Genomic DNA, 288,358 nt, shown 5'->3' with positions numbered 1-288,358 from the left:
TGGAACCAAAGTCAACTCCCGTTACTGGATTTATGCACAGGTCACTGAAGGCACATAAAAGTTCCATAGAACATACTAAAATACACAATAACCTGAGATTATTTCAGATTCAAGGAAAGCTATTGATATGATGGGAGAATATTGTTTGTGTCATAGGAAATATAAACAGTAGCTTCACTAATTGTTGATTTTGCCTCGTGCAAGAAATTATAGCCATTATAAGCTAGCATGGTGGAGGTGGAATGCTCTCTGTCTACATAAATCATAATACAAATTTGATGTTAGTATAATGTGCTGCCTTTGTTCAGATAAAATATTTAGAAAAAACCATGAAATTTTGAATGAATGGGACTGCTGTTTGGCTATTACCTTATGAACCTCATTTGCAGGTAATTCAAAAGATTGGCTGGAACAAGTAGTCACAGCAGGGTTGCTATTAAATTGATCAGTACAGTCATATTCATATCAGATTCCATGTTGCAGGAGCATTTAGGGATTACTCTCAATCTCTGATCACAGAACAGGTTCACAATCTGAGGGTGGAGATGTTCACCTACTCCCCATGAGCTGCATTTTCTCACGAGCAATTACTTATTGCTCGCTCACGTGCAGTTTGTATCCTTTTCTGCAAAATAAATAAATAAGTTTTTTAAATTTATTTTTTGCACATCTACAGTGCTGGCTAGCAACAGGTTTCTTACACTTGGAGGGGAAAGTAAAATGATGGTGGGCCAATTCCTCATCCCCTGAAACAGCCCATCAGCAAATTCTGTGGGAAGAAACCACAACACAGTGGTAGAACATATATTTTACAGCTAAAAGTCCCCCCCTTTACTCCCCATAATCTCCAGTTAAAAAGATTAGGTCACTAGTGATGGGACAAATGTCTGTCAAAGACAGTCTAGCTGGTCTAGACCAGTGTTGTTCAACCCTGGATCCCTAGATGTTCTTGGACTGCAAGTCCCTTCATCTCCAGCCAGCTTAGCTAATGGTCAGGGACAATGGGAATTGTAGTGTACCAACATCTGGGCACCCAAGGCTGAAGAACACTGAGACAAGTAGTCTGATCTGGTATAATGCTTCCCGTATTGTGTTGTTGCAGATTTTTCACCTCTAGATAGGCAACTGGGGAAGGGGTGGGAGAAAGTTCCTTTTTGGTGTCAGGATCTGGCCCAGGGGAAAATCCGTTCCTGACCTTTAGTCTTTAACCATCACCCAGCCTGTCCCTCAAAGCTGCTCTCCAACCCACTGGACAAAGCATTACCACTGGAGAAAGAAGAGGAGTGTGGGGGGGAGTGCACCGTCCCCGGCAGCAAAATCCCGATGGGGTGCCATCGTGGCTGCCCCCCCCCATGCTGGGTGCCACGTCCCCAGGAAGCGCACCAGCCCCACCCCCGCTTGCTCTCCGCCCCCCGGTGCCAGAGCATGAAGCTCCACCACTGGGCATTACCTGCCTAAGAGGTCATTAAAACACCACTTAAAGCAGAATTCAAGAATGATCTAACCTAATTATAAAGCGACTGGAGCTGTAGCGGCCGAAGGGGCCGTTCCATGGGAGTAAGCCCTACTGAACACGGTGGAACTTTCTTCCCAGGAAGCATGCATAAGATTGTGTGTCCCAACAGAGTGAACAAGTCCAATTGCTTTCAGTCACAACTAACTTCAGCTGAATCGGAAGAAATGTATTGCAAATCAGTGTACCCACTTGCCTGGGATTAAACTCTATTGAACTCAATGAGATGTACTTCTCCTGAATAGCATGCATATAATCTCACTGTCACTGTTAGATATAATGAATGAACGAAAGAATATCAAATCCCAGGTTGCTGGGAAGACACATATCTCTTACATGGCTCATCCCCTCTACCCAGATGTAGGGAGCCTTAATGTGGTTAGGAAAGAAAGAAAGAAAGAAAGAAAGAAAGAAAGAAAGAAAGAAAGAAAGAAAGAAAGAAAGATCAGATGCTTAGAAGCACATTTCCCCAGGCTACTTGCAGAAAGATCTTTATTTGGAATAGCAGCCACCAAGCTGCAACTGGGAAGCTTATAAGTGTGACATGATGGAGATAAACTCTTACCCCGATAGTTTCGGACCAGGCTGTGTGGATGACCACCTGCCTCATCTTCTGGATGCCACACATTCTGAGGTCAAGTGGGTGGTGACAAGAGGCAGGATTTCTTACTGGTGGTGTCCTCATTATAGACTTCTCCCCCAGAACACGCCTGCCTGGTGCTGACCTTATTAAGTGCAAGGTGCAGTATGAGAGTGGTGTGGCAAAATAACAAAACAGCTTTCTGTTTCTGTTATGAGTATGTGCACGCCTAGGACCAATGAACCAAAGCACTCAGGGTTAGCGGAAATAGCATCAGACTTTTTTCCATAGGCAATACTGTCCTCTGCTGGCTTTGATATGCTTTAGCACTCAAAGAATTACAAAGACTTTTGCTTAGTTACGGAAGTGCTTGCAAGTGATACTGCCTTCCACACATTTCTTTATGTATAGTTTTCCAGTCTCTTTACGTCAGGAATATTTAAAATGTATTGCTATGCTTATTTATTTGTTGACATATTTATATAGAGAATTCTCAGACTGCGCTCCTGAAATGCCTTAAACTGGGCCCAATTCAGCCAAACTTTACACTTGGATATCAGTGATTTCCTTATTGTGAGGAATGGATGAAGGCAATGGGATTTTTGTATTTTTTTACAGCAGGAATTTGGAACAAATAACTATTCTAAATTGTGTGAAACTGTGATTGGCCATGAGACTTTGGGTTAGAACAATCCTATTCACATCTACTCAGAAGTAAGTACCATTGAGTTCAAAGGTCAGGAAAGATCACCTGACCTTTCTGTAGATGCTCTCTCCAGCATCCAGGTTGAAGCAAGGAAATCTGCGTGTGAATGTGTGCTAAGTGATTTAGATTATGTGAATAGAGCTGCCACCGGCTGCCGCAATGTGGATGTGCAACATTGCACACACATGCCTGCATGTAGTGCATGTGACAACACACACACTATGTGCAGGCGTGTGCATGGGACGTCACATGCCCATGTTGTGGCGGTGGCAGTTGCGGAGGAACCCTCTCTGGCACCCGGGGCAGGATGCCAAGGGGCACGGAGAACCGCCCGGTGGCGCACACTCAACATCCATACGGAGTGTGCATGTGTGGCAGCCCACGCACTCCGTACGGGATGCCGCTCGCGTAGTGTCCATATGGGCTGCTGCGCGTGCATGCCGCTCATATGGGCACCTGGGGCAGGACGCCAAGGGGTGGGGCGAACCGCCTGGTGGCGCACATGTGACGTCCATATGGACTGCGCATGTGCGGCATCCCACACAGAGTGTGCATTTGCAGCATCCCATACGGAGTGTGCATGGACGGCAGTCCGTACGGACACCCATATGGACGGCGCACGAGAGCAGCAGCCCTTACGGACTGCACATGTGTGCCATCCCGTACAGAGTGTGCACGTGTGGCAGTCCGTACGGACACCCATATGGACGGCCCGTGAGAGCAGCAGCCCGTACTGAGTGCACATGTGCGGCATCCCATACAGAGTGCGCACACGCAGCAGCCCTTACGGACGCCTGTATGGATGGTGTATGAGAGCGGCAGCCCGTATGGACACTGTGCGAATGGCGCCCATACTGACTGCGCGTGCCCTCGGCTGCTCTACAGCTGGGGGGAGGCAGGGGCCATCTTGTCACCTCCCCAAGAGTGGCACCTGGGGCAGACCGCCCCCTCCACCCCCACTTCGTATGCCCCTGGGCGGTGGGCACCCACAATCCTGAGGGACTGTGATCATCTGCAAGGGATTCCCGTGCAGTGGGTTTAATGTTGCCAGTCTTTATATCGCATTTGCAGACATCTTTGTAATGCAGAGTTGGTCCGCCTGAAGCCAGCTTCCCATCCCTGGGGATTCTGCCATCTTCCATTCTGTGTATATGACCAAGCCAGCATAAATGTCACTGAGACAGAAGTGTGAACATGCTGGAAATGTGGACTTGGGATGAGACTCTGTCAGCAATGGCAACCACACACTTGAGGTGGTAGACAATTTTGTCAGCCTGGACTCCACCATAACCAGCAACCTCTCTGTCGATGCTGAGCTGGACAAGCATTTTGGCAAGGCAGCTAAGGCAATGGCTTGCCTCTCCAAAAGGGTATGGGAGACTGTGATGCTAACTTCCAAAACCAACAGGCTTGCATGCTGAGTGTACTACTTTATGGAAGTGGCGGGATTTCCTTTCCCAAAAGAACATACCCCAATTACCTTGCTTCTTCTATTTATTTTGTTCATACATAGATGTAAGGAAGGCATATATGGTATCTAACATTTTATCTCCCTTAGCTGCATGGGATAAATCATGTGCAATCAGAAAAAGAAATACCAAGGTGCATCTGTGAAGCCTTTCAGGTTGCACTAGAGAAATAACAACTGTGGCCAGAAGAGGGCTACAGAACACAGTGGAATGGCAAAGGGAACACAAATAAAGTACAGTGGTACCTCGGGTTAAGAACTTAATTTGTTCCGGAGGTCCGCTCTTAACCTGAAACTGTACTTAACCTGAACCACTTTAGCTAATGGGGCCTCCCGCTTACCACCACACCACCGCCGCACGATTTCTGTTCTCATCCTGAAGCAAAGTTCTTAACCCAAGGTACTATTTATGAGTTAGAGGAGTCTGTAACCTGAAGCGTCTGTAACCTGAAGCATCTGTAACCCGAGGTACCACTGTAGACTGTTCCCACACACCTCCTCCTGTTCCATTAAAAGCATCCAGGATTCAACATTACTGTATTCACAAAGTGCCCCAGTATGGACCAAACCTAACTACCGTAATCCACAGACTTAGACAGGCTGCTCTTCTTTATTTCTTTATTTTGAACAAAAATATAAATTGCTTCCATTTAAGAATCTCTACAAGAATAATATATAATAATTATCATGGATTAAGTCAGTTAAAATATAAAAGTAAAAATACATAACTAACCTATGAATAGGCTTACTAGAAAGAAGAAGAAGAAGAAGAAGAAGAAGAAGAAGAAGAAGAAGAAGAAGAAGAAGAAGAAGAAGAAGAAGAAGAAAAAGAAGAAGAAGAAGAAGAAGAAGTTACACCCCTATACCTCGCCCATCTGGCTGGGTTTTCCCAGCCACTCTGGGCAGCTCCCAACAGAATATTAAAAACACGATAAAACATCAAACATTAAAAACTTCCCTAAACAGGGCTGCCTTCAGATACCTTCTAAATGTCAGCTAGTTGCTTATTTTCTTGACATCTGATGGGAAGGTGTTCCACAGGGTGGATGCCACTACCGAGAAGGCCCTCTGCCTGGTTCCTTGTAACTTGGCTTCTCGCAGTGAGGGAACCACCAGAAGGCCTTCAGCGCTAGACTTCAGTGTCCGGACTGAACAATGGGGACGGAGATGCTCCTTCAGGTATACAGGACTGAGGCCGTTTAGGGCTTTAAAGTAAGGTTACCAGATTTTTTTTCAATGAATCCAGCTTCAATGGATTTTGTCAGGGGACTGATCTGTAAATCCGGGGACTGTCCCTGGGAAATGGGGACGCCTGGTAACCTTACTTTAAAAGTCAGCACCAACACTTTGAATTTCAGTGGACATCTAAAACAATATATTGGGGGCACCTGCCTAAAATATCCAGAATAATATTTTTTAAACAGCTTTTTGGTTGTTTCAATGGTTTGTCCACCTTCTCCTCCATGCACTGCATTGCTCCATCAGACAAAAACAGTATTTATATCGTTCCATTTTTCCCTCTCCCAGGGCATGCTATTCCAACACACATTCATACTTGTGCAAGAGAGAATGAATGACACCGACTCCTGGGGAACTTTGGTGCTGAGCAGGAGATTTGAACCTGGGTTTCCCCAGTCTGGGACGCGGGTGGCGCTGTGGGTTAAACCACAGAGCCTAGGATTTGCTGATCGGAAGGTCGGCAGTTTGAATCCCTACAACAGGGTGAGCTCCTGTTGTTCGGTCCCTGCTCCTGCCCACCTAGCAGTTCGAAAGCACAAAGTGCAAGTAGATAAATAGGTACCGCTCCAGCAGGAAGGTAAACGGTGTTTCCGTGTGCTGCTCTGGTTTGCCAGAAGCGGCTTAGTCATGCTGGCCACAGGACCCGGAAACTGTCTGCGGACAAACGCCAGCTCCCTCGGCCAATAAAGCGAGATGAGTGCCGCAACCCCAGAGTCAGTCACGACTGGACCTAATGGTCCCTTTACCTTTACCTTTCCCCAGTCTAGATCAAGTAGCATGATCTAGCACCACAGCATCACAGTGGTATAAGTCCACACCCACACCATACATTGATACCACATTAAAGGTTGCTTGTAGGAAAATCATGGGAACTGTCATTTCTTATGGATGCTGGGAATTGTAGCTCTGTGAGGTCAATACCCTATACCTGATTACCTGAGAGTGAGCCCTATTGAACCCAGTAGGGCTTACTTCTGAGTTGGCATAAAGAGGTTTGTGCTGTGAAGATCCCTCCGGATGAGAGCCAGAAATCCCAGTTGGGACAGCCAGGTGAATGAGTGCCTGAATCTCTGTGGAGAAGAGGATATTTCTGTAGCTTTTCACGTGTGGCAGATAATGTATGTACTTTCATGTTTTGTGGTGTTTAATGTGCCTGTTTTGGTTTTAAAATACTCCATGAGACTAGTTGCTTTGGGGAAAACAGGAGTTAAGTGAAAATGTAACTACTTGGGAGTGAGACAGTTCTGGACAGTCTTGGCAAGCGTTGCCAGGGGAGTCAGAAGTTTGGGTTGTGGGGGAGAGAAAATGGAAAACTAACACAAAAGCCTCAAGGCCAGGTGCAGGAGAAATGATAGTCTTGCAATGGTATTATGTGCTGGGGAAAAGTCATTTCCCCCCTCATGTATAGTAAAAGCTACTTTAACAAAGGTCTTTGTGTAGGCTTTGAAATACTCTTTCTAGAGTGCAAATGTGGAGTGTGTCTCCTCTATCTTTCCCACATCATTTGGCATCATGCACCACATATGCAATCTGCACCAGCTGACATGCCCACTTTCTATACAACTGTTAAGAGGTGCAGGGGCCCTGTCCTTTTTCACCTTGGCCTCCTTCCTCAGGGAAACTGCACACTCATGCAGAGCTGTATGGCGCTCAGGTAAACACAGTTTAGTGTTGACTTTGGTTAAAAATAATTTGGGATGACATTTAAGCAAATGTGCAAGTGACCTTTGTAGACACAATGGCTTCACGCAGCTACCCACCTCCGGAAAGCATGCTGAGTGATAACATAATTAACTGTTGACAGTGTTGCCTTGCAACATGAAATCAAGTGCAGCAACTGAAGCTTCAAAGTGATAGACTGGTTTGGCATCTCCCTTTGGAAGTACAACATCGGTGGAACAAGATGTTTTCAAATCACAGTGCCTGGCTCTTTGTCGTTCTCTGTATCTGTAGTTCTGCATCTCTTCCAGCTGTTTTTCACAGGAAATCTCCTAGAACCTACCATAACCAGTTGGCAGTCTCATTCTGAATGTTGTCCCTGAGATGAGAACAAACCACACATGACATTAAATGTGCTCCCCAGCACTTTCCCTACATTTGGGGAACTCAGATGAATTTTGTGTCTCAGTTTTAACGACAGATTCTAACCCAATGATCACAGGGACTAAATCCAAGTTCCACAGTGCAGCCATCAGAAATTGACCATAAATATTAAAGAGAAGATAAGCTGTCAGTTAAAATTGTCTGTAACTTTAACTATTTTTTATTTTTTTATAGATTTTGTACTACTCTCATTTATTCTCACGTGTGCATGTATGTACATCATGTTTTTTTTTTCTTGTTTGATATGGTTGTCTTGTTAACCCTACACTGTTTTTGGTGTTCATGGCCTGAAAACCAAAGAAACCAAACTTGAATTAAACATAAGGGACCCCTGACCATTAGGTCCAATCGTGACCGACTCTGGGGTTGTGGCGCTCATCTCGCTTTACTGGCCGAGGGAGCCGGCATACAGCTTCCGGGTCATGTGGCAAGCATGACTAAGCTGCTTCTGGCTAACCAGAGCAGCGCACAGAAACACCGTTTACCTTCCTGCTGGAGCGGTACCTATTTATCTACTTGCACTTTTATGTGCTTTCGAACTGCTAGGTGGGCAGGAGCAGGGACCGAGCAACAGGAGCTCACTCCGTCCTGGGGGTTCGAACCACCGACGTTCTGATCGGCAAGCCCTAGGCTCTGTGGTTTAACCCACAGCGCCACCCGCATCCCATTGAATTAAACATCGTGCCACTCAAACATTTGATTTTCCTCTCTGCCTCCAAAACATATAGGCAGTGGTATAGGAAGAGAGGCGAGGGGCAGTCTGCCCCGGGTGCCATCTCTAGGGGGGTGCCAACCCCGGGAGTGGCGGCACGAGCCACCGCCATTGCACCACCACAGCCATGTGTGGAGGATCCCTCCACAGTCCATACTTTACCTCCTGAGATAGAGCAGCCAATGGTGCTCTCCCCGGCCTGGCCCAATCAAGGTGCATAGTAGTTCATGGCTAGCCAAGTTATTTTTGCTCCTGAGACAGAAAATTCCATCAGGGTCTCCATGGGAGTTAAAATGCAACAATGTTAAATTCATTCTCCTGCCCTTTTATGAGACTCAAAATCAGCTGCTTGAGGTGGCTACCTCATTCTGCCTAATGGTAGGACCAGCCCTGTGTGGTGGGAGAGAGGGGTTACTGAACACATGCTGGTTTGGGTGGCAACCACACACCTAATGTAACACCATTTTGAGATGATTTAGGCTCTCCATCCCGGTTTCGTGCACATGAAGTTATTGCCTAATCTAAGGAGATCCAAGGGGTTGCATCACAAAGCTGAGCTAGCTTCTGTTCTTTCTTTCTTTTTTAAAAAAACACAGCTCAGATGTATGGAGAAAGATGCCATTGCAGCCGTACAAATGGTGGCAGTGCCTATACCTTTGTGCAGCCCAGCTCATGCTGATACTTCTTTATGTGCTGCTGTACCCAAGAGAAAATAAATGCTCAGCTTGCCTATGTGAACCAACCTAGCTGGACAGGAGGCACAATAGCTGGCCCATATAAGAGGAAGGAAAGTTTCTGCTGTGAGAAGAAAATAGGAAACATCAAGAGTTATGGGACTGGGCAATGCAGGCAGGAGAAAACGCCCAGAATGGATTGACAGCTTTTGCCTGCACCTGTCTCTGGAAGTGGCAGGGGGATGATTGGCAGGACTGGTGCTTCCAGAGACAGGTGCAGACAGAAGCTCCATCCTTTTTCTTCTGCTTGCATCTCTTTCTTCAGTTTCTCTCTGTAGCGATCACACAGGGTCCCCGGACGTTTCACCGTCTATTGATCCCTGTGCCACCACTTGATTTCTCACTGCCACCACCCAGGCCCTACCTGGTACAATACTGAGTCCAGTCAGGTTTAAATTGGAACATAAACTTCTGTTTATTTATTGCAGTTTAACAAGCATGTGGTTTCATAAACGGTATCGGTCAATTACAATCATAGGGTGTCTATCCAGACCTATAACTTCCGCTACCTGCTCTCACTCACTAAACCACCTCTCAGATATTTACTTGTCTTCCTAGCTCCTAACTGTTCCTGACTCAGCTTATTTTGCTACACTAACTCAACCTACCCACAGACTCTATCCCAATTCACTCCCACTCCAACCAACCACCCAACTCCCAACGAACTCCCCTTTCGCCCCTCCCAGAGCTGGTTTTATAGTCCCCCTGACTCCACCCCCCCGGGTTCTGATTGGGTAACTTGTTTAACTATTTCACCTCCAATACTCTCCTATGTTAACGTCACACTCTCCTCTTGCCTTTCGCCTTTGTCTCTTCCCCATTGCTGATTCCCTGGGGTCATGGCAGCTGAGAAAGTCAGGTACTCTGTACTCTGTACTCTTTCCGTTTTTGATTTTTAAACATTAGGCTGTGCCTTGACACACACCAAATACCCTGTGTACACTCCCATAATGATAAAGAAGATAGCATGATAGTATTAAAACATTGTGACGCTATAGATGGTTTGGTTCTCATGAAAGCATTTTATTTTTTTTACTTGCAACAATGGTTGATTTGGCCTCGGGGGGTTAAAATATTAAGTGCTGTGAGTTTACATAATGTTCACTCATAAGCAGATTTATTGAAAACATGGTAGATTTGCGGATTGCCTCCCAAACCTTTGGATTGCAGTTCATAAATGGTAATATAGTACCAGTTTGTTACTTTGCATTCAGCTTTAAAAATAAATAAATCAGCAATTGCTGAAAAGGTAAAAATGAATCTGATGTGACCAAACAAAGGAAGGGGTAGTGGTTGGGGATTATTCATTCACAGAACAGAGTATATGATTATTTTAAGTAAGAAGAGTGTGGTACTTTGTGGTAGAGTCCTACAATATTACAGAAATATTTATTACACAGTTTCTGTAGGGATGGCAGATCATAATCAGCCAGTGTTGCAGCCCATCATAGGCTGTGCCTTGCTGTAACGGCTGACTAGCCTTCTTTTGTTCCGTTCTCAGTTCTGTCACAAACAAGACAGTTATTGTATAATGTGTGATGCATCTATGTAAACAGGGTAAGCGAGAGGCCTCTAGTGAGAAGCAATGTTGTCTCTGGAAAGGCTCTATTCACTTAGGTAAAGAGCAGAGATACATAACTATTGCTAGTGATAAACAGAATTAAAGGAGAAACAGCCAGAAAAGGATGTAAATAATGTTCATAACAGAGCCAGAATGAATTGTGTGTTGACATTTGGAATTAAAATGCTGGCAGGAACTTAACTAAATACTGAATCCCTGCTGGAGGAGCACAATTTACCCTGGATATAGTCACACCAAGACTCTGGTGCGTGCTTTGGGAAAATAAGAAAGCCACATTTATTGTAGGAAATACATGCTTGATAGGAAAGACCCATCTAACTAAGGTGGAAATGCAATGAGCCATGCTTACTCAGCAGGAAAGACAGAAGGAAGATGTCTCCTCTCCCAATATGAGGATGAAGATGTAGGAAGTGAGATCAGTAACCCTAAGGATATAAGGTGGAATCTACACACTTAAAAAAAACTCTGTGAAAATGCTTTTTTTTTATTAAAAAAAATACATTGAATTTGGCATAGCTCACCGTCTCCATCTAGTGTCACATTTGTATATAGAACTTTACAACACATTTAAACCGTTTTATTTGCAGCTGTATAGCTGAGTCTAGCATCTGATAGGAGGCCAGCACTGGTTAGCTCAGAAATGACAGTCTAGATAAATTGGATGTTCCTTATCTACTTTCCCCCATGCAGACACATCAGCCTTCTGTGCAAGCTGAGTTGCATCTTAACCCTTCCAGTATTAAGGATATATTGTTCTGCAGTTGAAATACAGGTACATAGTGACTGGGTATATTTACTTCCCTTGAAGGGCTCCTCCACACTTGTTCCATTTCTTTCACCCAAGAAAACTCTTGGTTTAGTGCTGAATCAGAACAAACAGGCTTTCCCATGCATTGCTATTTGCTCTGATTTAGCTCCAGTGTTGTTGTTTTTTTTGGGGGGGGGGAGAAAGGCAAAATCCCTTAAAAACCTTGTGTTTGAACCCCTGATCTATAATAAGAATCATCACTTAACAGACATACCTGAAAATCATTTTCATGTTAATTACTTGCCACAGTTATGCCATGGTGGCTGAGCTAATATGAAGATACTTATTCAAGAAACTAATCAAGATTTCAGAGATCCCAGATCAGAGGCAAGGTAAAATAAGACCCAAAGAGCCCTTTTAGGAGTGCCAAGGCTTATACACCTTGAGACATGTTACGTTTCCCTGCCCCACAAAACAATTCCTTATATTTTGGGTAAAGATGTTTCAAGCTACTCCAAGTTAATTTGGGGAGGAGGGTTTGGCTGGTCAAATGGCATAAGAGAAGCTCATGGAAGGAAGACTCAAAAGCACCATCTTGTTGGACTGAAGCCAAATACTGCATTCCTCACCTGCTTGTTGGACTGAAGCCAAATACTGCATTCCTTTTCTCAGTCTTATACATTCAATTAGAGCATTCACAGGGTTGGAGCTGAAGTGTTTATTTCCAAAACAGAGATGTATACCAGTGTCCAATTATAACACCTTTCTGAAGCAGGCCTGTAATGAATAGGAATGAGGTACTCACATTTTGAGGTGGTAATTGTCGCTGTAACCACTTGCTTTTCAGTGTTTAGTTAGTCAAAACAAAACCTTCCCAGAAGAAATCCGAAAGAAATGTTTAGCATAAGTATCACCAGTCACTTTGTTTCCCACATACATGCTTTACTTATAGGTAAAGGGACCCCTGACCATTAGGTCCAGTCGTGACTGACTCTGGGGTTGTGGCGCTCATCTCGCTTTATTGGTACAGCTTCCAGGTCATGTGGCCAGCATGACTAAGCCGCTTCTGGCGAACCAGAGCAGCGCACGGAAACGCCGTTTACCTTCCCGCTGGAGGTTTACCTATTTATCTACTTGCACTTTGACGTGCTTTCAAACTGCTAGGTTGGCAGGCTTTACTTATAGGAGAGTCTTAAAAAGTGATGCCTGCAATCTTAAATGGCCCATCCCATTTAATCTCCTCAAATCTTGCCAGCCTCATCCTGCTACATTTGTAGACCCAGCACAAACTTCACAGAACTAGGTAGAACCTATCATGGGATATCTGGGGATAGTTGCTGGAGAAACTTCCCACTCTTTGTCATAAGATTCACCAAGTGTTAAACACAAAAGTGAGGAAATAATGTGCTGTCTTCAGCTCTGCAGTCCCCCTGGGCAACACATCTATGGAAATCTAGGGAGTGAAAAGCATCTGGGGGGAGTCATTTGGACTGTAGAAGTGGCTGGGAGGGGAAAAGATTCCCCCTCTGCTTCTGAGCTCCAAATTGTTCCTTCTGATGCATCTCTGTCTGTCTGTCTGTCTAACTTAGTTGGTCTTTAAGGTGCTACTGGAAGGAATTTTTTTATTTTGTCTGTCTGTCTGTCTGTCTGTCTGTCTGTCTGTCTGTCTCTGTCGGGCTTCAGATAACATAAGAAAATGAGCAGCACTCCCCCAGTTGTGTTTCCCAGCAACTGGCATTCAGAGGCATAATGGACACCCTCACTTAAGTAGGGTGCTGGGTAACATGGTTGCCATAGGAACCATCTCCTAGGGGCCATGGGGACTTTGGCTCCCACAATAAACTATTTTAGGGGGCCAGGCCCCCACAAAGTTGATAGGCATTTCCATTCAAATAGTGTGTGTGCACTGCATCATGTGATCGATCATGTGGGGCAGGGCTCACCTGGGCGCCCACAATATTTTATTCAAGTGGGCAGCCCTGATAATTGCTTTTTTAGGTGTATTATTAGATAAATCTCACCCTCCATTCCCACAGCAGAGGTTCCCAATTAACTCTTTGCAGTAGCCTTTATGTTTATCCAGCAGCAAAGTATTAGTTAGGTGGAGGGGAACCTGTGACTGCTTAATCGTCACCCAGAGTAAGGATGAGACGCTTTTAGAACAAAACAAGAATTTTGTTTATGCTCAAAGAGATTATCGTTTAGTGAAAGTTTTTTAACTTTGTTTATTTTTTTTTAAAAAAACTCTCTTTACAGAGATATTTAGGATATTCCTTAACTTCATGCTTTAAAAGATTATTTCTAGGATGACTACTGCCTTGCACTACCTGTAAAACATTCCCAGTACCTTCTAGAGCCCTAAACTTCCCCAGGTAGTTAGAACTTTGCCCACAGACAATCCCTATCTTTAACAGAGAGCCAATTTGCTGTCCCCACTGAGAAATAATTCTTATTTGAGTCTGCTCAGATAGCAATGCAAGCCTTCTGTCCACCCAGACAGAATGTTCCTATCTCTAATCCCAGATCCCTGTCTAACTCACAGACAATCTCTGGCTGTGCTCTCTCAGGTAGCCCCTATCTGAGGAAACTTAAATTCTGTTTCCTGATTGCCCAATGGACTGGCCAGCTCCCACTGGTTGCTGGGTCACCAGGAAGCAGTCAGGTCCTCTCCATCCACAAATGCCTCTGACATTGAGGTGGAACACAGGTATCAGTATCCTTGCTAATAGCCATTGATAGCCTTATCCTCCATAAATTTGTCTAACCCTCTTTGAAAACCACTCAATTTAGTGCCCATTACTGCATCTGGTGAGAGTGAATTCACACAGCCCACCATTAAATGAAGCAAAAGAACCCTCTGATCCTATCCACTGACCACATATGCCACCAACGGCTGTTATTAGCAGGGGATGATCAGGTGGGCCTGAACTGGGTATAAATAACCAACACTTCTTTTTGCTTAGATCTGGCCTTCAACTGCTCTCCTTCTTTTGCCTTTCCCCTTCCTTTCTGTGTCTTTGTAAGCCTGGTGACAGTGCTTTGTCTCTCTCTCTCCCTGTTAATCTTGGGATATGATAATAGTCTGAAAAGTGGGGTTCAGAATAAATAGCTGCAAAAACACAGTTGGAACCCGGCAGGAAGAGGCAGCTTAGAGGTCAATTTGGAGTGAAGTGTTAGGCGAGGATTGGAATGAATTTAATACCCCAGCTGATTCTCCATTCCTGAAGCGGTAAGGAAAAGAAAATACATTTGGGTTTGTTACACATATTGGCAGATACTGTTTAGGCCATAAATTGACCCAAGAGACAGAGTACCGGCTCAGAAACCCTAATTTTAACTGATGGAATAAAGAAAGCAGTGTTCTTTCTTCATCTCTTGTGTTGACTTGCACTGTAGAAGAACAATGGAGCAATTCAGTATTCCAGCAACATTTTGTATCCCTAGATGACCTTAAAGCTTGGCATAGTACAATGGGACCCTATTCTCTCCCTTCCCTTTTGACCTGCTTGCTACTGGGCTGAGGACAACAATAAAGTCTCCCAGAAGGAGAAAAACTTCTAATTCTTTGGCATATTTATTGGGGCTATTGGGTTTCTTTCTCTTTTCTTGACTCAGGGAATTTCAACATCAGATTTATTATTAGAGCTGATAATAAAGAATAAATAAATAAAAATTATATACCACTTATTGTACTAAAACCTCCAAGCAAAAAATTCCAAACACACCACACATTAAATATATCAGTAATAGACAGTTAAAACAGATACTTAAAACATTCAAAAACAATTAAACTCAACCATAAGCAAAATAATAACTTATATAAAATATTTGTATACTGCTATATCATAAAAATATATCTAAGCTGTTTACAGCAGTAAAAACATAAAATCAATAGTCTGCAAACACCCAGTGTTCTTTAATGTTCCTGCAAATGGCAAATGAACTAGGATGAAAACTGATTTGCATACACAAATTTTCAGGAAGATTAAACACATTAGTTCCTTACTGAGCTTTCTGATTTGCCACATAATTATATGACATTGCATCAAGCAAATTTGTACCCCACACTCCCCAGTCCATTTTCTCATCACTTTCATTATTGCAAAAAAGGTCCGATTTTTGCGTGTGGTGAGGGAAGCACGTTTTCACACAATGATAAATCAACTTTTAATAGCACAACCTGAGTTTATATACACACAAACACATATAATTTTTATTATTTGTTTTTTTTTAAAGGTTATACAAGATTCTGCAAAATGTTATGAAACAGGATCTGGTGACAATATATGTAGTTTGTATACAAATACTGACAGAAAGGGAAGCTAAATGAACCATAGGTATGTGAATGCATGGAAGGTAGCGACTAGAACTGCATTTTGATGGCAGAAAGTGGATCTGTTGCACAGGAGTGCCAAGCCTCATGGAGCCTCGATGCTGTGGGATATCCAGCCTATAATGATGGTGATGATGCTGATAATGGTAAGAGCTGTTTTGACAGTGGAACGGACTCCATCGGAAAGTGGTGGACTCTCCATCCTTGGAGGTTTTTAAGCAGAGGTTGGATGGCCACCTGTCATAATGCTTCAGTTGAGATGCCTATATTGCAGGGGTTGGACTAGATGACCCTCGGAGGTCCCTTCCAAATTCTTTGATTCTAAGGGCAACGGGGCCCAGTTTAAACTTACGAGCGCTCTTACTTTTTGCCGTGAAGCTACAAAGCCCCACTGGACGAAGCGGGAGGCGGTCAACCAAACCCCAACAGCCCGCCCCCCGTGCCGTTTCCCCTCCAACAGAGCACGGGCGGCCAGCACCTGGCGCTGAAGGAAAGGCCTCCCTCCGCCCCTCCCTCCCCGGTTTCGTTTTTCCCGCCGGCCTGTCACCATGGCAACAAGCCCAAACGAGGCCTGGCCTGGCGGGCCGCGCAGGCGCACCCGCGGCGCTTTTTTTGTTCGGAGGCCGCTCCTCTTGGCTTCGCCTCGCCTTTTCAAGAAGCCGCCGCCTGGAAGGCGGGACGGGCCCTCCCATCCCTCGGGCCTTCCCCAATGCCGGCCGGGCCCGGCGCGGAGAGGAGGTCCGGGAGCGCCGGATGGGGGGTTTCTCCGCCCCGCCGCCGCCGCCTCAGAAGCCGACCGTGACGAGGTGGGTTCGCTTCCGCCGCTTCGCAGGATATGCTCCCGCGGCGTCTGCCCTTCCCCCCCCACCGGAGGGGGGCGGCTCCCCGAGGGCTACGAGGCGAGGCTCTCCCTAGCCAGCCTCGCAGCTCCCCCGGTGCTGCTTCCTCGGTTTTCGGAGTCCTGAGTTGCACCCCCCCCCCACACACCTATAAGCTTTTCTCCCACCCCACAGACGGCTTCCTCCGCTGCCCCTATGCGCTTCTCAGGTGACCGTCAGGGATGCTGCTCTGTGGGTCACTCACACGCTGGCTGGCCACCTGCCATGGATGCTCGGGTTGAGATTCCTGCATTGCAGGGGGTTGGACTAGATGACCCTGGGGGTTCCCTTTCAAACTCTACGATGCTTATGATTCCATGACCCATCCACTCATCTTCCAGGCTGCTTCCCCACATAGGTAGGGTTTACTTTTAGTTCCTAGGCTGCGTCTCACTCCAAACAGGGGAGCCCTCGCCCCTTCAGTGATATGGTCAAAAAAGCTTGGGGTGGGGGTGGGGGGAACAAACCCGAACTAAATCGGGAAATCTGGAGACAAGAGGATGAGGGTTCCTCTCCTCTCCTTCTGAAGAGGCACGTGGCTGCTTGGACTCCTGCACTTTGGCAATCGGGTGCTTCAGACTTTTTGTGTTGTTTCAGAGAATTGGCCACCAGATGACAGTGGAAAGATAGAAGCTGTGGAAAGTAAAAACCTTTTCAGACAACTTAGCACTACTAAAATACTGTCTTCTGTCTGATCTGAAGGTACTTTGTCACCTGCCTTTGTCAAGATGCAAGGGATGTAACTTACATTAAATCCATCTAGTGTGGATAATTAGGGGATGTTTTCTACAGACAAATAAAAATGCTGTGATGAAATGATAGGAGGGGGTACCTTTTTGTATTACTTGCAAAAATATCCAAGCACTGAATATGCAGTGCACTCTAAGGCAGGGGTGGGAACCTTTTTGAGCATAAGGGTTCCCTACCCTCATGGGTGAGGCTCTTGTGCTGGTAATGGGCAGAGTAACAAATATAAATTTACTTTTCTGCAGTAGACTAGTTTATTCACATAAAAACATGCAGTTCTAAGAATTTTGTTGGAGTAGAAAACCTATAACTGCCTTGAAAAAAATAACTGATAATTACTGTTTCTTTAAACTTTTAACACCTATGCATTTCTAGAGAATCCAAGATAATTGTTATGGGTGATATTCAACTAAGTCATACTCAAAATAGACCTATTGAAATTAATGGACTTGATTAATTTCAGTCTACTCGGAGGCCATGTACAATGTAGCCTTTGCGAATCACAGGGCTCATTTTCTCACAGTGTTCCTTTATACATAGTGGTTTGCAATTGTACACACCTTCCTGCGATAGTGTCATCTAAAATGACAGCTCCTATCTGTGTTGTCTGTACATGTTTTCAAACTAGTGTGCAAACTATTCCCTTTCCCTCATTTGGTATTTCCACAGACTTTAGAAAGAGAGGGTCTGGAAACTGGTATATTGATGTACAGATGATATATATTGGTACTATACAGAGGTGGCTAATAGTGGCCACTAATGAAAAACAATGGGTTGGATTCAATGAAGTAGCCCTGCTCAGAGTAGCCCTAATGAAATTAATCGACCTAACTTAGTCAATATTCATTAATTTCAGTGGTTCTCATCTGCACTTAAGTAATTTGTCAGCAGGACAGAGAGAATGACCTCTCTAGAAGATCTCAGTGCCTAGACAGGCTTGCAAGGAACAAGATGGTCCTCCAGGTGGCTGTTGAGAAGCCCTTGGTCATACTTGGGAGTTATTTCTTACATGCTAGCAATTGAAAGTCATCTAAAAGCTATAGACAACTCTTTGTGTTTGTGGTTTTTCATCAGCTCTGATAATTTAACTATTTTTTTCCAGTTTATGAAGGAAATGGGCTTAGGTAAGGGAATTGATTCAAACAAGATCAGTTTTTACTTTTGCGTATTTGACAGCTCACAGCTTTACTGGCAGTGTCAAAAGCCTGATTTTATTTGTATCTCACTAATGGCTATGGGAAGTGTGTTCTGCTTAAGTTAAAGCTTTTCCTTTACATGTTCACTGATTATACTTGTGCTTTTAAAAACAACTTGCATCTGCCCAATTCTGCCAGTAATTTTTCCTGTAGTCTAGCAGAAGCTTTTTAACTTCAGAACCAATCACACTAACATTAGACATGTTAAAAGTCCCATGATTTCAGTGGGAGATAAGCACACATTTTGTTCTCATGTTGAGATAAATTAGATTTAGAAATGCTTAATCTGGTTAGAATTGTACCACTGTTTGACAATTTTAACGATGAGTTACCATGGCCTCCCAATTGGGTTTAGTGACTGCACTGGTGGGATTTAGCAGCACTGAAATATTGTGCTTACTCAAATAGTAGCTATGACCTAAGACACAGGGAGTACACATCTTGGGTAAGCATATGCGGTGTTATTACATAATAACTTTTCTTCTTGAATCCTTTGCTCTGGAAAAAAACATGTTTTTCATTCGTTGATATTTGTGTTTGTGCTTGTGGTATTAGAGCTCTTGAGGCTAAATGTTGTGCTTACTTAACCTAGTTTTGTTTGACAGAGCTATTAGAAAATAAATAAAAAGTGAGTGTTTTCACATATACATTGTTTTTACTAATTAATAACAAAAATTAGTTATCTGGTTTTGGTTTCTGCCTTGATTTTTTTTTACTGTTATTCACATAATAACAGCAATAAAACTGATTAGCTTCCTAGCTGATTATGTGGAGCTAATTATTTTTTTCTTCTGCACTGTTCCCTTGACTCTTGGTGCTTAGAAAGAACTTATTGTTTCTAGCAAGCTTTCATCCTAGTTAGTAAAAATTGGGCCCCAGGCCTGTGGGATAATTAATCCCAGGGTGATATATACAAGCAATATATATAAGGTGATACATACAATTGCTTTTGAAGCAATTTTCTTTCCCTTCTTTCTCTTATCAACAGTTTCTGTAAAGTCCTTTATGGTAGCAAGGGAATATATAAACAAGTGACGCAATGCTTCAAATTTCAGAATTGGCTGGATGCAGCCAAAGTTCTGAAGTGCATTGTTAGCTCTTTCTTTTTAATCCATTATTTAAAAAGTTGCAAAATACAGAACTGAAGAATAAAAGAAAAAAATGAAAGAAAAAGAAAGAAAAAAAGAGAGAATGATATTTGATCACTATCCTGTTTAGGTATAAGTGTAACATATGCAATGACCCAATAATTTCAGTTGTTTATAATCCCAGTGTCTTTGCTGGCCGGTCAAATATAAGCATTTAGCTGACACACTATTTTCCAGGCTTATTTGCTGTTCAGGCTTAGGTCTTGGGCAGGAGTTTTCTTGCTTGCATAAAACGAATAGATACCTCCTCCTAAAGTTCTGTGAATATACGTTACTGTATTCCAAAGAGAGTAGGCTAGGGTGAATACAGTGGCAACTATGTGCTGTATCAGCTGTAGAAAAGGAGCAGCCGGAAGGTCAAATAAAACAGTGCAGTAAAGTTCACTTCTGTAGTGTGTAGAAGAGTCACAATTTCAGCCAGTGTGTTGTAGGAGTTCAAACTAGGACTGGGGAGGCGCAAGTTAAGATCCCCACTGTGCCATTAAGCTCTTTCTGAGTTGCTTTGAGCCAACCACTAGCTTATTTTACTGCCTAGTGCAGCAGACACTAATAAAAAGACAATTAACAACAAAATAAAAACATATTTAAAACATGCATCGTCTTGGACCATCTTGGTCTAAACCTTGGACCATCTTGGCTGTGAGTCCGGGAAAACCCGCTCCATGCCTTGCAGGCCCCTTTTCACCTGGCCTGGGAGAGCAGGGCCCTGACTGATTCCAGCTACAAAACCTGAGGCTATTGGGCTGGGGGGGTTAGGGAGTTTTGTTGGTTTTTTCAGCTATTGCTGTTAATTATTTGTATCTTTATTTTAGATCTTATGATTTGTGTGGAAATTGTTTGATTTTGTTGTGTATTTTTATATTTAGTGTTTATGACTACTTTATTATGTTGTAATTATTTATTTTTTCCACTTTGTAAGCCGTCTTGAGCATGGGTTGAACTATGGAAAGACGGCATGCAAATAAAATTATGTATGTATGTGTGCAGACATTTCTGTTTTCTGAGGCTAATTTGGCTAATACCTGCTCTGTGTTTTATCTGCTGCCTTATATTACTGGTGACGTTTTGGTTTTATTGTATATTTTACTGCTTTATTTCTTATACCACCCAGGAATGTATTGAATAAAGGGCGGTATACAAATGTTTTTAAAATGGAAGAGAATGAATGAATGAATTTACCAAAGGGATGCCTTACAAACTTGCCTTATCAGATGCTGGCAGCTGCAGTTTTTAAAAACAAAACAAAACAAAATACCAGCCTGTTATTTAAGCAGCTGCCTAGTAGCCATGAGGTGAGTGAGTGGGTTAGTGGAAAAGGAAGGACCCTTTTTTATGCCCAACAGACTGCTAGAAGAGGGTCTGAGCTCTCCATCGCTCCTGTGCCAGCCCCCAACAGGCAAGTAACATTTATAGGGATATATACAAGGTTGCTTTTACCATGCTCAGCCCAGTTAACTTAGCTTTATCTTCCAAATTCTGTGTTTAAAAGTCACAGGAAGAAGCAAAACAGTCTAGAGAGGTAGTACGAAAACATAATCTGTTTTAACATAAATATTATATTGTCAATATTAGAGTGTGAAACTATAATCACTGTTCCAAAGTGGTAAACTTCATTTACCTCTTAAGAATAAAGGGGTGCTTTCTAGATAAGAAAGGCATTCTTATTTCAAAATGGTTAACTTCATTTTCCTTTTCATTATTAACTTTTAATATAAGTGTTCATCAAGAAATGCTTGTTGGATACCTAAAATTACTGAATTAAGGTGTGTATCTTAACTGGCAGTTTTGAATTAATTAACTTCAAAAATAACAAGGAAGAATACTGCATTGCAATGGCTTTGTAATATAGGCCAGGCCCAAGAAAGCAGTATTTGGGATAATTATCTACATAGCACATTTAGTGTTCCGCATGTAGGTTGAAGAGAAAGTAGGCTGCTACTGGCTCCTCCCAGATTACCATTTACAAATCCAATTAACAACAGCAGAAACTGCAGCACCCAGCAGAACCCTTCTGTATTTCTACACTGTGCTGTTCTTGTGATTGGTCAAAACTGGTAGTAATGAAAGGATCAACTATTACCAATTCTTTTTACTGGGTTACAGGTAAGGCTACCAAGCTGCAATTACGGTGAATGATCTGCTTGTAAAATAGGAGGTTAACATTAATTCTGGGCATTTGACATGTTCAGATACAAGAGAACTGTAAGCATAGAGGACAGTTCTAAAACAAGTTTTATGACAAAGCTATTTAATACATTTAATCATAGAACATAATGATTCTAATTCCCATGTAAAACTGGAAAAGGTGGGAAATGTCAGCTTTTTTTGTTTGTTTTTGAAGCAGTTAATGTATTCAGTTTTCCACACTCTTTTGTTACAGTTTTCTGTGTTAATTACTGGCTGGAAGCCTGTTCAAGATACTGTAAAATATTTGAAAATTGTTACGTTGCGTCCTACCATAATGATACTGACAGTGGATTACTTACTGCTAATTAATTTCTGTCATTTAGCATTCAAGTTCTTGCCGTTAATACATGGCAGTTTGAAACACTGAACTATCATAGAACACCACGTATCACCAATTAAATTGCATGTCTTTATTCCTTTTGTCTGCATTTGGTGCATATAAGCAGCCCTGGCTCTACCTAAACATGGTGCTTACTGATTAAGTGAAAATCAGTTGTGACTAAAACAGATGGTGAATGGTTTTTCAGCAAATCAAAGACAATTTTCAACTTTTCTTCTGGTCCTTGTCTTACACTTAGTGATTATTTTTCTGCCACCATCTCACATGATTAACCTAGATATTTAGTCTTGTACCTTGTCTTTCATCTTAGGACAGGGATTGTACTGTGGCTGGAATGTTCCTTTTTTAAAAAAAGTTGGGTACATAAGCTTCAAGAATTGTAGTTTATGTACTTCCAGTTTTGTAATTGTGAGACTGAGGGGCTATAGCTGTGTATATAGAGCTTGAGCACAATGGTTCTTTTGCTGACCCTCACCTCAATACACCAATATTTCTGCTCTAGAAATGGATTTCTCTGACAGATGTGGCACAACAACTATTAGCAAGCCAAGAAAAGGACTCAGGAAGTTCACGTTCCATTTACGTGTGTCCTAGTGACCTTTTGGCCAGTATTGAGCCAGCTATGATTCTTAAGCTCACTTTAACAGCTGGCAGGCAGCGTTGCAAGCGTGCACCTTTGGCACTTGCCTTATTTAAACTGCTGTTGCTATAGATGTATCACCATCTGTTCTTTCCATCAGTTGCAGCTGTATTAGCTAATATCTTTTCAGCGAATCTCTCTGGCAGCAGAGTACTGTGTCCCCCTAAAACTCTTTCCTTTGGAAGGCCCTCCAGAGCAACTTGAGAGACTTCTGCTAGAAGGAAAAAAATAAGTTGCTGGGGTGAGAAAAGGCACCCATGGACTCTGGCACTGGCTTCCCATTGCCTGCAGCAGTGGTTTGAGGCAGCCCTGGTGAGATGCCTTATGGTGACTTCCGCCTTCTGCTGCCATGGCTTTGCTTCTCCCCATTTGCCATTGTTTCAGTGTAACTGCCCTTTCCTGCTCTGCTTGTCTACCCAACTGCTTGCTTGGTGAATGGAGCAGCTGACCACACTTTTCTCTAGGAAAGTGGTAGTAGCCGTCTGGGTGCTCTGCTACCTAATGGAAAATGGCGCTGGCAGGAAGTCAGAAAACAACTCTTTTATGTGATCACATAATGCATAAGTTCCTTTCCCACTTCCTGTCAGTACCATTTGCGAAACAGATGACAAGTAGTCAGTTGCTCAGGCTGCAATATCAGTAAAACCACTATCTGAAGCTGTGCAGCTGGATTTTAAATTGCATTCCTTGGAACTTCATCTCTTCCAAGCAGTGGTTCTCCTGAGATATTTAACAAAAGCATAGCAAGACCAAAGGTCCATCTGGTCTAGCATCCTGTTGCTACAGTGATGGACCAGATGCCTATGGAAACCTGCAGGCAGGTTAAGAGCCCCATAGCACTCTTCCCATTTGTGTCTTCCTTTATTTTACTCAATACAGTATGCACACAAACAAAATAAACAAATATCGCATTATTCTCTGAACTGTCCTGAGACCTCCGGGTATAGGGAGGTATATAAATTCAATAAATAATAAATAACATCATTTTACATAACCTTAGAGCATTAATGGTCAGTATAGGCTCTCTACAGACATGTTTGTGAAATTAGTGGGAGAGATTTGCTATCAACTTCCCTTACGTAAGAAAAGAAGGGGGACCAGGTTTCATCATTATAACACCTTTTGCTACCCTTCTAAGCCCAGTTAATCGCTCTGAAATAGCCACATTCCAGATATTTTTGAATCCAACTTCAAGGGGTAGCTCAGCCTGGAATTTCCAAAAATACGCTATCACCAAATGTGCAGCCGTCAGGAAAAAGAAAATTAGATCTTTATGTTGAATAGTGAGATCAGAATCTAGATTTAATGAGAGCAGAGCTAAAGCTAGATTTGGTGAGAGAGGTGTAGCAATTTTAGAAATGATACCGAAGACCTTTGTCCAAAATGTGTGGACAAATTTACATTCCCACCAAGCATGAAAATATGTTCTCCTATTCCCACATCCCCTCCCACAAAGAGGGGATAAGGATTTGTTGATTTTTGCTACGCGAACCAGAGTCCATTGCCACCTGAGGACGACCTTCAAAGAAGCTTCTTGAAGGTGAGATGAAATGGTTCTTAAAGGTGGGGTCCTCCATATGCCTTCCGACTCATTATCATTGATTTCTTTGCCTATTTCAGTCTCTCATACTACGTGCAAACCTTTTTCATTCCCAATGTAATATTCCATGAGCACACCATAAATCAATGAAACCACACCTTTCATATCACAGTGGGATTCAATGCACCTTGTTTCAAATGTCATAAGAGAGCAAACAACTGCAAATGAACAATATCGGAGAATCTGGAGCCAGTTGGGGTGCAGATCATTTAGATTTTCCTTTAACCTTTCTTTACCTATTGCTTTGCCTTTATAGAGTGAGTATAAGCCTCTGTTTTTCCATTCTTTGTGTGCCAATATTTATCTTATTGATAAATGGCAGATAAATTTATCTGCCTTGATAAAAGGCAGGATGGTCTAGAAAGGGAGTTACCGTAATGGCGACGTTCCAGAGGCCAACATTTTCCTTTGATTTTTCCATGTCAAGATTGTAGTTTTTTAAAAGGGATTCAACTCCCTTTATCACCGATTCTAAAAATTTAAAGAAGGGAAGTGCTCAGAATGCTGGCATGGCTGGGGCAAGTTCAATATGGACCCAGGGATCTTCTGTTTGGTCCCAATCTGTTGGATTAATGATTTCATTTGAAATGCCACTTTATCTACAACATGCTGTTACATGTGTAGAGTTTGTTCTTCACACACGGCCCTAAAACATGCTTTGAGAGATGGGGACTTTTATAATAATTTAAGAATAATTTATTATTTATACTCTGCCAATCTGGCTGAGTTTCCCCAGCCACTCTGGGCGGCTCCCAATCGAGTGTTAAAAACAACACAGCATTAAATATTAAAAACTTCCCTAAACAGGGTTGCCTTCAGATACCTTTTAAAAATAGGATAGCTGCTTATTTCCTTGACATCTGATGGGAGGGCATTCCACAGGGCGGGCACGACTACCGAGAAGGCCCTCTGTCTGGTTCTCTGTAACCTTTTGCAGGAGTCACAACTGAGTGCCGTTCAAAAGATCTGTTTGAACAGTTCATTCATACCACACCAAAGGTTTCTTTGGATGCTAAAGAGAAGCATCCATTTATTATATAAAAAAACAAAGAAATGACAGTGCAGCATAAATATAAAATCACAGGTGTTTTTGAACCAGTGTCTTAACACATCCATACTCTAAAGAAATAAGCAGCCCTAATCTACAATAGAAATAAAGCAGTGGACCAATTGCCCGGCTCAGTAAATAGCAGCTCCCTGTGTTACTTGTTCTTCTATATGCTTGGGTTATTATCTGTTTGATAATGCTTTCTGCTATTTTACCAGGAACAGCCTGTCATATCTTGGATCTTCCCTGGATCCCTTTTTTAAAAAATGGTTCTATATTGGCCACTTTCCAATCCCCAGGTATGGAAACTGATCTTAGGGACGTGTTACTTTAAGAACTCTGAGGATTTGTTCATTTTTAATTTATTGGTAAGGTGAGAACTGCTTACCACTGTTTGCTTCAGTTCAGGCACAAGAATCTGGCCTACGTTTTCTGCAGTGAAAACAGATGCAAAGAATTCAACCAGTTTCTGATTTTAGAAGTCTGGAACTGAAAGTGAAAATAAATAGCTGTGACTATGGACTGGCCAGTACAGTTAAGCACACTTTAAGCCCATTGAAATCAGTCAGCGTAAACAGGCTTAACTGTGTGCTGGACTGTAGCCGGTGAGACTTGCACCCCATGATATGACTTGTATGATAAGGCTGCACAGTTTCGTTGCCTAGCTATATTAACAGCAAGGATACTCCTGCTTAGTGCTAACAAATAAAATGTATAAAATAGATATTTGGAGAGTTAACTAAATTACATGGGTATTAATGGTAAGACAACAAAAATGGATTTTGTGAGTTCTTTAAGTAATAAAGGAGAGCCTTGGAGGGTAAATACCCACCATTTATTATGCAGTGGTGGGAAGACCTTCGTACCCTTGCCACCTATTTGGATGGCTTATATTGAGCTATATGTGTAAACTAAGATGGGTGTATTGAAAGTTATTGTATTGTTTTCCTTTTATTTCCTTTTAATAATTTTTCAATAAAAAAGCAAAAGAAATTACTTTATTGTGTTTTAAATAGTATCCCATGTGACCTATTTTGATTTCTAAGATTGCGTGTAAGCATTTTTTTATACTGTCTATATGAATCACTGAGAGTAAGAGGAGGTGTGTAGACTTGACCCAACCATGGATGAGTAAAAAAAGAAAGAGGTAATGTGATTTATTTATTGTTTTATTTTCTTACATTTATTTCCGACCTTCCTTCCATCATACAACCCAAAATAAAGTGTGTGTGGTTTTGAGGTAGTCTCCCAACCAGGCACTGCCTAAACTCAGTCCTGTGTGGCTTCAGCAAGGTGCCATACCATACCCTGAGAACATCATGATTCTTGTCTGTTATATAACATCTCTATTATCATTACCCAAAATGTTAGATAGATGGATACGGATTGATACATTGTGGATTTATAATTTGTTGAGATAATCAGTAGGTAACTGAAAATAAATTCAGTAATTTTTCACCAGTTCCATTTTTGGAGGGTAAATTCTGACTCAGATGCCTTTTGCCTGCTAACTAGCACTCTCCTTGTGCGCCAATCCAGCCAGGTGTTCCATGCTTGTGGAAGCAGACTTCTGTGTTGTGCATCCCTTGTAAGATAGAGTTGTCAGCAGCTGGACTGAGGAGGAATGGTGGGGATCGCCCCCTCCCCGAACCTTCCCAAGAACAGGAGGACAGTATAGATTTATAACAGTGTTTTGCAGAAGGTCATAGTTCAGAGACTGCAGAGGGGAGAAGCTGGGAAATAATGGGAGAGGAACAGCAGGAAGAGACAGACTCAGTGTCTTTAGAAATATTCCTGCCCCCCTCCCCCAGGACCAGGCAGGCATTGAGAGTAGTAGAACAGAAAGCTCAGAGGCAGAAAACTCAGATCAGCTGACGCAGGGATGACGCAGAATAGAAGAGATTGAGGGGGTGTGACTTTACTTGGAGTAACGCCATTATCTAAGAGAAACTACTTTTCTTCGTCTCTCTGTGAATATTGAATAAAATATTTGATAAGAACTCTTCTTGTTTATCTGCTTCTTGGCTGCCACCGTGGGAGGGATTTGATTTCCTGAAGCCTGATAAGAATTGTGCTTGTGGCAGAGGAATTCAAACCCCAGCCAGGCAGGGGTGGGAGATGATGCAGTGGCATAACCACCACAGCATCCACAGCTGCACTGCTCATGTTGACCCAGGTGGAAGGCAGGGTAGGCAAAAGCCTGCTCTGGACAGCACCAATCTGGAGTTGGCATAGTCACTGGGCCTGGTGCTGTTGGGTGAGGGCAGTGGGGCTGGTTGGGGATCCAGGAAAGCCCATACCAGTTCATCCCCATCCCTGGAACTTTCCATGGGCTACTGCCAGTGGGAAGCCTGCCAGACATCAGAGCAGCGGCTGGAATGTGGAGCAGGGAGCAGTGCAGTAATCCTGGGCTAGGTGGAGGGAGACCTCCACTCCATCCGCATGCATTCTAACCCAGCAGATCATGGTTTTGGATTGCATTTGCAGCCTGCCCGGTCTAACAGCAGAGCAATGTATGTAGCCCTTTCAAATAACCACAATTCTACTGATCAGGTCAATGGGTTGTTGAAAGTTCCCTCTTTCCGTGCTTAGCAGCAGATCAGTGGAACTTCGTCTATAAAGGCACAATTCGGCTGCTCCTTGCAGATTCTGTTGGATCAGAGAACTGGGACACATGTGGACCTGCTTTGATTGAAATAAATAGAGCAAGGTTACAGCCTTGGTAAAATACGGTAATCTCTCAATTTATAAAGACTGAAGCGGAGTTTCCATTAAGCAATTGAGTCTTGAATTTTGATTTCTGACTCTTTGCTCTTTCAAAAAATACTCTCAAAATTGTTCATTAAATGGATGAGGGATAAAGAAGGAAGTGCTATCAGTAAAGAAGTAGGATTAGAACAGTTGGCCACTTGTGCCCCTGCTCAGAGACTCTTGCCTTAATATATAGGAACCTCTCAGCATCATTTGCCACAGAAGCAGGGGTAATCTAGGATTTAACATATAACCTCTTTAATTATAGGAGTGAATCATTAGTTTAGCCCAGCAGCCTATGCAAACCCAGGAAATTATCTGGCTAGGCATTAAAGTTTAAGACCAATTGTTAAAAACAAAACAAGGAGTAGTGAGTTCATTATGTTGTGATGAAGTAATAAGAGCAATACCAGTGCTGTAATCTTTATCTTGATTGGATAACTTCAAGAATGATGAAAATAATCTGAAGACTGTAGATTGTCCAAGAGGGAGAACAGCCACCCGATACAAATTCTGTCCATTAATATGTCCCATTAATTAGTTCCAAGGAAGAGAGCAGCATGTTAGTGAAATGTTTGCTGAATGGTAGCTAGACACAAGCAGTGGAATAATGTTCTATTACAAACCATTTGATAGTATGCTGTTTCTTAAGAATAGCACAATAGGTGCCCTGACCATAAGAGATGTGTTTGTTCATGAGGTAAATAGGTAATGCATATATGTATTTGTATGCTTTATTTCCATTACATGTGTTAAATCAACAATGTGGGGAGGGTGTGGTTCAAAGTGAGGTGACACGTTTCTATTTAACCATGCTCCCAAGATTAATGTTTCTTAACTGTCATGGCAATGGAGGTGCATGTTGCATGGATAAATGTAGTTGATCTGATTAGTCCAATAACCTGACTATCTAGAGCCATGTGGCTTTATTAGCTCTGCAGGAGAATTAGGAACATGGCCTGAAATAACATGGAACATTGTTGTCTAATTATTCAATACCTTCCAAAATTATTTACATAAATACGTAATGAAACATTTGTTGATGCAAGCCTTTCGTTGGTAAATATAAATAATAGCTGTTTATACACTTTCTGTTCAATAAAAAAAGACTTTTTGTAACATAAAAATATATATATACTTCATTTTATAATAATAAATAAATGCAACTTTCATTGATACCTTCCTGGCCGCCCCAAGAAAACCATCACTCCTCCATTTCTGAGATTGGGCTGGCACAGTCCATTTTCCAGCCACTGTATGACGTTCATAGAATTGTAGTGTTGGAAGACACCCCAAGGGCCACCTAGTCCAACCCCATGTAATTCCCAAATCTCAACTAAAGCATCTATGACAGATGGCCATCCACCCTCTTCTTAAAAACCTCCACTGAAGGAGAGTCCACCACCTCTTGTGGGAATCTGTTCAACTGTCAAACAGCTCTTACTGTCAGAAAGTTCTTCCCAATGTTTAGTCAGAATCTACTTTCTTGTAACTTAAATCCATTTGTTCAGGTGGGAGAAATCAAGCCTGCTCCATCTTCCATGTGGCAGCCCCTTACATATCTCCTCTCACTCTCCTCTTTTCCAGACTAAATATACACAGCTCCTTCAATAAGTTTCAGTTTACGTTGTCTTATGCAGAGTCAGACTATTGGTTTTTCTAGCTGTATTCTGACTAGCAGTGGCTTCCCAGGGTCTCCTGCACAAGCCTTTCCCATCATCGTGTACCTGGCCATTTAGGTATTCAAAACAAGAGCTACCTGGACACTAAGCTGTATGTCCCCCACTTCAAGTCTTCCCTTGTCTTGCCCTGTAGTAGAGGCTGTTAAGTTAGTGTTATTGTGTTAGCCCAGGATATTTTGCTGCATGAAGCCGAGTCCAAATGGTGCCTCTCCTATTAGGGCTAACACTTTGCAAAGTCTTGCTGCACCATTCAGGCACTGGTTCCTGCCTGGATCTTTGACTTGCCACAGTGCTGTCTGAGATAGGTTACTTCACCTTTCTGCATAACGCGGCCTGCCCCTGAGCCTTCATGTTCTCCATCTAAATGAATAAAAAATACCCCTCTCAGACTTTACTACCCATCAGGGTTTTTTGATAACACATGTATTATATTTCAGCTGTGCGTGTTTGAAGAAATGTAGCATCTTTGACAACTGTTAGTGAGGATGAAACACCTTTATATATAGATAATAACTGAGCAATGCTACAAGAGGGGGGAATTGTGTTTCCTGACAATTTTTGATGTGGATATGCAAGTGAAGTTCTAAAGAGCTCTTGTTTTCCGTTGTGATTAGTCATCGCACTTTCCTTTCTCATATAAATGCAGAGGTTGAGCATTACTCATAGTACAGAAATTGGAACTGGCTTGACAGTAAATTCACCGCGAGCTCTCTTTCTCTCTATATATATTTTAACCAAAACTTTGTAGGTTTCTGGAAGCCGTTAAATAGCATTGTCGGTATAAAAGAAAATGCATATTTAGGAGTGAGAGTAGAACAAAATAAATCCAAATTTCTGTAAATCTTATTTATTTATCCCCTGCATTTCCAAAGTGGCAAACTATACATAGGCCTAGTTTGCACGATCCAGTATGTCTCCTTTTACATAATGGGGCCACACAGATGTGCAGGCTCCTGGAAGGGAGCTCATAGAAACTTTGCTCTCCCCCCATCCTTTTTCTTTTTCTTTTTTCTTTTTTATAATTTTTTATTATTTCGCACACAAAAATGAAATATAGAAATAAACTAATATCCATTACCTAGCAACTAAAAAAGAAAGGAAAAACAACAACACATTAAATAGTGCTTACAATATGTTTAACATAAAAGTGACTTTTTTCTATATAACTGACTTCCCTTCTACTCCTTGCTTCTATTTCTCATCAATTATTCACTGCCATATTATAACATGTTTTGGTTTTGATATTATTTATTCTATCCTCGGTTTTCCATCGAACTTAAAACTCCTGCTAAAGTTATTCAAATGCTGCTACAGACTTCAAACTGCCGTTACTATTTTTCAGAGAAATTTTAAAAACTTCCCATTTTGAGATAAATACTTCCTTTGATTTATTTTTTATTCTTTCTGATAAGTTATCTAATTCTGCATATTCAATCATTTTTTGAGTCCACTCTGATCTAGAAGGGACTTCTTCGCTTTTCCAATTTGTCGCAATGAGTATTCTTGCTGCAACGGTAGCATAAGGAAAATGTTCCTTTGCTTTTTTTAGGGATATCCGAATCTGTGATTCCCAGTAGGTAAGCCTCTGGTTTTTTGCTGAAAGATATTTTAAACATTTTTTCCAATCCTTTTTCCACCTAGCCAGGGATTTGGTTAATCTCTCTCCTAACCATGAGCTGCCATCTAGAAGAAACCATAGTTTGGCTTAATGTGTTATGCAAATCAGGCCAATGTAAAATGCGTAATTATCATTCCAACCCATTAAAGAACAAACATACTAAAACTCTTTAATCATATGTGTATTTTTTTCATGGAACTAGTTGTCAGCGCTGAGAAATGCACATTAAATACTATTCTGGGTACTTCTACTGATTTTATGCTTTTTTGATCACATGCTCATCCTTCCTTTCCTCCAGAGGAGCTTTCAAGTGCCTCTTGTTTGTTCTCACATGTATGTAAACGTGACAGAGCAGCTCTTAAAGAGAGCCTGCAAACTTGTGGCAATATAATGTGACTCTTTCAGTAGAGAGCAATTGACTGTGTTCTCTGCTGTGGGAAAAGCTTCCGTGTGCAAGTCCTCTGGGGATATGTTTCAGGTGACAGGACCTTTTTTAGATGCATCTAGATCAGATCTAAAATTGGCATAAAATTTGCTTCTTAAGAGACTTTATTGTGCCTTACCATATTTAATTTGGAATCACAGCTCAGACCTCACACTTTCTGAACTAGCACAGAAGTGCTTCTTAAGAGTTTAAGAAGGGACAGAGTGGTCATCTACTGCATTAAATTCATTGGCAGTAGATTCAGGACTGAGAAAGTACTTCTTCCCTTAACGCAATTCATTTACGTGGTTTCACACAGCAGTTTCTACACATTGCACCATCTTCTGCTTATAGTATTGATATGAGTTTGTAGGTGCCATACACCCATAATCATGTTGTTGTTTAGTCGTTTAGTTGTGTCCGACTCTTTGTGACCCCATGGACCAGAGCACGCCAGGCACTCCTGTCTTCCACTGCCTCCCACAGTTTGGTCAAACTCATGCTGGTAGCTTCGAGAACACTGTCCAACCATCTCATCCTCTGCCGTCCCCTTCTCCTTGTGCCCTCCATCAGGGTCTTTTCCAGGGAGTCTTCTCTTCTCATGAGGTTGCCAAAGTATTGGAGCCTCAGCTTCAGGATCTGTCCTTCCAGTGAGCACTCAGGGCTGGTTTCCTTAAGAATGGATAGGTCTGATCTTCTTGCAGTCCATGGGACTCTCAAGAGTCTCCTCCAGCACCATAATTCAAAAGCATCAATTCTTCGGCGATGAGCCTTCTTTATGGTCCAGCTCTCACTTCCATACATCACTACTGGACCATAATCATAGCAAGTGTTAAAAGCTAATCAAGCCAGGCTAGCTTCCTGACGAGGTAACCACCTGGGTGATAGGTCATTAAGAGAACAAAGAAAAGAGTCCTCTGTGCCAGATGTCAAATGGGTGGGGCCCCTCATCCAGTGCTTAGACAGTTGGAAGGACAAAGCCTGAGCCTTTGAAGGGAGAGTTGGCTGGGATGTGACCTAGAGGAAAAAGAAGCAGGCTGGAAAATCAAAAGAGAAAGTCATGGCTGATTTCTGCTGGCATCCAAGGCTGTGGGACCAAGAGCCTTTTGGGGTGTTGATGCTGCGAACCCCTCCTTCGTAGGTTCAGGTTATGTATGTGTGTTTAAATAAACCTTGTGTCATAAAGCCACCAGTCTCTGCTGTGCCTCATTCCAAAGGAAACACTGGTCCTGGGTAAGCGCCTGGTCCCCCTGGAATCTTGCACTGCTCAGAGATTGGGGTGGTGTGCAACAGTACGTTCTGCCTTGGCTTTCCTCCTCTGGCTATTTTTGAAGACATGCAACAAACCACAACTAAGGCTACTGTGGCAAATGTTTCAACAGGTACTGCGATGGCTGCAGGAGTCCTGTTGGAAAATGAATTACCCTACTGTTCTCTGGTATCAAGTAGTGCATATCTTGCAACCATGAGTTCAGGTAAGTGGGCTTTTTGGGGGGGGGAGCTATTTGTAGTAAATTAAAATGTGGCATAAAACAATGAAAAAACTCCAGGCTATTCTTGCAAATTGTGATGTTGAAAACCAGATATCGCCCAGCCCTAGTCTCACACCCACACATAATTTGGATTTGTATATAAGGAGCAACATTGGTCTTTCCCATAGATGTTCCTGTTTGTGTTTTCCCTGCTTTTAAATTTGTTGATTCTAATCTGTTGAACCTGTTAAAAAAAAAAAACCCTGCCCAAGAATTGTGTAAAAGTATACAGTCAAGCAATTGTAAATTTCCTTCTGCAGTTTTCTGGTTTGGTGCAAGTTTAGAGATATAGATATTACCCAGTGGAAGAGGTTCCCCCTGTTTCTCCTCCAATACACTTCAGAGGAGGGACTAGGGTGGAAAATCAGCAGCTGCCCCAGAAGCAGTGCTGGAATAATAGCAGAATGTAACAGAGGGATGATATTGACAAGGCAGGATAACAAATGACTATTGTCATGACTTGTAATTCTGATTCATCATTTTGGCAGAGTGCTTTTAAGGTCAGTAAATTAAGAAAACCAAAGTTGCAGAATGTGATTAGGTCTTTTTCCTCATGTCCGAATCTCATGTTCCTAATTGTCCAAAAAAATAATAATGATCGGAGACCTGGGATGAGAACTCTCTCCACCTTGCAACTACAGGGAGCTACTTTGGATAGCACTGTGCTCACTATTTGCTGTTGATTCAGCAATATCATGCCAGGTTCTGGGCACCACTAAATCTTACAATTAAATGTTTTACTTTTTTTTTTAACAAGAGAGAGGTTGTTTTGATTGTGTGGAGAAGTCTGTACCTTTTGGGTTTCTTCATTTATTGTTTCACCTGATTTCTGTTCCTTCAAAAAGGATGGGCAGGGGGAGAAATGACATAAGTACGAGCTCCTGAGGATTGGGCACCAGTATGACTGCTCCAGGTTATGCATGACTTCCGACACATGGCTGTGCTGAGAGGGCCATTTGGGTTGGGAAATGTATAAACTGGGGTGTAGACAAAAAGGAAGTTGAAAGCTATGTAAACCAGTTGGCACAGCTACAAGATTTCCAGTAACTCCATTTGTGAAGCAGTCCAACACCTTTTAAAGTGAATTAAAAGACTTGTCCTGTTTTGCCATTAAATTATAGTTAAGACCCTTAGTTGGACTGAAAGAATATGAGTGACTTCTAGCGGTTTCTGGTGGAAATTTAGGGTATATTCACAGAAATTCTCTGGTGGTGCAATGTGCTGTGACAGGCATGTACTTAAGAGTGCAATTTGTTGTGTATCTGCTTATGCATTGGGAATTCGCGGTGTAGAAATTCCTGCTGGAGACTAAGCAAATGAATAAATCCATTTTTGGATTGCTGACATATTCTTTGATAAGTGCTCCCAGGACCGCTTTGGATTGCTTTGTTGTTGTTCATACTATGAGGAATTATTTTATCCCTCATCTGTTTCCTTCACCCTTCAAGTAGTATCTATACATTCTTTTACAGATCTCATAAAATAGCAAGATAACTTTTTTTTAAAAGAGTAGTGTGGCTTTTTATTCCTGCTGATAAAATACTTTACAGATCTTAGTGTTTCTTTAGGAAGCTTTATTTCTACACTAGCATTAAAATTAAAAGGCATGATAATTATTTTGCTGGGGAAATGAGTGTGTTATATAATTTCTCTCCAAGAAAAGGTTAATTCCCCTTTTCATTCTTTTACATAAGGCTCTCCACGCACTTCTGATTTTCATCTTCCAATCCGGCATGGGATGTTCGTTGACACCTTAGTCACGATTTCTTGAATTGTATTAATTTCTGAGGGTTTTTTTTTTTAATAAAAAGATGAAGCAGCCTCTTCTTGTCCAGGCTGTCGAGGTCTGTACTTCCAATTCCAGAAGCCTTTCCTGTTCATAGTAAACTATTTGGGAGTCCTGCTGCAGTTTGGAATGATCTGCTTCAAGTGATTCTAATCCTCATCGGCAGTGGAACAGTTTGTCCCACACAGAATCAATGTATATAGAATTCAGCTGCCAAAAGGGTAGCTGCCACTAGTGAGTTCATTGTTGGTTTCTATGGAGACAGAGCAGCCTATCCTGAACAGCTATTAGATCATACAGAAAGATGCATGTCTCTGTGCAAGTTCAGTACTGAGCAAGTCAGACTTCTCATTCAGTTTGACTTCCTACAGCATTTCTAAACTGCTCCAAGTAGTGGGTGACCATGCAAGGCTCACCCAGAAGACGCTTGACAGTGAATATTTTTAGCAACTTTTTTCAGGGCCGGAGACATTCCTCCTCTGATCCTCTTCTCCGCATACTCCAAAGGCGACGGAGCTCTGTTGTAGAGGTCCTCTCGACTTCTACGCATAGAGTTATGGTGGCCATTTCCTCTGTAAGCCCCGAGGAGCTAAGTGCTGCTTTCCATGAGAAAAAAAGTAAAGTATTGGCAATTTCCTTTATATAAACTGGACTTGGGTTTTATGGCAATGTGTCTAATCTTGTTCTCATAACTAATCATAGATGAAGTTCTTGACTCTTTACTTATCAGTTTATACCATCATAAAAGCTTAATGTTATTTTTCAGGCAATTTAGTTGAGAAAAAAGCATATGCTGCTTCTAGATAATGACTGACAATTACTTTATTCAGGTGCTGCTACATACAAAGACCCTTGAGAGGGAAACGTTAAGACAGAAACCAGTTTTCAGTAAATGTTTTAATGATCCTGATTGCTTTGCCTGCTTTGAAATATATACTGCATACATTCGTTTTTATATGATTCACAAAAGTTGTATGATGAAAGATTTTACTTGGTCTTGCCTTTTGTGTTGCAGGAAGGTCTAGGCGTCCGACTGCAAAATACACAAAAGTTGGAGAACGCCTTCGCCATGTCATTCCTGGTCATATGCAGTGTTCTATGGCATGCGGTGGTCGTGCTTGCAAATATGAAAATCCAACTCGGTGGAGTGACCAAGAACAGGCTGTGAAAGGGCTTTACTCTTCCTGGTAATGTGAAGCAATTAGCTTCTACTAGAGTTCTGAAAATGTTGCTTTTAAATGCCAAAGGTTAACCCAGAGTTACTTGTGAGCAAGTCCCATTGAATTCCATTGAACTTCTGAGTAAACAAGTTTAGAATCAGGCTCCACAGTCAGCGAAAGAGAACTAGTTTTATATAGATTTAGATACTTTATGTTTTAGATGTGCAGACCAGCTTAAATACAGTGCTAGTAATCATATTTTACATGCACTACATATGTGGAACAGGTAAGGTTCCTTTTGAATTCTGTGTCTTTGACTTATGCTCAAAATATGTATGTTAAAATTCTATTGTTAGCATTGGCTTTTGCTTTTTGAAGCATGGTTTTAATTTGAGAAATTTTTTTACCACAAACCATATCTTACTTTAATTGAAATTTTAGTATTGAATAGTAAGATTTAGATGTAATGATAGCATTCCCAAGCACTAGAGTGCTATTTTATAAAGCTGTTAAAAGAACATTTTAAAGAAATGTATAGTTATTTTGTGCATGGATATAGAAATAGAAATCTGAATATTCTGTGCTACCTTCTTATTACAGTATCTTGCACCATAATGTAATTTTGTTACGTAACGTTTTTCAGCTAGAGATAATAGACATTAAATGGTTTAAAAGCACATAGTTATCTAAGGTGGCATGGTTTGTTATTATAAAATTACAGCTGAATACCAGCTAGGAAGTATTTTAACCCATAACTGCTCACTTCTTCTCTTCCTGCTCCTTTCCAGGATAACAGATAACATTTTAGCCATGTCTCGACCATCAACAGAACTTATTGAAAAATATAATATTATCGAGCAGTTTCAAAGGTAAAAGAAACAGACTGGTAATGAATTATTGCAGTTCTTACAGCTGTAAAGCTGAACTATTATTTCTTTTCTGCGTTGGTTTGAAACTGCTCATAACAATTCTGAAGTAAGAAGGAACGTTGGTGGGGATATTGATTGTGGAAAAGCATGCACAGCTCAATAATGTGCCTTCTTTTTCTTTGCCTAAGATGTGGCATAAAAACAGTAATTAACCTTCAGCGTCCTGGAGAACACGCTAGCTGCGGGAATCCACTGGAACAAGAGAGTGGTTTCACCTACCTTCCTGAAGCTTTCATGGAGGCGGGAAGTAAGTTTGCTCCTGCTGTTGTTCCTTGTTAATTATAAAGTGTGGTGCTTACAGGCTGTTTCTGCCACCTACTTCTTGGTGGCAGCTAGCTGAGAAATGTTTGCCAAAGAAAATAACTTGCACCTAATGAGAAAGTTGAAGAAATACACAGCTCCACTATGGAGCATTATAGATACGAAATCTCATAAGCAGCCATAAAATAAGCAGCTGAGAATGGATAGCTGTGTTTAGTATCTGCAGCTGTGCATTTTGCACATTGGCAAAGCAATAGATTTGCATGTGGATTTTATTGCCTCCGCTGCAATCGAAAGACTTTCCCTTCCAACGAAAAGACACTGTTGCTCATTTCGGTAAGATTGACAGCTGCTAAGAAAGTGGGGATTCTGTTACTTCCCAAAACATTATGTTATGTTACTCACACACACACACACACAGCAAAATCCTTACTTGTTACAGGTTTGATATGCCATGTTTTGTGTGAAATGCCTTGACCAATTTGCAATGTGGCATTTGCAGTTCTCATAAGACGACATACTAAAATGGAGGAAGACAAATACAGGCTAAAAATTCTGAAAAGCTTTCTTAAAACAGATCCTAATATTTTTGTTGCAATATAAATACAATGAGCTGTGTATGGTCTTTTGATAATAATGATGTTCTAAACTGTTTTTTCTAGTTTATTTTTATAACTTTGGATGGAAGGATTATGGTGTGGCTTCTCTCACTACTATCCTCGATATGGTAAAAGTGATGACTTTTGCCTTACAGGAAGGGAGAGTAGCTATTCATTGTCATGCAGGACTTGGCAGAACAGGTAAAAATGCTCAACTATAAATTCACTGAGTATGTATTGTTATAAAATGCAAAATAATGATAATTTAGATTCCTTGATTCCTTTGTAGATTCCTTGATACATTCATATAATGAAGTCTGTTCTGATAGAAATGCTAGCACAACGCCCTCATTGTTTCAAAGGCTGCATGCATGCATTTTCCACAATTTTCTTCTCAGATGTGCCACACAACTCCCAAACTGGTCTTTGTGTTCAAAGCATTTGGCATGAGAGCTTTTGTAAAGGGGAAATCGGAGGTGGGGATAGCATTTCTAGAGGCACTTGCTATTTAAGAAGCTTTTGTGCCATATCCATGAAGTGCCTTTTCAACACCATCCCACTTTCCATGCTCATACTTAAAAAACCCTACTTAATTCTTTTCCAAAGTATCCCTCAGGCATAAGTGTACTCATCTAGCCCTTTTTGTAAAAAACCCAAAATGTGGTAACAGGAACAAGGCCACTCCTTCCTTCCCTTTATAGGCACCAATGCCTTGCAATTTTTGCAGATATTTTGCTTTATTATTGTTAAGAACTGTTTTCTCATTCCTCTAAATCAGGGGAAGCACTGCTAGAAAAGCTCAGTATGTGCCTTCCCTGACCTCCATTCATCCGCTAATAGAGACCTATTGGTTTCCAAAACAATTTCCCAATTTTTTCATCTCCCGTTTTGGGTGATGATGTAATCCTTAAGTCAATTTGTTGCCGCCTACTCAGTGTAGATGTTTCAAGGTTGTTGGTTTCTAATAATTTTTTGTTCTGGAAGCTGTTCTATGTTTCTATAGCAAGTAAATGTGCAATTCTTTATATAAATAAACAAGTATGGTGCAGTGGGGGGGGAAATAATCTGGAGGAGCTCCTACAAGGCAGAATTGATTTTCATAACTGGCAGCAGCTTCAGCTAGCCTGCTCTATTGGAAGGAACATGAACCTGCATCCGTACGCTCCGTGCTATTTTTATAATTACATTTTTGTTTTCACCTAACAAATTTAACATTTCCTCCTTCTTTTTTGTCCTTTACTTACCTTCCAGGTGTTTTAATAGCTTGTTACTTGGTTTTTGCCACACGAATGACAGCAGACCAAGCAATCCTTTTTGTCAGGGCGAAAAGGCCTAACTCTATCCAAACCAGAGGACAGCTGTTGTGTGTACGGGAGTTTTCCCAGTTCTTGATTCCTCTCAGGAATGTTTTTGCATCCTGTGAACCCAAAGCACACGCCGTCACTCTTTCTCAGTACCTGATCCGGCAGCGGCATTTGCTCCACGGTTATGAGAGCAGGAACCTCAAGTATGTGCCAAAGCTTATTCATCTGGTTTGCAAATTGCTCTTGGACTTGGCTGAAAACCGGCATGTGATAGAGGAACTTGTGGACCTTCCAGACCTGTCCGCTGAGATTGAAGAGACTGTTTCTCAGCTAGCTTCCACGCAGCTTGATAAAGAGCTGACAAGGCAAGACAGTAGTGCTTCAGAGCCGTTTTCTCTCTCGGGAGCCAATCCTCTTCATCCCAATGAACATGAATGTGATCCTCTTTGGAAGAGGAGGAACGTTGATTGCCTTCAGCCTCTGGCTCGTGCAAAAAGGCGCCTGAGCTACAGTGACTCAGATTTGAGAAGAGCGGTGTTTGTCTGTGAGCAAGGAGAGACCCCCTGGTCGGTGCCTGTGCAAGTGCCACTCTGCAGCAAAACAAACCCGCCGAACAATTGCCAGACTCTCAAGGTTGATTTAACCCAAGAACTCTTAATCCGTAGTACATTTACTTTCTCGTGTCAGGACAGGACGCCTTTAGATGGAAAAGAAGCTAATTCTCCATTTTTCCATAAAAGCAGGTATCCCGGAGAAGTGCAGCGTAGCCAAACCTTTTCTTCGGGCCTTTCGAGTGATCGGAAGGAAGAGGAGGCGGAGGAAGACGAAGAAGAGCTAAAAGCACTAAACTATAATTGTGGCAGAAAAGCTAATAGCTATGGCAAAAAAATGTGGTCCTCTGAGGACTCGGACGCTTCGAAAGCAGAGCATGAGATCCGCAATATTCGGGATCTCTGTGAATCAATCCCCCATATCGTTGTGCAGTCAGAACTAACTCTGGAGGCACGAAGAACGTTGGCAGCCAAGGCCCTGGCAGATGTGAATGAGTTTATGGGATCAGAAGAAAAAGAGAAAAAAGTGGAGATGTGGCAGGTATTTTCATTTTGTAAATGTTGCACATGTGTCTAGTTCAGGAGAGCACCTCCGGGAAGTGGGGTGGGGTGGGGGTGGGAATCCTATAACATCTTTGCTTTCAGAGAGCATAAAGTCATACCAGTAAAGGCCATTCTTCCTACTGAAGCTTATGCTATCAAAAATATAAAGCTATATATAGAGAGCCAGTGTGGTGTAGTGGTTAAGAGCGGTAGACTCGTAATCTGGGGGACTGGGTTCGTGTCCCCGCTCTTCCGCATGCAGCTGCTGGGTGACCTTGGGATAGTCACACTTCTTTGAAGTCTCTCAGCCCCACTCACCTCACAGAGTGTTTGTTGTGGGGGAGGAAGGGAAAGGAGAATGTTAGCCGCTTTGAGACTCCTTCGGGTAGTGATAAAGCAGGGTTTCAAATCCAAACTCTTCTTCTATAAAGAGAACATACTCAGGGGTGCTTACTATGCCCTACTTCATGCCCTTCAACGATAAGACGCTGTAGCCACTATCTTTGTTGTATTTGCTTAATCTAGGGACAATCAGGTGTTCTTGTTGTACACATGCAATTAACGTGCAAAGCTGGGCTCTAGAACCAGGCTTATGGCATCTGTAAAAAGACTACTGCTCCTCTTTCAGTTGCGGCAAAGTGAGTACTTCATCAAACTGGTGCACACTCCCCTTCAGTGCTCCTTCATAATACTTGAGCACATATTTTGAGGAACATGGGAGTCAGCTCTTTACCAAAACACAGCCTGAAACCAAAATGGGCATGCAAGTGCAAAAGGTTTTAAGCAGTGACAAACCCTTCAATTTTTGTATGAATGTAATGCAGTCTAAGGGCAAACCTCCTGCTTATGAGTCAACACAGGGTCCTAAACTCTCTGCTTACATTAAATCCTAAAACAAGAGGAAGGCATTTGTAAGAAAGACTCCGTTTGAAGCAGCAGGTGCTTTAACACATACCTCCCGGCCATTCCCTGCTTGCAGTTGTCCTGGGCAGTGAGGTAGGGACTTGAAGGCCAGTCGTGGGCCTGTTGCCCACCAGCACAACCACTTTGCATGGGGTACCCAAGATGGTAGGGACGTGGGTGGCGCTGTGGTCTAAACCAGTGTTTCCCAACCTTTTTTGGGCAAAGGCACACTTGTTTCATGAAAAAAATCTCGAGGCACACCACCATTACAGCCCCGTGACGTCAGCGCGCAGCGTCACGCTGGGAGGGACATGAATTGCTAGCAAATTACATAATCACCTCCTTGAGGGCTGGCTCATCTTCTCCGAAGGCAGAACCCCATTAATTAACAGCACAGACTCACACCATAGCCAAGACGAGGGAGGAAAACCTCAGTCATGCACAGTCATGTACATGTGGGGGCTAAATGAGGACGAAGACCGGGCAGAGAGCAGGGTTCAAATCACCCCACCTGGCCAGGACAATCCCTGGGTGCTCCCTTGGGCCACTCGCCTGACCCACCTCGCAGGGCTGTTGTTGCGAGGATAACACGGGGAGAACCACGCGCGCCCCCAGGAGCTCCTTGGAGGAGAAAGTGGGCGATGAATGCAATGCACGAAATATATGAGAGGCGACCAGGTTTTGCAGGTGAGGGGCCCCTGCCAGCCTCCGCTTCCAACACCCGGCGCAACGACGCCGAAGTTTCCCCCCGGGCTCAGCTCGGGGAGCAGCGCTGCTCTCCCCCGGCTCCCCTTCGCCCTCCCGGCTCTCTCTGCCGCCCACTGGGGACCCTCCTCACCTGCCAAGTCCGGAGCGCCGGTGGAAGTTGCATGCATGCATGCAGGGCGCCGCATTGCCATTGCATTGCACTGCACTCCATGCATTGCCTGCACGCATGCATTGCCTTGCACGCCCGCCAAGGGGTCTCCCCGCGGTCCGATGCGTCCCCTCCGGCGCGGATGCAGCATTGCAAAAATAAAAAACCCCCGACGCAGCCCTACCTGGGGGGCAGCCTCCGCCTCTGCCGCTCCGCCTCCGCGGGGATCCCCGGGCTCCATCCTGCCGCCCGATCTCCGCGGGGGCGCAGGCAGGCTACGCGGGGTCTGTGCGGAAGAGCCCCTGCCCGCCCGGCCGCCGCCGCTGCGCTCATTCCATGGCCGGGAGAAGAGCGCTTCAAACAAAACGCCCGGCCCGCCAGGCCACGCTGGGAAACGTAGTTTGCGCACCCCGCGCGGGCGCGGAGCCCAAGGGCGAGGGGACTACGGATCCCGGCAGCCCCCGCGCCGGGGACGGAGGGGGAGAGGCCGGGTGCAGGGATGGAGGGACGGGTGGGCGAGCGAGTGAGTGAGTGGCAGCCGCCAAGCCTTGGCCGAGAGCCAGGAAGGGCCTCCCCGGAGGAGGAGGAGGAGGAGGGAGGCGCAGAGCGGGAGGGAGGGAGGGAACCCCAGGGGTCATCTAGTGACGGCGCCCCAATCGAAAATTTGACTTAAAATATATATATATTTCGAATTTTTTAATTTTTCCCGCGGCACACCAGGCAACATCTCGCGGCACACTAGTGTGCCACGGAACAGTGGTTGGGAAACACTGGTCTAAACCACTGAGCCTAGGGCTTGCCGATTGGAAGGTCGGCGGTTCGATTCCCCGCGACAGGGTGAGCTCCCGTTGCTCGGTCCCAGCTCCTGCCAACCTAGCAGTTCAAAAGCACATCAAAGTGCAAGTAGATAAATAGGTACCGCTCTGGCGGGAAGGTAAACGGCATTTCTGTGCACTGCTCCGATTTCGCTAGAAGCGGCTTAGTCATGCTGGCCACATGACCCGGAAAAACTGTCTGCAGACAAACGTCGGCTCCCTCGGCCAGTAAAGCAAGATGAGAGCCGCAACCCCAGAGTCGTTTGCAACTGGACTTTAACTGTCAAGGGTCCTTTACCTTTTACCCAAGAAGGTCAAGGGCACTGTGCCCTGGTCTTACATGACTTGTCTCATCCAGGTCAAGGAAGCCTACTAAGAATGCACTGGCTGAAGGGGGCCCAGATCCTGCAACTGGCACCACAAATGCATCAGGCGTGTTGAATCTGTTTGCTTCTAAACTGGACTCAAAAAGTGGAAGGCTTTGGGGAAAGTAGTTTGATGGTCCCCAACAAATGCTCTCTGCCCCATATCCCCATTATCTTCTCTCTCTCTCTCTCTCTCTCTCTCTCTCTCTCTCTCTCACACACACACACACACACACACACACACACACACAAAGAGAGTGTGTACATAAGCTGCCTGAAGGCATTATTTTCCATAAAATTGTAAAAGCGTGGAGAAAGAGAGCAGGTCTGCCTCTGCTGCTCCTGTCCCATTCCCAACAACCCCCCTCCCTGAAGACCACGGTCACATAGAGTGCTAAATCACAAATGGAACAAATGCTCTTCAGACATTTCATCCCCCGTGCATGTATGGCAGGCAGGGATTTGGGAATGGGACAAAATTGGGGGGTGGCACAACCTTGCTTCCTTCCTCTGTGTGATTATACCAAAAGGGGTCTGTGTTTATAGAATTCTACCCTAACGTAACTAAAGCAAAGACAATTTATAGAAAGTTGACAAGGATTTCTTTCTTTTTTATCTTTAGAAAGAACTGAATTCTCAGAATGGAGCCTGGGATAGGATATGCGGAGAGGCAGATCCTTTTATCCTCAGTAGTTTGATGTGGTCCTGGATAGAGCAACTTAAAGAACCTCTTCTAACCAAAAATGATGTAGATGTGTTAGCAAAAAACAACGTAGACCCTCAAGAAGCACTTAAATTATTAGACAAGGTAAGCATTTAATGTATTAAGGCAATTATATACCACTTTTCAGAAAGACCTCACAAAGCATTTTGCATAAGATGACACAAATGCGGCATACACATCTCCTTGCCTTTGGTTGCTTCCAGACGTCATGATTTATTTGCACATAGTTTGAAGGGAGTTTGTGATGTCAGCTATTTATTGAGCATTCATTCTAATTTGTTTGTTCAGAGGTTATACAATGTTGCATAAATAGTTACCCTATACTTCCCAGTGCATTTTCCTGTCACTTTCCTTATCACAAAAAGTACAGCTTAACAAATGTACATTCACTAAGGCCTCTTCCTTCATGGTACTTGTATCTGTCCCTACGTTTCTGCATACCCTTTTTCATATTATCCCAATGTGGGTTCCTTGGTTATTTATCTTTTGCATGACCCTTAAGAGTAATGTTTGCATTCCCCCCCCCCTCCTGTGTATGTCTATACTACTATGAAAATATGTCCACCCTTCATTTTGCCTCCTATAGCATGTCACTCTCTGCCTTTAAACATGTTCATGTTCCCCTTTTACTAATAGCTTTTACTTTCTTTTCTTGGTAACTTATAATGGCTAGGTGGGAGAGCCCTATAAGTGCATGCTGTATTTCATATCACTTACCTTTTTTTTTGCTACCGATCTAGAGGTCTTATAAGAACTATTTTTTGTCCAGTCTACTGGGTGGCAAATGTTAGTGGGGCAGTATTTAAGAGAAATGTTCTTTTCCATGTATGCTAGTCACCTGTGCTCAGAATTTGTAAATTTTTGATGGGAAACCTTTTTGTTTGTTGCATTTGAATACATAATTCAAGTGGACATAATTTACCGAGTAGCCTAAATTCAGGGCTTGATTAAGATCCTTAGTGGCCCTAAGCACTTAAGAGAGTTTGGTGCCCCCATATATATCAAATTCAAAATATAAACCGCAGTAAACCATAAAATAAAATTTTATTTTTCAAAATGAAATGGAACTTACATTAGGATGGAAAATAATGTTTAGTTTTCTATATTTGTATAAATCATGTTTATTTTTGTTCAGGTGGTAAATCTGGCAATGGGAATTTTCTGTGGTGCCCCCCTTCCCTTGGTGCCCTAAGCATATGCTTATTTTGCTTTATGGTTAATCCAGCCCTGCCTACATTTCCTATGAGTGAATACTGCTGATAAATGCCACCGACTTTAACAGGCTTAAAGGGGAGGAGCACCTGCGGCTCTGCAGATGTTCCTGGACTACAGTTTCCATCATCTCTGATCATTGGCCATGCTGGTTAGGGCTGATAGGAACTGGAATCCAGTATCCTCCAAAGGGCCACAGATTCTCCACCCTTTTATAGAGGACATTTTGTGCTTATGCAGAAGAGGGCATTTCAGCAGGTGTGGTTTGCTCTTTCACTAGTGGAAATCACAAAGGTGATTGTGAAGGAAAGAGTTCACGCTCTCTTTATAGAATCGTATAGCTTCAAGCATGCCAAATGCTGTTGGATTGTGGTCGGTATCTCCTCCATGTTGGTGTCTTTAAAATATTTCCTACCTAACAATGTCTTTCCGCTCCCCATCAGGGAAAATATCACACTATACTGTGCATTTTAAACTGCGTGGTGCAATTGCAGACCATACCAATGTACGTGGAGGACCTTCTCCTTGATCGTGCCATTAAAGCATTTACAAAGGCAAGTGGAATGTGAAATTGTGATCTTTTGTAACTCACAGACTAGCCTAGAACGCTGACCATAATTAACCTGATGGTAAACTATTTCAAACATTGCATTTCATGGAAAGAATCTGAACCAAATGTACTGTACGCTGGAGCCAATTAATGTGTGGGTGCACACCTACGGAGGGCTATAGAATTCTGGTGTCAATCAGTGTCCACACGGAGCTTGCTTGCTTGCTAGGGGTGGGCACTACAAAACAAGATTTGTTTTGGACCTTGATCTGGCGATTTGGAAAGTAAACTGATTCAGCTCTGACTGCTTCAGAAGCCACCGACTTGGCCTCTGCTCCCAATTACAACCTTGCTTGGGGGGGGGGTGAAGCTCTGTGTCTCCCTATGCTTTGAGAGATTGGTTCTTCAACACCTTAGGACATGTTTTCCACCGGATTTTGATGAACACCAGTTCGCTTATAGGAGAAATAGGTCAACAGATGATGCCATAGCCACAGCTTTTCACCTTGCAGCGAGTCATCTGGAGAGACCAGGGAATTATGTCAGAATGCTGTTTACAGTGGTACCTCGGGTTACATACGCTTCAGGTTACATACACTTCAGGTTACAGACTCCGCTAACCCAGAAATAGTGCTTCAGGTTAAGAACTTTGCTTCAGGATGAGAACAGAAATCGTGCTCCGGCGGCACAGCAGCAGCAGGAGGCCCCATTAGCTAAAGTGGTGCTTCAGGTTAAGAACAGTTTCAGGTTAAGTACGGATCTCCAGAACTAATTAAGTACTTAACCTGAGGTACCACTGTACTGATTATAGCTCGGCTTTTAATACCATCCTTCCAGACATTCTTATTAAAAAGCTGATGGACCTGGACCTTTCCCCTACCATCTGTGATTGGATTAAATACTTTCTGAGGGATCACACACAAATAGTGAGGATTGGACCTGTTACATCTACCTCTCTGAAGCTCAGCACTGGCACCCCACAGGGATGTGTGCTGAGTCCCTACCTGTACTCGTTGTATACATATGACTGTATTTCATCTGATCCATCCACTGCAATTATTAAGTTTGCAGATGATACCACCATAATGGGTCTAATTACAGGTGGAGATGAATTAGCGTATAGGGAGGAGGTTCAGAAAGTCTCCACATGGTGCCTAAAGAACACCTTGCACCTAATTTTTAATCTTTGTTGGAAGCCGCCCAGAGTGGCTGGGGAAACACAGCCAGATAGGTGGGGTACAAATAATAAATTATTATTATTATTATTATTATTATTATTATTATTATTATTATTATTAAATATCAGCAAGACAAAGGAGATGGTGTTGGACTTTCGGAGGAAGAGAGGGGAACTAGCCCCGTTGTATATCGGGGGGCGGGGCTGTGTGGAGAGAGTCTCTTCCTTTAAATTCCTGGGAGTTTACCTTGAAGACCTCACTTGGAAAATCAATACAACCCAGGTGGTTAGGAAGGCCCAACAGAGACTCCATTTCCTCAGGGTCTTGCGAAAGAACAATGTCAAACAAAAATTGATGATCTCCTTTTATCAGGCCACAGTAGAAAGTGTCCTTTCATACTGTATTACAGTGTGGTATGCTGGTTTGACAGCCACAGTCCCTACAGAGGGTGGTAAACACAGCACATGATATCATGGGCTGTCCCCGGAGTTCGCTAAATGACATCGCGGGAGACCGCTGCCTCAGGAGAGTGAGGAAAATTCTTAGGGACGACTCACACCCTGGCCAGCACCACTTTAATCTCCTACCTTCGGGCAGGAGATACAGAAGTACAGTCAGCCACACCAACAGGTTAAACAACAGGTTTTATCTGTGGGCTGTTGGGCTGCTGAATGGAAAAAAATAGGGGTGCGATTGACTTCCGACAAGCACACAGAGCGCGGACAAGACTGAGTGTATGGGGGGGGGCTCGTTTAATTTCACTGCACACAGGTGGTATAGTGAAAATAAAGGTTATTTATTTATTTATTTATTTATTCCCTCACTCACTATTATGGGAGCAGTCGGGGGGGGGGGACAACCGCAGATGTAATAATTTACTTTTTGACAAAACTGCATCCATAGCAGTTCACAATAGATTTGAACAGCTAATTTTGCAAGCACTGTTCTCTATTTAGCTCCTGCTACTCCATTTTATAAACTACATCTAATAGCCATTGTAGTTCAAGTGGTAAACTTCAGATACTATTCTAGTACTAGGTAAAATGAGACACTCTGAATTTCTATATGCAGGATTCCATATGTAGGATTTATATTTCATTTTCTGTAGACACTATTGTGTTTTGAATTAGACAGTACTGTATTTTGATAAAGCCTGATATGTATGTGTTATAATTTTATTAACTTTAAGTTTGCTTCCGGCAGGTGAGTTCTGATTCGGAAGGTGGCTTGGACATTTACAGCATTCTGAAGAATATTTTTAAACAGATATTGGAACACCAAAGACAATACTCCAGAGACCAAACAGAAACCCTCTTTTGATGTTTACATGCTAAGCTAGTTTTCTGCAGCTTTCCAAGACTATCTTTCCTTTACCATCCATTGTTATATTTGTATTCCTTGGTTCATGTTAACTAATAATGTTGGTTATTAAATAACCACAACTAATTCTATCTGGCTGTGTACATAAGTTAATATTTAATGAGTTGCCATTTTGTGTCTGTACTGTGGCATTTTGTATTTAATTTATTGATTTTAGAAAGTTTATCATTAATAAGCTATTTTTTTCACACTGAGCTATTGCCATAATTTCAGTGCCATGATACGCAATGGTTTATTCCGTTAAATGTTTGCATATTAACACTAAGTATACAAGATGAAGTTTACGACAATGGTATTACATTTTATTTTGTGGTGAGTAAACATTGGCTTCTATTAATGACTGTTGTACAAATGTACAGCTTTTCCTCTGTAATGCCAAAACAAACATGTAGGGGGAAATAGAAACGTGATGTGCAGCACCAAGATAGGCAATCAATTGCTCATAGATCCTTTTTAGAAAATTGAGAATTTTGACTTTATAACACCATATAAATTTATAATTCTCACATTTGTCGGGAAAACTGAAATGTGAGACCTGTATTATAGTGTCATGGAGATGAATAAAAAAGAAAGTTATTGTTTTAAAGTCTCTTCATTTCCTACATAGATTATTGACTGGGGAGGTGGTGAGTGTTGCTGGTGACTCTTAAGAAAAAAATTGTATGTTGTGAACATACAAATCAAATCAATCAATCAATCAATCAATCAATCCAGAGCCTTAAACCTGGATTATTCCAAAACATCTCATTCAGACCTTGCTGAGGCAGAATAAGATATGGACAGTTTTAGTTGTCTTCCTAGGGTTAGATTGCTGCTTGAGATTTTGAGAAGTTCTGACACCTTTACTTAAAAGAAATATTGTTTAACAGAAGATGGATATTAACATGGACTAAAAGTTTTAAATACCATATTGTTCGCTCTATAACACGCACCCAACCATAACACGCACATAGTTTTTAGAGGAGGAAAATCCGTAGGCATGCCACCCGTAGGCATTCCCTCCATAACACGCATAGACATTTCCCCTTACTTTTTAGGAGGAAAAAAGTGAGTGTTATGGTGCAAAAAATACGGTAATTTTTTTTTTTAATGAAACCAGCAGATGGAAAATCAGAATTTTTCTTTTTGCATCTTTTTCTAATGCTTCTCTCTTTCTCTCTCTCCCTCTCCTTTTTATTGTCCCTTTCCGTTTTCTGTTTCCCGTCTTCGTTTCTCTTCTTTTTCTTTCTTTGGAGTCCACTGTTTGGGGGTGGTAGACAGTTGATGGAGGACCATGGGGAAGAGACAGGAAAACGTTGGTCTCCCAGTATGAGAAGCTGGGATGAGAAAGGAAAGATCCCAGGTGAGAGCTGGGAGGAGCTACTGTCCTCTGAGGGTAGTAAGGACTAAGAATTACTTTTAAGAGAAGACTCTATTCTACTTATTCAATCCCCCTCCGGTTTTTTTGTAGTTGTAATTTGACTATATTGTGGGGAGAAATGAATAGAATTTTTTTTAGATCATTTTGAGACGCTTTTAAAACTGCCTCTTGTGTTTCCATGCTATTTTACTTGGCGATGGGGGTGGGGGTGTTGCTGCTGCAGTGGAATTTGCTTACCATGAAAAATCATGTGGGAAGGGTCAGCAGGCAGAGATTAAAATGGAGAGAATATTATCAGGCCTGGTGTGTTCTTATGTATCTAAATTTACCAATCAGGGACTCAAGAGCTCAAGCACAACTGTCCTATCTGGCTGATGAAATAGCAAACAGACCCTATGGCTATGATATCCATCCAGAGCAATCACTAGTGGTGAGGTGGGATTCAGTCGTCTCTGCTTGCTGTGGGTCTAAATAAGTCAATTAACTGAAGCAGTCAATTACCTCATAAGCAAATTGTATTTTTTCAACTCTTGGCTACGGTGTGTGATTCTATGCCTTGCTAGATGGGGGGGGGGGCGGGGGGGGGGCAGGAGACAGATTGAGTTATATCTTCCCCTGGCTGGGAGGAAATGCAGATCTTCAGTTCACCACCACCACCATTATTATGATCATCATCAGGACTTCAAAGCAAACATCAATTGTAAGTTTCTCTGCTGGAAATAAATCTAGTGACAAAAACAAGCCCCTGTGTTGCAATACAGAATAATCTTGTAATGGCTAATGAATATAGTAAATGTGTTATTATTAGTAGTAATAATGTTATCCACTATTGCTCCAGTATGGGAATGAGGACAATTTGAACCAATATCTGAAATATTGAAACATTAGCCAGACATCTGCAAAAAGCTAGGAAACTTAAAATCCGAGCTTGAGTTGGCAAATCTCCTTATTAAAGAAATATATTTGGTACTATCTGCGAATGAGCTCGCAAAACACGAACCTCCATTTCTGGGACTTGGTCTTTTGGTCAAGACTGTGTCGGCACTTTCAGACAATAGTGCAACAGCCAGCTGCTTTTCAAAGTCAGTTTCAGGCCCACAGGAATGGTCATCGCCACATGATGAATATAAGCCAATCTTGTTCTTTTAAGTTAATAAATTTGAAAACTAAGGGTTATAGTCAGTGAAGTCCTACTCCAAGTAGACCCATTGGAACAAATGAACCTAAGTCCTGTCCATTAATTTCAATAGCTTTACTTTGAGTGGGAACAGCATTGGATGCGACCATAAATACTGAGAATTTTGTGTTTCCATGGTTTGGCAATGACAGACCACAATTCTCAAGGGTCTTCTGCAAAAGTGTGAAACCGTTGAGTTTATGTTGCTATGGAGCTGCTGTGACATGCCTCTGGAAAGGCCTTCAGTGCCATTCTAGAACTTAAATGAGAATGCTGCTGGAAGAGAAGGCAAGTTGAGCCTCCGTTCTCTTGAGTGCAGCCATGTCATGGAGGCATTAGCACAGGTGCTTTCATGTTCGGTGTGCTTAGAGTTGTTCACTCCCCCCGTGCTGGTCCTATCCTGCGCCCACAATTTCTGCAAGAAGTGCCTGGAGAAGATCCTCATCAGCCAGAACTGTAGCCATGTCAATGGACAGTTCTCCTGCCCAATGTGCAGAAAAGTAAGTTAGAGAGAGCTTTGTTTTGCCCTCTGAAATCTGCTTACAGATTGCCCTCTCCGGTAGTACGAGTGGGTTTCCGACTGCCCATATTCACGCTACAAGATGAACGGCGAAATATTAAAGCAGAAGCCGGCAGTTAGAGGTATAGAAAGTGGGCAGACGTATAGAGCAATAGCACTATCGCAAGAAACATACTGCCTCTGCAGATAGCGACATTCCTCATGTAGCAGTTCTAGAGCTGCAGTGTAAACTTTGTGCAAGCTCACAGGGATCTGTATGACTTTTTCATTCCTAATGGGTTGTGTCCCCTGCAGTGCTCAGGCAAGGGGGATTCCATGCGCCTCTCCACCTCACTTCGGCCCCCTGCATGCCTTGTGGGAGCAGGAATCAGAGAAGCTTTTTGTGGTAACAGCAAGAGCCACAGCAGGGGACAGGGGACCCCCCTTGGGCATATGCTGCAGTGGATACATCCCAATATATACAGATTGCATGTACAAAATATATAACCACAGGCAAAAAAGGACCAGAAAATTGGAATCACATTTATCTCCCCACTTTGCATGCCCAACAAGCTTAACTAGTGGTACCTCTAGTTAAGAACTTAAATTGTTCCGGAGGTCCGTTCTTAACCTGAAACCTTTCTTAACCTGAGGTACCCCTTTAGCTAATGGGGCCTCCCGCTGCCGCTGCGCCGCTGGTGCGCGATTTCTGTTCTCATTCTGAGGTAAAGTTCTTAACCCAAGGTACTACTTCTGGGTTAGCGGAGTCTGTAACCCATACTGTTTGTAACCCGAGGTGTTTGTAACCCGAGGTACCACTGTAATACATACACCAATGGCTACATTTTAACATTACATTATAAAAATCTATAGTTCAAATAGTCTATTTGAAAAAGACCACATTTCATGACAAACTGGAATTGCTTTTCATTGGCCCAGTTGAGAGTGTGTCATTATTCCCCACCTTGTTCCCGATCAAACCATAAAATATTTTGTGTAGCCGCTCCTGTAAAGATGGAACTTCACTTGGTTTTCCTGTGTTTTGCAATTTCTATTATTGCTCCCGCTATCTTGTAGATCAGGAGTTTATCTCTATTACCTTTAAATTGGCCTCTCCAATCATTTATAAGGAACATTTTAGCTCACAAGAATTGGGAACCCAGAAGGATACACATACAGTGGTACTAAAAAGAAACTGATGTGCATATCGCATAGTTGCAGCATTTAATTTACTTTCACATTATGCCAATCGATAGAAAATCCGGGTACAGAACAATTATGTCATTTCCCCACATTAAACCTTCAAAGCAAAATATTACAGGATGTATTTGTATGATTTCATCTCACTTTCAGATCATACCCTTGAGAGGGAGAGGAATCATTGGCTTACCAAGAAATATTCTGGTGGAGAGTATTTTGGAAAAATATAAGTATGAGCTTGAAAATGTGCATGCCAAAGAACAAGACCAATTGTCCCAAATATGTGAAGAACACGGAGAGCGTATGAATTTGGTATAATTCCACCACTCTTCCCCCCCCCCCACTCCTTCATGAAACTAACTTAACTGCAGTGCTTTACTTTATTTTCAGTTGTTAATTTGTAATATGTATTAACTGCTAAACATTGCAAAATACCACACCAGTGTATAACAATAACAACACAGCAGATAAAAAGAGAAAAGCAATTCTCTAAAGAGAAATCTGATGCTGGCTGATTAAAAGGCACATTTACTTCAGGGCAAACTCAGGACATTCTGCTGTTCAAACATGGAAGGTCATTTGTGCTTTAAAAATAATAATAAGCATCTTCCTGCAGCAAGATTAGAGGGTATAATTCAGTGAGTACTAGACTGGTGCAAGAGTAAATGAAAATATGAGTCTTTTTAATTTTAACAACAGAAACAGAAGAAAGCTCCATTAAGTTCAGTAGGACTTATTCCCAGGTTAGTATGTAAGGATTGCAGCCTAAGATACAGTTAGCTGACAGCTCTGAGGCATTGTCTTATTTAGAAGCTTAAAAAGTGGTGCAAATTTTTTGCTGTGCTGGACAATGACATGACATATGTTGCCCATTCTCATCTAGGTATGCCTGACTGATGATAAGCCGATATGCGCCATCTGCAAACTCTTTGGAGAGCATGAGTCCCACAATGTAGCAAAACTATCTGAAGTTTACTCAGAGAGGAAAATGAGATTGATCAAAGATTTAGATTGGGTAAACCAACAATCTGAACATGCTGAACAAGCTAAGAAGGTGCAGTAAAAGAAGCTTGATATTTTTTTAAAAAAAAAATCTCCCCTGCATTAACAAGAACAATTTTTAATTTTCATGCTGAGTGATTTTTTTCCCCTTTTACATTTCCAACAAGGCAATAATAATTTGATAGTCTTTCTGGTTTGGCCCTGACTTATAGGACTTTCAGTGTTAGCTATAGCTAGTATGCTATTTGTTCTTTTCCAAATGGTCACACTTTTAACGCCTCTGAATGGATACTCGTCACAGATACCAGGTTAACAAGTTAATTTTAGTGTGCTGGGTAAAATTGTCCTGACTATTTATAAGAACAGATTTTAATGTGTCCATAAGAGAGAAGTTGCCTTCAAAGACATCACATGTAGTAGTCTACCCAGAGTATAGGTAAATGTGGCCAAGATTTCTCTAAGGCCAGAAGTAGGTTATTGGCCTAAGTTGATGGAAAGCTATGGCTACCACCTGGCCATTTAGAGCAATGACCAGAACTAACACCCCCCCTGTGAATTTGATCCTAATTGGGGTTGGGTGTGTTGTCATATTCACATAGTGCTCCTTTTGTGTCTGGACTGAGATTCACTTGTAGCCCTCACCCAGTCCAGTGCTGACCTATTTTTGGAACTCCCAGTGCCTCATCCATGTCCACTGAATACTGGCCATTGAAAGATCTTGGCAACACCATTTAGTGCCCGAGCTTGCTAGTTTTTTGTCTCCCCTCTCCAACCTCTCTGTGTCATGTCTTTTTAGTCTGTAGGCCTGGGGGCAGAGACTGTGCTATTCTGTTTTTCAAAATTGATTTGCAATCTGCTCTGGAAACTTTTCCAGCTGAAGAGTGAGGGAAACATCTTTTGAATGAAAGAATGAATGAAATTGACTACAACTCTTCAGATTAGTTAGGAGAGGAGGAACTGGTGAAACTGGATCTGGAAGAAACTGGGTGTTTGTTTGTGAAACTACGAACAATTTGATTACATGACCATATTGTTCTAGTACTAGGGGCAGTGTACATTACCACATTTGTGGTTTACTTTGGGCCAGAAAAGTGATGTTTCCCCCCTTTTCAGATACAGTGTCATAGCGCCTTCATTAAAAGCCATTTATTTGGAGTTTTGTTATGGCAAAATATCAACCCATGAGAAAGGTAATTGATTTGCTGCTGCCCCCTTACCTCAGACCACCCCATGTGAGAGAAGCAAAACAGCAGTATCTGCAAAGGTAGGAGGCGGCTCGAAGCAAAAACCAAACCAAACTGGCAAGGCAGCAATGTCACTGCCAGGCAACACCTTGGGGACATAGAAGTCAACTCATTGAGTGTTACAGGGGAAGGGGATAAATAAAAGCTCTTGGACACTTGAACAGCTGTCAGGAAGCACAACCCAAGTCCCTTTCTGGATTTTCTTGGGACTGGATATGAATAGGGATTGGTGGGTGAGGCATACCCGTCTGCATCCATCTCACTGGCCCAGCCCTGCGAGTCCAGGGATTCTTCCTGTTGTTGTTGTTGTTTAGTCGTTTAGTCGTGTCCGACTCTTTGTGACCCCATGGACCAGAGCATGCCAGGCACTCCTGTCTTCCACTGCCTCCCGCAGTTTGGTCAAACTCATGCTGGTAGCTTCGAGAACACTGTCCAACCATCTCGTCCTCTGTCGTCCCCTTCTCCTTGTGCCCTCAATCTTTCCCAACATCAGGGTCTTTTCCAGGGAGTCTTCTCTTCTCATGAGGTGGCCAAAGTATTGGAGCCTCAGCTTCATGATCTGTCCTTCCAGTGAGCACTCAGGGCTGATTTCCTTCAGAATGGATTTGATCTTCTTGCAGTCCATGGGACTCTCAAGAGTCTCCTCCAACACCAGGATTCTTCCTAGAAGGCAGCAAAACACACTTCTTCTCTTCATCTTCTCTGACTATTCTGGTCTTTGAGTTAGAGGACAATAACAGCGGCATAAAGTTAAGATTTCTCAAATATTGGCAACTTTTCCTTCTCCTTTTGTGAAGATGTTATACATTTTCTGTCACCATATGCCATTCCCATATATGGGCAACCACATAGGCAGACTACACGAAGTCACAGTTGACTGTAGGTGGCTAGAGAGTACAACTTCTAAGCTAACTTGTGATTGTTTTGTTAAAGAACAGCATGCTGCCTTTTCAATAGCAGAATTTGAGTGCACAGTCTTTTAGAGACTCATAGATGCCTCTAGAAAAGATTATGCTATTATATCCTCTATATAAGCCAAAGGGCTTTCTTTGCAATGTATCTGGGGATTACCATTTACCAATAATTGCTTTGAATAATGAAGCTGAAGTAGTTTTAAAAATGTTTAAATTGTACTTTCTGGGCATTACTAAGAAATTCTATATCATACTTCAACAGGAAATTGAAATGCTGATCAATGAACTTACGGATACTGCTGCTGAAGTCAAGGTTGTTATCGATGCCACTGGAGCAGGCTTACTGAAAGGGATCCGACGGAGAATGACTGAACTCAAAGCAATATTAGGCAAAGAGTATTCTATGAAAGTAGAAAATCTTCAGCAGCTGGCAAATGAGCTTGAAGTCCCAAGAAACCTTTATCAAGAAATGAAAACTCTCTTGGAACAGCATTCAAATTCAGTGCATTTTCTCCAAGAGGATAAAATACTCAGAAGCAAGATAGAGAAACTTGCAAAAGGAAATTCCTTATACCCAAACAAAAAAGATTATCATATTTCCGTTGGGCAATATTTTAAAGATTTGATCAAAGCCACCCATATCAACAACTATGTCTCCTCTAATTCTGATGAAACACCTACAAGGTCAGATGAGCTCCCTGATGTGTTCAGACCAGAATGTCCCACATTTTCTTTTTCTGATGAAATGTCTAATGAGTCCTTCTATGAAAAATTAATGGATTTTTTCCAAAAAGCAAACGAAACAAAGCAAGATCTTAATCAAAATGTCTCCCATAGGGATAACAATAGTACACCAAATAGGAATGACATCTAATTGGAAACAGAATCAATATCAAGGCAAGCCATGGAATAGGTAAAGCTTTAGAAACAAGACCTCCAAGAGCAAAATAATTTATTAAAAAAAGAAACAGAAACAAATGTTCTTCTAATCGATTTTCACTACTCATTAGCAAATAAAATATTTATAGATGCAACCGCATGGCATAGCATTTGACACATATTGTGTTGGGCCCTGCTAATTAATCATCATCACCCTTACATAATTATTAGAAAGTTTGGAAAAAAAGGTCACTGGTAAAATTCAAGAGGAGGATACCACAATGCTTAAATTATGGCTACAGGATTGTACTTTTAATATTGCTGTCATCTGGCCTCACTAGTTAACTTATAGACTAATTTTTAGAAACCCAAACTCTCTACAACTCCAGTTTACTTTGCTTAGAAGAACCTTCCATAGCCAGGACTATGACCTTAAAGCTTCTAGAAAACTGATTTTGACAGATAAATTTGAGTAAAGAGAATTCATTTCACATATGCTTTAGGACATTTCCACACAAGACCCAGTGTGATCTTAACATGGAATGCAAAGTGGAAGAGATGTTCAAAATTAAAATATACGTTTGGGTCAGGATAGACTTTTTATTCTCACCACAAAGTGATTAAATACTTATCATTAGCAGCAACTGTAGAATGCCAGATAAAAATCAACTCCAAAAGAAATAGACAAGTCAGTCATATGCTGCAACATCATAGCCACACGACATTTTCAGCATTTCAACATTTGCTGCCAATCTCCATTTGGGTGATCTGAGGCAACAAAATGGTTTTCTGTTAGTCAGTTTAGGTCTTCAGTGAGACAGACGTAGTGATTTACTGGTGAAGGTGTTAAGTTGTGGGTTGACATAGCAGACGACACAGTGATTTCTCCAAAGCAGCTCTTTATTTTGTAAGCTGGAACAGAACTAAGCTGAGGAGCTCAGTCAGCCTGCTTATATAGAGCTCCAGAACAATGTAACTGTTGCCATTTTCTAAAACTATCCAATCACTGAACGTCACTTTTCGATCCTTCATTTGCATAACTATCTACAGTATCCCCCTGCTGGCTCAGGGTGAGAACTTCAGTACATTAACACCCCTTCCCACCGAGATAAGGCGTTAGTTACAATCGTAATGGTTTCCTTATATACAGCACTACACGTAATGGTTCAATTAGGCACAAAAGCATATCGGTTACATTTCCCCATACTTAGACCAACAGTGATACATGTCCAACAACATAGTCCTTTAAATAAGTTGGGTGCTTGGAAACTCTGCCAGACCGCCGGGGACTGGTAGCCAAGTCCGGGGGGCCACGCAATTCTTGCTGAGCCTGTGGTGCGACCCTAGGTGGCGTTGAAACCAAATCCCCTGGATCCGCTGCTGTGGGTGGAGCCTCCGCAAGTGGAGTGGTCTGAGCCTGTGGTAAGTCTGGCAGACGCTCTGAAGCGGCTTGGTTCGGCTCCACACCGGCAGTTTGCGAGGGAGGCATAGGTGGAGCCTCGCCATCTGTAAGTGTCTGTTCTGGAGCCACGAGCGCAGTTGGGGGCACCACGGTAGTGCCCAAGTCCCCAACCCTGCGCCTAAGCTGGTCTATGTGCCGGCGCCACAAGCGTCCGTTTTCGAGTGCCACCTGGTACAAGTGAGGTCCAGTGACTCCCACTACTGTGGCTGGCACCCAAGGAATGTCCCCCACATAGTTCCGGGCAAAGACCTGGTTTCCTGGAACAAATGACTGTGGCGCATTGGCACAGCCTGGGGGTTCGGCCACGGCAAAGTCCGGGTGCAGCCGGTCGAGCGGTGACCTGAGGCGGTGGCCCATAAGCAGTTCAGCAGGACTCTGCCCTGTGGCCGCATGAGGGGTGATGTGTTGCACGAACAAGTATTCAGCGACCCGCTTGTGCCAGTCTCCCCGGTCCAGGCGCGCCAGTGCCTCTTTTGCCGAGCGCACCATTCTCTCCGCTTGCCCGTTGCTGGATGGATGAAATGGTGCTGTTAGGGCATGGCGGATGCCTAGTCCCAAAAGATACCGCTCAAAAGTGCCTGACGTGAACTGTGGTCCGTTGTCGGAGACAAGGACATCAGGACACCCATGCGTCGCAAACAGGCCTCGCAGCACCCGGATGACGGCCTCGGTAGTGGGGGAGGGCATCAGGGCCACCGCCAGCCATTTGGAATAGGCGTCCACCACTACCATAAAGGTCCGGCCGTGAAAGGGGCCGGCCAGATCGATGTGCACCCTCGACCAGGGTGTCTTTGGCGTCTCCCAGGTGTGTCCCTTAGCTGCTGGTGGTGCAGGCCTCGATTCTTGGCATGCTTGACAGGCGGACACCCAGGCAGTGATGGCATTGTCCATGTTAGGCCACCGGACGTAACACCGAGCCAACGCCTTCATTTTGACAATTCCCGGGTGGCCAACGTGCAGAGCCTCCAGGACGCGTTGACAGAGTCTTTGGGGAATCACGACGCGGTCTCCAAACAGCAGACAGCCGCGATGAGCTGAGAGTTCATGTTGTCTGGTTGCGAAGGGCTGGAACTCCGATGCAAAAGGCCCTTGTGGCCACCCCCTCCACACCCAGTTGAGCACACGGCTGATGGTGTGATCCTGGGCAGATGCGGAGGCCACAGTGGCAGCCGATACCGGCGCTGCCGGAAGATCCTCAATCAGGAGGAGCGATGAAGCTGGAGCCGGGTCTTCCACAAACGCTGGAAGAGGGCAACGGCTGAGGGCGTCGGCATGGCCCATTGATTTCCCCAGGTGAGGGACGAGCCGGTAGTGGTAGGCAGCCAGGAAAACAGTCCATCGCAGCATGCGCGGCGAGAGGACCGGTGGAGTTGGACAATCACCGGCGAGGAGGCCCAGGAGCGGCTTGTGGTCAGTGATGAGGTCAAAAGTCCTGCCATAGAGGTATTCATGGAACCTCTTCACTCCAGCCACAAGTGCCAGTGCCTCCTTGTCGAGCTGGCTGTAATTCCGTTCCGTCGGAGATAGCGTCCTGGAAAAGTAGGCGAGCGGTGCTTCTCTTCCGTCTGGAAAACGGTGACTAAGGACAGCGCCGATGCCAAAAGGTGAGGTGTTGGAGGCAAGGACCAGCAGCCTGGATTCACTGTACTGTACCAGCACACTGTCCGATGAAAGGAGAGCCTTGACCACGTTGAAGGCCGCCGTCTCCCGATGACCCCAGGACCAAGGCGTCTTTGTGCTGAGGAGTCGGTGAAGAGGCTCAGCCACTGTGGCTTTGTGGGGCAGGAACATGTTATAAAAGTTCATCAGCCCCAGGAATGTCTGCAACTCCGTCTTGTTCTTTGGGATGGGGGCCTGCTGGATAGCGCGGATCTTGGATGTGCTTGGGTAAAGGCCAGAGGCGTTGATAAGATAGCCCAGGAACTCTACCTGTGGAACAGCGATCTGGCACTTCTCCCTCTTTACCTTGAGCTCGGCCTCTTGGAATCTGGTCAGCACGGCACAGTGGTGCTCGAACAGCTGCTGGTGTGAGTCTGCGGACACCAAGATGTCATCAAAATATGGTACCATGCCCGGAAGCCCTTGCAGGAGACGCTCCATAAGGCTTTGGAAGATGCCAGGAGCCACACTCACCCCGAACTGCAACTGGCGGCAACGGAATGCCCCTCGGTGGGTGACGATCGTCTGGGATTCATCAGTGGCATCATCGACGGGCAGTTGTTGATAGGCTTGGGCAAGGTCCAGCTTAGCGAAGACCTTACCCTCACCCAGGGAATGCAGCAGGTGTTGGACAACAGGAACCGGATAAGCGTGCTGCTGAAGTGCCTTGTTGATCGTGCACTTGTAGTCAGCACAGATTCTCACCGACCCGTCCGGTTTGACAGGCGTGACGATGGGGGTTTCCCACTTGGCGTGGTCAACCGGCTCCAAAACTCCTTGGGCGATCAGCTTGTCCAGTTGTTCGTCCACCTTAGCCTTGAGAGCAAAGGGAACCCGGCGTGGCTTTAGCTTGATGGGGGCGACTAGTGGATCAAGGCTAAAGGAGATGGGCGTACCTGTATATTGCTCCAAAGTGCCGTCAAAAACCTCGGCAAAGTCTTTGACCAGACCATCAGTCTCTGCGTTAGAGATGCAGTTGATGCCGGTGACTTCCAGGCCGAGGGCATCAAACCAGTCTAGCCCTAGGAGGCTTGGCCGCTGACCTTCGACCACCACCAGCCGGAGCAGGCCCAAAAAATCCTTGAAGGCGATCCGGAACCGGCCAACGCCTACCACGGGAATGTCGTTTCCCTGGTAGTCTCTCAGGTGTACGCGGTGAGAGTCGAGTTGCCTTTTGGACACTCTGGGTACCAGTCTTTTGATGGTGCTCCAAGACACAATGGACAGGGCAGACCCGGTGTCGATCTCCATGTCACATGGAGCTCCTTCAATGAGCACCGTGACGTTCAGCTTGCGTCGTGTAGGCGAGTCGGTTTGGCCAATCGTGGTTCCAGACGGGCAGCGGCAGTTGGTGAGAGCGAAACAGCTTTCCTTGGCAGACTGGAGTGAAGACTTGGACTTGCAAGTCGGTGAAGGGGGGGTGTCAGACAGAGCTGAACGGCAGACCTTAGCGATGTGGCCCCTTCTGGAACACTTCCGACAGATGGCTCTCTGAATCAACACTTGGCACGGGAATGGTTGCCTCCGCAGCTGGCACATTCCGGTTGGCCCTTGGACTTCTGTTGGAACTTCCTGTGCTCCCGCTTTGTCTGGTGCACGTCATCGTCTTCACTGGAGGATGCCTCATCACTGCTGGCCTCTTCGTGATGCACTGGAACTGGCTTCCTAGCAAGACGCGGGCTGCTGGACTTGCGGATCTCCTGGGCGGAGCGTTCAGCAGCTTCTGAGGCCACAGCCTCCTCAATGGCTTTCTGTAGCGTGAGGTCTGGCTTGGCGAGGAGACGCTGTTGCAGATGGATGTCCCAGACCCCGCAGACAATTCGATCCATCAGGGCATCATCTAAGTCTCGGAACTCGCAGTGCATTGCAGCCTGTCTGAGGGCAGTTGTGTAGTTGTTGATTGACTCCCCCTCTGCCTGGTTCCGGTGGTAAAACGCATGGCGGGCAGCAATATTGGACAGCTTTGGCGTGTAGTGGTTGCGGAGCTTCTCTTGGATTGTGTCCCATGGTGTTGCCTGGACTGCTTCAGGCGCAACCAACGCTCGGGCCGTCTCAAACACCTCAGGCCCACAGAGGCTGAGGAATAGGCCCCGCTTCCGTTCCTTTGATACTGCTGTCAGCTCGTTGGCTTGGAGGTAGCAGTTGAACCGAGCGAGGTAGGAGTCCCATGATTCAGAGGCTGGCGCAAACGGTGGTAGAGGCACAAGTGAAGCCATGATTCCGATGCCGGCGTGAAGGGTGATGGATGGAACACAGTGCTCTAGCCAGAACAGTCAACTCTGAATTGGTTCTGTCCAGTGATTTCACTCAGTGATTTCGCTCTGTGATTCAGCTCAGTTCAGAGGATGGCCGCATCTGGCTGTGCTCTGATGTCCATTGATCCCACCTTCGTCGCCAGTGTTAAGTTGTGGGTTGACATAGCAGACAACACAGCGATTTCTCCAAAGCAGCTCTTTATTTTGTAAGCTGGAACAGAACTAAGCTGAGGAGCTCAGTCAGCCTGCTTATATAGAGCTCCAGAAAAATGTAACTGTTGCCATTTTCTAAAACTATCCAATCACTGAATGTCACTTTTCGATCCTTCATTTGCATACAAAACTATCCAATCACTGAACGTCACTTTTCTATCCTTCATTTGCATAACTATCTACAGTATCCCCCTGCTGGCCCAGGGTGAGAACTTCAGTACATAACAGAAGGGAACATTGAAATTGTAGTGAGCCAACTCATTATTGTCTCAAACATATGGCGCCAAGGTTTTCAGGTGCAAATGACACATTTTGAGGCATAGCTGCAGTCTAAAAATGTCACTGATGGTTATTCTTACAGATGTCCTGTATTTCACAAAATGAAACCACAATTTGAAAAACTGAAGTATTTCTGAGTATTGTATGAAAAACACTTGGTCTTAGTTCTTTCTTAACCGCAGCGTAATAATTTTCGGGGAGGAGAGGGGACTGTTTTTGTGTGTGCACATCAGATATAGCGTATATATTTCGTAAATCAAGCTTTGTTTTATTTGTGCCTTCCAGACCTGGGTCTCCTTTTCAAATACATGAATGCTGCAGACATCCATAAATTAATTTTCCATTTAAAATGCAATTTATATTTTCTAGATTACTACTTGCATGCATCTCAAAACTAGAAGTTATGGTTTATATGCAAGTGTGTTATTCATGAAAAATATGCTGGTCATGATAAGACACAACTCTTATTTCCAAAGTGTGGCAGACTGAATGGAAGTTACTGTTGACAGTAAACCTGATCTTTTAGCTAGCATTTTATACTTAAAGCTGAAAAGCCTAGTTATAGAGACTTCCAGGTTGGCGCCTCTGGCAATGGTGGATTTCCTCCGATCGGGAGGAACCCGCTCCGTGGAAAACAGGGTCTGAACCGCCACGGCGAGGTGGAGACCCATCAAAAACCACAGGCGGGAGAAGCCTGTGGACGTGGGATTCGGCTGGCACCTTTGGGCCCCCTCCACTCGCGGGGAAACCCTGTTTTGGGGATCCGGAGCGACGTGGGTGAGTGGCGCGGTGCTTTGAATCGACTGCTTCTTTCACGGAGTGAAGCCGCATTGCTGTTGCCGGAGAGTGCTGACTTTTTCCTGTGGACAATTGGATTTCAAACAACTGCCCGTGAGTAGAACGGAAAATTGGACTGTGGAAATTTTTTAATTAGGCACTGAAAGCGGGAAGGTCTAAACAGGAAGTCCACTTCCACTTTTTGTAGATAGATTGAAGCAAAGACACGGCAAGCTAGAGTTCAGAAAGTCGTTTGTAAAGGACTAAATTTTCATCATTTAAAATTACTGAACCCCCCTTGGAAGCAGGAGAAGAGGGGGGAACCTTTTTAGACTGTTTAAACCTGCAGGAGAGAGAGTAAAGAAAGGTAATTTTCCACCGTCTTGAACCTGGGAGCGGGGTGTCAAGACAGACGTTTTGGAGAAGTTCATTGACTATGGACAAACGTTTTTGACAGATAGTTAAAAGAATAGAAACATATTGATTCCATTGTTCCCTTTCGCTTTTAAAAGGAACAAAATATTGACAAAATATCTGAAAAAGGAAAACTTTGTTGCTAAATCTGCCTTTTTAAAAATAAAAAGAGGAGAAAAAAAGACGGATACAAATAGAAATTGCTTCTCCTAGAGGGAGCTTGTGAAACTGTTTTTAAAGTCGAACTGGGGAGTTTTGCAGCTGTAAAAGATTAAAGATCGTGGGACCAGGCTTCGACCTTGAACAAGAATGTGCTCAGAGGCTTTGGTGCTTGCCTTTTGCAAGACAAGTGCTTTATTGGAACAGTTACATGAGAAAATGGATTTGATGACAGCTGCAATAGGAAATTTTGGACAGGCAGTGGGTACCTATATAGAACCCACTCAGGAATTAATCCAGGAATGAGCTTTGACAGATGAGATGAGGGAGGGAGCTGTTGCTGGACCTCGGGTGGCAGAGATGGAGGGAGTTGTGGCCCAGCAGGAACATGAGCAGGACTTGATGAATGAACCTGGAAAGAGTCAGACTTGGAGAGATGGAGTTCTGCTTGGCTTGGAGATGGGAGGCTGGATGGACCCCCCTATGAGGAGATGTTTTGACTTTTCAAGTCTGGCTTTAGGCTGGGGGGAGCTCGGAGCTGTGGGGGGCCCTAATTTTGGAGGGGCCTTGAAACATGCCTTTAAATATCACATGGATTTCAGTGTTGACTATGGAAAGGGGGCTGACTTGTCGAGAAGGGACAAAAATATTGTCAAGTTGGAGTCTCCCAGAGTGAAAGGAGCAGAAGACAAAGTAAAGTACAGGTATAAACATGAAGAAGACCTGCGGAAGAGACATGGAAAAGACCTAAGCGCCTCGGATATAAGGTCACCAGGTTGATGGACTAGATGGATGGGACAGAAAGGACTGACAAAACCCGAGACCAGGAGAAGAGACGATGGATGAAGATTGGAAGAAAGTTTTAAAAATTTATTTAGAAAAGTATCGTAAAATTAATGAGTATTAGAAAAACGTTGGAATGAAATTATGTGGCTTTAGCAGAAATGTTAAAAAGAATTATGTAAGAATGTGTTATGGTTAAAAGAATTCGGTATAAGTAAGATTTAAGTTTAAAGTTTTAGGGTTTTTTATGGTAAGATAAGGTTAAAATAGATTAAGGTAATTTAATGACAGAATATTGCGAAAGATGGAAAGGATTTGCTGAGATAATTAACAACTAGAATACAAAAAAGGGAGGTGTGAGGAGGTCGATGAAATAAGTTAATGAAAGTTAAGGATTTGGGAATATTGGATTTGTTTTTAAATTTGTTGTATATTTTTGTTTTTTGATTGTGTTGTATTGTGTGTTTTGTTTTTCCTTTTTGATTTTGGTTTCTATTGATTTGTATTGTTTAATTGTTACTTTTATCTACTGTTGTCTTTCTTTTTCTCAATGGACACATCATTGGCTTGGTTCCTAATATACCTTCTATGAATGTAACACAGTTCATGTTCACAGAACAGGACTTTCCCCTTCTGCCCCTTACTGTCGCAGCCCCCTGCAGCGCCCTGCCCCAATTCCTCCCCAACCAGATCCTGGGGATCCAAGCCATTCTTCCACTTCCATTCTCCGCCCTCTACAACAGAGTATTGATCTACTTCACTAGACTGCTGTAAGGCTGAAAGATCTATGGATTGCAAGAAGAGCAATGGAAAAATATCAAAATTACAGAGATGTTTAGGTAGCAGTAGTGTGGCCTGGGGCATGAAAATACTGGATTGAGAGGATAAAAATGATATAGGGTTTCTTCCTTTTTGAAAAAGAATCCTTGGTCCTCTATGTGTAAAGTGATCACATGAGAGATTATTACAAACATTGCTGCAACCGCTGCAAAACAACTGTAAAGTGCTTGTTAAGCAATTAGTCATAACAGTGGCAAGTATCCATATTGAGAGAGAGAGAGAGAGAGAGAGAGAGAGAGAGAGAGAGAGAGAGTAGCCTAGGTTTTGGACAATCCACTCTGCCAGAACAGCAGATTCCATGTCTTAATCTGTGTTCTGGTGTTAGTACAGTATTTAGTCTGCTGTTTGATAAAAACGAACCAAGCAGTTTTAAAAACAACTTATTTCAAATATTTATTTTTAAATTACTGACAGTTTAGTAAAACTCCTTAAATTATATGAGCAACTATATTTTAGAACGAAAGCATTACTACTGCAGATTATGACTGGGCAAGGTACAGAACAATGGTGTATATACAACAGAAATAGAGGTTCTATTAATTCAACAGTGACTAATTGTCACTCCTTGTTGAGTCAGCTTCCATTCATCTATTGATAGGTTCAAACTAATATATTCAGTGAACAAAAATATTCCACTTCAAAAATATACTGTTACCTGTTACTCTACTAATAATTTTTTTTCTCTAGTTCAGCATGTGATATGGCAACAGGAAACCATTTTCCTATTGTACCAATTTTTCACCAATGCTGTAATTTCATAGCCAAAAGATAATTTGGCTTATACTATCAGCAAAATTTACTAACGTGAAGTAAAATGATATTGCTTAGTATATAAAGCATTATCTCTTCTCATTCTGGCAATTGAGTTTACAGGGGCATTTATTTCATCTTAAATATAGATCTCCAAAATTAGGTGCAAATGAGAATATTTCTGCTTGTAGGTGTTCATAGTTCTTATTAGGGTAATGTTCAAGTTTCAAGTCTGAATCAGAATCATTCAGCTAAAATGACCAGAACATAGCTGTCCCTTTTCTTGCGAGGAATCCTATTCGGAATAAGGGAATTTCCCTTTAAAAAAGGGAAACATTGACAGCTATGGACCAGCAGCTCATTACATCTAACCCAATTGATCCAAGGCATGATCCTTAATGAACAAGCTCTTCTCTACATGCATGCATAATACATGCAGCTACACACCTCTTCAGCAATGGGACTCATGCTCCCTCTTGTGATAGAAAACAGAACTGAAGTTGCACTACCTTGCTTTCCAACAATTCAGAGTACTGTAGTTTGACCCACTCCTGCACTGACACTGCAGTTCATATAATGAAATGGTCCCAGCAGGGACACAAGTGTGGCTTACGCATTTGAACCAGTCCAGAGTCTCACCCAAGGCACAAGAATGAAGGTAACAATTTGTATTAAATTATCTCAGGAGCGGGTATGGTTAGGTAGCCATACTCCTTGCTCTTTGGTTAACTGATTTAGATGATTGCCCAACTACTTGATCTGAGGAGGCAGACCTCACACCTACTGTGGATCACAGAGCCCTCATACTAGTTTTGTTCTCTCTTGCCTTGTATGCTACCCCTGGGAGCTATTTCAGAGAAGTTCGTTTTGCCTACTGATTCTTGCATCTATCCTCAAGGGTTGAGGCTATTAAGTATAGATTAAAAGATGCTGAGAATAGTAAATCATCCTGAAGTTCTCAGTGTTTACATAAGTGGCCTTTTTAATGTCTTTTTCTTGTCTGGTCCATGTCTTGGCCTGAGCTCAAATCCAGTCCTAGTCCTAAACTAAATCCTGCTGTCAATCCAATGTTTTCTGTTCCCGATTCTATATTCTTGTTTTCTGCAATTGTCAGCAACTCTGTTCTCTCAGCAATTCTACAGTAGTGAGCCAACACCTTATAATCAATAACTGAAAATGCCACAGAACTGCTGGCAAGATTGATGGGGCACATTGAGCTTCACATAGAAATGACAGGTGCAGTTCAGCTCTCCATAACCAGATAAAAAAGCCAGGCCACAAGGTTTCACTTTAACGACAGTAACTTCAAGTAAAGCAGAGGGAAAACGGAATTTAATATATGGGGTGGAGGAGTGCACTTTACAGAAAAAGGGGAAGGAAGTAAATCAAGGAAGCCCAACCACAATAGTTTGCGTTCCCTCATGTGAACTTCTGCTTCCTTGCCCACAACATGTGCTAAAGCAATCTTGGTATTTCATGAGGTTGCAGTCAAAATCCCATATTCTGAGAAGTGAGCTTGGAACTAAGAAATAATGTTGGTTTATTTTGCCCTTAACCGTTGCATGAAGTAGAGCACTGGCAGATAGCATGAAATATAAAGCACAAAAGTCATGCGGTTCGAGGATGGGAAGAGCACCAACTTTTAGACTAACCGTGAGAATTGAGCCCATAAATATGGTACACCCTGCATATGCAGAGTGTCTTTACAGTCTCCGAATTTGCCATGTATTAGGTAAGCTGTAGGTGGTGCTGTATATCTTTTAAATACCAGGTGCAAAGAATGGACACAACAGAAATCTTCCTCAAAATGTATCACGTACGAAAGTGCAAAGTATTCTCTGCTGATTCTTCTCCTGCAATACACTGGCAGGGCTGGCACCCTCCCCACCCCTTGCCATTGCCTTACAGATTAGGCAAGTGGGAGAGAGTTTATCCTTAGGCAAGTTGCAACAGAAGAGATGGGAAAACCAGACGCTGTTGGCCTGCAACCCTCATCACCTCTGACCATTTAGATTTCTCACTGACGGCAGCCTAAGCATCTTGCACTACCGGAAAGGCTAACAAATTTAAAGCGGCATCTCTTCACGGCACTTCTGAGGAAACATGCACAGGGTCGTGTCTATTAACGATGCCCTGCTCAAGGCTCCACGAGACTCCTCGGCTGCTTCGAACTCCTCCTCAGCACAGCCGGCTGCCAGCAGCCTTTGTCAGTGAGACCAAAGCCGCGGCAGCTATCAATTCTGGCGCCTGCAGACTTGAGAGGAAGGTGGGCGGGTTTTAGCAGAGGACGCAGAGAGGACGGCGAGGAGGCAGTACGTGACTCCCCGGCCAGTCCTCGTTCCCTCCGAGTGGGCAAAGCCGAGGGCGCTCTCCCATTAGGAGAGGGCGGAGCAGGGGCCAAGGAATTTGAGCACCAACCAGGTAGGGTAGGCTGACACAGAAGCCCGCACTCCTCCAATCAGAAGACACGATCTTGCACTAGGGCGGGGACACGGGCTGCGTGCTCCAATGACAGCGAGAAAGCGTGGGTGACGGACTGGTCACGCTCCTTCCCTTAATTCGGCACACGCCGCGGGGGCGGAGTTTTTCTATTCTTCCGAGGTGGGGGGGGCGGCGTCATCAGTCTTTTTTCCCGTGATCCACTGCGGGGAAAGGCGGTAGCGCTGCTGCAGGAGCAGCACCATCGACGGCGGTTCTTCCATCCGGGTCTTGGGTGGCGCTGGGTCATCCTTCTGCAGGTACCGGTGTGTGTGTGTGTGAGAGAGAGATGGGGGAATAAGGGAGGGAGCGCTGAGGGAAGAAGCAGCAGCGGTCCTTCCACTGAGGGAGCCGGCGCTGTTCCCTTGCGCGCGGGAGAGGGAAGAGCCCCTCAGGTTACCCCCGAGTTCCCGGCTATGGAGGAGCGGGGCAGAACCTCCGCTTTCCCTCTTCGCGTTCCAGTCACAGATCCTCTCCGCCTCCTCCTTCCCCGTCAGCTTCTCTAGCCCGCTTCCCCGCTCTCTTCCATTCTCTCTCCCCCTCCGCCCCTCCCATTGCCGCCGCGCCTTCCCTGACAAACGTGAGGCTCCGGGAAACCCCGCCCACTAAGCGACCGCCGATTGGCTGCTCGGCGGTCACCCTCCGTTGCTGTTGGCCGAGGGCGCTTGGCTTGTACGTGTCGCGTCACTTCCCGTAGCAAGTTCGCGGTGGGCAAGAGAGAGAGAGAGACCTTGGCTTGTGTGAGGGCGGGATGGAAGGGAAGAGAGAAAGTGGGTGGGGCGCGAGGTGATGCTGCGGCGGGGACTCCCGAGTAAGATGGGGGAAAGCCCCGCCCCGTCTCTCTCCCTCTCGGCACCCCTTTTTCCCGCCTACTGCCGGCCGAAAACCGTCGCTGCTTCCTTCTCGCGCTCATCCTCCTGCGCACCCCCCCTCGCTGCTTCAACGTTCCCTCCCTCCCTCCCATTGGCTGGAACGTTGGGCCCCGAGAGCCCCTGGGCGAAGAAAGGCCTGCGAGGCGGGCGCCCTCCCCCCCCCGGGCATTCTACGGTGGACGGGAGGGAGGGAGGGAGGCAGGGGAGGAGGAGCAGGAGGTGGGCTGTTTCTTGGCAAGCGGCTCCCTTACCACGAGGCGCGCCGCCTCTCCTTCCCGCGCGTTCTCCTCCCTCCCTTGTGCCTGGCATCGCAGGCTAAGGGCAAGGATCGTGCGCCCGCCGGCCTAGGGCCTCAGTAGGTCTTCCCTCGGCATCAAATGCCCCTTCTGAGACTGGCAGCAGGGCGGGACTGCGGGGTGGTCTCCTGCATGTCCTTGGGGGCTGGAAGGCTGCATTAACTTTGTATGCGTATGTATGTATGTTAACTTTGGAAATCGGGGAAGGTGAGTGGCTTTCCCATGCTGTGACCACTGACTTTTTGTTTTACCACCGAGTTGCTGGTGGTTAGGAGGGAGAAAGGGTAGGACGGTTTTGGAAGGTGGCACCTCTGGCACAGCTTAATCCTCAAATTCCCAATTTTAGATGGTGGCTTATGGCAGTTTTTAGAGCTACATGTTCCAAAGCTTCAGACCTCTTTACAATATGGGGCGGATGTGTTTTGTCCCTTGCAATTCTGCTTCTGGGCTGCGTTCCTTGTTATATCCCGTTTGTGGGTAGAAAGGTTGCAAAGCGACTCATTTGCTTTCTCTGGCAAAACATCAATTGCATTGGTAGGAAAATATGGCCATATAGATTGACAATCTGTAATAATATCTGCTTCTTTACAGTTGAGGAAGGACAAACATTAGCCTCAGATGTGGTGGCTGGACTTGGCATTGAAGATGATAAAGGAAAGTACTTGGAAACAGTTTTATGGGGTTTGTAAATCCTTGGGGGTAGTTGGCTTGTTAAGCAGTTTGCTGAACTTCTCCAGCTGTCTGGTGTGTGGGAAAGTGGGAAGACAGAAAGCACAGAGTTTCAGAAGAAGGGAAGGAAGCTCAGTGATGATAGACTTCAGGAAAGAACTGCCTTCTGGGATACTTGAATAAACATACTGTAGATTGTTAGAAGCAATTTATTTCTTTAGAATTTGATATATATTTAGTTGATAAAATTGTTATTACCAAATTACATTTCATTGATGGACATTAATCAGTTGAAACTGTAATCTGTGCTTAACGTTAGGTCAGATAAAATTGAGTTTATGAATGGCATTGATAAACAGTATAGAGGAGCTAGTGATATATCTTTTATATACTTGATGCATTTTGTAGTACAGTCCTCCACCAACCTGATGTTCTCCATGTGTTCCAACTGTAACAGCTATAACTCATTGTCGCTGACTAATGATTGTGCTGTTTGGGGGCAATGTGCATTGAGAGTCCAAAAAATCTTGAAGGACACTGGGCTGGGGAAGGCTGCTGTAGTGCTACACTGCAGTAAAATTTGGATTTTGCTAAGATGCAAGTGCTGATCTATGTAAACATAATAAAATTGGCTTTGATGCTGGAGACGTTCATTCAGTTTTAGAACTTGCAAAACTAAATATAGGGTGCTTGAGACAATTCCATCTCTGACTAAGCAGGGTTGGAACTGACAAGAAGCTAAACAGAAGACTGGAGAATAAAGTTAGTATAGCAGCTTTCACAGTAGTGGTTGGATCATTAAATTATGTGTGTTTCAAGAAATAATAAACTAGTGCAAAGCAGGGTAAAACTTTGCAAGGCAAACTAGGGCCAAATGGTTACTTTTCATTTTAACGTGAATTAATTAATGTGAGTTGGGTTTGGTCCAGACTTTGGGCATCTGCCTGAGAACTCGTAGATTATGACACCAGTGCTGCATCCACTGTTTCTCCCAGCCTGGTTCTTACTGCTGTTGGAGAAACACATTAGGGTAATGTGGGAAATCTAAATGGTGAGTGTTTCACAGCCACTTTAGATTATTCCACTGCTTCTGCCAGTAAACCTGTTTTGGGTGTGTTTCCATTGGTATACTTCCCCCATCATCTTCCCAGGGCATGTGGGGGTGGCAGGAGGCTTTTTTAGGTCTTAGCAGATCAGTGCCTCTTCTCATCTGCCACGTGAACACTCCCTCATTTTCCTTTCTGCCTTTAGAGTACTGACAGTGGAGGCCTAATACTGATAGTCCTCTCCATAACAGCTAGGATGGGACTTTTATTCTGGGAATGGGCCTCCCTCTCCACCTGCAGAGGGAGACCTGAAAATTTTTATTGCTATCCACACAAAAATACAGAATTGCTTTAAAATATTTTAGGTACTATTATTTGAGTCATCATCAAGGCCCAGTGCTTTGGTTTCTGTGCATGTCTAATGAGAACAATTTAAGAAAATGCACAAGAAATTGTAGATGTTTTAATTAAAAGCAGTTGTTCAGTAAGGAGATGTGACTGAATCATACTGTAAAATAATCATTTTAAAAGTCAATTTAACTGCATATTATAAAAGATTCCAATTATTTTTGTTCTGAGTACTACTTATATGGAGTATGCTTTTAGAGATTTAAATATTGCTGTGATATAATGCTCCAGAAATTTTGAAATTTTATTTTAAAATGTATGTTATATTTCCTTGCTTTGAGGGTAGTGGGTTGCCTCTGTTTCTTCTGTGAATAGGAGAACTCCTTACATTAATGCAAGGGATTAATATCCAGAGAAGGCTCCCAAAGAAGAAAGAGGAGGTAATTTTTGTTGAGTCTTTGTAACCTCGCACCACCTCTTCTGCTGTTCCAGAAGCTCTCTGAAAACCAGAATTTCGGAGAGGAGAAGGAATAGTAAAAAATCATCTTACCCCTCATCTTCCAGTGAGTGTATCTTGTGGATAGAGTTCCACTAATGGGAACTCTGGATTCAAGCCATTATAACTAATAACCCCCCCCCCCACACACAAATAAGATAGCGACATCATTCTATTCTCAGCAGTAAAGAGAAATTAAACCAAATTATACCTTCTTTTTGTGCTGGTATGATTCAGCCATTAGAAAAATGTGGGATGATATTTCCTAATAGCTTATCCCTGACTACATTGAACAGAAAGTTTCCTCTGAAGTCCTCCTTGGTATGTCATGAAGAGCTTCATATAGCAATCAGATTTTTTTTTTAATATTCAAAAGCTGACTACATTATAGAGATTTTTAGCTTCTTCCAGTAAAGGAGTAAGAATGTTCTTGAGTTCCAAAAATAGGAAACTAAAAAACAAAACAAAAAACACAACTTGTTGCATTTAATTACATTCCAAAATTCACTTGTCAAATTCTTTTGAGTATAGGCAGTATTGATTTCTGAACTGCATCTTCCTTTAGAATAAGCTGGAGGATTGATTTCCTGCACTACTTGTGTAATATTATGACACCATATAGTTGAAGTTTATATTTTTGGGAGGGTTTTTCATTAACCTTTCTTCCTCCTTTCAGGTTTGAGTGGGGAACAGGAAGAAGAATATTGTATTGTAGTTCCTTTGCTTGAACATTTACAGTCTACTGAATGTTGCTATCCAGAGAAGTGTCTACGGTTTAACCATTCTTTTATCCATCAGCTATTTGTTGTGTGTGTGTTAAAAAGTATTGAAATGACTTGGCCTATTATAAGCATTCAGGTAAACTTGTTCTTTTTAAGAACATAATCAACATACCTTAAGTGAAGATACCTGCGCTGTGGGATGAGGTAGTAGGTTGTATAGTTTTTAGGGTCATACCCACCACTGGGAGATAACTATACAGTCTACTGTCTTTCCTAAAGAGGCAGACAATCATCAGTGATATCTGTATGGCTTCGTTACTGGCTATATGATTACAACTGGGAGGCTGTAATGATGGCTCACCAGACACATTTGTCAAGGAAATGTGGACTCAAAGAGTTGGATCCTGAGGAACATGAGTGGAAAGAAGCTTGTGGAAAGGGACTTCTATCATCTCCTCACCATCTGTTCCTTCTTAGAGTCAGGGGGCCTCCTGAAAGGTGTGAACTATGTGGGGAGCAGACCTGAATTGGCCAGAGGTACCTTGTGCAAAGTGTGCCTTTATCCAGTGATGATGTTTTCCCTTCTCTGAGCCAGGGCCAATAGGCAAAGTTGAGGCATCCTCCTCAGGAGGCAGCCCCCACCTCATTCTCCCAAGCTAGTCTGCTGCCCTGGGCAAAATAGAGGAAACGGTTCTGAAGTAAGATGTGCCTGCCTGTCCAGCTGGATCTTTATATGAAATGGAACCCTATCATCATTTGTTTAGGGCAGCAAATTGTATTGGGCTGGCCCACTGGTGCCCTATTCCGCACTGTTTAGGATATCCTTCCAGAGAGGCTTTTTGTGAAGCGCAGGTGAGAGGAGATGGAGATGTCCCCATCTGCAAGTAAGTCTCAGGATCCAGTCCATGGGCAGGTAGACTCAGAACAAAGTAACTGGAAATAGAACCCTTCTAAATATATTTCTCTTATCAGGTTGAGGTAGTAGATTGTATAGTTGTAGGGCAGTTATTTTGCCCTCTTCAGGAGATAACTATACAATCTATTGCCTTCCTTGAGGAGTAAAAATTCTGCAGTGTTTTTGCTGAGTTTACCAGCAACCTTGGTGGGACCTCTCTTAATGTAAAATAAATGCAATGATTTGCACAGAAGATCTGTAACTAAATGCAACTCTATTTTTCAGCATTAATTTGATCATTTCAGGTATCTGCATCTTGAAAATATGTGCCACTTGGTTTGATCTGAGTTGGATTAAAAAAACAAGTGTTTTGTTTAAGTTTAATTGGGAGGATATTAAGTATGTATACTATTAATGATATAACAAAGGACTAACAGTGAATGGCTTTGTACTTACGTAGCAAGTGGTTCACCTATAGTAATTGAACACATACAATTGTGATATAGCATCTTGCCTTATGTTGTATAAAGTTTGTCTTTCACTACAGCTAATCTTTTTCTTTTCTTTTTTGAAGGATTGCTGAAGAAGTGGTGGGTTCCTAGGAAGAGGTAGTAGGTTGCATAGTTTTAGGGCAGTGGTTTTGCCCGCAAGGAGTTAACTATACAACCTGCTGCCTTTCTTAGGGCTTTAATATTACAACAGGATGATATTGGCTCAGTTTTAAATCTTCCTTCACTAAGTTGTGGTTTAAGGTTTGGAATACTTGCTAGAAAAGTTTTGTTCACTGAGCAAGCCAAAAAATATGGGGAAACCTTGAGCTACCTTTTAGCCTACAGAATGTATCTTTGGCTTCTTGCTAAGAGAATTCTATGGTACACAGTATTCTATCCAAACTGAGTAGAAAAGAAAATGGTGTAATGGTTTAAACTCTCAAGGCTCCAAAGTGTCATATGTTTAAGAAGTACTTAAGAAAGTAAACTAGACTGCTCAATAAACGGCTTTGTGGTGGTACATTCTGTTTCCTGTTTTATGTTGCCTTTCTCCAACACCCCAGTAGATAAAACTGGAAAATGAGATTTTAATGAACAGTGTTGATTATCTAACTGTAGTGTTCACACGTGTCCAATTTTTCAGCATGGCATTTTGGTAAGAGTCTGCAATTCTCCTTGAAGCAGCTGCTCCATAGAAGCTGTGCTGCTCTTGCTAGGGCCTTAAATTGGTTGCGTGGTCCTACCCCCACATTTAGGAGTTCTCACATGTCTGCATTGTTTAGCTGTGAAACCAACTTTGAATGAGGGTTTTGTCCAATGCTGCACCTATGGAGTTTTGCTCAGGCAACTGGAGTTCCCTTGCTCTCCTGCTGCACTCTCACAATCTCATCTGGAGCAGATTGAGAGTGTACAAGCACTTTGGTATTTCAAATTTTAGCAGTGCCCTGTGCTAGGCCAAAATTTGGGGCCCCACCTCTAGCCTTCTGTTCTGCTCAATTCACTACTTCATAGTTGCGGTGCCCCTCTAGGCGCCCTTAATCTGCCTCTGATTCAAGGGGGCTGGAGGGAAACGTTCAGTTTTGCAGAGCAGCAGTGTTGGATATGATCTTGAGTGCTTTATCTTAGAAACTGAACTGAGGTGTACACTATGGTAGATTGGACCCATGTTACTTCCCCCCGCAAAAAAGCTTCAGAAAATATTTGCTAAGCTGGTCCATTGTACACTCACATTATATCTTGCCATTTAATAAAATTACTGCCTTTTTCCAGACAGATGGAATTTCATGAAAGTCGTGTATTTTTAAAGAGCAAGGAAAAAGATAACTGACAACCACTTCAATAGTTTATTGTTGATCTAAAAACATCAAAGCTTGGATTTCACTGCATGCTTTTGTTTTCAAGTGGCATGAAATGTTATAAATCATACTGACATTTTGTCTCTAGATTACACATGGGCTGCATCATGTGATGATGAATTCACTTTAGAGTTAATTGACAGGCAAACAAAACTAACACGACTGTAAAATGAGAGAAACATTAAGTCTTACAAGTTAAAGGAGTATGCTCTTAAGATGTCTCCATTTCCAGCCACCACACCAACAATGCTCACATCATCACAAGCCACACTTCTAAAGCCACTAGAAGAGGAAAAAAATATATAGCTCACAGTACTTGGCACAATCTAGTACTTACATTTAACTACTTTGACATATTGAAACAAACTCGTTCTGTTTTAGTACGAGAAGTTAAACTGCAGGTTTTTGAGATTTTGCAGTGGGTTTTTTATGTTGCCCTGCTAAGCATAGCCCCAGTTTTGCCCTGTTTCAAAGCTGAGTTACTACAATATTTTTGAACCTGAGTAGTAGGTCAGTTCTGTGTTCATTACAACAGAGTTGGTTTATCCCTTGGCTGTAAGCTTCACTGCTTGCAAAGATTAATTTGGGGGATGAGGAAAGCCATGGATGACACAGGCAAAAAACAGTGTACATAGCTTTATCTACCCCTCATGGTCCTAAATGGGGGAAAGGGGATGTTGAATGGGACTTCGTGTCAAGGGGTCCAGTCATAAGGGAAAGCAAAGCAATCCCCAGAGCCTTTGTATAATTCACATATCACTGTCTTTAAACCCTGGCCCATAGCTCCTGTGATCTAGTATCACTATACTTTAGACTGATTTTCAGAAAACAGTTGAACTGAAGTCTTCCATATAAATACAGTTCAAACTAGCATTTGGGGTCACAGATGTGCTTTTATTCTCAAATCTGCCTTTAATATAGATGTATTTAGTAAGAAAGTGATAGGTGCTCTGATCTTGCTGCAATTTGCAAAATGTTTCAAACTTACTTTGACCATCTGTGGGATCCTCCTAGTAAGTGGTAGCGACCGTTCAGCAAAGATGATTTGTTGTCATTTTTCCAGGAGTACACACGAAGTGAGAGGTCCAGGGATGATGTGACAACATGAAAAGGATCCTGGTGCGGGCGGATAGATGCAAATTAAAGCCTTTTAGTTAAAGAATATTTAGTGTACAGAACAGAAATAAATAAATAGTAGTAGCAGTAAGTAATAGTAACTGTATATACCACCCAGATTGATGTAATAGAATTGTGGTGATCTTTGAAAGCCATTAATTCAGTTCCTGACAGAGTGTATAGTTTCAGCTCTGGTCCAGTTGCTAAAAGAATAGTTTGTTTGCCAAATCCTTTCATAATCGTCTCTCCAATCCGTAGTTGTGCTGCTAATGTGAAGTCTGCAACCTGTCGAGCTTTTGCATAAAAACAATTTTAGCATTCAAATGTCTGCTCTGTTTACTGTGAAGAGTACTGCAACAGTGCTCACCAATATATTAGTCAGGTCACGATTCTCTGAATTTTGAGCTACATATTGTGTATCGAGAACATTGTGCTGATTCAGACCCAAGCTAGCAGTTCTGTCTATTGTCCTGCTAGGGACAGGAATGAAAACAGATAGCGAACACTGATTAAGAAAACAAGTTGCATAAAGAAATAAATTTGTCAATTGGGTATTATCTGCTGAGCTTGATAAAACACCACTACAGTGGTGCCTCGCAAGACGAAAAGAATTCGTTCCGCGAGTCTTTTCGTCTTGCGAAGCATGGTCCGTCGCAACTGCGCCTCTTCAAGCGGGTTTTAAAAAAAAGCGCAAGACGTTTTCGTCTTGCGAAGCAAGCCCATAGGGAAATTCGTCTAGCGAAGCAACGCAAAACCGAAAAACCCTTTCGTCTAGCGAGTTTTTCGTCTTGCGAGGCATTCGTCTTGCGGGGCACCACTGTATATAAAATTAGGGACATAGGAAGGCCATTGGTCTGTGTAGTTCAGTGTCGTCAATACTGGCTGGCAGCATTTCTCCAGATTTTCAGGCAGTTGTCTCTGCCAAACCTATGTGGAGAAGTTAGAGACTGAACCTGGACCTTCTACTTCCTACCACAGCACATGCTCTAGTCCTGAACTGTCCTTTCCCATGCATTTTGTTATTCAGCTCTGACACAGTGCAGCCAAGTCCCTGCTTTTATGGCTTACCATGCACAGAAAGACAAAGGCTGAAATCCCTTCCATGTCTATTCAGAAATAAGCCCCATTGAATTTAGTGAGCTTATTTGCACGTAAGTGGGTTGGAATTGCAAGCAACATTTCAAAACAAATATTCTGTTCCTCTTCACCTATACAAGAAAGGTCCACCTGACAATTCATTTCCTTTTCAATAGCAATTCAGTTCAGGGTGTTTTCTGGATTGCTGCTGAATAAAAGGATAAATTACCTTCTGCTAGACAACAGTTTGAAGAAACTTACCTGTAATACTCATTTTATATTTAGACTTCTTCTCAATGTGTATATCTAAGCTCACAATGTGAAAATTCATCTCTTCATTATGCAGCACAGCTACTCTTGCGGGTTCTGCTGGTAACCAGCAGGTGTCAAGGCACTGACCTCTGATCGGAAGAGGACTAGATAACAGTTCATCATCTACAGAATTAGTTGCAGAATGTGTATAAACCACCTGTTACATATACAAAAACAAGCATTAACACACAATAGCTGGGATCCAAAGAGCTGCTTATGGTATACTTGGATAGCCCAAGTGAGGATTTTCACTTTGAATTTTATGCAAAAAAATATTTTGAACTTTGAATTACAGAGCTTCATGGCACATCACAAATGGTGTTTGATACTTCCTTCAGGGTTGTATCCCTACATGCCCTCCAAGTGTCTTGCCACAGGGTTGTGAGGGGGAATGACTTAGCCATTGTGGAACAAGTCATGCAAGGTTCAGCCTCTCCCACTCCCCATCTCTGGAGAGGCAGGAAGGGGAAGCTCTGTGAATGAGATATTTTTCTTTTGTCCAAGTAAAGATTGCTCATTATGTGGCATGGAGATTTGAGTGGAATTTCGTTGACATTAATTGCAAGTTTATGAGAAAAAAAGAAGCCACAAAATAGTGGTAACTTTGCTAGGACCAACTAAATGCCACAACACAGTGAGCACGTTTTCAAGCTCTCCAGAACTCTTTAGGCTAGATGGGAAGCCTAAAGGTGTAACCTCATGGAGAGGGGGAGGGAAGGACACAAATACTAGGCAAAGTGTTGACACACCAAAGTAGTTTACAGTTTGTAACAGTCTTAAGTCTAAAGATGATGGGTTAAATCCAAAATTGCATTCAGCGTTACAGGTTGTTTCCGTTTGAAATAGCCATGTGGAATGGGAGGAAATCAAGACTGCAGCATGCAGGGAAGGAGGAATTTAACCCTTTCTCCTGCACCACAATCCCAACTGAATCCCCACCACAACCCTGAAGTTGACGTTAGTCTCAACAAATGTTCAAATGCTGCAGCATAACAGTACCTTTGGTGGTAAAGCATTATCTGTAGGGCGAGCAACTATCCATAGACCATCGGGTGAACAAAGCAATGAATCTATGTCACAGTTTTGGAACAGTTGTGTGGATGAAATTTGGCTTAAATCGGCAGCTGCTAACGTATAGAGTTTACCTCCTCCGGTGCCTACCTAAACCAAGGAAGGAAGCACAGAAAATATAGTTAATGATTCCTTCGCAGCGACATGCAAAAAATTCAACTGTGGATTACCAATTTCTGTTGAGTCACCGATTGCTGGATTTCTTGCAAAAACAAAGGAATAGCTCTGATCCAGCCCTGAGTTGCAACAACTTTAAAAATTACTATTCCATATTTTTAAGCAGGCTTTCGGCAAGCTAACAGGAAGTTTGTTTCAAACTGTCAGCCATGCTGCACTTACCGTTAAGAATGGCTTTCTGTTTATTGTATAGGCAACCACAGAGCATGATGAGGATGATACTGAAAACATTGCAAGCTCTTCCCCTGTCTCTCCATGCCAGAGTTTGATTATCCCATGACAGTCTATTGTAGTCACCAATTTATCTGAAGGAAACGTGGCAATGTTTTGCAGTCCATTTTCCTGCTGGGGACTTGACCAAATCTGTGTACCCTGTTTAAAAAACACAAAATGGTGCCATTCGTGCCTCACTTATTTCCAATTCTCTATTATCTTCAGACCATTTCATTTAACACATCTGTGTTATGCATGGCATGCAGTCCTAACCCCATTCACCCAAGACCAAGGCTAGATATGCTTCAAACCTTTAAAGCACACACCCCCACCTGAGAATTCTGGGAATTGTAGTTTACTTCTACAGACCCATACTTCCAAGCACCCTTAAACTCAACTCTCAGGATCCTGTGTGTGTGGAGCAGGGGGTACTTTAATAGTCTGGTGTGTATGTTGCCTAAGACCCAACTATACAGATTTCTCTGATGGTGTATTTTCAAGTATGTTCTATACGCCAACTTTTTTCGGTGTGGAGTCGGTAAGAAAAAAAGGAAACGAACACATGCTATAGAAAAGTTTGCGTATTTGTTGCTTTCTTTCATCTTTACCTTGTTGAAACATGTTCACTTGATTTATTTGCACATCAGAACATAATGACTCAGTCTCCTTCATTGTATTTCAAAGTCCTGATCTGCAGCCAAAAATATTCTAACAGAATTCATTTCAAATAAATGGATGCTTCCTTTGTATCAGACTTTTGTCCTCCATATTGCCATCAGCGTCATGCCAACAGCCTTTAAAAAATGTGCCATGTCAGTTTCTGGAATTTTAGTTTTCTTCCTTTCTACTTTCATTGGGCTGCACCCAGCTTTGTCCTCCTGTGAACAGAAAGGATTCTTCCAGGAAAGGGGCTGAGATTCAGCAGAGGCTCCCACTGGAGGACAGGAAGTTGCCATTTTCAACCATACTCCTCCCGCCTCCTGGACTCCTAGAAGTCATGGGCATAGCCAGGGGGTACAGGTAATCAAGGAAATAAATAGAAATATTTAACTAAATGACCAATTGTGTCGCAGAAGACTCGATTCTGCCCCCTTAAAATAAATCCTCGCTACGTCCATGCTAGAAATGCTTTTCCTGACTGCAGGATCCCTTTAAGCCCTTTCTCCAGGAGGATAATCCCTTTTCCACCCATCTCTTTTTAAATATCTCAAAGCCACTACTTTAAAACAGCAAAGTACTTTAAAACAGCCTTGAAAGATGGCAGATAAATGTCTACCTAAACAAACCAACAAAAACAAACAATTTGAGTTGTCTGGGCTTTCCTTCCTTTTCCTCTTTGAAGTAATTCTGAATATAAGTGTGATCACCCCTTGACACCAATCAGAAATATTTTCCTTTCTTTTTAAAATCCACCATTCATCTTTCACACATTCTTTTCTCCTACCTCTTGGACGTTCCATGCCCTGACTGTGCCATCAGAAGAAGTGGTACACACAACAGACTTGACATTTCCTGTTGCAAATGTGTGCTCGTTCTCTGATAGGTAGGCCATATCAGTTATCGTTCCTATAACAACATGAACAGATTTTTTTAAAAAAATTAGCATAGTTTCATTATGAAAACAACCATCAATCTGGTGGGTTTTCTGATACTGCAGACACGTGGCATATTATAAATCTGCAATAAACACTCAACATAATTTTATTTGTTTAAAATATTATAAACACACACATACATGCATGTATATCTCTATACCACTTTGTATTTTTTTAAGAAAAAACCCTCAAAGCATGCATTAAATATATACTCCAAAACTGTAAAAAAAACCCACAACAATGCAGTATATAATAAAAGCAACATAAAACAAGATCATTAAAATTCAGTATAGTTTCCACAATTTACAGCAAACGGTATCAATTGACAAATATCAGAATCTAGAAATGACTGGATGAACAAAAAGGACTTCAGTATATGCCAAAAATGTCAACAACGTTGCCTAATCTTCAATTACAAAAGTGTTCAGGCACATGCAATATACAAAACAGAAACATCAGTCTATCACATAACTCTAAAATAGCACCCTGAGAATAAAATGTACTATTCAAATGCACTATTCAATTTATTTCTCCCCAAATAAAAATGAAAGACAAGCTGCATATAATAATTATTTTAGTAAACCATCATTCCATCCAGTCATATATTTTCATTACTCTGCTTCATTAAACTCAAGTATTTCCGATTTCAGCAGTGAAAAGGGATTTATTTTAAATACTTGCTCCATATGCACATCACAAAGAGGGACCATGTTTTTCGTCCAAATCTTCCCCTCACCCATTTCACCACCTCTGTCAAATTGGTAAGTTTAGGCATCATTACTGCATATCAAACCTTTTTTACCCACTCCATTATGGTAGTTATTTTCAATGAATATAAAAATAAGTAGAGAGGGAGTGATATGTAGTTCCTGTTCCAGGAAATTATGAGTTTTATACCACACTTAGCCTACCTGTATGTCCTCTCATCGCTTTACATGTGTAGTCAACTGAAGGCCGTCCAGATATCTTTTTATGCTCAAGATTAGAGCGGTGGAGATAGTACTTTTTCCATGTCTGCATTCCTGGGATCACCGAGATATTGCAGAAGGCCCATCGTCTTAGACACATATTTCTATAAATTTAAAGAGTGGCAGATTTATCTTGAAATTTTAAAATCCTTCCTCCAGAGCAGTTTCAATGAATGAGGCAGAAATGATTGACAACCATCATCTGCTGTCATTAGATAAAAAGCAATTGGCTACAAAGTCTTCAGCTGGATTTCATTCATTTACATATTTTTACAATGTACAGCATAGTAAAAATCTGCTCCTTCCTCCCCATCGCCTCTCATCTAAAATTCTGATTCCAGCCTTCCTCATTTTGAGCTTTCCTACATCCTCTTTCTCCTCAATACAGAATTCTGCTACCAAATAATTTAACCCTTTCATATCTAGCACAAACTTGTCTGCAAGTTTAATGCAGTGGCAGAGAACCTCAGGTGGGGGGGGGGGGGTAAAATGCAGCCCTCCAAGCCTCCCCAGACCCACCCACCCCTCTCCCCAAGCCCAAGCCCTCACTGACCCTTCTATGTATCTTGTCCTTCCTCCTCCCAACCCATGTTTTCTGTAGCTATGTACACACTATACATTTAAAGCACATTTTAAGCATATCCCCATCCCAAGAATCATGGCTGTAGCTTTGGGAGGGGCAAGCTAGAGTTTCCAAGATTGAGGAGTGTGTGTGTGTGTGTGTGTATGTGTGCTTTGAATGTGCATTAAATGCATGGTGTGTATTAATCATCATTCTCAGCTGTAACGAAGTTCCTCACATCCACTGCTTGCCACCCTTGTTTTGACTTTCCTCCAGACCTCTTTCTGTATTCTAGCCATGTTCGTTGGTTCACCAGAGGGGACTTGGCTATGTTGTCCTTATCGAACTCTGCTGAGTTCCATGTTCACGAATGGTGCTGTGTTCTCAGTAATAAGTAAACTGAATGCACCAAACCCAAATATTAAAATAGATAAGAAGTGTACTAACCTCCAAAGAGAAGAGGTCTCTGCAGCTTCATTCCATGTCTAAAACGGGAAAGCAGGACAGCTTTTAGAGGCAGTTCTTCAAGATTCAGGGGACTGAGTCACATAGTGGAGTCACTTCAGCACAGTGCTTGCAGTTCATTCATTCATTCAGCCAGTCTGTTATTTGTCTTACCTCAAAGTCCCAGGCTGACTTACAATAAAAGTAATAAAATACCCAACACACCACAGTAACAAGCAATAAATATAAAACAGAGCAATGAGGCTTACTGGGCATCACATTGCAGCCTTAGGCACGTCTTACTTCCAAGTACTAAGTTGGACATTTAAGCGTTTCTAACCCCCCCCCCCAAAAAAAAGTTCTGCTTTAAGCAATCATAAAAGTGATATTCATTCAGCAGGTGAAGTTTTTCCTGTCATGCAAATACAATGATGGGGGAAACTTTTGTCAGCTGAACGTCTGCTTGTCACACAGGTGGCAAGAGGCTTGGGAAGGTTGCAATCCTAGAAGCTTCCCATTAACATCTGCAGAAACAGAAGCGCCAGAAGGACCATCGCTTGGATCAGCGGCTTTCGCTCTTACTGGCTGCATTGCCAGCACTGCAGAAACATCGAGGGTGGGGCCGGCTTGAAAACAGAAAGCAAAGAGTTTCCAGGAAGTGCGCAGGCGCACGCGCCTGTCTTGTTCGGGGGATTTCCACACTGGCCGGGGATACTGTTGCGCGCTTTGCGGAATCCAGTGTGTTGCTGCAGGATCTTCTCCCCCCTTTTAATGACTACTGTGTCACGACGCTGGACGGGGACGCGCTGTCAGAATGGGACGTCCGGAATCCGGATCTCGCCCTCTTAAGTTCGCTCGTTAATAAAAGCAAAGGGGAGGGGGCGGGCAAAATTGTACAAGGGGAAGAAGAAGAGGAGGAAGTTGGGGAGAGAAGGGTTGCAGTGATTTGGGACGTCATACATCAATTAAAACAGGAAGATCGCGCTCCAAGTATTTGAAGAGGTCGAGAGAAACCTGGAGCAAGCGCGCCTGCTACTGGCGCATTTGGCTTGGAGAGGTCGTTATGGGGAGCTCGCTTCCCCACTTCCCGTGATCGAAGTGGAGAAAGATGTTCTCTCCACCCGTGGCACACGGGCGAATTTGGGGGCACTTGCAACCGGCGCTGCAACGCACCTTATTCACTTGGGCTGCTCTGAGTAGATCCGGTGGCTCCAGGTATGAGAACAGGTGGATGATGCAGTCCAGGGTCAGCGTCTCAGCGCTCATCTTCCCTCCGAGATCCCCCGCCACGCACAAGCGGAGTCCGGACGCTCCTCTTCCCACCCCGCCCCTGTCCGGTCAGCCTGGTAGCGAAGGCGGGGCGAGGGCGTCACGTTCCGTCGCTGCTGGCCTGGCGGCTGCTTGTCACTACTTAAAAGCAAGCAGGTCTCAAACGCTGCTCCGCTGTTTTTGTCCCTGATCAAGAGGCATTTGTTGATTCTGGGCAATAGAACCCCTGGCATCCGCGCCCACGTCAAGGAAGCAAGCATCAGTTTCTTTAAAATCCTTGGAATTTATTGTATAGTGAACGTGCAATGTTAATACTCGAGGAGCTTTATCTCCTATATATACACGAGGCCAGCAAGCCCAACGGGCAGGGATAATGGGAATTGTAGCCCAACATTATCTCAGGGTCCCTATGTCTGCTCTACACACTTCTCTGGGAATAAAGCCAATTTTTAAAAAGTGGGACTGTACATCTCATAGAACTCAGAAGCTCCCAGTCTTTTCTAGATCGCGTTGGATCAACTTCCTATGAATGGTTAATTGGAAGAAAGTCTCACTCTGCAGGGGAGAGGCTATACAATTCACTGTAACTGCCTCGCACAATAATAAAAAAGCTTGAACTTACGTTGGTAATTTAAACCAATCAGAGACAAATATGTTGATGTGTTCGTTCAGAGGGTTTTACATCCGTAGACATTCTCTGTTCCAGGTATCTTCAACCTTTTCAGACCTAGGTACTATTTTTAACCCAAACATGCATTTGGGGACTTTATTTCTTAATCTTTTACCACGTGTTTGCTCTTGCGGCGATCCACCGTGGATCAGGCCGCAGCCCACTAGTGGGCCCCGCCCCAGCAGCTGAAGACGATCGCTCTACACACTATGGAGAACATCATTGTTTGAGACTCTGTCCTGCTACCTGATGCCCCCAAATCTGCCTGATGCAGCACACATTACGTTCTTCTATAAAGCTACTACGGCGGTAAACAAAAGGCATGAGATACAATTAATGATGGCCAAAATACCGCACTGCAGGGGTTGGATCAGATGAGCTCTTTGGGACCGTTTCCAACTCTACGATTCTAATACAACAAAGCACCACCATAAGGGACCAAGAAGCAGCTTAGAACCAGCACGGGAGATTTAGCGATCATCTGAACTCTGGGCAATGTCCCGAGTAAGCAAGCGGGATCACCCCGCTTCCCCTGCGCTCTTTCGCCCCGCGCGCAAAGAAGCTTGCGAACTGCACCCGGGAACCGGAAGCACCGCAACACAAGCATTGAGGCGGCGCCTCTGCATTTGCGCCTCTCCCAGGCAAACAAGTGATTAGCGTCTCTTTCGACTTCTCGAGTCACCGAGGCCCGACGAGCATTCGCCGTTGTTCGCAGAGCACCATGGGAAGTGTAGTTCACCGAGATGTTGGGATCCTACATATGGAATTAAACATTTAGCTCTCGGGGAGCCTTGAGTGTTTGCTTGGGTGCTTCGACGACCTGATCCCCTTTCTCGGTAGCTTTCAGAGCTAGGTGCCAGTAAGCTATTTTAATATAAGGCATCCCTGGCAATGGAGTTACACATGGAACAATTTTGCATCCCCACCTAGTGCTGTATTTCCACTTACAACTGACACGTGCCAGTGATTTTTTTCTACGGCTCTATATTTAATTACAGGAAAGAGCCATTGTCTTTTTCCTGAATGGCACGCAATCTGCTAACTTTGGCTACAAATTGACGAGAAAAGTAATATTTTAAAGATTCCCCCCCCCCCCGTCCAGTTTGGCCCCGGAGGTGGGACACCACACGTGTGTGTAAATTGGGTTGATTCAGAGTCACAGATGCTGGACCTTGTCCTTTTTGTCAAACTCCACATTGGAGAACAATTTAATATTATCAAAGTTATAATTAACTATCGATTTATTTATTTTTTAGGTTGCAATATAACCCCGCTCACTAGGGAATAAATTTGACTGAACTTAGTGAGAATTACTTCTGAGTAAACACATATATGATTGCCCTGTAAAGTATGCAACCCTATTCACTGTATTAAAGGCTATAACATTAAAACCTGTGTTATTTTTTCCCTTTCTGTAGTGATATGTGATGGAAACAGGAACAGAATCAAGGTCTTTTATTGCACTTAGTCATCCTCTTTGTCAGTGTAAGTTTTATTTGAGCTATATTTTTTCAAAGTCTTGAAGGTGTGTCTCAGTCTGAATGTTTTGGGGGGCGGGAATCTGAAAGTTCTTGGCATCCCAGCATAAAGTTTCCTTAAATAACTGCAACTCTCTGGAAGTACCTTAGTGCTTATTGTGCATTTCTAAGCCAGTGCTAGACAATAATAAATGAGGCAAATTACATGCCAGGATGTGTTAGTGATAACTGTTTTCCACTAGAGACAGAAACAGTGAAATTTTCCAGCACAACAGCAGTACTATTTTCCCTTCTCCTCCCTCAGTGAGACAACAGTAAACTCTGCCTGGCACAGACAATCAGCTGCGCCCCTGAGAATATTCACTGAATCTGATAACATCCTATTAGTAGCACTTGCAATGTCCTAGCAGCTGAAGTGGGGGAGGTTCACCTAGGGAGGTCTAAGCATTTCACTTAATCTTTTCTTGTCTCTGTGTCCAAAAGGAAATCACATGTGTGGCATGAGCCTGACCCAGAAATTATTGCTGGGTGTAGGATATTTTGTGCAAATAAGGAAGGGCAGGGTCTGTAAGATGAATCACCAAAACAGCCATTATCCTGAGGAAAAACCTTTTGTGGGTGGATTTACGGTGATAAGTGCCCTTACAAGGTAACATTGTGATCTGTCAACTCCCTTGAACTGCTGGAAAGCCAAAATTCATGTGCTACTGTAGATATTAATGGGAGGGTATTTAAAAGTAGAGCAGTTCTCTGGAAACCCTCATAATTCATATAAAGTTAAGAAGTGATTGCTGCTTGGAATTGTGTACAGAAAGCTAAAAGAGTATTTTTAGGACCTTGCACAGAGCAAAAATAAATAAGAGAGGCACTTGCTATAATGGCAGGAAATAAGCTATTACCACTATTTAACTTTTGGCAAAGCAAAGCTGTTGAGAATTCCTGAATGTGCATGATGGTCTTAGATAAGGTCGAATCTCAAGGATGATTTCTCTTCCACCTGCCCCCGCTGAAAGCATGCGTAGGGGAGTCTTAGGAGTGAAGTAACTTAACAACCAAACACTTGCATTTCAAGTTCTTTAAGGCCAAGTCAGGATTTCAGAGCTGAGGCATGCAATAACTGGGAGAAAGGCTGGCAGCATTTTGTTGTTGCTTCCCCCCTTTCTACTGTATTAGATAAAATAACAAATATTGCAATTTATGTGTATCCCCAACAGCATTACAATAATAATGTAAGAACCAGTTGTGAATATAACAAATACAAAGTAAAAGTCCAACAGAATTAGTCAACTGTAGCTACCATTAATGCAATGATTAATATGAGTAAGATAAGGTAAGACAGGAGGATATATCAGGGTTCTCATAATTTTCATTAAAAATACTGTGTCGAGTCTTGAAAATTAAATTTCATCCACAAGAATGTAATTTAATTTATCTTGCACTATGTTATTCCATGAGACGTCATTTTTCTTTCCAGTGCAGTTATTGTCCTGTTGTCTGCCTTCTCCCAGCTTTGTCAGAAAAGGAACAACAGAAATAAGAGGCTAAGCATCTCCAAATTTTTGTATGCTTAAATGCTGATCCTGCTAGGGTTTAGGTCAGCATTTAGGCATACCAAAATTTGAAACTCTGTACTGCTTGTTTCTGGTCTTGTCCTAGGCATAGATGTCAAAATGGGCTATCCTAGCCAGTCACCTGCTTTGGCTTTCATGATGAAGTCAGATGAACAGCTATTACAGTGATACCTCGGGTTAAGTACTTGATTGGTTCCAGAGGTCCGTTCTTAACCTGAAACTGTTCTTAACCTGAAGCACCACTTTAGCTAATGGGGCCTTCTGCTGCTGCTGCACCGCCGGAACACGATTTCTGTTCTCATCCTGAAGCAAAGTCCTTAACCCAAGGTACTATTTCTGTTTTAGCGGAGTCTGTAACCTGAAGCGTATGTAACCTGAAGCGTATGTAACCTGAAGCGTATGTAACCCAAGGTACCACTGTATATCAGTGCAAATGCTTGCGTCTTAAAATCCTTCTATTATCTCCCTTTAAATGCAGAGCATTGTCAGGAGGTAGGTGCATTTTTTGCCACAATGAAGTGCCTTGAAAAATCAAATCAATAAAGGCCTCCAGAAGCCCTTGTCGGAGGCTGTCCTCTTTAGATTCTTTCCTGGTTTCCTTCCAATCAGCTTCCCCTGGATGAGTCATTTTGTTGTGTCCATTGTGATGTGTCTGGATCATTCAGTGACTTGTGCAGATTGTGGCAGAATTACCTGCCCTTAGCGGGGTTGCACCCATAAATGATTCATGCAGGAGCACTGTGAGTAGATTCCTCAGGCATGAGGTAGAAAAGCTTTATTTATTATGAGTTCAGAGAAAACTGCCTCTGTGAGAGACAGTGTGAGGTAGGGGTTAGGCACAGAAAGATCCAGGTTCATATCCCTATTCAGCTATACTGACTGTCACCAGACTGACTTCCTTCCTCCTGGTTTACCTCATGGGATTGTTCAGATTCTAAGAGGGGTGGAAGAAACATATGGGCCACCTTAAACTTCTTGGTAGAAGGGCAGGATATATAAATTGGTTAAGCAGCCGAAAGCTGAGGGCAGGAATACATGGACAGTTTTCTGAATGGAAGGTTGTAGAATGTGGAGTCCTCCCTGGCCCCAGAATCAGTATTGGGACCTGTTCATAAATGATCTAGAGTTAGGGGTGAGTAGTAAAGTGGTTAAGTTTGTACTATGGTATCTTTTGCTATTTATTTTTAGAGTCACTTTAACAGGTTGGTTATTCGAGGCATCCGGCACATCATAAATACACACACTCCAAATTTCAGATTATCAACATGGTAAAACTCAGGCCAGTTAAAACAGCTATTATACTATCAATCTCAGTAGAAATAAAAAAGTTACCCATTATAAAAATGGTGTTCTAAAAACAATACTAGTAATAGTAATAGTTTCCAGAGGATAGCTATGCTTACAGAATGTCTTAGAAGGTTGAAATGTTCTCCCAACTTGCTTTTGAACATTACTGTTTCTGATGCCAGAATTGTACATCCATTTTATTCTTTTAGGTAAGGACTGACCTGCTTCTCCTATGCAGAATGCAGGAAGGGAATGCTGGCAGATGATTGCATGAACGGCATTGGAAGGTGATCAGGTGAATAAAAGCCTGATGTTGCCCAAAGCACTTAATATACGTAAGAACATAAGAAGAGTCTGCAGATTCAGACATATTCCACCCTGCCCCTGCCCCTCTGCCACATGACCCTGCAGGAAAGCGAGTAGCCAAATGTGTAGATCCGGCCCTGATGTTGTCTAGCCTGTTTGCAAACAAATCAGAGCGAGCGCTCATGAAATAGCCGTAATCTAGCTTCCCTGAAAACAAATCAGGACTAATGCTCAGTAAACATGCTGTTGAGAAGTGCCTTAAGTATCCCCTCCTCAGTGAGAGATGGATTCCAGAGCAAACACTATAGTTTGGTTTGGGCAGGTGTGGTAATGTAAACCTGAAATCTTTGCAAGCAAAAGCCCAGATTGTTCTTGAGATGTATGGGAAAAAGCAACATTACAGTATTTAAAGTGATCAGAGGAGGAATAAATAAATTGAAACACTAGCCCCCAAGTCTCCTCATTCATCCCATTCCCATTCCCCTTTGTTCCTTTCATTTCCTTTCTCTAAATATTCCAATTTCTTCAGACTTTTGGTGTCTTCCCAGGATATGTCTTTGCTGTAAAGAAGTATTGCATAGGCTTCATGAGAAGCTTTTCCTGTGTAATATGTTTCACAGGCATAGTTTCACTGACATGAAGGAAAGCTCTCCAATGTTGAAGTTAGAGGCTGTCCGCCAGTATTTTGCTGTTTGACAGTCTTGACACGAGACATCAAAATGTGACACCTTTGTATCCTGATAACTGGTTAACCTTCCTTGCTTTCTCTGAACTTAAAATGTTCTCTGAACCACAAAGGGGACATGCCAGTACTTGGTCTATTTTCTAAATATGGCATTAAACTTGACAGCGTTCACAATGATAGGTGTGATGCCTTTCCTTTCATTTACTCCTAAATTATAGTTTGGAAATATGCCTTTTGCAAACAGATGCAAACTAAGTGTCTACACAAGTCACACTTGGCATAAACAAAAATTAGCTTCATAGCTTCGTCCAGAATTTCCAAGACACACATACTTCGATGACTCAGCAAGACTTGCTTCCATTAAAGCAAGATGCTCATTTACTTTACATCATGGCATAAGCGTTCAATTATACAAAAATACAGAGTGCTCCTTTTATACCAGACATACGGATAAAAACTTATTTTGATTGTCTCTAGTGGCTGGTAGAGCTAGATCACTTAGAACTCAACTGCATGTGCATCTTTGTACCATATGTCCAAATATTTGGAAGAAAGAATTATATGGGAGCTGGATCATTGGCCCGGGCCAACAATTTTTCATGGATGAACATCAGCTTATTGGGTGATATCCAAAGATGTCTGCCTACTTGCACAACATGATTTCTGGTTTCACTTCTCCTCTCTCCAATCTCCCATGCACCCTCTCCAAAATCAGTGCCAAAGTGTTGTGGGACCTTCCGGAGCGGATTTTTTTTTGGGGGGGGAGGAGGGTGAAGAGGAAGCAGAAGCCTTGTTATGCCAGCAAACACCAACTCATGTTATATTAGATCTCCCATTTTTATTTGCTACACTTATGCCCACTTTTCCTTTTTTAAAAAATGTCCAAAGCAGCTAGCAACAATAACACAAATTTAATGCGACAATATCTCTAAGGATTAAATTGTAGTAAGTATGAACATGTGTGAAGACTTTTGGAATATTTTTTTCTGCAAAAAATATTTACCGTACATATACTGCACTATTTGGAATAAGTTTTACAAAACGCTCCCCTTTCTTCTATGGTCTTGTGGCAATTTACTTTCTATATCAGGGCTGGGATCCTAGCAGTCAGCTCATCTCATTCCCCCTGGCCCATGTTTCGCAGGTGGGTGTGGCCACCCACCTGTCAGTCACCTGACATCACAATAACATCAGATGACCAGTTTTTGCCTGGGTAGACTGAACTCAAAGCAGTGCAGGTTAAAGCACAGCAATCTGCAAGCCCCAGCAATCAGCTGATCACCGGACCCTGCAAGACACCATGCACCCAACGCCATAAGACCCAACACCAGGTGTTGGGCAGGTGGCTGTGGCACGACCAGATTGGCCTCATGCACTGATTAGACCCACAGGCCAGTTTTCCCATCGCTGGTTTACAGTTAGGCCTTTCAAGATACATTTCTGATCATCTTCCCTCCTGTCACACTCTGGATTACTGACCTTTCCCACTTTTCTCTTCCTTCTATCCTGCAATGAGGAAAGTTTGGCTTGACCTAGTCTCTTCAGAGCTATGTTACAGAGACATTAACAGACCTGTAAGATTTTTTTTAAATAAAAGAATGATTTTTAATTTCAAGTAACAAAACATATCCATACAAGGAAGAGACCCATCAGATTTGTTCTTCTCATTTGCATTTTAAAAAATCTCAAAAGTGGACTGGCGTTCTTCGGGAAGCACACACGCACTTATGCAGATCACGATGCAGCTTCCCTGAGTTTTGGTTCTTGCATTTTGCTGGTATAGAATCAAATATGGAATTGAATCTCTGTTTGAAAGTATGTAATTTGGGTTTAGATAGGTGTTAGTGGCGAAATGGTTCAAACACTGATCTCTTCTCAAATCCTGCCATTGAAAAGACTTCCAAGGGTGGCTGTTAAGGAGGTGTTTTGACAACAAAACAGAGCAGCTATGATTAGCTTGATAAAAGGGAGGGCTATTGATGGCACGTATGTCTAGGATCTAGTTACAAAATGGGCTTTTAACATTTGAATTCAAATTGCAAGAGGCTAGCGTTCCTGAAGCCTTGTTTTGGGACGGGGGGGGGGGGGTTTGGTGTTGTTGCTACTGCTTGAGTAACCCTTTATACATATGAAAAATGAGACATTAATAACCCTGACCAGAGCCAACCATTGTGTGTGGAGGCATTGTGTAAGTTTCCTTGCTTCGTGCTACCAGTGGATTTGAATCTTGACACGGAAAGCAAAACTGACTCTCAGTGAAAGTGGAGCGGCAGACCGTCTCTTGCAGGCTAGTTTTCCGGTTCTGAAGTGGACTTTGCGGAGACCTCTTTTGTATCTTCCAATATATAACTCATAATTAAACCGCATCATTCGATGGTGACCTAACCGGGCACTAAACTGTTGCCCAGCCTTGCTGCAAAGACAACCCTGATAGACAATTAACAATAGGAATACAAATGTGGAAACAAATGACAAATGGCTTTTTGGGTGTAGCTTCAGCCTGCTATCTTTGTTCAGGAGAAGATTGCTGCTGCTAAATAAAGAGATGGAAAGGCAGCCTTCTCCGGTTAGCATCTGGTGAGAATGAATATCTCACATTGGGAAGAAACTGTTGCTCTCCTTTGCAGCCCATCTGCTTTTTAAGACGAATAAACATATGGGAGGGCAAAACAAATGAATTGCCCTGGTGTTCTACATTGCTGACTCCACACACCACTTCTTTCAGTGGTCTTGAGCAAAATTTCCTAACAACCTGATCTTCAAAATTTTCTCTCAGCAAATGCCCCCCCCCACGCCATAAATAGGTACAAGACCACCACCAGTCAGGGATGGGGAGCATATGGTCATTTGGAGGCTGCTGGGCTCCAACTCCCATCAGCCCCAGTCAGCGGGGCTCCCAGGATAATGGGAGTTGTAGTCTGGCAGCATCTTAAGGGCCACAGGTTCCCCAGCTGAGTTTTAAGTCCTTGTGATTTCCATGGGTTAAATAGGTGTTCAAATTTACCTCACTGATATATGTTTAACTTTGAACGGGATCAGATACAGTGAGATTTGCACCACTGTAAGAACATGAAGCCTCTGACAGTATGACGGAGTGGCCACCAAGACTATATAGCACCAGTCCCGAAAGACCTACATTGGCTCCCAGTACATTTCCGAGCACAATTCAAAATGTTGGTGCTGACCTTTAATGCCCTAAATGGCCTCGGCCCAGTACACCTGAAGGAGCGTTTCCACCCCCATCATTCAGCCTGGACACTGAGGTCCAGCTCTGAGGGCCTTCTGGCGGTTCCCTCGCTGCGAGAAGCGAGGTTACAGGGAACCAGGCAGAGGGCTTTCTCGGTAGTGGCGCCCACCCTGTGGAACACCTTCCCATCAGATATCGAGGAAATAAATAAATCTGACTTTTAGAAGACATCTGAAGGCAGCCCTGTTTAGGGAAGTTTTTAGTGTTTTTAGTCCTCTGTTGGGAGCTGCCCAGAGTGGTTGGGGAAACCCAGCCAGATGGGCGGGGTATAGATAATAAATGATGATGTGTGGTGTAGGGGTTAAGAGTGGTAGACTCGTAATCTGGTGAACTGGGTTCATGTCTCTGCTCCTCCACATGCAGCTGTTGGTGACCTTGGGCCAGCCACACTTCTCTGAAGTCTCTCAGCTCCATTTACCTCACAGAGTGTTTGTTGTGGGGGAGGAAGGGAAAGGAGAATGTCAGCCTCTTTGAGACTCCTGCGGGTAGTGATAAAGCGGGATATCAAATCCAAACTCCTCTTCTTCTGATGATGGTGATGATGACTCCATCCTCTTCCACTGTTATATGTTCCGGATTATGATTCTAAGTCCTTATTAGATTTCCAGATATTGGGGCCTTGGGCAATACTGACCAGGAAGTTCTCTGGTGCAAGTGCCCTTGAAATGAACACATGCTTCTGGAAGGCCGTAGCTCAGCGGCAAAGCTTTGTGCTCAAGTCCAGCTTGCAGGCTTCCCATCAGCACCTGGGCGGCGGCTGTGTGAACTAGAGGGGCCAGTGGCATGAATTTACAGGCCTTGTCTTAGGTTTGTATGCATGTTTAATTCAGGTAGGGCTGAAAAAGAAGACTCTTGTCTGGAACCTTGGAAAAACCCTAGTGGTTACGAGAACATTGAGCTAGAAGATGGGCCAATGATTCTACTCAGTACAGTGGTGCCCCGCAAGACGAATGCCTCGCAAGACGAAAAACTCGCTAGACGAAAGGGTTTTCCATTTTTGCGTTGCTTCGCTAGACGAATTTCCCTATGGGCTTGCTTCGCAAGACGAAAACGTCTTGCGCTTTTTTAAAAAAGCCGCTTGAAGAGGCGCAGTTGCAACGGACCGTGCTTCGCAAGATGAAAAACATCGCAAGACGAAAAGACTCGCGGAACGAATTCTTTTCGTCTTGCGAGACACCACTGTATAAAGCAGTTTCCTTTGAGGGTGCCATTTGAATTCCAAAACGCTTTGTGTCCTCCTAATTCTCTCTTGAATCCTTTCCAACAAGGCAACATCCTTTTTGGACTATGATGCCCAGAGATGAACACATAACTCAAAGCGGGATTCCCACCCCCCTTCTCCACGGTGCTACAACCTCCCAAGAGCGGAGTCGTCAGGGCAAGACTCTGGGGCAGGCGCACAGAGCCCCATTCACAGACTGAGCAGGAAGGCCCCGAAATGCAGCAGGCCTGCCTTACTGCATCTGGAACTAAGTGGCGTAATACTACCACCTAAAGAGCCCCCTCCAAAGACCATTAAGTCCAGAGTCTAAAATTACCTTATTGCATCGCTGCTTCGCAGGCTGTGGAAACAACCCTTCCATTGATGCAACCTAAAATGGTGGCTCCATTAGCTTTTTTGGACCGCAAGATCACGTTTTACTTCATTATCCAGCCGGACCTCCCCCTCCCAGCACTGCTATCTAGCCTAGTATTTCCCATCTTATATTTAAGCATTTTCTGCCCTTGTCTTAAGCAGACTATCTTCCCTCAGGTTACTTTTCTGCTGCCTTCTGTGTAAACTACAGCTTTTAAAAATCCACTTCAAGTGAGCTTTTAACTGGGGGTGGGAAGAGGGAGAGGAAAGACAACAGCCAGATGGACGGAGTATAATTAATAAATTATTATTATTACTACTACTGCTATCTAGTTTACCTTTCTATTAACCATGGCTCGAAACAGACAATTAAATGTTTCCCAAAACAGGCACAAAACCCCCCAAACCTAGTCAGAGTTCTACGTGCTAAGGGTTTATAATTCGAGGCATGAGCTCATCCAACCAACCAATCCACCCTCTTTTCTATGATGACGGCGTTCACCCAAAGGTCAATTCGACCATTATTAGTTCATACCCCGTTTACTGCCGTGGATCTCGCCTACCACTAGATGGCGCATTGACAAAGAAAACAGAGCAAACTTTCGGGCGCCTGATCTGTCCCTTTCTGGACTACCTGGCCAGTTTTTGTTTTGTTTTAATCCCACGTGGGATTTCTATTCGGTGGCGGAAGCCGTGATCGCCCCACACCTCACACTCTCCGGCAAAATTTGGGGTTTTGATTGTCGCCTGAAATAAATTTGTATTGGGAGAGGGGGAGGGGGTAGAATAAATTTATACCCTCCCGCGCGCATAAGATATATAAATATATATTGGAGAGCGTTTAATGCACGTGGGACGAGCGGGTCGTGGTCGCCCCCTGTCCCCCTCCGAAGGAGGTGGCTCCTTTCCGAGGAGACGGGAGCGCGGGGCGGGGCGGGCGGGGGACCGACCTGCCGTTTCATAAGCCTCCTGTTTTGGAATGTGGATTTCTACTGTAGTAAACAGCTCGTATTGCCCTCGAGGGATACAGCACCGCGCTCGGGCGTTTTGTCAGATCAGTGGAATTAAAAGTATTTGCAAATTGCTTTTCTACTCATAACTCTGTCAAATGTGCTAAGTGATATTTCGGATCACCTGTTTGTGCAGGGCACATGAGACAACAGCAGCATCGCTCTTTTTTTCATGCCTTTTACGTTTATTATGATTGTTCTAGTATCACCGGCACCATCACGATGATGATTATTATTGAAACCCAAAGCTGCGGCTGCTGCGCCGTTTCCAGCACCGCCACCACACCCCTGCTGTTATCATTGGACGAGTCCTCCCTTGTGCGAGTGTGATAAGGGGATCATAATAAACCCGTCAACCCACCCGCGGCCCCCCAGCAGTGTCAAGTCCCGCTGTTAGGATCACACAAAAGCCCTCTGCAACAAAGCTGGCGTGTGTGTAAGGGGGGAATCCCACGGGGCAGGTGCTCAAGGCACCAACTTGGCGAAGGCTGCCAGGCCATGGGTGGGGGGCAAGGCAGAGGGGCAAGATCCAGGTTGGAGGAGGAGGAGAGATCCCGCAGCACACGGAATCCACCAGAGGAGAATGTGCCCTCGCTCGGAATCGTCTCTCCCTCCAGACCTTCGCTCGGCACTTTCTCCCGACTGGGAAGGGGAGAGGTGGAGGATGAAACAACCAAGCAACTTAAAAGCACTCAGCAACAATCCCCCCCTTGCCTCCCCCGGGCCTTGCCACACACAACGCCCCCCCCCCTCCTTGAAGCTGCAGGGCACCTGCCTGAGCGCGGGGTGAGCAGCTCGGCCTCCCCCGCCCCTCTTTCGTCCCGGAATAAATCGATCCAAAAGAAGTGGCGGCGCGAGCGGGGAGGGGCGCGGGGTGGAAGGCAAGCCAAGCATATAGGCAAAAGTGGCGAGGCAACAATGGTCTTTTTCTTTCGGGGGCTGCTGTCTGAGAGTCTAGCCTCGCCGTCAATAGCGGCCGATAGGATCTAAATTGTCCTGGGCTCGAGGCTTTCGCTACTGGTGCTGAACAAAACAGAGATCTATTTCCTCGGCAGCCTCTTGCTGCCCCTGCCGCCGATGGAGCGTCCCCTCCCTCCTCGGTATCCCGTTTAGCTGGGAGATGTTCCTCCTGCTGGGGCGGAGAGGCGAGGGTGGTGGCTTCTGCGTCTGGGGCAGTCGGCTCATCCCGAGGCAGACACAAAACAAACACGCGGGGGGGGGGGGCTGGATGGAAGGAAAGGAAGTTGGGTAGGCACCTCAGAAAACCCCTCTGGAGAATAAGAGGGGAATCAGCTGAATAGCTCAGTTGGCTAGAGCGTGGCACTGATAACACTGGGGCTGCAGGTTCGATCCCCGCAAGGGACAGTTGCATATTCCTGCGTTGCAGAGGGTTGGACTAGATGATCCTCAGGGTCCCTTCCAACTCGGTGATTCTGTGAGTCTTATTTAGGGATCGGTATGTCAAGCACCCTGTCAGACCCAAGGGGAACGTAGGCTCCGACCCTGCCCCCTCCGTCCCCCTTGACCTGGGAACCAGCCCCACGGAACTGCGCGGGACCTGCTTTGGGCTAGACAGGTGTGGGGCGCCGAGGTGTGTGCTGCGGGCCAAGCGCGCTCCTGCGCGCACGACCCCTCCCCACGCGCGCCAGCAGGAAAGTTCCGCTCCGCTCCCTCCCTGACAGCGCGCGAAATCATCGATCAGGTTTGGGGACGGGGGAGGAGGAAAAAAAACACACCACGCCAACCTGAACGGGCAGAGAGGAAAAACAGGAGCAACGAGGGAAGCGGAGCGTCAGAACAGGGAGGCGAGGGAACCGAGCCTCTCCGTCAAGGCGAGCCTCTCCGTCAAGGGAGCCTTCCCAATCGGACCAAGTGGGAATTGATCAGGAATTGATCCTGCGCTCCGGACTGCCATTCAAATCGCGGGAGGTTTGCCTGCTGTAAACCCTCCTTCTTTCAGCGGGGTGGGGGAGAAGCCAGCCAGCTCCTGGAGGGATTTCTTCTTCTCTCTTTTGGCAAACAGGTGATCTCTTTCTGCGTGCGATTCTTTATTCCCACCCCCTCCTCCCGCCGTCCCGTTTCGCCCCCATTCCAAACCGTACACTTCTTTCCCTTCCCACCCCCCACCCCGGCTGGACTACTCCCTCCTTTGGAGAACACGCCCAAGTAGGCTGAAGAAGAGAGAGAGAGAGAGAGAGAGAGAGAGATACACAGAGAGAGAGAGAGATAGTAACATTGAACCTGAGGGGAAATCCTCCAGAGCTGCTGCGCGCTGAGAGAGGGAGAGAGATTATTGGAGCCTATACATGTGGTGTGGGGTGTTCTCTCCCCCCACCTCTCCCCTTCTTCTCTCCCCCCAGCGCGCTCTAAAGTGTTACGTGTGACAGGCATACAAATCCGGGATAGAGAAGGAGTGAAGGGAGAGAGAGAGAGAGACCCAGCGGAGAGGGCGATGGTGATTGTCTCTTGGGATTTACAAACACCCACCGCTCGCTCCGGGTGGCTCCGATCTCAGGAGGGCTGGACTGTTTTGTCTGCACTACTTTGACCTGGCGTTGCACTGTCTGAGGCACCGAGAAGTTAACCAGCGCGCAAAGAGTGTGAGGGAGGAATTACTACTACTACTATTACTACTGCTGCTGCTGCTGCTTTTATTATTATTATTATAAGAAGAAAAAAAAAGACATAATTTCGCATGTTGATCTGAAACCCAACAACCAACGAGGAATATGAACAGGAAAACCAGGCGCTGGATATTCCACATCTTTCTGAGCCTTGGAATTGTCTATATCAAAATTGGGTAAGTCGCCGCCCCCCGTCTCCCCCCCCCCCTTAAACGCAAACACATCGTGCCAAACCTGCCCGGACCTGTTAGCATTCAACTGGCGGGGGGGGGGGAGGTTGAGTCTGCAAGCGGTTCTTCCCTTTTATTTAAAGCCAGAGTAAGAATACAGTGTATGATTTCTGCTGCTGTTGTTCCCACATTATATTCTAAGTGTGTGGCTCGCGGGGGGGGGGCGTGTTGGGGAGAGAGAAAACACTTGCTGTGGATGTGCGAGAGGCATGACCAGAATGGCAAGAGGCGGCGGGGAGATCTCCGCTGCTGCCGAGGGCTGGATCTCCGCTGCCCGCTGAAATCCATCCAGGCTTTGCTTTCTAATGCGCGGCGAGGAGCGCTTGAATGAGCTCAGGCGAGACAGGCAGAGAGAGCGCGCGCTACCTGCTTCAGCCTCCCTCTTTTCTTGGGCAGACCCAGCCTTTCTCAGAGCAAATTTATTTAAAGTGTTTATATTTGGGGTGGGGGCTAGGGTGAGTTGGCTGGGTTCAAAACCTCCGCCTGATCCCGGATCGATGCGTTACGTGGGGAAAGGAAGCAAACGCGCTCTGCACATGCTCGGCAGCACGCTATCTTCCAGGGCTGGAAGACAAGTTCCGGAGCTAAGTTTGTGAACTTCGTCCGCGTTTTGGGATTCCCTTGAGCTCCTAAATCCCTCCGGCCCAGGACAAACTCCGGTCGCGCAAACTCTTTGTTCAGCCCTTTCTCGGGACCACTGGCCTGTGGGATCGCAGACACCCCAACTCCTCCGTCAACACCACCGTCAGCGCAAAAAGTCGGCGCTGCTGCAGCCCGCCGCTTGGTACCGCGCAGAAAGTGATGCCTAGGAGGACGCGCGATCCTAAGCAGACGGACCTGCAGACGGGTCTCATTCATTACATCGGAACTTGCTTCCGAACGATGAGGGCTCTTAGCGCGCAGGTTGACGCAGGGCAGTCGCGTTCCCCCAATCCGGACAGCGCGCCTGAGATATGGTATTTGTATTCAAAGAACCACGGAAATGACGTACAGTTCAGATCTGGCTTATGAGCTGGTGAGAGTTAGCCCATTACTGGATTCTCAGGTAGGTTTGGCCCTACTTGGAAACTAGTAGGTGCTTTATACCCGTGAGTGTCTAACTGCACGTGAGTGCGCGCGCGCCAAGCTACACACGACCAGGCTCCCCAACGCAGCGCTCACGGGCACTTTGCGAGATGCTGTTGGAAGGCGTGTGCGAGCAAGGCCGCTCGGGTGGGGAGCTTAGTTTCTAGACAGAAACGCACCGTTTCAAACGGTGAAAGCTTCTTGATCCCGAGTCTGTGCGCTTTAATTTATATATCAGGAAGTTGGATTGCGCTCTGGGAAAAGCCCACGTGCTCCTCCTTATCCCTGTTTAACACTCTTATCTCCCGAGATCTCGATCTAATTATTGACCCAAATCGCTCCTTTGACTCTTTTCACCCGCAGGCTCCCCGGGGGACTGCTGGGGCGGGCAAGGCAAGCCGAGCCGCGTCGGGCTTGTCTTGGCCACGGGCTGGTTGAGCAAAATGATGTTTTCGGTTCTGCTCGAGTATGTGCCGCAACCTGCCAGTTGACATTAGCAAACAGCACCCGGAAGGGTTGGAGCGAAAATGCTACGTGAAAATGCCTGGGAGAGAGAAAAGGGAGACGGGCACGTTCGCTCTGGTTCAACGCCCCTTACTTAACCCGTGTGTGTATGTGTTGGTTTTGGGGGGCTGGAGGCGGAAGGAGAGGGAATCGTACTAACCAAACTGCTGAGCGTTTAGCTTGGTGAAAAGTTAACAGTGTGTAGCATCAGCTGCTGCCACGTTTTGAAGGGCAGATCAGGGGCTGAAGAGGGCTTTAAAGGCATCCACGTAGTACTTAGAAGCTGGAAAGACCTGCCACATCTAGCTTCTCCAGAAGGCGTGTTTAAACGATCGACTGTGACACAGACCTGGTGCTGCTGCCGAGCTCCTTCCAGCCTCCACCTTCTCTCTCTTCTTTTCTCGTCCTAGGGGCTTCTCCTCCGTCGTGGCTCTGGGGGCCAGCATCATCTGCAACAAGATCCCGGGCCTAGCTCCTCGACAGAGGGCGATCTGTCAGAGCAGGCCCGATGCCATCATAGTGATCGGAGAAGGCTCCCAAATGGGCATCAACGAGTGCCAGTTTCAGTTTCGCAATGGACGGTGGAATTGCTCTGCCCTGGGCGAGAGGACGGTCTTTGGAAAAGAGCTGAAAGTGGGTATGTTACCGCTTTACTATAAAAGCTGTGGCAAGGTGGAGCCTCGAGTCCACCGAAGAGTTACCAAAAGAAGTGTGTGTGTGTGTGTGATAGGCAGAGAGACAGAGAGATAGGCAAAGGGTGTGATGGCATCTGCAGGAGGCTGCTTAGGAGAACTGTGATATGCAAAGCCCTGATGTATACTCATCCTCACTAGGTATACAGCCGTTACTCCACTCATAGGCCTACTCCCCTGTGGGAGGCAGGATGCCTCTGCCTACCAGTTGCTGGGAATCACAAGTGGGGAGAGAGAGTGCTGTTGCACTCAGGTCCTGCTTGCAGAGGTGGATTTAGGGGAACGCGGCCGGTTCGCTTGCACTGGGTGTGGAGCTTCTGGGGCGCCCCAGGGGATGCCACAACTATGATTTAGAATGGAGCATGAGAGGCGGGGAGGGGCACTGAATTTGGGTGCCGCTGAAATCTTGAGACGCCAAGGTCCACCACTGCTGCTTGAAGGCTTCTCATACGCCTTTGGTTGGCCACAATGAGAACAGGATGTCAGACAGCAGTGGATTGTATGGTGGGGCAATGCCAAATACTTGACCTCTAGTCAGCTGCATCAGTGCTGTTTACTGGGTGGCAGAGGGCAAGGCAGTGGTGAGGTCAGCAGGGTGCAAATGGAACAGCAGAGCCAATCCAGCCCTCCTATTGGTGCATTTGCACTGCACCAAACTCCCTGCCGCTTCGCCCCTCCCACTCTAACTCCCAGTAAGCAGCAGCAAGTGACCTACTGGAGGTCAGGTGAGTAATAGCACCTTACCCCACTGTCTATCTGTGGTTGTTGGATTATAGAAAACTCTGGCCTGATCCAGTGGGGCTTTCGTTATGTTTTTATGTTATCCATGCCCCCCCCAACCCCCACACATACCGCAACTGTTTCTACTGTGAGGCTGCAACCCTCAATATACTTCCTAAGAAATGTCTAATTGAAATCCAGATTTGTTTAGGATTGGGTTTCAAGCCTAAACCCAGTTACTAGGGAATAGGTTTCCCTGGACTCAGTGGGGCTTACTTCTGAGTTAAGATGCCCAACAGCATACTATTTAGGCCTTTCAACCCATAGCACAAGAATATGCTCTTAAGTCTGTTTCACTGTTTATTGTGCAATGTGCAAATATGGTGCATGTGGGGTGGAAAGCCATTTTTAAAAGCCGATGTGGTTTCCAGTGTGTGTCTAGGTTTTACAATCATGTTTCAGAACAGTTTAAGGTGCTGGTAGGAAAGGTGTAAGCTCTGGATGTGAAAACGCAATAAAACACTTTTGCACATGACCTGTCAGAGAGCCTCCCATGCACTATTGTGTATGGGAAAATGTTGATGAAATGTGGGGGATAACTCTTTTAAAATCAAGCGTTCATTCTAGCTAATACAGCTTTTACATTTGCATTACCAAAACTGGTTTCAGACTGAGGTGTGGAAATGCTCTAAACCCCATGATCATGTAAAGTGGATTAACTGCTTTTTGTAGTAGATAGGTAGCCGTGTTGGTCTGCCATAGTCAAAATAAAAAAATTCCTTCCAGTAGCACCTTAAAGACCAACTAAGTTAGTTCTTGGTATGAGCTTTCGTGTGCATGCACACTTCTTCAGATACACATAACTGCTTTTTGACACTCTTTAAATCAGGAGGCAAGGTGGTTAAAGGGTGACAAAAGTGTGGATTGTCTTGGTAGAACTGATTTTGGTCTAATTAGCACATTGTACAGTAGTGTGGTCTAAGACAGGTCCTACACATCTGAGAAGCTCACTTAGCTTCTTAACTATTCTACTTTTCTGGGTTTACAAAGACATCTGTTCCTATTCTTTCAACTCAGAATAAAAAAATTCCTTCTAGTAGCACCTCAACTCAGAAGTCTTTGAGTTTAGCATTTGATGGTGACTAGGAATGGTGTCTGTGGCAGTGATTCCTGAACCATGGTTCAGCAGTCTGGACCCACCAATGAGCTGTGGAAACCATAGCTGTCAACGTTTCCCTTTTTAAAAGAGAAATTCCCTTGTTCCGAATAGGATTCCTCGCAAGAAAAGAGAAAATTTGACAGCTATGGTGGAAACATGATATGTGGGCTCACTGTATCTGGAAGGGGTTATGTTTCCAGGGTGTCAAAACTAGGTTCAGGTCAGATTATGAGAGCTTCACTGTTATATTTAGGCTTGGAATAAAGAGGAAGAGCCTAGATAATCACAATTTGGGAGCCATAGTGTGTGGCTTAAAAAACACAGAGCCACTGTCATTGTTTTTAATCAATGAACGGCAATAATAATATCGTCATTGATGATTGATTACATCAGTTTCCCTGCAGTTATGGTTTTCTTCTTACTGATTTTTACATATTGAATCATAGAATTGTCGAGTTGGAAGGGACCATGAGGGTCATCTAGTCCAGCCCCCTGCAATGCAGGGAACTTTGTTCCCAATGTGGGGCTTGAACCCACAACCCTGAGCTTAAGAGTCTCATGCTCTACTGACTGAGCTATCCAGAAATGTGAACTAGATCAGAATGATATACACATTCCATGCTGAGCTCTCAGATGTGGGGTATCTGTGTTTTATTGTTTGATTATTGCGCCACGGATAATAGCAGTTTGTTTTGGACTGTGGTCAATCACTTTTGCGTTGCATTTGAAATTCAGCTGTTTTATTCATTGTTAGTTTATTTACTCAAAAAAGTCCTAGCAATTCACTTACCAAATGCACACATATGGTATATAAGGATGTGCCTTGGTGGCTATTGTGTTTGGATAAATGAGTAATCAAAATCGGAGAAATAAATAATACAAACTGAATGTCTTCCACAACAATTAACAATAAAAACAAAAACAAATTAACATTATTAATGTGTTATCTTATTTTTGTGCTTGTATAACAAAGCTCCCTTGGGGGTGCATCTGAGGTAAGGAGTTATTTGTCAGAAGTTGTGTTGCTTTCTCTCCAAATGTGCCATGTAATAACTATCTTGCTATCCATGATTTTCATCCACTTTTCTCTCACGTAAGTGTAGTAGACAGCAAGCCCAACGATATTGACTAGGAGCCCCTATAAGCACATGGTTAAATATTGACTTTGCTTTTATAGTGATTTTATAGCCACCACCCACACAGTTTAGTCTTGTGAAAAATGTGATTTCATGATGGCTTCGCTCAGGATGAAACTTTTAGCGTTCAGTCACTGCACCAAGCCATTTCTGAATACAGTGAGACACATTAAGGGCAGAGTTCCAGGCCTGTGATTGTAAGGTACTTTTAATCCGCCATCAAAACTGTAGCACATAATGACACAACTTCCGCTTTCAGAGGCGGCATGCGGGCACCTATGACCCCAGACCTGTGGATTGTTGGAATGGAGCCAGTCAAAGTTCAAAGATTCTTGAGGAGAAAGAGCATTGACAGAGTCCTGTGGCAGCCTAAGGGGCTTGGGAATGAGGAGGCTGGTATGCTCAAGGGACATCTGGACTCCTTATTTGTCAGTAGTGGTTATCCAACCCCATTGAATCTTAATCCACCAGTGTTTAGCTGTGAATCAAAACCAATGCAGTTGAGAGAGCAACCTTGAACATGTATAGTCTACCTTTTCCTCCAAGGACCTCAGCGGGGTACGCATGGTCCTCCCCGCTCCCCATTTCCCCCAACCCTGTGAGATAAGTTAGGCTGAGAGGCAGTGACTGGCATAAAGGTCACCCAGTGAGATTCATGGCTGAGTGGGCATTTGAACCCAGGTATCCCTGGCCCTTCTCCAACACTTAAATCCAGGCATAGGTAAACTCAGCCCTCCAGTTGTTTTGGGACTACAATTCCCATCATCCCTGACCACTGCTCCTGTTACCTAGGTATCATGGGAGTTGTAGTCCCAAAACATCTGGAGGGCTGAGGTTGAGGAAGCCTGCTTTAATCACTACATTGGCTGATGTCCTGATGCTTTCCCTCTCCAAGTTCAGTTTAGCCAGATAGCAAGATATTTCTTAAAATGCTCCAAATGTCAATGGAATGGTGGGATCTCTCTGCAACTCAGGCCCTGCCTTTCAAGCTGTTCATTCAATAGCAGATACGCAGAATATGAGGAGGGAGAATATTGGGAAAGGGAGGGAGAATATTGTCACCACAGCTTCAGTGGTGTTGGTCTAACTTTACTGTCATATTTTAAGGACAATTATCTTCAGAATAATAGTAATAAGTGGGTTAGTCATGCTGGCCACATGACCCAGAAAGCTGTCTGCAGACAAACACTGGCTCCCTCGGCCTGAACGCAGAGATGAACGCCATACCCTATAGTCTAATTTGGCTGGCCCTAACCGTCCAGGGATCCTTTTCCATTTTTTTTAGCAACAACAAATTATTTGTATGCTGCCCACCTGACTGGGTCACCCCAGCCACACTGGATGGCTTCCAGTAAATCAAAACACAGGGGCAATGGGCAGAGGATTATTGTCCCTTGTACTTCAGACCACGTGTACTTACTCATATGTCTGTGGTTAGCTCACTGGTTCTAAACAGAGAGTGACATTTATTTCATAAAATTTAGACACCGCTTGTTTGTAAAACAAACAAACAAACAAAAAGAAACAAACCTTGATGATAATACAGTAAAATGAAGGAAAAAACAACCATACTTTAAAATATGGAGGACTTTAGACGCTAAAAACAGATTATATAAACAATTGAATGGATCTCTGTTTTAAGGAAGCCTTGGCAGGGACCTTAAAGGTAATCTGGAGTAGGCCCTTACATTCTTCTTCTTCTTCTTCTTCTTCTTCTTCTTCTTCTTCTTCTTCTTCTTCTCCTCCTCCTCCTCCTCCTCCTCCTTCTCCTCCTCCTCCTCCTCCTCCTCCTCCTCCTCCTCCACCACCACCTTGCAAACCTGAGCCTCTTCAAGAGCTAGTCTGGTTGTCTGCCATCCCCAAGATCTGTCCTCACACCCGCTGGCAAGATGACCTGTTGGAACTAGGAGTGTGCTGTGCTATGAGTTTGCCTGGGACACACAAGCACAGGTGCACACAAGTGTGTGCAGAAAGTTATACATACAAATAGCATTTGTACCTGCTGGCCCTTAAAATTTCCCCTTGCTTTCATTCATTCTGCCATTCTTATCTGTTCCCAGTTTATCCTCTCAGCAGTTTCACAGATGTGCTTTTAGAAGAGGCATATATACTCAGTAAGCTTTCATATTTCTTTAAGAATGGCACCTAATGTACAACATGCCACTGCCCACCTCAGTTGCTGTTGGTCCCACCCAATGGTTCAGCAGGGCTCATTCTCATAGGATTTCTGCTTTGCACACATCCAAAATACACCACTTGCAGATAGGACTTTCCAGTGGTTTTCTGTGCTGAGCTACAAAAGCCACTTCTGCCTCAGGGGAGTTTTGAAACGAAACACACTGGGAGTTCAGAGAATGCTGCTGCTGAAGAGGCAGAGGCTGGGGAAGCCCAGGTCCACAGATTGGTCTGTCAGGCTCACGCTTGCTTGGAAGTCCACCTAAATTGGATAGGAATCCTGTGACTTGACTCGAGTTGAATCTGGGCCAAGCGAAAGCAAATGCACTGGGCAGCCCTTCTGACTTACTATTGTTTATTCAATTTATATCCCACCCTTCCTCTTGAAGGAGGCCAGGGCAGCGTGGAAGGAAGTAGCTTCGTTGAGGTTGGAGATGGAAATGGGAATAGTTTTAAAGAGATTTGGAAGTAGTTTGAGAAAGGCTTCACTTCCCATGGTACACACACACACAAACACTTTTTGTCGTAATGTCGCTTCTGGTCAAACAGGGTTGGCTAGTGTTTGAAACAACATAAAAATGTTGCAAAACCTGTTTGCAAGTGGGGAAAGTGCAGGGCATCCCAGGCATGCAGGCGCCTATGGGCAGACCACCCTTATGCATGCAGACCATGAGCAGGGGGTCCTCTTTTTGAATTACCTTAAACTCTTCTACAGCATGCCACCTTCCAAACCTATTGCATCTATCTCCAGCTTAGTTGCTGAACGGGATCTTCTGGCACACTCAAGCTCAAAATCCCGGGCTGTTCTTGGGCATCGAAGCCATGCAGATGCCAGGATCACAATTCATTAACTCCCTCCGAGTTCACAACACTTAGCAGCACTTTCTCAGATTCAAACCTGGCAACTGTCCTCGTTCGTGCCTTACCCTGACGCTGAAGAGTTGGATGGCTGCCCTTGAAGGCTTGTTTGAAAGTTGAGTCATTGCTTACAGAGGCCCTCCAGGCAGGCACGCTTGGAGCGACAATGCAGCAGGCAGACTAGGTAGCTGGCGAGGGTGTCAAAATTAAAGGGATCTCTTCCTCAATGGCATCAGTGGGCAAGCCGGATCCCTTATGCAACCTCAAACATGGATGGCTTTCAGGAGAAACGGAGAGTGTTCTCCAAAACTCACTGAAGATTATAAAGGGATCTGAGGTGCTCATCAGTTTGTTCTTGTTCTGTCATATCTGAAATGGCAAAAAGCATTGAGCTTGCTCTACTGATTGACGGCGGAGTATGAAGCATATTATACCAGTGTTGTGGTGCCTGCATTAGCCTACTGGGCATAATTCAATGCGCTTCCTTGATTATAATCAAGAGAATCCTAAGTGGCTTGATGGCTACAGCAGTGTTTCAAGGCTACATTCTTATGTCCCATTGTAGGTTGCAGTATAATTTTGTTTGATCCCCTTTTTAAAGTGAACTGACTTCATTTGTACCTCTCAGGCACAGTTAATGCAATTATCCTTTGGAGTTCACAGTTTTTTGAATTTACTGAACCAGGTTGGAGGGACCTGTGCCCCTCACGATGTTGCTAGACTCCATCATCCCTGCCAACAAGCCAGGTTTTCAGAGGCTGGTGGGAAATGGAGCTCAGCAACATCTGGAGAGCTGCAGGTATCTGACTCCTGTATGATACCAAAATGCTTTTAAAAATAGTACTTTAGATGAAAAAACATTTAGAAATGAGATAAAATACACATTTTAAATATGCACCTTTAAATACAAATGGCCATATGGATTCAGACTTTGTTTTGGCAGATTGATATAAACATGGGAAGGAAGGGTGCATGAACACATGTGAAACTGATATATTTATTTATTAATTGAATTTGTATCCTTCCCTTCTCCCAAAGGAGCCCACATCAAAAAGTTAAAACAGTATGATTTAAAATAAAAACATTGGGGAAAAAATCTAAAACATTTAGGTAAAGGTAAAAGACCCCCGGATGGTTAAGTCCATGGGGTGTGGTGCTCATCTCGCTTTCAGGCTGAGGGAGCCGATGTTTGTCCACAGATAGCTTTCCGGGTCCTGTGGTCAGCATGACTAAACCGCTTCTGGTGCAACGAAATACCGCGACATAAGCCAGAGCACATGGAAATGCCATTTACCTTTCAACCACAGTGGTACCTATTTATTTGCTTGCACTGGTGTGCTTTCGAACTGCTAGGTTGGCAGAAGCTGGGACAAAGCAATGGGAGCTCACCCTGTCGCAGGGATTCAAACCGCCAACCTTCTGACCGGCAAGTCCAAGAGGCTCAGTGGTTTAGACCACAGCACCACCCGCATCAAAAACATTTACAAAGATTTAGAATACCTAAAAACATTTAACACATTTACTTGGCCTGCCAAGGGTTCAGATTTGACCCACAAAGTAATTTATCCCAAACCACACCCCCGTGCCCCACACCTGATGCCACATGTGATGTCAGGTGTGAGGCAGGTAGAGATGCAATTGCCAATGCACATCTGGGAGTCTTAAAGTGCAGTCCCAATTCTGCACTGGCAAGGGAAAGTAAACTTTGGTTCAAGGGCCCATGAGGAGGATTTCCCCCCACAAAGTGTGTGTGTGTTGCACTTGGGAAAGGAAGGATTCAATTTATCTGCAATTTTTCTTGCAGATGTTCCATTGAAATGCATGGGAGTTTCACATGAGCATGGTGTCTTTTGCAGCTTCCATTCATTGCTGTCAGACTTGCAGATAACCTCCCAGTACAGAAGTGGCCCCAATGCCTCTAATATGCTCAACTGTGGACTAGTTTGAATACATTAGGGATGGACAAATCTGTCAATTTCAGGTCACCAAGTTTCTCATTTTTCCAATCTTAAATTCACATTTCCATCCCAATTTGTTATAAAAATATATCCTCATAAAAATGTATCCGCACATTAGTGCAAGGTGCTCCTACAAACATATTTTTATATGCAGTTTCGCTTAACACAAACATTTTCCAAGCAATTTCTCCTAATATAATGCACGTTTGCATGCTATTTTTTTACCGAAGTATGCATTTTGATGCACATTTTACCCCAGGGTATGCATTTTTGTACACATTACTTGGCTGGTGAATTGCATTGCAAAATTCAGAGATGGGCAAATTTCAAAGGATGACTGTGTTTTGGTCCCCATATTGTTTGTGATTAGTTATGTTCATCCTTAAATGCAAACTGAATCAAATTTTCCCCATCCCTAAATTAAAGTCAAAGGGTTTTTTTTTATTTAAAAAGTGTGCTTGTGTCAGTTTCAGCATTTGCTGTATCGCTTTAGTTCCTACAGTTTTGACCTTATCAGTGCCACTTAACTATGATTAAAAAAAGAACTATGAACATTACCTAATGTGTGTAGATTGATTGTTTTTCTTAGTCTAGCTGTTTCAGGAGGCTACAGGAAACCAGCGGTCTACCACTCCAATTTTCAATAAAGCCATTAGGCCACAAATCAGAGAAGCACAAACGTTCAGTGATTTCACTGAGACTCTAAAGTAACCCAAGATGAAATCAGACAAACGACAATGAAAAGATTTTACTGCATTGTATCGCTGTAATACCATTATTCTGTTCTATTACTGCAACAAATGTATAGGTATCCTATTCATATTGAATAATATTTTGCTCTTGAGTTTGTGAAGATGCACCAACATAACCTGTATGCTAATAGAAGCTGTGTATATATATATCGTCGAAGGCAGGTCACCTTGAATACAAATGGTACATATTTCCTAAGCATCTTTCCTTGAAAGTAAGCTCTACTGGCTTCATTGCAATCTATTTTATAATATGAGCAGATTTGAGAGAGGAAAGAGAGAGAGATGTTCCTCATTTCTTGTTGCTGGAACAATTCTGATACTCCCAATGGAAGTTGTAAGTTTCAGTAGTGTAGGTAAAAAGAAAACACACATAATTAAATTAAAGGATTCACTAGAAATGGTAAACTCTAGAAGCTTAAAGTGTTTTAAAAGGGGAAGGGGGAAGGATTGGATAAATTAAGGGAGAATAGCCCTGTTAACAGTTGCTAGTCATGATACTTAAATGGAACGCCCTTTTTCTGAACTCATGTACTAGGGGGAAGCAGTTGCTGGCAACATAGAAGGTGGAAAGAGCATCACTTTTATGGTCTCCCTTGCTTATGAACATCCAGAAATATCAGGTCAGCTCCTTCTGGAAACGCTGGAGTAAGACTGCAAGGAAGCAACCTTTGTTGAACTCAATAGGGCTTAGTTCCAATTATTATATATCTATAGGAGTGCACTGTAAATGGGGCTTCAGTACCAGCCCTGTTGCACAAAAGGGCAAAGTGATCTACTTTGGATACTGAAACACTGATGATTTAGCTATGATCATAGCAAAATGTGTATTGCATATGAATGGGTGGGTCAGTTTATTTCTCACCAGTGTCCATTTCACATGTATTCAGTCATAAATCCATTTCCCATGAATCTATGAAAATTACATTTTTTAAACCAATTCAGTTCAAACAAACCAAATGAGCATAACTGATAAGATACATCAGTTTGATTCCTTTTAACATAGCCTTCCAGATAAGTCCATCCCTAGATCTAAGTATGGATTACAAGAGACACACATTTTTAAAATCAGGCTAAGCAAAGCAGATCCTAAAATCTTACCTGCATCTGAAAGGTTAGCATCAGGGCAAAGGAAATGCTCTACCCAGGAAAGGTAGAGAATATGCTTTGCATGCATACGGTCCCACATTTAATCCCTGGCATCAACTTCAGTTTTAAAAAGGATCAGGAAGCAGATGGTGAGCAGAATCTGAGATTCTGAAGAACAGCTACCATTCAGAGTAGATTCATATAAAATTGTAGAGTTGGAAGGGACTAGATGAGCAAATGGTATAAATGGACAAATGCTACCACCTAGAATAAGGTAGCTTCCTATGTTATACAGAATAATTCAGAAGCTGTTCTCGAGGAAATCAGCATGGGACTTAGAAGAGGATCTTTGATGTATGCTGGCCCCAGTACATTCAAGAATGAATGTAATCATGCTTTAGTCTTCTGGCGTGGTTCTCTTTGGGACCCAACCCTATAATTTGGTTTCAGTGAAGGATGCTCAAGATCTAAGCAAGAATATCATTGATTGTAAAGTAATGCTCCTATAATGCATAATGTCCTTGAACTCCAAAGAGATTTTTAGACTGAGCCCAAATCCAGTTTAGCTGATGCACTGTGGCTATAGATGGCTTTGAATTCAAGTATTGAAGAATGTGGATAGCTAAAACTGAAATCTGTGTGTCCATGCAACATCCTGGATCACAGCCTATCATCATCTGGTGAAATGTAATGTAATGATCTTCACTCTTTCAATTTGCTCTTTTGGAAAAAGTGTTTATCAAAATATATGAGAAGACCAGTACACATTCGTTGAACTAACAATGGATTAGATGTACTCCTGTTGTAAAGGACTCTGTGGGTTTTAAAGAAGCCGTACCAACTTGGTACAGGCAAGGATCTGGCCCAATTCATTAAAAGTCAATTTTAATGATATTATATCTTGAAATTTATACACTGAAATCCTTTCAGCGGAATACTAGATGATAATCCCATTACAATTTGAATGGACATGGACAACTAATTTTATTAGCATGCCTGACTGATGATGTGATCAAATGACTCATTTATTAAGAAAATCATAATTGTGCTTGTCACTCAGCATGGCAGAATTGCATGCCACTTTGGATGACTCACAAAATTGGCTTACCCACCAAAAGCTGATTGACTGGTATGAGAAACACTATTCCATATCTAAGGACGCCTGCATAAAAGGAATTGTTGTCTCATTGACCCAAATACATGTTCCAGGGACATGTCAGGGGAGGCCATGGATCCACACCCCAAACAGGCCCTCCAAGTAGCCCTGCTGCTGATATGGTTAATTCCCTCCCATTGCAGTCAATAGGATGAGCAGAGATGGTTGGGGGGGGGATAGGAAAAGGCAGATGTGTCCCACTTTATACCTGCCCCTTAGCTAGTCATCAGAGCTTAGGATGTGGCAGTAGTTCTGAAAGGATTTTCCCCTGCCCAACACCCACATACCCACAATAGGATTTATAGGTGCTGGGTTCTGCCCAACTTTGGGGCCCACTGCCATGGCTGTGGGGAGGCCCACTGGGCCCCTCATAGTGAGGCCTGACGGGGTCTGGCCCCTCAAAATTGGGGGGTGCTTGGCTCCATCCCAATATATTTTGGGAGTTGGTGCCTATGATAGTATTGCTTTTCCCACCTCCTTTCAGCCTGTTACTACTGTTTTAGTTAATAATAATAATAATAATAATAATAATAATAATAATAATACTATATTATTTATACCCCGCCCACCTGCTGGGTTTCCCCATCCACTCTGGGCAGCTCCCAACAGAATTAAAAACACGATAAAACATCAAACATTAAAAACTTCCCTAGGCAGGGCTGCCTTTAGATGTCTTCTAAAAGTAAGATAGTTGTTTATTTCCTTGACATCTGTTGGGAAGGCGTTCCCCAGGGCGGCGCCACCACCGAGAAGGCCCTCTGTCTGGTTCCCTTAGTATCCCCCAGTTTACAAGTTTTCTGCTGCATTGTATTCTATTGTCATAGTTATCAAATTTTAACTTTGTTTTCTTTTATGTTTTAAGGCATAACACTGCCTTATGCATACCATGAATAAAATAGTATATTATTAGAAACCTCCACTGGGCCAATAGCCCTGGCATTGCCAAAGTCTAAGGTGGCTGCATGACCACTTCAGTGAACATAATTTCAGAGACCAGATGCTGAGCTAGAAAGAGCTAGAATGCCACTTGCTCCATACAGCACTTTCAGTTTTAATTGGGGCTGTAGAATTTCCGCCTATGTTGAGGTGTACTCAGGAAAGCACCTGATCGTTAAGGTATGATGCTGCGTTGTGACATGCTTTACTTTGACATGGGGTTTAAATGAGCAGAAGTGTAAAATGAGCCTTAGGCCAATACTGAAAGAATCTCAGTCAGAGATGCTCAGTGATTCAGTGAGTTGGGTTAGGATGTTAATGTCTCTGTGCTCATGCCACATTCTTTTCCAGTAGCCAACAACATCATAACCTGTTCATTAGTGAAAACAATATCTTCTGAGTCTAAAATTCTTTGCAAAAATGAAGCTATTTGTAAAACCCAAAGTAAACTGAATTAGAGCAGGTCTACAAGATGGTCATTCCTTCTTCATGGGAAACCCTGAAAATTGTAATTAAGAGTTTCTAATAATCACCTCAACAAACTACAATTCCCATGATTCTTTGGGAATAAAAATAGTCTATGCTTGTACTTTGGATATGCCTCTAACATCCCCATTTACATCAGGGCAATATAACATTCATCTGATATTGTCTGTAAAGCAATATTTGGTCCTGGATTACTGTAAAGGAACTTTCAAAGATATGAAGGGAAATATTCCTAATGACTACTTTTGATATTTATTTTAGATGGGCTTGAAACTGCCTTCCCTTCCTTTCAATATGTTTCCTATCCTTATTTGGAACATAGTTTTTAAAAAAGAAGTAGAATTTTAACAGAGTCCCTCCCCCCGCCTGCCAACCAAGGCCCCTATCTTTTGTGACCGTCTCCTTAGCTACCGTTTTCAGAGGACTATGAGTGGTGCATGATTTGGCTAAATTTGATATGAGATTCAAGGCAAGGCATATAGGTTTTATTAAGGAACCCCATACTTTACCTCCATAATTTGTGCATTGTAATACGGGCAAGGACAAACAGATTAGGGACCAAATATGTCTTGTATCCATCACAGAACTGAGACCCAGTTGGCACTCCATCGAATGAGACTGCAGAAATTTGCCGCAGGATGGCAAAACTGTCTCCTATATAGCGTGTCCTCCCTAAAAGAGGGCACATGTTGCGGTGAGACCTGGAGACTGACCTCTTGGTTGTGGGTGGGTCTATTGGACAGCCACAACAACTGATTGTTAGGTCCCTCGTTGCTGGGTTTTATCTGGCCAATGGGGAGCTGTCTAGACGGGCCGAGGGACCTATATAAACCATGCACGTGTCCCAGAGCTTCCTCTTTCGGCTTGTGCATCGGAACACCCGCCCACCTCTTCCTATATTTAGGGCATTTTGCGACTGACCTTGCTATGCCCGTTGTGTGTCGTCTGTCATTGGGACAGGGGCACGGCAGGAATTTTCCCCTCTTGGCTGTTTGGCTGTTGCCATTTGGGTTTCGCCTGCTGCGTTGCAAATCGTCACAACTTGTAAGGTTGCGGATAGGCACTGGTTCAGGTGATAGGGATGGAAGAATGGTCTCGCCATCCCTATGTGAAGGGTATTCTGTTAAAGGAATCCAGGGACTCAACTTGTTTCAGTCAACCCCCAAGAGGGGGTTGTGCCCGTTCCTGAGTCCAGGGGAGCATCTGGGGAGTGAACAGAGTCTGTTCCCAGACTTTTCACCTGCCTCAGGTCTTCACCCTTGGCTGACTATGATAGAGCTCTGGGTCAGCGCTACCTGCAAGGGTGTAGGGAGCTAGTTGAACCAGAGCCTATGCAACCACTCACTTTTCTGTGATCAATAAAGTTGTGGCCTAAATTCTGCCAGAAACCGAAACTAAAATTTGAGTCAAATGTGTGTTTATTTAGGGGGGAGGTCTCTGGGTCTGAACACGCAAATAACATGCATATTTTCCACACAGTGTCAATGAATCTTCAACACGATGGTCAAACAATTGAGAGCCAATGCAGATGCTACTGGAGCTGTAGTACCCTTTCTCTTAAAATACCTGTTCATAAAAGTGATCTACTCTCATGGTGTGAGAGCATTAGTGTGTGAGACTACTGGTCCTCTTCTGTGAACAGGAAAAGCCACAAGTTGCCATTTTCCTGTTCATGACAGGGAAAGGAAAATATTGTGTGAATTTGCTCTTCCCAAGTAAGGCTCCTCACTTAGATGGAACATGTGTGTGATCAGTTTTTTTACAGGGATTAGGAACATCTGTACTGGGTTAATGAACTACTGCCTCTTCAGGAAATGAGTGATAATTTTGTTTTGATTTCACTGGGATCAATATATGTATGTAAATAATTTGTGTACATGACATTTTATAACTGTAAAGACACAGAGACAGAGTTATTGGGAGTCACCCCCCCTTTGGAGGCAGCTAGAAAAGTATTCTTGCAAAAACAGAAGCCAGGTTGGAAATCTGGCACTGAGTATTTAAAAACCAGCACGATGCTTTATGCCAGAGAGTCAATCTTTCTAGGCAGTGACTGTCATAGTAAGATAAAAAACATTGCCCCAAGGTCACTTTTGCAGGAATTCTCATTTCATACCTGCCTTCAAATGTATCTTGTGAGTACATGTTTGGGAGAAGAAACAAAAAGATTACATTACAGTATGTTAGAGGGGTAGGATATCTTAACGTTTACTAAAGTTCTGCTTATAACTTTCTCTAAAAGAGAACAAAAAAAATATTATGTCATATAAAAGTTTAGTACACAAGAAAAAAAGCAACCCCTCTGCATTGAAAAATGATGTTTACGTGCAGTGAAATAATGATTTTGTGATTATACATGTTTGGGGAATGTAGAGTGCATCCTTTTTTAAAACAAAACAAAACACACCACTAAAGTATTTGGGCTGAAATCCAGCACAAAATTAGGTGCATTTACAGCATAATCCTAAACCTATTTACTCAGAAGTTAGTCTCACTGTGTTGAATGGAACTTTTTCCCTAATAAGTGCTTTTAGGAGTGCACATTAAAATGAATGGCAGGGGTGTCAACTTGAATAAAATATTGTTGGGCCCAGGTAAGGCCTGCCCCACACAATCTATCACATGATGCAGTGCACTCACACCATGAACTATGTGGGTGCCCTCAAATATTTTATTGTGGAGGCAGAAGCCCCCACAGCCCCTAAGCGTTGGCTCCCATGATGAATGGACTAAAGTATGTGTAAACCTGTGTTCAGTTACTTAGTTGTTTTTTTACCTCCCTTCACCAAACATGTTCACAGGCCAATTTACAAAAAAATGTGGTAATAGAAAACACAATAAACTAAAAATAAAATGCCTTCCATAGTTCTAGTTACAGGTAGGTAGCTGTGTTGGTCTGCTGTAGTTGAAACAAAATAAAAAAATTCCTTCCAGGAGTGCCTTAGAGACCTTCTTCAGATCTGAAGAAGTGTGCATGCACACAAAAGCTCATACCAATAACAAACTTAGTTGGTCTCTAAGGTGCTACTGTTGTCTTTGTCCATGGGGTTTTCTTGGCAGGGATATTGGAGTGGCTTGGCGGTTCCTGCTCCAGGACAGTGTTATCGAAGCTACTAACATGAGTTTGACCAAACTGCGGGAGGCAGTGGAAGACAGAAGTGCCTGGCATGCTCTGGTCCATGGGGTCACGAAGAGTCGGACACGACTAAATGACTAAACAACAAGGTGCTACTGGAAGGAATTTTTTTGTTTTGTTAAAAATGAAATGTGATTCTCATAAATTACGTTAATAACATAGCATCATCATTAAAATGACTTAACCCACCAACCTCTAAAAGCCTGACAAAAAGCGAGTTGTCATCTGACATTTAAAAGAATGTAAACTTGAGTCATGGTGACCTTCAGTGGGGAGATCATGCCATGGACTCTGAGCCACTACCAAAAAGGCCCTTTCACAAGCTCCTGCCAGGAAGTCTCAGGAGTGCCTCTTAATAATCTTAATATGTGGACAAATTGATATGAGACAAGGCTCCTTCTGCACTCCTTCCAACTCTACCATTTTATGCTTCTATGATGTTTTAGCTTTCTAAGTTGGGTAGAAAGTTCAGTACTAAACACAACTTTCAGCTGGGCATGTTAGTTATGGAGGTTTTCTGTTTTTCCTTGCATTTCCTCTCTCACTTGCTTTGCTCCTCTTTCCGAAACATAACAAAACAGGCAAAAAATTCATTCATGCATTCCGATCCATGAAGTTGGCAACTGTTTCATAGCTAACACGTTTCAAAGGCAGTATGCTTTGGGCGGCATTTTTCTACTTGATTCCACAAGCTGAAGAATAGACTCCCCCCCCCCCCCAGGCCCAATCGAATAACACCAGTGAAATGTGGTGGGTGTTCTGCATCTTGCAGGATCTAGCTATTTATCAGAGCAATGGGTATCTTATATAACTTTCAAGGCCACCATTTTTCATTGCAAGGGTTTTGTTTAATGGTCATGTCTGTAGTGAATGATGGACTAGAAGGAGGCAGATCCAGCTAATCGGGGGAAAGATGGGTCCTCGTCTCCAATTTGCTGCCTATGAATTATGACTTCTATAGAGATGTGAAATAATGCAGCTTATGGCACATAATTGGCAAGCTCTGCTGTATTTTCCATCTTTATATTTTCACAATCAACATATAATTCAACACATGTCTCTTCAGATAACTCCCTCACTGACCTCTTGGCTTTAAATAGCAGAAAATGCAACGTATGTTTTCCAGGGAGATTAATACAAATTTGTCTTTTTTTATTTCCTAGAATACCTAATTTATGGCACAGCTGGTTTGGTGGTTCTAAACATTTTCGGAGCCCAATGTCCACTACGATAGAGGAAACTCCCTCCTTTCTCTTTACTTCCTTGAGACTACTGAGTGCAGGGCTGAAGTGAGGATTTTTAACAGTCAAACCTATGTATATTTACCTCATAGAATTGTATAATTGGAAGGGGCCATCATGGCCAACCCTCTGCAGTACAGGTATCCTTCACCCAAACTCATGAACCTGGGATTAAGAGTCTCATGCTCTACAGACTGAACTATCATAAGTAACTCTCAGAATTCAATGTGATTTATCCCCTAAGTCTCACTGATGTCCATGGGGTGTATTTGAAAGCAAATATGAATACTGTTCATATGCATGCACATGAAAGCTCATACCAAGAACTAACTTAGTTGGTCTTTAAGGTGCTACTGGAAGGAATTTCTTTATTTTGACTATGGCAGACCAACACGGCTACCTATCTGTAACATGAATACTGTTTGTAAATCTCTTGTCCAAAGTAACAATGAGTTTTATTAGGGCATAGGAACTTTCTATAAATAGTTTAACCTACATTTATGAAAAATATAAAACTCTTTGAAAGAAAGCTGCTCCTTATTCCATCCATCCCCATATATTTATCATATTCCCTCCCCCCGCCCCCACTGATAAAATATTGCAAGCTTTTTCAAGAGAGGGTGTGTACCACTGCTCTTACACAGTGTTAGAAACATCACATGCATGGCACCCAGTATGAATGACTGATGTCATTTATTTTCACCCACTCACATCAGCACTGCTACTCCAGTTGTCTTTGTACAGATGAAGAACATGAATCAATAACAAGCAATTGGCCACAAAGCAGGCTTTTCTTATCTATGGATTGAATGTGCTATGGACTGCTCTCATATTCTCATATTGATTTTAGTAACCATCAAAACCAGCCAAATCTTAACCAGCCAAAATTAATAGTTCCATGATTGAATTAATAGAAATTGACTCTTGTGAATGCAGCATAAGATACCTTGATTTGTGCTTTCTGGTAGGACTTCACATTTCCAACTAATCCTGTAAACACAATGACTGAAAGCAGTTTTTAACCAATCTTCAACCCCTGTTCAGGCAGGCGCAACAATCCCCTCTTTAAGTATCACCATTTACTATTCATTATTCTAACTTAGCTTTCTGGGCTCTATTCTTCAAGGATTCTTTTTTCTTTTGCATTGTACAGATTCACATGAAAATGGAAGGGGAAGGGAAGCTGCTCATGGAGCCGCCTTGAGCATTCAGATAAAGTGGGATAAAAAACTTTTAAGAACAGGGCAACAACAGTTACGGTGAAACTGATCATCTGTCTTAAGGAAAAGCAGACAACCGGATAGCAAGTTCTTAGGGGAAAATGATGTTTGGCATGTAATAGACTGAAAAATAGTTTCTATCCAAGAGCTGTGGCCTTGCTGAATGCTGTAACTCGATAGTGAGACCTGGGAGTTTGATGGGTGTGGGTGTGGGTGTGGTTGGAAGGTGGTTTGTTTGGTTGTTGCTGTTGTTTTGCTTTTGTTGTTTTTAAGGGATGGCATCCAATTTCGTTGCACTGGTGCAATGTTGCACTAGTGTAATGACAATAAAGAATCTATCTATCTATCTATCTATCTATCTATCTAATAATGCAGCATTTTTGAATAATATTAGCTCATGCATTAATTCACTTTGTTAGCAATACAAAAGGTGGTAGCCAACTTAATTATTGTGCATCTGGAACAACTTCCCTTTGCATCCCTGCATTGCCGCCACATTTGCTCTGGAGGGTTGGGGGGAAACCCAGAACGGTTTTGGGGGAGCACACAGGAGAGGAGAAGTTTTCTTGTGCTCACAGAAATTGTTCTGTGCACACAATGATTTAGTTTGCTTCCGCCCATACACACAAATAAACAAGGTTGAATGAATATATAGACATAAAAATGTAGACAAGTTCAAGTTATTGAGACTTCAATCCTATGCACACTTACTTGGAACCAAGGCCCATGGAATACAGTGGAGCCTGCAAGTTCACTCTGTACCTATTTTTATAAATAAAATGTATTGCATGGATTCTAAAATCTTCGTTGCTGTAACTTTGGGTGGTGCTTAATTCTCCCCGGTCAACCATGAAATTCACCAGATGACTTTGGTCAGTCACTATTTCTCAGTGTAACTTTAGCTGTGTTATACCCCCACATGTCAGTTGACAAATCTGGTAAGAAATGATCAGTTGCTGCCCAGAGCAGCCATGGGAGAACTAGAGAGGGGGAAAGAGTTATACCCGCATGACCGGCTGACACCACTGTTGGCCTTGGCCAGTCATTAGGGCTGCTGGGACATGCCTGCGACTTTCTGAATTCTGTGGGCCAATCAGGGCTCTTGCTCTGGCAGCAGACCTGTCAGAGCCAGATTTCTGTTGGGTCCACTTCCAGAGCATAAACACCAGCCACTCTGCGAATAGGGAGCGTGGTCGAAAATCAGACATCCGACCCATCCTGTATATGCTGGCTCTGCCCGGAGGTAAGTAGGCTATACAGATGTATAGCCTTACTGCTATACAGATGTATAGCCTTACTGTGGAATTAATTGGTCACCGTATTCAGAGCCAGGGAGGAATTTGCCTGCAGATGAATTGGGCCTGTCTGGGGTTTTTGCCTTCCTCATAGGAACTGCCACAACTTTGGTGGAAAGGTGGCATTGGGTTGGATCCTTAGTCTAAGCAGGGTGTGTGTATGTCTCACCCCTCAGTCCAGGATCAAATGCAGGGTGTGCTGGTAAAGGGGTCCAGGGTTTGGGTTCTGTCCTAAAGCCCAGATAGGGGCTAATAGGCCATAGAAGTGGCAGCTGGGCAGGTTTATCCCATTGATTTGCATCATGGGCGGTCTTTAACCCCAGGATTGACTCTGATGGAGTATCAGCCAGCAACCAAGTTGGCTGATTCAGGATATACCCAATGCCTATGCAAAAGCCCACTGACATGTGTAATCAATAGAAAAGTTGTGGCCACTTCAATCCCAAGATGGTGTCTTGTCTTTCTTTGCTGCTCCTGCTCCACCTACCCCCTCCCTGGTAGCCTCTGGCCTGCTGCATAAGGGCAAAGAAAACATAAGGAAATTAGATCAAAGACCTATATAGTTCAGCATTATGCTGTCCTCAAGTTGCCAACCTGATGCTCCCTGGGGAGACTACAAGCAGGGCCCAAGGGCAATGGTTTTCTCTCAATATTGCCCTCTAACAGTGGGCATGTGGCACATGCTGTCTCTGGAATTGGAGATTCAATTTAGCTGTCATGACTAATAGCTAGTGATAGACCTAATCCTCATGAATTTGTTTAATTCCTCTTTAAAGCTGTCCATGGCAGTGACTCACTTCTTAAGGAGCGAATTCCATATGTTAATTATTTGAAATATGAAAAGTGCTCAATTGTCTGTTCTGAATGTACTACTAACTTATAGTCCTAGTTTTCATTTCTTCCAGAGTTGTTTCTTTTAACATGACTTGTATTGATAATGGATGTACTTGATCATATTTTGGGATGGCCATATCTCATAGACAATCTTCTTTCTTATGTTCAATTGTGGTTTAACACTGTCTTTTGGGTATTGGGCCTAAGCAGCGATGTGTCTTCTTGGTGGCAGGTGGAAGCAGCAATGTATAAGTAACAGAGTACCTTCTTGGTGACATTTTATCACACTGGGATTCCTTTCCTCATGATGGTCCACCAAAATATGAGTCTGAGCATTTTTAGGGCATATCTGGTGGCCACAGATTAAACAAGGATTGTTTTAGCAGTATTTAAAATATGATATAGTATGAAGAATGTTAACAAAGATTCATGAAATAGTAAGTTGGTGATCCCTTGCGGTTTTTCTTAAGATTCTTTCACCTAATTGTATCCAATGGCTGGCGTTGGAACTTATGCACAAAATGTGCTCTGGATCAGAACTGTTATTTCAGGGCAAAACAAATTTTCAAGGGTAAAATGAATCTCTCAGATACAACAGAGCCTTAAAATAACCCAATAAGAAAAGGGAATTACAAGCACTGATGCCAGACTATTTTCTACTTCATTTACATTCTAAAGAACAAATACTATCATGCTCAGGATCATGAGTCATCAGTGAAAACCACAGTGTTTTTAAATTTAATGAGGCAAGAGGATGATGTTTCATCAATATGGCATCAAGCTTTTTATAACTCTGGGGTGGTAAATTGCTTTGGATTTTTGTCTGTTTTCTGCCCTTCCCTCTGTCCTTCAACACGGGAGAAGATTCACTAGCAGTTTTCAGCAAAGAAGAAGAAAAAAGGCTTATGGTTTGATTAGTGCCATTTAGTACCATTTAACACAATCTGAGTCAATTCTAATCTCAGGATGTTGCTTTTATGTCACACAGGAATCCCTAGATTTCTTAGCATTTTTCATGTTTATGGGGTTTACAAATAAAAGTAAAATAAAGTAGTATTCCTTTGTTCGTCCTCTGCAGCAAGAACAACAGGGTCGTTCTGCAGCTCCTGAAAGACAAAATAAACTAAGTGGCTAGTGGCTGATCACAAAGACATCTAAGGTTGCCATCCGAACCATGTCTATGCAGAAGTAAGTCCCACTGAATTCAGAGGGCCTTACTCCCAAGTAAACAGAATTAGGTTTGTAGCCTTTCTCGTGAAGCTGATTTCACTGTTTAGGATAAACTTGTAATTCTATATAGCTTCCCTTACTCAGACATCAGGGAGGGCAAGTTTAACACCTATCTGATATTTTGCTCTTCGTGTGCTGGATAGTTGAAATTACTTCTGCCACTTAACCACATACGAGTCCTTTTTAAAACTGCAGCATTAGCCTTTTCTTATGAAAAGAAAAAGGAGCAGCGCATTCAACTGGTTTTTAAAATTCATTGTAAGAAGAGGATTAAGGCTAACCTCACTTACCTGAATTCAGGATTCAGATAGGTAGCCCCATTGGTCTGACGTAGTCGAAATAAATTAAAAAATCAAAAAATTGTCCAGTAGCACCTTAGAGACCAACTAAGTTTGTTCTGGGTATAAGGTTTCGTGTGGTATCTGAAGAAGTGTGCATGCACACAAAAGCTTATACCCAGAATAAACTTAGTTGATCTCTAAGGTGCTACTGGACAATTTTTTAATTTACCTGAATTCAGTGGGACTTACTTCTAGTTAGGACTGCAGCCCTCATGCAAATATAGTCTAGCACAGAGGTGCCAGCTTATGCCAAAGATGGAGGAACCTTGATGTTACAGGTGTGTGATGTCACATGTGTGTGCAACGCACACATGCAATGTCACGTACATGACGTCATGTGGTTGGGAGGAGGAGAGCACAGAGCTGAGCACAGCCTGGCCTCAACGGCTGACAGCTCCTCTCTCAAGCTTGGCCTCTGTGATGAATGATTCACTTTGAAAAGTGTAGTCAAAATGGGAAGGTTTAGAAACTCAAGCAAGACCAATTTCCATAAAAACATACAAGAAACTTTATTAGAACAAAACTCTGTAAAAAGGAAAAGCTTCAAATGATTACACAGATTAAGACTGCTCAGATGCTTAAAAAAATAACAAAACTATCTTATCCTAGCTAGCTAACTGAAACACTTACGCAAAATACCTTCTAATATCCGAACAGGCACCGACTGTCCATGCTGAGAGCTCCTTATGCTCGCCCCAACCCAAGTTTTAAGGAAACTCTGACTATGGACGTTCACCCCTTTTGCCCAACAATATTGGCACCTGCTCCCATTACATGTCTTTGATTACCGTTCAACACTGGCCTTGAGGCCTTAATGAGAGGCTCAGTATTCCAGGAATTCTAACAAAGTCCCACACAACCTGCAAGCTAATCTTAAAGGGACTATATCACCACAGCCTCCTCTGCTCCCTCAACATTGGCCCCTGATCTAGCTAATAAAAGACAACAAACAACACTTCAGAAAAAAGGAAAAGCCACGAGGCACCTACTGGATTTGTATCTATTTACATATTGCAATATAGGATGCGGGTGGCACTGTGGGTTAAACCACAGAGCCTAGGATTTGCCGATCAGAAGGTCGGTGGTTCGAATCCCCACGACAGGGCGAGCTCCCGTTGCTCGGTCCCTGCTCCTGCCCACCTAGCAGTTCGAAAGCACGTCAAAGTGCAAGTAGATAAATAGGTACTGCTCCGGCAGGAAGGTAAACGGCGTTTCCGTGCGCTGCTCTGGTTCGCCAGAAGCGGCTTAATCATGCTGGCCACATGACCCGGAAGCTGTACGCCAGCTCCCTCGGCCAATAAAGCGAGATGAGCGCCGCAATCCCAGAGTTGGCCACGACTCGACCTAATGGTCAGGGGTCCCTTTACCTTTACCTTTTACATATTGTAATGTATGCACTTTCACTTAAGCAGCTGGCACGTGGCCCATTTAAGAGGAACAGCTATGACCCAGGAGGCCAGTTCCTGGAGAGCTGACTCAGAGGTGTGGCCTCGCTGAAGAAATTAGTTACTACTCTGTGCAAATTTGATTTACCATTAACTCAGCTTGTAGAGAGTTCATATATAATGTGTGCATGTTAAAAAAAAGAAAAACTTTTGTTGCAGAGAAATCATGGATAGTGAGAATTTATGCCAAGATGGGGGCTGACCATCAAGGTCCCTCCTGCTCTCTCTTCTTACGATTCTTATCTTTAAGGCAGATTTGGACCAGAGAGCCCTTTAAATAGAGGACTGTCCTCTGACAACACTTTAAATAGAGGACTGCTATCTCTAACAGGGATGCGGGTGGCGCTGTGGGTTAAACCACAGAGCCTAGGACTTGCCGATCAGAAGGTTGGCGGTTCAAATCCCCACGACGGGATGAGCTCCCGTTGGTCGGTCCCTGCTCCTGCCAACCTAGCAGTCCGATAGCACGTCAAAGTGCAAGTAGATAAATAGGTACTGCTCCGGCAGGAAGGTAAACGGCATTTCCGTGCGCTGCTCTGGTTTGCCAGAAGCGGCTTAGTCCTGCTGGCCACATGACCCAGAAGCTGTACGCCAGCTCCCTCGGCCAATAAAGCGAGATGAGCGCCGCAACCCCAGAGTCGGTCACGACTGGACCTAATGGTCAGGGGTCCCTTTACCTTTACCTTTTTATCTCTAACACAGGGGTCAGCAAACTTTTTCAGCAGGGGGCCGGTCAACTGTCCCTCAGATCTTGTGGGGGGCCAGACTATATTTTGAAAAAAAATAATGAACGAATTCCTGTGTCCCACAAATTACCCAGAGATGCATTTTAAATAAAAGCACACATTCTACTCATGTAAAAACACACTGATACCCGGACCGTCCGCGGGCCGGATTTAGAAGGTGATTGGGCAGGATCCGGCCCCCGGGCCTTAGTTTGCCTACCCATGCTCTAACATAAGACACAGAGCTGTTCTGAGCTCTGGAAGATGAGGGCATGTTGATCTTCTCACAAAATCGTGACATGTGAAATTGACAGTTCAGAAGTGAACACACACACACACTCACACACACAGTCTTGCAGGCTAAATCCACTTCAACATTCAAAGGCTAGATTTATAACATAGAAAGGGTTTGGTAAAACCCTCTAGTTTCATACTCCAGGACACATTTCTCTAACTGACATGAGGCAGCCATAAATATTCAGACACAAAGGTAGGCAGCTTTCCCTTTTCATGCTCATGTCAGCTGAACTGCAGGTATAAAAACAAGGCTGTTTTGCAAGAATCCCAGGTAACAAAAGTTGAAGGGCTTAAATTTGGTACAAAGAATTAATTTAATAGAAACCTGTACAATGCAAAGTTATATTTCAGGGCCTGTAGTGTTTCATTAGAAATAAATATGCAGATACCCTCTGTACCTTCTCTGCAATGGTAGCTGTATTTGTTTATTTTGCTGCAGCAGACACATAATGGTTTAGTAGCACCTTGAAGACTCTCTTATTTTGTTATGGTATAAGCTTTTTTTTTTTTGTAGACTCAAAAGAATGCATTTGTGGCACAAGACCCTTTGTCACTTTCATCTGTATCACTTGTAGCACATGCATTCTGGAAGGTTCCAATGACACTGAGGGATACAGGTCAAAGGGAACTGAATGGGATAGAAAAACTGAAGACTATAGCCCAGGTGGCACAACTTGGCAACTAATTATATGTGAGGAACAAATGAGATAAAATAATAATAGATCAAGCCATGGCTGTGTGGTTGATTTAACCAGGTGAATGGTGAACTTTATTGAATGTATGGAGAGTGAACAAGGAGGAGAAGTCTTGGTAGAAAAGATGAACAGTTTGGTCTTGGACATATTGAGATGTCCATGAAACACTCAAGTGACTATTTCAGGCAGACTGGAAGGGGAAATGGGACTCACCAGCATACATACAGGGGTATTGAAAGCTGTTCTAATTTCATGAAACCCAAGGAGAGAGGGGGAGAAGCACACAGCCCATAATACCAGGTGATCCCAACAGAGACAGGAGAGCTTTCCCCCAATAGAAAAGTTGAATAAACAGTCAGACAGGTAGGAGGAAAAGGAGTTAAGAATGAAGTCTTGAAAAATTAAGGCACAGAGGCAAGCAGGAGAGTTTGGTCAACTGAGTCTGGGTAACTGGGCAATTGCCTGCTTTGGATGGGGCCATTCTCCCCCTGAAGGAGCATATTGGTAGTCTGGGCATGCTCCCAGGTCTGTCACTGGAGGCTCAGGAGACCTCAGTGTCTAGGAGTGCTTTTTACTTGCTTTGGTTGGCAAGACAGCTATGGGCATTTCTGAACTGCGGTAGCCTAACAATTGTCATCCATGTACTGGTAACCTCCAGATTGGATTACTGCAATGTTCTGTATGTGGGGCTGTCTTTGAGCTGATCTGGAAGCTGCAAAAATGTTGCAGCTTGATTGCTCACTGCTCACTTGACTTAGGCCACTGCTGATGGAACTGCACTGGCTGCCAATTAGCGGCTGGGTTCTGTTCAAGGTGCTGGTACTGGAGTATAAAACCCAATCAGCTTGGTACCAGGATGCATAAAATATAGTCTAGCCCTATGCATACCCAGCTGATCACTGCCTTCTGCAGGAAAGGGCATCTTGCAGATACAGTGGTACCTCAGGTTACAGACGCTTCAGGTTACAGACTCCACTAACCCAGAAATATTACCTCGGGTTAAGAACTTTGCTTCAGGATGAGAACAGAAGTCGTGCGGTGGTGCAGCAGCAGCGGGAGGCCCCATTAGCTAAAGTGGTGCTTCAGGTTAAGAACAGTTTCAGGTCAAGAACGGACCTCCAGAACAAATTAAGTTCTTAACCCGAAGTACCACTGTACTATCATAAAAGGTCTGTTTCACATAATGTCCGGATCAAGCCTCCCTCCAATTGCACATCAGCCTCTTCTATTGCCTTTCGGCACCTGCTAAAAATGTTAGTAGTAGTTGTTGTTGTTGTTGTTGTTATTGAATTTATATACCACCCTATACCGGAGGTCTCAGGGCAGTTCACAGAAAAGATCAACATAAAAACCACAATATATATAATCAAAATAAAAACAACAACGAAGCCTTCTAAAGTCTTTATCCCAACTGGTATTTGTTTTGGATCTGTGTTGATTTTAAGTACGTGTTATTTTAAATGAATTTTAATGTATAATTGTTTGTTTTTATTGGTTCTGTATGCAATTGTTTTGATATATGGAAATGTTTCTTTTTTTTTTTAATTTTTAAAAAACCTTTATTATATCACATCAATTAAAAAACATAAATACATCTTCCATAAAAACAAGCACAAAAACAAAAAAAAATGTACCAAAAAAATTTGAAATACAAAAACCAATTTTAAGTTTCTTACTACTTAAGTACACATATCTTATATAAATCAGATTCATTATCAGACTTCCCACCACCACGTCGAGAGCCATAACTCAACAGTATATTCAGCAGTGTCTTCATCTAGTCGTAGTTCGTACCTCGCGGTTTTTATATCGTACCAACTGTAATTTTTACATTTCCCAAAGTCAACTCCATGTATGAGAGAAATTTATTCCAGTCGTTAATAAATTTGTTATTTCTCTGTTGCCTGATCTTTTGAGTCATTATTGCTGTATCCATGTATTCAATTAATTTATTCTGCCAATCACTGATCGTAGGGATATGCGATGTTTTCCAACTCTGCGCTAACAGTATCCTTGCGGATACTGTCGCATACTGGAAAAAGATTTGGTCGTCTTTATTGATTTCTTCTCCTATCATTCCTAGGAGGAATGCCTCGGGCTTTTTTGGGAATGTATACTTTAGGATCTTTTTTAGCTCATCATATACCAACCCCCAAAACTTTTTTATTTCTTCGCAGGACCACCACATATGGAAGAAATCTCCCTCTTTCTTCCTACACTTCCAGCACGCCTTGTCCCCAGTTCTATACATTTTAACTAATTTTACTGGTGTGATGTACCACCTGTACATCATTTTTTCCATATTTTCTCGGAATCTGACGCAAGCTGAGAATTTCATGTCTTTAGTCCATAATTTTGTCCATCTTTCATATTCAATGGGGTGTCCTAGGTCTATAGCCCACTTAATCATAACATCTTTAATTTCCTCATCCATTGTATCCCAGTCTAGTAACTGGTTGTACATTTTAGTTAGGAGTTTAGATTTCCCCTCTATTATTTCTAGTTGGAATTTGGATTTGTTCTTACTCATTCCCGTTTTTTTATGTTCCCTCCAAATAGCATTAATTTGGTGATATTGGAGCCATCCCGATAGTTTATCTTTTAATTCTTCGTAGGCTTTAATTTCCCATCCTTTATCTGATCTTCTTAGGAGGTCGGCATATGTCCATCTTTTACCTTCCATGTTTAGTTTCTTAGTTATTAGGATGTCAACGGGTGACAGCCACCAAGGGATATCTTTTTCTACTAACCTTTTGCATCTGTTCCACACCTCCAACAACGCGCCTCTTATAATATGGTTGGAGAATCCTTTGTGTAATCTCCCCCTGTCCTGCCACAGGTACACATGCCACCCATGTCTAATATTAAAACCCTCCAAATCCAGTAGGTCCGTGTTGTCCAAAGCTATCCATTCCTTAGTCCAGCAGAGGCATGACGCCTCATAGTATAATTGCAGGTTTGGCACTGCAAACCCTCCTCTATCCCTTCTGTCAGTGAGCAGCTTATATTTGATTCTGGCCCTTTTACCCTGCCAGATGAATCTGGAAAGGGTCCTCTGCCAATCTTTAAACAAAGTTGTGCCCCTGACTACTGGGATGTTTTGGAATAGGAATATCATCCTTGGGAGGATGCTCATTTTGATGGCTGCCATTCTTCCCTCCCAAGAGAGTTGTAATCTATTCCAGCTATCTAGGTCTCTTTTGCACTCTTTCCAAGTTCTTTTGTAATTATCTTCCACCAGATTTATATTTTTTGGTGTAATCCAGATACCCAGATATTTAACCTTTTTCGATACCGTTAACCCGGATTCCAACTCGATTTTGTTTTTTAGTTGTTCATCTACATTTTTTATCAGCATCTTCGTTTTGCTTTTATTCAATTTAAAGCCGGATAGTCTACCAAACGTTTCCATTAATTCAATCATTGTGTTAATTCCTTTTGCGGGGTCTTCTATTGAAACTACTAGGTCATCAGCGTAGGCCTTAACTTTGTACTCTTTTGTACCTATTCTGATCCCTCTTACTTCAGATGTTTCTCTTATCTTGTTTAAAAGAGTTTCCAGAACCAAGATAAACAACAGGGGCGACAAAGGGCACCCCTGTCTTGTACCTTTGGTAATCTTAAGTGGGTTAGTCAAGTTACTATTGATAATTACTTTCGCTCTTTGCTCTGAATAAATCGACTTTATAGCTTCTAGAAATGGCCCTCTTATTCCAACCTTTTCCATACACTTTATGAGGAAGTGCCAGGATACATTATCAAAAGCCTTCTCAGCGTCTATGAAGACTAAGGCAGCGGGGATGTCGATTCTAAGATCCAAATATTCAATTATATTAATTATATGTCTTACATTATCCTTAATCTGCCTGCCGGGCAGAAATCCGGCCTGGTCTTTATGGATCGCTCTATTCAGATATTTCTTTAATCTGCTAGCCATTATTCCTGCAAAGATCTTATAATCATCATTAAGCAGTGATATTGGTCTGTAATTCTTTATATCGAGCGTATCCGAGTCTACTTTCGGAATTACCGTTATGTATGCCTCTCTCCATGAGTCAGGTGTTTTTCCCCCTTGAAAGATATTGTTAATTACATTACATAAAACCGGGGCCAGATATTCCTCTAAAGTTTTATAGTATTTTTGAGACAGGCCATCCGGGCCTGGGGCTTTCCCCGGTTTCATTTTCTTAATAATGTTCCTGACCTCTTCCACCGTTATTGGGTCATTTAAGAGTGCTTTTTCTTCTTCTAGTAGTTGTTCCCCTCCACTGTTTTCCAAATACCTGTTTATCTCATTTATATCCTCATCTTCCTTCTTTTTATACAGAGCTTCATAGTATTGCTGGAACTTTTCCTTTATCTCATTAGGATCTTCTATTATTTGGGCTTCATGTTTAATTTTATTGATTACTCTCTGTTTTTTCCTTTTCCTCAATTGCCACGCTAATAATTTACCTGTTTTATTTGCCGACTCGAAATATTTCTGTTTCATCAGTTTTATTCCCCACTCTATTTCTTGGTTTATCAATGTTGAATATTGGGTTTGTAATAATTTGCTGAGTTGTTTGTTCTTTTCATCTTCGGGATTTTTTATTAAATTTCTCTCTGTTTCTTTTAATTGTTTAATTATTTCAGCCTTTTTTACCTCTCTCAAATTCTTTTTATATTTATTCTGTTGGATCAAGAAACCCCTAAGTACTGCTTTACTTGCATCCCAGACCACATCGATTTTTGTTCCTTTATTCAGGTTTTGATCAAAATATTCTTTCAAAATGTTCTTTGCCTTACCGATTGTATCATCCTGTTCCAATAAGTAATCGTTCATTCTCCATCTATAAGGGCCTGCTAGCTTACACTTTAGTTCCAAAAATATAAGATTGTGGTCCGAGAGTGTTCTGGGATCTATTTCACATTTCACCGATCTTGTCGAGAGCTCTCTGGAAACCCAGATCTGGTCAATTCTACCCCAGCTTTGATGGACTCCCGAAAAATGTGTAAACTGCTTTTCTGTAGGGTTTTTGAACCTCCAGATGTCAATTAAATCTAGATTTTCTTGGAGGTCATCAAAAGTTTTGGGGAGTTTCCCCTGGTTCCTTTTCCTCTTTTTTTCACTTCTATCTATCTCAGGTTCCGGGACTCCATTCATGTCACCAAGTACAATTAAATTATGGTTTTCCAAATCCAACAGTATTTGTTCCAATTTTCTATAGAATTCAGTTTGGTTTGTGTTGGGGGCATAGATCGATACTACATTAATTCTTTCCCCTTGGTGGGTAATTTGAACTCCGAGGATCCTCCCTTCTTCGTCTTTGTAAATCAGTTTGGGTTCCAATTTCTCTTTCACATAGATTACCAAACCTTTCTTTTTATTCACTTCTGAGTTTATGAATTCCACTCCTAATTTTTTGTTAACCAGTATATGTTTATGTTTTTTAGCTACATGGGTCTCCTGGCAGCAAATCACATCGCATTTTTTATTTCTCAGGACTTTCTCTATTTTATTTCTTTTTGATTTTTCATTTAAACCGTTAACATTCCATGTTAGAAAAGTTAAAGACATTGCTAAAATTATATATCGGGTTTATTCAAAACTTTCAATTCCTGACTTCTTCCTCCTCTTCCGTATTCCCCTCTTCCACCTCACCTTCCTCTTCCTCCCCCCCCAGCTCCCCCAGCCCCCCTCCCTCCCCCCTCGCAGCCCCGCCCCCCCTCCTCCTCAGTTCTTCCGTTTCCTGCGACCTGTCTATCTATTGCTCTATCTTCCTTTTTGCCCAACTCCCTTTCGTATCTTCTCAAAAACTTTTCTATCTCTAATGGATTGGTCAGTTTGAATCTTTTATCCTTAAAGAAAAAAGCGATTCTTTCGGGGAATTCCCATCTAAATTGGATATTATTCCTTCTGAGAACACCTGTTATATGTCTATATCCCTCCCTTTTGCGTAGCAGCCTAACTGGGATCTCTTTGAGTACGATTATTGGTCTTCCGCCTATTATTAATTTTTTATGATAACTCGTTTTAAGAACCAAATTCCTCATTCCTATTGAATTAAACACTACTAAGCAATCCCCAAGGGGTTTCTTAGTCCTATTCTGGTATGTTCTTATTTTAATTCTAAAGGCGTTATCTATCGTGAATGCGACCTCCTCCTCCTTCACCTCTAGCCACTTTGCTAGTTCCTTGGTTATTTTTTCTCTAACATTCTCGTTCATCTCTTCTTCTATACCTCTAAATTTTAGGTGCATTTGCCTTTGCCGCATTTCTGTCATTGCAATACTGTCCCATATCTGTTCTTGTGTTTTGTTCAGCTCACGCATCTCCTCCTTCACCTTTTCTGTCTCCCTTTTCTGTTCTCTCATATCTTTTTGAATTTTTTTGTTGGTTTCCTCGAATGTCTTAGTTTTGGTCGTTAATTCTTGAACTTTATTTGAGAGCTCCCCTATTGCTCCCTCTATTCTCCTATCTATCCTTTCCTGTAATTCCTCTAGTTTATTTTCTATATGGTTTTCGTTCTGTTTAAGTTCCTCCTTAATTTTTAACCACAGAAAGTCTAAGTCTTTAATTTCTTCTTGTCTAGATACTTTTCTTTCACCTGGGGTTCCCCCTCCCCTTTTCCCATTCTTCCCCTGCATCTTATTTTTAATTAACCGCTTCAATCTTTTAAGGCTGATTCTCACCCCTTAGGGGCTCACAATCTACTTACTCCCACTCTGTGAGACCGTTCAGTCTTTCTAGGCAGTCCCACTGGCTGCACTAAATACGTAATCTTGAGATGCCACTCTCCCACAGTCCACTCTCACACGGTCCTCTTCTCGTTCTTGCCTATCCGAGATGTCCTATATATACAATTAGACCACACGTGCTCTTAATTAGGATGATCTTAGGAGGAGGTAGTGGTGATTGTGCTGTTCCAAAGTCTTATCTGAATAGGGGAAGCGATTCAGGTCCACAATTTGAAGTGATTGTCCTGATTAATAACTCGCACTACACCAAAAAAACTCTCTGCAACAGCGTTAAAGTTTCCAATCTTTCCAATCTATCTCAATCCAGCAGAGAAGTCTCTATCTTGAGTTCACAGTCTTATCCTTTTCTCTCTCCTCAACTGGAGACTTAGTAGAGTGTCCAATAGCAAATTACAAAGTACAAGAATCTCATGTAATTATCAGGCCACTTATTATACTATTCAGGCAGTCAATGAGATCTTTTTGTTAATGAGAGAGGGGGTGGAGGGGCGGGGGTGGGGAGGGTGGAGAGGCAGGGAGAGCAATATAGAAGTTTAACAAATTAGGTATGGGCGGTGGGTATGGGAGGTATGGGATGTGGGGCAGAGGGAATAAACTATCTTGAAAGCAAAAACTATAAAGAAGGGAAGATACAGAGGTTAGGTGAGGAAGGTGGAAAGAGAAGAGGTATTCGGAACAAAGTATAATATTACACAGTTCTCTGTATAAAGCCGCCTAGTCCATGCAGAAAAGTAAAGTTTCACCGCGTAGGGAGAAATGGGCCTTAATATATCTATTTTCGGGAGTAGATATCAGCGGAGGTAGTCATACTAGTTTATTGTCTATGCCTCCTCTGTATTCTCTTTTTCCCTTATTTCCCCGAGATGTTTCTTCAGCGGCGTTTGTTGCTGCTTATATTTAATAAGATATTGCTGGGAGTCCACACGTAATAAGTGATTGTCTCAAATAAAAGGCCAAACTAAGCGGCCAAACTTGTCTCCTCCCCGAGGACCAGACAGGTAAGTAACCAACTCAGGCAATTCAAACAAGCAATTCAAACAAGCAGTTCTAAACCGTTCTGCTTGTAATAGTATAGTCCAAAGCAAATATGAACGTTCGCTTTGTTCACTTCGTTCGTCCAAAACTATCTCTCTTTGTTTTGTGCGCATACAGCTCGGCTATTATAAGTTACCTTCCTTTCTGACTGCCGACGATTTCAAAGTCTGCGTCATTTTCGCCCTCCTTCGGGTGGAGACGGTATAAAAAAAGAAACCTGTAGCAACCCGGGTTCACCCATCTTCTTGTCTTTTTAGCGTTGTTTTAAGACCTCAACGATGGGGATTCCGTTTTAAGTTTGTAGAGGTTCGTCGCTTTCCTCGGTGGGAGCTGGGGGCATCATAACTCGGAGACGGCGTTCTCCCTGGTTGCGCACGCGGCCCCTCCCTGTGCTTCCTCGCTGCGTAGAAAGCCACTGGGGTTGAGCGCCGCTTCCGCGCTGCCGGGAAACCTTCCCCCAGGGGTAACCCCCCTGGGCTTCCGCTTTTCTGGGGGGCGCAGTGCCCTTGCGGCACCCCCGAATCCCCGGGTTATTCGAAGAGCCCTTTCGCGTAGCTCTCCGCGCTCCCTCTCCGTCCGCGACCGGTACCGGAAGTCCCAATCCAAAGCAAATATTAAAACACTTCCGATATATGGAACTGTTTCATAGGTGCCATTACATTGCAAATTTCTTCAAGGTGCCTCATTCATTAATGGATTCATTAATAATAATAGTAATAGTAACTATAACTACCATAGGTGCCAGTTCCTGGGGGCCGAGGCTCTTTGGGTCCCCTCCATTTATTTTGAGCGTGCTGCCCTCCCCATTGTTGAGACCGAACGCAGCGTTGGGACCAGAGCGATGTCATGTCAGGCCCCCTCAATGTTCTTCTGAAGATGGCACCCCTGGAAGAGACCTTTAAGTATTGCAATAAGTAGATAATCTGAGATCTTAACAAGGGCAATGTTGATGGCAAGAAGATGGCAGAAAAGAAGAGTGGAGTTGGAATCATGAGTTGGGAGGGAGCACAGTCGAGAGGGCATGTGGAAGGGCTAGATGAGGATAGCAGGAGAGTCATCTCACCAAGAGATACTGGGCAGAAGAAGGAAAGGCGTGACCATTCAAACCTATGCATGTGTACTTGGAAGCAAGTCCCAGCCTCCACTGTTAATGAAGCTACCTACAAGAGTAGATGCTTCAGAGGATAATATCCATGCTGTTGAAACTATAGAGAGGAATTAAATGAACATGATTGGCTTCTAGTACTGCCATTTGTGCTTACATTGAATACTTAGTGCAGTCAAATGCCACACCTTCCAAAATTAAAAATAAAACCCTATGTTGCCTCATGTGATTCCAAAACGACAGTTTTTAATATTTGTTGTTGTTATTTGTTTCTGATTGTTTTTACTGTGTGATTTGATAGGTGGCATGTATATAGGGTTGCATCCTATGAACTCATAATCAGACTGGTGTAAGTTCACTGATTTCAATAGATCTACTCTGTGTATGACATGGTAGGATTCCAACCCTTAGTGTGTAGGATTCTACCATCCTTTTCAAAGGACAGAATCTATCTGTCCCTAATCGGAGTCAAGCATACATTCTACTTTGTCAGTTTGCTCTGAAGGTATCAGCTGATGCTTCTAATGGAGCTTCCATCATTTAATTTTCATCTGATTATTTTCATCTAAGAGTTTACATGCATTAAGGACATTCTTCTATAGTTAGATAACAAATCTTGTAGATATACATACAGAATAAATGCTGCTATACTTTTGCTATAGTATACTTTTGCTTCAGAAATAAAGTCATGTCATGATTGCAGGAAGCCACAATTACGCATATGCTACTATTGCTTGTGCTGTTTTCAGCTGCGATTCAGAAGTCAAATGATTCTTGCATTAGTCTTCAGTTTCATCCCCTCAATAGTGCTTCATGATCACAAGCATTAGAACTGGCTTATCCCAATTTTGCTAGAGAGCTTAAGATGTTTGGCCTACTTATCTCTGAAGTACTATTACTTCCACTTCAATGTTTTCTAATGATGTCGGAGAGTCAAATAGGAGTACAATATTCCGCTGGGTGGGACATAATTAGCTGAGAAGCTGTGTCTTGCCAAATGCAAGGTGGTTCTTTGGTTTGGAATTCAGAAGTAATATAAAACATAACTGAGTGAGAAGAAGATTTTATTCCTAAACAGCAAGGAATATATACATACGGGACATGCACTTCTATCTGCCACTTGGAAGCCCTTAAAGAAGTGATGAAGTGACTCTCCCAGGTAGCTTTAGATTGCACGGCTCTGGTATGTATATATTGTTTGCTGTTTAGGAATAAAATCATCTTCTCACTCACTTGTGTTTTACAGTGGTACTTCGAGTTACAAACGCCTCAGGTTACAAACGCTTCAGGTTACAAACTCCGCTAACCTGGAAGAGTTACCTCGAGTTGAGAAATTTGCCCCAGGATGAGAATGGAAATCATGTGCCGGAGGCGCAGAGGCAGCAAGAGGCCCCATTAGTGAAAGCATGCCTCTAGTTAAGAACAGTTCCAGGTTAAGAACGGACCTCCAGAACGAATTAAATTCGTAACTAGAGATACCACTGTATATTGCTTCTGAATTCCAAACAAAAGAACCACCTTGCATTTGGCAAGACAAGCAGCTCGCATCTTTTGTGGTGGGATGTGGAAAGGACGGGATATAATAAACAGGATTTACCATCAAACACATTTTAATGTTTGTCCAATGCTACGAATAAGTTAAGGTCACAGCCCATGTAAGTGGTAAAACCTTGAGCTTCTAAATTGTAATCTGCAAAGTCTGCAATACATCCTGCTAAAATGAAATATGCTGGTACAAATTCATACATTCGGAGCTGTTTAAATTATAAATTATTCTCATGACAAAGGAGCCCCTTGGAAAGTTTACTGTTACTAAAGTACTATAGAACTCTTATGTTTACATGCAGTTATATAAATGATAAAAAACTACAACTAAACATTAAAAAATGATAGTATACAATTCTATTAATACATATCCTGCAGCTAAGTGGCCGTGATGGTACCTATTAACTGAATTTGTTGATGTCATCCTTGAATCCATTATGCTGCTAGCTATTTGTGGCATATGATAAGGAAGTAGATGTTTTCAGTAGAAGAACCGCTAATAGACAAGCATTAATATATAGATCACTTGTGGTGAGTGATTCTGCTGAGAATAAAGTGCCTGAGTCTTTCTTTTTGGTTTGGTGCTTCTTTTAAACAGAAACATCAGAAATATGCTTGTTCTACAAATCACAATGTAGAAGTACCAGAGATTTGGGATTGTATCTTCAAGTAGCTATGAAGATTTACTTATCTAAGGTCAGAGTTTGAAAAGAATTTCAAGTACCAACCATAGCACATTTGTGCCAAAACATTTTAGGTCCTGAAAGTTTGCAATAACTTAGAATGGGGAAGATCGCTTGCTCAGCCAGAAAGGCCATGCATCAGAAATGGCAAGAGAGCTGGACTTAGGGCTGCCATACGTCTGGATTTTCCTGGACATTACTGGGATTTCAAAGGTGGATTTGATGCCTGGGGGGAATTTTTGAAATGTGGAGCTTTGTCCTGGATCTTAGGCAAGTCAATTGAAAATTTGTGGGGGTTTTTTTTGGCATTTTGGGAGGTTTTCTAAAAAAAAAAAGACTCAACAGTTTTGGGGCCTTCCTATAAAAAGCTCAACAACTTCTGGGGTGTCCTGGTTTTAACTTTTTGAAATATGGCAACCCTGGCTGGACTAAACTGTATATCTTGGCTGCATGTAAATATCCAATGTTAGTCATATTCAGAGGAGAGCCACTGAAATCAAATGGCTTAACTATTGCTTTCATTGGAGCTACTCTGAGAATGTCTTAGTTGGATATCAATCCACAATTTGAATCCATTTTGTGTATTAGCCAGGTTTCATGTTAATACTGATAAACATCTCACCAGAATATTCTTATTCAGAAGTTACTGTCTTAGAAGTTGAAAAAAAGTTATTTATCTAGTGACATCAAATCTGCATCACCTTACAGCGTGCATCACCCTGACATGAGAGGCTTCAAAGCTAGCACAGAACTCCCTGGGGCTGACGGGAGCTGTGGTCTAAAACAGCTGGAAGGCACTATTATGGTGGGGGCCAGACATAGTTCTAAATGGAAATTGAGAGCACTATATTTTAGAAGCATCCTCTTCCATTTAAAACATCAAAGTGCCCCATAATCTTAGCAAGGTCCTTGAGGGAGATGAGTTGGAAGCCATGATCCAAACTGTGAAACGTTAGTCAGTATCTTATAGTACCTGAAGCAGGAATTCAGAGACATTTGATTTACTCCAGTGCATGTTTATGTATCACACAATTTGGTGGAATCCCTGCCTTTGACTAACAAGGACTATTTAGGATGATTTCTTATCAGATTTTGTCCGAATATAGAACTCATACTTTCACTAAATTCACAATACATACTTTCACTAAAATTCACAATTGTTTTGACTGCGTGTGCATGCTTGAACTGGGTAACTCACACACATGGGCTGTGAGTGCCAGGCTAAGTCCAGCCTAGCCAGTGCTCCATTTCATATGCTTCTACCACTGCTTCTCTGTAAGGTGGGATGGGTGATGGGAGAGCAATATGGCAACTGGGCTATGGCTGCTGTGGTATTACACACTCAGATCCCTGTGCAGCTCCTTCACACTCAGGGCTGTGTTACCCATAGGTGCTAGGGGTGCGTCAGGGGTGCCAGTCTAGGGCCGAGATTTGGAGTCCAGGGATTGGGAAGAGCCGAAAACTGCTGCCAAGCGGAGCAGAGCGCGTCAGAATATAATAATAATAATAATAATAATAATAATAATAATAATAATTTATTTATACCCCGCTCATCTGGCTGAGTTTCCCCAGCCACTCTGGGCGGCTCCCAATCAAGTATTAAAAACAGAACAGCATTAAATATTAAAAACTTCCCTGAGCAGGGCTGCCTTCAGATGTCTTTTAAAGATAGGATAGCTGCTTATTTCCTTCACATCTGAAGGGAGGGTGTTCCACAGGGTGGGCACCACTACCGTGAAGGCCCTCTGCCTGGTTCCCTGTAACCTCACTTCTTGCAGTGAGGGAACTGCCAGAAGGCCCTCGGAGCTGGACCTCAGTGTCCAGGCTGAACAATGGGGGTGGAGACACTCCTTCAGGTATACAGGACAGAGGCTGTTTAGGGCTTTAAAGGTCAGCACCAACACTTTGAATTGTGCTCGGAAACGTACTGGGAGCCAATGCAGATCTCTCAGGACCGGTGTTATGTGGTCCCGGCGGCCGCAGCTCTTCTGCGGGCGAGTGAGGTGTTGAGGCAGCCAGCCGGCTATGCCCTCCTGCGTGCCTGGGATTGGTGGGCCTTCGAGAGGCCCGCCCAGCGCACGCTGCTCACACAAGGCACCCGGCTGTGATCAGTCGCCGCTGCCTTGGGCTCAACTGCTGTTGCGCTGGGCTCTGCTTGCCTGCCCCCCCGTCCCCCGGCCCCGGCCTTGCTCTTCTGCCGCCTCGGCCTCCTCTCTTGTTGTTGAGGCGGCCAGCCAGGCCAGCTCTGCCATGCTTGCCTCACCAGCCCGCCCTAAAAAAAGCTCTGGGCAACCTGGGGGGGGGGGGGGAGAGGTGCGCCAGGTGGATCTTTGCACCCCGGCACCACATATGCTTAAGACAGCCCTGTTCACACTAACTGGCTCAGGCCACTATACTTGCATAGCACAAGCTACAGGAGCAAAAAGAAAGCTTATGCTGTTGGTCCTGCTCCAGCCGCAGTTTACCAAGTTATAGCCGCTGACCTATCCTGGATACTGACCAGATACTAGCATTTTTGAAACCAAAAGTTGGCTGTCCTTAACTTTTCACCCAAAATGACTTCAGGGACCCTTGGCTGAAGAATATACTGTATTTTTCGCCCTATAGGACGCATTTTTCCCCCTCCAAAAATGAAGGGGAAATGTGTGTGCGTCCTATGGGGCGAATGCAGGCTTTCGCTGAAGCCTGGAGAGCCCCACCGCCAGCCCCACAAGCTCGGGGGACAGCGGGGAGGCGCAGCACGCCTTTCCCGCTGTCCCCCGACTTGGTTGGAAGGCTGGCGGGGGGAAGAAGCCTGCTCCTCCCCGTCGCCAGCCCCGCAAACTCGGGGGACAGCGGGAGGCACAGCGCGCCTTTCCCGCTGTCCCCCGATTTGGTTAGAAGGCTGGCGGAGGGCTTTCCCCTCCTCCAGCCCCGCAAGCTCCCAGAGCCATGCCAAAGCTGCACGCAGCTTCGGCATCGCTCTGGGTCCTGTTCTGGGGGCTGGGGGAGGGGGAAGCTCGGGCTTCCCCCGCCCCAGCCCCATGCCTGGGGGAAATTTTTCCCCCCTTTATTTCCCCCCCCCCCAAATCTAGGTGCGTCCTATGGGCCGGTGCGTCCTATAGGGTGAAAAATACGGTACTCTCCTAGTCTATATTTTGGTATAGCAGCCCATGGCTCCAATCTGGTCCTAGAACATCTCCAAGGTTAAAACAAAGAAAATAATAGCACCCACAACCCCAAATATACTGTACACCAAACTTTACTGTTGTGAACTCACTCAAGAAATCTTTGGGACTGGTAGTTTTGTGAGATCCCCAAGTTCAAACAAATACAATTCCCAGACTAGTTTGGCTGTGAAAACTAGATTTTCGTTTTTGTGTGCAAACACACCTTTTTAACTTAACACACTTCTGTGATGTTAGTGATCGCTGCCAAAGCCTTCGTAATCACTATGACAGGATGAAGCACAGAACAGAGGCCATTTAATAACTCCGCTTCATTATTTAAAATTCAGCTTGGATTATTTTCACGGAAAGTTTGTCCTAGACCTGCCTAGTTCACACCTGTGTGGCGGAGAAGTCTGCGCCCTTCACAACTAGCACTTGGCAAATAGCATGCAAGTGGTGATCCACACTGTGGATTTCTGTGGGATGAACTTCATCACCATGACCAATGTTAAGTCAACACCACCAAGGTTTCCTGAATACACATAGCACAGCACTTGCGTTGGCCATGTGTTGGCCTGATCCGAAGCTGTGTGCTTGGGTTTTTGAAAGCCATGGTGAAATCAAGGTTGCACTCTGATACAGCAGTCTTACCTGCATCATTAAGCACTGATTGATTCGCTTTGGGTTTGGTAACTTTACCTTTATGGACATGGAAAAATGCACTGCCTTCACTACAGCATGTGTATTGATTCTGTTGGGAGTGCCTGAACATCAACAAAAGACCAGGACTTTGAAATGTCAAGAAATGCTTATGCCTTGCATATTTATAGCATGTCTAATAATAACCTTGAAGCATTTCCACTGCATGGACTTGCACAGTTTCTTCCACCCCCACCCCACCCCCTACCCTGTTCTTCCAAATGTTCTATCCTTTACTGAGAAATGTCTCCTAATTTCAGGTAGTAGAGAAGCAGCATTCACCTACGCCATCATTGCTGCTGGGGTAGCGCATGCAATCACTGCTGCCTGCACCCAGGGGAACCTGAGTGACTGCGGCTGCGACAAGGAAAAACAGGGACAGTACCACAAAGACGAAGGATGGAAATGGGGAGGCTGCTCTGCAGACATCCGATACGGAATAGGATTCGCCAAAGTGTTTGTGGACGCAAGGGAGATTAAGCAGAATGCAAGGACGCTCATGAATTTGCACAACAACGAGGCGGGGCGAAAGGTAGGCACCTTTGCTCACCTCTGAATATGGCCACCTCAGGTCTACAGCAACATTTGTGTGCATATGCTTTGAAGCCAGTGTCACTTGCTGGTCCACAAGGTATGCAAACTTGCACTTCACAAGACCAGCAGCCAGTCAAAGGTTTTCTGCATCTCGATCCTTTACAGTCATAAAATAGGAAGAAAGAACAAAATGGATCAAACTGTGTTTTAGCATTTAAAAGTTTCTAGACTGCATATGGCCACCTCATTATTTATTTGAGGGATTTGGGGTATACTAAGGTCCACCCTTGCTTTTTATAGAAAGCAAGTAGATATACAAATAAACAGAGGGAAATGATGAACGCTGTAATCTAGATTGCCTGGCAAATCCCACCATGTGGCAGCTTCTTTGGCTAGCCTTTACAGTACAGGTGTGGTAAGAACTCAATTCTTACTCTGCTTTGTTAACATTTGAATCTAGCAGATCACATCGAACCAATTAATTGCATGCTTACTTCCTGTCCTAATACTGCTTTCTTTCCTGGGGGTGAGTGAGAGGCAAATCTGTTGCAGGAATCCTTCTTGGTTTACCTTTCTAGAAGGAGTGAGTCCCATATTTTTGTAATGCTATTTGCTTGCAGAAATATCTACCTCTGCGTCATTAGAAAAAAGACAGGCAACTTTGGTATGATGGGACTGAAAGGGGTTTCCTTTTTGCAGAAGTGCAGTAATCCAGGATGCCTCTCCTGAATGACCATGTAGTCAAGATGGCATACCCTCCAACATATCTCCAATGAAAATAGGGATGTCCTATTCCACAATAATAACATTATTTTTTTTTATATCCCACCCATCTGATGGGGTTGCCCTGGCCACTCTGGGTGGCTTCCCACATATATATACACATGATAAAACATTAAACATTAAAAAACTTCCATATAAAGGACTACATTCAGATGTCTTCTAAAGGTTGTATAGTTATTTATCTCCTTGGTTTGGGGGCTGCATAACTCCATACCTCTGACATGTCTCTGATGAAATTAGGGATGTCCTAAGGAAAACTGGGACATTCCAGGATCAAATCAGAAACCAGGGTGGCTTCTGTAAATTCAGGACTGTCCCTGGAAAATAGGGACACTTGGAGGATCTGACATGGTGCTCTTCATATGCTGTTGGACAATGTCTATCATCTCCCATGCTGGCTGGGACTGATGGGAATTGGAGTCCAACAACACCGGAGGGCACCAAATTAGTTATCCCTTTAAAAAAAACCCCACCACAGTCAGCGTATTTTGCGTGAGCTATATTACAGCTAACAAGGAGTTGGATTTGCTGTTTACAAAATGTTTGATTTCAGAATTTATTTATTTTTTACTAATGATGGATATTGCTGCTTAACCAATTCTGTGCATAATAGCTCTGATAAATTTCAGAGAGCTAAAATACTATTCAGGAAAGCCTTACCCTCATTTGACTCTTTTGTCACTGACAGTATTTACTTTGTGCTTTTTTTCCTGGCCTCATCTGGAAGGGATTCAAAACTGAATGGATGAGGCTGCAGTGCAAATAGATTTCAATCACTAATGCTGCTAATGTGTTAAAATAAAGGGTTGGGACCCTCAGTTTGCAATTCTGCAGCTACGTAGTTCAGCTACTCCTGAGTAGGCATGTATAGCATTCAACTCCCAACAGCAAAATGTGGAACGGAAGCACATGGGAAAGCTCATGAATCAAGAAGTGCTAAGATGTTTGTTTTATCAATTGCTGCTGTTGTAAATGGTCACTGCGTTTATTTTGCACACATTTCAGTTTTAATGTCTTTGCTACAGGAATCCCCCCCCCCATTTCATTTCATTTCTGTCTCTCTACACCCATGTGTATGTTAGAGATGCTGTGAGTGGAGTGGTTAATGTGCATAACAACTGGTCATTGTGCACATACACCACATCTCATGGATCACGTACACGTAACACACACATTTCCTGCTCAATATAACTGCTTAGTCTACAATAGGCCTTGAGTAATGTGCATATGTCAACAGGTTTTTGTACACTCTCCAGGCAAGATCCATCATCAGCAACAGGCCTTAGGGTATGTGCATCTGTTAACTGCATTTTACAGATTCACTGGGAAACATGCACATTCTCAGGTTAGTATATGTACTTGCCCAGAAACCTCTTGTTTGTTTCTGTCTCTAGTTCAGAAGTGGGCAACCCATTGCTCCCAGGGCAAAGTCCAATCTTATGTAAATTGTGATGTCCCTCTGGCAAGTCAGTTGAGTGGCAGGAAAAAGAGGATGTGGCTGCAGCTTCCATTCTTCCAGTCCCGCCTCACTCTTGCAGCACCCTGTTTTGGGTTTTTCTGCAGGCTATCACAGGGATCCCACCAGTGGTACTTCCACCCAGCTACATGTTCAGCTGGTGGAACAGGGTCTGTGCTAGCAGAGCAACACTAGTGTCCCTTTGCCCACCTTCATCCAATCCACACACAGAGATACACCCAGCACAAAGGGGCCTTGAATTATAGACTTATTTTTGTGGCCCAAACACCTTGGTCTGACCTTTGTATTCAGAGCTGATATCTCTGAAAGCTGGTTCCAAAGGCAAAATATGAATGCACTTTAAGCGTTTTCATTTACCATATTTGTGGTTCTCCTGGTTTAAAGTAGTTTTAATAACTGCTCCTGAACATTGGAACAGGAACCTGGTTTTGAACTCTTTGAAGTGTGAAGATTCATCATAGCCTGTCTGTGTTGTTTGTTAATCTGAAGGTTTGTTGCATCAATTAAACATAATTAAATCTAGCAATTAAACCATACTACTATATGGCACCTGGGTAATTCCCCCTGCCACCCCAATTGGCAAGAAAACGCCTTAAAAATAGCGTGCAGATTTCCTTGTGTGGTTGGCACAAATTACTTAATAAAGTAAACACTGGGGATGAAGGAGATATGCATGGTATTTCAAGCTTTGTACATTAATGATTGTGTTCCACCTGGTTTCTGAAATATGGAAGCAAAAATATCACAGTACTCAGAATAACTTTGAATGTGATGCTGCTGGCAGTGACAGGAAGTGTTTTTCCCATCTCTGTTTCATCTGAACTATCATCTTCTTCTTTGGTGATCACTCGTAGACAAGTAAGATTGTCTTCCATGAACACAGTTTTAACAGTGAGTCCGTAAGTGACTGTGGAGGCCAATTCTAGATCCATACATCCTTCTGAACTATAGTTTTAGCATCTTCCACATACTCTCACCCAATGGCTGTCCCTGCATGTATGTCTCAGGGTAGGATCATGCAACAATTATGTTTTGGGTGACAGGACGATGCATTTCCAGGTACTTGAGTTCTTCAGTATCCTACTTCCACAAATGATGTCATATTCAAATCTGCAAATGCAGCTAAAATATAGTTGCAAATTGAATTTAAAAGGCCTTATATATGGTGCATACTTCAATTTCTCTGTGAGAATGTTGATGTGCCTCCTTTGTGCTCTAGGTTTTATTCTGTGATTCGTGGAGTTTAACATATGTTTGCTGAAGAATATTTATGTAGACAAGTAGAATTTCATTTCCCAGAAATGAATGAGAAGGCTCCACATGCACTCGACCTTGGCGCTACCCAGGGCATTCAGAGTCAGAGATAAGTGGAACAAGTGATTCTTTATAAACATGTGTGTGCAAAGTAACATGGTGTCCTCTTCCCCTAATCTTGCACACCAGAGTTGATCATAAAGACTGCACACATAATCCTCACTCACAGATTCAGTGAACATGTGACGAGGGAGCAGTTACTGTATCAGCTGGCTGTGCTCCATATGCTTTTGTACCAACTGATCACATGTCCCAGTGCACACATTTGCTAATAGGGTCAAAAAAAGTCACAGGCATACAGCATATATAGGGGAACTTTTCATTCTATTGATAAATGTGCAGTCACTAGTGGACATAGTTAACAAGTGCATTGGCAATGCACCAGTGAAGACAATTTCACTTCCTGTCATGCATTTGCTAATCTATTGTGGTAGTGGCAGTGGAGTTGTGTAAACAGACCTATTGTTGTTTCTGTTAGCTAGTGCAAGTTTTAGTGTAGCATTGTGAATCTGCAGATTAGCTGATGGGACTATTCATATAGATTCCAATTCTGTTTTGGAAATGGGTCATTTCAGAGATCCTTCAATGAACTAGCTCTTCAAACAAGAAATGGGGGTGGGGGTGGGGAGCTTCAGCTCAGGGTGTCACGTTTGAATATGATGTATGCCCAACCCATTCGGATGGAAAAGTGTTCAAATCACAGAATCCATTCCAAAGGCATCCTGGAGATGTGAAACATCACGGCAGAACTGGCTCTTAGGTACTCCGTATGCACCCAACAATCTGATCACGAAAGCTTTCATTTTATTGAGGGTATTATCTGAAGGGATAGGGTGTGTGGTGACTTTGGACACCTGCCATTTCCCCAGAAGGCAAAGAAACTGTTTTGATGTGGAGATATTCTCCTGCATGCCTTGGGTAGAACTGCTGAACTGTTTGGAGTTGTTGGCAATCTATTGGCATTGTAGTCCAACACTGGACCGGATGGTATTACTGAAGGTCTACAGAGAAGTGGAGAAACTGATAGAAGTGTTGAATGATGCTATTTCATGTGGTATAAATATATCCTCACATAATTTAAGCGTTTGCTAGAGGACACCTAATACATGCAGTTGACCTCATATTTGCAAATATAATAAAAATACTCAGTATAACCTTTATTATAACCCACCAAAAGACCAGAATCCTAGAACATCTACCAAATTCTTGATTATTAGACAAAACAATCTTAAGTAGGCTGACAGGATAAAGTCCACAGCAGAGGACTGGACTTTCACAGACTACAGCAGATGGTGAGGGGGACGCTTTTGTTTTTATTATTATTTCCCTCTTTTCCCTTGCTGGTTCTGAAGATGTAGGGAGCTTTGGAATCAGTGGAACTCCAAGGCTGGATCAGTAAATGTGGGACTTTCTGGCTCCACACTGGGCAGACCTTCATCCTTGGACCTTTCCATCCAACTGTGGGCCTCCATTTCTGGCCATGGAAATGGAGATCTGCAGTATCCAACATTGTCCTAGCTGCCCTTCCCAAAAGCTTAGGATTGCTCCCTTACAACATAAAAAAAAATTCCTTCCAGTAGCACCTTAAAGACCAACTAAGTTAGTTCTTGGTATGAGCTTTCGTGTGCATGCACACTTCTTCAGATACACTGAAACAGAAGTTGCCAGATCCTTCTATATAGTGAGAAGGTGGGGAGGGGTGTTACTCAGAAGGGTGGTGGGAATGGGAGATAGGCAGATAGCTGAGAGAGCCTGTTGACGACTCTTAACGACTGTAATAGGTCTTACAGGAAAAGGCAAGGGGTGAGAAGGTGAGAAATGGTATAGTCATGTATAGTGAGATAAGAATCCAATGTCTTTGTTCAGCCCAGGTCTCTCCATGGTTTTAAGTTTGGTAATGAGTTGTAATTCAGCAGCTTCTCTTTCCAGTCTATTTCTATCCCTTACAACATATTTGACTTAGGACACATATGGAATTGTGTTCTACATCAACACTGATATTTGGGAGTACTTCATTAGAGTGACTCTAATATCATAAGATGCCTTTAATGCACTTTTAATATAATTTCATAGATGCTGAGGAATGATTAGCACGCTTTAGCACAAAGCCTCATTGGAATGTAATGGGAAGCTAGGATTTACATTAAAGAGAAAGTAGCTAGTTAATTGAGTGAGGGCAGGTGGAGCATGTGAACACAAAGCTCATCATTACCATAACATCAAAACGTTATTATAATCAAACTCCAAGATAGCAGAATGACCATGGACTATATCCAGCATCCATACTTGGAGCAGACAAACTGAAATCAATAGACTTAAGTCATGTATGTCTGTTGATTTCAGTGGATCTTCTCTGAGAAAGTTGGAGATCACCTCATTATTCTCTGCTGCTCTTTGCTACACTTTGTATTTTTAAAAATGTAATCATGTTTTTAATTAGTTGCCATTTTTCTGATTTTTTAAAAATCTCTTTTATAATTTTATATAGTTTTATTATTATTTTTTGCTGATGTTGTAACATGAATTCATTATTTTCTGTATTTTTTTTTAAAAAAATTGTCAGCCTCCTTGGGTTGGGGTTTTTTATGGGAACATTTAAATGGCAGCGGAGTAGAATGATGATGCAGAGGTGATGAAGAGGTTCTCTGCCACAAGGTGCTTGTTTGAAAGTCATGCCGTGGTTGAGAAATGTTCATGCATTAGCTTTAGCAAATTCAACTTCCTTTTTACTGAGGCCAAGTGAGTGTAGCGGGGAAAGCCTATCATTTATTAGAGAAAAACAGAAATGCATTTTCAGACGGTGTTACAGTAGAATGAGATAGGGTGTAAGAAAGAGCCAATACCTTTCAAGGAACAACATTTTGGTTCTGAGTGGAAAGCAAATTATTGAATTGTGCTCCCGCTCTCTCTTTCGTGACATTGAAATTCACTGAATGGCATTTTGCATCAGCATTACATCATATTAAATATAACACTGTGTTATGAGTCATTGTTATAAATCATGACACAGGCTGCATTAGAAGGCTCCTGCAACCAAGGGCACATCAAGGTGGCTTTTTATTTGATGTGTCTCTTCAACAGAGGGACATAGGTGTGCTGACTTAGTAATCCTATCATGTCCTGCACAGGGAGCACTTTGCTTTTCCTTCAGCACTCCAGTAGAAATTTGTGGTATAAAAGAGTTCGGAGCAAATACAACAAAGAATGAAGTCTTACATAGCTGTTCGGGATGAGATCATAAGTTACAAAATGAGCGCGCCGAAATAGGAACTGATTTGAAAGGAGATGAAAAAGGCAAGGTCAATGGAAGAATCTTGATTCCTAAACAGTTGTGTGAGAGTGGCTGAACATGGAAGCAGCCTCATAGTGTATTAGACCATCGATCCACAAAGCTCCTTATTACCTGTTCAACTGACAGAAATGCTCACCAGGGTTTCAAATAGAGGTCTTTCCCAGCCATCCCTAGAGATGCCATAAATTGAACCTAGGACCTTTTGCATGCAAGGCATGAACCCTGCCACTGAGCTACAGGCCTTCCTCTATTCTCTTTGGATATTTTTGCTCGTGAAAATTTGAATTTCGGTATATCACTCCCAGACTCCTCCTCCTTCTCTTCCATTTCTTTTTCCAATTTATATTCCACCCTTCTTTTCACTAGGTCCATGCTAAATAATATCTGCCCATTGCCTCCACCCTTGAGTTAGAACTTGAACATGTTTTGTCATGGATTTATTGAAGGGGCCATGAGGGTCAGCAATTCCAACCCTCTGCAATGCAGGAATCTTTTGCCCAACGTTGGGCTCAAGCCCATGATCCTGAGATTAAGAGTCTCATGCTCCACTGACCGAGTCATGTTACATTTCTCTGCTCTATAAACCTGTGGGTCAAGATGAGGACTCCTGTGCAATTCAGCTTCACAAGTCTTAGTAGTAGTAGTAGTAGTAGTAGTAGTAGTAGTAGTAGTAGCAGCAGCAGCAGCAGAATAAATCAAGATAAAAAGGACAAGGTAAACCTCATGCTTTTTTCTGGTGGTACTCAAGGATATGTAAGTACTGGCAACCTTTTTTCTAGAAGAAAAGCACAGGTTAAAAGTGTGGCACTTACTGTAACAACTTCATGGTGAGTACCAGCACTGATTTTATAGGGGGAAAAGCACTAGGTAAACCTAAAGTTCAAATAATTGGACTGACTTTCAAAGAATTTCAGAATGACTCTACAGGTAGAGCAATGGCTGCCCCTGCATTTTCAAGTTCCACTCCTAGAACTCGAAATACCTGTACTGGTTTTGCAAGTGGATGTAATGCACCCATTATTTTGTCCTTCTAGGAATACTGGTCATTCTTTATTTGCTAGTCATTGCAAGTTACCTCCATCAACACTGGTATTTTTGTCCTCCATCTTTCCTCATTAGAATTGTGCTTCTAATTTCCATGGCAAACTGCTAGGGTGTTTGTGTATACCGCTTTAACAATGGGGAAAGTGAACGAGAGACAGCGTGTGGTCTCTTTGCTGATGTGTTGTGTATTTGTGGAGATGGCACCTCAAGGAGAAAGATTTTTCTTCTTCTACATGTGCCATTCTTAGTTTGGCCTTGAAGTCAAGAAGCTTTGTATAGAAAAAAAATCTGATGTACAACCATGGTAACCAAAAATATGTGCTATAGCACTCAGCTATCTCAAGTCATGCCAGCAAAAAAAGAAAAAGAAGCTTTCAATGCCCTCACGTGTCTGGAACTTTTGAAAATTACCATAGACTCCAGGAAGTCTAGAAGAACATCCTACTGTTGAATAATTAAAAACTGACTGAGGCTGCTCTGATACCTCTGGAATCAAGTGATATTATGGTATCAGCAGCAAAGCCACCTAGGCCTTGAAGCTCAGGTGTTAATCTCGCCATTTAAAATTGTTTTTCTCCCCTTCACTTTGCTGTTGTTTGATTAGCATTGCTGATCTTTGCTTTCAAACCTTTTGAGTTTTATGGCTAGATTCCAAAGGAGCTGTAGGCATGTGTATGTTGGAGAACTGCTTGCATAGCCAGAGGTTTATTTGAAGTTTCCCATCTAGCCACGTATATTGCTGAGGAGAAAAACCAAATGTCAAAGAAGCTGATGGCTATGTTATCCCCTAGACATGTAGATCCACGACCTTTGTCTTTTTAAGGACTCTCCATAAAAAATGGAATTAGGATGCTATTTCAATTTTGCAGTTGCAGATGGAATTTTCTCAGAAGAATCACAGCAATTATAGTCTCCTCAACATTTAAGTCTTAAAACATACACTTTCCCCCAATTATATTTATTCAGAAGTTAGTCCCATTGATTTCTTTGAGGTTCATTTCCAAGGAAGCAGCTCATGATTCAGCCTTGGGAAGACATCCTTATAATGGTGTGTTTGTCCAACATAAAATATATCCAATGAAAAGGATTTACAACTACTTCAGTAATTTATTCTCATAGGCTTTCTATTTTGATTGGTCAGAAAATTGCTCTTGATAAGCCTGTTGGCTTTTACTTTAGCCTTGGTGGGTATGTAATAGCAGACAACTCTTCACTTTTTTTCTAGAAGTTGTTTACATAGCTGAAAACTGTCAGCATCGCCCTAGAGCCAGTGCACCAACTGGACTCTTGCACCTCAACCCCGACTGGGCTGGGCGAGCTGGGTAGCACCGCCAGAGACCTCCTTCCCGCAGGAAACGGTCACAGTGCTGTGGACTCACAGCTTAGAGCTGAGAGCACCGGATTCACTGTCTCAATACTTCAGTCGTTGCGCAGCAGAGTTTTGCAGAGTCTTGCAGAGTATAAACCACTCGGAGAGCAGCTCTGTAAAATATCTTCCGTTTATTCTATAACTACAACTATGGTACAAAACTATATACAGAGCTGTATATTCTGAGCATAAAGCAATGCTACACTGAGAGTCTGCAGCTGCTCTTAGCAGCAATCTAATCTCTAGGATCTCTAACACTCTCACTCTCTCCGATACACTGACTGACTGACTCTCTCTCTCACACACACAGATATGTTGCTGGGCAGAATAAGTAAATAGGCAGGACACGCCTCCTCTTCTCTGTGGAGTCAGCAGAGATCATCAGGAGATGGTCAGGAGATTCTTGGGTATGGGAGGGGTGAAATCTCCTCATCCTCCCCCATTTCATCCGACCATTTCAAGAATCTTTAACATAACTGCAATTTACACATACATTCCAAAAGTTGTTCTCTGCTTACAACCTTGGTTAACATATTTGCAGGTATCTTTCTTCCCAGCATATAACACACTTTTACAATACCATTGAATAAGCAGCTTCTACAAAAATCTTCATACACATTTCTTCCTCTCAAATACAAATTGACATCTCTAATTAGGCAGATTTGAACAAACCATTTTTCAGAACTCAAATACACGCTTTCCTTCAAATATCAGGTAAGGAAATAAATAAAGCGTTTTGTGCTACTACTCTCAGCACACTTCATGCTAGGTTTGAAAACTCCACCAGAGTTGCTCGTGACCGCAGTCTTTGCAAACTCTTCAGAAAACCTTTTCGGTGGTACACCCTTGGTTGTTCTCTCAGATCTGCGCAAAACTCTCTGATTCTCTTGTTCTGGTGCTTCCTCCTCTTTGGGAGAATGGGGAGCTAAAGTATATGAAGCTGCTAAGTCTGAGTCAGCGTCAGACTCACCTGAGGCTTTTGGACTCTGATAATCTGTGCCATCATCTGGAACTACATTGGCATCAGAATTATCACCACCAACAACACTTGCCTCTCTCTTAACTTTCTTTGCCCCTTTTGCACCATCATCACAAATGGGATGATACTGAAAAACGCCAACTCTGTCCCATTGTGGATTGTCATCAATACTCCTGGTCAGCCTTATGGTTTTCGTGTCTGTGATCAGAACACGATAAGACCCTTTCTCATAACCTAGGAAAATGCCATGTTCTCCACGCTTGCTCAGTTTGTCACCTTGCGAGGTGTGCACCCAAACCTGCGAACCAAAAATTTTAAAATGCTTTACACATGGCTTTCTTCCGTGAAGCATCTCATATGGGGTGCAATTTATACTAGACTGGTAACTCCTGTTATACACGTGACAGAAAAATGAAAGAGCTTCAGCCCAAAAAGGATTGGGTAGCCCCGAATCATGTAACAGCGTTCTGATTCCTTGCTGCAGGGTTTGGTTCACTCTCTCACATAAACCATTCTGCCAGGGTGACCTGGGCGTGGCGGTCCTATGCTCAATGCCCTGTTCAGAAAGAAAACTCTCAAACTCTTCTGAACAAAACTCTCCACCCCTGTCTGTGAAAAGAAAACGTACATTTCTGAGCCATTTACAAAACTGGCGAAACTTGGTAAAGGCTTCAGACTTTTTCTGCAGCACATAGACCCAAACATATTTTGAATAGGAGTCAATCAGAACCATGAAAAACCTTGAATTGCCTCTAGAGAGCGCTAGAGGCCCCACTAAGTCTGCATGAATGACTTCATATGGTTTCTTGGCCTCTCTCCCAGACTCTGTACCTTTGGGAGCTTGCCTTGCCTTATTCTCTGCACAAGAAACACATTTCATGTGGTAGGGACATTCTTTCAACCTCATACCCTGAACCATATCAGGCATTTTTGCCACAGCCTGGAAATTCAGATGAGCATAAATACGGTGATAATAATGAATACATTGGTCATGCAACTTCTCATTCTTATCTACAGACAAATTGCAACACTCTTTCTCAGTTGCTTCTGCAGTGCCTGTACCTGAAACAAAAGTCAATTGGTACAATCCATTTACACATTTTGCATACAGAATGAGCTTGCCATCTCTAAGAATTTCACAGCGAGATTTAGCAAACACCACCTTAAACCCTTGACGATCAAGCTGGGAAACACTCAACAAATTGTCCTGAACATCAGGTGCATACAGGACATTCTTAATAGTTGCATTCAGGCTCTTTAAGAACACAGTTCCCTGAGCCACACTTGTGAGAACTGTCCCATCTGCTTGATGAATTGCTTTCTCTTGCTTCTCAAGCTGAACAAAGAGATTCTTATCTTTGGCCACGTGGTTTGAACAGCCAGAGTCGACCACGAAGAAACTCCGCCCACGTTGACTGGAACAGCGAGAGATCAAGGCCTTTGAAGTAGCAGGTGCTTGGGGATTTCTTCCTCCTCCCCCTCTGCCTCTGAAGTTTCCCTTCTTCTTTGAAGACTTCTTGCACTGGAAACTCAAATGGCCTTGTGCTCCACACGAAAAGCACCGCTTCAATTTCAAAGCTTTAACAGCAGCAGTTTCACTTTCACTTTCCCCTGCTGAAGACTCAGGCACATTTTCAAGCACATTTTTAACAGCACCATTGTCCCGGCTTTCTTTAACAGCCTGTCTGCGATCCCACTCATTCAGAAGCACACTAGACACATAATCTTCTGTTAGCCGGTCAGAAGGCATCGTGGAAATCTGGGCAGCCACTCCATCATAAGACTCATCTAGGCTATTGATCATAAGCATTGCAAACACAGCCTCTGAAATAGCCAGGTCTCGCTGAACAAGGTCCTGTCTGAGACGCTTTAATTGAGATAGATGGTTAGGCAAATCACCACCTTTCTCCAACTGCAGCCTGCACAGCTTCTTAAAGAAAATCACACTGGAACCAGCATTCTGTCTCAGATGCATATCTCTCAACTTATGCCAAACAGCTTGTGCAGTCTCTTGACCCTCTAGGTTCACCAGCAAGTGGTCTGAAACACTCAAAATAATTGTCCCTCGGGCTTTCATATCTGCAGCATGCCACTCAGCCCAATCATCATCATCCTTATCTGGAGGGTCATCTTCTATCGTGTGAAATAGCTTTTCCCTCTGTAAAAGCGCTTTCATCTTTACTTGCCAAACTCCATAGTTTTCAGGCTTAAGGAGGGGAAAGGACAGAGCCATCTGGCCAGAATGTGCACAGGCCATGTCTGCTATTACTTAGAGCAAGACACTTCCCTCGTGCAACACAGATAAAGCCTTGACTCCTTCAGCCACTCTCTCTCCCACTCAGAGCGCAATTAACAGGCAAACAGGGATGCTATCTTCTTCCTTTGGCAGTCAGCAACATACCTCCATAAATCAAGCAGCAGCAACAGCAACAGCGGCAGCTTGAACACTCTGCTCCAAACAGCTCTGCTTCTGGGCACCGCAAATCAGTCCAGCATGCAGCATCCGTTCCACCGTCCGGCAATCAGCAACAGAAACCTCTGGCGACTGGGACGACTGGGACGCCTTGGATGACTGGGACAACGCCAGGTCAGACGACTGGAACAACGACTGGGCCCATAACCGATGTCAGCATCGCCCTAGAGCCAGTGCACCAACTGGACTCTTGCACCTCAACCCCGACTGGGCTGGGCGAGCTGGGTAGCACCGCCAGAGACCTCCTTCCCGCAGGAAACGGTCACAGTGCTGTGGACTCACAGCTTAGAGCTGAGAGCACCGGATTCACTGTCTCAATACTTCAGTCGTTGCGCAGCAGAGTTTTGCAGAGTCTTGCAGAGTATAAACCACTCGGAGAGCAGCTCTGTAAAATATCTTCCGTTTATTCTATAACTACAACTATGGTACAAAACTATATACAGAGCTGTATATTCTGAGCATAAAGCAATGCTACACTGAGAGTCTGCAGCTGCTCTTAGCAGCAATCTAATCTCTAGGATCTCTAACACTCTCACTCTCTCCGATACACTGACTGACTGACTCTCTCTCACACACACACAGATATGTTGCTGGGCAGAATAAGTAAATAGGCAGGACACGCCTCCTCTTCTCTGTGGAGTCAGCAGAGATCATCAGGAGATGGTCAGGAGATTCTTGGGTATGGGAGGGGTGAAATGTGATATGTGATGATTTATCTATGATAGATGTATATTGGTGTCGGTGGAAGAAGATGACTTAAATACAAACTATCAAAGTAGTAGCTTTTAACTACAGAAAGCAGCTTAAAGATAAATCAAGCTTAAGTAACAAACAGTAGCAATAATATATTAAAAACTTGAAAGCTGATTTTGGAAAATGAAGGAACGAATCTATTCCTTTTAAAAGTTAAATGCTAAACTTCAATTTCTAATTTATGCTGTATCCATAAATGTAATGGGTTGGATCCAGACTTGCTCCTTCGATTAACAGAGGAAACTGGGAACCAGCAGAGGTTCCTCACAGAAAGGGAGTGGTTTTGATAGTTCCAGCCCACAGCATCACTTTCCATGTTGTCCCAGGCTCTAAGAACCCTCAACTCTTGAGAAGTTTTGCAGGATACACAGAGGGCTGTAGGGGGTGGAGGAATTGGCAAAAATCACCTCCTCACCCTTCCCCAAGTGTAAGCAGAACAGTACTGAGTGCATTTCTTGATTCAAACCTACTAAAGACGTACATCTTTGTCCTGGTCGTTGACACCTGATATTGACATCTATCTATATCCCTCAATATTATTCTGATTGTAAATGGTTTCAACTGATTTCAATCATGCATGTTTATATTGTTGAAACCTACACTGGGACCTTATGGTGAAGGGTAGGTAAGAAATCCAGTTAACAACAACTACAAAAAACACATTAAAATATCCCTTTACTTGTTTTCTCTTGTCAAATGACACAGGCAAATAGCAAAGGGGGGGGGGGGACTCGTAGGCTTTTTATAACAAATTATTGCAAATCCCTAATGCCCCTGACCGTAGTCATGGGCAATGGCAACTTTTAGAAAACGTCTGAAAGCAGCGCTGTTCAGGGAAGCTTTTAATGTCTAACATTTTATTATTATTTTGCTGGAAGCCACCCAGAGTGACTGGGCAAACCCAGCCAGATGGGTGGGGTATAAACAATAAAATTATTATTATTATTATTATTATTATTATTATTATTATTATTAGGAGTACAACTAATTCTCTGTGAATTGGTTTTAATGGCTTTATTATGTATTATGTTTTGTTGCATTTTATTTTCCATGTGATGGTTGTGGTGAAATACAGAATAAAAACACCTTCAAAAATCAATCAAGTAGGATGAAGTCCAGTTGAAAACCATAGGCCATTAGTCATACCTAAATTTAGGAGGACAGGGATAATGTGTCAAAGGTGTCCTGAAATCCTGGATGGCCAGTTTCAACAACATATTTGATGGTTCTTTCCTCTTTGGGGAAAGTGGTAATGTTAGCCAAGTGTGTCACCATCACCACTTTTTAGGGAATTTTTTATTCTGATGTGTAGCTTTGCCCTTTCAGCTTCAAACACCCCTAAATTGCACAGATAAGGCAAAATATGGCTGCATGGCTTCTTCGCTGTTGAGCAGGCTGGGATTTCTTCATTAGTTAAGCCACAACGTGTTCATTTGCACCACTTCCATTTTGGCCGAAGTGGCTCTTACCTGTCAACAAAACCTGATGTTAACAGACAGGCCCTAAAGTACATGGATTTGCTTTCAATTGAGGGGAATTTGCATGTACAGTATAATCGTATCTTGCATGCAATTAATTTGCCCCATTTCAACCTTATGTGGTTGAAAGCTGGCTGGTTGAACTCCCACAAATCAATTGCACGCAAAGTGGAGATCTTGAAAGCTCCTATTCTCTGGGTGTGGAAAACACTTTTAAAGTCTCTGACTTGCTTACTGGGCTTGGGGAGGTTGCTGAGAAATCTTGTGGAAGCTCAGATGGCCCTGCGAGATCTTGCGAGAGCCTCCCAAAACCTAAAAGCTCTCTGGCTTGTTTGGAAGGTAAGGGGCAGCTCCAAGGGGTTGGTTTGGGTGTACACATTTTTGCATGTATGCGCCATCCCCAGAATGTATTTTTCCTTAGTGGAAGTGTAGTACAGTAGAGAATGAAACAGAAGAAAAGAAATCAAGGGTTTAAACTCTTGATTGTATGTTCTCAATGGTGATTAGAAATAGAGTGGAATTGCTATGCATTAAGTATAGAATACCATAGTTCAATTTTGATTACTTATAGATAATACACAGTGCACACACCTAAATTTTTGATGCTAATTAGTTGAGGGGGGAGAAGAGACAGATGGATAGATTAACAAGTGCCATCAATTCATCCCAGAGGCTTAGAGAAAATGTGGGCAAGGTTTAAAGGACTGCTTATATCAGCATTTAGAATAGCCTAAACCTTTTGCTTTCAAACCACAGGTTTGCTGCTGGAACTGTGTGTGTGTGTGTGTGTGTGTGTGTGTGTGTGTGTGTAAGCAAGCTTGCAATTTGAAGACTGCACATCTTGCTGTGTTTATTATTATATGCTGGTATAATTTGAACTATTACCTGTGGCAAACTAGTCAAGCCTTTCAGGCTCTGCTGGGACCAGGAAGATCGCAATAATAGGGTGTGGGGTTTGGATTTGGGTCAAAATGCAGCTTAACATTCCTGTTCAGTCATGAAGGTCACTTGGTAACCTTAAGCAAGTCAGTGTCTCTCAGACTAGCCTGTGTCAAAGGGTGGCAGGAAGGCACTTTGTTCACTGAAAGATACAATAGAAAAGCATAACAATAACGAGCCTTGAAGCATTTTAAAGACCAACACATTTATTATGGGCCAAGCGTTCGTGGACTCTGGATGACAAACATTTATGCCATATTAAATGTGTTAAGTCTTTAGGGTGCCACAATACTCTGTTGCTTTTGCTGCAACAGACTAACACAGCTAACCCAGTGGTGGTGATGGTTACAAAAACAACAGAAATAGTGTAAATTGTATTACAGAAGTCTTCGAGTATATTTTGGCTATTGCTAACTGGGACTGGGACCTGCCTGGAAACCAGTAATCTATGTTAGTTCTTTGCTCTTGTCATATTGCCAAGACTTTGAAAAAAGGGGACAGGCACCTGAGAGGAACTTGTGGAATGTGACAAGAATACTAATATGCCAAAGTTTATTAAAGTTGTTGTATTGTTTGTCAGACAAAATTAACAATGAAGTGGTTGGAGGGGTGTGTGCAAAGAGGAGAGGAATGTTTTCACCGAAGACATCAGGACTTCAAAACTGGAGGGGTAAATGAAAAGGGGAACTAGTGCTAGACCAGGAAGCATGTGTTTTTGAAACAATTGCAGTGAGCTTTGAGAACACACAGAAGTTAGATGTGAGCAGTTGCCATCTACAAAGGAACTAACTACACTTGCCTGCTGGCAGATCTCCAGGGTGCCAGGCAATAATCTCTCCCACTCCTAGTTACTTAGTTGAGCTCCTCTAACTGGATATCCCTAGATGCGAAACTCATAACCTGTCCCTAAAAAAAGATAGTCTGACTCGCACTTTGATATGAATGAAAACTTGGGCATGGCAACATGTGCCCAGCCCCGCTTTTAGACGAGAAAGGTCTCAAAGCTGGTTCCAGCTGGCATCAAGATACATCACAGAGAACAGCAAGCTCAACACATGTCACAAGTCCTTTCAGCTGTTGATCCATTGCAGCAGCTTACTCAGCTCTTTCCAATGGAGCTGTTTATTCCCTCTGTGGTCACTGTCTGTTCATGGGCTGAATTGGAACTTGGGCGCTGTAAAAGTGTAGACTGCTCTGAACAAAGCCACACGGCTAGCTAGAATTCAAAACAACAGCATTTAAATTTCAGGGTAAGTTATACCACCTGAAACAGAGAGATTTAATTTTCAGAGGATGTAGCTATGTTGGACTATTGTAGTAAAAACAAAAGGGAGTCTTATAGCACCTTGAAGACATATTATGTAAGGCATCATGGAGTAGATGCAGAAAGTGCTATCCTCAGATGGCAGGTTTATTTAAGCACAAACATGTGAAAAGAAAAAATGTAGGCCATGAAATGCAAAAAGTACAGTCTGTGCCAATTGTAAAATAGATGTACAGTCATACCTCGGGTTACAGATGCTTCAGGTTGCGCATTTTCGGGTTACGGACACTCCAAAACCCAGAAGTACCAGAATGGGTTACTTCCAGGTTTTGGTGCTCGCGCATGCTCAGAGGCACTAAATCGTGCTTTGAGCATGCGCAGATGCGCCGAATCGCAACCCACACATGTGCAGATGCGGCGCTGCGGGTTGCAGACACTGTGGGGTGCAAACGTGCCTCCCGCACGGATCATGTTCGCAACCCGAGCGTACACTGCATGTTAGATTGCTCCTGTCTCCCATTTCTTTTTGCTGAGCCTTTGAAGCATATTGCAATGCTTGACCGAGCCAGAAACCCAGCCAGATGGGTGGGGTATAAATTTATTTATTTGTTTGTTTGTTTATTTATTTATTTAAAAGCTGCTTGAAGGTGTGATGAGGGTCTTTGTTGTTTCTGTAGGCATCCCTGTCCCTACAAGGGGTCTCTAGATTAGGGCAACACATTCTAAACATTGGTCAAGACACCAGTTGGTAGACTTTGTAGCACAACTACATAAGGTGTAAAGCTAGAAAAATAAGGGCAAATAAACTTGTACAGAATTATCCTCAACACCATCTACAAAAAATGGATGTTATCCATCTCTGGGATTCCTGTAATGCTCTAGTTACACTGGCCCACTATATTGCAAGTGGTTTTAAAGACTTAACCAATGTTTCCTTTATCAACAAAAGCTGTGTTTGCTGCATTTTTAGATTAAATGGCTCCATAAGCATCATTGTGTGTTTTAAGCCTGGCCTGGTTTTTACCATTTGTTCTTCATTGTAATTATGAAGATAAAGAACTTTTGAAATTAGAGCTTAGTATTGCATATTCAACCTAGCAGTTCGAAAGCACGCCAGTGCTGGCGGGAAGGTAAACTGTTTCCGTGCGCTGCTCTGGTTTGCCAGAAGCGTCTTAGTCATGCTGGCCACATGACCCGGAAGCTGTACGCCGGCTCCCTCGGCCAATAAAGCGAGATGAGCGCCGCAACCTCAGAGTCGGCCACGACTGGACCTAATGGTCAGGGGTCCTTATTGCATATTCTGAAACAGATTTAAGTGCACCACCCTTCTTCTCCATTCTCTCTTGTGGTTTTAAATATAACACCCTCTCCTCCTTTTACTCTAGATCCTTGAAGAGAACATGAAGTTGGAATGCAAGTGCCACGGGGTGTCGGGATCATGTACTACTAAGACATGCTGGACAACTCTTCCTAAATTCAGGGAGCTGGGCTACATCCTTAAGGACAAATACAACGAAGCCGTTCAGGTTGAACCAGTGAGGGCAAGTCGTAATAAACGCCCAACTTTTCTTAAGATAAAGAAACCACTCTCCTACCGCAAACCCATGGATACAGATTTAGTGTACATAGAGAAATCGCCTAACTACTGTGAAGAGGACCCTGTCACTGGAAGTGTGGGAACACAGGGCAGAATGTGCAACAAAACAGCCCAGCAGACCAATGGCTGTGACCTGATGTGTTGCGGTCGAGGTTATAATACTCATCAGTATTCAAGAGTGTGGCAGTGCAACTGTAAATTTCATTGGTGCTGTTATGTTAAATGTAATACGTGCAGTGAAAGAACAGAAGTGTACACCTGTAAATGAAAGTGTGGCTTGGGAGGGGGAACCTACAGCCTTGGAATAAACACATTTTTTTTTGCACATAAGCTCAGTGCACCTACACACGACTGTAGCAAAGACCCACACTGTTTCCAAAAGGAAAACCAGCAAATGGATCCCATCTTCCCCTCTTAATATATCAGCGCTTAAGTGGAGACCCATCAAAGACTTAGAGAAATAGTCCAAAAACAACACCAGACTTTTTTAAAAAAAGGAAACAGAAACAAACAAGTCACCTAATACAAAAAAAAAAAGTGGGGGGAAATGCTCTCAGATAGTCTGCGCCTTCAGAACATAATTTATTGACTGCCTTAAGGGAAAAAGCCCATGTCCAGACCAAGGCAAGGGGCTCTTTGGGACTGGATGAGTGAGAGATTGAAAGGCACCACGCATAAAGAGAGGGCTGGGGGAAGAAACAATTCTTAAACATGGTCTTTGCACAGGATGGGGTGACAATGCGCCAGTGTGAATTTCAACTTAAAGAGAGTGGATTAAGCAGATTTAGGGATTTCTACACTTGTGAAAAGCTTCTGCTGGTCCTTCTGTCTTTCCGTTTTTTTCAGACAATGTGCTACTGCAAGTAGGATTGTTGATGTTTTCCATATAAACACTGGTTTATCTGCCTTTTTGTCGTGCTGCAGATATTTTAGCACAGGGATTTGGGACATCTGGGCATAATAATAATAGCAATATTTAACAATTTATCCAGATAAAGCTAATATTAATTTATTTAATTAAAAAGAACTCTACCGACATTTTTGAAAACCATTCTGCATTTAGATAGCCTGCTTTTTTTGTGGAATAATTTTGTAGATATGGAAAGGAGGGGACACCCTTGAGCTGTATATATTATTGTTTACTCAGATATTTCTACTAGTTGGAATTGCAGGATGTTTTTTCCTGCAATAATAGATGTTAAGTACAAAAGCAGGCATCTTTTATAATTTGTTTGGCTGTTTGCTGCTAGTTGTCTGGAATCTCAAACCGATATTCATCTTCACCTAGATACCAGTGCATAACCTGTCCAGTTTTTTTATTTTATTTTAAGGAGCATTACATAAATCCAGTTGGAAATAATGCATCACACATAAATGCAAAACTCCAGACAAGTTTCCATCTTTGGAAAATGAACCATAGGATAAAAGAGTATATTTTGTAAGAGACTATTTTTATATGAATATTTTATTTATACTATGTCTGCTTGTATAATTCTATAACCTGTACTTTTTCTCAAAACAGGCACACAATTTGTAATTGTTAGGCTATTTAACAGATAAAGGCTGATTACTTTGTTGACCTGAAAGTAGCAAGCTGGATGCATTCAGTTGTTACTGGTGGATGTACAAAATACAGAATGAATTTTCTCTCCGGATGTATGTACAACGTGGCTCTTTTCCTGCAGTTCAATTTGCAGAATATGCAGAACAAGAACAGGGTATGTAGCATCAGTTTTGTCACATGGTTTGAATTCATGGTTGGTATTAACTGGATGCTCCTTTATCCCATTCAGAAAAAAATCTGAATTAGCTTCCCAGATGCATCAGTCATTAAACTGTGGCGTTATGACTAGCAAATGTGCTGTGTGTGCTGTCAGTTAAACCTCTATATTGTGCTACTGTCAAATTTGATTTTATCAGTGCAAGACTGTAGACTATGACTGTAAAAACTAGCATGACACGCATAGACTGATTCTCATAGATAAGACACAAAGCTTACGGGTTTTGTCCAACTAGTTTTTGGCATTTGCCCTACTCTTTCCCTCTCGGAAGGTTCTTAGTGAAAAAGATCAAGTCACATTTTAGACAAACTTTCAATCAGGCCCCCATTACTTTTTGTGTGTGTTCAGTTCCTGCACTGTGGCATTTCCTTTCTTATCCCTAAGATTTTCTTCTGCAATTATGTTCAATTAAATTGTTTTGCTTTGGGGGAATTGTTGTGATCATTCCACCAGGATCACGGAAAATTCGTTCCCCCGAGTATGTAATTGACTTTTGCTATTTCACATCCTGATTCCAAGATGAAACTAATGGGACCCCTTTCCACATTATATCCAGAGAAACTTTCATGGAAGAAACTCATACAAGGAAATGTAAAAAATTGTACATGAAAATCTGTTGCATGATGTAAGCCAGGACTGTCCAACTCCCAAGAGACTGTGATCTACTCCCACTATAAAACCCCCGGCAGTGATCTACCCATTGGATTGACCAGAGTTGTTCAGCTCTTTTTCTTTTTTCTTTTGGAAAAGCTTAATCAAAGTTGTTGAGCCTTTTTGGGGGGGTGGCATCAGGGTCCCGCGATCAACCAGGATCAACCAGGGACATCCCTGCTGTAAGCTATTTCACATAGGTATACGAAGGTTGCTTATGTGAAGTCTTGGACATCCACAATTTTTTGTCTTGTGCATGCAACCCTCTGGGGCCCCATGCCTAAGGAACTTGTGTGCATGCATGGAGGGGCTGCTTATTTCTCTTCAAGGCTGCAGCCCCCTCAAGCCACATCAAATGTGCTCTGATGTGCGCCCTATCTTTCGAGATGTGATGGAAAAGGCTGCCATTTAAATCCTGGGCAGTGTATTTCAGACTGATGTATTGGAAATACAGGACCTAGTTGTTAGAGACATAAACATGACTGTATTGTGCCCCACCTAAGGCTTTAGGAAGGGGTAGAACATAAAACAATTTTTAAATCAATTGCATCAAATTTGACAACTCCTTAAAGCTGCTATTCCAATCACTATTCCAACCTTTCATTTAAAACCAATGAGATTTACTTCTAAATGAAGCTGTGTGTCCTGCGTCTAGTATGTCCCCCACTGCTGGTTTGGGAACCAGTGTACATATAACGTTAGCCACAACCCATATCTATCCCGTGTCTGCCCTGCTGTTTCTCATGAAATATTGTGCTTTGATCTGTGGAGTGGGTGGCGCTGTGGTCTAAACCACTGAGCCTCTTGGGCTTGCTGATCGTAAGGTTGGCGGTTCAAATCTGTATGATGGCCTCCTGTTGCTCTGTCCCAGCTCCTGCCAACCTAGCAGTTCGAAAGCACACCAGTGCAAGTAGATAAATAGGTACCGCTGTGGCAGGAAGGTAAACAGCGTTTCTGTGTGCTCTGGTTTCTGTCACAGTGTCCTGTTGTGCCAGAAGTGCTTTAGTCATGCTTGCCACATGACCCAGAAAGCTGTCTGTGGACAAATGCCGACTCTCTTGGCCTGCAGCGAGATGAGCGTCGCATCCCCATAGTCGCCTTTGACTGGACTTAACCATTCAGGGGTCCTTTACCTTTACCTTACTGTGCTTTGATGCATCTTTCCCCAAAACAGCTTTGATCGAGAGAAGGAACAACCTTGCTGCATTTTAAGTTGGTAAAGTATGCACACTAGGACTTTAGTGACAGTGGTCAATTTGTGAGGTCTTCCTGTCTCATTAAAAACTATCACAAGAATGCATACATGCCCAGTAGTTTACCTTCTTTAGGAACTATTAGCACTCTAAATTAGTCTTAAGGGCTACATTTGAGAGATCAGAAATGAATGTGAGGAAACACAGCTTTATTATGAGTCATGATTTAAATCACATGAACCACACGGGGGTCACTTCATAAAAAAATGGTGCCATGTAGATCAGAGCAGGACTTAATTTCTTGGTAGCAGACACACCATCGAAGTAATGTTTGAATTGTTCCTTGGCACAACCACTTGGGTTGAAAGAGCAGAAGAGTGCACTGGAAGCAAGCCTCCTCCCTGCAACTTCCTCCAACAACAGAGTGGGTAAGTGTAAAAGGAATTAGGGCTAATGCTCACCAATATCCTCAATGGGATAGAGAGTTTCACCATTTAATAACCTAGAAGAAGACAGAAGTTCCTAATGTGCAGCATCTCTTGTTACAGGGTTGCAATGAGAGCGGTATCTGCTGAATTGTGCAGTGGTGTTTAAGCAGAGGCCATTTTAGGCTAGCATGAGTAGTGCAATCGCACTGGGTGCCGCGCTGCAGGGGAGCCACAACAATGCTGTAGAATCATAGAGTTGGAAGGGACCAGAATGGAATGAGAGTAGTGGAGGGGGTGGTTTAGCTTCATCAAATTTGAGAGCCCAAAGAAATTTGAGAACCAATGAATTATGGAACTAAAAGCCTGGAATATACTCATCTACATCATTAAGATGAGTTAGAACAGTTGATCATAAATTCAACAAGTGCAACTTTCCTGAAATGAAGCTGCAAGCTGGGTTGGCTCAATAGTGTCACACTTTATATACACCCATTTATTACATTCTCTACAGTTTTCAAGCTACAATCTACAAAGCACTGAGGAGGAACACTGGATGAACCATGTCTTTAGATGGCACCTTATGGGTTAGGAAATGTTCAATGAATTGACAGTAAGTAGATTTTCAACTTATGGCTCATCCACAAAATATGATTTGAGAAAAATCTAACTCTATCACTGCATTAATAAGAACCGATTCTCAAAGTTTTATGTAGTCCACTAATTACTATTAGCTAAATGTCTGTGAAGTGGACATGTGATTTAATAATGTAGACATTGTTTGTGAATTACAGAAAGCGCCAACCGTTACATTTGCAGTATGTTTTTACTCTACGAAAGCATTACGTAGAATTTATCTCTTTCTGTATATCTTTACATTAATGATGCACAGTGTATAACTATCTCAATGACTCCTAAAGATCTGGTTTCTTTAAATAGATTTACTTGCAACAATAAGAAGCGGGTGTGTACAAAGAAAATTCATTTTTAGAAAATTCATAATGAACTAGGGAGAAAGTACATGAATATTTCACTAATTTAGGTTTAGAAATCATCTTTAACTTGAACAGAACCTTTTAAAAGTTTGGACTATCTCTCTTGCTTAGAAGTATTTCAAGTCAATAAAACTTTTATAACTAGCAGTCCTTTTAAATTGTGCAGTGAGGAATTAATTGGGAATTAATTGTTAAATAAATAAATTATTTGGAATGACCAACATTGCTTAATATTTGAAAATCTCTAAGCAATATAAAAAAATAGAACACAATAAAAATAAAAGTCTAAATGCAGATTTAGCATAAAAAATATTATAGCAAACAGATTAAAAACAGACATACAGTGATAACAGGGTCCAATCTTACAAGTCAGGGGAAACCAGGGCATCTGAAGCAACAGATGGATGATGCCTCAATGGCATGAAAAATAAACATGAAGAAGAGATACCTCTGTATTTTTTTATCTCTCTCCCCAACCTATTATTCACCATCTCTTGGGGTTTTCTTTATTAAAGATTGGCACAATAGCAATTTATGATAGGATTCCCCTCAAAAAGGCTTTTGCCAGATGAACAAAGTGTTCAGTGAATGTCCCTGTAGGAACCCTGGGGATATTTGAAAGCAAATATTTCATTTCATTTATAATTTGTGTACCACCCTTCTACTGTATCGAAGGCTGAAGAAATGACCAAAAGTACAACAAAAATATCACTGCCATTCGATAGCAAGTATAACAAATAACCAGCAATGAAAAGAAAAACCCATTCACCTATAGTATTATGAGATGATATGTCGTAATAATAAATAAAAACAAAGGGAAAAGACTATGGAAACAAACTGGAAGACCCAGTCCTAAAGATGCATGTAGCTGCAAAGGCACATGGTGTGGCTTGTATCAGCATAGCTATAGTTGCATTTCCAATGAAGTGAATTTGCCTTGTTGTTATGATACTTTGCCAGTTACATTCACATTCAGATTATTACTATACATCCAGATTCATGATCCTGAATGCCATGGATGCTCCAATGAAGGTATGAACCTCAGTCCTGGAATTCACAAGCAGAACACAAGGCTGCTCACCTGCTGAGGTGCTTGTGGGCCCTGCTCCCACCTCAAGTGCCATTCACTGGAAATGCTGGTCAGGTGACACGCAGGAAGCTGAGTCATGCCCACACCCAGTTCTTAAGTGGGCAAACACTGGGGGAGACCGTGCATGAACCAAATCAATGCTTTGCTTCTCTCTTGTTCTCCCTCTTCCTACTGGTGCTTGATGTTATGTGGAGCTGACAGTGCTGATCAGGCGATAAATGTATGGAACATAAGGACTCTGTGGAGAAACTTTGCTGCTGGATGAATACTGGGGGCAGGGGCTTTCCTTTGATCTTACACCTATGTGGAATGCTATAGATATATATGGGTTTCTCAGGACCAGACCAGTGGAGTTTTCATGCGAATAGGCTCAGATGATTCCACAGAAAACCTCAAGCATTCGCTCAGCCAGTCCTATTATCAGGTATACCAATGAAGCAGTGTGAATCCTAAGAGCCGCTTCCAGATATCTTTTGTGAGTTGACAGAAGATGTTGGGACTCAGATTGATCTTACTTGCACATAATCTGAGTGTTGTTCCTAATGTTTACTTCAACATTGCAAAGATGTGGGAGTGCATCTCTTGGATCACATAAACCAGCTGCTTGGTGTGGAAGAATGTCTTTTCAAGACATGTGTGTGAGCAAGTTTCCTATCCTCTTCCCTGTTGGTGGGACTCGGTGGGTGAAAGAGGAATGCATACAGAGGGTTGCACAACACCAAGGTGACTGAAGATCTTTGTGCATCTGCAGACAACCCATGTTTGCTTAAGTGAACACATTTACTCAAAACCACAGCGCAGTTGGGTTAATATGTAGGTGTGGAGACTTGCACTAATGTGTAGGTCTTCGTGGTGGTTGAAATGCATGTAGGTCCTACCACACTGCATCGTATATAGTGATTAATGATGGAAGAGTTCATATTGTAGACCTTTGCCTATGTTTTGAGATGCCTTATATGAGGAGAGCTTTTTGATCCCAACATGTTAAAGAACATCTGGATTCTGCAAATGAAAGGCATCAAACCCTCTTTCAATTCCAGTTCCCTCCTGCCATAAAGGAGAATTCACATACCAATCCATAACAGATCATTTCAGACATTCCAGACAGCCACAAGTAGAGAACAAGTTCATTAAGGTATGATCAAGATGTTTCTGAGCTTTGTAATTCCTTGGCTCAGAATATGACATTGGGTGACTCATGCTGTTCACCTTGAAAATAAAGTTAACATTAAAACTTCTGAGTTTGCCTCTGGCTTGGATTAAATCAAAGGTGGAAAATAATTGATCCTGCCCTTCTACGATTCAACCACTTTGAATCTAACAGAGACAACTGTGGCTGCTGCTATGCTACTGATTGCAGGGGCAGGGAGGTCAGGATATCTCCTTTCATTCCCTTGCTCCATCCCCCTCCTTCCTCCACTCACCTCTCCTCCCTGCTGCCTACTCATGCTGGCTATATACTCCCTCCAGAATCAGCACCATGCCACTGAATATTAGTCTCTGGGGAACGACAGCGTGAAAGGGCTGTTGCTCTTATGCCTTGTGGACTTCCCATAGGCATTGGTTGGTCCTTTTGAGATGCTGGACTGGTGGCATGAGCCAGGGATAAGATTCAGGGGAAGAGACCGAGGATACAGGGGACATCTTGTACCAGGAGGAGGATTTGTACTCAGAATGACTCCTTGACATCCCTGCCAGCACTTTTCCATCCTGAAGAGAGTGTGCCATCTTCCTCAGACTCTGAAGGCTCCAGCTGAGGACCATAGTAGAATCTCAGCTTCCCCCGTGCTGACTGGTTCTGAGAATAGCCTGAGTCCCTTTAAGAGTAGAGGCTCCACTCATCTGGATGAGCAAGCGGTTGAGAGAGAGCTGCAGTCTGGATTGGCTGCTTGTTGGAACAACATTCAAACCTGCCCAGTTGATGCCTATAGTCCACTTGGAGCTGTCCAAGGTGCTACGTGCCTCATTTTGGACCTTGACCTTTGCTTTGCCTGACTTTGCTTATCCGGATCTATACTATGCTTTGGTTGACTGACCTCAATGGAACCAGACCTCTACTTCAGCTGATCCTGTTCATGGGAATTTGACCTCACTTTGACTTTGACCTGCTGGACCTGGCATTGCTTACTAGAGTCTGAGCTGAGACTAGTGGTTTGTGGTTGGAATCTCTCCCTCCATTGCCTGGGACAGAACAATTGGCTAGGCCTTTGACATGACCAAGCAGAGCTCTTCCTATGATCTGAATTGGGTTGATGTGATGGTTTTCCCATGCTGCTGCCATAACACTTTGCACCAATAACTACGCTGTTCTTTCAGCTGGAGTGGCACGTTCCCACAACAGTGCTGTCTATTTCTGATGATGGCTGTCATGGATCTTTCCAGGCCAGGTGGGAGAATAATGCGATGAATCACTTTGTCCACATGATAATGACAACAAGACTAATCCGCTATGGGTGCAGGATGAATGTGCTTTTGAACACCAGAGAGCTTGCAGAAGATTTCACCATTCCAGGACAATTCGGACCCTGCCCAATGATGTACTACCTCCTTGAAGACACACTTTTATTTATTTATGTATATATTTTACCCCACTGCTTACAGCATTAGAACTTGCTTGCACATTAAGAGAATTCAAAACAATAATAAGAAATGAGGGAGGAGCAAAGGCAAGCAAGCCAACACAATGGAACGTCTACCCAACACGACAGATGAAAACCTCTAAAAACAACCCAAGAATGCTGAAGCTATGCCGTTACAGAACATGTCTACTTTGAAGTAAGCTCTGTTGAGCTTAATGTGACTTTTTCCCATATAAGGGGGCAACTGAAACCCAGGATCTGCCAGGTTGAGCAAGTTTGGATCTCGAGGACCTCCAGCTCAGCCGGCCAATTCCTGATGCAGCCAGGCAGTGCCTTTGTAACTCCCCCATCCTGTCTCAGCTGGAGGCATGCTGGCATAACTCCCTCATCCCAAGACCTGTGGCTCTTATGCTGGCATAAGCCCTGAAAAATAAGTGTTCCAGGAGAAGGAGGAACTGAGTGCGGGAGACTGGAACTTTTGCTGGATCCTAAATCTGCACAGCTCTGTCACCTGACCTGCCAACCCAGTGGACTTATGCCACAAAAAGGTGGTGTAAGTCAAACTCAGTTTTAAAGGTTTGTTTTCTCTCTGCCAGGCTTAGATCAGCAGTAGCCCCACTCCTGAACAGAGTTTCCATCTGGTATACTTTATGCCAGAAGTGCCTGGCGTGCTCTGGTCCATGGGGTCATGAAGAGTCGGACACGACTAAACGACTAAACAACAATACTTTCTGCTAGCTTACTGTAAACCAGTGTAAATTACACTGGCCTCCCATACTTAGGACCGCTCCCTGGGTGTGTATGGGATTGCAGCCCAAGGCTATTGATTTTGAATTGTTTAATAAGCAGTATTCAATCAGCAAGTAAACTTGCCTGTAAAATCATAGGCTTACATATGATCTGAAATGGATCTCCTGATCTAAAACAAACAGTTTAGCACCTTGAATTTGAATAGCCATTTACTTGAGGGAATGTGGCACTCTCATTTTGCAATTTGTGAACTTTAAAAAAATGCACCAGCTCTCAGACTCAGCTTTGAATATTCATCTATCAGTATTCAAAAATGATTGCTCTTAGGAGCAGAGCTAATCTGAAAAATGTATGCATGAGAGTAGGAGAAAGGAAGCCAGATTTTACCCTGCACTCCTACTAGCAATGGGTTTGCTTTCAGGCATTTATATGCAGCACATGCCGACATGTCGCTCACAGTATTTAACTCAATACTTGGGTTTTATCAAACATTATGGTCCTATTGGCATTGGGTTAGCGTGAAGGATTCTCGCTCTCTCTTCAAAACACTGGGACCCCTAATTGGCTATTAAGGACTGTTTCCCCCTTAAATGCATATAATATCAAAGCAGGGAAGAAGCAGAACATTCTAGAAGCAAAGATTAGTGTTTTGCAGCAAATTACCCTCAGTGTAACCAAGGTATTCATTTTTGCTTGCTACAAAGCGGGGGGGGGGGGGGGATGTTGTGTTTTCTAGAAAAGTTGCCAAAGGCACACAGCCTGCCAATCCTCTCACCCTTATCATTCCAGAGACAATTCTTTTATACCACAAAGTTTATACCTAGCGATGAAACTTGCAGCTTTGTGAAAACAGGAATTTCTGTACACTGTGTACTCCTGGAAGTGGCCCAAGGTGAAAGGTTGTGAGGGAAAAGCTAATCACTATACCGTACTTTCACAAAACTCTTCAGTGCTATCTTACTAAAGAGCCCGTGCCATTGTTAACTGCAGCAATCATGGCTGACTGTGTATTACTTTTTTCCTCAAGGGTGGCTGATGTGTCACTCTCCCCTTCATAGCTCTAGAATCGAATCCACTTGGGAAGAAGTGTAGCCAGGGATGAATTAAGATAATGTGGGGTGGTGTTGCTAAACAGAAGAGCAACAGAGAGGAGGGGAACAAAAGCCTTACACTCCAAAACACCCAAATTGCCCGTGTGAGCTTCTTACTTCATATGAAAACTAGATCTGTCTGCCAAAGAAATCTGAGCAGATTAACCAACCAAACTTGCACAAATTTGCATAGAGTAAAACCATTGTTCTGAAGCAATATTTTTATTTGCTTTTAGAGAACGTATGTGTGTGTTGTAGCATCATCTGAGAAGACAAAGACCCTCTTCAGAAAGGGTGAGAGAGAAAGTAATATTTATTTATATCCCAGTCTTCGTCAGTTGAATTCAGAGTACTTCTGAGAGTAGTAAGAATGCCTCTTTCATAATGGTGCAGCCTGATAAATTGAACTACCTTTTTAGTTGATCAAAAGTTGTGGGTTTTTCTTTAAAGAGATTATCATTACCAATTAATCACTTTAATGTTGCAGGCCCACTGTTCCACACAACTACTCTATACAGAACCATATATTTTTATTCCACTCTGCATGTAGTGAATGTGGTTGCCTGAAGCACTCATCATGAGTACAAAGCATTATTTCCATATCATTTCTCATCCCTGCAACAGGGATATTTGCAATAACATACAAACTTACAGTTTGAGACTCCCAGAAAGTTAGGATTAGGACCAGTAGCCACTTTCATGCAAAGTTTCACCTTGTGGCAGAAACCAAAATGCAAAATATAATACACGAAAAAGCCACAGAATTCAATAATCATGCATCTATTGCTAAGTCAACTCTTAAATATAGAAATCAATGTAATAATTTTAAAATGTTGAGTAATGCTTAATGTGCAGTTCTTCCTCCTGAGGTACACAGCAGCAGCCTGTGATGATTTTGCTCCTGGATGTTTAGTGGCATTTAAATAATATGGAAAATGCTAACAGAGTGCAGAAGATCTAATGTCTGCAGGTCTAATGTAAAGAAGACCTTACAGTCTATAAAACTGACAGACAGCCATGGCTTCATTCTGTTTAAATCATTGGGACTTAAGTACTTTACTGGGCACCTCAAGCTCATCGATTGCAGTGCGATTCCTGCACTTTGCTTTTTCTGAATTATGCCCAGATTTCAAATTCACCATCCAGAGAGTGTTCTGTGCAATCATCAAATATTGTTTGGTGTTTTGTTACTGCAAAAGGAAAATGACAAGGTGGAGGGAGGGTAATCAGCTACGCCGACTCTAAGCAAAAGTGGTGAGAATCTCAGAGTAAGAGAATGCCCAAACAGATTAAGCCTTTTAAAAAACAAGAAGTTAGAAAGGCAATTTATCCTCTCTCACTGCCTTTGTACAAAGTATGGGTACCAGTCAGATTATTTCAATGCTTGCCCATGTCCAATTGCATGTTTAATGAACTGAATTCAGATTTAACCCTGGAGAGGAAAACTTCTGAGAATATACATTGTGTTTATTTAGGCCAGACCCATTTGGATGAAAGTGCGGAATCAATCAAAGCCTAAGGGCAGCTGGCAACGTCTTGCCTCCTTCATGGGAAAGCCACTGCCAGTGAGCTGGCACATTCTTAACATTAGTCGCATAACACCAATTTATTTCATAACGAGAAGAGTAAAGGTGATGCAGAGCCCCTAATTGATGGCTGTGGCACCAACGTTGTCATTTTGATGACTTGTTTGGGCAGGAGGAGTGGCAGTATCTGGGTGATAGATTGTTCTCTCTTTATCCTGCCACAATGACATCTGCTTTATTCACAGATCAGCCACCAGTTGCTACAACAACGCCAGTGTGCTTTAGAAAATGTTGTTGAGCTGCTGAGAGAATCTTGGCTTCCCATTAGCAAAATGTTAACTATGCATAACCAAAGAGCGTTTGGTTTTGTTGTCAAAAAGGAGTCAATGCTGGGCAATAAGTAAGAATGTCAAAAAAGAATTTACATTCAAAAAGTAAAAGCGAGGGGGGTGAACCCATGATATCACCATGATTCAAAAATACCCCCCTAGAATTCATTAGGAAGGTCAGAAGAGAAGAGAAGAGAAAAGATAGGAGATTAAAACAGAAAGAACAAATAAACCGTCCAGTGAGCAAGTTTGTTGCCTGAAGCATGAGGCCATGGACACTGCCCTCCATGTTCACTGAGAGCTTGTTTTCTCTCTCCCCCCAGTCCTTTGCTAATAAGTCTTTTTTGTTCCCCAACAATTAACAATTTTCGGATTTGTAACTTGACAAAGGTCATGTGGCCAACATTAGCTGGTTGCCATAGAACAACTCCTGCCTTTTGCTAATATGAAGGACAGACAATGTCTACAGAACCCGCTTCCTTCCAAACATTGTTGAACTACAGTGCTGTAGCAAGCCTGGAAGCATTGCTATGATATACTCAGGGCTGAGGCATATTCTTCTTTTTTGAGGGGTGGTGTGAAGGAATGTCAGGATGTGAACTGACTAAGTCTGTAGCATTTTGTGTCCTGGTGAAGAATTGTTCGGTTCCTTACTTGATGCAACCAGTTTCTACTGCTTTTTATGTTATTGTTTTTTTTAAATGGTTTTATATTGCTGCACACTGCCCTGGAATTTTATGAGAGGGTAGTAAATAAATACTTCAATAGATATGAACAAATATTCCTGAAAACTAGAAGTGATCTCAAGCCAGGTGTGCTGCCTAAGAAGCCATTTTAAAACCCTAATTATGCATTAGCCCCATCCCTGAACTTATTTGGAACCAAATCTGGGGTGGGGGTGTCCCCCAGGTGTACCAAAGGCACGGCATCTTGATGCCCCTCTGGATTGGAATCACATATGAGGGGATGCAATGCTTAGCCCACTGAATTTGTTACAGCTACTACAGTGTTAGCCTTAGTAGCTCACAATATGACTGTCAGCTTATACACCAGACAGGAGAATACAAAAGGGCAGGTTTTGATAAGCCAGTTAATGCACATTCTCATAAATACAGCAAAATAGGCTGGTAGATTTAGAGGTGGTCAAATATTGTTTAGGGAAGCCTATCCAGACAAGTAGAAGTTACATGTGCCTTATTTCTTTTTAGTTGCTGTTGGTTTTAATAATTTTCTGATTTTTTTTTTTTTAAATAATTGCTTTCAACTGGCATTTTATAAAGAACTTTAATGTTTTATTTTATATTTTTTGTGAACCACTGGGAGGTTTTCTTACAATCAAGCTACATATAAATTTTGTTCAATTAATTCCATAAACAAACACTATTGAGATCCAGCGCCGAGGGCCTTCTGGCAGTTCCCCCAATGCATGAACTGAGGTTACAGGGAACCAGGCAGAGGGCCTTCTTGGTAGTGGCACCCGCCCTGTGGAACACCCTCCCTTCAGATGTGATGGAAATATGCAGCTATCCTATCTTTAAAAGACATCTGAAGGCAGCCCTGTTTAGGGAAGTTTTTAATATTTAATGCTGTATTGTTTTTAACACTTGATTGGGAGACGCCCAGAGTGGCTGGGGAAACACAGCCAGATGGGCGGGGTAGAAATAAATTATTATTATTATTATTATTATTATTATTATTATTATTATTACTACTACTACTACTCACATGTGTAATTATGATCCTTGAGTAATCTAGGTCTTATAAGCTGGAGTTTTTATGTAGCAGCAGTGGCGGAGCTTCATGCTCCAGCACTGGGGGGGGGCGTGGGGGTATGGCGCACCGCCCGTAGGGGTGTGGCATGTGTCCATGGGGGGTGGCACACCGCCTGTGGGGGCGTGGCGCCCCACATGGGGGGGGCAGCCGCGATGGCATCCCACCAGGATTGTGCTGCCGGGGGCGGTATGCTTCCCCCGCACTCCTCTTCCTCTGCTAGTTGTAGCATGCATTGAACAATGAACAAGGATGGAGGATTGAGTGAAAGTTAAGATATCAAAGGTAAGTTTGAATGCAGATGCTCATATATGTTCTACTTGAAATATTGTTTTGTTAGATGGTGGTGTTTTTCTTAATTTATTAGGCCACAATCCAATGCACAGCTATGTATCCAAGGAAATACTTTGCCTTTTTGGTCTGCTGGCCATGTATCTTAAGCCAAGATTTTCTGAAGGCAATATTTATTATCCTTGCCAGAAGATAATGAACACAGAGAAAGTGAATCCAGCCAAAAAGCAGCTAACAAGTAGTCGATGAAGCATGGCTAGCTTTTGTGATCTTGCCAAGCAACTGAAAAAAGGAAAAGAGTCAATCTCAATAAAACATGGGTAATAGGGAAATAACAAAAAAATTAAAAAGTATTTTTAAATTCATGTTTAATAGTTTAGTAATGACAAGGTGTGCTTACCAGGAAACCCCCTCAATTTTAATAAGCTATAATGAATGTGAGGGGAGGGGGCAGAAAATACAATTTTGGGTTTTCGGGGCAGGGATAGAGAAACTCTGTGTGGTTGTCAGAGCTTCCAGTGAAAAGCAATAATTTGAATTAAATTTGTGTGTAAGCATATGATTTATGCTTGCAGCAGTTCTCCATTATCCCTGTGAATGAGAGGCCACTCACTAGACTTGGGAAGTCTCCAGAAGTGTATACAATGTGCTGGGTGTGTATGTGTTCGACCCTGGTGGTATATTTGGTGGATATTTGTGACCCCATGCACTCGTGCGTGCATACTGCACCTTAAAACTAAGCCAGTGTCAATACCTAACAACCAGTGAAATACAAATATCTCCTCTGATTATGACTCAACGTCATAAAAGCATTCTAATTTCCCAAAATCATATTCTGTTCGATTAACCATTATGCAAGCACAGAATTTCTGTTTATCTTATACTATTGGAGCTAACCCGAGTTAGGTCTTCTAGGCAGAAGCAAATGGTATTTGTTGCTCACTCATTTGAGCAAATAACACTATACTTTTCGAAGCACACCCTGAAAGTCAAAGTTCCTTTGCAAATTGCAGTTGAAGCAAGCAGAGGAGACTGGCATTTGCCATTTACTCTCATGTGTTGCAATTATGACAAATCTAAATCTCTTATGTAAACGCAGAGTAGGCTATAGGACAATAATTTCACTTAGCATCTTAAAAGGCCATTTGCTATTAATACATTTAATACTTATGAAGGGTGCCTTGGTCGAATCTCTTGATGTCATTGTAGGAATGGGATCCTACCAATGGATATTGGTTTTCATTATCTGCCTATAGACTTCTGCTATTTGTATGTGGGAAGATGTCAAATACAATGAATAGAGCATTGTGCGGCTTTGCCATTTTAAACTAATTACACACTTGGCGCATGATTTCCTGAAAATATTGTATTCCCTTACTAACAACCCATGGATAACATCTTAATCTGCCAGTAACAGGATTAGCTTTGACAGCTATATTTACAAACATAAATTTTATCACCTATTCCCCCCCCCACCGTACCTGTGTACACCTGGAATGAGACAGTAGTTAATGATTTATCATGAACATAGATGATGGCTGCTTTTGTTTGGGGCTAAGCCATAGGTTAGCATCTGCTACGATGCCCTGCTGGGTCAAGGCAGCAAGTATCTTCACCACTTAAGTATATTACTTAGCACTTAAACTAACTTTTCTGCATAATATGCAATTACTTCCTTGAGACAACATTCCATTGCATCACCAGTTGTGAAGTTGCTTGAAGTTGTGATGTTGCTTGAAGAATTAATACCGACTGGGTTCAAATAGCAGCTGTAACATAATATCAATCTTAAATGCTAGTACAGAGGATGTGCCAGTATTATTATGTTTTGCTTACAATGTATTTCTTTCTCATGCCCTTCTCCCAGTGACTTGCAATATTTAAAATTACAGCTTCATAAAAACAAGATAAAGCAACTAAATAGGAAGAGGGGGAAAGTGAGTAAAATGCAGCAAAGTAGGGGGGTAAACTTTGAGGCAAGGAGTTTCATAGCTTAGGTGCAGCCACTGAGAAGGCCCTGCCTTTTATGCTACTCATATAAACTTCAGCTTTAGGTGGACACAGAAGAGACCCTCTCCTGATCCATTCCAGGCAGGATAAAATGGAAGGAACTGGTCATGTATCCTGGACCTTAAAAGGTAATCACCAACACTTTGAATCGTGCCCAGAAGCAGATTGGCAACCAGTGCAGCTGTTGCAGGATTGGTGCAACATGGACATGCACCCACCCATTTCCTTCCAGCTGCAATCTAGACCCCTGGAAACTCCCAGAGACTTTTCAAAGGTAGTCCTATGTACAGCTGCAGTAATCCAGCCTGGATGGAACTAATGGATTTGTTCCTGTGCCCAATTTGCTTCCAAATTGATAGGGACTCAACAAATTGAGTTCACTACTGAAGAGTGCTTTGGAAAAACCAGGTAGAGGGTGTCAAAAGAAACCCTCCTTTTGGTCAGTTATCCGAAAAGGGCTTGGAAGGAGGAAAAAAGGTGCGCCCATAATGTAGGGGGCAGGTATAAGAGACAGAAAGTGGGGACATTATCTACCTCCTCAGCAATGGAGTATTTTCTCTCATCCTGCCTCCTCCATTCTTCTCTAGAGTTATGAGAAGTCTTTGCTCTCGGCAAGTAATGCTGCCCTGTAACCAAGTCTGATTGGCTTCTTGATGTTGTGATATCATTACGTTTGCAATATGACTGGAATAGTGTCCAGATAAAATCTAGATGGGGGAGTAGCAGAGTGGGAACTCAGCGACAGCTGCAAACAAACACAAAAATGTACATTTGGAAGGTTTTAGGTTTTTTTTTGTTTTCTTTAATTCCCTGAGTCTCCTTTTTTTTTCATGGAGAAAATGTGTTGTAGTCTTACTCACCAGGAAGCCCCACTGAATACACATTTCTCTGGCAACACTGTGCCCTGACTGTTAAAAACAATAATAATCAGACAAACCTCATGCTATTTATTGTTCCAAAATGAGACAACCGTGTCACAGAAACCCTCACGATGCAGACTATCACGTCTTAAAGATTTAATTACTAAACAGGAAGTGGTCTTTATTGTCGTCTTTGTTGGCAGGGATAAACGTTGTAGTCTGAATCATCGCTACCTGTGACGTGGCAGCTGATGGCCATCAGTGGGAAGATCCACAAATTTACCAACAAAATAAAAATGAGGTCAGGTTTTGGGTTTTTTTAAAAGAAAAAAGGTTGCTTGGCAAAGTAATGGATGTGAATGTTAAACGCCTACCCGGGTGATCTGAACGGGAAGATAAATTCATAGCAATTAGATGAGCTGTTCTTAGCCCTTTAGGGCCATGCTGTGATGCCTTTTTAAAGCCAAGGAGGCAACAAGACCTCATCATTCTTTCCCAATTGCTTTCAGACATGGGTTGCATGGGGTTCCAACCCCTAATGAGACACCCTATCCTTTCTGGATCTCTCTTCCTTCTATTGGATAAAGAACTCAGCCCAATCGAAACATAAAATATTGTTGATTTCCCATAACCTGGAAGCATGCTTCTGCTGAAGGTTGAAGAAATGGAAACTGTAAAGACATTTAGAGGCTTTGAAAAGTGAAGAAGCAACCAGCTGCTCAGAAAAACATCCACATAAGTAGCGTTACCTAATTTGGGCAGCTCCTTGCACTTTTAATTTGTTCACACTAGATAATACAAACCCTCTCCAGGTTTGCCTCTCCAGGAAGTTGATATTCCCCCATCTGTCTTCTCTCCAAATAAAATTTTAAATTTGCCCTGCGCACACACACAAACACACACACACACACACACACCTCTGTAACTATTTGTCTGGATTTTTTTCTGGTGAGACTTGATCTGGTAGTAGCAGTCCTCACCTGCAGGGATAGGGGACCAATTGCTATGGTTTGTTCCTGAAGATTTGCGGAATCTCAAGGCCTCTGCCCTTGCTTGCTTTGGAATGGTGAGTTGGAAAGGGCCATGTTTGTATTCAGTTTGTAATAACTGGATTTTTGAATGAAGGCATGAACTACTATGACTAAAGTTCTCATAACACATTTTCAAGAGCTACACCTCCATGTGCATTAGAAAGAAAACTAGGTCCTTGCAGAGGCCTGGGAAGTGCTGGCGTTTTTCTGACAGCACATTCTAATAAAAGGCAAACAACTTTGGTGGGAAAACTGGCAGTGTCTGCTTCCGTCTGCACTTCCTTAAGACCACTTAAAAGGCCTCACAGAAAGTAAATCTGTTGTGTGCATTTTCTAAATGTCCTTTCAATATCAGCTCTATGGTTGGGAAATTCTCTTTTTATATGCTGCCCTTAGTGTGTGAAACATCATTTGTAAGAATGCACTCCATTTAACAGCCTCTCTCTCTCTCTCTCTCTCTCTCTCTCTCTCTCTCTCTCTCACACACACACACACACACACACGGGGGGGGGGGGACTTGAATGCATCCAGATTTAATTTGTTTCCCTTTCTCAGTGAGTTGCTGCTTGACAACTTTTGGGAATTAAAGGAGAGGCAGGGAGAGAAATGTGCTGGGTTACACTGGCAGAAAGCCTTGGGTCTCCACACTTCCAGAAGATGCATAATGAATGAAATGTTTTCGAAGAAGGGAGGATGTAGGGGTGGCAGCGACATATATTAGTTAGAGGAATTTTCAAGGCTTCTGTCCACCAGCTTTAGCCAATGCTCCTTGAACCTTTTTTTGTTTGAGGTCAGGGGGAATAGAGGCTCTAATCTTCAAGGTCTTTCCATCCTTTGGAAAAGATCAGCCTAAAAGCATTATAATACTGGGGGAAGCAACTTCTTTGTGGATGAACTCCCTGCAGCCCCAACAACTTGAATGCTAACTTGGGAACCGTCAGTGTCAACTTCTCTCTTTCCATGTTTATCGGTTAACAAATTATATTTAAAAATGCATAAGTTTCAAAGATAAAGAAAACGAGAAGCCAGAGCAGTTAGATCTGTTGAGCAATTGTTCTTTGGTATCGTTAGCTGGACTTTTTTATGTACTTCAACTGCCTGCTAAATGATTAAAACAGCACATATGCCAGGGTCCCCAATCTTTTGGATTGCTGGGGCACATTTGGAAATCTAAGAAACTGATGTGGGTACCATATATCACAGAAGAAAAACTGGTGAGGCTCAGACTCCCCCCCCCCACTAAAAATGCATGTAACCCTTCCCAAACAAACAAAACACAGGCTAAAAAGCAGTCAACACAATTCGAAGAAGCAGACCATCCCAAACCAAACAGCCCTCCCACAAGCTAACCTCCTTAACTGTTTTCATTGGAAGAGATAGGGGACCTCAGCACCACATTGAGGACCCAGAGACATCCCCTGTGGAGGAATGCCAAGATTTGCAGAAGTGAAAAAAAGAAAAGAAAACCATACTAGGAGGAGGATGCCCCCTAAACAATCCAGTGATGTGCATGGTCAGTACGCATGAAATGCTGACTGTTGTCAGGGGAGGGGGAACTGAAGAGAGACTATTATTATTATTATTATTATTATTATTATGCCCTTCAACAAAAGAGCTCAGGGCAGTTCACAAGAGAAAAATATATATGAAAAAAGCACAAATAAATATTCAAAACAGAAGCGACAAAACACCTCCCACATTTAACACATTTAAAAGGCTGTAGAAGGCCTGGTTGAAGATGAGCATTTTTGTCTTGCGCCTAAAGATAAATAATGAAGGCCTCAGGCAAACCTCCCTGAGGGGAACATTCCACAAACAGGGAGCCACTGCAGAAAAGACCTGTTTTTGTGTTGCCACCCTCCAAATCTCACATGGAGGAGGCCCATGAAGAAGAACTTCAGATGATGAATGCAGAGTCTGGGACAGTTTATGGTATATGGGGAGAGGTGGTCCTTGAGGTATTGCAGTCCTGAGCCATTTATTTATTAGACTTGTCGCTTTTTACACAAAGGTCTCCAAGGAATTTTAAAATGTAAGTGTAAGTAATTGAAAACACATTATAATATTGACACAATCACATTAAAACACAGTAATTCATAAAGGGTGTTCTTAACAAATTTTAAAAGTCCTTGTGAAACATTGGGGGAAATGGAGTACTTTTGGGATAAAGGAAAATTAGTGTTGAAATGTTTTTATTGAATGAATTATGGATAGTTGAACGAAACAGCAAATCAACTAACTGATCAGCCCTTCAAAATAGGACTTTGCTAGAAATTTACAAAATCAATTTCTAAAAAAAAAAAATTGAGGAAGATTATCAGTTACCTGAGTAAAGCACTCAGAAAGGAACCTTTGGATTTAAGCTGGGGAAAAATGTTATTGGCTGATAAATATTCACCACACTTTAACTCCCTGCCTTCAAAACATTGTGAAGCAACAGCAGTATTGAATGAAAGTTGCTATTGCAATCATTTATTGCCAGATGTGGAAAAGAGGATGTGTTAATGTATGCAAGAAGATTTCAAGGAAAATAAAATGGGGAAAGAAAATCACCCAGACAAATATCTTGAGTGCATCCTGTCCTAGTGTCTCATTGCACCTGGCAAATCTGCAAACTAAAGCAAACAAATGTGGGATCTAAGTTCATATTTCTAGAGCAAAGAAAATAAGGCAATTTCCCTCACCTCCCATTCTAAGATTGCATTATTCCACTTTCCCAGGGATATTCCATTTTAGCTGTTACTGTCCCTCACAGCCATTGTTTAGACAGCTTGCAGAGCAATGCTATTTTTGCATTCAAAATGTGGCATAAAAATGCATCTTGTGCCTGTTGTTCTAGTATACAAGATTGGATAAAATGAGATGCATTCCACAGAAATAACATTCAGTTCTACATGTTCCCCAAAGCTTCTGTGTCACTAAAAGCATTTTAGCAATAGGCTTGCTTTAATATTTGCTAAAAATGTAAATATTTTAAAGCGCCAGTCTTGCCATACTGTTGTTGCAAAGTCATGTACGTAATAGATTCTCAACTATACTTGACTGAAAATAATCTCCCTGGTGAAATAAGAGGTCCTTTTTTATAAGTCCGGGGTCCCCACAGTGCCTTCAGACAGCTTCTTCAGCACCTGCCAAGAACCCCTGCCCCTCCCAATTTTTACTTTTTTCCTTTGCTTTTTTGTTACTCGTTTAGGGAGTCCTGCCTGTTTTTTGGCAGGTGGTCAGACCTGCTTTTTCTGTGTTGCATTTGTCTTGGGATGTGTGTATGTGTTATGCCTCTTTTGGCTATTGGGGGCATTCTGAGTATCAGCATTTTTCTTCTTCTGTGATATAGGCAATTTGTCTTGATAATAACTTGGATTTCCAAATGGGCGCCATTGCCTTAAAAAGTTGGAGGCCCCTTTTCCAAGCAGCTATGTTTAGAAGATGGAGATGTAAACATTTATTTTATTTTAATTTAATTTATTATACTTCTATACCACCCTTCATCATAAGATCGCAGGGTGATTCACAGGATAAAAATACAAGGTAAAAGCAGAAATAAATAGTTAAAACCAAACCATAGTTTTGTTTTCTAATGACGTACTCTAATGTTACAAGCTAGCACAGTTTTTTTTTATTTCTTACATATTATAAATATATCACAATGAGCTAAATATATCTAATTCAACAGAAGGCGTATGACTGCAGAATGTTCTAGAACCTAAACAAGTGTTTAAGGTCAAACATTTCATTCACTAGAACTATAAGGTTTTTCTTACCAAATAAAATAACTGAATATTAGAGTTGCTGCATTGCTGCATTGCCATAGCAGCCAAAAAGAGTACTTTCTCAGAAGTAAGAAAAAACAAAACAAAACAAAAAAACAACCACCACCTGGAACCTGATCTTTGTCTCCTGAGAATCCAATGCTAAAACTGCCAATGGAGCGAGATGCAGGCCAAACACATCTCCCATTTCCTTTCTGGCCATTTAAGAGGTGCACCACAGGGCTGTGCGTGGAGCAGGGAAGGAACAGACTAACTGAACAGATTGTTGTACAGAAAGTTTTGATCATAATCTGAGCTAAAGAAACAATACTGAAAAGGAAAACCTTTTTTCATTTACGGGTGAGGTGTGTGTGTGTTTCTCTTTATCCATTTCTGCTGAGCCTTTGAAGGACATTATTATCATTTTTAGTTTATGTTTATAAATACAGTGGTGCCCCGCAAGACGAATGCCTCGCAAGACAAAAAACTCGCTAGACGAAAGGTTTTTCCGTTCGCGATTTGCCTCGCAAGACGAATTTCCCCTATGGGCTTGCTTCGCAAGACGAAAACGTCTCGCGACTTTTTTTCTTTGACTAAAAACAAAGACATGTTTTGTTTATAAAGTTAATTTATTTTCCCTTAAATTTTTGAACTGCTCTTTACAGTATGTGTGACTTTAAAGAGCAGTTAATAAACTGTTGTTGTACCAAATTTGGCTTTGTTTGGACTTTTTTTGACCATAGGAACGCATTAATTGATTTTCAATGCATTCCTATGGGATTTCGTGCTTCGCAAGACGAAAAATTCGCTAGACAACAAAAATTGCGGAACGAATTAATTTCGTCTTGCGGGGCACCACTGTAACCTGGAGACGCATGTGAAAGGCGATTCATAAATTAATAAAGTAAAATCAATAACTCTGCAAGTCTTGTTTGGCTAAATGATTAAGATCTTCTAGATTTGGTCTGATGATATTCTTACTTTCTTTTTTCTTTTCTAATAAATTTTAGGGGGAACCATACTGGCTCAAGAACAGCGGTAATCAATTTAAGGCCAGTATCCCATTTTGGAGTAGATACTGGAGTAAATGATATAACAGCCCAACATTATGGATTCTTGCCATCATATGGAAATGTACAACAAGTGGGCATGGGTATATCTACCTGTCATTATTTGTACAATGCTGCGTTTTGCTCTCTCCAGCCCTACATGCATGTACAGACCACACTACAGACCCTGAAGGGGAAGGGGACTTATAGGTTTAATGCACACTTCTCCCACACAGCTTTCCCTCTCTTTGCAGCACAAGTCCCTAATCCTCTGATCCAGTATACACAGCAACCGGCTGAAATTTACTGTTAGATTATAAGGGTAACAACAACAACAATTTATTACTTATACCCCACCCATCTGGCTGGGCCTCCCCAGCCACTCTAGGTGGTTTCCAATATTAAAAACACAATAAAACACTAAACATTAAAAACTTCCATAAACATTAGGGTAGGCAAGTGCTCAGGATCCCACTCAGCAGGACTGGCTTACGTCATTTTGATGTACAGTGGTAACTCGGGTTACGTACGCTTCAGGTTACAGACTCCGCTAACCCAGAAATAGTACCTCGGGTTAAGAACTTTGCTTCAGGATGAGAACAGAAATCGTGCTCCGGAGGTGCAGCAGCAGCAGGAGGCCCCATTTGCTAAAGTGGTGCTTCAAGTTAAGAACAGTTTCAGGTTAAGAACGGACCTCCGGAACGAATTAAGTACTTAACCCGAGGTAGCACTGTAATACTAATGATTATCTTCAGAGGAAGGGGACCCCATAGTAAGACCATTAAGTCCAGGATCTACAATTACCCAATTGCACCATGGATACAGGCCAGTTGTTTTTTTTAATTGTTAATCTGACATGACCCACCAACATGACTTTGATTTAGAAATAATAATAATAATAATAATAATAATAATAATAATAATAATAATAATAATAATAATAATATACATCCTGCCTTTTGCCCAGTCCAGGGATATATATTGCTTTTAGTCTCTGCCCTGTGCTTGGTCCTTCCACTCCCCCTGATGTTACATGGCGATAATCCCAGAAAATGGATAAGAAAGGACAGGGATTCTTACTCCTCCTGTTTCCCAGCAGTAGAGGGAAAATCTAAATGATTTCTCCTAGTCTTAAAAGACTTAAAGTCATAGATGCACGAGCACAGCTTATAACTGAGTCTGTAACACATCCCGGTGGTAGATTCTGAAATGTGCATATAAGTAAATTCCTCTGTAGAGGACAACCACAACCATTTCATACGTAGTTTAAAGTCCTTTGCACGCTGATAACTGGATGTAGACTGACTGGATATGCATGTATCCAATATGTTGGTATGTACATAAAGGCTTTCTGTGAAATAATTACCTTTCGGCTTTGTTAACATTGATGCATCTTGTATCTGATCTAACATGGAAAGTGTGACCTATGAAGTAGTATAACTAATAGACAATAGCAGAAAGGCAAAACCTACACATCTATATGTGACCGTACTGAAACTGGAAAGAGATGTGCAGCCAATGTGAAATGCCCATCATTTTATCCACCAAAGGGATGATAAGCACAGGCTTAAACTTGAATGGCCCCATTGTTTAAAAGCAATTGAAATGATAAGATTTGAAATCCTTGCAGAGATGTGTGGCCAGGCTACATTACGTGCTGGACACAGCTAAAAATGGACAAAAATGGCAAATTACTTACTTGGCAAATACAGAAACATAACCCAAGCCTCTGCCAGCTCCCAGTCCCATTTTTACTGAGGCAGGCGAACAAAGGCCTTTCATAGGCAGTGTAATTTAGGCTACCTGAGTTAGCAAGAATGGTCAGGTGTATAAAGAGGCCTCATGGAACACTAAACAGAGAGAAATTCACATGGAGTAAGTGAAGCACTTTGCTGGCATGTGGACATCGGTTCCAGGGGCTATTCCCAATACAGAAGACAATCACTGGCAGGTAATAAAGGAGGCATTTATGTGATATGTCAGCGGTTAGTGCAAAGCTTAAAAGAAATGAGATCATGTGGCAAGATAGCATTCTCTGCCTATCCCTGAGGGGAAGGAGCATTACTGTTATTACTATAAGCCATTGTTAATGCTACTTCTTTGAAATAAAATGTGACGCAGTATTGTCAGCTGATACTTGTGCGATCCTAGCTATCATAAATTGTGGTTTTCCAGAATATTAATCTCTGGTTACACTATGCAGCTACCATACAGATACTGTGTTGCCGACGTCAAAGTAGCTTTTCTGGAAAGGGAAAATTAGTGCCTTTTCATTTGATTTTTCAGAACTGAAAGGCTATGTGAACCAGAGATCTGCCTGACTACTATTGCCTGCATTTCTTTTTGTTCTTGTAGATAATGGCTTAAGCGACTGGATAATCCATATCTCACTAAATTCCTCTTATGCACGAAATTCATACTAGAGAGCCAAAGTGGCTGGTTAAACTAAGACCATTAAAAAAAAAAATTGCTTCCACAAGTTGTGTTTAGACACCTCTCTCTAAATTTAAGTAGCATTAAAAGTACATTTGGAAGTTCTTGTAAGTCTATCTTTTGAAATACTCTTGGCTGTTCACAATGGTAGCAAAAGTTTCTACTCTTTAAACTGCCCCCCCCAAATGCATGGGTTTTTGTACATAGCAATGTGCACACATGTAAAACAACGTGGTGTTACTGTTAGATAGTGACGTGGGTGTGCACAAAATCACATGAGACTCATATAATGTTCTTTTAAGAATGTTTTTTAATATTTTGAATTAGGTATGCTTTTATGATTGTAAGTAATTTCAAGATATTTTTATGGTAACAGGCAAAAAATGTTAATATAACAACAACAACCATAATAATAACAAGAAGAAGAATAAAACATTGCAGAACAAATAAGAGCACCAGCCATGGAAACAATGTGAATGCTGTAAGTTTTGACTCTCACACTTTGGCAGACAGTACAGTTCTACCATAGGAGAATTGTAAACTTGCCCCATTTCTCTTTTAAGTGGAATTTTGAGCAGCAACCCTAATTAAAATGGTGTAAACGAGGGCTACATCAAAAAATGATAAAAGGTTAGTCAAAAACACAGTAGCACTAAAGGATCAAGCAGTCCTCCCTAGTGCTTGTACAGTTCAGTAAATACTGGCATAGCCCTGCATACCTCGGGTCCAAATACAGCTTGGCTGACAGCCGCACAACAAACTCCAGGGCTGCTTGTGACAAGCTGAAACCACTGTGTCAGTTCCCAGCCAGAAACAGGGCATCACAGGCTTCTGGTTTCTGGCTAGGGCAGGCACCTTTGCTATCGTCACAGGAGAAGCAGAGGTGGTTGTATGGGACGAGGGGACAGTTCTCTAGGGCTGTCATTTTCCAAAAGGTGGTGCTTTGGCAACAACTTTTTGGGTGTCCTTTACTCATTGAAATATGGGTACCCTAGGTTAGTACCAAATTGAAGGTTTGTGCAGCATGTCTCAAGGCAGGGCCAGCGTCAGCACCAGGTATCCTTGTACAGCTGCCAGGACCCCAGCATCCAGTCAGGGTCCACCAGCAATGCCTGCTGCGGCTCTGACTCACTGATGTTCTATGTATCACCAAGCAGCTGAGTTTAGCTGCCATTTAAATTTCTCACAGTGCCAAGGCAGAGTCATTTTGGGAAATTAAGATGGATGTCATCAGTCACCAAATGCTGCTCAGAATGTTGCCACCTGCAGTTAGGCTCCAACACTGTCAGGTAAGCCCTCCAGGGCCCAACAACAAAGGAGGGGACCCATGAGATGAGATGTTACCCAGGGTCCTCTTAAACCTCGAGGCAGCTCTCCTGTCTCAAACCTATGTCGCAGCAGAGCTGGGGAAAGTCATGCACTGCCCTTGTGAGTTTCCCACAGAAATAAGGAACCTAGAAATAAGAACCTCATGAAAACCCATGTGTAGGAGATATGAATTATAATAATCCAAAAATGCAATGCATATTTCCTCCGTAAGCTCCTAGCAACTCCTCCCCCCAAAGTTGGGGGTTTCTATGATTAATAGGTCAGGATCATTTATCTATTTACTCATACCCCTCTTTTCCTATTGAGTTCAAAGTAGCTTCAAATAAAAATACAGCAAAATGCAGTATAGTGAAATACAAAAAATATAATTAAAAACAACAACACCACAATAACTAAAGAAAACAGCAGAACTAGATATAAAAAAGTTAAAACAGGAGTAAAAAAGTACCAGGTAGTAAGAGGCAGGCCTTTAAAGGCCAAAGACCTTTCTAAACTGAAGAATTTGAACACTAATGCGAAAGTCCAAGGAAGAGAAGCCAAAGCAGATCTCTCTGAGGAGTTAGTTTTAAGGTCTGAAAACAACAACTGTATTTCATATGAGGTATCAAATGTTGATAACTGAACCAGAATGAAGAACAGCATAGATTTATTTCAGAGGAAAGATAGAATATTAACTGACAAACTTCGAACTGCGAGTTACAATCAATAGGTGGATCAGTGCTTGCCAAATTGGTCACTTATACATCACCTAAAAGTGCATGACCAAAAAGAGGATATGCAGGTATGTCACCTTCGTATATGTTAGTTTATGTGTGTGATGCAAACTCAGAAATAATCACTAAAACATAAATGGAAAAACAGTGTATGTCAACCTAATGGAGAAGACTCTGAATGGCAGGTGATTTGTGTGCTACTCTGTTCGCTGCCCAGGTGCGTTAGGCCTTGCTCTTCCTTGCTTTGGTTCTTTATCTTTAAATCGATTATGTTTTAAACAAAGACAGAATTCATCTGGTAGATCCTACAATGAAGTGTCTGGAAAGCTGTACTCCAAATCTAACCCACCCCAGCCAAATCTACCGTACCCTTCCCAGAGCCTGTGGTCTAAGATATCTGGCAATTTACAACTGCCAAATATAAATATGTCAGATGTCGCTGATAAGGAAGTACTGCTCTCTAGTGAGGTATATTAATCAGCAATCATATTAACCATAAAGCATTTTAACATTCATTGCACATGTGTTAAAATCCCTAAACACGGGTGTTGAATGATATACTGTACTCAGTGTCAGGGAAAGAAAGCCAAAGATCATCTGCATGAGTACACTAATCTCATGCTTATCTCTTGACATGCAACCTTATATAATAAAAAGGGATAACATTTCTAGGGGGATCTGTTTGTTTCCAGTTTCTCATATATACTACCAGGAAAGAAAAACTACATCTGTCATGAAATGACTGCAGCACTATAGTTACAATCAGTCTGAAACAGACAGCAATGATACATATTAAATACCAAGTAACATTCTGCCCCATATGCATTTTTTATATTACTAGGATTTAGAATACTGATAATTTCCCTATTATTAAATAAATATGTTTGGCACCTTACACAGCCTCAAGGCAAGTTGCATAAATAAAGTCATTAAAAAAAATCAACAACATAACCTTAAACAGCGAATTAAAACACAATAAAAATCCCTGCAGAATATCACCAGCATAAAACCAATCAACAATTTTCAGCGGAGGTTGGAAGGCCATCTGTCATGGATGCTTTAGCTGAGATTCCTTCATTGTAGGGGGTTGGACTAGGGGTCCCTTCCAACTCTAGAATGCAAAGATTCAGCTGAAAAATTATGATTTTCAGACCATCAAATATCATCAAATGCTGGGAAATAGAGGTGGAAACAAAAATATAGTAATGTCAGTGCCAGGTGGGCCTTTTTTTGGGGGAAAGCATCCCATAGGTGAGAGACCCCAACTGAAAAGGGGTCCACCTTCCAAACCTTTATGGAGGGGGTACCTTGTTATTGTAAGTAGTACTATCAGTGTGCCTGGGTCTTCACAAAGTACTAGAGAACAGGTGCCTGTTGCTACCTGAAGAAAGGTGAGCATGGAGGGAAGACTGAACAGGGAAAGGCTATTGAGTTTAAGTTCAGTTCCAGTGAATTGCAGTAAGGGCATGGAAGCTAGAGGCATGTTACTGCACAAGTGGAACAACACCTGCTTGTGCAATGAAAGATCTCTTCCATCTCCTGCACCTGTGCGCCCCCACTTCCTCCCAAATCTGTACTGGAGCTTCACTCAGCCCTTCAGAGCAAATTTGGGGGCAGCGCCATGGGTGTGCCATGGGAGGAGAGCGAGGGGAGACTTTGCTGCATGAGTGAAAGTTGCTTCACTCAGACAATGAGATGTTAGAAAATGCTAAAGATAATTATTCTAATAAACTATTACAGAAACACATTCTTCCCTATGTTTATAAAGTTAGTTTATGTTTCAATGGACTATAAAAGGGTTTCACTTCAATTCTGTCAAGGCCACAAGTCTAAGTTCATTTCAAGAGTGAATCTTACCTATAAGCCTGTCCATTTCAGCACTTTTACTTTTCACAACCACTGCAGGAAAACAGCTGATTTTCAGTTCTTGGCACAGACAATCATAGCACCTTAAAGAGGATTTTGACTGAGTAATTTGGTGGAAAGCAGATGATGGTCCTCAGTATGATTTAATAAGCCATGGACATCTTTACCAGTGTTTCAACTCACCATCTTGGCACTAAATGGTTTTTTCACATGATGACACTGAATATAGTATCTCATTAAAAATGAATACGTAAATGACATATTGTTAAGTGAACTGCTAAATTTAGGTAGTTAGCAACAGTTGTCTGGATCCAGACCACCTTTTGTGGCTGGAGAGGCTCCCTCTGTCCACAGAAGGCTTTTGATCCCCCCCCCCAGCAGAGGAGGTAACTTTGGCAGATCCCATTTCCCATACAGCTACATCTCCTGTATTTTTCCAGAAGGCCTTCCAACTCTCCAGAACAGCATGGAAGGTGGCACTTGGCAAAGGTTGCCTCCCTCCTCTCTGCTAGTGAGACTGGACTAGATTCAGCTCAATGTATTTTAGTAGAATCATAGAGTTGGAAGGGACCTTGAGGTTCAGGTAAGCCCAGTATACCAGAAGGAGCATCTCCACCCCCATTGTTCAGCCCGGACGCTGAGGTCCAGCTCTGAGGGCCTTCTGGCGGTTCTAACTGCGAGAAGCAAAGTTACAGGGAACCAGGCAGAGGGCCTTCTTGGTAGTGGTGCCCGCCCTGTGGAATGCCCTCCCATCAGATGTCAAGGAAATAAACAACTATCTGACTTTTAGAAGACATCTGAAGGCAGCCCTGTTTAGGGAAGTTTTTAATGTCTGATGTTTTATTGTGTTTTTAATACAGTGGAACCTCGTGTTACGTACTACCCCCCTTGCGAACGTTGTGGGTTACGAGCTCCATTAACCCAGAAGTAGATGTGCCCGGTTGCAACCTTTGCCCCAGGATGTGAGCAGAAGTTGCGCGCCAGCAGTGGGAGACGCCATTAGCAAAAACGCACCTCATGTTACAAGTGGTTTTGGGTTGAGAACGGACCTCCGGAATGGATTAAGTTCATAACCGGAGGTACCACTGTATTCTGTTGGGAGCTGCCCAGAGTGGCTGGGGAGGCCTGGCCAGATGGGCGGGGTATACGGAATAAATTATCACCATCATCATCTTCATTATCATCATCTTGCCCAACTCCCTGCAGGAATATGCAGCTGCCCCATGCAGGGATCAAACCTGAACCTTTGGTGTTATCAGCACTACGCTCTAACCAACTGAGCTATCCACTCAGATGTATTTGTTGTACGCTTTTTACCCCACAGAACAACAGAATGTGAGGGACAATATTCATTCTGACACTCCCATTGTTTAAATTTGTTCATTTTGAGGTAGAAATTATCTCCCTCTTTCCATAAGAGTGAATGAAGACCCAAAACATACCGAGTTCATTCGTCTTATAAAAAACAGAGGTGGACTGAAGACATTGAATGCCCAAGGCAGTTTTTGACACAAAAACACATTTAAGCAAAACAATAAAAAACACAGTAAAATCAGTACAACTTTAAAAAATGAATTCATTAGCATAAAATGCACACAAGCCAAAAAGAATCGGCAGCACAGTTAAAAAATAAATATATCAATAGGACCAACCTCATTGTTCTCCAGAGGCCAATACAAATAAATATTACTGCCTGCTTGTGCACAGCATGGAGGACAACCAGATCTATACTGGGATGAAGTTCCATAATCCTATGCAAATCAATTTAAAATTATACTTGACTGAGCTCAGTGGAACGTCCTCCCAGGTGAGTGTAAAATTGCAACCGAGCTTTATATTCAAGTTTGACTGACATTTGTGGAGTGTTGCTATGCCTGGCTCTCTTTGGTTTGTGGTCCTTGAATCCATTTTATGACATATGGGTGCTATGGGTCCAACTAAGAGGAGACCCACGGGAATCAATAGACTTAAGCTGATTAATTCCAATGAGTCTACTCTGAGAATGACTAACATTGGATATCACCCTATCTGTGCAGGATGCATCTATTTTCTGAAGGGTATCTGTGTTACTATTTTGCAGAAAAACTATCCATAAATAAATCTTGTCAGTCTCTACATTTGAGTCTCAATAGATTTAGTGATTTCTTGACCCGCTACAGGTATTAACACTTCCTTTTAGCAATGCCAGCAAAATTACTATCAACCTACTGCTCTAATTGGTTGCTGTAGCAATATAGTATACATTTCAGATCTGATGGAATTACTACTGATTGTATTTCCTGTGTCTTGTTGCCGTTCAACTCCACCTTATATTTTTCTCCTTTACACCCCTGTATATTAATTCTACCTGTCAAATAAGATTTTACTTCATGTGCTTTGGTCCAGAAAGGCGTGCCATATAAGTGAATTTATAAGTCTTCAAGGTGATACAGGATTCTTTGTCATTTCTTTTTCTTTTCTTTTTCTTTTGCTGCTGTTTGCTAGGAGCTCCTCCGCACACACCACTGAAATAAAGGTGGCACAACAACATTCCTTCGCAGACCATTCCCTCAAACAGAGAGGGAATGCCAGAGACTTGCAGACGGATGGAATTAAAATTCAGATTAACAAAAGAAAGAAACCCCACTGAATAATGATGAGTTCAATCTAGCTAATCTGAAGTTTGCTGTTAATGAAACATTCCATCTTTTTAAAATGTGAAAAATGGCAAGTTTTAAAGAAGATTACAGTCAGAATGCAGTCCTGTTAGCAAGAGACTCATTGTCTCCTTCTGCATAATAAGTACTTTCAGTTTGGGATATATAACTCATTTTGTGGTCAATTACCGGTATCTTTCTCTGGGGTCCACAGCAGTGGTTTATGTACAGAAACCTTGTGGATTTATTAAGGTTACACAGTACAGAGCGTGTAGTACTCAAGCCTGTGCAGAGGCAGTTAATAGTCCACCCAACATAATTACTGAGAAAGCTATGTGGGCAAAACACCCCCACCATCCCCACTGGAAATTGACTAAATTTAAGTGGATGCTTCTAAGATTAGAATAACTCCAAAGCTGCCTGCACATCAAGGATACATTTCTGCAATCTGGACAACGTTGTGTGTGGGTTTTTCTATTACACCTTTTCCCTTTTATTGATTTCTCCTTCTGCTGGCCTGTTTGCCAAAGCGAATTGCAATTTTTGTTTTCAGCAGATGACAATTTCTAAGGAAGTGAGAAACAAACAGTTCAATCCTTTGAAAAGTTCTCCGCACAAAATATGTTCTGTGCCGCATACGGTCTTTGTGCGTGGTGCAAAGATCCAGCTTGCAACTGCCTCTAGCTGCAAACCTTTGCACTGGATATGATGTTTCAAATTCAATCTAACAGCAGCAGCACAACCCAGTGATATTTGACAGCTGATTGGTGCCTGTCATATCCTATTTTGAGTATTTATTTGCTAGCACAGGTCTTAACACTGTGTGGTTAGGCTTGTTACAAGCACCTGCAAAGATATCTGCTCCTGATCCTGTTATACCTGCAGTGTACTCAGTCAAATGCTACATTAATCAATTCGGAGGCAATATTATTACTGCATGTGCTTAGTAGTAAATAGTGGAGCTTTTGTTGGAGGACCGTTGTTAGAAAGAAGGGACAAAAAGATGAACGCTCTGCTATAGGCATAAAGCCAATTGATGCAAAACTTAAAATTCAAATATCACATTTCATTATATGGATTTGGACAGGTTTGAAAAGCTGTTGCTTGCTTTTTTTATTAAATAATTTTTATTAATTTTCAGTTACAGAACTCCAATGTAAGCCTTGCTATATCAATTCCAAATTGCAGTTTCAAATACAAATACAAATCAGTCACATGAAAAGTTGTTGCTTTCTTAAGTCTCCAGTGACAAATTTGGTAGTAGTGATGGATGAATTCTCAAACTGGAGGGGATTCCCCTCCCCCAATGTGGTATGTTTAATGATTTTTATAACTCATTTTTAGCATATATTTTATAGTTTCCCCTGAGGTTGTTTATTAGGAACTTGATAATCAGACTTTGATCTAGAAATGGAAAGAACACTGGCCTCTTGCATAATTCTAAGGATACTATCAAATTCTCAATAAAGGGAAACCATGTGACTACCTGAGCTGCCAGAAAATCAGGAAAGCTATTACCTGTTTTTATGAAGCCTGTCCAGCACATCAACTTTAACAGGGGAGAAACAGTCCTGTATTGTAGCATTAGCCTATCAGAGGCATACATTGGTTCTGAGCATGCTCAGAGCTGTTTCCCTGAAGACCAAAGAAGCAGCAGCGGGTATTTCCTATGAGCATTTTTGAAAATATAATTTTGTGTTTGCTTTGTGACTATTATTTCCCACAATAGTTTCTCGGGTTTCCAATTGTGACCATGGATCCCAAAAAAGTTGATGGCCCCTCACCATATCGCTAAAGAAATAGACATTATACATAGCACCAGATAGGTGCTTCCCTTTGCAAACATTGAAGTAGTGACAGAAATCTTGTTTCAAAATCTAACTCCACCCCATATTATTTTAGCAATAGTTGTTGTCATAGACTTTAAGGGGCCAGGAAAACCTGAATTGCTTTCGAACTGCTGCTCAGAACCCCATGAAACCAATGAAAATGTGCCTTTCTCAAAAAGTCTGAATAAAATACACTAGCTGTTTTCACCACAATTTAAAAGAAATATATGATAGGCTTGTATAAAGAAATTGAACGAAAATGAGTAAATAAATGTGTCCATTCTGAGCACATTTTAATGTGCCATGCCGGTTGCAATTTGTACAGGGTTGGTTTGAAATTTGGCATATTTGTAGATCTCAACAGGCAGATCAAGTGCCACGATTCAAGTTCTTTTTCCATATTTATAAACAATAGAAATTTGAAGCTTATGACAGCAGAACTTTCTTTTCTTTTGTTTTCTTGCTGTTTGCCTAAACTACAGGGGCACTCTTGCCTCGTCAATCAATTCAAAATTAACCTTGTGTTATGCTTTCAGGACATATAATAACTGACACAGAGAAGCACAAACAATTTTGCTCATGCAATGGGGCCTTTGTGACCTCTCCTTCCTCACTCTGTGTCCCACCAAGTCACCCCTGAGGATTGAGGGGCGTGCCAGAATAGGATTGAGGATTGAGGGGCGTGCCAGTATAGTGCATAGGGGCCTGCAGTGGGCCAAAATAAATAACTAAATTGGGAGAATTCAGCAGCTGTCTTTCACAAGCAGAAGTGCCTTTCCTCCAGTACAAGACATCCCTGGAACTAAACAATTAAAGATACACATTGTCTTCACCAAATGACAAAGATTATTGGCACAGTCATCAATACCAATATGGGTTTTCAAATAACAGTTGAATAGCAGATTTACAGCTTTGTACAAACCAATCATTTACACAACAGTTTTGATAAAACCCAGCAACGACTTCACATTTTAAATATGGCATTGGTTAGCTGCCATCACTGATTCCTTAGATCATGACTTCGTTCATAATATCATATCTGTTGCCTACATGTACATACAAGTGCGATCTGTGTATTTTATGCTATCATGACATTTATCTAATACTTCGTTTACTACAGTAAAGATTATGCCTCGCTATCTTCTTTCAGCATCTAAAACACTGTCTTCTCTTACTGCTCATTTTATATTTCAGATAGTTCCTACTTTTTTTCAAAGAGAGCATGAAGGAAAATGCACTTTGGCGTTTGAATTTTAAAGCACATATCGTGGACCTTAGCAAAGTCCTGTGCTGGCTGCCTTGTTCTGTCTTTGAATCCTCTTAGGAAAGTCAGGGATACCCACAAACAATAGAATTAAAAAATCTGTCTTTGGGACTGGCAAACCATTCAGAGTTCTGTCTAGCTGCTTAGCATAGACTATGCTAGGCCTCAATAAAAGAATAGCCTCCCAAAGAAGCAATAATTTTCAGATTGTTGTGTACAATGCGGTGATAAAGCTCCCTGTCACATTTTTCTTCCCAGTTACTGAAGTTCCCATTCAGATGAATTGTCACAGCTTCTTCAATCCAAACAAGTACCCTTCCGGCCTTGTTTGCATTAAAATGTGATAAAACTAAAGGTGACTTTACCACAGCTGTGCAGAAAACTGGATTAGGTCAAAGTGACAGAGTTTGTTAGGGCTTGCCACAAAGGTGGTTCAAGATTTGTCTAGAGTGCTAATGTGGGAGAAGCAGAGGTTTCTTAAACCCAGACATTTGTAATAAGGCTACCCCCCCCAAAAAAAGTTTTTTCTTTCAACCAAGCAGAGTAGCCATTGGCAGTCAGCCTGTTGACCTGTTGTCACACAAAAATTTGGAATGGCAGAGCCATAACAAAGTACTTCGTAGTTTTTTTTGCCCCCACTTTCTTTTTTGTTCCTTTTTTTGGAGTACCACTATCAATAAGCAAAACTACACACACATCCCCTCCCCCACGCTCCGAAAAGGCCGAGGTCCAGGCAACCTCAAAGCATGCTTCCTTTTAGAGCTTGCAAAGATAAATACTGGCTTCAGGTTACTCTGATGAGTTTTAAAAATGTGAAATGTTATGTAAAACTTTGTTGGATGGAGAAGTAAGCAAATAGCATTTTGTATGCTCATGATGAATTATTGATAGTCGGCCTTTCAGCAAGATGGCATTTGCACCTAAGAATCTTTTGATCTCGGATTTCTGCAGTCTCAGGAGAAAGGAAGATTTCCCCCGCCTAAAGATAATAGCATCTTTTGAATGCCATCTGCTGGCACTTGGTAGAGGGCAGTTGCAATTATCTCCTTTCCACTGATGAAACAAAGTTTTACTTGGAAAAGATGGAGCCAGGTGTCATGATGCTTTCAATTGCTAAGCAAGGTGACACCTCATTGAGGATGCTACTATAAGGCACTGGCTGTCAGCAGTTCTCTTAAGATCTTTGCCATCAGACTTGGACACCTGTTACCTCTGATCTTAGCACCAAGCACCACAGTACTAAGACTAGAGATGAAGCTTATCTCCAGCCTTAGTGCTGTGGTGCTTAATGCTAAGACTGGAGAGAAGACTCTGCCTGCTCTTTAACAGCAAACTCTCAAATGCCACCAATCCTGTAGGTCATGTGGGTCACTGGTGCCAGATTGTCTTAGTTCAGGAATTGAGCACTCGTTGCCATTGAGAACAGCTGAGAATTGAGAAATATTCCCAAGCTACACATCCCCTACTACTCTGAGGTGGAGATAACAGGCCATCTCACAAATTCTTGAATCTGGAAGCTATCCACATCACCTACGTTGTATTAGGATTTGGTTTAAGGCTTTTTGTCCTTCATCCATCGCAGCACAGATCCAATACTTGCATAGCCTCTCCTGATTGATTTGGAATAAAGAGATAGAGTTGAGTGGCATCTGCATGGATGATACAGTGGTACCTTGGTTGTCAAATGTAATCCGTTCTGGAAGACTGTTCAACTTCCAAAACGTTCGACAACCAAGGTGCAATGGGCGATTGGCAAATTCCACTGAGAAAATGGAGAAATGTGCCTCAGACTTCTGAGGTACGTTAAAAAATGGAAGCATTCACTTCTGGGTTTTTGGTGTTCAAAAACTGAAACGTTCGGCTTCCAAAAACCGAGGTTCCACTGTATCTCTGTTTCATTATTAAATAGCATGGGGAAAAGATAGATCTTGTGAGACCCCACAGCATAAATGCCATAAGGCTGATCAGAAGTCATTCAACATTACCGTCTAGTAGTGGTCCTGTAGGTGGGAATGGAACCAGAATAGGCTCAATCTCCCCGCAAAGCTTTTCCAGGAGGATACCATGGTCAGCTGTATCAAGTGCTGCCAAGCACCAGCAGAATCAACAGGTTAGCCCAACCCCATCTCTTTCCCCCCAAAGGTAAGCAACCATGGTGACCAAGGTTGTGTTGGTACCATACCCAGGTTTGAAGTCAGACTGAAATGTAGATGATCCTCTTCATCCTGCCACTGGCTAGCCACCACATACTGGACTTCTTCTTTTGCTTTAAAATTGTGACTATTATTAATCTGGAATTCAAGTCAATATATATTTACTTGCAAGTAGGTCTCAGCATATTCAGTTGGGCTTACTTCTGCATATGACTCAGTTTCTATACTGCAAAAGGAGCCTTACCAGGCAAAAGGCTCAATATCAGAGAGATTTACCCATCAGTGATATCTGAAATATGTTCTGTTCCTCTAATTCTGTTTACATATACACCTCTAAATCAGAGATGTTTTACTTTTTCTGAGCACATATGCTAGGGGAAAAAAAGAAAACAAATGTATCATCTTTGCTGACTCTTGCCTGTTAATGCATGCCCTTAGGTCAGTAATATACATGAGCTCCAGTCACGCTGAGATGACTCAAATTCTAGTTTTCCAACCCTAAGGCAAAGAATTGTGTTATTTCAGTGTGATCAAGGCTAAATAATACATACTTGAGAGGTATCTCAGTATAGAAGTTAGGGTGTAAACGCCGAGTGGTTTCAGACATTATAAAATGCACTGACAAGCCCATGCATGCATCAAAGCTAGTGTCCAAAGGGGAACTAATGCAGAGAGGGTGCAAAGGCATCAAATACAGCCTTTGCCTCTCCCCATGTCAGATACTACACTGTCTGCATAAATGTGAAAGGTGAGGCTCCAGTACAGCTGTTGGTCATTAACTACCACGCGGCACTGGCAGGCCCATCACATGGTGGACCAATGCTGCTCTTCTTTCACTTACAACAGTAGCAGGTACAGCACAGGATGGTCTCCACTGTGTCTTGTTACAGTTCCCAGGATTCTTTGTGGCTTTGCTCCTGTTTTCCAGTATGAGTTTCCCCCTTTATTATAGCCAGACTTCTTGAAGATTCTTCAAGGGGAAATGCCTCTCAGAGAGACTGACAAGGTCTCACTAGGGCGGCCCAACAGATTGCAAGGCCATACAGATTGAGCTGGAGCCTCTATAACAGAAAATGCCAACAGTAAAAATTCAACATGGTTGACAGAGACAATAACCATTTTGTCACACTCACAAAGGGCAAATCTTGGGTTCCAATGGATTATGAAGGCAGACAACATCCTCCTATTGGCAGAGTTCCTCACATTTTCTCCATTTTTTTCTGTTTTTCTCATTTTCCCTTCCTTCCTTCCTTCCTTCTATTCATAATAATTTCTCCTTCCACTTTTCCTGTTACTGAAAAGTTTGCCCAGGAGAAGATGATAGCACATACATTTTAGGCCTTTACAAAACCGACCTGGATGCTTCTTGAGTGAGTACAGAGTCATTGAAATAGGCTGTTTGATATCACAAAGGAAGGAAAAATTTAAATGTTCAGCTCTTCAGGATGTGGCTGATTTTCTGAGTAGGAAACAAGGAAAACACCTGCATTAGCTACCACCAAAATTGTACACCCTATATACACCAGGGAGATTATTCCCATGCCTTTGTATAATAGAGGCTTGTCTATAGTCAAGCATTGGGCAAGTCAAGCTCAATCACATTGCTCTTAGGAGGATCTTAATGTTATGGCTAATGAGTTCATCCAAGGAGAACCATTTAGAAGAAATACACTGGGAGTGAAATAATTCTACCAATGTGTGCCAGTGCACATAGAACTGCAGACTTAATGTTAGAGCTTTACAGCGGTCTATTTCCTTCTCATCCTATTTGAATATGGCTCTGCTCCTTTACCTTTATGAGAAAAAGTGTGGCGAAAACTTATACATTGCTTAAAACATTCTAGCCCAGCTGAGGGTCAGATAAACATTGCTTTGGAAGGCAAGTTTGTGTCAGTTTGGAAGCAAGTCCCACTATATTCAACTGGTTCACTTCCAGTTTAGGATGCATAAGATTTCAGGTGTTGCATCCTGCTGAAAGAAAGCTTTAAACGTTTAAAAAAGCCTGCACCCACCTTCCCCCAGATTTGGCCCAGCCCCTCTCCTGGGAAACTGAAGACATCTACACCCTTGTCTTTTATAACGCCTTAAGGTGTTCAACTTGCAATCAAGATTTTCATCCCCACCCCCACCCCCGTTCCTGCTCCTATTTTCAGCTCACGAGTCACATATTCTTTAATGATGCTTGTATGCTGGAAAGTTGTTTTTTTTAAAAAAGTTGTATTTTCTCTGCCTGAGAAACCCAAAAACATCTGTATCATGAGTGGCTTTGGATATCTGGTATAGCCCATGGGGTGGCGGCAGGAAGGAGGACCGGAGGAAGGAGAGAGTTTCAGCTTGAGATCTGGATTGGAACTTGCCCAGCCTTCTGAGGACCACATTTCAATGATGAATGGGACAAGATAAATTTTTAAAAAATCCTTTCCTCCATTGCTACAAACGCATATGCACACAGCACTCGCTGTTTCAAACACACATACATGCAATAACACACATACACTTTTACACACCAGATATGCAGGGAGCCACACATACACACAGTGATTTAGACAGATTTCCAAAGACATGTTAAAGTTTTATTTTCTTTAAGAACAGCACATCGGGTGATGGGAGAGAGACTTTGAGCTGGCCACCAGGCAATGGCTTTCCCCACCTACCTTGCCCCACCCTCCAGCCCTAGGAGCCTTCAGAAGGAGCTGCTGCCATGGGCATGATGTGTAGGTGTCTTTTAGTGAACTGAAAAGAGTGGAAGATTATGAGTCACAGGGGTGGGGAAAGTGTATGCATTAATTCAACAGCGCTTAGTTTATGTTTTGGTTGCTATTTTGTTAATGTTGCTAATATTGTTTTATAGATTATGAACGCTGTAGTACTTTGTGACTCCTGTAATAGTGCATGACTCTTGTTGTAATTGTGCTGTTTAGCTTTGTTAATAGTGTTTTGTAGATTGTAATTGTTTTAATGAAGATCTGTTAATTATTCTATATGATTTATGTCGTGTGTGTGATGTCCTCTTATGTCATTGCCATTTATGGTTTGTAAACTGCTCTGTGATTCATGTGAATGAAAAGCAGCATGGAAATATAATAGATCAATATCAATCATTCAAAAATAGTCCTTTTGAGAAATTAATCAGGGGGTGCCATTAAGCAGCATGGTGTATTCCATTGGTCATTGTCAATGCATAAAAGAGGGGAGGGATTTGGAAATTATCCCTAGGTTGTTTCAGTAACTTCTGAGTAGAAGGAAGTACATTGCAAAGACATATGGCCATTCTTAACAGATGGGGTTACAGTGGTGCCTCACAAGACGAAATTAATTCGTTCCGCGAGTTTTTTCGTCTAGCAAATTTTTCTTTTTCTTTTTTTAAATAATATTTATTAAAGTTTCACAAAAAATTGCAATAATAAAAAAGAAAAGAAAAGAAAAAAAGAGAAAAATACAAAATACAGAAAAATACAAAAATTAAAAACAAATCAATCTTTCCATATCTTGTCTTTCATTTACTTATTTCCCTGACCTCCTCACACCTCCCTTTTTTGCATTCCAGTTCAATTAATTAATTCAGCAAATCCTTTCCCTCTTTGTTTTTATCTTAATCCCTTGTCTTAATATATTATAACTTTAAATTCTCCCCTGTTAACAATCCATTTTTACATACACCTTTATAACATTGCTGCTAAAACCACTTAACTTCATTCCGACATCATTTTAACATTCATTAATTTTACAATATTTCTGTAAATAATCTTTAAATTTCTTCCAATCTTCTTCCACCGACTCTTCTCCCTGGTCTCGGATTCTGCCAGTCATTTCCACCAGTTCCATATAGTCCATCACCTTCATCTGCCATTCTTCCAGGGTGGGTAGATCTTGTGTCTTCCAGTACTTTGCAATAAGTATTCTTGTTGCTGTTGTAGCATACATAAAGAAAGTTCTATCCTTCTTTGACACCAATTGGCCAACCATGCCCAGGAGAAAGGCCTCTGGTTTCTTCAAAAATGTATATTTAAATACCTTTTTCATTTCATTATAGATCATCTCCCAGAAAGCCTTAATCCTTGGGCACATCCACCAAAGGTGAAAGAATTTTTCGTCTTGCGAAGCACGGTGTCGGAAAAGTTTTGGAAAAGCTTCAAAAATCACCAAAAACCTCAAAAAAGGCTACCACACCGCGTTCTATGAGTTGCTCCTCGAAGTCAAGTCGCAACTGTATTAACGGTGTTAAGAAAAAGGAAAAAAACTTGCAAGACATTTTCATCTTGCGAAGCAAGCCCATAGGGAAATTCGTCTTGCGAAGCAGCTCAAAAACCGCAAAACCCTTTCGTCTAGCGAGTTTTTCGTCTTGCGAGGCATTCGTCTTGCGGGGCACCACTGTACATAGAATTGGCTCCACTCTGTGATTCTTCCTTCTCCAAATTATACCATTCTGGATTCATTGAGGGGTAAAATCTCCTTGGATCCCCATCTGCATATGTGTAATGCTATTGGTGACCTCTGGGTGGCTGTGCAACACTGGCGCAGGGTGAATCCCTGTCATACACCCACATTGCAGCCTACTGAAAATCAGGCTACTCATCAAGCATTTGTTAATTATCTCTAGTCTGCTCTAAAGGACTTATCAATTATATTTATTTTATAGCTTATTCTAGTGTCTGACATTACATCCTATTAAAAGTTAGCACGGCTTCTTCATAAATAATGGAAAAAAGATTGAATGAGCCAAGTGAACAGCTCACAAAGTCATTTTTTTAAGAAACAGTTTAAAACAGGTTGATCATGTTCATTAATTTCAACAAGTATATTTTGACCAAACGCAGTCCATCATATACAAAGGTATTCAGCCTTGAAAACATAAAGGTAAACTTTCAAAGCAATATATGGCAGATTTAGCCACACAACTCCTATTAACATCAATGACTCACTCAGCTAAATCACTGTGCCTTGCTTTGAAAATTTACCTTAAGGGGTTATTCTCTTCTTGATACATGGGGGATTTATAAGTCTTGCTCCTATTAATGTTAATGGAAGTTGAGGTAGTCTCTCTTCTGTTCACTGATCAGAGAATAGGGTTGTTGTTTTTTCTGGTGATTTTTGACTGGTAATTTTTTAAGTCTTGAAATGAAATGGCTGTTTGGCTTTAGGGAAGGGAGGATCAACAGTCTCAGAATATGTTTGTCTTGAAATGCTCCCTCCCCTTTAATGCAAGACTATCCAGCATAAGTACTTGGAATAAGGCTGCATTTTGGATTAAGAAGTCCAAGAGACACACATAAAAAGAAATTCCAATTCACATTTGTTAACCAAAATTTCGAAATCAATTTAAATTGAAGATAAATAATAAATTGCTTGCTTTTAAATTATGTTCCTACAGTTCATTGCTTAATCTGGAGTAAGGCATCTTGAGCATTTCTCTGGCATAGCATTTAGAGTTAAATATTTAAAAAAGAAGATAAAAATAGTCCCAAGAGAGAGAATATCTTTGGATTTATGTAATATCTTTGTATTGCAGTTATATCTGAATTCTTGTCCATTACAACCCTTTCTGAAGTGTAGCAGAAGAAGGCCAATGACACCTGATAACTCTCAAAATACCCAGGATCTGAATCATTCAGGTGTCGTTAGCATTTGAATAAATTATATCGCCAGCCATTTAGCTGATTGTTCAGTAGAAGTACAACTCTCTTTTACATTCCATTGCATTCACCTTTTATTCTGTTTGACTTGGCACGCACAGTCAAGTTAAACTTGCTGTGACCCATCAGCTTTTCATATCTTACGTTCACCCAGGAATAACAGGTAGAAGCAATTGTTGATTTAGCCATTAGGTAAAATCGGGCTGGATAACGTGTATGTTCCAGAGGCTGCCCAAAGGGAAGGACACTGCAAAGCAATACACACATCTGGACCACAAAATATAGCCATACTTTGCAGTTGCACTGGAAAGCCGCTCATAATGTCTGACCACTTCTTAAAACCACGGACAAACGTTAGGCATATCGGCATTGTCATGCTGGAGCAAACCAGGTATTAATTTCTGCCTTATGCCTGCTATAGCTGCCCAGCAGATACCTCAAAGTTCACAATCAGGGCAAGATGAGGCTGGCCACTCTCCTTAGCTCGTACCTAGCACCTGGTGGTCAGAGAATTATGGTAAAGAAGCATGGCAGCTGCCTTTCCAGACCACTTAACTGATAGGGACTTCAAACTGTTTCAGATCCCTAAACATTTAACTGCCCCTTTCTGTACCTTCCCTGGGCAATTTTCTGCAGTAACTGTCGGAACGAGGCAACCAAAACAGGACACAACATTCCGCACCAAATGTTTATGCAATGATATCAGAGCGCTTTATGCCTCTTCTGTCCTTTTTCCTGTATTATAACACAGTGACTCATTATACCTGGGTGGGGAACCTTTTTCAGCCCAAGGGAAAACCTTCTTAGGAAACCTTCCAGGGGGTGCGAATGTCGGTGGCGGGTGAATCAATGGATTTCACTCTTACCATTGTACCTTAGGTTACATTCCAGCCATACAAGAGCCAGAGGTTTTTACAGCTCCTGCCCAATTCTCCATCCAAGCATGAAAGAAGCATGATCACAGTTCAAGGAAACATTCTAGCTGGGCAAAAGTACCTGAGGAAGGTATGGAGTGGTGTGGCCTGGGGAGACAGGGTGTAGCTTGGGGAGGGGGTGTACTGCAGGGAGAGTCCTGAAGGCTAATCTGGTGGGCTACAGTTGACCACCCCCTAAGTTCCCTCTTCATGAATAAGTACAATCACTTTGTAACCAATCTATTTGAACATTAGGTGAGAATTACAATCCCATCCCCCCAAATAACCATACCTCTTTATTGTTTCACATTCTGTTACCCAGTAATCAAATTCAGAAATAACTTTCTGGAGCTGTCTCCTAGATTTTTATATGCAAAATGGTAGATCAGACCAGATGCTCATTTCTACATTATGCCCTTTAAAGGCTGCCCTTGAATTTGTCACTCATGCCTCTAGATCAGACATGTTCAACCAGTCAACTGCGATTGACAGGTAGATCCCTGGGTGATCCTGGTTGATCACAGGATCCTTATCAATCGTGGGATTGAAAAAACAGGGGAATGAATGTCTCCACACACACCCTCTGTTCCTCTGTTGCGTCAACTGGGCAGACGTTTGGCGTTTGTTGATGTTGGTTGTGGATACGATGATTGTCTATTTTGGTGCATGCGTTTGTGAGCTGTTGATTTTTCAGTGAGCAATGTATGGCATTTCCCCTTAAAGAAAGCTCAACAACTTTTTCAATGCTCCCCCCCCCAAAAGCTCAGCAACTTTGGTCAGTCCTCCCCTTCTACCCACCCACCCCATTCACGGTCCTCCTGCCTCCAATGACAATGGGTAGATCACTGCCAGTTTTTTTTAATACTGGGAGTAGATTGCAGTCTCTTGGGAGCTGGACGTGCCTGCTCCAGTTAATAAATGAATAAATTTATAAAGCACACTTCAAAATGGGATGCTGCTGTGCCCCCTTGTCACTGTGGGGAGAGAAGGGAGAATTAAAAGAATTAAAAGTTCAAAAGATGACTGCTGTCGACCAACTAGTTGTTGCAGTCTCCTTATTCTTTATTATTATTATTATTATTATTATTATTAATTCAATTTCACACACATGCTTCATCATAATCTTCAGCTCAGTCTCACAGTGCAGACATACAACATTAAACTCAGCTAAAGCAATTTACAGCCAATCATTCACCTCAGTTGTCAAAGGCCAGGATAACATGTATAGCATATGTTGGCAGCTATACAGTGAGGGTGCCAGATGCACATCTCTGGGGAGGGAATTGCACACCTTAGGGGCTGCCACGGAGAAAGGCTTCTCTTAGACACCCCCCCCCCAAAATCTAAAGATGGCGGAACTACCAAGATGGCTTTCCTGCCAATCTTAACATCTGATAAAGCCTGCAAGAAAGGAGCTGGTCTTTCAGCTATTTAGGGCCTATGTAATTTAGGACTTTAAACTCCCATTATGATCAGTTATGATCACCAGGAGAGATGGGTTTACTTCCTGCATTCCTTGAATTTCTGTGTGGCTATAATTACTTAAAAGTGCAACATCCTGCCAGACGTTTACCAAGGAGTCCTGATACCCAATATTAGTCATACCAGCAGATCTACTGAAATCAATGGAGTTAAATAACTTACTGTCTTTGGGTACTTTGTTTTGCTGGGTTTCTACAGAGGATGTGTTTGCTGAGGAGAAATAAGCGACTTCTTTCTCTGGCATTGGAAGCAGCAACATGGATGCGGAGAAATTTTGACAGGCTTGCATGGAATGGGTCCCGTGCAAAGTGCTGGTAAACTGGGGTAATTTGTTAGTGCATTTAAAGCAGGCACATTTCACAAAAGAGAACAATGTTGTATCCATGTGAAAATCCAGCTTGAAACGAAATGTGAAACATTCCCTCAGCCAATCAATGGAGGCAAGCGGCCAAGCTGAGTGGGGAACATGCCATTTGTCTTTGTTTTATGAACTTGCCAGCTCAGCTTTCATAGTTTTGGTAGCTCTGTTTAGTTTTCTTTTGCTGTAATTAGCACCCGAAGTACAGAGCCAAAGGAGCAATTCCAGATCCATTTCCTTGTTTGCTTTGAGTATTTGTGATGGGGCAGTTACCTAGGGGAGGCTGAGGTTCTGGACTGCAGAGACCTCCACCGATTTCACCAGCCAATTTCAGCACAGGTGTGCTGGTAAAACAATAGATTAATTTTTTTAGGCCTCAGTGTGATTATAAAATATTCAGGAGCTTGAAAAATAAAATTTTCAAATATTCGCCCAAAAATATTTTTGAGCACTAGCCAGAATGTAGTTGGCACGTAGCAAAAATATACCTGGAGAAGGTTAACAAGTTCATTTTTTTTAAAAAGTATCTATCCCTCAAAACAGTTGGAACTGTGTCCATAGCAAACCAAGATATAGGAAAGAGTTTGATTATAGAGAGAGTAATGGAGAAGGGAAAAGAGACATATTCACAACCCTACAATTATTGATAGGATGGATATTTCTCTTTTTTGACAGAGAGCAAGAGATATGCAGAACCTATCATTACAGAGCTTTAATTACATATCTGTAAAACGGATCACTTAGGAGAAATACCTACTGACTAAAAGTCATCACTAATTGTTTCTTTGTTGTTGACATACTATCCGACTTGAATAATTATAGAGCTCTCCCTCACTAACCTTTGGTCCAATGGGCATTGAGACATATTTCTTCTCAGTCTATGCAGTTTTGAGTGTATCCTGAGAGTAGGTTTCCAAGAGGCCTGTCAAGATAGGCTGCAGGCTGAGAGAACAATTCCAACTCTTGGAACCGGTGAATATTTTGGTTTGACTGGAAGGTGGATTTTCTGCTCTGTATTGGGGTAGGATAAAGATCGAGCAGAATCTACTGATAGATCTCTGGGAAGATCTGGAGCAGACCAACCAGGGTTTTCTGACTCCTAATATTTAAACAATAACAATAACAAAATGATCCTAAATTAGACTTCTGAAATCAAGGAGGGTCTGTGTGTCAAACCAGGGAGATATATTTTTGTGAAAGGAATATGAGCTCCATTCTGGTTTCAAAAATATATTTCCAGGGCTGACCATATACCAAGCATGTCTAACTAACTTCACCCTGTAGGAAAGCTGTGGGTGAAAGTCAACATTGTACTCTTTCAATCATTCTGTCTGTGCAAGCATTTTAGCTCTCTCTTCCCCCTGCACATATTTCTCCAGACCCCCACAAGGCTAATTTTTTTTTGGGGGGGGGGCACATTGGGGAAGAGAGGGGGAGGAAGCCTTCTTGTGCAATCAGATATCCTTGCATAGGGGTTCTGCTGACAGGGGTCATTAGGGGAACCCTGCTTTCTGTTTCTTTTTGCTGGATTCAATAAAATTCATAATTACAATCATCATTCTTTATCTGAAATTTCTTTTTTTAATAAACTTTGGACTAGTTCAGATATTCAGAATCTTTTCCACTTGATGCATCCCAAGTATTCCCAATGACACATTCTCGTGGAGAATGTCATGTGTGATCTGGGTTGTCCATGGATACAGCAGAAACTTTCCAACTTCCATTTTCATTTAAAAAAAACCTGACACACTTTCCAGCCATCATTGTAACAAGAACCACTTCTGATTCTCTTTATACGTGATATGATTATCTTTTATGCTCCATAAATGCTTTATGGAGTCAATTAATGCATTTTTTACAGATAATCAGGGTTCCCCTCCCTTCAGAATCTGGATACTTTTATTCAGCACATCTGATTTATACAAGCCACAGGAATGTATATTTGCCTCATAACCTGAACTTGCAGTTTTGTGCCATATTGTCAGTTTGGGATGGAAGAAAATACATTGCCAGCCAGATACCCCTATCACCCTGGATACCTGCTGCTTAGGCACATCAGCCTCTGACTCATAGTAAGCCAGTATGGTGTAGTGGTTAAGAGCGGTAGTCTCGTAATCTGGGGAACCCAGTTCGTGTCTCCGCTCCTCCACATGCAGCTGCTGGGTGACCTTGGGCCAGTCACACTTCTCTGAAGTCTCTCAGCCCCACTCACCTCACAGAGTGTGTGTTGTGGGGGAGGAAGGGAAAGGAGAATGTTAGCCGCTTTGAGACTCCTTAAAGGGAGTGAAAGGCGGGATATCTTCTTCTTCTTCTTCTAATGTAAGTAACTGAGTCAGACCCAAGTGTTTGGTTTATTGCCTGGGACCAGTGAACTTCTTCCCATAATCACCAAATAAAGTCAAATAAAGCACCCTTGAGTATTCTAGTGATCTTAGCCTGCAGCCCTAAAATTCAGCACAGTTGTGTTTTATTTTTCTGCAAACTGATTGGCAGCTGAAAACAACACAGGTGATCCTCTAGGTGTCGATGTGCCTTGTAGGTGTGCATTTTCTTTATGAAGATCCATATCTCATTCATAATGAATGTGCCATGTGATGGCAAGGTTGTCCTGGTTACAATGCAAATTATTGAATAACACTATGAATCGGTATGTAAACAGTAATACTTATCTAACTTATTGGCACAAAAGCAACTGCTGACAAGTGCATTCCTTAGGCTCCAAATACATTTCTTCTCAAAGCCCTCTTTACTTAAATAGCCTGCTCCCAACTTTGATGGAGAATTCCTCTCATCTTGTTGTCTTCCGAAAACAGGGGACAAGGATGCCTCCTATGTGCATGTTTATCCTGCCACACAATCACTGGGTCCTTGTGGTGCTTTCAAGTGGTGGCATTGCATAACTGCTGCTTGTTGACTAATGTTAAAAAAAGAGGAAAGCTCCTCAAATGCTTGTCAATAGAAGAAAGAAAAACATATGCCTGTAAGGGCCACTAAGCACAATTTTAGTACCATGATAGTAATTCCATCACAAGAAGAAAGCAGTTTATTTCAAGAAAAAATTATATTGGGGGGACAGGACCATTATAAAAAAAATGAAATTCAATTGTCTTCTGGTTTTAAATTACTCAGATGGAATAATACCAGTTTGTATCAATAAGAGCAGGGGTCAGCAAACTTTTTCAGCAGGGGGCTGGTCCACTGTCCCTCAGACCTTGTGGGGGGCCAGACTATATTTTTTTGGGGGGGGGTGCAAAAGCACCACAAGCCTGAGTGGCTGCTTACCTGTGTCTTGCGAGCGGCAGGGGCTGGCAGCGGCAGTGGGACGATGAGCAGTGCACGAAAGGGCTCTGGAGAGTGGCTGCTTTAAATGGCAGCCGCTCGAGCATTGCTGCTGCTGGCACCAACAAAGCCCAGCCCCCTTCCTCCTCTAGGCAGGGCAGGGAGAAGCCAGGCGGAGGGAGGGAGGGAGGCAGGAAGCGCCGCCACTGTGTGAGGGAGAGGCAGAGGGAGGGAGAAATAATGTGTGCACTGGCGATCCACGCGGCAATTCCCAGACCACCTGCAGGCCGGATCCAGAAGGCAATTGGGCCTAATCCGGCCCGCGGGCCTTAGTTTGCCTACCCATGAATAAGAGGTTTGCAGCCTCAAGTGGTTCACCGCACATTATGCTAGCCAACTGACCCAGAGATTGCCTCAGCGTACAATGCGCAAGAAGCAAAAGGCAGCATGGTCTATGAAATGGTCCCCAGGAAATTATTCAGCTTTCTGTGCGACTCACGGGTTCATACCCCAGATCCATTACCTATTTGAATGCATAAATGGCTATTTTCTGTAAACTTATATTTAGGGATGTTGCTGTTTCCATGTGCACAACATTAAAAGTGAAACCCTATATTTATTTAATCCTACACATACAAACTTTTGCTGTTGTTTTAAACTGCCTTTATCTGTTTACTCAGGACTAAATTTCTTTTAAACCTGTCAGAAAATTCTCAGTTACTACACAATATTTACACAATGCCACTTTGTACTTCCTTTCTGTTAATTGATAGTACAGTGACAGAAGGTTCTAAGGTGAGACCTGTAGTTCAGACCAAGTAATGTGTTGATTTCAAATGGATAAATTTAGACTGATGGGCTAATGAAAGGGGCATTGACAACCACTTGTGAGCTCCTTTAACATATCTATTTTCAGGAAATGTAACATCTGGTATATCCCACATTCATTATCCCATCTGCCCAGTTTAAGTGCACACAAATAATATATGTGCATGACCAATGTCTATGATAATGTCTTTATTCTTATGCTGAGCAGATGAAATTTGTATATTGGGACTAAACATTTATTTGCACAATTTATATAATGCATACTTCTGTCAAATTGCATGAACGTGATTCATTACTCGATGTGTTTCACCTTTCCTGGGCCCTTGCAGTTTTTCACAACTGAGATGACATTTGGAACATGTATATATCAATACAGACCAACCAACACTGTTTTCAGTTTTGGATTTTGAAGATTTTTGCTTCTGTCTATTAAAAAAAACAAAAAACAAAAAAAGAGAAACAATGCGATCATCTTTGCTGTTCTTCTCATTTTTTGATGTATAACAACAACAACAACATTCATTGTTTATAAAGCACATAACGTATAGGAAGGCTCTACTGTGTATGTTCAAAATCTAAAATCATGCAACAATATAGTGCCCTGTTGTTTTATATGCTGGCTGAAAATTCTATTATTTTGCCATAAAATGTCATTTTCTATATTTCCTTCTAAATGTTTTACTGCTTTTATCCGTGTTTTGTTGATAATTATTTTGTAGACTTTTTTTAAGTTTTGCAGATTTTTTTCTGTACTTTATTGATCATTTTATTTGGTTGAATCCAACATTTATTGCATTTGTGGAGTAAGTTCTGCTCAGGCAACAGAACTTACCATTTATGCAGCCCTGACTAACACACCATAGGGGAAAGCTCAGCATAGATCTAAAGGTTTCTGGTTCCAACTACAGCGGCTTCCAACACACACAAAAACACCTACCTTGCAAAACTTTAGATTTGAGTTATGATCTAATAATTGCTGAAAACACTTAGCAAAATGTATTAATTAACTCACAACCAGTTTCTTAATTACCTTCTTTGCCAGAAAGCTAAGATACAAATGATAATTTAAAAAGTAATGTTCTAATTTACTGTTTAGCCTGAAGCATGGCAATTTGAAGCGCCTTAAATATATCTGCTGTTGGCACACATGTAGGAATACCATCTACAAATATTAATATCCATGTGCCAGCTTTCACGTATGAGTGAAGGACTAAGGATAAGGCTGAAGGAACAACCAGAGCAGGGCGAAGCACTTAACTCTCCCACATTTTAAAATTTCAAAAATGGAGAGGGATGGGTTCCACCTCTCGCATTTATAGCCATGCCACCTGAAAGTTGCAGTCCGAAAGATTCTTCCTAAGGAGTAAGTCAAGAATTCATTTAGGCCTACTTCTGAGTAGACATGGTTAATGGAGCACCTTAAGACCGTAGTGCACACATTGGTCTTGCAGCCCATGGTAAGTCTAACAGAAGCTGAGGTCACATATTTTGTCCTTTCTAGTTTACTTAAATTTTCCCTTCAGTGTAAGCTTAATCAAAGTATTGTGGATTGTATCCAACGAATACAACGAAGAGGAGACTCTTGAGAGTCCCATGGACTGCAAGAAGATCAAACCTCTCCATTCTTAAGGAGATCAGCCCTGAGTGCTCACTGGAAGGACAGATCGTGAAGTTGAGGCTCCAATAATTTGGCCACCTCATGAGAAGAGAAGACTCCCTGGAAAAGACCCTGATGTTGGGAAAGATGGAGGGCACAAGGAGAAGGGGACGACAGAGGACGAGATGGTTGGACAGTGTTCCTGAAGCTACAAACATGAGCCTGACCAAACTGCGGGAGGCAGTGGAAGACAGAAGTGCCTGGCGTGCTCTGGTCCATGGGGTCACGAAGAGTCGGACACGACTAAATGACTAAACAACAACAACAAATCCAACTTTGGGCTCTCAAATTTCAGTAGTGCTCTGTGCAATGCTAAAATTCAGCACCGCTTGCCTCTTGTCCTCCATTTTACATCATTGTTGTGCTTCCCCCTGTGGTGTGGTGCCTTGCACAGCTGAACCAGTTGCCTACCCTAAACCTGCTTCTGACTTATGGACATGTGACGCTATCTTACAATGAGTCAGATAATTCGTCTGTCCAGCCCAGTATTGTTGTTGGCAGTAGGTCTCCAGCAGAGGCTATCTCTTCACTAGCTCCTTGACCATTCCACTGGTTCTTCGTGCAAATCATGTAGCATATGAATCACTGAACAATGCCCCCAGAGCCTCCAATGTACAAGGCTCACTTCTTGAATCAGCTTGGCAAGTAGAGCTTACCCAAGATTCATATCTGGGGCCTTTCAGATTTTAAGTCAAAATCATAAGAATTTGCTACTTTCTTTGGGGGAATATTTAAATTCAGATCCAATTCACACACACAGCCACCTGTCTGTAGCGACTTGCAGCTTTGTGCCTGTAGCTCACCATAGCAAGCCATTTTTCTATTAAGCAGCTATGCAACTTGGCTGCAGGTCATTGCCTACTTTAGCTGAGACCACTGCAACTCTGCTTAAACAGCTTACCAAGTTGAGCTGTTAAGCTAGGTATGAACTGCTGCAATTCAAGTAGCCAACCACAAACAGAACTGCATGTGTGAATCATGCCATACATCAACCAGGAATTAGGTTTAAGTACAAGGAAAATGAAAGACAAAAAGTGACAGGGGACTTCCAGTTATAAAAATAGGCTCCACGTCCTTTAAAAAACTAGTTAATGTTTAACTAAAGAGAAGCTGGATAGCCATACATGAAGGAAAGAGAGTGTTCTGATGAAAACTGTCTTTGCTTTGACATTCTTAAGAGTCAAGAGAGGCATTCTTGATGCTACAAATATTTTTGCACTTTCTGAACTGCAAGCATTGTATACTGTTCCACGGAATACTCCCTAGGACAGGTCTCACATGCATCCTACCTGTGATGATAAAATCATACATCCTCACTCTTCACAAGGCATTTATTTACTAAGTTAATTCTTTAAAAACACATTTCTACCTCACTTCTCCAAACCAAAGCACTAGGCACCATTGTTGAAGTCATGAAGTGTAGGAGTAAATATTTACAATGGGATGCTCTACAGTTCATGCAAAAAGGAATGGAAAAGAAAGATAAATGCAGAGCGTAAATAAATCAGTTCTGAGCAAAAGAACATAGGATGGGATCCAAAGAGCTGCATGTGGTCTATTGTCTGCACACAGTAGTTTTTCAACCCCTCTTTCTACTAATCCCTTTCCCCAATCCAAAGCCACCCCTAAAATGTAAGGCATCATTTTAATGGAGTAGTTAGAGGGGCTGGCAGAATGAAAATTAGCATGCCTCCCGTCCATGCAGGGAAGGGCATCTTGGGATCCTGGTACCTGACTCAGTCATACTCAGTGTAGACCCATTGAAATCTATGGGCCTAAAGTCATTTGAAATTAGTGCTAATAAAAAACAAACTACACCTGGGGTGTAGGCAGCAGTGGAGCATATGCCTGTGCTACCCAGGGTGGGCGCACCCCCGAGGGAGGTGGGGCACAGAGGGTGCCCTCCCAGGCACGGGATAGCCGTTCGGGTGCATAGAGCGGCACACGTGTCCTGCAGCCGAGGGCGGAGCAAGCCGCCCACCAGGGCAGAGCGAGCCACTGATGGACATTCGGCACGCCACCCTCCCCCGCGCGACTGCCAAATGTCCCCCCCCCTCAGTAAAGACACCTGGGGAGATCCACCCCCCATCGCCCCCTTCCTCCGCCCCTGCGTGTAGAAGGTGCTCCTGCAGATACGTTCTTGTGTGCTTATGTTTATGTTTTCTCATCACACATATATACCTTTTTAAACATCAGTTTATAAAGGTTTTTTTTTAACATATATCTATAATATATAAGACAGGAATGCCTGGCGTGCTCTGGTCCATGGGGTCACGAAGAGTCGGACATGACTAAACGACTAAACAACAACAACAATATATAAAACTTTTAATGAGTCAAAACACAGTAAGATAGGGAGGTACAACCCAGAAAAAGGAAGGTGTGTCTAAGTTCCATTGAAATCAAGTGCACAATTAAGTGCTTAATTCCTGTAGATTTCATCGCAACTTAGGTGAGCTTAACTTCTTCTGAACTGTGCCCAGAGATCAGAATTCTCTGTAAGACCTCACACCAGCTTGCTGAACAGAACTCCTACTGCCAAATAATTAATGCTTGAGTCAACTTGTGGTTCTGGAGAATGGAGGTGATCCAGCCTTGTTCTTTTAAGCACTAAGAACACATACAATAATATGTACAGCACAAGATGGATGAGAGATTCAATACATTTTTTTTACCAGTGAATAGTGTAGGAAAGCATTTAATGCCTTCCTAAACAAAATAATAGACATGCTGTGCAGTGTTCTCCAGGAACTGTGCTCTTATTTATTTACTATTTCATTTTCTTCAAGCCTTCTCCCCAATAGTTTCTTCCATAAGAGGTTGCTATAGCAATGATAATTATTCTTGATCAGCAGGATACCATAATTACCACAACAGAGTTGTGTAAAGCTTGCCACAACATGTGTGAGCCAGGGATATTCTTGTCAATTATGTGCTCTTGTCTTTCAGATGAACTCAATTTCTTTAGTAATGAAACTGCAGTAAGTAAAACACGAAAATGAATTTTACATTTAACTAACTTCATTTTTAAAGCGGGGGAATTACTGGCAGTTGCTGACAGCTTTGGGGTTTAACATGTCTTATTACTATCATTTCCCTCCGGATCTTCTTTAAAGATTTATCTCTCTCATATTTCCGAACTTGTTGGTTGTCTTAAACCTATACTCGGTTTTTTGTCCTCCTGTATTACAGCAGTGATCTATAACAATAAGTAACACAACATTCAGAGACTCAGTCTGCTGTTGCTGAACTTTGATGCCATGTTTCTCATGAAAGCAATTTATAATTTGTGGCATTCTGTGGCATTCAGTATCACTGTGAACAACAAAATGAAAAAGAAAACAGAAAGGTATGGATATAGAATAAGGGTTTGCTATTAGTCTTGAGAAAGACCTGGAGACGGCAATAGCTCTAATAAATGTGATTATGTTATTTCATGACAAATGCTATTTTGAGCTTTATGATGGAAGGAATTGTATAAGTCCCCTTCACACTTATCTGGTGGTCATCATCTTCACTGCAGATCCCATATTACTTTGCGAATAATATGAAAACTTCTGCTCATGTGGTTTGGCTTCCTTGCATGTTCATATATCCACAAAGGCTGCTCACTTTGGAGAACTGGTGTGGTGATATGTAAACACCCAAGAAAGCCTAACCGCACCTTCCTCAGAGTTATTCCTGGGAATAGCTATGGAGATGGCAGCAGCCATATTAACCAAAGGGGAACCAAGAGAAGAGGTAATGCTGTATGCCTGTTTGGAACAGGTTAGGCCTGAAGTATGGTGGCCATTTCAAGGAAGATACAGGGAGACAAAAATGGAGATCATTAAAGTTCGGGATAAGTGACTTATGTGGAAAGGCTGAGTATGTTTAGCCTGAAGGCAGAAAGAGTAATGGGACTGAGTTTCATATAACATAAACAGAGAGAGATCAGTAGTTTACTAGAAGCCCTCAGGGAACATCTTTGCTGGTTTGTGTTGCAGCAAGATTAGGAAGAATGTCAGGAAGGATTCCCTTCTGTAAGAATAGCTGGAGATGGTGGGCTAAACTAGCATATTTTTATACCCTGGTCCCAGACCAATGGTGGGGAACCTTTGGCTCATGGGTCTAGTTAGGGCCTCTGGGCCTTCCCACTTGGCCTTGCAAGGTCATTTCAGTCAAGTCATGCTCACCTGCTCTACACCTGACATCAGAGATGACATCAGGTGTGGGGTAGGCAGGGCTGGCCAGCACATAGCGTACCATGAGGCAGTTGCCTCACTCTGCAGATTGGGGAACAGCTGGGACGGGCAGCAGATCTAGGGATTTGGAAGTCAACAGCATCTGAGGACCACAGCCTGCCAATCCCTGCCTTACAGGATAAGTGGTATTCACTTGTTAGATGGGAAAAGAGAAAGACTATGAGTGATCGTCCTCATATTCCTGCCCTGCTTGGGAGACTTTTCCTTTTCAGTCCAAATTGCTCCTTCAGACTGTCAGTAGCAGCACAAACAAATTCTCTAGCTATTGCACCACACTAGCCATCATACTGAAGCATTTCCAAATGAATTAAAGAGAGAGAGAGAGAGAGAGAGAGAGAGAGAGAGAGAGAGAGAGACTGAGTATATGGTACATTTAAAATATCTGGAATGTCCCAGTTACAGATAGGTAGCCGTGTTGGTCTGCCATAGTCAAAATAAAAAAATTGCTTCCAGTAGCACCTTAAAGACCAACTAAGTTAGTTCTTGGTATGAGCTTTCGTGTGCATGCACACGTGTATCTGAAGAAGTGTGCATGCACACGAAAGCTCATACCAAGAACTAACTTAGTTGGTCTTTAAGGTGCTACCGGAAGCAATTTTTTTATTTTGGAATGTCCCAGCAAGTAGACAATAACAACATTAGAATACTATGCTTGAAGGTGATGTAAAAAACAGCATGCAATCAGTTTGGTCTCCTTGCCTGGAAGTGTTTGTTCCAAGCACATCTTTCATTTCTCAAGGCTCAAAATTTTTCTTCCCATAAGGCGAGTGGCAAGAGATCAGTGTTTCCTTCTGTGTAAAACATGCAGATCTCTCTGTCCAAACAAGACAGTGTTTCATTTGTTCGTCTTACAAAAGGAAATGTTGGAAGATGCACAGACCTTCCCCAAGGAGATCAAAGAGCTGACAAGACATGTTGGTCAAGTATTTCCCTTTCATCTGGATATATTGTTTGTGACATGCCATTCCTCAAGGGTGAGGAAGGTTTCTAATCACTATAAGGAGGAGATGACAGGGAAGAGGAAAAGGGAAGATTAAGGATCATCTATAAACAATTTGCAGAGAATGGAAGGTAAAATGGCAGTCAGAGGTTGACAATTTTAATACAATAGGAAAGTCTCACCTTTATACGAATAAAAGAGGTACCGTATATTGAAAACATGGACAGTATGCATGTAGAATTAGTCGAGAAGAGTAAGCAACAGTTGGTGTGACCATTTATTTTGTATGGTGAGCTACTCTGATAATCCTGTGAAATTGAAGAAGTGCAGCATTAAATGTAAACAAAATAAATAACTATGAGTAAAATTTACTTCAATTATATGATCACTAAATCATATAGGTTAAAATATATTTTATACTGCTGTCACACAGTTCTGTAACTGATTTGCTGGAGTGGAAGACTATTTCAGTATATAAAAAGATATGTAATATTTACCCGTTACTTTCACAAAGTCAGAGGCAATAGCTAAATTCATAAAATGAAAAAGTGTGAGAAAGCTATACTATCAGAGCTATACTATGAGTGGAGAACTTGATTTCAGTTTTGCACTACAGTTGGACATCATAAACCCCACAGATTTCAATAGGGCTAAAGAAGCCCAGTTGTAAACAGGATTGTGATCTAATTTTCAGATAGGCTGCAGACAACAACAGTATTTTTTATTTGATTCTTTATTGTCATTACACTAGTGCAACATTGCACAAGTGCAACGAAATTGGATGCCATCCCTTAAAAACAACAAAAGCAAAACAACAGCAACAACCAAACAAACCACCTTCCAACCACACCCACACCCACACCCACCAAACTCCCAGGTCTCACTATCGAGTTACAGCATTCAAAAAGGCCACAGCTCTTGGATAGAAGCTGTTTTTCAGTCTATTTGTCCTTGACTTGATGTTTCTATACCTCCTGCCAGAAGGCAGTAGTGCAAACAGACTGTATCCCGGGTGAGATGGATCCTGCAGGATGTTGTTTGCTTTCCTAAGGCAACGGGAACCGTACAGTTCTTCCAAAGGTGGGAGAGGGTGACCAATAATCCTTTGGGCTGTGGTTATGACCTTCTGGAGCACCTTCCTCTCCCTAGCTGTACAACTGGAGAACCAAGCACAAATACAGTATGTAAGTATGCTCTCTATGGAGCCTCGGTAGAAGGACACCAGCAGTCTCTCACTCAGATTGTTCTTTTTTAAAAGTCTGAGGAAATAAATTCTCTGCTGGGCCTTCTTCACCAGAGCAGTGGTATTTGCGCTCCAAGTCATGCCCTGATCCATAGTCACTCCCAAAAACCTGAATTCCGCCACCCTCTCCACCCGTTCCCCGTTGATATACAAGGGCTGAATGTCCGCCTTTTTTTTCCTGTAATCCACCACCAATTCCTTGGTCTTAGCCGTATTAAGAGCCAGATTGTTCTCTCCACACCAAACACAGAGCCGCTCCACCTCGTCCCGATAGGCGGACTCATCCCCTCCTGAAATGAGCCCCACCACCGTAGTATCATCAGCAAACTTGATGATTTTGTTGCTGGAGTAGATGGCTGTACAGTCATACGTATAGAGAGCATAGAGCAGGGGACTCAACACGCAACCCTGTGGTGAGCCGGTGTTAAGGCTAAGGGCTAAAAACCTTAGACGAATACAATATAAAACAACACTTAGCTTCTCTTTGGGCCTAGTTTACTTCTGAATCCTCACAATACTGAACAAGCAATGGACTAGTCCTTGAAAACACTGCTTGTTACTGAATGAAAATGTAGAAAAATTACATTCACTCAGATTCAGTCAGTGTGGGCACAAAGTTTCCTGACCTCAACCATTGTTGCTGCTGAAAAAAAATGCATTAGATCAAACAAGTGTACTCTGTAAATAGATATATACCACACTGAGATGTGGAAAGGACTACATCATAAATATATTAGAAATTTTTGTGAGAGGGTGGAGCCAACTCTGTAGAAAGCATTGCAGATTTCCAGGATAATTAAATGAGTTCATTGCCGCCGCCCCCTCCCCCCACATCATGGCAGGAAATAATTCAAGCCATTCCCACCGTGTGTTTCTACGGTGGCCAAACTTCAATGCAGTAAGTTATTAGCCTCAAGCCAACTTCTGTGGTGGGTAATGAAGAACACATTGCCATTAGGAACCTATTGCAGATGCTGCATACATCTCGTGTCACTTTACATTGTAATGGCATTATCCCTTTTTTTTGCTACCGTGGAAATGAAGAGAGACTGAGGGCAAGTACTTGCTATGTAAATATTTATATAAAGAAAACTATTCTGTGTAACCTGCAGGTGCACAGACAAATATTCAGTAACAAATGAAGTAAATAGTAAAATAGCCTTCAGACACAAAAAGCTTATGTGTTTGGACAGATGGCCAGTCTGAATTTACTACCATTGTTTTTCCAGCGATGGACACAGCACGGGAGACAAACCTGTGACGTCCTTTTGGTAGTTCCATACATAAAAATTTAAAGTTACCCGCAATACTCAGTTGCGTGTCGAGGTCCCCCAAGCCACCCCTAAATAATTCACAATTCACACATAATTTTTGTTTAAGGTTTTTGGCATAATTTTGGCCACAATGTTATTAAAATACATAAATGTGAGTGGTTACTTAGGCATTGGTTATGACTATCTGTCCCCACGGCCAGGGACAGAACTGAGTTCCGGATGCCAGCAAAAGCCAGTAAGGGAAAATAATATTGGGGCGAGCATGGGGCCGGGCACCAGACCCCCCCCCGCACACTCCCAGGGGCTTGCGCAATGCTAAGCCCCATTCAGGGGTACAGACGAAAGAATGGCAAGCCCCTGGATTCCTTTAACGGAATTCCCTTGCAGCAGCAGTATTGGAGGGGCAGGCACCTCCAATCCTTACCCCTCCACCAACCAATTTTTTAACCAATGCCTAACCGCAACCTTACAAGTTGTGACAATTTGCTACGCAGTAGGCAAAAACCAAATGGCACCAGCCAATCAGCCAAATGGACAAAATTCCTACCAGGCCCCTGCCCCAAAAGCAGATGACCCCATGACAGGCATAGCAAAATCAACGCAAATAGCCCTAAATAAGAGAGGGTGGGCAGGTGATCCGATGCATGCAGCAAAAGTGCCCAGTCAGTGCTGCATGCCTTACTTTATAACCTTTGGTCCCCCCCCCAAATGGCAACACCAAAATTTGCCCAGTAACCCAACTGCCCAATCACTGTGGATGGTCATCCATACTAACCCGCCCAGCAACAGAGGGGTGGCCTGTCAGACCCCACCGCAACACGTGCTCTCTATGAAAGAGAACACGCTTAAGGAATACAGCCTTTTCGCAGAATACACAGGCAATGTGATGATGTATTCCCCCCTTCCTTCTTTGCCCCTGGACTGCGCAATATAAAGCAAATATATAAATAACCCTTTACATTTTAGTCGTCCACATAAGTGTGTGTGCTTAGTGAGTTTTAAATAAAAGCTGGAAAGGAAACATTGCATCATAAGCCAAACAGGCAGAACTTAAGAGGGTTCAGTAAGTCTTTCATCAGTTCCTTTTAGTGGATCAAATACGTGCTGATGGCCAGTGGACTCTCACTTCAATGGTAATTAACAATATTGTGCCCTTCTAAAGCTTCAGTGTCCTATTTTGACAACAAAAAGTGGTCTGCCGTGCAGTGTGCTACATCCGTGCAGGTTAGAAATGCCACTCAAGTCTCCAGTTGCCGATCTGCAGATAGTTTACTTTTAAAAGCCCCTGTCAAGTGGCTACGTTTATGAAGAAGTAAAAGGGTTTTAGTAAAAAACAAGCCCACCTGATCTTTTCCCTCAACATTTACCCGGGTTTCAGGAAATGTGAGATGAAAGTATAGGATTATCTATATACATCAACATACTGCTCAGTTTTTATTTTAGTTTTAAAATCCTGTTTTGTTTCTTTTCTCTTCCATGTATCACAGAGTGATGAAATATGGTCCCACAAAGTGCCACGTTCTTCTGGACCTGCTACTGAAAACAATCAAGGAGCAGCAGCAACACCATTTGAGGAGAATGCAGGCAAACCTTCCTCCCATATTCTTTATGAAATATCCTTAACAAGTGCTCGTCAAATACACCGGTTTTTTTACAAGCAAAAAAGGAGGCCATTGCTGTGATTCTTGCTTTTTCTCCACTGGCAATGTTGCTTGGCCCTGATGAACAAGTGCAATCACCACTGCTTACAATCCACCTTTTGCAAATCCATGCTCAATTTCTGAGTTTTCTCATAGTAAAGCTTGCACCACATTAAAGAGGCACATACATTCTAGCTGGCCAAAGAGGATTCTCATGCTGTTCCTCCTTCTGGCCATTTTTCTGTGCCCTTCATTTTCTTCACTGGAACTGTTTCTACCTTCCTTCAAAATGCAGAATCGATACCATTAACCCACTCATCTATGGGGTACCAGTATTTAATTGGCTAATTTCAAGCTGAAGTCAATGTCTGTTCTTCAAAACCAGCAACTTCAGGATTATGACCTCAGTTACACACACCATTTTAAGGACCACAATTCAGCATATTTGCAACAAAGCAAATTCAGTTTATTTGAGACAAATAAATGTTCCGAAAAACCTCTAATTCCTAGACTGCTCTAGAGCCTTTTAATTCTAAGAAATGCATATGATGGGCAAATACACAGCGATAAATCTCAGCATTGGAAATGACAAAAATGAAATACACATGTTCACTCAGGAACCCATTGAGTTCACTAGGGCTCATTCCCTAGTAAATGCATTAAGGATTGTTTTCATGAAGAGCTACAAACTATAAACAATTACAGAAATAATTTCAGCTTTACTTTCTTAAAAAGCAATTCTGAAGGGCTGAGAATTCAATTTGAATATGAAAAGCTGTGTTAATAAAAGCAGGACACATTCTTTAAGATTTAGCAGAGAGACAGCAATTATATTTCAATACAGAACAGGAAAAAATTCACTACTAAATCTTATGGGGGGGGGACTCTTTTCCTCCCACACTACCCATTTACAGTACTTAACTTGCACATTTTAGCACAATAATGCAAACCATGCCTTGAGAAGACAATTTAAATTACCCTTCAAGTGATGTGTGTGCGTGCACACACACATGTGGGGGAAAGTAACATATCATTAGCATGACACTTCTTTTCTTTAAATGCAGTGAAGTGTTTGTTAGGCTGCAGTAAAGTACCAGGTAGGTATAAATGAAAAGCACATTCTTCAGCTGGCGATAAAGAAAACGTGGAAACAAAAATGCCAACGTGACATCCTGGTTTCTGCTTTTTCTCACTCAAAAAAGGCTCTAAAGTCTATTTTAAAAATGAATGTAGGTCAAACATATTGGATGGAAAGCATTTTCTATTGGCCTGTATTAAAATATATATTATAAAGGGATGAATCTTTCCCCCTCTTTTTATTTCTTATAAAAAGTATATATTTCTTACCTAATGTGGTATTTTAAAAAATTTCAGATATTACCACATAAAAGGTAAAGGTAAAGGGACCCCTGACCATTAGGTCCAGTCGTGACTGACTCTGGGGTTGCGGTGCTCATCTCGCAGCTTCCGGGTCATGTGGCCAGCATGACTAGAGCAGTGCACGGAAACACCGTTTACCTTCCCGCTGGAGTGGTACCTATTTATCTACTTGCACTTTGACGTGCTTTCGAACTGCTAGGTTGGCAGGAGCAGGGACCGAGCAACGGGAGCTCACCCTGTCGCGGGGATTCGAACCGCCGACCTTCTGATCGGCAAGTCCTAGACTCCGTGGTTTAACCCACAGCGCCACTCGCATCCCTCATAAGGGACTCTTAAAACAATGTTCACCCTTTCCTATCTATTTTGTTCTCAAATCCTGTAAGAAGCAGAACAGTGGGTATTCAAATCTTAACCGCAAATTATTGGTTGTGCCAATGGCAAACAGCATCTTAACAGGTGAGATCACTGAATACCATTGATGTTGATATTGTATTTCATTTGGAGCTATAAAGCCAGAAGCACTGACTGAGTTGGTTTGGTTGCAAAAAGAATGTTCAGTTGTTAAGGTAGCAAATAATCTGGAGTCCTATCCAAACATACTACCATATGTGGTGGTCCTGTTAGAGATACAAAGATTTTGGAACATGATTTATGAAGAGATAAAGAGATTGATAAAAACTACATTTAGCAAGAAACCGGAAGAATTTTTACTAGGAATGGTTTCAGATAATATTCCCCAAAACAAAACTAGGCTATTTATGTATGCAACATCAGCAGCAAGGGTTATAGTGGCAAAACACTGGAAAGATAAAAATACACCCACTAAAGAGGAATGGGTAGTTGAATTGTGCGAGTACTTGGAGCTCGCAAAGCTAACAGATGCAATAAGAGATAAACCTAAAAAATTGGTGAAAGAAGAATGGGAATGTTTAAATAGTTATTTAGGGAACTAGGGCTCAGCAAGAAAGATCTGGCTATGTTTAGAATGATACCGCATAGAGAAATGTTCCCTGATACCAAGATGAGGGATTCCTTTGGAATGCAGATAGAGATAATTGATAAGAATAATGATCTGTTGTGAGCTTGACAGAAGTGTACAATAGATGAGCTTTCCTGCTATGGCTCATCTTCCTTTTTCTTTTTCTTTTTTTCTTTTTTTCTATTTTTCTTTTATCTTTCCCATAGTTGCTTATGTTCTGTGTCATGTACTTTGATATTTTTTGTAGTTTTTAAAGGTTTTTCCCCCCATTACTATTAAGGAATTTTCCTGTGTAATTTTGGTTGTCTATATTTATATGTACCTGTTTAAAGCAAAATAAAAGTAAAAAATAATAATAATTTGGAGTCTACCTTCTGTGAGGAAAGAGAAAGTTGTCAGTTTAGTATTTAAGCCTCAGAAAGGAGCAGCATGAAGGTATGGAAGAAGTTCTGGGCAAACTACATGTAAGACTTATCCTTATTGCTGTGCTGCCCCTGATTTTAGCAGGTTCAGGGCAGAGATCTGAAAAAGGAAGCCTTTGTGTAAGCAGCTGCTCATGCACAGAGGTTTGGTGTAAGCAGGATATTTCTATTCCACACCCCGGTTAAGACTTCCCTAGTTGTGACACCAGCTAATTACAGTTAAGTAGTGCATGTGATAATCTCAGTGACACTGTGTAGCTACTCAGATTTGGCTGCATGCTGCATCACTGAGGAATAGATGAATGAAGATTATAGGATCTTCACTCAGTGTTCATATTCATTCTATATCCTCGATCTGTAGTGAGGCTGATATTTCTTGGTCCAATGAGTGAACCTAACCAATCTGTAAAGTTGAGGACAAACAAATTCCTCCTGAGCCAGTTGAACACAGCAATTTCCAAAAGCTTGTCAAAAGGGGGAGAGGGAAAGGGTCTTCATAAATCACTCCCTGACCCCACTTCCTAAAATTATTGTCCTGCAATGGCAATCATTATGACTACGTTATGCAACCAAGTTTTCAATTTGCTATTTTGGTAGATCTAAAATGTAAGCAATTTAAGTGACTAATCCTTCAACATTCCACACTATTATTATTTCCACACGTACTACAATATACCCTAATTAATCTAATTAATCTTAATTGGCATTTTAAATTTAATATCATAATTAGGGAAATATTTTGGCTGTCAGGTGAGTGTTACGCATTCAGTGATTTGTGTTTTTATAAAGTGTATATCACCAGCTTTGATGTTGTTTGATTATGTAGGTGGATGTGCTGCTATCACCTTAAGCAATTCCCATTGAGAACTGAAAGGAGCTGCCAAATTTGAATCCTGAAATGGAAGGCTGCATGATAGACTTACAGCATTCAGAAGTTCAGCAGCAATGCCTTAGTGACACCAACAACAAAAACACACATACAAACAGCCCTAAGCATCTGTCTTCTAAAAGTTGTATTCACTTTGCTTTAGCTTGGTCAAGCACCAGAGGACTGCCACCAATATTCTGTCTGGTTATACCGAAACACAGTAGTAAAAGGCTAATATATTTTAATTGCCTTTCCCTGTATCACATTACGTCCTTGAGGCTCTCCCTAAATATCACTATTATGTCACCGCAGCTGGGATGGGCATGTATGAAATTTACAAAGCATGTCTCACCAGGCAGATTTCAGGAGGCATATTGGGAACTAGGATCCTCCCTGTCTAGAGTACAAGAGTACAACCCATATCTCTGTGATATGGGATTAATCCCCCAATTCACAGGCTGTGATCCAGAGCACATGCTGGTATGGGACTTAATAGATAATCATGGCAAATGGAGTTCTGTGAATGTATGGGATTTTCTTTCTGTGCCATTGCTTACCATGGTTGCAGAGCTAGGCAGCCATAGTGCAGGTGGGGTGGAGGGAAGCCTAAACAACTGGAACCGCTGAGGAGGGGGGATTAGCTAGCAGAAGGGACAAGCTGCTTTTCCATTTACAACTGTTCAACCCGGTCATCGGCTGTAGTAAACAAGTGTAGTCTTTGGAACCTGAAGATGTGGACAAGGTTGAGTCCTGTATGCTTGACAGTTGTGAACAAGTCAGTAGTGTAGCGTGGGGGGTGCAGGGGGGGCAGCTGCACCGGGCGCAACATCTGGGGGTTAGGGTTAGGGGGCACAAATCCACGGGTTAGGGGGCGCAAATCCACGGGTTAGGGGGCGCAAATCCACGGGTTAGGGGGCGCAAATCCACGGGTTAGGGGGCACAAATTACTTGCCTTGCCCCGGGTGCTGACAACCCACGCCACGCCACTGGAACAAGTAGCTGAACCCATGAATGACAACATGTGACACAATTGTTAAAACTTCTGCACTGGCTGTTCCTCTATTACCAAGCCACTTCCAAAGTCCTTGCATTAATTAAAAAAGGTAAAGGACCCCTGACAGTTAAGTCCAGTTGTGAACGACTCTGGGGTTGCAGCGCTCATCTTGCTTTACTGGCCGAGGGAGCCAACATTTGTCCACAGACTGTTTTTCCAGGTCATGTGGCCAGCATGACTAAGTCGCTTCTGGCAAAACCAGAGCAGCGCACGGAAATGCTGTTTACCTTCCCGCTGGAGCAGTATGTATTTATCTACTTGCACTTTGATGAGCTTGTGAACTGCTAGTTTGGCAGGAGCAGGGACAGAGCAGTGGGAGCCCACCCCATCACAGGGATTCGAACTGCCAACCTTCTGATCGGCAAGCCCTAGGCTCAGTGGTTTAGACCACAGCACCACCCGCGTCCCTGTGCATTCATTTACAAAGGCCCAAACAACTTGGGTCCAGGGTACCTTGGGGACTGCCTGAACCCTTATACAGTGGAACCTCGGTTGTCAAACACTTCAGAAGTCAAACGTTTCGGCTTTCAAATACCGACAACCCAGAAGTGAATGCTTCCATTTTAGAATGCGCCTTGGAAGTTGAACAGCTTCCAAGGTGCGTTTCTCCATTTTTTTCAATGGATTTTGCTGACCGGCAATTGTGCCTCAGTTGTCGAAACTTTTGGAAGTCGAACGGTCTTCTGGAACAGATTACGTTTGACAGCCGAGGTTCCACTGTATCCCAGTCTGACCACAGAGATAATCCACAAGAACATAATCCACAGAGATAATCCACAAGCACAGACTTCAGTGGCCAGGATAAAGTGTGTAAGAGTCAGGCAGAAGTCAAAATAAAGAATATTCAGAAGATGTGCTGGAGCTGAAGTTGGTAGGAGACCCTCTACTCCCCTCACAGAGCTACAATTCCCAGATGGTTTAACAAACAATATTCCTTCACAAGGAACTCTGGGAATTGTAGCTCTGTCATGAGGTGAGAGAGATGAAGGCAAGGTTCAGGATATGGCCAGAGGGCAATGGAGCTTTGAGCTTATGGCGATGAACCTTTCTATTTGCAATTCAACTCAGCCACGACATACCATATAAACCTGTTACTTCTCTCCCTCTCTAGTGTTTGCACACACAGACAAACCCTTATCCATCATGCAAGACCAATTGCTGCACATTATAGCAGGGGCGACTAACCTGCGGCATTCAAGATGATGTGAGATTCCCAACTCCCATCAGCCCCAGGCAGCACGGCCAGATATTTGGGGAGTTTTAGCCCAGCAACACCCGCAGAGCAACAGGTTAGGCAATCCTGCCTTAAAGGTATTGTGAAGGGAAGTCTTATACCCTGCACCGCATGACTGTTCACACATAAGCGATTGGTAATGATGGTAAGAAACTGTCAAAATTCCAGATGCAACTTTGGTATCTTACTGACATTCAAAAGAGCAACTGACAGAGAATATTTTAATGTATTCCTTCCTGTCGGTGAGAAACAGCCAAGACCTCTGGATAAATAAGTTCTGTTGGAAGGTGGGTTCTCTGACATGTACGGTAACTTTCTTTTCAAAATGAGTGAAAAAATAATACATTATCTGCAATACATTTACAGATGTTAGCAATTAGACCACTTGCTGCTGTCCCCGTTGACCAGAAATAACCCGAAGAACCTGCATGGATGTACTCTGACAAAGAAGTTTAAAGAGACATTCTGTCTTGTTTATAATTAAGAGGTATACTGACTTCTTCCTCTAGGCTGACTTGCCCTGAAGTATTAGGGCTTGCTGGGAAACAAATGTCAGTAAAGGAATGTGACTTGTTCAGGTGCTTGAAGGTTGTTGAAGAATTCTCCTTTCCTCTTAACTTGCAACTTTTGGTGTTTCAATAATGCTGGCTGTTTACACGTATATTATGTCCTTATCCTTCATGTGTGTGGTTGCATACCTAAAACCAAGCTGAATTGATTCTAGTGAATGTGGTTCACACATTTCAAACAAATAGAAAAGAAAGGGAAAAGCAGAGTGGATTGAGCAGTGATGTGAGGGTACCAGCAAAACCATGTCAATATTTGTAATTCTTAAAGACACTCCAAGTTTTAGGGCAGAGAATCATTTTCTGAAAGGAAATTAAATCAAACAGTAAAAATGGCCATATATTTATGATTTGCATTTATTCTCTTTAATTTATTTTTAATCTTTGTGCTCTGGTCACTTTGCTTACGTGTCTTTTCCTTGTAAGCTGCTTTGGGAAAATGTATCTTTAAAAGAGGTGCTAAATAACTGAAATAAAATAAGATGTCCAATAAATCATTATAAAGTTAATTTGAGGAAATACATTGGAAGAATCTCTTATTATTACATATAACCATAAGCTACCTATATTGTATAGTTGGAAATGTATGTAATCTTGAGGCCCGTTCAACAGATTTAGAGCTCATATGAAACATTTATCTGTTAATTAATAAGAAATATATTTTACAAAGTAGCCAGAGGTGGTTTACATTGAAGAATGCAACAGATACCCAATACACTCAGATTTTTTTTTATTTGTTCTACGTATGAAATAAAACATGTTACAGCAAAGAATGAAATTTGATGAGGATTCTACCTTAAGGACAAAAAAAATTTCACCTTTTATAATAACAGATAGTTGGAACCGATGCATTGCTTTAGTGACATTGTTCACTTCAAGACAAGTCCAAACTGTTCAACATTATGAAAACTCTGCCTATTGCTTTGTAACAGAAAATTTATTACCCCCAAATCATTTACAACAGACAGCATGCATTCCAAAACTGATTTGTTACTTTAGGCCACAACAACTCACTTTCAAAGTCTAAAGAATTCATTATATTGTACAGCAGGAAGAGCGTGAATGAAACAACTCACTGGAACCAGATTTTAATGAACATCTTCTCTAATGTATGCAGCTTCAGTTCAGACAAGCTGAAGTCTTGTCTATAATTTGGCAAAAAGATTTCTGGTACACTAGAATTAATACAAAACAGGCCTTGGATCCACTGGCCAATCCTCTCATTTATTCCATTTAGTTATTAACACTATAGGGGTACTCTGACAAATCTACAAAAAAATTGATGCTGTCCCTACTTTGCACACATAGGTAGGGATGGCATTTCTACAAGGACCACACAACAGAGGGCATTGTTTAGTTACATGAAGCTTCAAATAATGTAAATAAACAATTTACATTATTTATTAATTTATATAGTCCACGTTTCCTCCAAAAAGGCCAATGTGGTGTACACTGTTCTCTTCCTACCCATTTTATCCACAAAATGGTAGTTTAGGTTGAGATGTAGTGATTGGCCTGAGGTCCCTCAGTGAGCTTCACAGATAAGTGGATCCCGAGTCCAGGTTCAAGACTCTAACCATTCCAAAACCCTGGCTTTCAAGACTTTGGGATTGACATGTTATGATATGGTGCCTAAGGAAAGGTTTAGCAAAAAGGGGGTTTGGAGGAGATATTTAAAAAATGAGAGGAGGGATAACTTTTCCAGGAATATGGAGTAGTATGATCGAAAGAAAGCATCTATGGATTAATAATAATAATGTATTATTTGTACCTAAAGGTAAAGGTAAAGGGACCCCTGACCGTTAGGCCCAGTCATGGACGACTCTGGGGTTGCGGCGCTCATCACGCTTTACTGGCCGAGGGAGCTTCCAGGTCATGTGGCCAGCATGACTAAGCCGCTTCTGGCGAACTAGAGCAGCGCACGGAAACACTGTTTACCTTCCTGCCAGAGCGGTACCTATTTATCTACTTGCACTTTGACGTGCTTTTGAATTGCTAGGTTGGCGGGAGAAGGACCGAGCAATGGGAGCTCACTCCGTCGCGGGGATTTGAACCGCTGACCTTCTGATTGGCAAACCCTAGGCTCTGTGGTTTAGACCACAGCGCCACCCAGGTGCCTACTGAGGTACAAATGGTCTACTAAGGCCATCCATGCATTGGTGACCTTGTGACTTGATTATTGTCATGCAGTCAGGTTAGGGCTGCTCTCGGACCTGACTGATAAGCTCCAGAAGTACAGAATGAAGCAGCTAGGCTGCTGATGGGAGCAGAGGGCCAACAGCATACAACACCTCTGTAACACATGCAACATCTCAATGACTTGTGTCCAGGATATCTTAAGGACCGCCTTATATCCTAGTTTGATTGCTGACATAATCCACTTTGTGAACACAGCCTCTCCCCCCCCCCCAAAGTGCGTCTTTTGGATTCCACAATCTCATGTGGGTCGCAAGACTCACGCATGAACACGGTTGGGAAGAGGCGCATTCTTGTTTTGGGACTCAAGATGCTGGAGGGTATGCAACTTCAAGGCCCCTGCTATTCTCCCTTCTTGTGGCTCTTGGTCTAGATTGTGCAGCCCTTCAAACAGAGGACAACTTCAGATAAAGGAAGGCAATCCTTTTAATATCGGAGGTATTCTAAGCTCACCTGTTACACTGCTCACACAAAAGGACCACTCCCATGAGAGGAAAAAATCAAAACAAACAGTAAAGATAGGTGAATAAAAACGGAAAATCTCATTTATTCAACCATCTATAAATGATTTTTTTTCTTGCAGTAGTAATAATACCAATAATAATCCACAGACAATAAATGTATGAATTCCTGTGAAGGAATCAATTAAGTCTGCAATCCTATACCACTTACCTGGAAGTAAGAGCCATTGAACTTGATGGGCTTTACTTCTGAGTAGACCTGTTTAGGAGTGTATTGTTATTCCCCATCTGCAACCCTGCACACAGCTTTTCATGAATGAAACCAGGCAAGTTTTCTTTATATTATGCCAGAGAAGAGCTCTTCAGAGTAGATTTGAAAGCAAGCCAGTTCTGTTGTTTCTGGAGGCTCAAGTTAGTTCCATGCATTTCCCTATCATTCAGGAGTCATATATCTATATACATCTATATGTCATAAACTTGCATATTTTAGCATTGTGTCATCCCTATCTAATCCCTTAATCTTGCACTTTTTAGAACTATGAAACCAAGGCTATGCAAATACACTAGCACAGGCAAATTCTGTGCAAACCTATTTCCACTTTAGCCACTACCACCCCTTTTTGATTATGCTTTCTCTCTCTTGGGGTATAACTTAACTCCTATGTAGAAATAAATAGATATAGGGCAGTATTCAACTACATTTCTTGCTGGTGCAAAGATTAGCGTTAGTGCGAGGGGGTTTATCCCATCATTCCACTGTGTAAGGGGACACCCTTGTACCACTGGAATGAACTGCGTCACACTATGTTGAATACAATCCACTACGAACATCCAAGCTACCACTTATGTTACATCCAGTGTAAAACAGACTATATTCCTGTTAAATCAGAAATGGCTCGCTAGGTGTGGTTGAACCAATATAGTATCTCCCCATTCGCCTCTTCCCACCTGCCATGAGCCTAGCATAGCAGCTTTGCCCAACCAGGTGAGTCACTCTTGGATAAAATTGGAGGGTATGTTTCCTACTAAGCTAATTGCTTAACTATATTTTAAGTGAATAAATATCATGAATTTGAACCCATTCACCCTCAAATTTCTAAGGCTACAAAGGTGAGAGGGGGGAAAGACTTTTGTTAAAAAACAATTTCATGCAGAATGACAGGATTGCAAGTCTTGTTTTATCTTTGGAACATATCATTTGCTTCCCAAACTCATTGTCACAAGGTGACTAATAGGAGGCTGCAGTTTATAGGTTTAAGTTCAAAAGGATGTGTTTCTAGTTCTCAAAACAAGCAAGCTATAAAGCGCTTCTGCTTTTACAAAGTAGCAGTGTGCTAACAGACAGACAGGCAGCACCACACAGAATGTCAGCATAAGGATCTGTCATCAACCTTTGTTACAGCAAAGCCTTCCTCAGCCAGGTGTTGAAAGTGTGGTTGGAAGGGCAGGCTCTTAAAGGCCTGCAATCTCTCTCCCCTACTCTCCCATTTAAGTTTCCAGCAACTCAGTACATCGGAAGACAGATGAAAACCTGAGATTCTGAACACACCAAGGCTGCAACCCTATGCACATTTAGCTTGGAAGTTAGTCCCACTGAACTCAAGGAAACTTGCTTCTGAGTAGACATGCACAGGATTGCACAACAAGTCCACATGAAAATGCATGCGCCTTATTCATTAACTAATTCTTTCTGGAACTTAGATCATTATCCCACTCTTGATATCTGTAGAATGTTGTTTATGGAATATTTCATCAAATAAATATTTGAATAAGAGAGGGACAAAAATGGAGGTTTCATGTGCAGAGGCAGTACAGCTCTGATTACATCTTACCAGAAGTCGGGGACAAGGATAGAGGATGGTTATCTTCAACATGCCTTGCTTTGTAAGTCTCCTAAAAGCACCTGCCTGTCTACTGATGGGAGCAAAATATTGGACCAGGTGGTCCTTTGGTCCAATCCTAATCAGGCCTGGGGTCAGCACCAGGCTTCCTAAGGCAGCTGCTGGGGCCCATCAGTGCTGACACTTGCCTCAGGCCTCCATGCTGTGTGACTAGATCTGCTAGTGTCAATTGTAATTTTCCCATAATACTCCAGACTGACACTACTTTGGGTGCCCTGGGCACTGTGGAAGGAATAGAAAGGGCATCTCCCAGGCACCTTTAGAGTTCTGTTACTGCTGCCAGGTAAGCCCAAGGGGACCCACTGATGTAGGAGAGGTCCCATCAGAGGACACTTTGGCCAGGGCCCCCTGAAAGTGGGATCCGGCCCTGTTTTTAATACAGTATTGGCCAATTATTCAGGTCTGTCAGGACTGGCTCTATAAGCACAACAGTGAACAGTGTTGAACTCTTGTTCTTCACTTGAATATTTAAGGGTAGCTTGTTGTGTTATTCTTCACTACATTGCTTTTATGTTTACTTCTCTGAACAAGAAAAACTGTGGCTTGCTATTTCTCTCTGTTGGTCTTTAGACGAGTTTTCAGAAACCACTGAAACCAAGCAACTTGGCATACAGCCTATGAAGCAGTACATTTAAGGCCTTTGCAAACAGAGGAGAGGTTAGGGGCAAACATTGCATAAGTGGCATCAGAAATCCCTGAAATGCAAATGAGATCTTGGAAGCAACACCAAAACACTTCCCCCAAGGCTTCACACTCCTCTGTTGTGAAATTAATAACATATGCCCAGTAACGAGATATAAATTGTCACTGGGGCTTCTGACATCGGCTTCATGCAGAAAGGTGGAGTTCCGGCATCTGCCTGCCAGCAATCAAAATTAATTAGTCCCTTTGTAGGCTAGAATATATTAATGTAGTGAAGCAGTACTGTGTGGTTGTACTGCATCAGTTAATCTGTAAAAAGTTGTCTGACAACATCAACAAGTGCATGCCATTATTTGGATTGTTACTGAAAAATCAGGAAGAGATTGCCACAATGTTCTGAGCCTGATTCTCATTATTTATAAATAAATAAGAAGGAAATGTACAGTGGTACCTCGGGTTAAGTACTTAATTCGTTCCGGAGGTCTGTACTTAACCCGAAACGGTTCTTAACCTGAAGCACCACTTTAGCTAATGGGGCCTCCTGCTACTGCCACGCCGCCGGAGCATGATTTCTGTTCTCATCCTGAAGCAAAGTTCTTCATTTGAAGCACTATTTCTGGGTTAGCGGAGTCTGTAACCTGAAGCGTATGTAACCTGAAGCCTATGTAACCTGAAGCGTATGTGACCTGAGGTGCCACTGTAATAGATAGTATGCCTCTGAATGTCAGTTGCTAGGAATCACATGGTGGAAGAGTGGTTGTTGCACTCAGGTCATTATTTTGGGCTTCCCATTGCGAGAACAAAATGATGGACTAGATAGGCCTTTGGCTTGACCCAGCAGGGTTGTTCTTATGTTACTTTGAAGGTCCCTCAGCTCTTCGGAGATGATTTTTTTGAGGTGCTAGAGGCTTTGGGGAGGAGGAGGAGCTATCAACATAAGATGCCTTCCCTTTTATTTTGATAGTGGAGATCTTCACTGGATCAAGTTGTGAACTAGTTTCTCACTGTCTCACTCACTCTGCCTGTGGGGAAGGGTTCAACTCCTCTCCCCTGGTGCCACGACTCCAATCCTGATGGCTCTCTGCAGCTGCTTTGTCAACCACCAAACAATTCAACAAAGCGCCTAATGTAGGGGTGAGCCAAAATAGTCATCAAAAGGAAGGATGCTTTTGAGGACAGGGGAAATGGCTGAAACATTTTTGTGAACACGGGGCTTACCTAGCAGCTTTTTGAAAGCAGCCCAAGAGAGAGTATTAAAATCACCCCACCCTCTTCTGGAGACTGAAAGAGAGGGTTGTTGGCTGTCACCACCTGCTTTTCCTCCAGAAGACAACAGAAGAAGCAGTACATAGGGCCTGTTCCTTTTGGGGTAAATAAAATGGAAGCTGGCAGCCCCCCCTCTCCTGCAAGAGTGTGAGGAGAGAGTGCCTTAGCACTACCTTGGAGTACTTAGAAAAAAGGACAGTCAGAAAGATAAGCAGCCCCTGAAATGTTCTCCTCACCTTGAATGGTCCTTCCTGTTCCATGACCCAGTTAGCATGGAGGGTCATTTCAGCCCAGTCCTATAACATCTGTCACACATAGTTTGCTCCTTAGGTCCAGTTCATAAAACCTTTGCACTTTCTCAGATTTGCAATGGAAGTCTTGTCAGTGGTTCAGCATTGTTTGCAAAACAAGGTGTCCTTGCATGGAATACTGTACTTTTAAAACATTTTTTCAGAACATGTTCTGGCGTGCTTTGAACTTGTGTTGAACCATTCACAAGACTGGCTGATCATGTGTGCAACTACTGGAACTGTTAGTTCTGCTGTTAATTTTGAAAGAGAAAAATTAATTGTTCCTGTGGTCTTACTTAGAAAATAGGAAAATGAGGGCTTTGGTTATCAAGTGCTCATTTTCCTTTATTATCTTCTCTACAATGTGCGCCATCTTTTACATACTGCAGTTTACCTCTGCTAATATTTCTAGAAAGAATCTATAATTATTTAAACTATAGCTTAATTGCAAATGCATCATTCAAATTAAATTGACTTTAATGGTATTTAATTTCATGTGGCTGCAATTAAAATAGACATAGCTGCACACCCCAGGACATCTCTTTAAGACATATAGTAAATAACTCAACTATATGGTTACAAAATGGTATAGCCTCAGTCAAATAGGCATTCCAGTGGGAGTTAAGAGAACATCTAGGAATGCAGATTATGTCTTCCTGCACTTCTGACGTTTTGAAGCAATGCTAACTGGTACTTTTGATCTTGATCCTACCATCTCCATGCAGTCATGATGAAGGCCAAATGATAAAGTGCCATGTTGGGGTGGGTCTGCAGTTCACATTGGGAGGAAAGTGTTATTATGCATCTTTCTTCTGTTGTAACATAGGATTGTGTCACATTAAATTCACACAGAAATGGCAAGTGCTGCAGATATTTGGAAATAAAAACATCTCACAGGGCCATTAACACCAGAAACCCTGTAACACATCCCACCTGTCTTCTGTGAAATAGCTATCACAGGGAATTGCAAGCACAAACATACAACAGGACACAACAATAATTCAATGAAACAGGTAAATCTGGCTGGACAAGCCATTTTAGAAAAACCAGCACAGAAGAGGAATGGGTGCACCAGTTCCTTTTGGTGTAAAAGGGGAGTCTGCCTATAGATCAGTGTGTGTCCGGCTGCAGGACATTATTCAGAGGGATAAAAGCCTTACACAAACTTATAATTATGGAGCTGCTGGCATGGATCTTCTCTCTGTGCATATAGATTTGGATTAGGGAGTAGGAGAACTGCCACCAGTGAGCAGGCTGTGCAGCTGGCATATCATTACTTCACTGAACATTATGGAGAGCAATAAATCATCCAGAGCTTGAGGGATTAGGGAACTCTGCCAAGTCCTCAAGAATGTCTGACACTCGATAAGAAACAAATATATGAGTTAATGCTATTTAGGTTCTATGTTTCTCTTTAAGAAAGTATGCCCAATATTTATATGCAACGTTCTTAGGTTGTCAGAATATTTTATGCCACTGTCTTGACCTGTTCTGTGATATCCCAGCTACAAAATCATGACACAACAATGCTACTAATCTATAGATCCTTAACATTTAAGGCATCCAACATGTCTTCTGAAACCAAAGGTGTTGGTTAAATAGAGCCCAAACAACAAAAACACTCTACAGTGGTACCTCGGGTTACATATGCTTCAGGTTACATACGCTTCAGGTTACAGACTCCCCTAACCCAGAAATAGTACCTCGGGTTAAGAACTTTGCTTCAGGATGAGAACAGAAATCGTGCTCTGGCAGTGCAGCAGCAGCAGCAGGCCCCATTAGCTAAAGTGGTGCTTCAGGTTAAGAACAGGTTCAGGTTAAAAACAGACCTCCGGAACAAATTAAGTACTTAACCCGAGGTACCGCTGTATTCTATTCCAACAGAAAGGACCATTCTGAAGCACAAAAACTGGAGAAAGGGTGCCTACTGATGAAGGATATTGTAGCCGCTTCATAATTCATTAATTATGTTTCCATACATGCTACATACCGCAACATCTCAATAACATTTTTTTTTGTAATCTTGAACAGTTTCCCTTTACGAGACAACTTAATATTTTGAAAAAAACAGACTTACCTCTTTCTGCTTAGAACAAGGGAAACTATCTTTATTATATTCCTCATGTTTATTAAACAGATGTTCAAGCTTCCCAAGGCATATCAATTTAACTGGAGGTTTCTGGTACAAATGTAGGTAACAATACTATGGTCTTGTCTTTGTCGTTGACTCACAAGGAGACATAAAAAGAACCTGCTGGATCTGGCAATGGCCTATCTAGACCAGCATCCTCTTCTCACAGTGACTGACCAGATGCCTTTGGGAAGACTGCAAGCTGGACTCCAGCACTCTGCCCACCTGTGATTCCCAGCCTCTGGTATTCAGAGGCTTAAGGCCTCTGACAGAGGAGGTAGAACATAGCCATTGTGACTAGTACCATGGATAGCCTTGTCCTCCCTGAATTTGTTGAGTCTTTCCCCCCAAGCAGTCCAAGCCACCATTGCCTCCATAACTTAATTATGTGCTGCGTGAAGTAATACTTTCTTTTATCTGTCCCAAATCTTCCATCATTTTGCTTCATTGGTCCTGGATCACTTGTGGCTGGAAGTGTGTTGGCAAAGGCAAGCTCAGTGTCCATCTCTTCCCTCAAAGTCTGGATTTCTTGTAGTTAATGGGAAGAGGGAATGAAATTGTAGTATTAACAACCCTACCACAGGCATTTTGTAAATTGTTCTTACATGGGCTTCCTTGGCATGCATGTTTGAACTTAGAACATACTAAAACAACTGAGCTCAATGCCTCAGATGTAGTCTTAGGGTTGAATCCAATGCTAGTCCTACACAAACTGGACTCACCAAAGTTAATAGGCATGACTAACTTAGGTTCATTAATTTCACTAGGTCTACGTTGCATAGAACTTAGTTGGCTGAGAGAAGATAGACTTTTACCAGACTGTGCACTGTACAATAGCCTCTCAGTTTCACAATCTCACAATTACAGATTTTCTAATGTTTTTTAAAGCTGCTTTTACCTCAGTTTTTATTGACATATTAATTTAGCTATGATTTTGTTTATAAAATGTGTTGAGATGTTCCCAAACTTCACCTACGATGGCTATCTCTTGAGATTCTGAAAAGTATTGAATAATCTAGGGATGTATGTCAAAACAGTGTGTGTTATGTGGTAATTTTTTTCATTAATTTTAATTACTGTCATTCTGTTTGGTAGTTAGCATCCTTAGCCCTTCGTCTCCCCAGAACATGCTGGGATTTATGCCAGTTTTGTTATCATTCACTGGTTCCCTCAAGCACTGTTTAATAATGGAAGTGCTTTAACATGTTTTAATAAAAAGTGTAAATGTGCTGAAAGAGTTGTGAATGAGAAGGAAACTATACTGTAAACCAAATATATAAATCCTCAATATGTTTTATTTCAAATAATGTGAGACAGGGAACTCACAGATGACTTGCTGTGTCAAGGAAGTATCTTTGTAAATGGTAAGAATATGATGAAATGTTTCTAGATGTGTGAAAAGAGAATCAAAGTATCACACTCTCCTCATAAAGCAAATATTAAATTATCTACATAGATGTCTATATTAGAGCCACATGGAAAAAGCACAGAAAATCAAATATGAACAGAAGTGACCTCACTCTCATATGTTTGAATGCAACAAACTAGCCCCTTTTTTGCAGTTGCTTTCATTGTTTGGCCCATGAAGAGATGTATCGCTCAGTATCAGCAGAATTAGAGAATATACTCTATGCCTTGAAATAGAGCAAAGTTGATCCTGCACCAGCTTTTAGTATTATCAGAAAATCTGTATGTTGTGCAGTCTCCATTACATTCTCAAGCAAACATTAGTAAAATGTGTAGTAAGCAAAAGCATAACAAAGGAAGTCACATTGCCAAGTTTTAGATCTTTATTTAGAATCATAGAATTGAAGAGTTGGAAGGGACCCTTAGGATCATCTAGTCCAACCCCCTGCAAGGCAGGAATATGGAGTTGTCCCATACGGGGATCGAACCTGAAACCTTGGCATTATCAGCACCATGCCCTAACCAACTGAGCTATCTAGAGCCATTTAAAGGCTAGTGTCACAAATTAATGCAAAATTTCAGTCTCTACTGTTCTATGTTGGACTCTACCCTTTACTCTTTCATGAATTCCCTAGTTTAGATGAATTGGGGCTGGATATAGAGAGAGTAGCTTACCCAAAGCCCACCAGTAGACACTTGGTCTTTCTTTTTTTTTTTTTATACCAGATGATGCTTTTATTAAATCCAACTCATTATACATTATCCATTTTACAACAAATCATATGCATTTTCGACTTCCTTCAACGTCGCTGACATTCTTTCATAGCTATTATTTTAGTACACATTCCATTCTTCCATATTGCCATTTACACCTCCTTTCCTCCTATATTTCTATTAAACAATATTCATTAGTTCTTTACAAAGCCTCTTTAAACCCCACCAGCGTTGTATTTACACCATAATTATTTTCCAGATAACACACAAATTTCTCCCAGTCTTTTATAAATTTTTGGTCTTTTGTATATCTAATCTTCCCTGTTAATTTATCCAATTCTGCGTATTCTATTAACTTTGCTCTCCATTCTTCTACCCTTGGAATTTCCTCCTGCTTCCACCTCTGAGCCAATACTATTCTGGCAGCTGTTACAGCATACTGGAAAAATTTACGGTCTTCCCTTCTGATGTCCTTTCTTACAATACCTAATAAAAAAGCCTCTGGTCTTTTCACAAAGGTATACCTCAATATCTTTTTCATCTCGTTATAGATCTCTTCCCAGAAGCTTTTAACTTTCTTACACTCCCACCACTGGTGGAAGAATGTACCTTCTTTAAGTTTACATTTCCAGCATTTGTTATCTACTTTGTACATCTTTGCCAGTCTCACAGGTGACAGGTACCATCTGTAAAACATTTTCATCATGTTTTCCTTCAATGTCATACAAGCTGTAAATTTTATGTTCTCTTTCCACAACCTTTCCCAATCCCCCAATTGAATATTGTATCCCAAATCCTTTGCCCATTGCACCATCACTGACTTCACCTCCTCATCCTTCGTGTACCACTCTAACATTATTTTATACATTTTTGATAGGTTTTTAGATTCACTATTTATTATCTCTTTCTGAAAAATTGATTCCTTTTCTGCATACCCCCTTTCCTTCAACTCTTTTTTAAACATTTCGTTTACTTGGAAGTAGTGTAACCAATCATATGTTAATGCTTTAACTTGGTCATATGATTTCATTTTCCACTTCCCTCCTTCGTTGATGACCATTTCTCCATATGTTCCCCACTTTCCTCTCATATTAATTTTCTTAACACACATTATTTCTAACGGAGATAGCCAATGTGGGACTTTTGGTTCTAATATGTTTTTGTATCTGTCCCAGACCTCTATTAATGCTCCTCTAAAAATATGATTTCCAAATCCCTTATGTAACCTCTTTTTATCACACCATAGGTATGCGTGCCACCCAAATTTGTTATTAAACCCTTCCAAATCTAATAGTTCTTTGTCTTCCAATTTTACCCAATCTTTCAACCAACACAGGCACGCTGCCTCATAGTACAATCTCATGTCTGGGAGGCCGAAGCCTCCTCTCTCCTTTGCTTCCGTCAATAACTTGAATCTAATTCTGGGCTTCTTTCCTTCCCAGACATATCTTGATATTGCCTTTTGCCATTCCCCAAAGATTTTTGTGCCTTTTAATATGGGTAAGGTTTGGAATAAAAATAACAACTTAGGGAGCACCATCATTTTTACCATTGATATTCTTCCCCATAGTGATAATTTCAATCTATTCCAAACCTCCAAATCCTTCTTTATATCTTTCCACATAGGGATGTAATTGTATTGGTATAAATCTATATTCTTATCCGAGAGCCAAATTCCCAAATATTTGATCTTCTTGACTACCTCAATTTCCGTTTGTTGTTTTAAAACTTCAATTTTGTCTTGGTCCAAATTTTTCACTATCATTTTAGTCTTCCTCTTATTCAATCTAAATCCTGATAGTTTCCCAAATTGTTCCATCTCTTCCAATATTTCTTTTGTACTTTCTATCGGTTCTTCCAAAGTTACAACCACATCATCCGCAAAGGCCTTTACCTTATATTCGTTAACACCTAATGTCACCCCTTTAATTTGCTTATTTTGTCTTATTGCGTTTAATAGAACTTCCAGGACCACTATAAATAGTAATGGCGAAAGCGGGCAACCCTGCCTTGTTCCTTTAGATATTTTTATATCTTCCGTGATGATGTTATTTATAATCAACCTTGCCTTCTGTTCCGTATATATTGCCTCAATGCCATTAAAAAATTCTTGACCCACCTCCATAGCCTCCAAATTTCTCAACATAAATTCCCAGATCACGTTATCGAAGGCTTTCTCCGCATCTACGAATATTAAACTTGCTGGTTTGTCACACCTATCGGACAGGTATTCTATAACATTGACTATATTTCTTATATTATTTCTTAATTGCCTGCCCGGTAGGAAACCTTCTTGGTCTCTATGTATAATTTTTACTAATATCTTTTTTAATCTCTTTGCTAGAATTCCTGTGAAGATTTTATAGTCTGTGTTTAATAGCGATATGGGTCTATAGTTCTTAATTTGGGTCAAGTCCGAATCCTGTTTTGGTATTATTGTAATAAATGCCTCTTTCCATGTTCCTGGGATGTCCTTTTCTTTTAAGATGTTATTCATTACTTTGATCAGCGGGGCCATCAACGTGTCTCTCATTTCTTTGTAATAACTTGAGGTAAACCCATCCGGGCCCGGTGCTTTCCCTCTTTTTAGTTCTTTTATGACTTCTTCTACTTCTTCTTTGCAAATTGGTGCGTTCAGCTGTTCTTTTTGGTCTATTGGGATCTTCCTCACCATCTTCTCTTTCAGATATCTTTCTATTTTCTTCTTATTATTCCTTTCTTTATTCCTATATAATTGTTTATAAAAATCGACAAATCCTTTCCTGATTTCTTTCGGGTCTGTTATTTCTTCTCCATTCACTTCGATTTTATTAATTGTATTTTGTTCTTTTCTCCTCTTAACTTGCCAAGCAAGCCATTTTCCAGATTTATTAGCAAACTCGAAATTTTTTTGCCTTAACCTTTTAATATTCCACTCAACCTCTTTATTTATTAGCATCACAAACTGGGTTTGAAGAATCTTTATTTCCTGTATTATCTTCTTGTTATTAGGTTTTTTAATCAATTTTTGTTCCTTACACATGATCTGTTCTAAGATCTCCTTTGTCTTTTTTTCCTTATTGTTTCTTTTCCATACATTCTGCTGAATACAGAGGCCCCTCATCACCGCCTTACTCGCATCCCACACCACACTCATTTTTGTCCCTTTATCCATATTGTCTCTGAAGTAATTGGATAAATTTTTTTGTGCTTTTTCTATGAATTTTTGATCATCCCATATATTATCATTCAGCCTCCACCTGAAAGTTCGCTCTTCAAAGCCTTTTAACTCCATTTCTATTGGGTTGTGATCTGAAATCACCTTAGCCTGTATTTCTATTTTTTGAATTCTTGGAGTTAACTCATTTGATACCCAAATTTGGTCTATTCTTGACATTGTTTGATTTGATTCTGAGTGGTATGTGAATTGCTTCTCCAGGGGATGTCTGAGCCTCCAAATATCTACTAAATTACAATTCTTCGTCATTGCAAAGAACGTTTTAGGTAGTTTTCCTTCCTTGTTTTTCGTTTTCCTCAGTCTGTCCATTTCTAATGAAACCACCCCGTTCATATCTCCCATTATTATAATTTTTTGGTCCATGTATTCAAGTAATTTCTCCTCCAGTAATCTAAAGAACTCCTTCTTACTCCCATTTGGTGAGTAGATCCCAACAATTATCAACTTTTCACCTTGCCACTTAATTTGAACCATTATAATTCTGCCTTCTTCATCCTTAAATAATTGATGAGATTCAATTTTATTTTTAATGTATAATACAACACCTCTTTTTTTTCTCTTTGTCCGAGGATACAAATTCATTTCCCAACCTTTTGTTTATTAGAATTTTCCTGTGTTTTTTAATCACGTGAGTTTCTTGTAAGCATATGATATCTAATTTTTTCTTTTTTAACATATGTTCAATCCTATTCCGTTTTCTCTTATCATTCATTCCGTTCACATTCCAGTTCCATAATTTTAACGCCATTCTTCTTATCCCTGCTTAAATTTAAGTTTACCTTATAGACACTTGGTCTTTCTTACACCCAAAGCCAAAACTTTCTCTGTAATTACTTGGTTTGTGGTTCACATTGCGGTGGGCAAATTGGCTCCACCTCTTTGTGGGGATGCACTGTGGGTGAGCCACCAAGCCTCCCCCCTGGGTGTGGGGACGACGACTGCGTCGCACCTTATGCTGGGGAGGCCCGGCCATGCCAGTTAGCCAAGCGGCCAATCAGGCAGATTGGGGGCGTGGCCGGGGCCAATTTAAATCACTGCATGACACTGAATCGCCCCTTTTCAGCCTCATGCCGTGGATTCCTCCCACCTTTTGTTCAGCTTGTGTCATTGGCCTTGCTATGGACTTCAGTTGGTTTCCGTTGTGGGGCCTGGTAGGACTTATTCCACTTGGCAAATTGGCACTGGCCACTTGGTTTTGCCTACCTCGTTGCAATCATCACAATTTTGTAAAGTTTGGTGGTTAGGCACTGGAATAGCAATGTGGGGGGAGGGGAGGTGCGGCCATCACCTGCTCCTCCTGCTCAAGGGTATTCCGTTAAAGGAATCCGGGCATGTGGATCTTGTCTGAAGCCTGGGGAGGGGCTAGGGCCATGCCACAACCCTGGCAGGAACCTAGGGGATGCTTGAGTCGATCCACATTGGCGGGGCACCCCCTACTGGTGGTTTACCCTTACCAGACTTCCTGCATAGCGGGCAGGATTCAGATATAGTCTGTTGACGCCAATGCCTAAACCAATACCGTTCACATTCTGTAACCAGTAAAGTTGTGGCCTAAATTTTGCCCATTCACATTAACCTAAAATTCTGTGTCCTTGTGTCTTTATTCTCATTGGGGTCGCTTGGGACTTTGACATGCAAATACGTATGGTTTCTTTTTCCCAATCTTAAATTCATTTTTCCACATTTCCACATGAGTTTGCAAATTTGATTTTTTAAAGTCCACAGTAAAATTCATCAGCATTTTACTTCAAATCTCTCCTAACAGACACCACTTTGCAAAACAATTTCTCTTAATATGCCCCGCCCACTAACATATGCATTTATATTTTGAAAAGTGTGAATTTCAAAGGATTTCTGTGCTTCAGTTTGCATCTTGTCATGGAAAGTGCAGATTAGGTAAGTTTGCCTTTAAAAGTGATATGAACCAAATTTCTGCCACATCCCATGACATCTATCAGACCACATGATGGGTGATTTCTAGGCCCATCATGTGGGGACTTCCTTCTACACCTGTGAGGGACTCTTGAGGGACTTCCTTCTACACCTGTGGACTTCTGTCTCTACCCTTTGGAGCATCATAGGATTGCTCTCTTAAGGACTTTGTTTATAGAACACTTTGGTTTAGAAGACTATGCGATCTGTGCCTATAAATATAATTTAGTTTATGGATGTTGCTTTAATTACAAATGGATAAGAAGCTATAGCTACCAAAAATAATGAATGAATTTACTTTCTTATATAATTATAAAGTGCAGACAGGCTACTGTGAGAAAGTACACATCTATGGGAGGAAAATGCTCAAGGGAATAGCAACAGTAAATATCTCCATTGCTCATTTCTGCTATGAATGTGAAAACCATATCCCAGATATTATTTACACTGCCTGTAGTAATGAACTGAAAAATTATGTTTCAACTAGATCCAACATGGTCATACACAGCTTCTATGCAGAAGTATAATGAAAAGCTACCTGAGCTGTCTTGTAGCATTGGGTGAAAACTATTGAATTCATTGTGTTTCTGTAAAAGCAGTAAAAAGGGTTTTTATTTATTTAAAATATTTATAGCCCACTCTTCATTACTGAAAAGGCAACCCACTGTGAGCTGCAGCATTAAATCCTTCAAAGACAACAATAAAATAACATGTGCAGCAACAAAACCAATAAAATTTCATCAGAGCAAAAGCCTGACCAAATAGGTGGGTTTTAACTGCATACCCCCCCCCCAAGTGTTCCGATCTTACAGGGACAGTCCTGGTATTTGGAAAACCATCCTTGCTTGTGATTTGCCCCTAGTTCCCCTGCCATTGCTGCCTTTGCTAAGCTCAGGGAGGAGGGTGAGCTGCACTTGCTGCAAGGAAGCATCCCATTGCCTCTCCATGTCCGCCGCTGCTGGGCTCCTGCTTTGGTGAGGAACAGAGGCTGCTGCCCCTGAGGCCTAGCCCCGTGTGATGCACTACTCTGAGGGGCAGGCAGAGGACAGGGCTACCCTGGGAGGGAAGAAAGGGAGAGCAGAGCAGAACATAATGAGTCTTGATTTTTATTTTTAAAAATGATTTGTGTTTCCGCATCTACTCTTGCTGCTTTGCCAATCTACCAAAAAGCAAAACAATATCAGGATTAAGAGGTTCTCTCAGGGCGGTGGACGACATGTGTGCTGTGTCCTGCTGGTGTAATGGTGCTGGCACTTGACCTTCTCCTTCTGATAGGAAAGTCCCTGCTGGGGGAGACAAAAATGGGGGGGCGGGTTTGAGGAGGGTCAGTGGGTGGGGGGAGTGAGAAATGTCCCATTTTCATCTGACAAATGTTGGTGTGTGTGTTCTTTAGCGGTCACTCGTATCCAAGTAAGATTGTCTTCCATGATCACGGTTTTAGCAGTGAGTCCGTAACTGACTGTGGAGGCCAATTCTGGATCCACATGTCCTTCCACAGTGGGGACATGCTGAGGGTTTGCCAAGCATGCCTTCCTCTTAGCGCATTTCTCCCTTTCCTCCTGAGTTCGTGTGTCTTCAAAGCCCATGGCACCTCCAGTTGGAGTGCTCGCAGGCCAATGTTGTCGGTGTTTATATTGGAGTGTGTGTAACTGGACCCCGAAGCACATAATGGTCAGTACCAGCCTTATTTGAGAGGGGAAGGAAATTCATGAGGAATGTTTGCACTGAGAATGCCCTTGCCTGCATAGCTGTATTAATGAATTTGAGGACAGGGTGACACTGCCAAGAGAGCAACTTGGGGCAAGTCTATATAGGAGCAGGCACTCTGCCAAGTATCTGGGTCCCAAGCTCTTTTAAGTCTTTGGATGTCAGTACACATACCTTGAGTCTGGCATAGTAGCAGCCAAAATCTTGTACCTGGCTTAGAAGCAAATAGGTTGCTACACTCACCATAAATCACTGTGCCGCGAGAACCTAATTAAGTGCTAATAATGCTATTTTATTTACTCCTGGAATCTATAACTGGGGAGTCAATGGAATGTGTGTGCTACTTTGAATTGAGCATGAAACAGCATAACTGCTAAATAAGATGAGCACGAAGTCTATGAAGCCTTGCATTGCTCTATTAATAGGGCTCATAAACTCATTACCCAAGCAGTGGGACTCTGCTTCTCATGGTGAGTGAGCCCCATCTTGTAGACAGGCTTGCCACAGAGAGCACTGTCATCACATGGAGAGTCTCCACACCCCATGGGATGTTTGTAGCCCTTGCCAGTATGTAGATGCTCAGCATGTTGCTGCTGATTCATATTGTAAGCACTTTTAAGGACTGAAAAAAAATAGCATACTTGCCACAGGGATTCCAGCAAAATCAGCGGGAGATGGAGAACCACACTTAAATGAGTAACTGTTTGCAAGTTTTCGCTTGCCTATGATCTGATGAAGAAGGAGCCAGACTGCAGCTAAGTTCCTCCAAGCCAGAATTTGGTGTCTTCCAACATTGGGGAATTTTTGAACAGGAGCCAAATGATGCCTATAAATCTGTGCAGCAAACGTGGCATAGCAAGCACAAGATGGCTGTGTCCAGATGAAGACATGACCTGGCTTCATTTGGACTGGCAGTAAGAAGAACTGCCAGTCCAAATTTTGTAGCTAGAACATGAATACATATGAAACATGAGACTCTGAATATACAAATTAAGATTCTGAATGAGTACGGTCACTTCAGTTTTATTTCAACTGTAGTAGGAACACCAAACATGCAGCTAAGGCAGCCTTCCCCAACCTGCTGATCTCCAGATGTTGCTAGCATGGCTAATGGTCAAGGATGATGGGAGTTGTAGTCCAAAACACCTGGAAGGCACCAGGTTAGGGAAGCCTGAGCTAAGATATTCCTTCTAAAAACCAAGAATAGCTTAAATTTCAGTGAATAGCAGTAGTATCCCACACTTCCTGAATAATAATAAAAACCCACCATGTCCTGCAGGTCCTTCCAGAAACTTCAGTCAACAGACAGAAACATGGATAAAATCTTCATATGGTCTTCCATATTGCATCCTGTCAGCGTCTTTGACAGCAAAGGACTGAAATTCATCAGCTGAAGAAATGATACACAGACATTACTAACACTCCAGACATATGGACTCATTCTTAATTGTGGCATCCAAGATATGGATGATTTTATCAGCCAGATGACTGGCAAGCAATGTTCACAATGACCTGTCGATGATTCATTCTCAGGATATGAATGGGAAAGCAGTAACAACCACATCCACCACCTAGAAGAGATATAGTTGACACACCGACAATACAATGGTAAGAGAAAATAACACCTTGACCTTCTTATACCACCACATCATAGACTTTTTGATCAGATTTACCAGGAATCTCCTAACATTTCCACTCCAGTCATCATCTCAACTGCCTGACAATTTTTTTCCCTTGGAGTGAGCAGAATATGTCTAAGAGCCACTATAGGAATGGGTGCATAGAGCCTTTGAGACACGGACCATGTCACTGACCAAGCAGCTGTTGACGAGACCATTCTAGGAAAATAGGACACTGCCTTATACCAAGTCAGAACATTGGTCCATCATGCTCAGTATTGTCTACCTTGACCAGGCACCCCCAAACTTGGCCCTCCAGATGTTTTGGGAGTATAACTCCCACCATCCCTAGCTAACAGGACCAGTGGTCAGGGATGATGGGAATTGTAGTCCCAAAACATCTGGAGGGCCGAGTTTGGGGATGCCTGACCTTGACCAACAGCAGCTCATCAGGGCTTCAGCTAGGTGTTTTTTCTAGCCCTTACTTGGAGATGTTGGGGATTGAACCTGGGACCTTCTGGGTGCAAAGCAGATGCTGTACCACTAAGATATTGCCCTTCCCCCACAGGGTCCTTACCATATACTCTGCAGGTCTATTGGATCCATTTCCAGGTGGAGACCATCCTACCAGGAAATGTATTATCCTAATTTGGGGAAAGACTACGCACATTTTGGCAACTCATTATTTATTTGGAACAGTCTGCTTTCCCACATGTCCTGATTATGAGAACCACAACTGTTTTCAGGCTGAGAATCTGAGCAGGCCGCAAGAGAACGGAAGGCAGTTTTGTAGAAGTCACTACTGGAATGAGTTTCAATCTTCCTAGGGAAAAAGCTCCTCATTTCTCCTGTTTCACTCTGTAGGATGAGCACAATGCTGTTTATTTTCACTTGCAGTGGTGTCATGAGCATTAAATCAACATCATGCAAAGCTAAGACCATTTTTGCATTAATATATATGTGCAAATCACAATATTGCACTTGGCTGCACTTACATCTTGTTCTGAACTGTGATGTGGAAAGCAATGAATAAAAGATCCTTAACCCTACAACTAATTATTCTTGCCTCTAATTGTTTTAACTGGCTGCATTGTGGTATCTTTCTGTATATATTACTTTTCTTTCCATGAGAGCAATCTCAAAAAAGGGCAGGTATTTCCTTCTTTGTAGGCCTACTCCCCAGATTTGTTTAGGCCTACCCTGCGTCTTCATGGTTTCATAATGGGAATTAGAAAGGCGACCCCCACAAAGGAAATGGCTTAAGATTATGCAATTTCCGGGGTGTAAGCAGTTAACATAATTTTGAAATAAAATGATCTGATATGAGGACATTTCTGTTTCAGTTAAAAAAACCCGTAAAGATTTGTTATAAGATACTATTCAAAAATAACTAATAACAAATGTGCTCATTATGGCTACTGATAAAATGAAAATTCATGGAATTGCACATATATACCAGATCTGCCAAATTCCCATTAGGAAGAGAACACACCCTACTTTAGGCATAGTTTCTGCCCTTGACACTGGGAATTTGGATCTGCCATTTTTGTCTTGGTTCTGGTTCATTTTCACATTTCCTGAAGTTTTTCTTTAATGCAGGCCAGTTCATGCCATCTAAATTCCAGATTATAACCCCTTTCTCATTTTTAATATATTTTTAGCTGTGTCTACAAAAAGTGGTAAAATTGTTTCAGAGAGAGTTTGTCTATGGTTTCATAAAGGCAGAAAATTGCATGTATCAACAAATTTCAATCAAGTTTCAAAGCTATGCCTTTGAGTAAAAAAATGAAGTCTTTTGAGGTGGAAAACAAAAATATAAGTAAGCTTAAAAATAATAAAAGTAAGTTGTTGTGTGGGGATATGAAAAATATAGTGATATACCCATCCTGAGAACAGAAAATGATGTATACGACAGTAAGAAGGCTTAAAGACATCAGTCAAAGGTGATCTGTTTTCCAATTCCACATTCAACCACCAGCAGTGAAATTCTACATGCCAGTGTGGTGTAGTGGTTAAGAGTGGTAGACTCGTAATCTGGTGAACCGGGTTCGTGTCTCCGCTCCTCCACATGCAGCTGCTGGGTGACCTTGGGCCAGTCACACTTCTTTGAAGTCTCTCAGCCCCACTCACCTCACAGAGTGTTTGTTGTGAGGGAGGAAGGGAAAGGAGATAGTTAGCCGCTTTGAGACTCCTTAGGGTAGTGATAAAGCGGGATATCAAATCCAAACTCCTCCTCCTCCTCCTCCTCTTCTTCTTCTTCTTCTTCTTCTTCTTCGAAGTGAGCCTCATTGAGTTAAATGGGACTTCATTCTGAGTAGACACATATAGGATTGTAAATGAATCAAATAATGTGACTTGGCTCTTATGCTTACACTGTGGCAGCAGTAGGCTTCTTGACGTCCAAATTATATTGCCCCATTGATATAGCAAATGGCTGAACTGCCAATCATTTCCCGGGCTAAAAGGTAACAATGTTATCTAAAATCCTCCACATGAAGCGGCAATCTTGATAAATTATCCTCTTTGTATGATTCCACATTGTCACCTGAGTTCCCAGCAATGACTCACAGGATTGCAGCAGCACCGTTTTAGCCACCCCATGAACCATGTCCAGCCAGCTCACACGTTACTTCCTCATAACTGTACCTATTGGGTTGCGCCATACGGAAGATTCTGAAAGAGTAATAAGTGACCCTTTGTTATTGGCTATGAAGATGAGCTTGTTAGTTCAAAATATAGAAATTCAGCCCCAACAACATGGAAGTAAGGTAAGTGCAACAAAATTGAAAATTCAGCAACATTTTCTCTCCACTTTGATAATTTTGAATGCAGTTTATTTTCTAGATTCAGGGATCGGGGGTGGTGGTGGTCCTAGGATTCTTGGGAGGCTGCTGCCCCTGTTGACCAAGCTAACTCCCCTCCCCCATTCAAATACTTCAAGAGCACATCTATCATTTAAGCGTGAAGACTGTATTGTTAAATATCAAAGAACATAGCCAATGGAATGTACAAAATGAAGTCCACCAATGTAGACTAATTTATCAATGGAGTATAACAGTTGGTTAACAGTTACACATTTGTAACAGCAAATACAAAATACAGTTTGGCAATCCTGCACATACTTTTTGTCAGAAAACAATTCATCCAAGAATAATCAACTCCTGGAAATCATTCACTGGCTGCTGGAACTGAACACAATGCACTAGCAGTTAGCTGTGCACCAGTGCTTTCAAATTGTACAGAAGTGACTCAAGAAGGGATGGCTAGCCTTACAAATCCAGGTTGCATGCAGGATAAAATATCACCTACAGGATGAATGTTTCAAGGATTTATATTGCAGGCCAGCTTGTATTGAAAGTCTGGGTTTTGCTTTTCCAGTCAATGATGTCATGCCTAAGCTGGATACTTGTTATCTGGGAGCAGAGTTAAAAGACACATTTAACAAAACTGTGTTTGCGCGCCTAGCTTAAAATAATGGTTCTGTTCCAATTCCTAATGTTACCAATGCAAAAGACATTGCTACCCACTGCTCTACTGTTGACAAATCATCAGAAGGAAATATGATAAGCAACACTTAGATATCTGTGGCAATATAGCTTGCATGAGCTTTATAGACTAAAATGCATTATTGCTATGATTGCACAAGGAAATGATAGGAATGCTACAATATTTGACAGTTCCCCATTTGACAGAACCCCATTTAGGAGGGTTGTATGTATTCCAACATTTCTTGCAAGTACATGGAAAAAAAGAACCAAATGCAATCCTTAGCATGAAAATCCTGCAAGCTATTGATTGGTTGTTGTTGTTTAGTCATTAAGTCGTGTCCGACTCTTCATGACCCCATGGACCAGAGCACCCCAGGCACTTCTGTCTTCCACTGCCTCCCGCAGTTTGGTCAAACTCATCCTGGTAGCTTCGAGAACACTATCCAACCATCTCGTCCTCTGTCGTCCCCTTCTCCTTGTGCCCTCAATCTTTCCCAGCATCAGGGTCTTTTCCAGGGAGTCTTCTCTTCTCATGAGGTGGCCAAAGTATTGGAGCCTCAGCTTCACGATCTGTCCTTCCAGTGAGCACATGGTTTATAAAACAAAACACTTTTGTAGGTTTGATGGCTTATGGAGCTAGGCATCAGGAAAGCTCAAGAGTCATGAATAAAGATCTCCACTGGTTGGGGGAATGTCAGAGATCTGCAGAACTCCTTGACCTTTTCTCATAATTGGATGCAGCAGAATAAATTATGAGTATGTAAATGTGCAGGATGCAGAATCCATCTGTTTTGGGCTTAGAATTTATATTTATCCTCCCAACCACATCACAACCCCACAACCCAATGGAAAACCCAACATTAAAATGTAATGGCCTGTTGAATCAGGCCAATGACCCATCTAGTTCAGCATCCTATGCCTATGGAAAGCCTGAACACAGGACCATGGCTGGAAGACCATGTAGGGGGCAGTGGTTGTCCGCACACAATCAAGGCAAAAGCCCAGTAGCTACTAAGGAGGAAAGCTATGTGAGATGAAGCAGGATAGGCAGATGGGTAAGCGTGCATGTATGTCGAGACTTCGACAGTGATAATTTGGCCTTCTTGCTAAAGAACAGCTGTCAGGTTAGTTCCTACTGACCTCTTCTGTCACATGGTGTACTACTGTGTATGCAAATTCCAGGCCCTTCTTTTGGCTTCTGCATTGGTGATGCCCAAGCCCAGGGATTCCAGGACAGGATAGCTAGCAAGAGACAATTAATTTTAAAGATGTAAGATTTGTGATTAGAAATAAATATATGTAACCTTAAGAAGGGTATGGGGTTGAAGTAGAGAAAAGAACTGAGCATAGCAAAGCTTTAACAACTTGCAGCAAAAGGGGAAAAACATATCAAAAATAATAATTGGATACACATAAAAAGGCATTCATTAAACTAAGTGTCAAGGATCCACTTAATTGAACAAAATATGCTATTGAATGGCATTGTATGTTGAGATTTAGCACACTGTAAGGAATGTACACAATCTCCATGGTTAAATGCTCATGTCAGTCTTTGCTGCCAAATCCATGAACAAATGAGTTTTCATACTAGTCTTGGCTGAGCTCCTAGAGTAAAATCTTTACTGATGACCTTTACATGCTCTTTTTAGTATGCACTGCACCGAGAACTTACTTCAGCCTAAACAATAGAGCCAAACAAGTTAAAGAACCATTAAATATAAATGGCCACCATACATGGTCCCTAAGTGCCTTGCGGAAGTGCAGGCTGTGAGCTGACACAACAATCGAGACCAGAACCCTCTAATGGAACAAGGCAACTGGGCAACTGGCACATGCAGATGATCTGTTCGTACATCTGAGCATAAAAGGGTCTCCTGATTGGGACATATAATTTTTTTTAATCAAGAATGACTGATAGTGGCAACTTTCTCAGGAGCTACCAATCTGAAATTATTTCCATGCATGGTCCAGCATGAAAATGTCGGCTTCTTGCTTCTGACAGGGTAGTCATAATTTCTGCAGGCTCATGACTTCTGTGGGGTTATTTACAAGGCTATTCAAAATCCTGTTTATTTATCTATTACCTACTGTTCTCTTATGCTACATAATTTCAAATACTTCAACATATCCCCTATGAATTGTGTACTTTTTGATAATAAATGTGGGAAAGTAGCATTGTAACGGTGAGGTAGGCAACATTCCGTTTTAATCAATAACAGGAGATGATGTGTGCATGGGGGGAGATACAATATCAGAGAGCAAACCCACTGATGAAAGTTCAATAATAAATCATTTTGTAACAAACACACATTCTGTATTTTAGCCTAGCAAAAACACAAGGTGTTTTGCTCTGCAGAAATTTGTTTCATATAAGAACATTAATCATCCCAATGGGTAGCAAACAGAGTTAATTGTTAATCATGTGCAAAAGTCCCTGGAAAATGACACAGTGCTAAAAGCAGACAAGCCAAACTCAACTAAGCCATAAATATTCAGAAGTTTAAAGACGAGCTGTCAGCTCTAACAATGGGATTTATTGGAAAGTATTGTTATATTCTCAAAGAAACACTATAGTCATAGAATTAGTCACCACCATTTAAGGGTTTGAGGACTTTAGATCCAAATTACTAGGGCATCATTATCATGGCATCTTCATCAGCTGTGTAATTCCTGGATTACATGAACACAACATGTTCAGCACCTAACCAAGTGGTTATGAACACATTCCTAAATGAACAATGCCAACCTTATGGGGTTAGGTCAAGTCACCGGTTAGGAATGTGACCATTTCTTCAGGGAACTTTCAGTTCACACAAACAAGGAATGTTTAATACATGTAGAGGATGCTACAGAGAAAGATATATAGAAGGATCGTTCGATGTTTATGGTTACCTCAGTTCAATCTGTCAAGAGAGTAGCTGATGCTGTCTCTATGTAAGCACCTATGTTTTTTACCACATAGTGATATACCTAAATATGGGATCCTGTGGAGCAAACGAGCACTACTTATTTGACTGAGCCATCTGCAGTGTGAAAATGAGGATTCCCTGAAATGTGGTGTGAATGGACTGTGTCATCATAACTGAGACTCAGTATGACCCTCCAATGGATTGGTTATAGACTCTTCAGGCTCATTGAAGAGACTAGTATTCAAACAAACAAAAGGCATCAATGTACTTACTCTCTTTACTGCAAAGACAGTAGAAGATAATGACTTTAACAGAACTTCTGTTTCAGTGTATCTGAAGAAGTGTGCATGCACACGAAAGCTCATACCAAGAACTAACTTAGTTGGTCTTTAAGGTGCTACTGGAAGGAATTTTTTTATTTTAACAGAAATGCCTGTGAAATCTGGGCTCTGGAAGGTGCTGTGTAGATCTAGAGAAGGCTTCATAGAGAAATGGGAGTTCTTTGGAGCATGCTTCATCTTTTTGCTAAGTTAGTGCTGTCCTCCACCAACCAACGCTCTTCAGAATCAGTACCCTAGATCATACCAATTCTCCACAACTGCAGATACCCACCCAACCCCATGATGTTCTATGTGATGAACATGTCTTCTCTGATTATCTGGCTAGGGGTCCCAAAAGCTGGCAGTGGCTCAAGCCTCCCTGAATATCTGAGAGGGTCTAGGCAAAAGGGCTATCTAAATACAGAGGATATCATTTCTCATCTATATTTTGCTCATTCCAAACCACTAATTTAAATGGAGAACCTTGACCACTGTTACTCTGAAACATGGCAGTAGAAGAAAAATCACTTGGAAGAAAACACAACAGTCATGTAGATAACTGTTTATTCACAATATATTTGAATAGCTAAATATCTGAATTAGTCATGGTCAACTTAGAGTATGCTTGAATATCATATGTCAGTGTAGTGTAGCGATTAAGGCATCAAACTAGGACTATGGAGGCCCAGGGTCAATTCCCCACTGAACCATGAAGCTCATTGGATGACCTTGGGCCAGTTGTTATCCCAGCCTAGCTGCAGCATTGTTGTGAGGATAAAATGGAAGCAAGCAAAACCACATGCACCTCCTTGAGCTCATGGGAGGAGAGGCGGGATAGGAATGTAGCAGATAAATATATAAAATAATACTAAATAAATATGCTATTAAATACAATGGATAGCCAGTGCGGTGTAGTGGTTAGAGTGTTGGACTAGGGCACCAGGGAGACCCAGGTTCAAATCCCTGCTCACTCAGTAATCTTACCAGGTGACCTGGGACTATTCAGCCTATTTTACCTCATAGGGGCTGTTGTGAGGTCTTGGGGGGAAATGTGGGGTATAAGTGTAATAAAAAACAACAACCACACGATCACTGATTCATATATTCATATATATCACAACCATACAATCTCTGCTAAATTCTTTTGAATTTGCAGAAAATATACACAAAGCTTTTGCATTACACAGAAGCTTGGATTTAGTAACTCGGAACACCAAGGAACTGAACTTGACCTTGAAACATTTCCAGATTTTGGATCGTGCATTCTCAGTTGAAAGAAATTCAGTGATCATGGCTGTAGGGTGAAATTGAAGCCTTGTTTCCAATTACAAACCCAGTTTAATTTGAGTGGGGAAATGATTGTAGGGTATATGAACGTAAATTAAAGATAATCCATGTTAACAATGAATTGAACTTTTTTCTAAGCGAATAATGATCACTTTCTGGCAAAAGCAATTATTTTCACGAGCCGGTCAAATAATTTTCCAGCAACAATATTGTTTGCTCATAGGCCATGAAAACCTGTACATGCCCAAATTTGTAGATCTTCTAACATGCAAAACAGAAACTGGCTTTTGGAACCGTGTCAAGTCGTCTTTCCTAGATTACAATGCAGGTCAAACCACATAGAGCAATCAAAGTCCTGGTTTATTAAAATTTGTAATTTATGTGCTGGAGAAAATATTTCACGTCTGTGTAAGATGAATGAGCTTAAAATTAACCCCTTTACTAGGGAAGATTGTTTATAAGTTTAATGAAAAAGGAAGCACAGGATTTTGGTCAAAAGCCTGATAAAAACCAAGATGAGAAACTTCCCACACACTAATGTCAACTGGACTAGTTTTTACCCAATATATCTTCCATTATGCCTGATTGTTGTGAAGGCTCACCAATGTCTTGACTGATGGCCAGAGTTCCCAGAGTCCCCCAGTTCAGGCATGGCTTCTGGCACAGCCCCTTACACTGTCTGAATTGTGGAAGCAAGGATTGGGGGGGTTGCTACTGTAGAGATCTTTTTCAAAACTGCTCCCTTGGGTACACAGCTGGCCATAAACACGGATTCACACCTCTTGAAACAATGGCTACACTAGGAGACATAATGAAAACATTATGGCAAATGTAAGCAAGAGTCAATTTTAGGGGGCAATGTTCAGGCAGTTTTCCAATGGCATAGGACACCCATAGCCCCAGAGCACCATGGGATGTCCAGTGAATTCCTTCATATGGCAGGCTTTAACCAAACATGAAAAGCAAGGCTCCATAAATGAAATGAGATTAAATAGCTTCGAGAAGCTCATTTCTTCTTCTGCAACAACTGAAGCTGCTGTTTTTCTGGATAAGCAGAAGCCAAGGTTAACTCTTGCGCAGGAGCTGTGAGCACAAACCTAACCATGTCTATGCAGAAGTAAGTCCTATTGAATCTGAAGGGGATGGGATTGTAGAGTCCTGGTCACAGACTCCTTCCTTTGTGTGCCTTGCCACCTGACTACTGAGTTCAAAGCACTGGGCTAATGTTTGCCTTTTTCAGATTCATTTTGCTGGTGTCCCTGTTATCATACTGCAGTACACATACTACTGGGTTTTGGACTAGGATGACCTAATTTCTTGGCACCATTGATTGTGATTAGCTCTGGTGACCGTGTAATCAATGTCTCCTGGATGGAGGCCAAAGTCTGCCATCACATACATGTGCAACCTGCTCTGAATGTAATGAAGCTGAGCAATCTGAAATGAAGACAGCATTTGGCCTTTATAATAGAGCGAAGACCCCCGTCCTCCACTTTTAGCTGCCTGCGTCATTCTTACTCACTCATTACAGAACATCAACAAGGGCCCAAGGGCCCGTGCTTAGAATTGCAAATGTTCTCTGTGGCAACTGGGTTTCTTTCTTAACACTTGCTCTTAATGTTTGTCCTTGCTTTCACTTCCCACATCTCCTTTGCTTTGCTTCTTAACACCATTCCCCCACCCCCTGGCCTTTTTGGTCTTGACTTTGAGACAAATTCTCTGCCTCTATAAGGGAAATACTTGTAAACAAAATATTTCTCAGTAAGGTAAAAAGGTAAAGGACCCCCAGACAGTTAAGTCCAGTCAAAGGTGACTATGGGGTTGCGGCGCTCATCTCGCTTTCAGGCTGAGGGAGCCGGCGTTTGTCCAGGTCATGTGGTCAGCATGAGTAAACTGCTTCTGGTGCAACAGAACAGCGTAACGAAAACCAGAGCGCACAGAAATGCCATTGACTTTCCCACCACAGCAGTACCTATTTATCTACTTGCACTGGCATGCTTTCAAACTGCTAGGTTGGCAGGAGCTGGGACAGAGCAATGGGAGCTCACCCCGTCGCAGGGATTCAAACCGCCGACCTTCTGATTGGCAAGCCCAAGAGGTTCAGTGGTTTAGACCACAGTGCCACCCATGTCCCTCAGTAAATACCATTTCTCAGTAAATACATATTCAACGTTGATAGAATAGGGGGCGTTGATTGCACAATGATTAACTAAAAATTATGTGGTCAACATTAGACTATAAATCATGCCTCAAATTAATCTCAATTGCTACCATAGGTGTTTAGTTCAACACCTACATGAGATTGTTGTGACCACTGACTAGATTTGGAGCACAAGGACAGCTCCATTTCTCTGGAGCATCTGAATCAGGAGGTAATCTGAGCCAACAAACTGCAGCTGAATCCCAGAGGTTGGAGGCTCTGTGGGTGAGTTGTTTTGGGGTTGCCTGCTGGGATGGGGTTACACACCTTCAGAAAGAACAGGTGAGGAGCTTAGGGCTGTTTCTTGATCTAGCATTATCACTGGAGGCTCAGGGGTGCCTTTGACCAGCTTTGTCACCAGCAATGGCCATTGTTGGACAGGAATAGCTGCACTTAACATGCAGTTGCCCTTGAATTTGGTCCAGAAGCTGCAGCTAGTGCAGAATGCTTCTGCATGTGGCGCCTCTGTTGAAAGCACTGCACTGGCTACCAATTTTTCTACTGGGTTAGATTCAAGCTTCTAACACTTGGGTGTTGTCAGGGGGTTCAGGAGCAGAGGAGAGGGCAAGGGAGGAAACAGAGAGCGAGGGGGAGGAGTCCGAAGAAAAGATGAGTGATGACGACGACCCGAGATCTCCGAGTCTTTCCAGTGAATCAGAAGATTCACAGAAAGGAGCGCCAGTGGCCAGAGCAAGGGGGGAGCCTAGGGGGACACCCCAGGAAGAAGGGTCCAGAGGGGGTTCAGAGGGCAGCAGTTGGAAATCGGGGCCAGCATCCCCAACAGAGCACAGTGGAGAGGAAGGGCGCCAGGTATCGAGCTCCGGCAGCCCGCCGCAGGGGGGAGGGCATGAGTCAGGAGTGGCCACACCTCCATCGGGGAGCGAAGAAACGGTCAAGCGGAAAGTGGAAGGTTGGGCGCGCGCGCCAAGTTCAAATGCACAGGAAAGCGGCGCAGTAAGCAACCCGGAAAGGGAGCCAGGTCCTAAAGCCCGCCGCAAGGAGACAGAAGGGTCCGGGGGGTCAGCGTCAGAAGAGTCCAGGAAGGAAGAGACCACGGGGGGCAGAGGGACCCAGAGAAGAACGGTCAGGCGGAAAAGGTGGAGTAAGGCTAGGGTATTAAGTTGGTGTACAGGGGGCGGAGACTCAGACGGAGCTTCGCCGGTCTAGCTTACAAGACGTAGAGCTGCACGCGGCAGCTTGGAAATGGAAACTGTAACTCAATAAAGACTTTTATAAAGTGAACGCTGGCTAGCGTGACCCTCTGTGAGCTAGGGTCTGGGAGCAGCTCTGACAGGTGTGAATCCTCATATGCTTCTGGACCAGGGTCTCTGAGAAGCCACTTTTCTGTATCCCACCCCAGTCACTTAGATCTATGAATGAAGATTTGCTTATGGATCCACACACTGATGCTGTAATGCGTGATGTGGCTTGAGCACATGCTTTCAGCTTTGTAGCACCAGGTCTTGGATAATCTGAGCCAAAAAACTGAAGCTGAATCCCAGAGGTTGGGCTTCAGTTTCCCTGGAACTGAAGCAAGACCAACCTTGTTATGTTTTTGATGTTCTTCTAACCCCTCCATGCTGAGCCAATTTTGGGGGACTCAGAGGGCACACGGGGGTGGAAAGGAAGGAAGCCCCATTGCACAACCGGAAGTCCTTGTGCAGGGCTTCCGCTGATGGAACTCATTAGGTGAATCTCACCCACTGTATACATATTGACTGTACCCCAGTGTAAGCTGTGTTCTGCTGTTGGAGCAAAGCGAAGTCCGCAACTGAAAGTAGAATTTTGCTCCTTTTAAACACACATTAAATCTGTTGGGTTTGATCCAGATTTAGTCATGCTCAGAGCAAGCCAGATTAGGTTAGTCCAGTTAAATCACAATGGTTGCAATGGGTCTATATTAAGGATGACTAAGCCTGGATCAAACCCAGCACAGTCCTATTGTGTCTAGTCAGAAGTAAGCCTCACTGGTCTTACTCCCAGGTATGTGTGCATAAAATTACAGCCTTTATCTCTCTGTCATAGGGCAGAAATATGAAAGACTGATGTCAGTAACATACCTGGAAGGAATGCATCTTATTAATTCTTCCTTATTAAGCTTACAGAAGTTTTTTAAAAAAAGTTTAAGAGAACCAGCAAAAGGTGGAGGTGTATTCTGTAACATGTATCCTTTTACTACTCTTGGAACTGGATCCTTGATCTGCAATATGAATGGAATGAAAGAAGAACACTCCTAGCCTCTGGCCACCACTGCCAGTAATTTAATAGAGCGTCTTAAATCAGATCTCTTATTCAATCGACACAATTCTATTAAAGGACTTGCATAATATGCACAATTAGTAAAAGAAAAGAAAAGAAAAAAGTCACTGATTGTTAAAATGAAAGCATTTTTTTTCCTATTAAAGGAATGGTATTTAATGCATCTGGTCACAAATTTCATGTTCCAGTATTGAAATGATAGAGGCTTTAACACTTTCCAGCTCCTTTTAAAGTTTAAGTGGTTTAGGCCAGAAGGAAGCATTGCCTTAGGGAGTTTGTGCATTTAATTATCTGCGAAGATTTTTATTATTATTATTGTCATCATACTAGCTAAGTGAAGTCATTGCTGTTCCATAGAACAAAGCGGGGAAGGGAAACCAAAAGCTATAAATCAATACCAGCTTCTATTAAAATATTAGTTACTGGAACAACAGGTGGCAAAGGAGACGAATCTGTAAATGAATTTTTGGGGGGTGGGGTGGGGGGAAATCAATCTGAAACACATTTCAGAATGATGGTGGGGGCTAAATGTCAGGCTGAGGACAGCGAGGAAGAGGAAATGACTGTGTGTTCCACCTTATTTATTTTCTACATATGCCATGCTCTTCCTCAGTGAAGCTCAAGGTGGCTTTTTCTGTTTTATCTTCACAGCAACCCTATGAGAGAGACCACACATCACTTGTCAGTTTATGGGCAAGGGCCGTAGTTCAGTGATGGAGTATTTGCTTTGAATGCAAAAGGTGCTGGGTTCAAACTCTGGCATCTCCAGGTTGGTTTGGAAAAGTTCCCTGCCTGAAACTCCGGAGACCTGCTAGCAGTCAGTGTAGATGATACTGAACCAATAGTCTGACTCAGGATAGTGCAGCCTCCTATGTTCCTAATCTAAGGCAGGAATGGGCATATGGTAGATTGCTGAAGGATTTGCAGCAAGGGTCCATGACTCTCAATAACTCAACAATAGCTTGTATAATCAGAAGGAAAATAAAATGCTGTTGTGTCAGGTCTGGCTTTTTTTTTTTTTTTGGCTAATAGCTTATCAGCCTTTGTGTTTCTCTACAGTAAAATATAAATATTCTTTGGTTGCTTTTGAGCAGGTCTATGTGCAGTTCTAGTAGCCAGTTTAAGACCTTTGTGCATGTGGCTATATTTTGTACATTCCAATATTTGACTTATGGGATTCAATACATAATGGCTCCAGCCCATAGATGCCACTTTTGACCTGGCAGACCTTGGAGTTCTAGCAATACCACAAGCCTGAAACATGCTCATACCTGGTCTAAAGCAACCTATTTTAATTCACTACACTGGCTCCACTTTTAAGCAGTGTCACAACTACGAAATGCTCGACACTAGTGCCCAAATGAAGGATCATTCACTCAGGCTTCTCCTTTCCTCTTGTGTAGGGCCAGCCTACATGTCACACTTTCAAAAAGATGCTGTCATAAACAACTTACCACAGGGATCATGGCTGCAATGTTCAGAATGCCTCCACACCAAACCTGGATATTTCTAGCACAGCAGAATTGTAGTAAAGGAGGAGGAGAAACATCAAAGTGTTGCTAAGAATCAAATCATGATGAAATATGGGGATTTATATGACAATAATGTTTTCAATAAGTTGGTTTAAGTCTATATGATTAGTTATCATTATTAATAATTTCTCATATATAGGACATAACTAACATAGGAAGTTGCCTTATACTGTGTCAGGGACCATGCAAAGGAGGGCAGTACTGAGCAGGGATGGTGGGAGCCACCCCCTCGTCCTGATCCTGAATCTTCCCAGGAGCTGGAGGACAGTATAGATTTGGAACAGTGGTTTGCAAAGGGGCATAGTTCAGAAGGCAGAAGCTGGGAAATATTGGATGGGGAACAGCTAGCAGAAGAAACACTAGAAGAGAGAGAGCTAACAGATTCACAGTCTCTGGAGAGTGTCCACCCCCCTTTCCTAAAGTCCCGGAGAGCTCAGAAAGTGGCAGAACAGAAAACACAGTGGCTCCAAGCTCAGATTATAAGACATAGGAGTGACGTAGTTTAATAGGATGGAGGGGGAGGGAACTTAATTGGGAACACTGCCATTTCCAGGGGGTGTGTTCTTTGTTCTCTCACTGTGATTATTAAAGTTTCTAACTGGTAAAAAGACTCATTTTCCTTTGTTCTGCTTATCTACTGCCATGGGGGGAGGAAGCTGATTCCTGGAAGCCTGACGTACTAAGACACACCATCTACCTCAGTACTGTCAACACCTGAGGTTCCCAGACTGTGACCTATGGACTACCAGTAGTCCACGAGCTTAATTCAGGTGGTCCATGGAATGTACACAGATTTGTGGTTGGATAATTCTGTGACACTCACTTGCATTATGATTTAGTTTCAGTTTTAGCTCACAAACATGACACGAAAGCTGGCAACATTAACCCCACCATGTAGAAATCCCTTGCGGATGACTGCAGTGCCTGGAGACAGACAGACAGACAGGTCATGCATCCATAGAAATGACCAGAGGAGGAATGAACACTGGGAGGAGCACAGAGAGAAGAAACACCCTGGTGCACCTGCAGCAGTACAAGTGGGTGCCTTCATCTGCCTCAGCTGAAACAAAGCAGTGTCTCCTGTATCAATCTCTACAGTCACAGCTGTAACTCTGCAATGGTTTGACTTCATCCCAAAGGTACACTCCTGCATTGTCTCCCAAGATACATGGGTGCCAACCAGGTTTTAACATATGCCCCATGTATAAGAGTGTATAAAAGTGGTTGGGGCAACCAAGACAGATGGACAGGTTATACTACTACTACTACTACTACTACTAATAATAATAATAATAATAATAATAATAATAATAATATTGATTGTTCTATTAATTAATGCCTGCACTTTGGTTTACTTACTTATTTTTCTTTCCCAGTGCCCCCAAAGAAGGTTGTTTTTAACTGAAATAGGGTTGGACATTTTAGCATTTCATAAAGACTGACCCTGAAAATTACTGTGTATCTATTTTTTGCCTTTTGGTGATTTGGGGGGGGGAACGGGACTATTCATTTTTGTTTTCATCCTCCCCTTATTATATGATTATTCAAACTTATGTCAATCATTGTTATTGACTAATTGATTTTATGTTCAGGATTTATCAAAACACAAAAAGTTCTTACCACCATTTTGAATTGCCATCTCTCCCTCTGCTTCTCTCTTGGTTTTTGGTGCCACCCCCCCCCCCTTCTTCTCCTAGCGGAACGGAGGTGGTTGTAGCCAAGACATTCTTCAGTGGCTAGATCAGGCTTTAATGATAAATGCCATTTGACTTCCCTGGGTTAATTTTCCATACAGGACTACAGCAGTGCTGTGCTTTGGAATGAGGGAAATTTATTAAATTGTGCAGAGATGCAGTGTTTAGGAATTAGAGGTATTTCCCTCAAGTAAGAAATATCTGGCAAGCCTAGATTAAACCTCTAGGAAACTTCATTTCCCTCATATACAGATATAAAGTCAGCATGTCATGGAAGGTTGCTGATCAGTCATCGTCCATCATTATTTCTTCTTCGCAGTTTCACAAATTCCATACACATTCAGGTCAAAGACAGTTGTGTGTTTTTTCTTTTCTTTTTCTTTTTTTTAAAAAAGAGACGTTCCACTGCTGTCTGTTAAAGATGGGGCAAATAAGAAAATGAGGAGCTCAAGGTGCCAACATGATGAATAACCCAAGCTCCATTGAAATCAATAGGAGTTAAGTGAAACTAACTGGATTTTACCTTGTAAACCCAAGAGTCAGCCAGAATTGTCTACGTATGATGCTGCAAAAACAAAATCACAATTAGCGAACTAAATAACGTCACCGACACCTTGAACCCTTTTCGTTTCTTACACATAAAGAATCAGAACTGGTGCCCCGTACAGGAAAAACGAAAACAAATTTTCCCACTGATAGTACTAGGAAAAAGAATTACAGGACCTGTTCATGAAGAAGAAGAAGAAGAAGAAGAAGAAGAAGAAGAAGAAGAAGAAGAAGAAGAAGAAGAAGACGACGACAAGGAGGAACCCCTGAAGCAATTAGATACCAATCACTTCACCACCACAAGGTTAGAAACAGGAAAGGACCTAGAGCCTGACACATGCATCCAGGTCTCTTTAATCCTTTTTTTCCTTTCAGGCAAATTCCACCCTATTCCCATTTTCCACCTGCCTGCTACATAATTGCTGATCAATTATCCTGTTGAACTGGAAGTGAACCTGCTGCAAAGGGTTAAAATGTACTCTTGCAGTGCCAACTACCAATTTGAAAGGAAGGGGGAAATGTTTTCATATCCCAAGCGCAAAAAAATATATGGTCCAGGATGGAGGCTGAATGAAGATTATTCTTAAAGAAATTGAGGGTGGCATTAGGTTGTGTGTATGTGTGTGTATGTGTGTGTGTGAGAGAGAGAGAAAGGATTTGGAGAACTCTACGTGCTGGGGTTAGTTTTACTGTTGGGTTTTGTTTGCTTTAAGTATAGTGAGACCCAAGTAATATTACTAATTAATACCATGTTACAGATCACTGCTGTAGAAATGTAAGTATATTTGGGGACCCATCTGAGCTGTACATAATATGGCACAATTTGGGATTTACCTCCATATGAATATGCATAAAATTGGGGTTTTTATTTAAAAAATCTAGATTTTTTTAAAAAAAATCTAAAAATGATAGGGGTATTGAACCCAAGTCTTTTATTTGCGCACAGCAGTGAATATAGCAACATAACTTTTCTTATTTAGTAGATAGCATCCTCCCAGTGAACCCATTTGAGTTGAGGAATGTCAGCTTTCTTGCCTTACTCCCAGATCTATCCACTCTGTTTATGCAGTCATTGTGGGAGTGAGACACAGCAACTTAACGTCCAAGTGCCTTGCAAATAAGTCACACTGGGCTTCCAAAGGGTCCAAAACTCAATTTCTGTGAGTATATTTTAACAGACCCTGAACATTACAAAAAAAAAGCTCCATTGGATAGGTGGTTGAGGATACAATGGCAGAAGAGAGGTAAGGTAAAGGTAAAGGACCCCTGGATGGTTAAGTCCAGCCAAAGGCAACTATGGGGTGTGGCGCTCATCTCGCTTTCAGGCCGAGGGAGCCAGCGTTTGTCCACAGACAGCAATTCCCTTGGCTCCTGTCATTGCAGCCTCTGGGCTGGCACACCTGGGTCAGATAAATCCCCAGGCGTCATGTCAAAGCAGCACCCTCATCCATGATCAAATCAAACATGAGTGTGGTGTTAAATGACAGCATACACAGGCAAGTGGATAGAGAAGACAAGCAAACAAGAACTGAGCCACAGGGGTAGTGAGAGTGAGGAACAAGGCACAAATAGTCCTGACTCACCTTACCAATGATCACTGAAACTGAATATTAGTAACAATGATTAGATTACAAATTACTCATACAAGCTTTGCAGTTTCAACACTTTTAGCTTTGCTAAATTCAAGAAAAGCAAACATGCTAAATTAGATCACTCTTTAGGGCATCAGACGCAAGTTGTGCTGTGGTCTAAACCACTTAGCCTAGGGCCTTCTGATCGAAAGGTCATCAGTTCGAATCCCCACAACAGGGTGAGCTCCTGTTGCTCGGTCCCAGCTCCTGCCAACCTAGCAGTTCGAAAGCACGTCACGACTGGACTTAACTGCCAGGGGTCCTTTACATTTAGGGCATCAGAAATTTTCCAGTGCAAACAGAAAATGTACAAATTTTCCAGTCCATTTTTTTCTGGAAAATCTGCATCACAGGTAAATTAAAAAAAATAAAAATGAGTTTGATGCAGTCATGCTGGTGAAAGTCGATGAGCTTCATGACTGCATCTGAAATGGCTCCTGCTGAAGACTACAATTTGATTCGACTTGTTTATGTGGCAAAAGCTGCACACAGCCAGGCCCTCTAGTATGATCACATACATCACACAGCCCTTGTCCATGGGACTTCTTTGTCTTCTTAACGGGAATCCAGCTCTTAGGTCACTTAATATAAATAGTTTCTCCTCATATTTTCTTCTCCATCCTCTGCTGATCACTTGGTAGCCTGAGTTATAGACTTGATTGCCACCTTCTGCCCACTGCATTCCATTGCAACATTATGTCAGACTAGGAATATAAATGTATACTCATGTAGGAAATGGAACATGGAAAAGGAAAACCAAGGACAAAGGGAACAGGGAACTGCTGGAAACCACCAAGAGATGCTAACAAACATGAATCAGAGGTGTATGAATCCAGGCTCACGTGTACGCGATGTTATCTGATGTTGTTTTTATTTTACGCTTTTTCTTCAGTTTTGTGTAGTTGCCTCAAAAGGTGGGCAAGAAAATTAAATAGAATAGGTATTTAAGGGCAGTCTCCATTTGAACCATCCAGGATGTGCAAGCTTTCTGGAAGATAGCTAATATGGTGTCCTACAGATGTTGTGGACTACAACTTCCATCATTCTTGACTAATGGGCTATGCTGATGGGAGTTGTAGTCCAAAACATCCTGGCTATCCTTGTTTCAACTTATCAATCTTCATCATTGTATGAAACTCTGTTGTCCTTGGCACAGTCTGACACCAAGGCTATCCACGCTGCTCTTGCTGCTGTTTACAGCTGACCTGATACCCTTCACTACCTAAAGATACAACACACAACATAGGCAGTCTTGACTCCTCTAAACCTCCAGCAATACTGCCTTAGGGGCAGTTCTGATCTTCCCATGAGGATTGCAACTGCAGAGCAGCTAAAAGAAATTAATCTACCGTTGGCACCTCAGACAAAACCCCTTCTCATTCACTCATGATTAGTGTGTTCTATATTGTGCCTACCCTTGTTTAAACTATTTGGGGTACTTCAGTTTATGGGTTTTCCACTTTGGCACAAATGAACTGTGAGGCATAGCTGAAATTCTTCTAGCCCACAATGCAGGATACTTATAAATGACCAGACAAGACAAAGGAGAAGCAGGTGTTTTCACTTCAAAGAAATTTACAGACAGGAATTAAATAATTGTCACTACATCCCTAATTAGGTAGGCATTATTATTTCATGCTTTTAAAGATGTGGAAACACAGGAGATAAAAGTATAAATTATGAGCGCGCTGGTTCATGGACAAGCAGTGAGTCTAATGATTTAATGGCTGTCAGAATATGATAAATTCATTTCATTTTCTCAGGAGTTACACAAATAGTATTTAGGGATGTGTTGAACTGCTAGGTCAACCTCTAGTAGACCAAGGCAGAGTGTTTTCTACCAACAGGGGGTCTGATCATCATTCATACTTTAGAAGTGGGCAGAGCTCCAAAAGCAGGAGGAATATTTGTGAATATTTGTGTGTGTGTGTGTGTGAGAGAGAGAGAGAGAGAGAGAGAGAGAGAGAGAGAGAGAGAGAGAGTTGTGGTGATTCTGCTTGGATGCTTTTATCCACCACTTACCTACACACACACACACCTTTTTCCCTGACAGGCACTCAGAGTGGCTTCCAGATAAAATAGGAACATCTAAAAACATGCACACCCCTTCTGTACATGCTAGCCCCTGCAAATCAGGCTTGGAAATCTTCCAGAAGGGAGACACTTGCGAGGAAGATTTGAAATATTGTACTTCCCATTTTGGGGTAACAAGCGCACAAAAATTATTGGATTGTAGCCAGCTAAGTTCTACTCAGAGTTTGGCCCGCTGACATTAATGATGCTAAGTTAGTCATGTCTATTCACTTTAATGGGCCTGCTCTAAGTCAGATTATATTGGATACAACATGCCCCCCTCTTTAGAAGATAATTTTAAAAAGATTGAAAAACTAACATCCATATCATTGAATCCAGCATCAAAAGTTTTGTTTGCATCACAAAGATTATGTTATACAGTGTATGGTATCTTCATTCCAATGTACAGGCAAATGTGGTCTCCCAAAAGCAATTCACATCAATAATAATAATAGAGACAGGCTTACAAACCAAAAAAGACAAGACACACAAGGGAAGGGACGCGGAGGGAAAAGGCAGAGCAGGCGGGCCAGTCTTTGAAGGCCAAGAAAAAGTGTTGAGGTGTTAACAGGCATTTATATCCACCGCGCTGGGAGGGTGGTGGTGTCAGGCTGATCTGACTTGCTTGGTTGGAGCTGCCACAGGCGACACAGCAGCCCTTGCCTTCTGGCTGGAGGCAGAGGCCAGAGTGTACTTCTCTTCACTTCTGCAGACTGGGGGCAACTGTTAGTTGGAGCTGCAGGTAAGTATGAAATACTCCAGATGATTTGATTCCGGACTGAAAAAAGTTGGCCTGGCAAAAGCAACTATGTGAAGTTCTCACATAATTGTTTAAGGCAATCACGCTCTTCAGGTGTTCAAGGGAACATGCAAAGAACATGCAGCAGAATCGCACATGGTCCGTGGAGTGTCATGGGCTGGCAGAACTTGGGACTGCACAGAGAGGTGGGTGGGTGGGAGAGAGGGAGGGAAACGGACGGTGTACGCATACACATTCAACTGCCTAACGGCATCTGCATCACACCCAAGAAATCGCAGCCACAGAGATAAGAGAAGAAGAGTTGTTCCATTGTCTGGAGAGGTCACTTCCTGGTTCGCAGGGAGAAGCTGTTTTCAGTGGAGCCCAGTGACGGAGGTGGCACCAGGTGTTGAAATTTTGCACTCCTAACAATTCTGAGCTAGGGATAAATGCCCCTGTGCCCCTGCCCACATGCTATGCCACTGCGTGTGCAAGCCCCACTGCCAACTTTCCCATCCCATAACTTTGTGTATTGAACAGAAAGGTCTGGAGGAGGCACCTCACCACATCCAGCTGAATACATTTAGAAGCTTCTGCATTCTCAGGGCTCCCAGTGCCAGGGGTGGCTTCTAATATGCCCTTGCCAAAGTCCCCTTCAGACCTTCCTGCTTAATGCCTGAAGGCTGGGGCACCACAAGCAGGACTGGGGCCAAGGCCAGCCTATGGGTTCCCCTGCCCTTCCGGCCCTTCCAGTGTTGCTTGGACTCTGAAGAGGGTGCTTGCCATCTGACTGTGAATAGATGGCTCGAGTCAAGATCCCCACTGCAAGTCACAGAGATTAAGTTTAAAGCCTGGTTGTAGCCACATGCAGCCAGTATCTATCCATGAGCTTGAAAAAAATAACTCTGAAAAGGAATTCTAGGGAGTTGGCTCCGGTGTCAGTGGGTGTCACTGACTTTTTATTATTATTATCAGTGCAGAGGAAACAAACAGGAGAGGACATGGAAAGAGAAAGCAATGGAAAGGCCACATGACATTATGAAAAAATGTACTCCACCGCTCTATCTGAGATCAAATGAGCCACCCATTCTAAACAGAGTTTAGTAGCTGAGATTGCCTTTTGTCTATACTGCTATCATCATCTGGGACTGAGAGGGGAGGGGGTCAGGAGGGATTCAGGAATGCAAGGTAAGTGTCTGAATAATGTGAAAGAAAGGGGGAAAAAGTGCAGACATACTGCACCTTAAGTATTTACATTCCTATTTTATAATTATCTTAATTAAAGAGTCATTATTTCACTTGCAGATATGCTTGCCTCTGACAAGACGCTACCTGTCTGCCACATTGAAAAATAAACATTAGAATTGTATTGGTGATATGATTCAGTGATTGCTCTTTGCAGTAAAGACAGTTTTAACCACAAGCAAAATACATTATAAATACCACTGGTATTCTGTATTCAGGATAAAAACAATCCGTTTGCTAATTCTGGAAGTACAATTTCCAGAGGCAGAAAGTCTGCTAGTCAAAAAAGTAATTTGCTTTTCCTTTGAAGAGATAAATTTAAACCAAGAAAGAAATTTACAATACCAAGAATTGCCTGTCCCTGTTACATGACTAACTACATTACCTTCCACTTTCCCCAAAGAATCAAAGACTGAATTAATTCCATTTTACCATAAGAAAACAACTATATAAGACTAAGCTTTCAATTTCTCCCCAGCTAATCCAAATTCCCAGTTAAAGGGACTGCAAGAACTGTGGTTTCAGGTATTTTGAGGTAAATAGTGGCACTCCATGTATGTATACTATGGATGAGGAGCAACCCACAAGTGGAATGGCAGGACGGGACAATTTGCCCTCTAGGGAATAGGTTAAATCAGGGCTAAAAGTAGCATCCAAGGCAAAATACAAAGACCACTAGTGGCACTCCAAATAACAGTGGCAAAATGGAATATTATCTCACTTTCATTTCTGGACAACATTATTTCAATGGCAGCATATTTGTAAACAAACTTTAGCTTCAGTCTTATGCAAGACATTCTGAGGGACATGGATCAATAAGAAGGATGAGGCAGCTTTCCTTAAGCTTCACTTTCACTGCCCCCTCCTACGAGTTCAAGGCTATCGTGTACACTTTTGTTCCTTTTTCTATTATCCGCAAGAGAAGATAAAATGAGAAGGTGGCAGGTTTTTGTCTTACACAAATGAGATGGATGACCAACCCAAGACAGTACAAAAATGACCCTTAATGTGATTTGGAAAGGAACTGAATGGCTATAAACATTTGAGGGGAAATGTGTCACAGATTGCCTGAAAAGGTCGCTCCTATTTATATGACTTCTTATCTTGACCTTAAAATCCCCATGGTTCACACTGTCCTCAATCATGAGCCTATAGAATGGGCATGAACTGAGGGCGGAATAAAAACAGTCATCTACTGTTTTTATATCAGTAAGCACTGAAAAGAAATAAACTATGATAGGAGCTTTGATTATTATTATCTTTTTTTGTAAAAATGAGTTAAAATAAACACTTTACAATCGTATTTAACATACAGGCAAGCTTTAGTTATGTCTGCAGAGAGTGTGGATGTCAATTTTGTTATTGCCACAATCAGCTAACTATTTTCCCATGCAGTATATCAGCATCAGTTTGCTCATGACAAAGTTATAACTCACAGCGGTTGAGGCAGCCACCTAGATGGGAGAAGGTGTTAATCACTTTCTGACTGACTACCACAGAAATATACACTACACTTTTAAATACTTTGCTTCCAAACCTCAATACACCATGGCAGAGTTTGCCAGACCTCCTCCACCCAACACATAGATACAGTGGTACCTCGGGTTAAGTACTTAATTCGTTCCGGAGGTCCGTTCTTAACCTGAAACTGTTCTTAACCGGAAGCACCACTTTAGCTAATGGGGCCTCCTGCTGCTGCCGCGCCGCTGGAGCACGATTTCTGTTCTCATCCTGAAGCAAAGTTCTTAACCTGAAGCACTATTTCTGGGTTAGCGGAGTCTGTAACCTGAAGCGTCTGTAACCTGAGGTACCACTGTATATCCCTCACCATTTTATGTATTTATATTAAAATAATTTATCTACTGTTTTTCGTGCCAAGGAAGAGATGCAGAGTGGTGCACAGCAACAACACCTCATCAAAGTACACCATAAAGTCAGATCGTTAGCAAATTATCAGTACAATAACCATAGTGCGTCAGGGACTGACATGGGAACCAAGGAGACAACTGAGTAAATAGATGCATTTCAGTGTCTGTGGAAGCACCCTAGAGTTGGTGCCCACACGGAAGGCCTGCCTTGATACCAAAAACAAGACAAACGCCTGTAGACTGTGGTGTGGTTAAATAGGCCTCCTCCACAGATTCTTCTTGGCTCTGGAGCCAAGTGAGGATTCCCAGGTAAGATCCTCCCTCTATTGTGTGGGCAGGTAATCCCTCCCCTACCTGGTCTGGTCTCCTTGGCAACGCTTCCCCCAGGTGGGATTGGACAACTGACTGAGGTAGTCGGAGACCTCCAGGTATCCCACCTGAGGGAAGGCAAACCAAGCCTATGCTGTTGGAGCCGCTCCAGATCTAGGGGCTGCGCGCGTCCACGCAAAGGGCGCCCCCCGTTTTAAGCGGGGAGCGGTCATTCTTCTTACAGTAGGAGGTGTTTTCTTACATAACCTGGTCCTGAGCTGTGTAGAGCCTTATAGCCCCAAACGAATGCCTTGGCTCAGTAGCCGACAGGCAGTGTGGGCAGCTTCTCGGTTCTCGAACAGCTTAGTTGTCGAACAAATCGGTTCTCAAATGCCGGTTTGTGAACTTTTTCGGAAGCCAAACATCCGACACGGGTTCCGATTGAGTGCAGGAAGCTCCTGCAGCCAATCGGAAGCCGTGCCTTGGTTTCTGAATGGTTTCGGGGGTCGAACGGACTCCTGGAATGGATTAAATTCGAGAACCAAGGTACCACTGTATATGCATAGAAGGAAGTCCTGCGGAACTACTTAGCTGCTGTATTTCGCACCAGGTACAGTTTGCAAGTCAGTTTTGGAAAGCCATTTCCAGCCAACCTTACTTTGCAAAATCAGCACTTGGGAATAGCAGAGACAAAGCTAAAATGAAATCAAACTGAAAATAAGAAACTCAAGGAAAGACCAGGAAAAAAATTCTATGAGTACTAGGTACCAATATATTTATTTAACAAAATGTATAGCCCGCTTAATTTTTAAAAAAATATCTCTGAGTGGTTTACATAGAACATTTATACAAATCTTTCATAAATGTAATCAACTTTTAAAAAAAGAAATGGTAAATATAGAAAGGATACTACGATAATGTTTAAAATTTGTAATAATTAAGGATAAGGAAATTGTAGACATGTATAATATAAGATATTATAAAAGAACAAGGGGAACAATTGGAGGGAAGTCAAGGGATCTGAGTACTCCCAAAATATAGATTAAATATGGTGTGAAAATGTTTTCTTTTCTTTTCTTTTTAATTGTATTTGTTTGTTATGGTTTATATGATGATAATGTGAAAATGTGAAAATTAATTTAAAAATATATAGAAATATATAGAAAGGATACTACAATGGTTACATAAGGGCATGTTCGCTTTAACGCTGTCAAGGTACTGAACCTGAATTGAAGAATCTTATAGAGTGTCTCCAGTGGCTTTGTGCATCTCCCCCATGGGGAAAAAAATAAAAATTAGAAATAAATAAATAAATGGAGAGTTGCATATCCACTTTCCTCCCCCTCTAACAATTTGAAACTAGACGGGAAGGGAGCTGTAACCCCGGGGCTAAAAATGGCTCATTCCAGAAGCTGACACCTGGCATATTTTAAACTTATTATAAAATGGTTTTCTTTCCCTGGCCATTAGTTTCTTTTACAACTCTCTTTTTAGGCTTACTCTTGTCAGTTAAGGAAATACCTAAGGTTGCCTTGATCAGGCAGCCATATGAGTTTAGAGATATTTTTGGTATGCACATGATTGCAGGATCAGTACAGTTTATCCATCATAATGAAGAGAGACAAAACTGCAGCATATTTAAAGGAAAGATGTGAAAGAGTAAATAATTGCACGACCAAGGTCTTCCTAGTCTCTAGTCTGCATCTTTAGTCTGCCCCCTAGTGTTGTACAATGACATAAACTAAAACAAAGGAACCTGTATGTCCTCCGTGAATGCTTTTTATTTCTTTCAGGACTGGATCATGTTACATGCATACAGAACATACAGCATTGCAAAGCCTGAGCTACCGTCATCAGATCCCAACTATTTATTCTTCGGCAACTGGTTCTACTGCACCCCCAAGTATGAAACCAATGGGCTCTGAATTCAAAAATTACTTCTGTATGAATTAAATAAGGTCACCGTACCATGCAATGTCAATAGGCAATAGATCCATAAATGGCATGCAAGGTAATATCTTATGTATCTTTTAACCAGCAGAGGGGTACATTCACACAGGCCTGTAAAATGCCAAAATAGACAGGGAAGACTATTTTTTCCTAGTCAAAATCAAGGGTCTGGAAACTAAGCCTTAGGAGGAACGGTTGAGGGAGTATGGTATCTTTAGCCAGAAAAAGAGCAGACCAAGCAAAGATCTGATAGTTATAATTAAACATCCAAAGGGCTGTCACATGGAAGATGGAGCAACCTTGTTTTCTTCGGCTCCAGAGGGTAGGACTCGAACCAATAGCTTCAAGTTACAAGAAAGGAGATTCTGACTAAACTTCAGGAACAGCTTTCTGACAAGAAGAGCTGTTAACAGTGGAATGGACTCCCCCAGGAGGTGGCAGATTCCTCCTCCTTGGAGGTCTTTAAGCAGAGGTTGGATGGCCATCTGTCATGGATGCTTTAGCTGAGATTCCTGCATTGCAGGGGGTTGGACTAGATGACCACTGAGGTCCCTTCCAACTCTAAGATTCTATGATTCTACAACAAATGTTAGCACATTAGTTACTCGTTCTCTTACAGCAGTGTTTGCCTAGGAGGTAAGGGCTGCATATACATCACTTTCCCATTTCTGGTTGCATCCTTTCCTAGTTGCTCAGCAAAGCTCATTGTATCCTTTTTTATATATGATATTTATTAAAGTTTCAAAGAAAAGATTACATAAATAAAAAGAGAAAAAGAAAAAAGAAAGAAATAAAAAATATAAAAATACAAAATACAGAAAAAAGATAATAAACATTTAAAAAAAACACATCAATCTTTCCGTACCTTACATTTCATTTCCTTGCTTCCCTGACCTCCTCACACCTCCCTTTTTTGTATTCCAGTTCTATTAATTGATTCAGCAATTCCTTTCCCTCTTTGTTTTTATCTTAATCCTTTAACTTAATAAATTATGACTTTGGATTTTCATCTGTTAACAATCCATTTTTACATACACCTTAATAACATTGCTGCTAAAACCACTTAACAAAGCTCATTGTATCCTGTCCCCAAAACTGAATGGCACATAGGGTTGCTTTCTATGATTCTGTGACACAGTTTGACAGTGTAGGAAGTTTTATGTCTATGTCTGTCATCATATCAGCAGACTTTAAGAATGAAGGCTGAGCACAAGGTTGTGAGTGAGCTCCCACAGGGAGGGAAAGCCTAGGCAGCTACAAGTGATGGGCAAGACACCAGCCTAGCCCAGTACTCCTCTCCACCAAAAGCCTCTCTCTACCATATAAGTGGGATGCCAATGAAGGCAAACTGTTTGAAAGTTTAAAAGATGTGACCGGCAGCTGCTGCCCACTCAGCAGCCACCCATGACAATTGTTGGTCCAGTCTTCAAACAGAAGTGCCCTGCTCTTTCTCCAGAATGTACAGAACTTATCCAGGTAGGGCTTTGCCATTGTTTGCAGGAGCACATAGATTGCGAAATATTTGCACAAATGCTCTGGTACCAGAGCTTCCTAGTCTCTTTATTAGATCCTTATCACCATCTTGAGGACAAAAAAATAAAATGGGGGAAAAAGCACATCAATTTTTATTGAAGGGTTTTCTGCCATTAAGAAGCTGATTTGGCTTGTTGTGTTCAGTGTACATAGAGGGAGAAATTCAGCAGGCCGTATTTCAAAAGGTGGCATGTGTGTAATATTATCCACATTCTACCCCATAAAAGCAATTCTCATATTTCTATTGTTTCCTCAGGAAAAGCCTTGTCTGTACAGAGAGATTTGTTAACGCCATTATTTTTGTGTTGAAAAGATGATGAAAATGTCTTAAACATAATCTCAGATGACAAGGTTCACCCTGATCCCCAATATAAACATCTCTTCTATATTTGCTGCTGCTTTAAAATTCTGCAGAAAATAACTCTGGCTCATTTCCTATGCCTGGGTATTCCGAAAAATGAACTGGCATTTTGTCAAACAATGACCTTTTTTTGCTGATAAAGTGACTGGTGGAAACAAGTAATTTGTCAAACCTTGCTATCCTTAAACATACAGACAGCTACAAAATAATATACGGAAGAGTTCCCGGTTAGATTTTGAGTGCAGAAAGGAAAGGGTCAGCCTCATGTTCACTGTCTGCGAGTTATATGAGTGGCAAGAGTGCACTTTCCCTATCTACTCATTAGCAGAAAGGAAATGAAGAAGATACCATGTTCATTTGCAACCTGGAGCTGGAAGAGGAGGGAAGAGAATTGAGGGATGTCTCTTAAATCACAAAGTGCCACTGCTTTAAGGAGGGGGGGGTGCTTACTGTTTTGTGGGTTTTGGCTTAATTGCCAGTATTGATTTTATTTTTCTTAATAGTAAGATAAAGCCAGAAACCTCTCTGCAAAAATTCTGCCATGGAAATAAACGGTCCAACCATTACAGAGAAACTTCTGAGATACAAACATCAAGGTTAAGGGATTAAATTGATTCATTCCTAGTGCTATACTATGACTCAGAGAACTGCAGCTGAATGATTAGACAACACGGTATAAAGGAGGGAACATTCCCAAGATGTTTTTCCAGGCTCTGAGCAAGGACACACTCTGTAGGAAATGGTGGGAGTCAAAGGGGAGATTAGGGTGTTTTAGGAGCCTGGCAGGGAAAAGGTTACGGGTAATGAAAGTATGATCTAATCCCAACTTCTCTTTCATGAGAGGAATCAGTGCACTTGTTTGCTGGATGAGGCTGGGTAAATGTACGCTCCCAGTCACAGATATTCCCACATTCAAGGAATGAAGAGACAAGACTCACGTCTTGGTGTCTGAATGAGAAATGACGTTAGCAAACATTAAAGGGACCTGCAACAGTTATTATGATTAATGTAACTCAGGCATAGGCAAACTCGGCCCTCCAGATGTTTTGGGACTACAGCTCCCATCATCCCTGACCACTGGTCCTGTTAGCTAGGGATCATGGGAGTTGTAGTCCCAAAGCATCTGGAGGGCCGAGTTTGCCTATGCCTGATGTAACTGAATTCCTACCTCCGGTGCAGGTGCACGATCAGGTTGACTTTTCATCCTTCTCTCTCAGCTCTTTCAGGGTGAGCTTCCTTTGGCTCAGGGCCAAAGGCTAGTCATTTTCTTATCATGGCCTCCCAGGGCTTTCACACTGAGGTACGGAAGAACAGGTGTGGCCCAAGACATTTTTTCCTGCCTGAGGCAAAGATCCCCCACCTACATTCTATATACAGAAACTGACTGGAGCAGCAGTTCAATCCTACCTTAATACTGGCCTCCTGTGTACTTGGGGCAGGAGGCCAGGCTAGGGTGTTTATGCCTGTGGCACCCATAGCTCTGATCTCCAGCTGAGGGGAATGGCTGGGGGGCTCAGGATTGGGTGGGGTGGCTGCTGTCCCCCCCCCCCGCTTGCTTCTGCCCGAAATGGAGTTGACCCTGCTAAGGAGCGGCTGGCAGTACCACCCCACCCCTGGGCCTTGGGCCTTGGGTGTAAATGAGGGGGGCAGGCTCCAAGGGAAGACCATGTCCCTATACTTTCTAGTCCCATAGACCTGAAGGCGCAGGTCAGAGGAAGTCTTGACAGATGCCCTCAGGGTGCTCACCAAATGGTCGTTGTCTTCAGTTTTGTTCCTCTTGAACTGCACCTGCCCAACTTTGCCACTGTGATGTCCACAAGTTTAACTCCCATTGTATGCAGGGTGAGCAGGCAGGTGCTGAGCCAAAGGTAAAAAAAGGAATCTGGGGCGTTATAGCATAACCATACACTTCATAATTCAGCTATCAGGGCAGATAAACAGTAGCCATTTTGTCAATGAGCTGTGCACTTTCCTTCCTTTCACATGTACCATATTGGCCCAAATATAAGCCGCACCTTTAAAATTCAAGGGGGGGGGGGAATACCTGAATATAAGCCACTTCCTTAAAATTCCACAGGCACTCACCCCCGTTCTGTTTTACCATATGTCTATTTCAGCAGCGATATCGTACAAGCCAATTTTTGTAAGGTTGCGAATTTAAGCCGCACTTTAACTTTTCATGGTCAGAATTTGTTTTTAAAAAAGTGAGGCTTATATTCAGGCCAATATGATATGTGCATAGATATAGTTCAGATAGACTAACACCCAGTGCAATAAGCCGGGAGCTTATGAGAGCCGCCAACTGCTCCAGAAGGAGGGTTTTAACAATTACAAAAATGAACAAGAGGCACTTAGCAGTTTTAGAGTAAACTTTAAGAGTGCGGCACTTAGCATGACAGAAACCCACTGTATGTGTGCTTTTTCTCTCTGGAAACTGCCACAGGAAACAGCCAAGATACTTCAGAGACACTATCAAACTCTCAGGTGGGTGTTCACCTGCTGCTACTTCACACTTCAGGATATACTTCATTCCTAGGTTTCTCATGAACTTGGTTTCCAGCCTCTCTACCTAAACAGCCTATTTTCAGAGCCAACAAATTCCAGCTATAAGTATAAATATATTGTTATAGGGTTGATGTTTTTTGGACTGGTGGTGTCAGTCTGTGGGTCCCTTCTGCGATTCTGTATCATGGAGATTTCAAATCTAATAGAAGAGGCCTCTGAACCAGTCAGACCAGTTTCTTTGTAAGATAATGGCCACAGAAGGCTAGTCAAGCACTGGCATTTTTATGTCCAGAGGTTTCCCTGTTGCCATAGAGACAAATGGGAGTAGCCATCCCCCTACCCTCACTTAGTTGGAAGCAACATCACCTTGCAAGTTAGAAGAACAATAGCAAGTGTCTGTTATGGGATAGCCGGCTGATGCTAGAAGAAGAAGAAGAAGAAGAAGAAGAAGAAGAAGAAGAAGAAGAAGAAGAATAGTAGTAGTAGTAGTAGTAGTAGTAGTAGTAGTTTGGATTTGATAGACCGCCTTTCACTCCCCTTCAGGGGTCTCAAAGCGGCTAACATTCTCCTTTTCCCTTCCTCCCCCACAACAAACACTCTGTGAGGTGAGTGGGGCTAAGAGACTTCAGAGAAGTATAACTGGCCCAAGGTCACCCAGCAGCTGCATGTGGAGGAGCGGAGACACGAACCCGGTTCACCAGATTACAAGACTACCACTCTTAACCACTACACCACACTGGCTAGAAGCTACAGACACAGAGGTTTCTCTTGCACTATGATGGACCCAAATATTTGGTTTGGTTTGGGGATCTCCCTGGGCACCTAATGGCTTGGCAAGATCTGTTGGAGTGTCAATGCAGAGGGCACTTCCATCCTATTATCAGGTTGTATATATGTGTAAATAAAACCATTTATCCTAAAGACACCACAGTTTCCACTGACCTTCTTTCCAAGGAAACTGAACGCTGGGTAAATGCTGAAACCTCTGGTGTCTCTCACCAAGCAACAATACGTTTAGAAAAGATGTAAGAAATATATGAAAATCACTACTGTTGTATAGCTGGCAGAAAAAAACAGCACTATAATATTGGGATTAGGAAAATATATGCATTTTTAAAACTGTTCAAGTTTTTAAGTATACAGTTTTGCAATCCTTTCAAGCATAGATACTTTTTGAAGAGAACAATAAATGTCCTTTGAAGAATGTTATTTCCACCCTACAGTAGAAATTAGATTATTTCTGACTCATCCTAATCATTTTCTATTGCTTTTTAAAGAATCTATCAGTGGAATACCTTCCACTTTTATTTGTAACTCTTTTCTTGAATCATTCTAATGCATGCCTTTGTTTTAATCAATACAGCATGAAGAAACTCCAACTGCTAAATTAAAGGGATGAATGAGGTAATTTCTTTTATTCAGAGATTATTCATCAGAGAGAAAGCCTACAAAGCTAGACACTAATGAACAGCATGTACACAAACATACTACTGGGAAGCACTTGATCTTGGAGCTATTCACCAAACAAGACAATAGATATAATGGATGGATTTCAACGTAACACTAATACAATAATTCCCTTAGTGCAACCATTTCTGCTTGCCAGATTATATAATTGCAGAGTTGGAAGAGACCCTAAGCGTCATCTAGTCCAACCCCCTGCAAAGCTGGAATGAGCTCACCTTTTCTCCCCCCACATGCTGCTCTGGGGGCTCTCCCAACCCCTCAGAGCTATTTGGGGGGCATGGGGGGAGGCGAGGGGGCAAATCTTCACCACATTAACAGGATTCATTGCAGCAGCTCCTGCTACAGCAACTACTACTTGAACCCAGCCTTGTGAATGCCAACAACAAGGGTCTGCCACTGCAGATGTGCCTGGGCCATCTACAGTGGTGCCTCGCAAGACGAAAAGAATCCGTTCCGCGAGTCTCTTCATCTTGCAGTTTTTTCCGTCTTGCGAAGCAAGCCCATTAGCGGCTTAGCAGATTAGCGCTATTAGCGGCTTAGCGGGCTTAGCGGATCAGCTGATAAGCGGCTTAGCGGCTTAGCGGATCAGCTGATAAGCGGCTTAGAGGCTTAGCGGATCAGCTGTTTAGCGGCTTAGCAGATCAGCTGTTAAGCGGCTTAGCGGCTTGGGATCAGCTGATAAGCGGCTTAGCGGCTTGGGGGAAAGGGGGGGGAGGAAAAAAAACCCGCAGGAACTCGCAATACATTTTCGTCTTGCGAAGCAAGCCCATAGGAAATTCGTTTTGTGAAAAGCTTTGTAGGCTTTCTCTCTGATGAATAATCTCTGAATAAAAGAAATTACCTCCGGTGGTGGCTTCATTTCCTTTCTTGGTGATTTTCTTGAGTCAAAACGAGAGTACCTCAACACACGCGCACACACACACACACACACACACACACACACACACACAGCACTGCTCAGAAATATATACATTTTCTAAGATTGGCACCCATGTTAGTTTGTTGCATAAAAAGCAACAAGAGTTTTGTATAGCACCTTAAAAGACCAACACATTGATTACGGCAGCACTGTGTAAAACCCACTAGAGTTATCTAAACACATGAATATAAAGGGGAAAACCGTAAAGGTTGGCTTAAATGGCAATGAAATGCAGAACGTACAGTCTGTGTCAATTTAATTAGACATTAGAGCTTAAATGTATGCAAAAATATGTGAAGTGACTCGTGAAAGGTAAAGTAATTGGTGATAATGCAGCATTACGGCATAAGGGTTGGGATGACCTCTACACCCCCTGCCCGAAACTAGGTGATGGCAGCGGAGGGCTGTTCTCATTTGATGCCAGGGAATGTGGAAGAAGGACGCCTCAGTTAGGTGCAAACTCTCAGGCAGCTGGGCCTTAGATTTAGTATGAAAGGAAGTGGCATGGATTTATATTATCAGATCATCTACTGGACTTTCGTCCACAGAAGCCTATGCTACAGTAAATCTGTTAATCTTTAGCTGCCAACCAACTCTATGTTGGTTTTGCTGAGCTATTAAGAAATATCAACATTATTTCGTCAGTTTCCAGACACTGACCAGCATTAAGGCTGGGATAGGAATCTGTGGGCTAAGGGTTGCATGTGGCCTTTGGTTAATTTAATGTGGCCCTCTGCAAACAATCAGCTCATACCTGCATTAATGGAGGGACAAATGGGGTGGTAGCAGAGGGGCCAACTTGGGCCCCAGACTGTGGGTGCCCAGTGGCGTGCGAGACATAACATCACGACGTCACGTCATGTCTCACATGTGCTGCTCAGCCTCCACCTGACACTGCTGCTCCCTGTGGGCCCAAACAGAGGCCCTGCGGTGGAGAAGTAGACCCCGGCCCAGCCACTGCTGGAGAGTCAGAGGTAAGGCAGCAGGTGGTGGAGGATGGGCACCAACAGTGAAATTTTTGTGGTTGCCCAGGCATCCAGGGCACCCTGGAGTTGGCTGCAGTGGGTGGTAGTGAAATAGATGGAGAGGAGGAGGAAAGCAGAAAGAAAGGAGGAGAGAGATGGGGTGGCGGAGAGCAAGAAAAATGAGACTAGAGAGTGTGTGTTCTGCAATCTCTGTCTGCATTTGCCTCTTGCTGTACCCACCACTGGACACAGCCTACAGCTGACATTTCCTGCATGGCAATAACCTTTCACAGAGAAGAAGGTCATTCACTCCTGCTGAAAGACAAAACCATATTGAGATCCAAAAATAATCAGCCCAGAAACCTACAGTGCTATCAATGGCTTATCCAGCCGTGGGTTGAGGCAATGTATGGCGTGCCCAGAATCCAGGCAAGAACCTAGAAACAGGATTACCTTACACCTGTAAGTGTCCAATCTGAAGAGCAGTTGATCCTTGTACAAAAGTCCAACCCAATATCATTTGTTTATTTATTTGGACATGCCATGTGCTCTTGCACTGATCTGTTCTTGTAGAAAAGGCTGCTGGTTCACGACACGTAAAACTCTCATATATATCTATATATATATATCTATATCTACTATATCTATATCTACTATATCTATATCTGTATCTATATCTGTATCTGTATCTATATCATCTATATCTATCTATTATTTATTTATTTATTTATTTATTTATTTTATTTATTTATTTCAAAAAGCTATTTATATACTGCACTATTACAAAGGAGTAAGGTGGTGTACAGCCACATAAAACATATTATCACAATCACATGAATGGCCAAGTGAGAAATTTAATAGTGTTAAATAGCCCCATCTACCCTTTTTCTTACGTCATCTATGAGGAAAATACATGACTGGCAAAAAAAAGTTTTCATACCATTTTTGTTAAAGAAAGTGCCAAGGTGATTCATGCTGAGTAACAGGAATAAATCATTTGCACCAGTCATCTTAACTTATGCAAAAGAGGTGACTTGTATTTCTGGAATGCTGACACAATGTTTGTAAACCCTCCATAGCCAGTGATATCAGTTATTGTACACTTCATTATCTATGAAGGAAATCTGAAATGCTGCAGCTTATCAAGGACATCTTTTTCAAAACGACGCAGCCAAAATTCTAATCATCATGGCGTCTGAACAATTGCAAACAATGACAACTTTCTGGACTTCTGTATTCAACCTTGACCTACAGAGCTCAGCAGAAGGGCTATAGCTCAGAGTGCATTCCTGTGCTGTGATTCTAATGCCAGTACTGAAAATATGCTGGCAGTGGCTTGCTGTGAAACGACACTGCAGAAGTTTATTTCCTGATTGTCTAGGATTCATTTTTTTCCATTGCTGAGGAGGACAGTTGTCCATAGCGGCTGATATTCACATTTCTGATCATTCTACTGGATTATATTTTGCAAGTCAAAATGAATAAATGTTAGGAGCGTGCACGGGAGACGGCTGTGATTTCTATGGTTTAGCAGGCTTGTAGGGAGTGCAAAGGGATTTAACAACTGACTTGACAGAAAGAAAGGATTAAGTCCATTCAGCCAAAACAGGATAGAGAACTCATTCAGACCCGCACATGTGCTTAAAGAGCATGGGAAGGGATCATGGGATCACACAGGCCCTTCCCTAATCTGCCCACCAGCCATTCCTCCTGCCTGCTATGCATTTGGCAAGAGTGAGAAGAGTTCTTACACATGCTTGGCCTGGGATATAAAAAGAATGAGGAAATCCAAGAATGACTAACCTCAGTTAGTGGGGAAACCTTTAACATGGCTTCTAGATAGCTTCTTGCATATTTGATAATAATAATAATAATAATAATAATAATAATAATAATAATAATAATAATAATAATGCCCCACCCATCTGGCTGTGTGGCTCTCTTGATCATCAAGTTCGGTCCTGTATACCTGAAGGAGCGTCTCCACTCCCGTCGTTCTGCCCAGACACTGAGATCCAGCACTGAGGGCCTTCTGGCAGTTCCCTCACTGCAAGAAGTGAGGTAACAGGGAACCAGGCAGAGGGCCTTCTCGGTAGTGGCACCTGCCCTCTGGAACGCCCTCCCATCAGATGTCAAGGAAATAAACAGCTTTTAGACTTTTAGAAGACATCTGAAGGCAACCCTGTTTAGGGAAGTTTTTAATGTTTGATGTTTTATTGTGTTTTTAATATTCTGTTGGGAGCTGCCCAGAGTGGCTGGGGAAGCCCAGCCAGATGGGTGGGGTATAAATAAAATATTATTATGATTATGGTGCAGGACCAGAAATTTATGAGGAATTTGAATGAATGTGATAAAAGAGAGCACAATCAGAATGTGTAACTAACAGAACAAGCCAGTAGATGTCAGCATTGTTGCACACAATGTAGTTTTCATTCATTTACCTTTTCCCCTTTCTGATTTGTTTCTTCATTCCAGTATTTTGGCATCTTCTTCCCTCCATCAACATCTTCAACCTCTGTCCTCAGTTGCTGTAAACAACATATGGCAGTCTAAGGAAATCGTTGCCTGCTGCTGATATCTTTGGTTTTACATCAAAGCAGAAGAGACTAAAGGTGGGATGTTATCAACACAAAATCAGAACCTTCTGTTTTCCTGTGTGCTGCCTGGGTTTAATGTGGGGACAAGAGCAGCCCTCATTTCCAGCTAGGATACGGGGCTGGGAGTTGGGGAGAGGGAAAAAAGTCCAGATTTCCCTGACAACTAAGTGGACCAGGTTTTTGCAGTGAACCACTCCTGCTGACTCCCTTTTGGGGCCCATCTCATCCATACAGCCAATCCCAATTTACCATCAGGAAGAGTGATATTTGCATTATTGTTTTGAATATACATATATACTACTGAAGTAATTTATCCTTCCACCTTCATTTTTAAACCACTGGACGTCCTACAATAAACTGAAATGTCTGGGTGTTGCAAGAATATTTTTTAAAAACAAAATATACAATATGATATATCCATGCTTTCGCTTAAAATTTCCTCTTGGCAAAGTGTCCAAGGCCAAGATAACCCAACCCCAATGCCAAATCGACTCCTTGTCGCTGCTTTTCTGGCTCAGCTATCTATAACCAACATACCTGCCCCTCTTTCTTTTCTCAACCCTTCTTTTGAGTTACATACAGGTGCCTAAGGCTGGCCAGACATTTTTCATTCAGCGTGCTCTAGCTCTGCTTTATCTGGACCTTTTTCTAGAAGCTGAGAGTGTTATAAATCCAGCTCATTTCTAATCCACAAGGCTAACTTTCTTCTTACTAACCAGACAGCAACCCCATTTTTATCATTTAATACATCCTTCAAGATTTATGTATGAGTCACGGCTGACTATAATTTCCTGTATTTGAACTGAAGATGTCAGTAGTTGCACACTGGTGTAGATCTTTGTGGGGGGAGAGAGGTAAGCAGTCTTCTCCATTTATAACCTAATAACAAGGACTCAGCAACTATGACTCTCTCTCATGCACCCCCTCCCATCCTGCTCCCTCACAGATAGCTGATGTAGAAACTGCCAATTACATTTACATTTCCAGAGCAACTTTGCCAACCATGAATCCTGATTGGCTCATTTTTCTTTGCTGAAAGGCAGAAATCTAGTAAAAATGTAAATTTCCTCTTGCTAACAGCTGGGAAACAAAAATCAATCCCAACAGCTTGCTGAGTAATGAAATTAGCAGAGGGCTCAGAAATGACAAGTGTAGCCTAGGAGTGAACACAAGGCCAGCGCTGTCATTTCCACTTAACCCCTTTGACTAGCTCTCCTTTTCCCGTAAACGTCCGGCAGAAGTCTCTTCTAAAGAGGAGCACTCAGTATTCTGCTTTCATTTTAAAGGGCAACAATTCTTGTTGCAAGCTGTTAAAATTCTGTCCTTGAAAATATGAAATGTGCTGGTAGGGTATGTTTATCAAGCTGCTTTTGTCTATGGCAGGAGTCTCCAAGCTTTGGAAGGGACAAGCTTTTAGAAGACATCTGAAGGCAGTCCTGTTTAGGGAAGTTTTTAATGTCTGATGTTTTATCATGTTTTTAATCTGTTGGGAGCTGTCCAGAGTGGCTGGGGAAACATGATAAAACATACACTACCAGCACATTTTATTGTTGTGTGTCACATGCCTGTTTACACTCCAGCACAGCTTGCTGGGAACTTCCATTTGTGTATAGCTTTTGCTTTAGCTGTCTTGCTTTGGACACGAAGGGGATCAGACATGTTTCCTTTTGTCCTGATGTACGCTGAATAAACTGCTTGTAAATATGCTCACACCACCTCTCCTGCCACTTCTGTTGCGTAGTGTTTACTCTACTGAGTAGCGTGCCTTAGCTTCTGAAGCTTGGGTTGCAGATTCATGCTGTACCAAGGACTGGAGTTCGTTTGGCACACCGGCCGGTGGGCTGGAGCCAGCTGGGGGCCTGCCAATTGCCCCCATTTCCTTGGTTGCATGTCAACAACAGGGTTATGGGCACTTACACGAGAGCAAGGATCCAAAGAACTTTCCTCTTCTGAAACTCATATCACTTTATTCTCTTTCTAGGCCCTCTCTCTACCCAAACCCCTGTGCCAACCCGCTTTCTCTTCCCTCAGCTGCCGGTACTGCATACCGCCAGTAAAAAAGCACTGCTTGTTCCACACCTGATGTCATCTGATGTCAACTGAGTGACAGTGGGGAAGGGTGTCCAGGGAAAATGGTCACATAGGGCTAAATCGAGGAGAGCCAGTAGGCTAATTAGATTTGCAGACCCAGAGGTTCCCCACTGCCTGTGATGTAGTACATTGCTGGCACCACATGAAAATAAAATAAAATCTCCAGAGGTTATCAACGTTTGTCTTTGAATGAACTAGATTCATTTAGCTCTGGGTTTTGCCAACATTGATAACCTACCATTTTTGGCCACATCATTCTGCCTTTAACTGGGAACACCATGAAGAGGAAGGACATCCAGTTAGTCCTAATTATGAATCTAACATTACGGGGCCTAAGATTTTTTTTTTTTTTTTAAGTTGCTGCCTTGCAGGTCATACTCTGAATATAATGATGTGCAAGCACTTCTCACACAGAGAGGATCAGTCCATCTCCAACTATTAGTGCATAATAGCCAATCAAGCTCCATGGAAAATAGGTATGAAAAATGATGATCTCAGAAGCTAGCTGATTCAGAGACTTTGTAGTGGTTTCTGCAATGCATTATTATTATTTTGCATTATTTGAAATTTATGTAATTGTTGTCTTTAATTCAAAGGCCTCTTTCCAAATTGGCAAATCAGTATTCATGGTGCCAGAAGTAGAACTGAGGATCAGCATTTTCATTATGAGCGCCTGATTCAGGAGCTTTGCTTATATATTTATTTTCCCGAACAAAAAGAAAACCATGCTGGTAGGAACTTGACATCTGGCTGCCAGCCCAGAAACACTTTAAAAATGTTTAAAAACAAAAAATCCATTTAGTGCTCCTTAAATTATAAGAATGTGCAAACACAGAGGTTCACAAATATAAAGGAAACTTTAGAGGTGCTTGCAGTGTGTACTGAGATTTTCAAGTGTTTATTTTAAAATAATGGCCCGGTAAGTCAATGGACGCTATGCACAGTATGTTAGTAATCTTTCAGTGTTCAGATGCACCATAGCATTCCAGTAGTGCCAGTCTAAGTTAGGCGCCGATAGCGTTGGCTTAATTCATCTTTCACTTTATTGGAAACATTCTGATTTTCAACTTAAAAGGCATGCTATACTCACAGTGTCCCCCGTTCGCCGCTCCCTTCATACCAGGGAAAAATGAGAAATAGCTTTCCCTGAAATTCACAAATATGTCTTCTCTGAAAGCTTAGAACCAGTGAAGGCGGTGAAGGTCCTGTGTGAGTGTCTGGAGGCGGTTGGAGGATGGATGGCGGCTAACAGATTGAGGTTGAATCCTGACAAGACAGAATTACTGTTTTGGGGGGACAGGAGGCGAGCAGGTGTGGAGCATTCCCTGGTCCTGAATGGGGTAACTGTGCCCCTGAAGGACCAGGTGCGCAGCCTGGGAGTCATTTTGGACTCACAGCTGTCCATGGAGGCACAGGTCAAATCTGTATCCAGGGCAGCTGTCTACCAGCTCCATCTGGTACGTAGGCTGAGACCCTATCTGCCTGCAGACTGTCTCGCCAGAGTGGTGCATGCTCTGGTTATCTCCCGCTTGGACTACTACAATGCGCTCTACATGGGGCTACCTTTGAAGGTGACCCGGAAACTACAACTAATCCAGAATGCGGCAGCTAGACTGGTGACTGGGAGTGGCCGCCGAGACCATATAACACCGGTCTTGAAAGACCTACATTGGCTCCCAGTACGTTTCCGAGCACAATTCAAAGTGTTGGTGCTGACCTTTAAAGCCCTAAACGGCCTCGGTCCAGTATATCTGAAGGAATGTCTCCACCCCCATCGTTCTGCCCGGACACTGAGGTCCAGCTCCGAGGGCCTTCTGGCGGTTCCCTCACTGTGAGAGGCCAAGTTACAGGGAACCAGGCAGAGGGCCTTCTCGGTAGTGGCGCCCGCCCTGTGGAATGCCCTCCCATCAGATGTCAAAGTGATAAACATCTACCTGATATTCAGAAGACATCTGAA

General features: G+C 42.3%; 4 protein-coding genes and 3 long non-coding RNA genes across 18 annotated transcripts; 5 read left to right on the top strand and 2 right to left on the bottom strand.

Moving 5' to 3' along the window:
• Positions 1 to 16,273: 16,273 nt before the first annotated feature.
• On the top strand, positions 16,274 to 49,214 carry PTPDC1 (protein tyrosine phosphatase domain containing 1). Of its 5 annotated transcripts, XM_083489305.1 has the most exons (11): positions 16,310 to 16,524; positions 17,194 to 17,298; positions 33,360 to 33,452; positions 36,311 to 36,482; positions 37,244 to 37,324; positions 37,513 to 37,631; positions 38,308 to 38,445; positions 39,496 to 40,640; positions 44,204 to 44,389; positions 45,961 to 46,071; positions 48,449 to 49,214. In XM_083489305.1, the coding sequence occupies exons 3-11, from the start codon at positions 33,368 to 33,370 to the stop codon at positions 48,563 to 48,565; spliced, it is 2,154 nt and encodes a 717-aa protein (XP_083345431.1). In that variant the 5' UTR covers positions 16,310 to 16,524; positions 17,194 to 17,298; positions 33,360 to 33,367; the 3' UTR covers positions 48,566 to 49,214. The 5 variants fall into 5 exon arrangements, with proteins under 5 accessions (XP_083345430.1, XP_083345431.1, XP_083345429.1 ...); XM_083489304.1 differs by lacking the exon at positions 17,194 to 17,298 and having other exon boundaries at positions 16,274 to 16,524; XM_083489303.1 differs by lacking the exons at positions 16,310 to 16,524; positions 17,194 to 17,298 and adding an exon at positions 21,692 to 21,790.
• Positions 49,215 to 51,435: 2,221 nt separating this feature from the next.
• On the top strand, positions 51,436 to 57,060 carry LOC310700193 (tripartite motif-containing protein 54-like). Of its 2 annotated transcripts, XM_083489394.1 has the most exons (4): positions 51,436 to 51,662; positions 53,015 to 53,173; positions 53,745 to 53,915; positions 56,284 to 57,060. In XM_083489394.1, the coding sequence occupies exons 1-4, from the start codon at positions 51,489 to 51,491 to the stop codon at positions 56,893 to 56,895; spliced, it is 1,116 nt and encodes a 371-aa protein (XP_083345520.1). In that variant the 5' UTR covers positions 51,436 to 51,488; the 3' UTR covers positions 56,896 to 57,060. The 2 variants fall into 2 exon arrangements, with proteins under 2 accessions (XP_083345520.1, XP_083345521.1); XM_083489395.1 differs by lacking the exon at positions 53,015 to 53,173 and having other exon boundaries at positions 51,439 to 51,662.
• Positions 57,061 to 65,963: 8,903 nt separating this feature from the next.
• On the top strand, positions 65,964 to 75,324 carry LOC310700872. Its single transcript, XR_014522881.1, has 4 exons — positions 65,964 to 69,229; positions 70,729 to 70,996; positions 72,547 to 72,640; positions 73,373 to 75,324. It is a non-coding gene; the product is annotated as an uncharacterized lncRNA (long non-coding RNA).
• Positions 75,325 to 76,133: 809 nt separating this feature from the next.
• Positions 76,134 to 86,227, bottom strand: FBXW12 (F-box and WD repeat domain containing 12). Its single transcript, XM_083490823.1, has 11 exons — positions 86,156 to 86,227; positions 84,868 to 85,104; positions 83,698 to 83,735; positions 82,632 to 82,792; positions 81,570 to 81,691; positions 80,075 to 80,284; positions 79,664 to 79,825; positions 78,614 to 78,821; positions 77,387 to 77,568; positions 77,148 to 77,275; positions 76,134 to 76,441 (listed from the first exon to the last, which is right to left on the bottom strand). The coding sequence occupies exons 2-11, from the start codon at positions 84,958 to 84,960 to the stop codon at positions 76,348 to 76,350; spliced, it is 1,398 nt and encodes a 465-aa protein (XP_083346949.1). The 5' UTR covers positions 84,961 to 85,104; positions 86,156 to 86,227; the 3' UTR covers positions 76,134 to 76,347.
• A 96-nt stretch (positions 86,228 to 86,323) lies between these two features.
• LOC310700873 lies at positions 86,324 to 91,024 on the top strand. The gene is made up of 3 exons (XR_014522882.1): positions 86,324 to 86,492; positions 87,052 to 87,118; positions 90,179 to 91,024. It is a non-coding gene; the product is annotated as an uncharacterized lncRNA (long non-coding RNA).
• Positions 91,025 to 98,356: 7,332 nt separating this feature from the next.
• WNT7A (Wnt family member 7A) lies at positions 98,357 to 162,899 on the top strand. Of its 6 annotated transcripts, none has more exons than XM_083489391.1 (4): positions 98,357 to 99,593; positions 101,627 to 101,853; positions 142,007 to 142,278; positions 160,831 to 162,899. In XM_083489391.1, the coding sequence occupies exons 1-4, from the start codon at positions 99,523 to 99,525 to the stop codon at positions 161,308 to 161,310; spliced, it is 1,050 nt and encodes a 349-aa protein (XP_083345517.1). In that variant the 5' UTR covers positions 98,357 to 99,522; the 3' UTR covers positions 161,311 to 162,899. The 6 variants fall into 6 exon arrangements, with proteins under 6 accessions (XP_083345517.1, XP_083345519.1, XP_083345518.1 ...); XM_083489393.1 differs by lacking the exon at positions 98,357 to 99,593 and adding an exon at positions 99,868 to 100,692; XM_083489392.1 differs by lacking the exon at positions 98,357 to 99,593 and adding an exon at positions 100,108 to 100,692 and having other exon boundaries at positions 101,627 to 101,849.
• Positions 162,900 to 252,396: 89,497 nt separating this feature from the next.
• Positions 252,397 to 277,790, bottom strand: LOC310700254. 2 transcript variants are annotated; one of them, XR_014522536.1, is made up of 3 exons: positions 277,604 to 277,790; positions 263,529 to 263,721; positions 252,397 to 252,643 (listed from the first exon to the last, which is right to left on the bottom strand). It is a non-coding gene; the product is annotated as an uncharacterized lncRNA (long non-coding RNA). The 2 variants fall into 2 exon arrangements; XR_014522537.1 differs by lacking the exon at positions 252,397 to 252,643 and adding an exon at positions 255,255 to 256,716.
• Positions 277,791 to 288,358: the final 10,568 nt, after the last annotated feature.

The sequence above is a fragment of the Podarcis liolepis genome, assembly GCF_965112155.1.
Source record: "Podarcis liolepis genome assembly, chromosome: 2".
In the NCBI taxonomy this organism is placed as follows: Eukaryota; Metazoa; Chordata; class Lepidosauria; order Squamata; family Lacertidae; genus Podarcis; species Podarcis liolepis.
Note: the sequence above shows the minus strand (reverse complement) of the source record. Positions and strands in the feature narration are given on the sequence as shown.

Excerpts from the sequence above, each read along its gene's own strand:
- FBXW12 (XM_083490823.1), bottom strand. The coding sequence starts at position 84,960 with ATGAGCGCTGAGACGCTGACCCTGGACTGCATCATCCACCTGTTCTCA. Across the intron at positions 81,692-82,631 it reads AGCGATGAGAGGACATACAG|GAACGATAACTGATATGGCC; the intron begins GTAGGCTAAGTG and ends ATGTTGTTATAG. Across the intron at positions 76,442-77,147 it reads GGATCCCACAGATGGTCAAA|TGGCTTTAGAAGTGTGGCTT; the intron begins GTAAGTTTGAAA and ends TTCCTCTTCTAG.
- LOC310700193 (XM_083489394.1), top strand. The coding sequence starts at position 51,489 with ATGGAGGCATTAGCACAGGTGCTTTCATGTTCGGTGTGCTTAGAGTTG. Across the intron at positions 51,663-53,014 it reads CCTGCCCAATGTGCAGAAAA|ATCATACCCTTGAGAGGGAG; the intron begins GTAAGTTAGAGA and ends TCTCACTTTCAG. Across the intron at positions 53,174-53,744 it reads ACGGAGAGCGTATGAATTTG|GTATGCCTGACTGATGATAA; the intron begins GTATAATTCCAC and ends ATTCTCATCTAG.
- PTPDC1 (XM_083489301.1), top strand. The coding sequence starts at position 35,699 with ATGCAAGGCTCACCCAGAAGACGCTTGACAGTGAATATTTTTAGCAAC. Across the intron at positions 40,641-44,203 it reads AAAAAGTGGAGATGTGGCAG|AAAGAACTGAATTCTCAGAA; the intron begins GTATTTTCATTT and ends TTTTATCTTTAG. Across the intron at positions 44,390-45,960 it reads CACTTAAATTATTAGACAAG|GGAAAATATCACACTATACT; the intron begins GTAAGCATTTAA and ends GCTCCCCATCAG.
- WNT7A (XM_083489388.1), top strand. The coding sequence starts at position 101,181 with ATGTGCCGCAACCTGCCAGTTGACATTAGCAAACAGCACCCGGAAGGG. Across the intron at positions 101,324-101,626 it reads CCCTTACTTAACCCGTGTGT|GGGCTTCTCCTCCGTCGTGG; the intron begins GTATGTGTTGGT and ends TTCTCGTCCTAG. Across the intron at positions 142,279-160,830 it reads ACAACGAGGCGGGGCGAAAG|ATCCTTGAAGAGAACATGAA; the intron begins GTAGGCACCTTT and ends CTTTTACTCTAG.